Source organism: Perissodus microlepis, chromosome 20, assembly GCF_051167445.1.
Source record: "Perissodus microlepis isolate ML-2025 ecotype Zambia chromosome 20, ASM5116744v1, whole genome shotgun sequence".
Classification (NCBI taxonomy): domain Eukaryota; kingdom Metazoa; phylum Chordata; class Actinopteri; order Cichliformes; family Cichlidae; genus Perissodus; species Perissodus microlepis.
Genome location: NC_140480.1, coordinates 771,614 through 1,048,586, shown reverse-complemented (window position 1 = coordinate 1,048,586; position 276,973 = coordinate 771,614). Strand labels below are relative to the sequence as shown.

General features: G+C 41.0%; 16 protein-coding genes and 2 non-coding genes across 24 annotated transcripts; 15 read left to right on the top strand and 3 right to left on the bottom strand.

The window, feature by feature from the left end:
* The first annotated feature begins 47,543 nt into the window (after positions 1–47,543).
* Positions 47,544–66,853, top strand: ngfa (nerve growth factor a (beta polypeptide)). Of its 2 annotated transcripts, XM_084915887.1 has the most exons (3): positions 47,544–47,715; positions 65,130–65,237; positions 65,561–66,853. In XM_084915887.1, the coding sequence occupies exon 3, from the start codon at positions 65,572–65,574 to the stop codon at positions 66,460–66,462; it is 891 nt and encodes a 296-aa protein (XP_084772013.1). In that variant the 5' UTR covers positions 47,544–47,715; positions 65,130–65,237; positions 65,561–65,571; the 3' UTR covers positions 66,463–66,853. The 2 variants fall into 2 exon arrangements, with proteins under 2 accessions (XP_084772013.1, XP_084772014.1); XM_084915888.1 differs by lacking the exon at positions 47,544–47,715 and having other exon boundaries at positions 64,859–65,237.
* Positions 66,854–72,744: 5,891 nt separating this feature from the next.
* Positions 72,745–84,146, top strand: LOC146363693 (tetraspanin-2-like). Its single transcript, XM_084917361.1, has 8 exons — positions 72,745–72,960; positions 78,609–78,711; positions 80,659–80,756; positions 80,857–80,931; positions 81,010–81,093; positions 81,207–81,263; positions 81,359–81,442; positions 81,528–84,146. The coding sequence occupies exons 1-8, from the start codon at positions 72,892–72,894 to the stop codon at positions 81,591–81,593; spliced, it is 636 nt and encodes a 211-aa protein (XP_084773487.1). The 5' UTR covers positions 72,745–72,891; the 3' UTR covers positions 81,594–84,146.
* An 889-nt stretch (positions 84,147–85,035) lies between these two features.
* Positions 85,036–89,675, bottom strand: LOC146363692 (mitochondrial glutamate carrier 1-like). 2 transcript variants are annotated; one of them, XM_084917360.1, is made up of 10 exons: positions 89,510–89,675; positions 88,909–89,063; positions 88,392–88,517; positions 88,082–88,137; positions 87,487–87,577; positions 87,279–87,397; positions 86,975–87,170; positions 86,712–86,869; positions 86,532–86,607; positions 85,036–86,413 (listed from the first exon to the last, which is right to left on the bottom strand). In XM_084917360.1, the coding sequence occupies exons 2-10, from the start codon at positions 88,929–88,931 to the stop codon at positions 86,254–86,256; spliced, it is 1,005 nt and encodes a 334-aa protein (XP_084773486.1). In that variant the 5' UTR covers positions 88,932–89,063; positions 89,510–89,675; the 3' UTR covers positions 85,036–86,253. The 2 variants fall into 2 exon arrangements, with proteins under 2 accessions (XP_084773486.1, XP_084773485.1); XM_084917359.1 differs by having other exon boundaries at positions 88,909–89,004.
* Positions 89,676–90,076: 401 nt separating this feature from the next.
* Positions 90,077–93,053, bottom strand: LOC146363691 (thyrotropin subunit beta-like). Its single transcript, XM_084918004.1, has 3 exons — positions 92,854–93,053; positions 90,716–90,884; positions 90,077–90,469 (listed from the first exon to the last, which is right to left on the bottom strand). The coding sequence occupies exons 2-3, from the start codon at positions 90,875–90,877 to the stop codon at positions 90,158–90,160; spliced, it is 474 nt and encodes a 157-aa protein (XP_084774130.1). The 5' UTR covers positions 90,878–90,884; positions 92,854–93,053; the 3' UTR covers positions 90,077–90,157.
* Positions 93,054–94,817: 1,764 nt separating this feature from the next.
* On the bottom strand, positions 94,818–95,109 carry LOC146363690 (Nuclear RNase P). Its single transcript, XR_014799117.1, has one exon.
* Positions 95,110–103,552: 8,443 nt separating this feature from the next.
* Positions 103,553–142,600, top strand: camkvl (CaM kinase-like vesicle-associated, like). Its single transcript, XM_084916495.1, has 11 exons — positions 103,553–103,793; positions 132,149–132,255; positions 133,264–133,395; positions 133,645–133,719; positions 134,578–134,716; positions 136,876–136,996; positions 137,596–137,671; positions 137,843–137,979; positions 138,247–138,325; positions 138,403–138,490; positions 140,004–142,600. The coding sequence occupies exons 2-11, from the start codon at positions 132,161–132,163 to the stop codon at positions 141,492–141,494; spliced, it is 2,433 nt and encodes an 810-aa protein (XP_084772621.1). The 5' UTR covers positions 103,553–103,793; positions 132,149–132,160; the 3' UTR covers positions 141,495–142,600.
* A 420-nt stretch (positions 142,601–143,020) lies between these two features.
* uba1 (ubiquitin-like modifier activating enzyme 1) lies at positions 143,021–157,352 on the top strand. Of its 2 annotated transcripts, none has more exons than XM_084916492.1 (26): positions 143,021–143,238; positions 146,338–146,454; positions 146,534–146,592; positions 146,699–146,867; positions 148,126–148,260; positions 148,344–148,450; positions 148,535–148,625; positions 148,755–148,887; positions 149,004–149,101; positions 149,267–149,413; positions 149,646–149,822; positions 150,044–150,151; positions 150,236–150,316; positions 150,997–151,149; positions 151,656–151,821; positions 151,921–152,117; positions 152,517–152,581; positions 152,988–153,183; positions 154,086–154,160; positions 154,247–154,436; positions 154,582–154,667; positions 155,041–155,133; positions 155,397–155,588; positions 155,905–156,006; positions 156,096–156,196; positions 156,285–157,352. In XM_084916492.1, the coding sequence occupies exons 2-26, from the start codon at positions 146,338–146,340 to the stop codon at positions 156,418–156,420; spliced, it is 3,174 nt and encodes a 1,057-aa protein (XP_084772618.1). In that variant the 5' UTR covers positions 143,021–143,238; the 3' UTR covers positions 156,421–157,352. The 2 variants fall into 2 exon arrangements, with proteins under 2 accessions (XP_084772618.1, XP_084772617.1); XM_084916491.1 differs by lacking the exon at positions 143,021–143,238 and adding an exon at positions 144,605–144,848.
* Positions 155,679–155,800, top strand: LOC146363688 (small nucleolar RNA U6-53/MBII-28). Its single transcript, XR_014799126.1, has one exon. It is a non-coding gene; the product is annotated as a small nucleolar RNA U6-53/MBII-28 (small nucleolar RNA).
* A 68-nt stretch (positions 157,353–157,420) lies between the features above and the next one.
* On the top strand, positions 157,421–163,072 carry arhgef3l (Rho guanine nucleotide exchange factor (GEF) 3, like). Of its 2 annotated transcripts, none has more exons than XM_084916499.1 (13): positions 157,421–158,117; positions 158,452–158,500; positions 158,617–158,664; positions 159,201–159,254; positions 159,379–159,486; positions 159,587–159,745; positions 160,098–160,160; positions 160,242–160,338; positions 160,786–160,862; positions 161,026–161,283; positions 161,930–162,100; positions 162,277–162,469; positions 162,605–163,072. In XM_084916499.1, exons 1-13 carry the CDS (start codon positions 158,080–158,082, stop codon positions 162,850–162,852), a joined length of 1,563 nt encoding a protein of 520 aa, XP_084772625.1. In that variant the 5' UTR covers positions 157,421–158,079; the 3' UTR covers positions 162,853–163,072. The 2 variants fall into 2 exon arrangements, with proteins under 2 accessions (XP_084772625.1, XP_084772624.1); XM_084916498.1 differs by having other exon boundaries at positions 158,614–158,664.
* Positions 163,073–163,133: 61 nt separating this feature from the next.
* usp21 (ubiquitin specific peptidase 21) lies at positions 163,134–168,851 on the top strand. The gene is made up of 11 exons (XM_084916500.1): positions 163,134–164,195; positions 164,639–164,695; positions 164,794–164,911; positions 165,009–165,123; positions 165,319–165,438; positions 165,529–165,593; positions 165,683–165,870; positions 166,555–166,633; positions 166,734–166,841; positions 167,373–167,487; positions 167,639–168,851. Exons 1-11 carry the CDS (start codon positions 164,040–164,042, stop codon positions 167,730–167,732), a joined length of 1,215 nt encoding a protein of 404 aa, XP_084772626.1. The 5' UTR covers positions 163,134–164,039; the 3' UTR covers positions 167,733–168,851.
* Positions 168,852–169,652: 801 nt separating this feature from the next.
* On the top strand, positions 169,653–173,187 carry LOC146363684 (rho-related GTP-binding protein RhoA-C-like). Its single transcript, XM_084916504.1, has 5 exons — positions 169,653–169,773; positions 170,323–170,478; positions 170,925–171,045; positions 171,131–171,261; positions 171,358–173,187. Exons 1-5 carry the CDS (start codon positions 169,702–169,704, stop codon positions 171,529–171,531), a joined length of 654 nt encoding a protein of 217 aa, XP_084772630.1. The 5' UTR covers positions 169,653–169,701; the 3' UTR covers positions 171,532–173,187.
* Positions 173,188–173,286: 99 nt separating this feature from the next.
* rbm10 (RNA binding motif protein 10) lies at positions 173,287–184,487 on the top strand. 2 transcript variants are annotated; one of them, XM_084916494.1, is made up of 23 exons: positions 173,287–173,519; positions 174,016–174,069; positions 174,150–174,693; positions 174,780–174,938; positions 175,022–175,091; positions 176,504–176,577; positions 177,462–177,548; positions 177,672–177,732; positions 177,826–177,984; positions 179,583–179,743; positions 179,943–180,040; positions 180,680–180,767; positions 180,857–181,061; positions 181,177–181,286; positions 181,368–181,449; positions 181,607–181,698; positions 181,822–182,013; positions 182,185–182,376; positions 182,491–182,547; positions 182,634–182,825; positions 183,301–183,348; positions 183,427–183,482; positions 183,722–184,487. In XM_084916494.1, the coding sequence occupies exons 2-23, from the start codon at positions 174,053–174,055 to the stop codon at positions 183,810–183,812; spliced, it is 2,835 nt and encodes a 944-aa protein (XP_084772620.1). In that variant the 5' UTR covers positions 173,287–173,519; positions 174,016–174,052; the 3' UTR covers positions 183,813–184,487. The 2 variants fall into 2 exon arrangements, with proteins under 2 accessions (XP_084772620.1, XP_084772619.1); XM_084916493.1 differs by having other exon boundaries at positions 174,147–174,693.
* Positions 184,488–184,922: 435 nt separating this feature from the next.
* On the top strand, positions 184,923–189,501 carry lrrc23 (leucine rich repeat containing 23). 2 transcript variants are annotated; one of them, XM_084916503.1, is made up of 8 exons: positions 184,923–185,117; positions 186,763–186,872; positions 186,965–187,085; positions 187,182–187,323; positions 187,614–187,744; positions 187,876–188,012; positions 188,961–189,165; positions 189,244–189,501. In XM_084916503.1, the coding sequence occupies exons 1-8, from the start codon at positions 185,037–185,039 to the stop codon at positions 189,274–189,276; spliced, it is 960 nt and encodes a 319-aa protein (XP_084772629.1). In that variant the 5' UTR covers positions 184,923–185,036; the 3' UTR covers positions 189,277–189,501. The 2 variants fall into 2 exon arrangements, with proteins under 2 accessions (XP_084772629.1, XP_084772628.1); XM_084916502.1 differs by having other exon boundaries at positions 188,961–189,501.
* Positions 189,502–190,144: 643 nt separating this feature from the next.
* On the top strand, positions 190,145–197,762 carry tktb (transketolase b). The gene is made up of 14 exons (XM_084916496.1): positions 190,145–190,380; positions 192,277–192,394; positions 192,483–192,596; positions 192,741–192,838; positions 193,172–193,363; positions 193,508–193,635; positions 193,732–193,928; positions 195,205–195,369; positions 195,657–195,813; positions 195,897–196,027; positions 196,117–196,200; positions 196,307–196,403; positions 196,547–196,666; positions 196,926–197,762. Exons 1-14 carry the CDS (start codon positions 190,274–190,276, stop codon positions 197,096–197,098), a joined length of 1,881 nt encoding a protein of 626 aa, XP_084772622.1. The 5' UTR covers positions 190,145–190,273; the 3' UTR covers positions 197,099–197,762.
* Positions 197,763–199,685: 1,923 nt separating this feature from the next.
* On the top strand, positions 199,686–214,373 carry LOC146363680 (extracellular matrix protein 2). Its single transcript, XM_084916497.1, has 11 exons — positions 199,686–202,798; positions 202,968–203,122; positions 203,587–203,829; positions 203,922–204,056; positions 204,142–204,238; positions 204,474–204,589; positions 206,120–206,252; positions 206,347–206,504; positions 206,671–206,810; positions 213,381–213,707; positions 214,017–214,373. Exons 1-11 carry the CDS (start codon positions 202,606–202,608, stop codon positions 214,180–214,182), a joined length of 1,863 nt encoding a protein of 620 aa, XP_084772623.1. The 5' UTR covers positions 199,686–202,605; the 3' UTR covers positions 214,183–214,373.
* A 5,387-nt stretch (positions 214,374–219,760) lies between these two features.
* Positions 219,761–237,425, top strand: bgnb (biglycan b). The gene is made up of 8 exons (XM_084916906.1): positions 219,761–220,035; positions 225,386–225,647; positions 230,669–230,781; positions 231,635–231,848; positions 231,968–232,078; positions 233,103–233,196; positions 235,826–235,964; positions 236,066–237,425. Exons 2-8 carry the CDS (start codon positions 225,401–225,403, stop codon positions 236,261–236,263), a joined length of 1,116 nt encoding a protein of 371 aa, XP_084773032.1. The 5' UTR covers positions 219,761–220,035; positions 225,386–225,400; the 3' UTR covers positions 236,264–237,425.
* Positions 237,426–237,781: 356 nt separating this feature from the next.
* b4galt3 (UDP-Gal:betaGlcNAc beta 1,4- galactosyltransferase, polypeptide 3) lies at positions 237,782–246,212 on the top strand. Its single transcript, XM_084916905.1, has 8 exons — positions 237,782–238,230; positions 238,835–238,928; positions 239,020–239,547; positions 239,688–239,923; positions 241,372–241,562; positions 241,662–241,784; positions 242,603–242,707; positions 243,164–246,212. The coding sequence occupies exons 3-8, from the start codon at positions 239,265–239,267 to the stop codon at positions 243,489–243,491; spliced, it is 1,266 nt and encodes a 421-aa protein (XP_084773031.1). The 5' UTR covers positions 237,782–238,230; positions 238,835–238,928; positions 239,020–239,264; the 3' UTR covers positions 243,492–246,212.
* A 3,575-nt stretch (positions 246,213–249,787) lies between these two features.
* atp6ap1lb (ATPase H+ transporting accessory protein 1 like b) lies at positions 249,788–262,108 on the top strand. The gene is made up of 7 exons (XM_084917310.1): positions 249,788–250,119; positions 256,876–256,913; positions 257,434–257,516; positions 258,879–259,117; positions 259,284–259,334; positions 259,471–259,714; positions 260,070–262,108. The coding sequence occupies exons 1-7, from the start codon at positions 249,986–249,988 to the stop codon at positions 260,304–260,306; spliced, it is 1,026 nt and encodes a 341-aa protein (XP_084773436.1). The 5' UTR covers positions 249,788–249,985; the 3' UTR covers positions 260,307–262,108.
* Positions 262,109–276,973: the final 14,865 nt, after the last annotated feature.

The window sequence follows — 276,973 nt, the reverse complement described above, 5'->3', positions numbered from 1 at the left end:
TTAATTCTAATTCTAATTATCATTGCATTTAAAATCTGATAACACTGACAAAAATGGTGCTGGTTCTGTATATATGTAGACCTAGACCAACATTAAACAGACATAGGCAATAGAGGAAATTACTACAATTCATTGCATTTTGACTGATAGCGTACAAGTATGTCTGTACCAACTTTCTTAGTAATTCAGTGTGGAACAAATTATTTGTGTTTAATTTTTTTAATCAATGAAAGGAAAATGGAGAACTGGGCCACCCATCAGGCTGTTTCCATATTTCTATTCTGTGGCTTTTTCCCATTATGTTTTACAGACGGACGGAAAGGTTTCAGTAAGGTACTGAGCCTCAGGATGTGTGTGTGTGTGTGTGTGTGTGTGTGCGTGTAGTTCTGGTACCATGGGAGGTCCAGTACTTTTTCAAAGCAAGCCTTAACTCCACAAAAGTAAGAAGTCATTATGTAACAAAACTCACCTCCCAGTGTGCACATACGCATATTATTAAGACATTTTCTCAAGTGAGCGAGTCTGAAATTCTGTGTCTAAAACACAGATTTGCGACAGGAAAATACAGAAAGTTTTGAACATGCCAAAACTCATCTGAGCTCTAACAACAGCGTGCTGCAGCAACAAGCTATTTATTATCATTATGTTTCTTTGACCGAGACTGTTTGCAAACATCTCAGAGAGAGGAGATGCCAGCATGCTTACACAGATTCAAACCAGTGACCTGCGGGTCACAAGGTGACCTCCAGTTTTCTCTTCACTCAAGTTGACCATCACCCAAACATCATGCGGGAACAGGCCCCAAGCCTCTGCAGGCTTACTTTACTTCTCTTTGGTTATCTCAACATGGTATACCAAGATATATTTTCTTTACTAAACAATGAAACAGACCCCAAAAAGTAATATTTCTGGTAGTGTCCATTTGTCAATGACACCTCATGTTGCTGGGCAATGTGGAACTTAACAGTACTGTTTTATAAAGGCATCACATGGCTGACTCACTACCCTTATGGGCAGTTTGGTGCAATTTGGCCTGTAAGGCAGGGTTAGGAGAGGTGTGTTCACATGTTGGTGCAATACTCTATGCCCTTCTGGCTGCTGTAAATAAATCTCAATTGCTGCATCCAAATAGCACAGCAAGTATCTGGCATTACTGGAAGTTTAGCAGGCACTTCCCCAGGAAATAAGGGGAAAACAGGAGGCAGGAAGTGAGGCAGGAAGTGACTGAAAATGTAAAGAAGGAATTGTTAGAAGCTCAGAAAACACTGGGAGAGGAAAAAAGTAAAATGCACAAAGCAAAGAAGGAAGTGAAATGTAAAGAACGAATCTGTAAACATGAAGCACTGGAAAAGGAGAAGAGGGGAAATCTGAGGCAAAAATCAAAACTGAAAATGTGAGGAAGGAGTTGCTTAAAATCCAGAAATCACTTGAAGAGGAGAAAGTTAAAATGATGGAATTACACAGAAATGACAGACGCTGAACTGACAAAGAAAGACTGTAAAAACGCACTCAAGTAGCTGCAAAAGCAAGAAAAGAATCTCTCTACAATTATTCTTCCACCTTTAACCCTCCCTCCTTACATCTCCCATTCTCTGCACCCCCACCCGTTAGCCCAAAGTTTCCTTAGAGTAATTTAAAAAAAAAAAAGTAAGTGTACTGATTGCTGCAGCGACAGCTGTAGAAGGCGTCCTGTCACACATGGACTGAAACACATTCGTGTCAAAAATATTAGCTTCTGTATTTGTTTATTGTTCTTCTTTCATGTTGGTCTGTTTGCAAACATCTCAGAGGGAGGACATCCCACCATCTGAACAGAGACTCAATACAAGAAGCTGCAAGTCACTAGCTGGCTGCTCTAACCTGCAGTATATCTCCTTCATATCTCCTTCATATCTCACCATTGAGTCTTTTAAAACTAGACTTAAAGCTTATTTTTACTCACTGGCATCTGAGTCTGTCTGATAGTTCATTGTGCCTCATGTGCCTTTTTTGGTTATGATTGTTTATGTTCAGCACCATTAATTTAATATCCTTTTATTTCTTATTACTTTCTTATTCCTGTATTTATTTTTCTATTCCCTTGTTTTTTTTAAATTTAGTGAAATTAAATAATAGTTTAAAATTACTGCAGTACCAAATACATAAATCAGTTTAATATATATCCATTACCTATGTTGGCGTTATCATGTAGAGGGATGCTGTGGAGCCTACCTCATCTCGTGAACGACTTGGTATGGCTAAGAAGAAGTGAATCTTCTTCCCTGGGTCTGAGGAGGTCAACACAGACATCAAGATCACCGAGCTTAATGACAAAAACAAAGCGATGGAGAAATTCACCTCGGTTCATATATGTTCAATTATATATTCAGAATTTCTAAAATGAATTTGTTATTGTGTGCAAACAGAACCATTTGTGCTTTCTTAAGAAAACTAGTATGTTAAAAAAAAATCTATGTTGAACAAAAGAACTTGGAAAACACAGAAATGATAATTATTGAATAAACTACACTAACGATAGGTTCGAATTTGGGAGTCTTCCTCAGTGCGAGCCTACCAGAGTGGAAACACCTCTGACGTGATTTGAGAAAAGTGAGGCTCGTTTACAGCAAGATATACAGCCCTGCCTGCTGCAAAATCTGTTATAAAACGTCATATTAAAACTGTAATGTAATGTTGAAAAGATGTAAATGATTTTGAGGAGAACATTTTAATAACAATTTGCAGAGTCTCTTCGGATAGTGGAGTGGAAATAGTGGAGTCTCTTCGGATGTCCCCGTTTCTGTTGTGGACAGTATTCAGGGCCCCTTGTTAGTCACGCAAAGTTGGGGGTCCCCTGTCCTTAGACGTGCATGCTCCCATGTTCTAACTGCTGCTGGTGAAAATAATACATGGCTGCTTCAAACATCTGAAACTCGCTACATTTACCCCCAAAGATGTAGATGTTGATTAATCACACCTCAATGCACCCTGTCACTTTTGTACACCATGACATATATTTGCACACATACTTGTCCTTTTATATTTATATGTAGATTTATATTTATACTTATATCTATATGTTTATCTATTTATCTTAATATTTATCTCTGTTTCTACACTATGTTTGTTGTACATTTGCTGCTATGGCAACTCAATTTCCCTTTGAGGTTAATAAAGTTTCTCTAATTCTGATTTAGAGCCACAGTTTAAAATCTGAATCTTAAAGATCAGCTCGTCACATGACCACTTTCCCTTGTGTACTTGTGCACATGCACATGACATTTAAGAATGAGAGAAAGGTGATGCTGGAAAAGGGCAATATACCTTTCCCTCAAAACACACACACACACACACACACACACACACACACACACACACAAAAGCACGTTGGAGCTCCTTGGCCTCTTTGTAACTCCTCTAATATACTAATATTAATATGATGATGATGCCTCATGCCGAGTATAATGCAGTTCTCTTCAGCTGCTGTTTTTCTTTTGTTTAGTCTTCAGCTCGTTAAACGCAGCTTAGTTGTACTGAGAACAGGCAGCACAATCAGAATATTCAGCCTACTGACCTTTGAAAGCTCCTGGGCTGCTTTTGCATGATCTGTGCCCATATTCCCTATGATTTTTCATCCACTCACCTTAACTGTATTACGCTGAAGCTTTACCTCAGAGTTTTTCCAGCTGCATCTGTTACACCATGAATAAAAACTAAGGACACACTGCTTCTTGCTTGTTTAAAAATGTTTGCAGAGTGGTGTGGAGGTAAGAGTGGATGTTCTAAATGGTCAAAAATGTATCATTTTAAGAAAAAGAAGATAATTTTGAATGTGGTGACAGTAACATAAGTTGAGACAGGGCCATGTTACCTGCCGTGTAGCATCCTCTCTTCTGTTAACAACAGTCCATAAACGTCTGTAAACTGAGGAGTCCAGCTGCTGGACTTAATGTTCCCGCTCCCTTTTTAGGCCTGGAATAGATTTTTTTTTCCAAAAAAAGAATTCCACATTTAGATTCATCTGACTGAAGTTTTCCACTTTGCCTCAGTCCATTTTAAACGAGCTTTGACTCTAGATGATGGCAGCATTTACAAATCATGTTCACATATGGCCTCTTCTATGCACGACAGAGCTGTAACCTGCGTTTGTGGATGGCACAATGACCTGTGTACCCAGACAGTAAATTTTGGAAGTGATCCTGAACCCGTGCAGTTATTTCAATGCTTGGGTTTAATACAGCATCACCTGAGTGCCTGAAAATTACAGGTAATAAATATTGATTTTCAGCCCTTCTCCTGATTCCCATAATGGTTTGGTGATATTATGATGAGATATTCCTCCAGTTTTTGCAACTTTGCATTTATAAAAATCATTTTGAAACTGTTCCACAATTTGTAGAAGCAGTTCTGTTACAGACTGGTGAACCTCTGGTCATCTTTATGCATTTATTGTATATTGCCAAACTCACAAGTCCATTCTTTTGGAGAGGTTTTAAGAATAGACAGACCTGTTAATTTTGTTTATATTCCCACTACCCTGTAATGGGTTTATATTTGCAGCCTAAAGTCTGGCTTACTTGCATTAACATCTACTTTGACTACATGTTGTAAATTCAGGGAAACAGCTTCCAAATGTAAATGCAAAACTTGGAATCAGCTCAAGACCATTTACCTCCTCTAACACTCACTGCTTTGGAGAGAGCGTGTTCATACATTTTCCAAGAACACCATCGCTTGACAGGCTTTGGATGTTGGCGTGCTGTGCCTGGAGCAGATGACCATAAAAAGCAACTTATGACAACATGACAGAAGTAAAAACAAAAACATTGGAAACCTTGGAGTCAGTGTGATGCCTGAGCTTTATGTTTACAGGGATTACTTTAGCATAAATATACCTCAATATTCGAAACCACATTACAGTTTTTCTCAAATGCTAAAACACATGTCACAAACGTTACCACCAGGTCCCCCAATGTCCAAACAACACCCTTCTCTAAAGCTACATAAACACAACCACACCTTCCCACTGCAAAACTCAAACTCCCACACCAAGAGAGCAGCTCGAAGCTGTCAAAACTGTAAACACTATACACAGCATTACACACTACAGCAAAACAATTGAAAACACAATGCTCAATTTGTGAGAAGGTTCTTTGGTTCATAACTGCCAATGCATATTTTTATAAACTGTACAGTAACGGATCGTCATAGAACCCTGCAGAGGATTAGGCATTTAGATTTGTGAGTTTCACATGAAGACTATGAATCTATAAAAACATCCTGCATGTACGTACACTACTGTAACACAACTCAATGCAAAAACAGAATCTATCGCACACAACAGTACTCTCGGAAACATGATCAGGGTGTGAAGTCTTTTTTATTGTCTACACGGTCTTTTTACAGTATTACACACAGTCACTGTGCGGCATCATGTCGCCGAGCTGCATTGGGCCACATCACCTCATCCACATCACAGGCTATATTGTCCCTTGCTAGGCACCGCGGGAAAAACGCCCTGGAATGGCGAATCCATCCCTGGAAGGCCTCCACTGGGATGTCAGCACAGGCCAGCTCCATTGCCCGTACGAGGTTCTCTCTTGTGTATGGCTGTCTGTCATACACCTTCCATCTCCATGATGAGAAGAACTCCTCTATAGGGTTCAGGAAAGGGGAGTAGGGTGGCAGACAGACGTTTAAAAAGTGGTCACTGTTGGTGGTGAACCACTCTCTGATTTGGTGTGTTTTGTGGAAGCGGACGTTGTCCCAAATGATCACATACATGTGATGTGCTAGCCTAGGATGGTGTTGTTGACGGTCCAGGAGGATGTCTTTTAGCTCCTCTAGGAAGGTGAGGAGACGTTGGGTGTTGTAAGACCCAAGGACAGCATGCCGGTGGACAAGCCCCTCCGTACCCATAGCTGCACAAAGAGTAATATTACCCCCCCGTTGGCCAGGAACCTCAGTGATGGCTCTTTGGCCAATGATGTTACGGCCTCTTCGCCTTCGTTTCTGGAGGTTGAAGCCAGCCTCATCCAGGAAGAGGTACTCATGGGGTCTGGCCATCGCGTCCAACTGCATTATCCTCTGTGAACATGGAAAAGCGTACAGGTGTTCAGAACGGTCAATCAGGTAGCACAGTATTGTCCAGAAGTAATGTAGGCCACTAAGCAACACAGTATGTCCACTAACTGTACTGTGGACATGGATGTATACGTACTTGCACATACTCGTAACGTTGTTCTATGTGTCGCGCAGAGTTGCGCACAAAGGGAACCCTGTAGACCTGTTTCATCCTCATCTGTTGGCGCCGGAGAACTCGGTCTATTGTGGACACGCTGACAGCATCAATGTTCTCAAAGTTTACATTATCTGCAATGACTTTGTCTCTGATCTCTCGGAGTCTAATGCAGTTGTTCTCACGGACCATATCTGCAATGAGGGTTTCTTGTGCCGCTGTGAATATGGCAACCCTCCCACCTCTATGTGGCATCCTTTCAGCTCTAAAGAAAGAAACATGTGTTGTCAATTGACTGATTTATATGTAAAACTACATGTAAAGTAACAGACCACTTTCACAGGCCTGTAAAACTGTAGTGTGACAAAGAAAGCAATAGCGTACTATACCTGTTGTGTTGTCTAAATGCCTTGATAATGGTGGCCACGGTGAACCTACTCAGGTTTGGATGTACTCTTCGTCCCGCTTCAGCCATTGTCATGCCATGGCCAATGACATGATCAATTACTGTTGCTCGCATATCATCTGTTATGATGGTGCGAGGTTGTCTTCTTCTCCCACCTGGACCTTCTCCTCTCTCTTGTTGGCCTCCTTCTCTTCCTCCTCTACTCCGAACTCCTCTTCTTCTTAGGCCTTCACCTCTTCCTCCTCTGATCTCAACCCCTCTTCCTCTTTGGCCTGCAGCTCTTCTCCTTCCGCACGCTCGAATGCCTTCATCCATTGTGATTGTTTGGCATCTTCACCAAACTATGCTTTTATAGGTGGGGTCACATCATTAGCAACAGGTGTCTTCAATTTTGAGTCGTTGTGTGTAGTGACTGACGCCAGGTGTGTTCCCTGTGTTCAAAGATTGGTGACTGTGGCAAGCATTTTGCATCACATGGGCTTTCATTTGAGAATATGAGCAGAGTTGTTTTGCAACATGTGTTTTAGCAAGGAAAAATGTGTTTAGATTCATGAGTACAGAGGGTTGTGTTTTGTGAATTGTGTCTTCATGTGACATGTGTTTATGGTACTGGAATATGGTGGCTACATTTAGTAAATGTGTTTAGACTACTGGTCATTTGGGTTACAGGATTGGCTTTTGTGTTTTAACATTTGAGAAAAACTGTAAACTGATGTTTTTATCCTGCTGCTGCCAGATTTCTATGTAGCAAAATAAATCGATATTTTGATCAATTATTAAGTCATATACTAATAGGGACTTGGAGGGTAGTGACCTAATGTTTAGAAGTCCACATTTAACTGTACAATTAAACAGCTGTATTGTTGTCTAAGAGCAGACACAGTCACCAGGGGTTTTGGAGGGTTATTGCACTTCTTCTGTTGGAATAAATAATTATAGTCTGTATTAAAATGAGTTGTGAACTGCCCGGGAAATGTGGCAGGTAACTGAGAGGACATTTACAGAATTGATGAGGATTTTTTTTTATCTTGGCCAATTGCTCATTGCTTGAATTGTAACACCAATAAACGTGAACGGTGAGTCACTCTCCTGTTTGCCTAAGATCCAGCTGCACTGACAGAAAGACCAATGTGTGCCACAAAAACTGTCACACTTGATGTTTTATCAGCATGTAGTTGTCTTGTTTCACTGAGCGCTCCTTTGTTTTACTTATAAGTACAAGGTCACGCAGCATATATTGCTACCACAGTTTTTCAATGAAACTAAATGTGTACATATTAGGATCATTTCTAGCCCCTTAATGTATAATTATGTGATTGTGCTGATCATAGTCTACCTTTTCCACTAGCTTCATAGGGGTTGTAAATATCAGCTTACATCTTGCTGAATTCACAAAGGGCAGTGCATATCAAAATAGCAGCTCAGATCGCTCAAAGTCTGTACACTGCAAGAAAAAACTGCTGGAGTTCACAAAACTAGTTATTGAATGACTTATTTCTAAGTAGTTATTTTTTCCCAGGCTGCACTGCTAAATGCAATCTTAGGTTTGCCCCAGATGCCAAATCCAACTTTAACCTCTTCATGAAAACTTTATTCTTGTCTACAGTGATTTTCTCAATGTAATTTATGCTAAATACTTATGCAAACATTAAAGCTACATCTCAGATGATCTCAATATGCATAATTTATAATGTAGTTTAAATGTATTAGACACTGAAAAAACAAAAGAGGAATCCTTTTATTTATTGCTTACACAATTTACTATCTTCAAATTAGAACGATAACCCGAATACATACAGAAGCCTTTCAACAGGACTGCTTAACATGCATCTTAGGATTGACTCAGAAGCCACTAAAGACATCCAAGCTCTTCTCTGGGGCACTGCACACAATGCATTTGCAATCGCATACACACATTTGCACAAATGCAGATGTACAAATGTCTTCCCTCTTGTGTGCATAGTGTTAAATGCTGTAGCCACAGATCATTCTTTCATTAGACTCGTCTCGTTTCCATCCATCTTCATCCTTCACCACTGGCCTCTCTGAAAGGTGTTGCCTTGATAAATTATTCAGTTTTAGCATTTAGAAATCTCTGCCCTTTTGAACAGACAACACACACATTTAAATGTGTGTCATATAAACTCTGCCCTCAGTATGTGGGACACCGTCTCCCCACTGCTACAGTTCTTTGATTTCTAAATATATATGTATTAAAAACAGAAGTGCAAAAATTATCTACAAACTGAAAGATGACTAACAGAACTGTCACTTTTATATTATATCAAATGCATATATATATTTATAAGTGCATAAATTCATGCATACATAACAGTACAGAGATACCACTGAAGGAAAGCATATTAAAACCGGGAAAACCATTTACCAGCTTGCAGCAGCCCAATCTGTGGGCATTTTAATTAATATGGAATAAGTGAGTTTTCCTGCCAAATATCAAATAATTTCCAGAAAGGAACATAAAATCAGCTTCTTCTTTTTTTAGCAAGAGACCGAATCACAGTAAAAACAGAGGTACATCTAAAGTTATCTGCATCAAGATTCCTCCTAAGTTTAATGGAAAGTAAAGGTCTGGCACTAATTACAGTAAAGGAGGAATACTGAAGGAAATTGTTTATCAAATTGAACTATTAAAAGGGGGAAGTAATGATGTCTAATACCCACCTCACATTCTTTTCATTCAACCTAATTTTTATTGCTTTTTTCTCCCTGCTGTGTTACAACAGGCACATCAACAGATTTCCTACCTGTTATTTTCAAAGACAAATAAAGCTTCTAAGAAAAATAAAATAAGAAGAGATTTTTAAATTCTCTTGTCACTGCTCTCTTAAAAAAACATTTTCATTTGGTACATCGTGTTCCTTTGATTCTGTTCTCGTTAATTAGAGGCACACGTCTTTCTGTTCCCTGTTGTGAGAGCACAATGTGATGAAAGAAGTAACCCAGTTTCTTACTTCCATAATAAGCTTCTGATATGAATTTCTCAACCACATATACACACAGATGCACACATGACACAAAGTATGGCTACAAAATCTGGAGCCAAAGCACAATAATGGCAACTTTAAATAATCGAGGGTTGAACACTTCTGTAAAACTAAAACGTTTCAAAACTGTCTTGAATGGTGCTGAATGACAATGAGTTTAGGATTCTAATTTAGTAAGTGGCATCATTTAGAGATTACAAAGTCACTACATCTGTGTTTCTCAGTCACCTCTGGTGGATTCTGTACTGGGACTCATTGCTATTTCTACAGAAGAGAAGAGAAGAGAAGAAGAGAAGAGAAGAAGAGAAGAGAAGAGAAGAGAAGAGAAGAGAAGAGAGGAAGAGAAGAGAAGAAGAGAAGAGAAGAGAAGAGAAGAGAAGAGAAGAGAAGAGAAGAAGAGAAGAGAAGAGAAGAGAAGAGAAGAGAAGAAGAGAAGAGAAGAGAAGAAGAGAAGAGAAGAGAAGAGAAGAGAAGAGAAGAGGAGAGGAGAGAAGAGAAGAGAAGAGAAGAGGAGAGGAGAGAAGAGAAGAAGAGAAGAGAAGAGGAGAGAAGAGGAGAGAAGAGAAGAGAAGAGAAGAGGAGAGAAGAGAAGAGAAGAGGAGAGGAGAGGAGAGAAGAGAAGAGGAGAGGAGAGGAGAGAAGAGAAGAGAAGAAGAGAAGAAGAGAAGAGAAGAGAAGAGAAGAAGAGAAGAGAAGAGAAGAAGAGAAGAGAAGAGAAGAGAAGAAGAGAAGAGAAGAGAAGAGAAGAAGAGAAGAGAAGAGAAGAAGAGAAGAGAAGAGAAGAGAAGAAGAGAAGAGAAGCTGTTGGAGGTGCTATATTAGGTACATGAGGTGTTTTGTTCGGTCTTTCTCTTCAGAGCAGGGCAAAGGGCTAATGGCACTGAGACTCTGAAAGGCCTGAGCAACTGAAGGAATCAGAGCAAATAAAAAATGCCCCAAAAAAGCAACATAGAGGCACACATAGACATTCACACTATAAAGACACACCCACTCTACAGTCCCCAGCTACACACTTTGACAGATGACTTCCTCTGGCATCGAGGGGATGTGAGAGAGTGTGAATTGAATTTGAGGGAAAAAAGAAACCCACACAAACACACACACAGACACGCACACACAGACACACTCCTTTAGCGCACATCACCACGAGGCCCATAAACAGAATGACATTGGCACCGTTAAATCTCAATTACATTGCAGGTATGGTGGCCTCAATCTCTATAAGACCCAGCATCATTTTGTCCTCCATTGTCCCTCGCCAACCTCTCTCTATTTTTAACTCTTTGTCTTTCAATTTACTCACAAGTTCACCGATTCTTAGTCTGGATTCACTCAGTTCATTCAGTAACCGTGTGTATGTTTTTTTCCAACATGTTCTTTGTTTTGTTCGCATTCATAAATTTTCAAATAGATATTTATCCAGAGAGAAGACTAGGGTTTGAATTTTTGTTTTTAAGAGAAAAAATCTGAGGCACGGCGAACTGAAGCTGCAGGAGTCGTGATTGTTCTTGAGGAAGTAATTTCAGACGCATGTGGTGGAACAGGGGCTAAGACTTATTGTTGCCTGATTTCATTTACATAACTCTGCCATGGCTAAAGGGCTGCAGTGCTGAACACATGGGTTATAAGGTGGGGACGTATACCTGTAAGAAAAAAGCCCATGAGATTTACAACATCATTTTTCATGCCAGCAGAAACAAATCTACATAAGACAGTCTACAGTAGTGTCAAAAAGTGTTTGCCCCTTCATGATTCCCTATTTTCTGTGTGTTTGTCACACTTGAGTGCTCTAAACAAATTAAAATATTACACAAAGATAACACAAGTAAAAAAAATGCAGTTTCTAAGTGAAGGTGTTTATTATTGAGTTGAATCCAACCTGCATGGTCCTCTATGAAACAGTGATCACCCCTTAAAGCTAATAACTGGTTGGGCCACCGTTAAGCCATTCAGTGAACTTGCTCGTGTGTTTTGGAGCATTGTCCTGAGGCAGCAAAACGGCTTCAGACCAACACATTACCACAACCATATTTTACTGTTGGCATGATGATCCTTTTCTGTAGCGCTGTGTTACTTTTATGCCAGATGTAACGTTACAGACACCTTCCAAAATGTTCAGCTTTTGTCTCATCAGTCCATGGAGTAGTTTACCAAAAGTTTTGGGGGTCATCAAGATGTTTTCTGGAAAAACTGACAAAAGCCTTTACGAGCCTATATGTATGGGCACCCTCGGCATTACAGGGATGATACTTAGAAGAAAATCCTTGGGTCCAGAATCCACGGACATCGCCCAACTTTGTACTTCCTCCCCGAAGATGCAGTGCAAGGCCACCTGTTGGGCTTCCTGCATTCAGACATGGTGATTGATGAATATCCCACTTTAAGTTGCTTTTGCAGTATGTTTTGGTAATGCATTTGACCTGAGTTATGTTGTCTCTTCAGTTTTGCATTTAGCTGAATCTGAGAAGATCGTATAGACCTGTACACTTCAGAATTCATCCTGCTTTTGGCAGGCACATTATCAATAAACATCAGTGATCCAGTCCTACTAGCAACCATACATGCCAGTGCCATAACTTTACCTTTACTATGTTTGACAGATTTGGTACGCGTCACCCCATAAGATAGAAGGTAGAAGTCAATCTTGGTTTCATTTCTTTTCTTGTTTTTTCACCAATGTGCAAGCTCTTGTAAGATGTTTTTAGCAGTCATTTGGCCTTGTTGTAAACCCTTTGTTTGTCCATTTGTGAAGGTATCTCTTGATCGTAAACCTAGGCAGTGACAAGCCTAGTTCCTAAAGTGTTCTTGACTTGATCACATGTGAAATTATTTTTTTCTTAGCAATGGAAATACTTCTGTCATCATGCACTTTGTGGTCTTTCAGATCTTTCTTTTTTTTTTTTTGAGCAAGCCAATGCATTCTCTGTTTTTTTAAGAATGCAGCAGATTATTGATTTGGCTACTCCTGAAGTTTTGTCATAGGCTAATTTGGGTTTTACAGCATAATGATGGCCTCCTACAACATCTCTTAGGTCATTAGGACAGTTTTTAAGCACAAATGTATTTTTAACATGTACAATTGACTCCAGATATGTTATCTTAGCTTAGCCTAACTTAAAATTGAAAAGATCAAATATAATTTTTTCTCACAGGCTTACTTGACCAGACTGGCCACCAAAGGCACAACAGAAATACTATTGTCTCTATTAATGTAACCCTCAAACTAATCAAAGACTCATCATAAGTTACCCAATACTAATTTGATCACACATCTGTGACACCTTCAAATGATGATCTCCAAAAGGGCAAACCAAACCAAAGAAGGAAAGAATAAGAGACGGAGAAATGAGAGCAGAAAGAGATTAAATGTGTGCTTTTGGGGGATGGTCATTCCATTAAACTGCTGACACTTCTCTGGCCTGTAATGGCCTTTCCCATAGCAACAATGCCCAATAGAGCTACGTTAATAATGTAACAGACGAGAAAATAAAGCTGCCAATCAAAGAGCTTCAGTCCCCACAGCACTGAGTGAATTATTCACCACAGGCACTGATTAGTACAGGCAGAGAGAACAAGAGAACGAGACTGACAAAGGTGTAGTGAGTGTGACAAAGGTGATATAACGGGAATGAGAGAATGAAAGGAAACACATAAGAGAAGAAATGAAGGCATTAACTTGGTATGCAATCAAAAACGTTGAAAGCATAGTTGTTATGGTATATATCAAACAGGTCAAGTTAAATATGTCTTCTTAATAATTACAACCCCATTTTACAATTCTGCATCAACATGGTGCACTGACCTTTGATGTCTCTGTGTGTATTTTTCTGCTAAAGATGCCTTCATTTTGTAAACTGAGGAGCTACTCCCATCTGTAGATCAGATTTCCTTTTGTTTCTGATGTGTGTTTTATGTTCAGAAAAAATAAGTCATGCACATTCACAAAAAAGGGAGCATTTGGAAACATGTTTTATCTTTTAACCGTTGTGTGTGTGTGTGTTCTTAAAGAATTCCATTCGCAAAGAAATCTAAAAGATGATCCACCGCTTCTTATTTGATTCAGTCACAGATTCCATGAGACTTTCCTTCCTGTTCACGTCTCTATTTGTGTTCCTCCTTTAGACATAACATCACTTCCTGTCTTTTTAATTTGCAGTGCTAGAAGCATACCGCTTCCTGGCAAACATTTAGTCATTAGCAAGCAATTAGTTACCTAAACACATTGAGCTCATGTATAAATTTAGCCTTTATATGAGCACTTCATGCTAACAAAAGCAATACAGGCATGGAAAGATGCTTCTAAATTAGAAGCTTGTGACAGGAAATGTGCCACATAATCTTTACACATGCATGCGTGCAAGACTGTTGTCCAGGTACACACAAATACTCGCAACATTTTCATAGGCAGAGGTTGATTTATTCTCATCAGGTTCTTTTGCTGTCAAAATCAGGTCTTTAACATTTAAAATCTGTTTACTTGGGGTTATTTACAGGGGTTTTGTGTTTATGCTTATTTACTTCAGATGTAATTCAGTTTGCTTTTATTCCTTTTTATCACTTGTTTAAAAACCTTAATAGAAGCCAGCCAGCTACCTTGTCCATTCCTGTTAGCTGTCATGTTTAACATTTTCTTGTTACATCTACATATGTTGCAGTGGTTAACCAACACCAGTCTTCCCTTCATGACCCAGTTTACTGTTTTTCCAGGACTGTGGGTAACCCTCCATGATGGAGCGCACTTGGATGAAACAATCTTTCCATTCACCAGTTGTGTGTGTGTGTGTGTGTGTTTGTGTGTGTACTTGTATTACTTATGTTATGAGGACATTGCATAGATTCTTTCCTTTTGAGGACAAAAACAGTTCCTTATTAATCATAACATTTGTGCATGAAGACTTGGATGAATGTCAATGTACATTTAAGTTTAGGTTAAGGTTAGGATTAGGGTTTGATAAACACTTGCAATAAGCATATGTCCCCAGGAAATGAATATAAATCAATGCAAAGTTCTCTGAAGTCATGGAAACAGGACTGTGTGTGTTTTGCACATGTATGTGTGTTTGTTGAGAGTGGAAAGACGTTGCTGAGTTTTGTTTTTGTCATGATTACACATGGTGGAATAACGCTTCAGGCGACCAGATGGAGTCTCTCTGTGAGAGAGCTACATAATCAAATTCATCTTTCCACTTCACCACTTATCCACTATGTAAGGTTCAACATACTGCAGTGAAAGTGATTAAGCAGTGTTCTCTTAACAAGTAGTCTTATTAAACAGAATGCATGAAAATTTTGACCCTAAAATTTGATGAATAGGTAGACAAAAATAGTTTAGTTTATGCTAGTGACCCGATGAAATACCACATTGTGCTTTCATATATTTATTAATGTAAATGCAAAATATGCCTCGAGCCATAACCTCACTGTAATTGTGTTACATTTCAAGAATGCTTTTTACAGTATTTACTAATTATTTTTATCTTGAATATGTAAACTTGGTTATGGGAAGTTGTTCTCATTGCACTGTTAGAAGCAACACCAGCAATAAAGCTTTTTTAAAAGTCACCAGAAATATAGTCCACAAAACAATACTGAGGTAAGACCTCCAATAACTGCTCCACATTTGAGAAGTATACTCAGCAAAGTTGTGTGGACAGTTTAAGGTATAACATCAACTCCACAATAAAACCTTCATAACTAAGAGCAGCTGAGCTGAGAGTTTAAATTCAGATATAAACAAAATAATGAGTTTTTGATGAAGAAAAGTTACAAAACATCTTTAACTGAATGCCAACAATTTAAGTGTATACAGACGACATGTCCCAACTCTTGCACAGTTAGTTAGCAAGACATAAAGAGAGACTCTAACTAAGCTACTAGTGAAGTATAATCTATAATGATATAGAACTCTTTAAACTATAACACATACGAGGGTAAATAAATACAAGTGCAAAACATCTGCAAGTTATCAACAGGAATTCTAATAAATATATCTGGCAGATCACATGTGGTGTAGCACATTATGGCTAAACATTGGTCTCATCTGTCCAAAGGAGAGCGTTTCAGAAGTGTGTGGTTCAGATGCAACATTGCACACTTAAAGGCCTTTGCTCTTTTCACACACTAGGAAGCAGCATGCACTCTGCAAAAAACATTTGTGTTGAGTTGGCTGTTGGTCTCTGCCCAACCCAATATCATGACTTTACTTACTGATTGTTTTAGTTACTGTTTCAGTAACTACTTTAGTATGTTGATACACTGGTTACATCACAGCAGTGCAACTCTGGATTCTGCCAGTTGGGGCCTTTCTGTCTCGAGTTTGAATGTTCAATTCAATTCAATTTTATTTATACAGCACCAAATCACAACAACAGTCACCTCAGGGTGCTTTATTTTGTAAGGAAGACCCTACAATAATACATACAGAGAAAAGCCCAACAATCATATGACCCCCTATGAGCAAGCACTTTGGCGACAGTGGGAAGGAAAAACTCCCTTTTAAGAGGAAGAAACCTCCAGCAGAACCAGGCTCAGGGAGGAAACTGCGACCGGTTGGGGTGAGAGAAGGAAGACAGGATAGAAGACATGCTGTGGAAGAGAGACGGAGATTAATAACAAAGACAGATATTAATGTTCTCCCCATAGTTTTTTTCTGGGCACTCTGGTTGATCCCACCATCTAAAGGCATGCACGTTAAGTTAACATGGTGGTTCGAAATTGGTCGTGGGCGTGAATGTGAGCGCAAATAGTTTTCTGTCTCTCTGTAATAGATTGGTGAACTGTCCGGGGTGTGCCCCCAGCCTGAAGACAGTTGGAATAGGATCCAAATAAACCACAACCTTGTACATGGCATAGGCATGTATATGACCTGTGGGTGGTTTCCCAAAAGATCAGATTGTTCATTGGATTGTTATTTAGCCACGCACATCTAGCGTTTAGGTGGTGTTGTATAAAAATGGCTGTAATTCCTAAACATATAATGAAAAATTGTTTGTAAAATTATACATCCAAACAGATCATATAAAACCATTTGAGCAATTACAGCACGGTTCTGAAACAGACTCGGGCTAAGTCTCGAAAATAATTTGCTGACCGAGCAAAGTAATTGTGATCCTTGTGGTTTATGAAGTTGGATCAGGGGGTTTATAAAAAATATATCTCAGACTGACACTGAGATGAATTGTTGCCAATTTTTTTGTTCCACCACTTTCCACAGAGATCAACATGACAACCACTGCTGCTCTCCAGTGGTGTGTACGGGGAATTGAAGAAGGCATAGTTTACCAAAAGCAAAGTTATCAGGAGTATAATGTTGTACAAATTCAGAATCCCAAAGTAAAGACAATATGTTATGTTAAATAACATGTTGTTTAACGTAACAAACTTTTGACATCGCTATCGGTGTGAAAAAATGAAAGGAGAGGAAAGTAAGTAGATCTAAAGAAAAACAACAACAAAAGAAAAGAGATGTAGAGAGAGAGACAGCCCGCCTTTTGTCCCCCACAACAAAAGAGCAGACAAAGAACCGTGGACACCTGATCACCAGAGCCTTGGACCAGAGAGGCAGTCTGCAGGAGGAAAAAGAGAGACGGACGAGGGCATGAGGTGCATTTGGGAACATGTGTGTGTCTGTGCAAATGTGTGTGTGTTATCTGGGGAGGGAGTGAAAGCCTGCAAACAGGTCCCCATTGTGCAGCAGGGAGTAATGAGGGAGGTAATGAGGGTTTGGGTTTCCAGAGCTGCCCATTACAAGTGCACCGTGTCTGGGCCCAAGGGAAGCAGGGGACTGAGAGAGGAGAAAGGGGTGGTGGGTATCAATGAAGATAGGGGAGCTCAATCAAGATAGCAGTGAATGGCTGTCAGTGTGAAACTACCACACAGAGATCAGAGAGTCAAAGTCGACTTTGAACTTCAGATTCAAAATCCACATCTGAAGTTATTAATTATTACTTATTATTACTTTACTTACATTACTTATATTTGATGGCCCCTCTAGGGACGAACAGCAAGCTAATATTTTTATTGTCCCTGTAGAATTATTACTGACCATGTGGGGGCAGCAAAGAACACCAGTGCTACACTGTAACAATGTAGTCAGAATTATCAGGTTAAAAAAAACTACCATTAAAGATATACACATCCTTCTATACTAGCAGTATTTGCTGCTGAACCCCGAGCCCTAACAACAGTCTTAGTACTTTACTTTTAATACTGTTAAACTAGGGAAATGTACTCATAATAAAGTGGCAAAATTAGCTATGCTTTTATATAACTCTTGTTCATGCTATCTATCTATTAATATATGTTATTAAGACTTTCATTAATGTGGATTTTATGTGTTTGTAGCCTTCTATTGCAGCTGATTTAGATTTTGACCATACTACATATTTTTAAAATGTAGCCGTAACAACAGAGAAGTTTTGGAAGTGATTTTCTTATATACAAAAATAAACTAACTGCAGAACATAATTTCTTCCTGAAATGTATTTCCACAGATGTATAAAGCACTCAGCTGAAGAATTAGCACATGAATTGCCTTGTGGAACATGCATTTGAGCAAATATTTCTATCTGAACTTGAATTAATCCATTCTCCAGTTCTCAGTTTAACTATGTCTGAACCTCAAACAGTCTGAAATTGACACGTATCCAGAGAAAGAAGCATTTTCACTGTGATACATATGACTTGCCCTGATTAAACGGAAAAAGATGAAAGGTTGTAACTGGTGAATAAGTAATACAAACGCATGCATACATACTGTAAGACAAAGCTGTAACTTCCTCTCCCAATTTAATAGCTAAACAAGCCCCCATAATGCAAACACTACATTTTTCCTGTTATGTGACAGACTGAAAGGCAGCAATGGAAAAAAAGGTCACATTAATAGCTAGGTGAGGAGCGATTTACTGTACATGTGTATGTATACACAGTAAGTTATAGATCTGTCATCTTTATGAAGCAAGTGTGTAAGCAGCGGGCCCTGCTACCTCGGAAATAATAAAAGATTCGACAGCAACAAACACAGGTTGCTTAATCTTTAGCGAAATCAGTCCAGCCATGTGAACTCTGGACGGACTCTTTGTATTATAGCCTCCCTCAGCTCTGTTCTTCTTGGGTGTATATCTTTTTGAGAGCTTTACCGTTCCAGCTTTACAAGTGTTTCTTTAGAAACATGGCACATCTGTGTGATCTGTGTGTGCTTTGTGTATGCATCAGAGCTGTAAAGCCGTGGATGTCACCTTGCCATCCTCGTGCAGGGCTGTCTGACTGTGTAAACTCAGGAGACTGACACGATACTGGGGCAAGGCAAGCTCACAAGTGGAATGTAAGCATTTGGGAAATGTGAGAACTTGTCTGCGACTTGCACTCTGTGTGCAATCCAAAGCACTATTATGCTCTGTGGTTGTGTGGATGTGCGTGTGAGTGGTCTCAGACCTCAAGGTTTAGTTTTTGTTTGTTTGTTTGTCTCTCTTGTTGATCAAGTGAATTTAAGACAACAGAGGTCACAGAAATTATCAGCTCACTACACATAAAAATAAAAGCAAAGAGTGACTTTGGAGGTACCAATTTAAAGGAAAGTATGGTCTGTTATGCAGAAAGAAGGAAAAGCAACCACACAGGAAGGAAACAACACAAATGTGAGCAGCATGAGAGACGAGTGTGTGTAAAAGGTAACACCTTTAGGTTATTTGGCATCTTGCCATTATACTTCTAAGAAACCTGTGCAAATCATTACACTATGGGCTCAGAAGCTGTTCTGCTCATCACATGTGGACACTTGCTTACCATATGAGGACGAGAAAAGTACCAATTCGAATGAATTTTAAATGACTTGGAGAGAAGCTCATCGAACTGCACATGTTTTATATTAGTGATGTCTGATGAGCACCTGTTGAATATTTTAGAGGCTTTAAAATTCTTCAATTTATTTTCTTTGTTCTCCTTCCCGATGTCTGCATGGGTTCTCTCCGGGTGCTCCAGCTTGCTTCCACAGTGAAAATGTATTTAGTTAACTGGTTAACTGGTGATTGACCATTTTGTCTCTCCTATACAAATGTGTAGAATAGACAAAGTAGTTAAATTTTCTCATTATTTCCCACAAACAACTTTCATGTAGAGATTTACCAATGAATAACACATATTTCCTGCAAACCTTGTTTTCACATAGTCAGCCATAACACAAAAGAAGAAAGTCTGATGTTTTTTTATTAAATAAGGCTGCTAGGACAACACAGGACAAGCTTTATTTACAAAATACAACCAAAATAAGATCTATTTGTATCTCTTCATCTTTCCATTGCTATAACCTACAATGCAACATGCCACTTATGATTGACCACAAAACAATAACTGAATTGCATCGTAGACAAGCAGAACAGTCAGTTCAGCAGAAATTGAAAAAGTCCAGAACACTAAAACCTGAAAACAATTACTAAGGCCAGCCAAGAGACAACAACAGAAACATGCATTCCAATATATGGTTATTTAGCTCTTTGGCCAGTATCCATGCCACCCATATTCCTCTGATGGATTGCATTTATGTAACTCCAACCCAAAATAAACCAGTGTGGTTTGAGCTATTAGTCTGCTAGCTAGACAAAGGCTTTTGTTGGGTTTGTGATAGAAGCGATAATTTGAGCTGAAGAAATACGTGTATTTATTTTAGGAAAACATTGGTTTGGGCTTTTTTTTTTTTTTTAAATTTAGTATTCCTCTTAACTTTAAAATGTATCATTAGCAATACACTCAAAATGTGTGTCTGCAAGATGAGATTTGTCACAGCTCGCTAAAAAGAGTACACAAATACCCCTATCATACCTCTGTCAGCCAATAAGTACCAAAGTTTATCCCACAGCTGAAAACACAGAGCAGCAGGCCACTGCAAAGCACCACATTGCAACTTCTCTTCTGCGCTTCCATTCTGTGATTCACTCTCTTCTTCACACACACACAATTTGGCCCAGGTTTCATTCATGCTACTCCTCCATTAAGGGTCCTGGTGGTGGCAGTGGGGCTGCCCTATCAAACGCCTGAGCCCTGTTTGATCTCATTCTAGATTTCAAAGAGGGACACCTGATCCCCGCCCTGGGTGAGGTTGGTGGGGTGGAAGGGGATGGGTGTGGGGAAGGATCATGGGCAGTGAGTTCAGTGTCTGCAAAAGATTGGTCTAGGCCCGGTCCCCTCTTTCTGCCTTTCCCCCTTGTCTGCCTCTCTTTACCACGGATTCTGTTTCAATGGACAGGTAAAGATGGACAGGTAGGGAGGCTGGGGTGGAGTCAGGGATCATCTCATATGACAAATCCTCATCAATTGCCACTTGTACTTGAAAATGTAGATTATAAACAACCACTACACAGTTTGTGAAAGACAAATGTAATTTTGTGTAAAGTGATTCCAGAATCCCAAACAGAAAACTGCAAACATATAATCGGATAATCAAGTAGCAGCTGTCAGATAATTGGATTAAAACACTCCAAAAGGCACCAGTACCACAGACAAGAGGTTCGATTTAGTGATTTGAATTGTTTTAAAGAAGGACATCAGTAATGATAACTTAAAGCAGTAATAATGTGTCCAGGAACACCAGCTACACATTGGTTTACTTTTTATGACAATGAAAGGTTGACACTTGTTTTGTCCTAAATTTTGTTGCTGGCATTGTTGCTTTGAACATTTAGTGTAAAATGAGACTTGCCTATAAAATACTGCAGCTATTTCTTTAAACAGGGCATTTTAATAGCCTTTCTCTGTGCATATACAAGCAGTTCAATGTAAAATGTGTACAGTTTTAATAGAAACTGCTCACACAGCTTTTTGGCATATGCACAAATTCTGTGTAAGAATGAACTGTTCTGGCCATTAAGCTTCTATAAATATTAAGTCTGGAAGGGAACTTGTTTTTTTGTTTGTTTCTAGTGAAACGTTTGCTTTTTCGGTCCTGCAAAAACACGTTTTTATTTTTGTGTTAAAAAGGGCTCATTTTTAAGTTATTTTTCATTGCGTGTATGAAGTGTTTTTAATGAAACTCTTGAGTTAGTGCAAAGTCTGATTGGGCATGTTATAAACCTGGACCCAAGGGGCCTAGTGTGTTCTGGAGCCATAACAGGAATCTTCACTGTTTAAACAATCGCCTTCCAAGCAGGTGGATTTCCTGCCAGTGGATGCGGATGTTTTGAACTTAAAGTTTATGATTCTTAAAAGACAACCTTGGAGCTGATTGTTGACCAAAGGCAGGCAGATGTTCACATCATCTATCAAACATGTAAACAGATGATTACTTGTTTGTTCAGACACAAACAAACAGTGTGTGCAATCATACAGAATACACAGTATGTTATCCTTTACTATACACATCAGAGACGTTCTTACACTGTTTAGAAAGATTTGAGTCACAGAACGGAGAAACAGAATCATAGCTTCAAAACTAAAAGGAAATGGTGAAATTCAAATCAAGATGTTTCCGCTGGACAAGGACAAATTATTTATGTTAAAAACACCATTAAATACATCTGTAGCTCCACCAAACCCCTAAATCATAACCAAGGCTTGTCTTTCCCTTCCTTATAAAGCAGAAACCTGGTCACACAGTGCAACACTGAAGACCCGAACTTACAGGGCCATACATTGCATCACAAATGGTCTGTTAAAGACTGAAGCAACTCCTCAAATGATTACAGGAACCCCCACATCATTAAACAACTTAAATGTATGCTCTCGAGTACACACACCATAGCTGAATTATTCTTGTTGATGTGCAAAGGGATTCAAGGGATCTGAGGTGCAATGACTTCTCTAGACCCTTAAATCACCCATGCGTCAATAAATGTCAAGAGAAATCAAGCTGAAACCTCTGATGTAAGATTCTGCGTACACATGTGTGCTGGTGTGAGTGCATGCATGTGCAAAATGTGATTCATGCAATGTCAGACGCAGAGGTGTCTCTGGGGCAAGTTGCACCACAATGTCACAGAGTCAGAGATGCCAAACATACACCTGTGTCTGGAAGAGTGTCTGTAATTTGACCCCAGCTGTCACGTTAGGAGAGTGCTGAGAAATATGTCCAGTGCTGAAAATAGTGAAAGAAACGTTCAGCAGCTAATTTGATCAATATTCTTGTATGGCACAGGAATAATTGCATACTTGTAGTTTTTCAAAGAGCAGTTACTAACTAATGAGACAGACTAAAAGTTATTGGAGGGGTTTATTCATATAGCAGCAGCTTTGGATCTGTGCTGATCTTTCCTTTTTTTTTTCTAATGAGGTGATTTAATGAAACATACACTTTGTAATGGGAACCTTGTATTGTGCATTATTGCTCTTTTACATGCTTGAAGACTCACACCCACACACACAGACACACACGCATTATTGCATGTCTCAGTGAAAGGCTGGATAATTATATGTGATTAAGTAGTGAGAAATTTCACACTGCATCAATTAACCTGGACTCCCACCCAGCAATTACAGCATTTCCATTTCGACTAATTACATTAGCATCACAGTCATTTCCAATGTGCTCAGGCGTTGTGGTTTTAGTGGTAAGTCTCCACTGCAGAATTCCTGTATGGAGTTCCCACAAACTCATGAAGTTTTATGCAGTTTCACTGGTTTAGATAAATAAAGACTTCTTATTATGACTAAGCAGCCAAATGCCTTAACTTTATGAGATTCTCTTCCATGCCATGAGCATTGCAGTATACTGTAGTGCATCACTATCAGTCAAGCCTGAAAGTGTTATAGTAAGAGTGTGGCAGCTTGCACATTAATTACAACAGTGTTGGACCTATTTGAGCTATTTGAAGCGAAAGTTTACAAAGGTATGATCATCTGTAGGACAAAGAGACCTGTCTCTCCGTGGGCTTTTATGGTCCTGCATATTTAAGCGTTGTAAACAGTTTATTCATCCAATTAAAGCTAATAATCCACGATGAACAAAGAGCAAGGTGGGGCAGCGTTTCCAAAACTAACTCCATAATTTGTCATTATGGACAATGTTTATGTTCACTTTCGCCTCAGGAGCCCTCACCGTCTCCCCTTCGTCTCCAGCCACATTCCTCCAGATGGGACGGGGTGTGTTGAGTCTGGTCTCCAAGCTCTTGTGCAACTTGAGCACATCACCTGGCATATCAAAAGCCAAGATTTGTTTTTTCATGTTATTGTGCACTTGAGTCAAACGGCCTATCTGGATAAATTATAAAGTCCCTGGTTAGAAAAAAAAATCAGCAGTGACAAAATTTCATGTGATTTAGATTAGCTGGGAAAACTGCAACCACCCCCACGAAACACACACACACACACACACCACCCCTCAGCTCTGACCTGTGTTATGGTTTCCAAATTGAAACTCAAGCCCACAGAATGTCATACAGCAGTACAATGCAGTGTGCTGCCCATGCTGTGCTCAGCATATGTGGGCAGGATTGGTTTACTAAGGTCCAATGTTTTATTTAGCATGTGTCAAAGTGGTTGTGTGTGTGTGCTCGTGTGTATGTGTGTGTGTGTGTGTGTGTGTGCTCGTGTGTATGTGTGTGTGCTTGTCATTAGGGCATGTACCCCATGTTTAAAGGAGCGTCAGGGAATACTAATCAACAGTCTATTACAAATGTGATTGATGCATTTTGGCAGACTGCATCTTGCATCGCTTCTGTGTGTGTGTGTGTGTGTGTGTGTGTGTGTGTGTGTGTGTGTGTGTGTGTGTGTGTGTGTGCCTGTGCAAGCACATGTCTCCATATGTGGATAATATTTTATTCAGCAGATGTCACTGCCCCTGGTCACACTCATCTGAACATGAAGACACTCAGATGCAACCTGAAACCACAGGCTTGTAATAACCCTGAAAACATTAAAAATAAAGGGGGAACATGACAATTACCACCTATTAGAGTCTGCCTTGCTCAGCTGCACACAGTGTACCCATGACATGTGGTTCTTCTCGCATGATTTTTTTGTTCAGTAGGTAAATAGTTAAGTTAAAGATAATGTCTATACCTGTTTTTCTATATTATAATGTGTCTCGGCAATGACAAATGAGTAAATATCAAAATCGTTTTGATTACTTAAAAGCTTTTAAAACTGATTGCAGCTCCTCACAAAGACATAAATGAAATTAATTCAAGCTGGAGCCCTCCCGTAAAAGGCTTTTACAAGCATATTCTTTACCAGCATGTTAACCACCATAATCACAGCAGCAGCCCTCCAATGAGCCAGTTTGAGAGGAGAGAGGAAATCATTTGTGCAAAGTAGTGATCTTTAGCCAAAACGATACTTAGAAAAGAATATCTGGGTTACATTAGCTCCCATCATTACTTATCTCTCCGTCAGCTTCTAAACTAGCTCTAATGGATGTCTTTCCCCAAGTATGTGAAATGTCTGTAATGTTCAGTTTTGCTCTCTTTTGGCTAAGCTTTTTAGTCTTTTACTTTATCTTTACTTCTTTTTCTTTTGGTTGCTCTTTTTCAACAAAAACCCTTCACTCAAATATCCGCTTCCTTTGTTTTGGTTGCCTTAACTTTAACTTTCACAGTCCAATTTCTTTGAGCAAGCTTGTGATTTTTGCAGTCAGATTATGAAATTGCTACTGGGAATCCATTCAACACAGCCTCCCTAAGAGTCTTTTTCACATGTAAGCACTTTAAATTGCTCCATGTTTATTTCCTAACGGTAGTACTGTTTGACAGCACGTAAACTTTGGTCCAGGCAGAATTTCTAGCAGCTCACTTCCAAAGAAATGGTCCTTAGAGATGGACTGTAATCAAAAGGAGCCATGCGAGGTTTTATGTTAATGGTGTGTTAGTTCACTTGAATTCCACTTAATGGACTAATTCTTTATGTGCTGAGTTCTTTTACAAGACTTGCCTGGTATTCTGACATAGGTGGCCATGACAACTGCTACGTTGAAACCAATTAGTCTCACAGTCTGGTGGTACAGAGGGATACTTCTGTATCGCCTGCCAGATGGCAGGAAGGTGAACAGGCTGTGTCTGGGGTGAGTATTATCTTTGGGCTCACCAATGTTAATCATGCTACAGATGGGTGACAGCAACATACTTGGTGATTTTAATCACCCACTGCAGAGCCTTCGAGCCCGTACACATCCATACCTTGTTGTGATTTTTCCAGTTTTATACAGTTTGTGTTTTGCCCTCTTGAGTTTCTTCAAACAGCTCTGTCACTCTAACAGTACAGTCAGTCAGGGAACACCCCTGCTAAATCTGTGTTGGCATTGATAGATTATTTCATTTCATCTGTCTGGTTAAATGGTAACAGTCCTGATTGCAGTATTGTTACCCACTCAAGATGTATGACAGCATGTATTAGGCTGTTTAATTGATAGCCTCTGAGAACATTGCGATTGATTTTCCGTGGCTGTCCACACCGCCGCAGACTCAAGAATAGGCCTCCATTCTTGTGTGAGTGCGAGACGAAGCTATAAACACATGTTAATGGCCACGGACACCTGTGAATACTTCACTCTAGGCCCCCTTGGCTCTCTTTCTCTATTCTTCTCAAACACACACTCACACAGACACACACACATTGATGTGTCTTTCCTGCAAGCTTCCCAAATCACGTCTGCATCTGTCAGTGGGTGTATGTAGTGAAAGTTCCTGGTTTTCCATGTTTTATTCTTTTTATTCTTTGTGAGTCATCTCCATATGTGTGCAGGCTCACACACATGCAGAATCCCTCCTGCAGACTAGCAATTGAGACCACCTGGTCACAATCAGTCAGGGCCAGGGGTTAAAATCATAGTGTCTTTAGCGTGGAGGAAAAGCGTCATGGGGAGACTGACAAAGCTGGAGGCAGGACTGAGTTGGATTTGAGAAAGTGTGATGTAACCACACTTCCCAAGCCTGAACACCTTCAGAATTCATTCATCTGTCTGTCGGATCTACCTCTGAAAATTGCCAGGCCCTCAACCGTGACGGATGTGGTTACTGTGTCATACAGACTTCAGTGCAAAAAATTTCTGCAAATGCTCTAAAGCCACACATTTAAGCATTTTCAGAGGCATAGTTCCAATTACACAGCTCTGATGTGTTACAAAGGAAATTTAATGGCTCAAAGTCTGATAGACCGCACATGTCAAAGAACTAAATCCTTCCTGTGAGAGGTATTGAGCCATGAGCAAAGGTTAACTGGGCCCCATGCCGTTTGATGCCTACTTTTCAAACCTCTGACTTCTTACATCAGAACTTTAGTGCAGGAAGTAATGCTAATGTCAAAGACTGGGCTATCTGCTGACATTACATACCGTTAAGTCAAAGTAATCATCCACAGATGTCCACAAACTCACACAGAGATAGAAACATTTGGGGTTCTTTAAGAATTGTTTTTACCCAACGATTTTGAGAGTGCACCAACAGATTAACACTGACAGGAGCTGACGGAGAAGCAAAAGATGGCAACCGTGGGTTTGATCAAAACAGGCAAGCAATTTCCTACCAACTCTGACCCATTACTGAAACTCAGCATTTGCCCACGCTACATTGTATCAGTCCCCAGGTAAAATCTGGGGCAAGTCAAAGACAAAGAAAAACAAAGAAGGTCCTAAGTAACGTGTTTTCCTTTTTGCTGCAATGTGATACTTTGCTTGTAAGGTCGAACAAATGCTGTGGAAGTCCATACTCTACTGTGAGGAGAGTCCTATGCTTCAGACAGTGTGTGTCCCTCACCACTATCATCCAGTATTGCAACTTTCTTGTCTCAGGTACTCAAATGATATAATGTTTTTAAAGAGTTTGAAAGTTTAGAGTCATCACTTTGTTTTGGTTTTCCCACTTCCCTTCAGCATTAAGTATTTTTTCAAATGTAGCTGGAAGTTGTTGGCTTAAAATAAGATGCAATCAGCCCTTGTGTTTCATCCTGCACTTACATACTCCTCTGTGCAAGTCAGGGACTCAGCGTCATCTCTGTTGTGTAGAAATCAGTCAGCTGGTTTTAATGGCTGCCTTGTCTCTGTGCCATATCATTCTTTCCAGAAGTGTTTCTCTTTTTTTCTCTGTCTTCTATCTCACTCTCCCTCTCTCTCTGTCTATATTTCTTTTTCTTTCCCTTCTAACTCCTTTTTTCAGGCAAGATGTAAACCAGAGATGGCCCCGATGGCAACACACATACAAAAGTTGTTGCTACAATAAGCATCTCATAACAAACAAAGAAATAAATGTGTGAAGGCAGAGGCTGTTCGCTGTAGCCCTTCAACAAGGGTTCGACACTCTGCAGGCCTTCCGTGTTGCAGCAGGAACATCTGACACTGTTAAAGTCAGCGGAGATAATGCGAACAGGACAAAGTGCCAGTTGGATATGAGATGAAGTACATTCACTATTTTCTTTCTGTTGGGAATGATAAATTGCTTTCTCCATATATCAAGTTCAAGTTCAAGGTTCTTTATTTGTCACATGCATAGTTATACAAGTATAACACACAGTGAAATGTAGCCTGACACACTCCTCGACATGTGCAAAAATGGGGGGGGGGGTAGAGGAAGAACATTATATTTATATATAGTATATACATTGGGTGAATGTGCAGTAGTAGCAGCAAGCAGGTGAATTCTGTACATTAATATGAATAGACATCTGACATCTGACATATTTCTCCATATATATATATATATATACACACACACACACACACACACACTCACATTTTGGGCTGTGTTTGTTTTTAGTTAAAATAGACAATCCCATTTGAACTGTTGACAAATCAGTTTGATTCTAATGCACAGCTGTTACTTAATATCTCGCTGCTACTAAATTTGTCCATCTCTTTACAACTAATGTCGGTTCTGTAGGACTTGTAGCCAAACATGTGACCCTTTTTCAAAACAATATAAGAAATACTTCAGTAATTTCATTGCCCTTTGTGCACTCGTGTTTATTACTTACAGGAACCACTTAAACGTGAATGATGATCCCATGAAGCACGTAACTTCTGTGCCGATGTTGAGGTTGAGTTACTATGGTTTCTAAACAAATCTACTTTGCAATAATGTTACTTACACTTCATTGTGGAGTACGTAGGAGGTAAGAACTTTCACAAACTGACTGGTTGCAATCGTGGCATCATTTTACAGGACCATGCTCAAATTCAGTGAGCTCTTTAAAATAGTGTACCAAAGGAAATTATGTCTTAAAACATGTTTGTTGTTTGTATTTAGAGTACATGCTGAATGTTTTAAATCCATCTCTTTTCTGAAAGAGATTAGGGATTAGACAAATCAAAGCTAGCTTGCACGAGGTAAAACAGAAATGTTAACTGTCCCCAACAATGTCACAGAAGTGACATATTTTATCATACTTTTTTTTTCCTCTCTTCTAATTTCCTCCTTATACCTTTTGGGTTCCTCAAGTTTTTGGGTCAGCTAAACAATATTATCAGTTCTATATCATTTGTCTATATTTATGCTCCAAAAAAGGCTCAGTGGGGTATCATATAAACACTCCTACCACCCATACATTATGTATCAAGTTACTTCCTAGTTACATCCCTACTTTTTTAGTCTATACATATACATACGGACTTGAACATGGGCATCTTTAAATCACAGTAACAAAGCAGGTCTAACATGGCTCACCATACCAATACGACAGTGTTGGAGACTTTGGTATTTGTATGAATAAATGTTTGTTTACAGTGAAATTCCTCTGCTGTCAAAGGCAGAAACACATTCCCTTGTAGGAGTGTTAGGCGTGAGGTCCGTGCCTTACATGTGGTTTGGTTTACTGTTATTGTTATGTTTTTTTCCAAACACAGAGTCTTGCATATGGAGATAAAAGCATAACTGGTCCCAAGCTGTAAATCTTGTGCACATACACAACGACTTCATTCTAAGATTACACGAATAACCATGAAGTGTTTCCCAGGTTCTCTTTTTATTCTCTGCTCTTCAGCCAACCTCAAGCAGCCGCTGCCTACAATGATGAAAATCATGGTGCATATATATCCCAAAACCATTCAGGCAGTTTCATCCCATTTTCCCTGTATTGTTGTGAAGCTGGTATTCGAAAAACTTTGTGTTCACAGTGGAGATTTTTGTTGGTTTGATTGTTTTTGTTTTTAGATAACAGCTACTTCCCCCATGATGTCCTGCAACAGACCCTATGCACTGTGCAGTGACACAAAAGGAACTGGATGACTTGGATAGTGTAAATCCATGAAGGGAAATGTTAAGCAGCTACAGTTACTCTTTAAGGCTTAATGTGTGATTCTGAGGCATCGTGTCTTACATATCCACCCACTTTTATGGAAAAATGCCACATTCGTTAAGATATCTTCTGGGATCTCTTTTCTTTGGGGGGAGTCATGGTTCATACCAAAGGCGTGATTATAATGGCGTCATTTTTAGTTTGTTAATGGTTTGAGAAGTGTAACACTGTGCAGTAAATGATCTTAGGATTGCTGAATAAGCACTAAACAAAAGTGCCTTTCTATGTTCATCACAGTTTAGTTTTCTTTGTTCTGGTAAAAGCCAGTCAGGCAATAGCTTCTTTAGCACATCTGTCAAAGTAGGTATAGCCAAGTGTTAAAGCTTTAAAGTAGGTGTAGGATTGGTGACAGCGAGAAGTAAGGTTTGCCATGGCGTGGTCAAAGGATAATTGAAAAATTGGTCTTGTGCAGTCCCAGTGGGTTAGCAGCGAGTTAGACGCAGGTTTATGAATGGAGTGCAAGAGACATCTTTATGGCTCTGAGGCCCTCCCTCACTGTTAGACAACACTAAACACCAGGATATCTAGGTTCAGCAGACCGCTGGGAGCCAAGAACATGACGTGTATGGATTTAAATGTGTGTGTATGTGTGCACCCATGCTGTCTCTTCCCTAGTTTCCACATGCAGCTCCTCAGAATTTGACAAGAATACTTTTTGAAAAGGAAGCCACTGCTTGGGGGGGGGGGAGCTAGGCTCTCCATCCTGCTCTATGAACTCTGTGGGATAAAGTGAGAGTGCATAGATAAAAACATATCACAGAGTCGAGCATGTTTTCTATGGGAAAATCAATGGAAAAACACGGCACCAATTACAGTGAAAGTTAGACTTGGCCATAAACACAGGCTGGAAATGCTTACTGAAACATTTTGCGTAACACGGTAAGCAGCTCCACCTTCATCGCATAGACACAGGATATTGAAATCTCTTTGGGGTCCATAATGAAATGATTATGAAACAGCCCCCATGTTTGAGTGAAATGTTGGAACCCTGTGCTGAATCGAGGGTGAAGCCACCACATCTTTTACCAGTTAAGGAGGCTTAGAGAGCAGCCATCTTGCTCCAGTGACCTGCGTTGATTAGAGAAGTGTCTGGCACAGAGGCAGGCTGTGTTTGCCAAGCTCTAACCACCCAAGAACAGCACTGCACACACACATGCTCCTTCTCATATACACACTTTCCCATAATCACACATACGTAGACACAATGAAATGAGAATTAATTTTATTATTATTATATTTTTTTTAATATATACAAGTTGTAGCTGGCTTCCGAAAAACATAACTACTCAATTTTGGGAATTCATACCCAAAATGTCAGCTGTGGGTCAGAGTGAGTCTGGGTTCCTCATCATTTCCAGTCATTTAGGATCAATTAGTTGCTTCATTCCATTCCACTGATGCTTCCTTTGCTCTACATGGGATTCAATGGGGTGAGAACTGTCTTGTGGAATACTGTAATGGGAATGACTTGGGAGTTAATCAGTATTGTCTGCAGAATTACACAGGCTGTGTGAAATATTCCACCAGTCAATCCAACTGAGCTTCTGCTTGGACGATAGTTATATCTGAAATATATTCAAATCAGACATGATCCCAAACCACAAAGCCGGGATAATTGCTGAAGGATATCTCACTCATAATCCTTCATCTTTTCCATTTCTTGTGTCACTCGTTTCACCGTGGTTTTCTCTGCCACCCCGCCCTCAATAGTATTTAGCGCACAGAAACATTGCGAGTGTTTGACCGTGCCTTTTGCACCCAAGAGAGCCACATTAAACAGCTCAAATGAAAAGCAGACAGATGTGCACTTAAAGGGAACATCTGTCCGGACCTATCCTCGTGTCAAATGAGGTATCAAGAACTATGAACCTCAAAACAGGTTTTTTCATAAAGAATTGGAAAGAAAGGAGCAGAAAACCCCCCAAAACGTTTTGTTATCATTTGGCTTTGTTTACACGAGGAGGTGTCTCACTAGAAAATTAAAACTCCATTTCCACTCGAAAGACTCGGTTTCTTGCTTTTTGGCCTAATCTAACAACAGAAAAAAACACCTTTGGATGCTGTTTAACTTTTGGCTGGAAGTGCAAACATGATCCCAAAGCCATCATTTTAGAGATTTGAGCAGCGGTTTGGATTTTGAGTGATGGCTCAGGGGACAACGTTTCAACATTTTCTTCAAAGATTAGTATTTAGAAATTGTTATGTCCTGAAAACATCACACTTGAGCACAGCTGGTGTTTAAAGGCTGATTTCCAATTATTACTTCTTAGCTCTTATTTAATTGTTTTCTAACTCAATGTGGTAACTGATGAAATCTGGGAACATGTTCAGATGTTGCAACAATGAAGTCCGGCAGGCCAAAAAAGGCAAGTGGCCAGATGATCAGAGATTTTGCAAACAAGCCAAACAGAGAGATTGCAGACAATATTCCAGGATTTGTGTATCATTACTGGTTTATGTACCCTATATCACTTGCAGATTGCCACTTCTTCTTGCCCTGTCAAACCTACAATGTGTTACATTCTCAGCAATTAACTTCCACCATCAATTTCTTAATAATGTGGTTAACAAGGGTTGTGGTAGGACTGGAGCTTAATCCCAAGTCACTGGGTATGAGGTGGAGTACAGCCTGGACAGGTCATCAACCCATCACAGTTCAGCCATCAAAAGCTAGAAAAAAACTTTAATGCACACATGCACACCTACACCTAGAATCATAACTTAATCTGTTTAATAACATGCATGTCTTTAGACTGCAGGAGGAACATGAGAGAACAGGACAGTGCTTCTAAAACATAAAGTGGTGTGCATAACCTAAAAGAGGCAGCTTTAGAGTCCAGCCTGATATTGTTAACCAGCAAATTATTGGATTGCTTACAAAAAAAAGTTCAGTAAACAACAAATTTTATGAAATGCAATTTGGTAAGCAAAGTAGAAAAATTTAATCAGGAACCATTCCACTATATTTTATTCAATGCAAGGTCCAATTATATGAGAAATTAATAGACTGAAAATTACTCATCATATTAATTCAGTGGCAGAGATGGAGGGTCGGAGCCCATAAGAACCACGGTAGTCTAAGTTGTTAATATCTTCAAACAGGAGCACGAGAACCTTGTTGTTTTGCTTGACTGGCACAATGGCTGAAATAATATTCTGTAAGAATGTTTTAGATTGTTTTTGGCTTTAAGGCCACTCGATGTGGTTTATTACAGTTTTTCTCAAATGTTAAAACACAAAAGCCAATCCTGTAACCCAAATGACCAGTAGTCTAAACACATTTACTAAATGTAGCCACCATATTCCAGTACCATAAACACATGTCACATGAAGACACAATTCACAAAACACAACCCTCTGTACTCATGAATCTAAACACATTTTTCCTTGCTAAAACACATGTTGCAAAACAACTCTGCTCATATTCTCAAATGAAAGCCCATGTGATGCAAAATGCTTGCCACAGTCACCAATCTTTGAACACAGGGAACACACCTGGCGTCAGTCACTACACACAACGACTCAAAATTGAAGACACCTGTTGCTAATGATGTGACCCCACCTATAAAAGCATAGTTTGGTGAAGATGCCAAACAATCACAATGGATGAAGGCATTCGAGCGTGCGGAAGGAGAAGAGCTGCAGGCCAACGAGGAAGAGGGGTTGAGATCAGAGGAGGAAGAGGTGAAGGCCTAAGAAGAAGAGGAGTTCGGAGTAGAGGAGGAAGAGAAGGAGGCCAACAAGAGAGAGGAGAAGGTCCAGGTGGGAGAAGAAGACAACCTCGCACCATCATAACAGATGATATGCGAGCAACAGTAATTGATCATGTCATTGGCCATGGCATGACAATGGCTGAAGCGGGACGAAGAGTACATCCAAACCTGAGTAGGTTCACCGTGGCCACCATTATCAAGGCATTTAGACAACACAACAGGTATAGTACGCTATTGCTTTCTTTGTCACACTACAGTTTTACAGGCCTGTGAAAGTGGTCTGTTACTTTACATGTAGTTTTACATATAAATCAGTCAATTGACAACACATGTTTCTTTCTTTAGAGCTGAAAGGATGCCACATAGAGGTGGGAGGGTTGCCATATTCACAGCGGCACAAGAAACCCTCATTGCAGATATGGTCCGTGAGAACAACTGCATTAGACTCCGAGAGATCAGAGACAAAGTCATTGCAGATAATGTAAACTTTGAGAACATTGATGCTGTCAGCGTGTCCACGATAGACCGAGTTCTCCGGCGCCAACAGATGAGGATGAAACAGGTCTACAGGGTTCCCTTTGAGCGCAACTCTGCGCGACACATAGAACAACGTTACGAGTATGTGCAAGTACGTATACATCCATGTCCACAGTACAGTTAGTGGACATACTGTGTTGCTTAGTGGCCTACATTACTTCTGGACAATACTGTGCTACCTGATTGACCGTTCTGAACACCTGTACGCTTTTCCATGTTCACAGAGGATAATGCAGTTGGACGCGATGGCCAGACCCCATGAGTACCTCTTCCTGGATGAGGCTGGCTTCAACCTCCAGAAACGAAGGCGAAGAGGCCGTAACATCATTGGCCAAAGAGCCATCACTGAGGTTCCTGGCCAACGGGGGGGGTAATATTACTCTTTGTGCAGCTATGGGTACGGAGGGGCTTGTCCACCGGCATGCTGTCCTTGGGTCTTACAACACCCAACGTCTCCTCACCTTCCTAGAGGAGCTAAAAGACATCCTCCTGGACCGTCAACAACACCATCCTAGGCTAGCACATCACATGTATGTGATCATTTGGGACAACGTCCGCTTCCACAAAACACACCAAATCAGAGAGTGGTTCACCACCAACAGTGACCACTTTTTAAACGTCTGTCTGCCACCCTACTCCCCTTTCCTGAACCCTATAGAGGAGTTCTTCTCATCATGGAGATGGAAGGTGTATGACAGACAGATGCCGCACAGTGACTGTGTATAATACTGTAAAAAGACCGTGTAGACAATAAAAAAGACTTCACACCCTGATCATGTTTCCGAGAGTACTGTTGTGTGCGATAGATTCTGTTTTTGCATTGAGTTGTGTTACAGTAGTGTACGTACATGCAGGATGTTTTTATAGTCTTCATGTGAAACTCACAAATCTAAATGCCTAATCCTCTGCAGGGTTCTATGACGATCCGTTACTGTACAGTTTATAAAAATATGCATTGGCAGTTATGAACCAAAGAACCTTCTCACAAATTGAGCGTTGTGTTTTCAATTGTTTTGCTGTAGTGTGTAATGCTGTGTATAGTGTTTACAGTTTTGACAGCTTCGAGCTGCTCTCTTGGTGTGGGAGTTTGAGTTTTGCAGTGGGAAGGTGTGGTTGTGTTTATGTAGCTTTAGAGAAGGGTGTTGTGTTTGGACATTGGGGGACCTGGTGGTAACGTTTGTGACATGTGTTTTAGCATTTGAGAAAAACTGTAATTCAACTAATTAATTCATCAGCAACAGTTTTGGCTGTGTCACGATTTGTGTTCAAGCCTTTACGATCCAAGATTTTCTCCAAGCTTTAACTTCTGTCAAAGCCAGCTGTGGACTTGTGAAGGAAAAGACCCTGAACTCTACAAAACTTCTGTCATGATGCTCCACAGCACCAGACAAATTACATCTGCCTTCAGTCTGATCCAATACACGCTACATTTTCAGCAGCTGATGTTTTATGGTTTGGAGATTCCTGTGTCCCTTTGTGAAAAGCCTTCCCCATCCCTCTCTTACTCGCTCCTTACTATTTCTTTTCCTGCTCCACTTCTTCTCATTCTGGACACCCTAATTGCTTTAGCAGATGCTAGCTTAAAATTGCAGATAGTGGCTACTGTGTGGCAGCAGATGTGCCCCGTATTCTGGGGTGTTTATAACTATAACTAAGCTCTGCAAGCCAGTACCAGCCCTGCTGTCTGTCAGACAGCAGCAGCAAGCCCACCACACACAGAGGAGGTGACGAGTTTAAAGGACAATAGGAGTATTTGTGCACCATCAGCCAAGCTGATCCTGGGTGCCTGTTGTGTATTGGTGACCTTGCTTTTTGAAATCATGCAAGTGCCCGTGTCAAATTTAAATGCATTTTCTCACCTTCCCATTCATTCAGTTTGGGATATTCATGCAGACACCCAGTATTTGCATATAAACCTGATGTTTTAAAGTAACTGAATATCTGCCCACTTCAATGTGAAGCTCTACAAAATAGATAAAAATGACATTGTGTATTTGTGGACTTCAGAACGACCTTAATTCTTTCTGGCAGAGATTAGGCAAAGTACTGGAAACATTCCTCAAGGTCCATATTGACAGCATAGCATCACACAGTTGGTGCAGATATGTCAGCTGCACATCTGACCAGAATCTCCTGGTCCATCCCATCCCAAAGGTCCTGAGATCTGGTGACTGTGGAGAACATTAGAGTGGACTCACTGTCATGTTCAAGAAACTAGTTTGAGATGATTTGAGCTTTTTGGTATGGCACATTATCCTGCTGGAAGCACTTGTCAAAAGACAGGTACACTGTGGTCATAAAGGGATGAATATGGTCACCAACAATACTCTGGTAGACTGTGATGTTTAAGTGATGCTCAGTTGGCTCTAAGAGGCCCAAAGTGTGCCAAGAACATATCACACATCATTACAACAGAAGCATCCTGAACTGTTAATAAAAAGTAGGATGGATCCAGGCTTTCATGTTGTTTACAACAAATTCATACCATCCAAATTTTGCAGCAGAAATTAAGACTCATCAGACCAGACAACGTTTTTCAGATCTTCTATTGTCAAACTGTGGGAAGCTCTTTCTAATTGTAGCGGACAGGAGTGACACCAGGTGAGCTCTTCTGCTGCTGTGGCTCGTCTGCTTTAAGGCTTTTATAGATGTTCTTTTACATATCTCAGTTGTAATGAGTCATTATTTGAGTTACTGTTGCTTTCATTTTAGCTCAAAGCAGTCTGCCAAATTCTTTGCTGACTTCTTGCATCAACAAAGCATTTCGCCCAGGGAACTATCATTCTATTTTCTATAAACCCTAGATGATTGTGTGGGAAAATCCCAGTAGATCAGCAGTTTCTGAAATACTCAGACCAACAAATCTGGTGCCAAGAACCGTGCCACATTCAAAGTCACTTATACCACCTTTCTTCTCCATTATGTCTGCATGCCTAAATGCAAAAGAGTTGCTGCCACGTGACTGGCTGATTAGATATTTACATTTCACAGTGAAAAAATGTGTGATATGTCAAACCTTTCTATCAGCGTGTTACCCCAAGGAAATTAAGGAAAGTAACTACAAAGATACACTCTTATCAAGAAAATGCTTTTTATTGATTGATTGATTGATTGATTGATTGATAAGAGTAGGAGGAGTCCTGAGCTTTGGTGGATATGCTAAAGCTTTTGTTCAAACAAAACAGATTCTGAAGGGTTTGTATACTGATTCCTCAGGTTATGACCCTAAACTTTATTCTGCTCATTACTCTGAAACATTTAAGAGATATTTGAAGTACATGTTTCTAAAGCAGAAGCATCACGTGGAAGTAAATTCTCAATAACACTGATGCTGTTGTTTATATCAGTAATTCACTACATCCAGGGCCTTTCCAGTAAACTCTTAGCTTTAGTCAGATCTAAACACACGACAAAAATGGTCTCGAAGACTCACACAAACCTCAGTACATTCGATCTGGTGTGGCCCTCTAAGTAGCATATATCTTTGTATGTTGTGTACATGCCACAGTTCATCTCTGACCCTTGGTGGCTCCAGAAAATCTTGTAAATTCCTCTGTATTAAATGCTGTGTGATATTCTGGTATTTAGCTTTCTGCTCCCTGCGCCGACTCATATTGACATGATCTTTTATTTGCCTAAGTACATGAAGAACAGCTCAGGACAAAGGAATGACCCTAAAAGCTCATAAACCTTAAGAATGAACAAACATTTTTTCTTGTTTTGAGCGAGTGCTGAAAGCCTTTCTTGGTCTTCATATGTAGCTCTGGTTCAAAGGCTTCAGAGTCTCATCATTTAATGCAACAAACCACTGCTCACCTTTACATCTATATGCCATCATCCTAGACGTATGTTAAACCTGCACTGCTTTTATTGACCAGCAGGGGCTAACTTTATCAGTTGTTTCTAATATGACGTCACATGACATCTTACTGCTTGAGATTTGTCTGCAAAATTGAACGTGATGCAAGATGTTGCTAGGGAAAACTGACAAACTATATGTTCCTTGATATTGTTCTCATGTTAGGTGAAATCAGTTTCAAAGAAGGTGCTGCAACAATGACTACTTGATGACTGCTTTGGTTGTTAGCAGATCCCCACAGTGGCCTGTAGTTTATCGTGTTTGTCTGAAAACACTTAACTACTCACCAAATGGAAGTATAAGTTGAGAAAGGCCAAAGCACACTGGAAATGGAGAAGGCTCACCTTTAAACTTGGACCTCAGAGCTGAAGACAACATGTTTCAAAAGCCACAACTTTTAGTCTGAAGCTGTGTTTCAGCGCAGAGTTTCTTAGATAAGATGTATTTGTAGTTAAGTTCTTCATTTTCATGCAAACTGTGGGTGACTGTAGCAATAACAAAGAGGCTTTTGCTAAATAGCTGAAGAAAATTTTCTCTAGAAGAAAATGGGGGTCAGTGACCGGTCTCTAGGCCTGTGTGACTGGGGCTTTAGTAATTATTTTCCCAGGGACTGCAATCAGCCTCCAACAACCACTCATTTTCCCTCACGATGGGTGGTTGCCAGATGGCCACTGACCAGTATCTAAGCCTATGTGACTGGGGACTTTTTCACTTATCCTACATTGTCACAAGTCCAAAATGTCCAATGAGTTAATGTCACGTGGTTAGCACATATTCAAATGTTTGCAAAACCTCAATAGATGTCTGATTGACTACAACTCTATGGGAAAATAACCCGTCTACTTCTTTGATCTATGAACTCAGTAATACTTTCTTGATGAGTTCATTGTCATCAGAAGTGAGTTTATGATCAGTGGGTTTCACAGTTTCACAGAGTGGGGTGTTGTTTAGAGCAGCCCTTGTGATTGACAAATCACTGCTGTTGTTATTGAAGTTCTAACATCATAAAATACTTTCTCAGCTAATACCTTTGTGGTTACCGAAAGCCCTTACTGCATGTCATGTTGAATGCTTTGGCCTGGAAAGATGTCTTGACACATATGAAGCTTTTCCAGTTCTGCTGCTGTGTGTACACATGGGAAAACAGCACCTTTACAGTTCGCAAGCTTCGATGCGAGCCCACTGGGTTTATAGAGGGTGTGTCTCTCCCATAGACCAGGACTGTATTGAATGTTAGAGGTATGAGGGTTGCATCTAAATTTTTGTGGGGGTAGTTAATCAAGCTTTTCCTGAGAAGTATAATCTAGGTACACCGCTGGTTTTCACTCTCTCTCCTGTGCATTCCAGCTATGTATAGTAATCCTACTCAGGTTCTTACATGGGTTTCATCCTTTACCTGCTCTTGTAAACCACATTTTACATACCCAAACTGTACAGTTTAGTTAATATTCGAATCACCAGGGGATCACGTTAGTCTCATAAGGACGTCACAAGTTAGTTATATTTGTTGGATATGAGCAGATTTCTTAATCTGTTTTCCTTCCTTGCAACAGATGACCCATCCTTATGTAACATGTTATCACTGCAGAGTTAAATATTGGGATGCAATCTTATCATGAAGCCCACATCATACAATGGACCCCCATCAATATGAAAGAGAGGTTTGGTATTTTTTCTCAGAAAAACCCAGAAAAAATGAAGTGTCTCGGCGCACACATGGCAGGAGACTTAAACTATTTTTAATTTTAACAAAAGGAAACGCATTTTCTCACTAGACAGGTGTTGTGTTTTGCGCGCGTATGAATGAATCCCTGTGTATTCGGTGTTTCTGAAGGTGTGCAGTTATGTACATGTAAACAATGTTTAACCTTTTAAAAGCTTCCTGTGTGGGACTTTTGAAAGACGAGCAGCGTTCTTTGTCTACTTGCAACCCACTCTGCCCCTCATTCCCCGCCCCCAATGTTTCCTCCCATCCTATAGTTTTCACCCAACCCCTTTACTCTTGTTATCTGAAGTCTTAAATTCGCTTCGACACCTCAGTGTTTCAGCAATAATCCCTGAACCATGATCTAGCCATTTCCATATACAAACATTGCATTTACATCTGTGATTGGGGACAGGAAGACCATAACCATGTGCTTCCATAACAAGATCTTTCCAAGACTGCTTACATCAGCCAAGGCTGAAATTCCTTCCACACTGTGCACACATTGTCCCTGAATCCAGGATATCTGGATCCACATTAGATTCTTAAAAGCATCGACAGCATGTCTCACATTTTTTCGTATTTCAGTTTTATATGTATTTTTATTTGATATGACACAAAATGTTCGATGGGGAAAAAATCCTACATCCGACCCCTGAAGTCAGTTCTCATATGGGTGAAACCGGATCCCTGGTAAATATTTTACATAAATCTATATTAAAATTGGGAGTTTAATCCTGCTAACAGACACAGAGAAGCAAACAAACACACTTTAAAATCAAATGCTTTGTGACCCATGCAGGGAAGTCTTATGTAGACATATAAGCTACAGGACTGCTGGAAAACAGGGCTCAAGTAAATTAAGGAATTTTTTGTTTGTTTGTTTTTTTTCTGCTTGTTTCCTTATCCCGTGGGTTGAACATATGCTAGAATTTAAAAGTGATTTGCTAACTACTCATCAAGCATTAGTGAAACTGTGAATAGTGTGACACAAAGCAGAAACAGAGAATATTCACCTTCAAAGTAAAAGTAGAAAGGCACAACTTTGAAGGTGAACAGACTCCATTTCCAGTTTCCACTTTCTCAAGTTTCACTGCTGCTCAGTGGTTGGCCAGACGGACCTGTGTCACCCATGCAAATAACATGCAGCAATCTGCTAGTGAGCAAAGCAATCACAAGGAGGTTTTTGGTGCGACTGGTTTCACCCAGTGTCAGACAGCAACCTTCAGGAACCACTCGCCAACTAATCTGGGAATAAATGTGTTCTCCATAAGGAAAGGTTGTTTCTGCATTATGCCAACTAACCTTTAGCTGCTGAAACTTATCTCAAGCAGGTTTTGTGATGTTTTCTGCCTAATTTCTTTCCACTCTTCATACTTCATCATTCGTCTTCACTTTATGGCAAATAAAAGTTTCGAGTTTGTGGATTTAATTATTTAATGAATTAATTATGAATTACTCAAACCAAATGTAAAAATTAATATATTTTTGATGAATGGATTAAGTAAGGCCAAGCATTGATTTATGACACTGAATAGAAAATGGGATGGGATGATGATGTCAAGTGCCGTTTGTATTCTGAATACCTGCTCGAGCTTTCTCACCTCTGGTTTCGTAGTGTTGATGACAACGGTTATGGAGTGAAAGTGAATGACTAAAGTTCTTTGAGTAATTCTGAGTAAAAAGAAGTGTGACGTGTAGAAATCAGAGAATGCCTTCTGATGAGCGCTGAACTAGGATGTGAGTCACAGCTGGTTTGACTCCCGGTGGATGCCAGGAGGATATTTTGGTCTTGTGTGTCATATCTATGGAATTCATTTGAAAGGGCACCAAAGTGGTTCAGTGGTTGCAACCGTTGCATCAGGGCAAATGACTCCTGGGTTCAAACCCCGACGTCAATGGGGAGTTTGCACGTTAACCCTGCACTTCTGGACCTCTGGAAATTCCAGTCATTAAAAAAAACATGCTACGTCAACCCTCCGTATCCAGGTCCAGGGCAGTTTTGTAAAAGATATTCCAGACTATATTTCCTGGTAATGCTTTAAAAAAAGGAGTGTGTGTGTGTGTCGATGATGGGAACAGTTTTCTTAGCAGAAAGTGGTGAAAACTGGATTCTGCCAAAGAGAATGTTTAAGTTTCTTTGTGCTATTTTGGGTATTAAAGTGGAAAAATTGGTGGAAAGTTACCACGAAACAGACTTTGATATCTGAGTGAACAGGAGCCAAGTGATTTCCTGTTCATAGCTGGTTCTTTTTTTTCTTTTGATAACATCTCCTATGTCATGACATACTGCACGCTGTATCTTAAGTCTGCTCTGCCATTTCTATTGCCAGCTCAAGTGTGTGATATACATGCATACCGAAAGGATTTAGAACCACAGTGTGTTTTGAGGCGGAGAGAAACATATTTATGCTTTGTGAGCTGTGAAGCAAGAGACCCAGATATAGCAGCTCATTTACAGGACACGATGCCCTCTGTGTTCGTGGGACATGCAGTCAGTATAGACGTTTATAGAGACATAGTCACAGAAATATCATATTCAAAAAATAGCTGATTTTCTAATATGGACAATGCAGTCATATCTGAAATTAGTTGGTATGTTTGTGTTTTATTTACACTATATTTACACATTTTAAAAATTAATCTGGAACATCAATTTATATGTATTTGTTTTCCTTGATTGGTAAATCCATTAAATCAATTCTCAGAAATGAATGCTAACAGCATTAAAAAAGTGCAAGAGTCCTCTGACAAGACGTGAGCAGCGGTGTCTCTACAGTGGGATGATGGCTCTCATCCTTTGACTTTGGCAAAGACCCAGAAGTGAAATTAACACAAGATGTTGGTAACGTAATTTTGCCAAAATCTCTGGGAATGAGTTTCAGTAGCAGTGAGCCATGTTGCAGAAACAATGGTGAGAGAGGCTAAAGGTTAATACACTTACTTAGCCAGTATCCAGAACCACAGTAACAGACACAGGCGCACATAAACACACACGGGGACTTGGGGTTTAATGAAGTGCTTGGTTTCCATTGAGAGCAGATTAGGGTTGGAGGGCAAACTGTGGGAAAAACTGGAAAACTATTCAGTTCAGGAAAAACGTCATAATATTTTCATGCAAAAGGATGGACATTTTGGAGTTTTTTCTGTATGTTCAGGTATGCTTTGCTGTCACTCTGCATCCATCGGTACATTGTGTGTATGGTGCACAGTATGCATTAGTTTGAGCCTGGCTGTTTGCGGGCCTGTGTTCTATGCAGACTGTCCTTGGGGGGACAATGGCAGGATTCTGCATAGCGGAGCCGTGGGAGGAAGGGGACAGAAGAGTCAATGAGTGAAGAGGCTTCTGGATGCGTCAGCACAAGGCCATGATGAGGGTGTAGGAGGACGGGTCCTCTAACGCAACAATGCATCGAGGAACATCCATTCAGTTGCCTCACAGGACAACACGCAGGCAATATAACATTGGGTACACATTGCTAACAAAGGTGCAGGTGAAATTAAGCCATCCATCTCTTTGACGTATGGATGACTGGGACAGAAAGTGTCAGTGGCTGATTATTTTGTGTAGATTTCCACTAGTCATCAAGAAATAGATCAAAATGATGCTGGGAAATGTCCTCATTGCTCAATCTGTTTAAGTATAAAAAAGCAGGTATAAAAATTGATGTCAGACATCGGTTGCATTAGGATAATGATGGATCTCATTATAGTTAGACGATAGATGATTGTTTATGCATCCACCGGGAACATTTTGCTCATATGACATCTTTTCAAGATTGATGTGTAGCTCATCATTTTTTGCAATAGTGCAAAAGTTAAAACATAAATTATGTGATCAGAATAAAATTAATATGTTCTTTGAAAAGGCAAATTAAAGAAAATTTTCATTAGTTATGAAAAGGGCAGGTCATAAATCACAACAACACAAAACTAAGTATTCTTCTATTTTTTTCATTAAAATGCAATATTATGCTAATTGAGAAGTGCTGATTTATTTATAAATAAAATACTGCAGTGTAATGTAGTGAAATACTTTAAATGTTGACGTCTTTTTAAAGAGTAATCACACAATTATAACATCTATTATTACCTTTTCAGTTAAGTTTGACACAGTTACATATACCAACAATTTATCTGAGTAAATGTTACAAGTGCCACTGCCTTATTTATGACAAATCAATACAACAATATTCAAAACAGACATAAAATGTCTCAGTGACTTCACTCATGGAGCTGTTAATGTTAAAGTTCAAATACTTAATTAACAAGGATTGTAATCTTTTCAGTTATATTGCTTGTTTGTTACCAGTGTTTGTGGCCAAGTGAAAAAGAGACACCGTGAGACTGTTTAAATGTAACTAAACACCGTTTTTCTGGCCCTGGGATAGAAGAGTCACAGACATTTCTAAGTGTCCACTAGTGAATGTTACACTATGTAAAAAATAAAATAAAATAAATCCAATCAACCACAGAGAGCCAAACCACTTCCCAACATCAGTTTACAGTCGAACAGGTTCCAACAGTAATTAAACAGTAATCAGCTGTTTAAGCAAATCATCACTGTAATCTTGTGAAAATCCATTAAAACAGCATCAACAATCATTGCTCTGGCAAATGTGTTCTGGTGTGTTATGTGGATGACTAATAAATGCTTAACAACAGTATGGCAAAGTCAGAAGTATATTACATCATTCTTGTAACAACTGACATGAATGAAGATGTTTACGCCTACCTGTGTGGGCGTACACGTCTGTAACTCAACGGTATCTTTGAGCGTGGAGAAACCTGCCCGACCGCTTCCTTCCGGTATTACTTGGAGCATAGCTGTTGATCAGCTTGTCATTAAGTGCTTGGATGAAAATGGTGAGAAAATTTGGGTTTATACATGGATTTATTGTGGGTTCACTGCACTAGTTTGATGTTGTAGCATATCGGAAAGAAATGTACTCATGTTTTGTTTTGTGTTTTTTCTGTTTTGTTTTGTTTTGTTTTGTTTTGTTTTGTTTTGTTTTGTTTTGTTTTGTTTTGTTTTGTTTTGTTTTGTTTTTCTTTTGTGGCAAGTGAATAAAAATTAAGAAATTAAAATAGAAAAAATAGGGGAAAGAATATTCATAAAGCCAGATGGAGGATGAAAGAACTTTTTTGACGTTCTGTCAAGCAACATGCGATAGTGTTAGTCGGAGGCTAAATGTGCTTCTCTAGCCAACAACAGAAGGTGGGGCAGGTTATTCGTAATACAGGAGGTTTGACAACATCCACTTTTCTGTCACTGCATGCAGATTGTCCATCTCCACCCATTTCCATCTCATTAAGCTTTTTATTATTGTTATTAAGCCTAGTATAAGCTTCTTTTAAGCCTATGATTATTACCACCTTATTGTTGGAAATAATGGTGGATTTTAGTCTTTAAGCTTTATAAAGCTTCATAAAACAATGTCTATATATGTATGTCCCCTTTAATAAGTATACAAGAGGAGAGAAATGTTGCCTCCTTTTGACTGGGTGGTTGCCTAGTCAGTGGCTTATCTTTATCAGATGTTATGATACCATGAGGTTGTTTGGTGGCATCATAACATCTGGTAGCAATAAGAAACCTCAAGAGCCAAGGATGCATCTGTGTGCCAAGTTTGGCTGCTAAAAGCTTGAGTTCAGCTCCTGATTGACACAAACAAGCACATTGGCAGAGAATTTGGGTTTTATAGCAAAGCCGTGTAGACGCTGTAAGGGATTTGCTCGTTCCGCATCACTTTGAAGTCACCTGTGGATGTTTCAGGCTCTGGTTGCCTAGGTGACCGTAATATATTTAATACCAGTTCATACATAAATCAGCTGGATTGTTCACTCTCATTGGTAGTCACTTCAGTTGTTCACCTGAAAGATGAGAAAAGTTTATCATCCATGTCATGTTACCAGCAGTTATGCCTTTACACCATTCACTTTATTCACTTTCTGCGATCTCCACTCACCAAAGTGCTTCCAGTCTTGAGGTAGCTCACCTACATTAGGCCCACTGTCTTTATCAAAACCAGACACACAAGTGGTTTGGTCCAAATAGCAACACAAAAGAATCATTTCACTGCTTACATTGCAAAGTTTATATTTCCCTTCATGGAACAGCAAGGTCTTTAACCATCAGCCGAGCTTTGCATTGGGTTCTGTTAAGAAAAACCCTTCAAGGATTTGCTACGCACAAACAAATGCTGGATCCATATCGGCAGGAGAGAGTATGAAAAAATAAACTCATGCTGTCTTCTTTAGGAAAGGCAAACAAATCTAACAATGGGCAAACTTTCCAAGTCGGATAACACAGGAGATAGCACTGATGTACTCACTGTTACAGCTGATGACCATTTTAAGGGCTTCCCCTCTCTTTGATATATGAGTCCAAGAGTAAAAAAAGAATCTCAATAAGGCTTACCTATGAAGAAGAAGAAAAACAACAGCTGCGTGCCTCGTTATTGGACTTTTAAATTGTATGAAAGCATAATAGGTATACTTAAAATAGTTTAAATCATGTAAACCTAAGGTTTAAACTCTTATATGGAGGCACTGTTGACCGCCGCTCCACCATAGCAGCCATAGTCACCCCTCCTTAGCATTTTTCACACCTAACCAACCCCAGAGTGGGGCGTAGTTCAATAGTTTGCTGTCTGAAGTCTCCCCCTTTAGACGGAGTCTCGATAACCACGGCTCAGGCAGTTTTGACAGTTACAAAAACCTTCACACATACACAACTTACAAAAAGCTCAAAAAGAGCTTTGCCACCTTTGGGGAAATGCCCACTTGGGCCTGAACTCAACAGTAGGGGGTCAAAATTCTTGAGCAGAGAGAGACCCTTCTCAAATTTTCACCTGTGTTTTTTCTTCTAGGCCCCATTTGCAACCAATATAGATTTCTCATTAACACTAAAATAGCACCAGCTTTTCTTCTGAAACTAAAGGAATTTCATTTTCCCAAGAGGAAGAAAAAGAAATAACACTGACACACAATCCTTCAGTTCCCTCATTTTTCCTCTCTAGGTCTGTCAGGAGATGGGTAGGATGTCTTTCTGCTCAGTGCCAGGGGCTCTGACAATGATATGGTTCAGGTAAGAGAAGCTGTGAAAAAGAAAAATTACGTACAACCAGATAGAGGCCGAGAAGGGAAAACCATAAAATGGGAAAACAAATATGGATAAACTAGGAAAGAACAGAAATATCAAATAGACTGTTGTGATACAGGAGCCTGGAGGGCCTGATGAATGCAGGGCGTGGTTGATGGGACCTGTGTGTTTGGTGTTGAGTTTTACGCTGCCGTATTTCCCTTCTTTTCTTCGACTGAAAAGTAACAGACATGAATTCCTTGTTGCAACAGACCATCGAAGTTTTATTAGTATTAGTCCATGAATTTCACTGAACTGTGCACATTTTCTAGGGTTGGACAGCAGAAGCGTGCGACTATTTGCACAGTCAGCTTTTAAAGACAGGGATTTTACAACATCCCTAAAAGAGTTAATGAGTTATTTACCGTAGCTGGCCTCCATAACTATGCTGCACTACTAATGATATATTTTAGAGTCTGTGCGGCTAGAAGTAGCAAGAAATGACTCATATAGTGGAACAATAACGCAATCAATGGCCCTCCTGACCTTACATATGACTTCAACTCTCACATTAACTGTCTGAATCAAATGGAGGCTTTTTCCACTGTTTTATACACACATGGATGAATGAAGAAAAGAAAAAATGAATGACACTATTGAACATTTATTAAAAGCGCCACTTTTTTTCTGTCACAGACGCACGTGGATAGGGTAGGCACTAGGACCTGCTGTGAGCCAAACAGCAGGGAGGAGAAGCTTTGGGACTCTAAACTTTTAGAGCAGTCCATTTCCCAAAGAGTGTGGGAGGGAGACAGACAGAAGTGGATGGCCCAAGACCTGGATTCACAGCTTTAAAAGTAGGAGCGGGATTTTGAGTTTGGGACAATTCTTCCCCAGGCCTGGAGAGAGTGAGGTGGAATATAGCAGACTTTCTGTGGAAGTTTTTACTCAGTGGGGAGAAAGAAAAAGGAGCATTAAAGGGTGGTGAGTCCTACCTTGCTTTTTTTTTTTTTTTTTGCTTTGTTTTTCTTTTTATTAAACACTGTAAATATGTGGGGCGTGTATCCACACATGGCACAGAAGCAGAATCTATTACAGAAACTCTGAGAGCATGTTGTTAAATGTAAGTTGAGCCTCTAAATTGAGATTGAGAACAGCAGCAGCCACTTTTCTATAGAGAGGGGGGATTTCAGCTGACTGCAACATACATGAGGCCCTATTAAAAGTTTACCGAGATAATGTTGCTGATGATTGCATTTCTGTGTCATTTTAATGTTGTGAGCCGGGTACAGAGGTTTTTCAGGTATTTGCAGATGCAAAGATCAAACGGAGGAGGACAGGGTGTAGAAAGAAGGAGAGAATAGAGGTGAGGAGTAGAAAAAAAGGGGGTTCTTCAAACTTCAATGGGAACCCGTTTACTGTTCAGAAAACTCCTGGGACATCAGGTTACCTTTTCTTTTTCTCCCTCTCTCTCTGTCTCTTTCTCTCCCCCTCTTTTTTCTATCTGTCGTTCTCTCCACTCATGTTACACAATTCTCAAAAGACTTGCAGATTCTGATGAGCTCCAGTGTCCAATATGAAGCATGCTGAGGGTATCCTCACACCTGGGTGGGGCTTGTTGTTTATAAGGTGTGCTACTAATCATTTTTTAAACTCTTTAAACTAAATTTTTTAAATTGTGTTGTGCGTGTGTGTGTGTCTGTGTGTGTATGCAAGCAAGCAAGCGTGGGTGCTAAACACAGACCTCACGCCTGCCACTCCTACGAGGGAATTCCTTTCGGGGTTTGACAGGAGAGGAATGTCACAGTGAGCCAATGATTACACACACAAACAAACATGAAACAAATCAACAGTGTCACTAAAGGCTTCACCTTTGTCATATACGTGTGGCTCTCTGTGAAAAACATACATTCATTTGTTCTAATATAATGTGCCGAGGATGCTGTTTGGTTGTGGTCCATAAAATTACCAAATCTCAACATTGATATATCAATATAGATATCATATAGATAGGTGTTATGTTTTGTCACCTACCTACTTACCTGTATTATCTGCTTCAGCAGCAGTGTACTGTATTTATGCACCTTTGTGTTAGATAAGAAAATAAAAACAGCTGAGGTTACTGCAGATTGGAAGGAGTAAAGAAGTAAAGTTTCTTTAAAAACAGTAAAGTTATAAGTAAATGGCTGATGTTACTGGAGGGGATGTGATTGCCTTCATCTCCTCTCTGTTGGCCCTCTGTTGGCAAAGTGCTGCAGCAACCTGACTATATATCCTACATGACAAGCTCTTCTTTATGGTTAACGCAGGAGGAGTCAGCCGAGGTTTAGTTAAAATGAATGTTTTAACTAAAAATAAAACTTTAACTTTAAAAATAAAAATAAGCTGGGCCGTATTCAAACTTCAGGTCTGAAATGCGTTTTCTCAAGCAAAACAGGTTCTTTTTATGAAAGGGAAATCACAGTAACTGTTATTACTGATTATATCTAGAGTATGCCTTGTTGACCTAGCTGCCTGTCTGCCATCTATGCAGACCGACCTGGACACTTGCTAAATTTGTAAAAGTCCAATTTATGACATATCTCTCTTTTTTGCTTTTACCTTTTTTTTCTCTAATAATTAGAAAACAAAAGGTTTTCCTGTGTGTAACTTTGTTTTCAATTGAAACAGAAATGGTTTTACCCTGTAAATCTTTCAAACCTAGCAATGCATCCAATGCCAATGCTAAAAACAACTTAAGCCATATGAACTACCGTTCGTATATGTATGGAGGGCAGATGGACAGTGCTGTTTTCCCCCGCAGACAAAGATGTCTGTGATTATTCATGACCCTCTCAGGTTTCCCTTTGAAGCTGAGTTACAGCTTTCCCTATGTTAGCACCAGTGTGTGCAGTTGTGTATGTGTGCATTAGTGTGTGTGTGTGGGAGGGAGAGCGTAATAGAGTAACTCTTTACAAATGAACAAGTATTAAACTACTTAAACAATGAAGAGGAACATATTCATGTGAAGCAAAGACTGGCCATAAGGAAACATACTAGAGTGTTTTTATGTCACAGCTATTTACCCAGAAAAAAAATAACCATATTGACCTTTTTAAAGTTACAGACCAGCGTAATACATTTATCCCTTCTTGTTCTACATGCTGTATTTTTATCATTTTGTCAGTTTAAGACTCACACCACTGACAGTTTGTTGCTCTGCTTGCTATGTGGATAAGTGACATAATCTGAATCTGCAGTCACTCGGATTTTGACAAGAACAGGATCCACCCCTGAAACACATAAAGGAGGGAATGATGTGGGCTGTCTAGACTGAATGGTTGTAAAGGACACCTGGGCAAGGGAGAGGCTGTGACAGCACACCTGTACTGTCAGTTTATCTTTGATTCTTTAACCCGAGGCCAGCGACAAACAGCTCTTAAAGTGACTCTAGATTTGCACCATAAACACCATAAAATAAACATAGTTGGGTTTTTCAATGAACAATGAAAATTTGTCTTTATTATATCTCTTTTGATGGACAACTTTAGTTAAAATATCAGTTGCACTTTGATTATTAATGTGACTAAACTGTGTGCCAAGCATTAGGATTATTCATGCAGTAATCTGCAGGCTAATATAGGATGGGAGTCATGTGACGTAATTTAGGTGACGTTTTAAAACCCACAGCTTCATGCTACTACAGTAAAAATACCATCAGATTACACTCAAGTACTACTTGCAGTACTAGAAAAAACGGGGCGGTGCCAGTTGGCAACAGAATAATTAAAGGTTTCTTCACACTGAATGATAATGTCTTATCAGACCACAAAAGCTGGAGGCAGAATAATCACAATCCTTAATAATCCTCCAGTTAGATCAGTGGTTAATTGCCCAATTAGTGACAGGTAGAGATTTTCAAACACCTGCATTTACACCTGCCCACAAGCGTTATCTGCACACCCGATCAGCCTCTGAGTTGCTTTGCAAGACTTTTCCATGCTTCATGATTCTTCATGCATCCTTTAGAGTAACACTTTTCGTAGCATTACACAATAGGTAGTAAAAGTAGTAATATTGTGCGTATTCTAAATCCTTATGTGCTACAGTGTGGTCAAAATATATCATTGGTGATGTGAAGATGAGATTTCTCGATATAAAGGGTTATTTGATTATTTTACCATTATTTTACAATTTAGTAAACTAGCAGTTTTAAGGTGTAGGTTTTGTTAAAACTGTTTAAGTCAAACTTTGACTTTAAAAAAATGAATCTAATAACTAAAATTTATTAGGTGAAGGAATCTCGTTTCTTTCTCTATGAGTAATGGTTATGCTCGACAAAGCAGAAGGAAGCATCCCTCTTTCTCGATAATTCATGGGTCAGAATGTAAACCCAGGGCGCTGGTTATCTTTTGGGTCAATACACAAAGTGGGGTGAGAACATCTGGCGTAAAGTAAACTAGTTGAAGGGTCTGTCTGAAATCAGTGGGAAAGGTAAAAGGTCAGAGTTGGAGGTTATACCTCTGTGCTTGTGTAGGAAAAGCGGGATCTGGAGGCCACTGCAGGTCAGAATCCCGAAGGAGCACTGAGCAGAACAGACAAAAAATATATATGTAAAATATCAGAAATGTAACATCAGCTTTCTGCTGTAATTCTTGTTGACATCTCTTTGACAAACATCTTCTCACAATGTTTGGAAGGAAACGTATTCAACAGAAATCTCAGCTAACATTGTTTGACATTTGTAACTTACTGGATTTGAACAGGGCTCTTGTCAAACATGTGCAGGATTCTTTATATGGACCTGGTTTTCTGCCCCTTTGCGCTGCACACAAACACGCTTCTGTGATCGGACTTTTCCACAGATCCACTGAATCCAGTTGCAATTCTGTGCTGAAGATCTGATTTTGACAGGTGCTGCATCAAAGGGTTATGTCTGTGTGCTCTGCATTTTTTTCCTGATCTTATTTCTATACGTGTGAATGTGTGCGTAGTACTATATATGCCTACAAAAAATACATCTAAATGTACTGACATGCCTGCTCATTCCACATAAATGCCTCTGTGACTTTTAGCTATGGCTTACTCTGGTTTCATGCATGTGCACGCAGCACAAACACAGTAGCTGAAAAATGGCCAGATTACGCTGGCCTTTCTTACAGCTATAATAACAGTGTTGTGGTCTTAATCTGTTGACTTTGTGCTTGTCTGATGTTGTGAATTGTTTCACTGCAACTCCTTGTTAGATGTGTGTGTACATTTGGATTAACGTGATGACACTGTCTCACTCTCACTTTCCTTTGCCTTTAACCCAATTGGTAGTTTAACTATAGCTTGTCTGGACATGAAACTTGCTCTTGTTGCCATCAACAGAACAAAATACTTGGTCTCCTCAAATATTTAGATTCAGTACAAAAGCCTCGTGAAAATAGCCTGAAATGTCCTTTTTTTGTAACAATGTTCTTTTTTTTAATCTACACAAACATCTCTTCTTATAAATTTTAAAGCGATACAATTTTCTCACCTGGCTATCAGATGCTATCACAATACAGAGTGTAATAGTAATGGACACCAAGCCCAGCAGTGGGAGAATGGGGTTTGTCAATGAGTATTCACAAAGCGCATGTGTGTACATGTGTATGTATACATGTTTGTGTTGGATACCCTTCAAACACATAGACACGCCTTAGCCCCAAGGATACAAGCGAAGCCTCTCATTATGCACTCATTTTGATTATGCCGATTTCAGAATGCACAGAATGCATGAGGATGAGCCACTGGCTAGTCGTAACAGATTAGCCTCCTGCACAGCCAGCAGGAGTTAACAAGGTGTTGTTCTACATATAGTTGTTTCAGCCAGACAGGATCCTGCAAAATACCAATACATCAAGGACTTTACAAGCAATTTTCTCTCCTCCAAACTATCCGTTTTGTCTGTCATCGAGTTTTGTTGCAGTTGAAACTCACGGATTAATGGTGAGTCCTCAGGACTTTTGGGGAGTATGACGCTGCAGGCAGCAATTTCTCTCTGCTAGATTCTCTTTTAAGCCTTGTATTAAGCTCCATAGTAAATATTCATTTATCTAAACTCCTGTTCCAAGTCACTTACATGCAAAAAAAACATACACGTACACACACATAGAGCTGTGCTGGAAAGTAGCCACTTACTCTTTCACCAGAGCTCTGCTCACACAGTGAACATGGCATGCTGCTAACAGACAGAGGATGGGCCTGGGAGGTCCCATGCAGACAGGTGTTAGACATCAGCCAGAGGGGAAAAGTGTGGGAGGGTCAGGAAAGGAGGGAGATATGAAAAGGGAGATAGAGAGAGTGAGAGACATAGAAGCAGAGAGAGAGAGTGATGACAGCACGATGTGGAGACCACACAGAATAGAAAATGGTTCGGTCAAATCTTTAGTAAGAGGTGTCAGAGTACAATCAAACAAACACTGGGAGGGACAAAAACAAGATTCTTTGTACAATCTTGAGCAGATTCAGTGCACTTCTGACAAGCCTGTCTATAAGAGTGCAACAACATGGACTGCAGTAATCCGTTTTGTTTGGTTAACTAGAGACGAAGCTGGGTATCCTGGTTTTCATAAAGTTGGTAAAGTTCAGCCTCAAATTTGACTTTTTTTTGATGCATTAACAATATACAGCACTTATGCCTCCTTCAGACATCCACTACTGTCTTTCAGTCTGACTTAATGTGAAAGTATCTGTTTCATGTATGATTGTGCATCATAGTCACTTTTAAAAGTTAATGCTGCAGCCTTACTAGATAAGAATAAGAAACATTAGAAATATCCACAGATTCCTGAGTGTCTGCCATTACAACAGACAGGAATGTGCTTTTTAACAATTTTAGCATTTTAGCACAAACACTAGAGCACAGATGGATGGTAGTTCTCATGCCTTGAAGACAGGCTTCCAAAAATCACCTAGTTTCCCTAATTGCCCCACAATGTTACATATATCACAGACTGAGATGTTAATAAGATTATTACAGATTGAATCAGGAACTAACAGCACTGCGTTTTTCATTTCAGGCAGTGAGTGAACCTTTATAAGCTGCTGTTCACTGGCTGTCTGTTCCACTGGACCAGGCGTATAGCAGTTATCGGTTAAGAATAAAACCATAGCTCCCAAATGAAAATAAAAACCCAACCTAATGCATATTTACCAAACCCAGAGTGAGCGCTGCTTTCAAAATAGTGGGGCCAGTTTTTTCCTTATTATTATATTATTGCTGTCTTTTGAGGTGAGTTGGGTTGTGAACTTTCTGCCATTATAACCACAAAGTTTTTGATTAAGAGTCACCAGTCAACAACCCTCTGGCAACTTCTTGAGAATAACCTGTATTTCTTGACTGTTTGGCGTGTGGTTGCTGGGGGTTGCTGGGTGAAATTAGTCTCAAAGAGAGTGTTTTTGACTGCTTTGCTAACAGTTTCACATGGAGGTTTTTGTTCCATATACCACTTTGGGAACAATTTCACCTGCAGACTACAAGCAACCTCCCACAAACGCTCTCCAATGAGTCAGAAAATATAAATGTAGGTGTGTGTATATGGGGCTTAGCAGTTGATTTCACAGTGACAGGAACCATTCACAAATGATCAGGGAATTTCCCTAGCAACTGGTGGTTGCCAAGCACTTGCCAACCAGTCTCTAGGCCTGTGTGACTGGGACCTAAATTGTTTCAATATTGCCTTTTTATTAAAATCTATAAAATATAACACAACCATTAGGGTAATTAATATAGGTTATTAGCCTTATCTTTAACAGTCCTTACAAACATTAAACTGCCTGAAAGAGTTGGTAGAACTAAAGTAAAAAGAACATTTGTTTTCTCTTATCAAATTAGACAGATTCATGTGTTCATATGTTCTCTAATTACATTAGGCTAAATCAATCACCTCTGAACCCCACAGAGGCAGGACTGTGAGTGCAGAATATTCCATTGGTTGTGAATATAGCTTTGCATTCAGCATTGCTCTGGGTATAGATTGCTGCCAATGCCATTTGTGTTATTTTCAGTTTGACAGTTACAATCTCTAGTGGATAATATTATTACAATGTAGTTCATCCTCCTGCTTCTACTGTGGCTAAACAACTTACTCAACAAATCAACATTAGGATAAACTGTTTGAAATAAAGATGGCGCCCACTGCAGCTAGACACCCTTCATGCATGTGAATTTTCTTTGCATATTTTGCTTCTTTAGCGTCATGGAGCAATATTGGTTAACACTTCGCCCTAGACCCCAAAACAAAAGCAATTAATTAGTTAAATCTAAAAAGTATTATGAGAAAGAAGTGGAAGGTAAAACTATTCAGCCAGCCTTTCAGAGTGTTTCCTCTGTATTTGTTGACTATGTTTTAAAATTAATTTGAATTAATTTGAAGCGTCATGAAGGGATGTAACCAGAACTACTTTCCATGTATTAAAGTTTCTGTCAAACGTGAGGACTAGTTATGTTTCCTGTGTCGTATATGTTACCATTACCAAATTCAATTAAGAATATTTAGAGAAAATCTTGCGTGCATATCTTAGTGTTTGACATAGCATATACTCAGTCTTGCGTGACCACACCCGTGCTCATGGCGACAGACAGACCGCAACATAAACGGTGCGTAATGGAAAGTTTTAGTCTCTTAGCAAGCACATCTGTATATTTACGCCCATGTTTCACTTTACGTTACGCTGAAATTTACCTGGATGACTCACTCGGGGGTTGCTCAGCTGCTGATTTGTTTACAATACCATGAGGTGGTAAAATTACACACATTTGTCTCCTCAGATACTGCTCTGAAAAATACTCTGCTAAAGGTTTGAGCACTAACATTCAACTTCTTTACTCAAGTAGAAGTGTTGAAGTACAGGCTCCGGAGTGTAATCAAGCTTTGGAGGACATTGCTACCAGCTAACTGAATCTAATGCCATAATAGTATCATACAAAATAATATTAATATAAGGGAATACACAATTTATTTAAACTTAAATACCAATTCTAATGAATATACTCACCTTGAACATAATGTTATGAAGGACACAAGTAAAGGCAATGAAAGGAAATCTAATAAATGACTCTATGGATGATTTTACTTCTTCACCTAAAACAAAACATAAGTATAGCCAGGGGTTAAAGTGGGATTTGGCAGGTGACATTGGTAGAGCATGGGAAAATGAAAAACTTAGAAATACATTTTGTGTACATTTTGTGATCAGCTGACCTGTGCTGGTGTTTTATGTTGTGATCGGCCAAATGAATTATTAAGATATAAGCAGATCTTATAAGAGCTATCGTCGCTGATTCTCCAGCTTTGACAGCATAGATCTAGTATAAAGGCAGAATTCAGTGACTTAATCTAATCAAAAACATCACCTTAAATTTAATTTGATTTGTGCAACCTTGATGTAACATAACACTGTCCATGAACATCACAGCTGCTCCGCAGCAATATTCATGCAGTGCCAAATTACAACAACAGTTGTCTCAAGGTGCTTTATATTGCAAGTGCCACAATAATATATTACTGTAAACTTCACCGCAATCCTGAAAACTAACCAGTTTAGCCTGCTCTCTCCCTATGCAACCTTTGAATAATAACAACTCAGTATACTTCAGTTTCTTTGAAGTATACTGACTAAGTTTATTTTTTTCCCCTTCTTGATTTCTTACTCTTTTTCATATTTGTCACATTTAAATGTTTCAATTCATCAAAAGTAAAGATAAATGATGATTTCATTTATTGAAGGAAAAAAAGCTGTCCACACCTACATGGCCCTATGTGAAAGAGTAATTGCCCCATAAAGCTAATAACTAGTTGTGCCACCCTTGGCAGCAAGAACAGCATTTAAGCATATGTGATAACTGGCAATAAGTGTTTTACATCACGGTGGAGGAATTTTGGCCCACTTCTTTGCACAGTTGTTTTAATTCCATCACATTAGAGGGTTTTCAACTATACAGACGTGAATTTACTGGTGTGTTTCGAATCATTATCCTGCAGCATAAGCAAAGTGCACTTAAACTTTAGGGCATGAACTGATGGACTGGATATTCTCCTTCAAGATTTACTGGAAGAGTTCATGGTTCCATCATTAATGGCAAGTCATTCAGGTCTACACCACCATGTCTGACGGTGGGTATGATGTTCTTTTTATGAAATGCTGTGTTAGTTTCACACCAGACCGAAATAGTGCGAAAAGTTCAAATTTTGAGTTTGCCAGTCCACAGAAAAGACGGACCTCCAAATATTTACCCACATTTTTGTGCCTTTTTCTTTGTTCTTCTTATCCATAAATCATTAACACTAACCGTGAGTGCTGTTCACCACTGTTCCACGTTTTCTCCATTTATAGATAATGGCGCTCACCGCGTTTCACTGGAGTTCCAAAGCCTTCGAAATGACTTTGTAACCTTTTCTCAGCTGCTCTTGAGTTTCTTTAGATCACTGGATTTTAGTCTAGTTAACTCAAATATAGTGAACACATATGTAACAAAGAAAAAATCAGAAAAGGGACAAAGACATCTTCACAACAGTGCATGTGTTTGTATTGATATTACAAATATTCATATTGGAAGATGGATCAAGTCAGAGAATTTTTTAATCCTAAACCACTCTTTGCCATTTTGATTAGATAATACATGTTCCCCAACTGGACGAGTAACAGCATGAGTGAAACTCTGCATAAATGGTGTTTAAGTTTTACTCTAACAATAAAGCCGCAATATGATCTAACTCAAGCCTGAAACTGCTGGTTTTCTGTTAAAGCTATTGAGAGAAGAGACAAAGTGATGAAACTCCAAGTTTTCCTTTCTTTTGAATGCTTTGTAACTCCCCATTGCCTTTATTTCCTCCCTCTGACCCTGTCCCTGAACTCTTCTTTGTCTCAGTGTCTGTTCCACTATAAACTTGTCCTTCCTTACTTTGCTTCTCACATGCTCCTTTATGTGTGTAATTCTCTAGATATCTTATTGCCCATATGCATCCCGCCCTCCAATATTGCTGCCTCTCCCTATCCCTTGATGTATCTGATTCCTTCCTCTCCATCCTTCTGTCTTCATCGCTGTCCGTGGCCAGACAGGCATTCTTGCCTCTGGCCCTCCTCATGTCTCTGTGCTGCTGTGGGATTTTTAGATGCTCACCAGGAAGGGGGAGTTATTACCAGAGCCAAGCCAAAAGATTAAACACTTGTCACGAGAAGATTGTTGAATGTCAAGGTCATAAAAACTAGGGTTCTGGAAAACATGTTAATCATTGTGTTCATCCTGACTTCAAGGCTTGGAGGATCAGCCTCCCACGTCCACTGGTCCAGTGCAGGGAGAGGGTGGGTTGATTGGGGATGGGCCCATTATGTGGAGAGAAAGAAAGGGGGTGAAAAATGGAGAGAATGGCTTTCACTAACAAAACTGTGATGCTCTGACTGAGGTTTTGAGTGACTTCCAAAAGACTGTCATGTCTTGAACTCGGCTGGAATCGAACAACCAAAATTTTTAGTAAGATTATAGAATGAAGAAGTTGAGCAGTTTGGTCAGAAACAAAGTTATAAAACTGAACGTGAGCCAAGATTTTAAATCTTATTGAACAAATTCAAAGCTGTCTGGTACTTGTTATTGTGAGTTCAAGAATTGTTCTCCTCAGCGGCTGTGGTCTGAGAACACTTCGGCTTTATATTTTGCTCTCAGAAGAAGGTCCAGCAGAGTTTGGCGATTGTACATTAAGAGAGAGTTGACTCTAGCATTAAAACAACAACACAAACAAACACAACAGGGGAAGAGACAGACAGCAAGCCACACACACTGGCGCCACTGTGACTTAAGTGTTCACTTAGATGATCACATATTACTAATTGCTAAATGAACTTAAGTGACAGAGTCAAGGCCACTCTCCCTCCCATTGATCACTGGTCGGTGCCCATATACGCCATCATCCATTTGATTAAACCACTTCCACTCCTTTTAGTTCGTCCCAGTAATCACTTCATGTTTCTCAGGGGGTTTTGGCACTGTGTGCTGGTACCCGTGATCGGCCATCAGCTCAAAGACCTCCTGGCAAACTTCTCGTTTCGGGCTGCTCCATCTAGCTCCCTCTGAATACTACCATCAGCCACTAAACACAAAAACATCTGCATCTCATGACGTCTGGTGATGTCATATTTTCATATCAACTCAGCTTACTAGGAGCAGGTACTGAAAAAGTTTCACCTAATGGAAACCTCTGGAAACCGAGTGGAGTCAAGCCAGCCTAGAAGGTATAAGTGGAGGAGGGCTGCTGGTGTTCTTGCTTTGTATCAGAGGCGAATCACTCATGTTGTTCATTAATAAACAGTTGTGTTGCATTGCTGACATTAATCTGATATTTTCATTGACAGTGGAATAAATTTTAGCCCTGTTTGTACAAACAAACTTGTTTCATTTTGAAGCTTTGATTTGCTACTTTTGCTTCCAAATTACTGCTGGAATGAAAGTATTGTTTATATTTTAGGTTCCTTTCACGAACACCACAATGATTCAGTCTTTCTATTATGATGAATCAGTGTTCGACTTACTGTAAGACATCATGTGACAACAGTGGAACGGTTGACGTCGCACTGCAGCCACGTCTTTGCTTTGTCTCAGGTTTACCCGTAAATAAAACATGACTGTGGAACAAATGTTGTCAAGAGATGAAATTGAATGTGTTGCTGCACGAAGTTTCGGCAACAAAGACTTTCAGGTCCAACAGTATAGGAAGAGGCCTGGGATTCTTGGAACTGTTGTTCAGTATTTTGGTCGCCCTTAAATGCCCCGGGGCTTTGTTACATTGTGGAAAGCTGTGACTTAAAGTCAACATAACTATGTTATTGCATCCATATTCTGCCGGATACACTGTCAGCTTTTATTTGTATGTATTTGTATTTGTATTCTCTTGACACAACACTTTGACATCTACTTCTCTTGAGCAGTTTAATAAAAGTGTAAAAGTGAAGCCATATGCGGACACAAAGCCCAGTTATTCCAGTTCCAAGAAAAATTCATTCCACAGGAAATGCTAATAGAAATCCTGTTGTCCTTGTGTTTGGTGAATATAAAAAAGTCAATCACTTTAAGGCTTCTGAAGCAGAAGCCAATATATATATTATTTTATCCCATAACAAAACATTTATGTACGCTCTGACTTCAGCGAAAGTTGGAAAGAAGAAAGACCCTCTCCAGTTAGAGTCTATGGATTTTATCAGAAAATGGTTGCGTAATTTTCCCCAAAGACGAGAAGATAATGGTCTGACTCTGTGCTTTGCACCTGCAAAGATGCACTATAGTGCTCAGATCTGCTTGCTGTTAGGCACAGAAACAGCCATGTACTCAGGAAGTTACCTCTGGCTTTTAACTGTGAGAGCAAAGATGAACATTAGGTCAAATTCCAGGAGCAAAAAAAATAAAAAATGGAGAGACAGATAAATGAGAGACAGACGGAGAGAAACAGAAACCCAGAAAGCACGAAACAGCAGGATGAAGATGCTGGCTCTTTGCCAGTTTGTTCCCTTTAGTTTCAACACCATGGCTCCCCTCTTCCCTGATATTCTCAAGATGCCCTCGGCAGACATACAGAAGCTTTTATTTTACAACAGCTGATGGCAAAAACAGCTGTGCAAAATAGAGTATATTCATAAAGAATCATTTAGGTGCTGTCCTTTGGATGGTTGCTTATCAATTACCATTCCCTACTGCCGATGTCATTTACAGTCCTCTAACACTGCAGGCAAATGTAACTGAAATGTTTGCAGAAAGCCCAAAGCTGTGGTTTATTTAAGATGTTTTTTGAACTACTGAGCCAAATGTTCAGCTGGTGTGATTGCCAGCATGCCTCTCTATGGCTGCCAGTACCATTTAAATGAACGCTCAGTCTTTTGATAGCTACTCATTTGCAGAGAAATACATTTTAAAGTTGTATGTGCTGTTACCTGTGCATAGTTAAACCCTTACATATTTTATTGTTGGACATAGTAAACCGATCGAGTGAATTCAAGTTCATGTCGAGACCTCATACTTTGTTTTTCCATCCTGTAGCATTTGCCAGCTCCACATTTTGCACACCAAATGTTATTTTGTTCTCCATATCTCGCATCATTTGTCATCTCTGTGACGAGTAAAGTAGTTTAGCAGGTTATGTGTGCCTGCAAGTTTGACACTACCTGTCTCGTTCTCCCTGTGTCCTGTGGCTAAAGCAGCAAAGTTTGGTGTTTGAAGTATGTCTGATTTACAGCAGGTGCTATTGTTGTCCATGTAAATGTCTTTTTAACATAAAGACCAGGGGGCGGTACAGAGAGGAACAAGGGTGCAGAACAGCACGCCACACAGGCTTAAAAAATGTCAGCATCATAGTAAATGGAAAACTGAACTATCATTAAACTCCTCTAATATAGTTTTGTTTCTGTTTCTGTTGGTGGTGGCGGTTAAAATATATATTTTTAAGTTAAACAATTAAATTCACTTGAGAAAAATGCCCCTAAAAATGGATTGAAATTTAGAAACCTTGATGGCTCTAAGGCTAAATGGCTTTATGCAGACAATTTAAATTACAAATTGGCAAAACTAATGCTTAGTTAAGACAACTTAAAAGGTAAAGGTCACATCTGGTATCAAGAATCACCAGATACAACCTGAGAAACCAGGAGAATGACAGAAAAAAGTGTGACAAACTGGGAACAAGTAATAAACAAGATAAATAAGATAATATGGTTACACTGGTAAGATAAGGCCCACTGTGAGACAGCAGTTTTTAGAGAAAACTTTTAGCATGATGATAATCTTAAATTGGCAGCAACCGAAATCAGGAAAAGCACAAATGCCACAGAGAAAACAGAAAGAAGAAGTCAGCTGATCGAGGGTGAAATAACTCATAACAATTGGCTGAAATATGGAAGAAATCCACACTTATAATGCGTAAGAGAGTCCAAACATTCTTTTAATTTTGGTGACTGCTGCACGTTTGCTGTGCCAAAAAATAGGAGTTTTAACGTGTTTCCAAGAAAAGACTCAGCCTTCCAAGAACCTTTGGGGAGTGTAATTTAATTGTTATTTTAACGCTGCATGACATCATTTTACGTGACAACAACTCCTGGCAGGTTGTTGTATTGGTTTCACATGGCAGCTAATCGAAACTGTGACACATGATTTTCCTTCTGTAGCTGAAACATCGTGAATGGAAGCAGTGTAAGGATTATTTCGAAGCGTTATGTTATCGGCGAGTGTGTCGCTGTGAGGAGAAAAGTTCAAACTCTCTTACAACAGTGAGTTGTGACAAAAAGACTTTCATTTCAAACTTTCTCCAAAAAGCAAAACTTGTTTAGATTGAACACAAACTAGTCCGATTTTTTAAACACTGATAACATTTTTAGAGGAAATAAATATATCTTCAACATTTGGATGTGTGTTAAAGCAGAGAGCACGCTGACCTGGCCGTCATCCTGCCTGATAATTATTTCCAGTGGTTGACAGCAGGAGGAACTGTGCTCCACTGGGTTGATGAAAGACACAGAAAAGCTGTTTACCTTTCTCTGTTTTGCTCTCGGCCTCTTTTCTCTCCTCCTCCCTCTATCTCTGCCGCTGTCAGTCTCTCTTTCTCACCCCCTCATAATCTATCGCCGCTGTCATCGCTCTGAGAGAGCGGCGTGTGTTTGTTTGACACGCTGCTCCTGCATATCTTTTAACAAGGACATGTCACTAATAACTAATGTATCACACAGACAGGAAGACACCCTCGCTAACTGTAAACTAACCCCGGAGCGATGGCAGGCGATGCTCTCGTGCCTTGTTGTTTCACACGAGTGTGTAATGCTGTAAACTGTAGTCTGATCATTAGATCATCTTGTGGACTAGCAGAAAAAAGAAGTGTTACAAAGTCAGTACCAGTAACTGCGTGGCTGGTTTCCACTGTCTTTGGCTACATATTTGGTCTCTAAAGTCTTTTTTCCCTTCCTGTTGCCCAATGATTAGTTTTCTAGGTCACAACCCGGCAGCTGTGTGACTAATGTCATCTTTTCCACTTGCTTTCATCAACTTTGGTAGTCTGGTTTGACCAGGTAGTGCCATGTGGTGCGTGGAACCCCAGCATGTGAAAGTGATGGATGACTCAAGAGAAAATGGTCTTGATTTACAAAGCTGGCCAATCAGCTTATTGTGAAAAAAGGGAAGCTCCTTATATTGATGGATGAATCATAAAAGAATATTGAACAACGGTTTTGTTTATCCACCAGTGTATTAATACAGCATGTGTGGTGTCTGGAAATATGAACCATACAGTGTCTGTCCTTTCTCTGGTTTGTGGTTTAACGGTTTTGGAATGCCTCTGTCATTCTTGGCCACAGGACTGTCTCCTTCTAGCTTTGCTGCTCTTCAAGGTACAACATTTTACTTTTTATCACTACTGCAATGATCTTCCTTCTCTAGTGTTTGATATAGGGTGTTAGCACCTTAATCCTAAATCTAGGATTCTTTTTTCCAGGCTCAATGTGGGCGATGTTTTTAAACTCCAGTGTAAAGCGCAGTAGTGCTTACACAGAATCGTAAAACAAACAGTTTAGGGAGGAGATGTAAATCCTGCTCAACGTTCAGGAGAAACACTAGCTTGTGTGTTTGTTTTTCTGTGTATGGTATTTGTGCGAGAAGGTCAGAAGGAGAGTCAGGCCGATTCTGATGCAGTGCTGAAGTAATTCTGTAAGTCAGAGGTGTTCTGCTCTGACCTGTGTGCTCATGCTCTGCAGTGTTTACGCTCCACCAGCATTAAACGTAAGCCACATATTTTTAACATGAGGATCCTTCACCATAGGCCATGCAAATAGTGAGCGGCACATCAGCCTGGATCAATCAGCTCACTGCCTGTTTGGTCCGGCTCCATGTGTGCAGGCTGTTTAAGTGTGTATGGTTGTGTTTATTGAAGCTAAAATACAATACAAAACCAGTAGGTATGTTTTATAAAACTATAGCTGTTTCCATCATCCGTGATTACTTGACTGTTTTACTGATCAGCTGCCAAACTCACTTTTTGGCAGTGTTTGAATAAGTATTAACATAAGACGTCGTAACAATAGCACGGCGTAAAAGTATTGGATGCTTGTTAAACCCTGCATTAAAAGATTTACACAAGTAGAGGGCGTGGATTTTACTTTCAAATGCTAACAATAACAAAAACAAGAGTATATGAAAAGCTTTGTCTAACCGCAGGAAAGCTGTAGCGTTAATATTTGAGTAAAGAGCAAGCTCCATAAAACTGCACTGAATACAGTACTCGAGTACTGCATCATTACCTTTTACAAAACCAGCAGCAGAAACATGTTTAAAGAACATTAAAAGTCAAGGACTTTAACATTCTTAGCTTGTGGGAAAATACCTGAAGAGTGATTTAAACCTCTTTTAGCTGAGCTGATATTTCTAATGGGAACAGAGCCAGTGACATTTTGATATTTTTCAGCTGTTTGAAAGGTGGACGCTGGTCTGTTCAGACGCAACACTGACCTCTGCTGGTTATAAGTGCTACACTGCAAGGATTACAGCAAAACTGGTTTTTGCAAGAAAACTGTGAAAAAAAAAATCATGTTTCTTTTTTGTTGTTGTTGTTTTGCGAAGATTATCATATATCACTAATTGCTTTTTCTAATTTCCTCGTTTCTATAATCTCCTTTCAAAAGGCTCCGCCTCCCACACCAAAGCAGTAAAACATGTTAAGTTAAATATTTACAACACTAATAAACTTGTGTTCCAGCACTAAGCAAGCAAAGTGAAACACCGACACAAGTTAAAAAAAATAACAGTAATGCTGTCACACCAGCTTCCACTGACCTCTGTGACCTGCTGGGTGTTTGTCTGGAAGGAAGTGGGTGTATTCACACACAACTCGACGCTGTGCAAACGATCCATAAAAACAGCATTAACAGTAATAAACAGTACACATACAGATGCATGGCACTATTTTTAGTGCATAGGTTCACTATGTAACGAGTAACACTGGATGAGGTGTTAAATGCCTCACATTCCAGTGTACGGAAAACGCAAGCTCTTAAAGTTAAACATGGTGAGTGTGTGTACATGGCATGAGATAAGGTTAGGTAATGATAAATTGTGTATGTCGGTAAAAAAAAGGGTGGCAGGTTTGCGGGACTGTCTAAATAAACTAAACCGCTCTGTTAAGCATGTTTACATTCCTGATTGCTCTCACTCTGAATGGCTTTTATGCCCATCTTGTCCCTTTGCAGGGCACTTAAACACATACTCCTTATGAGTTGGAGGTTTGCCTTTAAGATTACTTTTCCTTTGATTTGGTTTGATCTGAAAAACAATAGCTCCAGATGTATTTATGAAAATGTCAACGCGTATTATATCTGACTAAAATAACATTTGCACAAGTATTTAGTGTGTATTTGTGTGTCTTTTGCAGAGCTGTAGTTCACGGGGTCCAGATGGCAGGCATGAGGGGCCCGACCTGCATTGGAGTCTGGCTCTAGAGTCCACAGGGGCTCACACTTCAACTGGACACATTCCACAGGTGCACTTAAACACTCACCAAGAGTAACACGTAAAAAACAAGACATAGTTGAGCAGGACCAAAGAAGTTCTCAGTGAATCAGAGCAAAAGAGTCAAACTAAGAACAGAACTAATGCCCCCTTAATGACAACATCAATGATTCTGAATCTTAGATGTCACAAATGCACAGTAAAGGTAAAAATGTTACATTTTCCAAGTGGATTGCTCACTTAGAAACAATTTATCAATCCTTTCATAAGTTTTTAAATTAAAAAATGTGTGAAACTTTTCACTTTAGACATTCATGTGACATTATCTCAATTGCGTGTTTGTGTTTGGTTTAGGACGTGTGCCCATGAGGTCGTCATCACTGGTCCTGCTCCTCCTGATCGGCGTCCAGGCTGTACTGAACATGGGAGGTGGATTGGCCCGGAGTGCCGGGGCACCCAACCACAAAGTAGGACAGCAGACGGCAGCCAATCACAGAGCAAGACAACAGCACACAGTAGCCAGGGACCATCTTACTGAAGAACACACTTCGAAGCAGCATCATAGGACCAGCCACCACAGGACCAAGAGGCCTCATCGGGCAGCTTTAAATGCAAAGGATAGGAGCCCTCTTGTTGGGCGCTCTACGTTGGATTCCCTCCCTGACCCCTCCATCCCAGTGGTGGATCCCAAGCTCTTCTCCAAGAGACGTTACCGTTTCTCACCTCGTGTCGTCTTCAGTGAGGTTCCACCATCACATGATGCCCTAGAAGGTGAGGGCTATGAAATTGATGGAGTTAGAGGGGTGAGGGTAAGACGCCGAGCAGGATCACGCACCATGCACCGAGGAGAGTACTCGGTATGTGACAGCATGAATACCTGGGTGAGCAACCTGACAAAAGCCACAGACATGTACGGAAACGAAGTGGAAGTGCTGCCCAATGTTACAATCAACAATGTGGTGAAGAAACAGTACTTCTATGAGACCACCTGTCGATCCCCTACTCAAAGGGGTTCTGGAAGCGCAAATGGAGGGAAGCCGGGGGGTTGGGGTGGAAAACAAGGTTCCAAATCGGGCAACTCGGGCTGTCTCGGCATCGACAGTCGCCACTGGAACTCCTACTGCACCAACTCACATATTTTTGTAAGTGCCCTCACCACCTTCAATGAACAGACAGCCTGGCGTTACATCCGCATCAATGCCGCCTGTGTGTGCGTCCTCAGCCGGAAGTCTTGGGGAGGAAGACGGGGGCACTGACTGAGGCGGACGCCCCACCACCAGACTATGAACCGAGCACAAACATTTCTCATTAACAGCCACTGCAGCTTTATTGCCAATACTGTAATCCTTTCCCACACATCCAGACAAACACCCCCACTGACCAAAGCATCCAAACAACACACGTACTTAATGCAAACACACACATCCACACACTCGAACATCTGTCCAGCCCCTCGGCCCCCCGACCCTACCTCAGTCAAAGAAGTCCTGGTTGTTTTAAATTATGAGGACTGCATGTCATATTTATGGTTTATACAGTCAAATATAAAATTATATACAGTATGTGTATATATACAAAATGAATTCAAGCTTTTAATGTTGATGTTATTGTTGTTTTTGTGTTGTTCATGCTGTTATTTATTAAACACCTCAGTACTTGCCCGGTTTGTTGTGTCTGTTTGAGATCATGCTGACCGTCACACATCTGCAGGTCTGATCAACTCTGGTTGTTTTTAACATCTTTTAGCTCATTGCTTTACAATTTTAGTTTCATTGTCATCTTCTGTAAACCATTACAAAATCCAACCAGCCATTATAAACAGGTTCGATAAACTTTAGCGTTTAGCTCATGATAAATCCAAAAGCAGTAACCTTCGGGGAAACAAACAAGACGCTAAACTTTATTTGATGTACTTATGTTTTCTTTCTTTATAATCTTTGCTTATATTAAATATTGTAAGCATGTTCACATATAACAGTTAAAGTGGGGAAGAGAAATCTCAACATGTGCAGTAACACGGGGTTTCTAACAGTCATTGTCTTGTTTAAATGATTCCCACGTGCAAAAGCTAAAAGTCACAAGCCCAGACACTGAGTCACCTTAAACATTTTCCAAATATTGTTACCACATAATTATTATTATTATTCTATTTTCTTTTTTGTTCTTTTTTTTTAATTCCCAAATTTTCTGGTGACTCATGTCTCTGCATTAAGATATTCCAGCACCCAAAAGCAGAGGAGGCAGTAGAAAGACTTGTATGTGAACATCGATGCCTGAAGGAATGTGATTCATTCCATGCAGGCACAAGAGACGTGCTTTGCATTTTATACACACAGATTTATTAGCTGTGATGTTCCCAGTGTTCCCAGCAGTAGTGGTGACTTCTCGTCAGCTTACCGGTGTAACGGGAAGTCTCTGTGCATTTGTACTTGGAAGGAATGAATATTGCATAGAGACAGGTTCACAACTAAAGAAAAAATAGCAAACTGTATCTTAGCAAGGCACTAGGGCCACAATGAGTCACTACAACAGCTTTAATGTTTCTGATCTTAGAAAGTTTGGACACTGGTGGGAAAAACATGCACATTTTTTCACGAGATAAGCTAAATGCAAGCATTTTTTCACATGTAAATGCAACATCTAATACATTATTTTTCAATACCTTGTTTGGCCTTAATCAGATTATTAGGACTTGTACTGCAAGACAACTAATGCTTCTATGGCATGATCAATTTCAAAGGTTTTGATAGCACTCAGCAAGTGTGGCTGTGGAAATGTGAAGCTTACAAAGCCATGAAAGACTCTCTAATCATATCAAGTCAAACATGAACACCTCCGAGGTAAAATATCAATCATCTGAAATGTCAGGAAATGTCAATCAAGGGGAACTGAGGGAAAAAAGAACTAATATGAAACATGTCTGCTAGGCTGGGAGGTTGCACAAAAACCTCATTGTGACTATAAAGAAAGTAGTTTAAGGAAGTAGCCTTGACTTGTTTACAGCAAAGGTGTAACCCTCCAACCTCATCAAAAATTCAACTCAAAATCTATTGATAAAACAGTTCAGCTTTGGAGGAATGTTTGGTCAAAGATATGAGATGCATTTGATTGTTAAACATAGACTAGAAATGTGCTTTTGATTATGTGACATAGGTGCTGATACAACAGATCAATATTTCAAGCAGCCAAGAATCCACCATAACCTAAAGCACTTTAGGTTGTCCTCACCGTTCTCTCCCACACAACAATGACTGTCCGGCTGCATTTTCAGTTTTCTATGGGGCACAATTAGTCTTGACTGAAGCTGTTGACTAAGGGATACATAGTATTGATTATATTTGAGCTAAAGGCCCCTTGTGATGCATGAACTTCAGTCACCATTTTGCATATTCCTGTGTTGTTTCTTTTTTATTTAGGAAAATATATTTATCACATTCCCTCTGTACAAGACATGTAATCATAACAATAATTCATGGGCAACAGTGAGACTTTGTCATTTGACTTGATGTTGTGTTTTGATAAGATCTGTGACATGCTAATTAAATACACTAACCACAACACACCACCTATCACTGAAATATGAGGTCTTACTGAGAGTCCCGGACTTGGCCCATGCACTCGCGCATTCATGGCTAAAGCCTCTGTTTAGGTGAGAATCTGCTACCCTCTTGTGGTCATATAGAGAACTGTACTTAGCAGTCAGATGAATAGCAGAGAACTTCTCTCACATAACTCTATTTCTTCCAAACAGCAGTTGAATTCTGCACCTCTTTCACATCCTTGCCAGATACCTGGCTGCACTCTCACCTGCACTAACCCTGCGGGTTCAAAAAACTTTATTTATAGCCCTCTAATAAACATAAATGGCGTCTTAAACACACACATTCAACAATGTTTCCAGCAATATTTATAAAACCAACTGTGGTTTAAACAGTTCACTGCGTACTAATTTGCATTTTCACATTCACACACTCACAGTCTAAAAATAGCTCCAGCACTGCCTCAAGCTCCTTTCACACAGAGATCTCTTATTTTATATTACAAAGACGTCTTATATTTACAACCACAACCAAGTGAAACTAAAAGCAGAGTGTAAGTGCAGGTTATTCTGAGGAGCTGTTTGGATGATGCTATTTGAATAACCAGGTTGTTCAAATTGTCTTTTATTTTCTCTCTTTATTTTACTTTTTTTTTTTATCTGTTTGTTTGTGACGTTCTACTTTAGTTCTACTAAATCTTGATGTAAAAACAATTGAAACCTCTATTAATTCTCACAGCACACACAAGAAATTGAAAAAATAAAACACACCAGCATTTATTGCTGGAGAGAGGTTACTCCTGAAAGTAATATGTTAGTCTTAAGTATATACAATGCACTCAATATATTTTTATATATATATCCAAACTCAGTAAATTACTATACATCCACTACGGCAACTCAAAACTTTATTTATAGCCCTATTTTACATTAACATGTAACAGGTCATACACAGTGCTTTTGAGCTCTGATCGTGTTGCCAGGAAACCTCATCACAGCAAGGCTGTCTGATCAAAGGGGGTTTTTTTATGTTAAAATGGTGACCTCAAAATACCTTTCACTTTGGAAAGAGCTGCTAACAGGCGGTCTGCTAACCCTGACATATTTTCCTTTGAGTTTGCTGCAGTTGCTGTGAAGTTATACAAGACACTTGAAGCTTAAATCAGTGTCTCAAAGGAGAAGCAAAAAATCGCTTTGCGCATTATTTTCTTTGATGAATCTCCTTTATGTGCACTTTTCTGAAATATATTGAGGTCATGGAGGTGAGCACGACTCAAAACAGTGACTCCATTACATTTCCAGCACTGCACACGTGCTATCAAAGAGTCTTTGAACGAAGCCCATTGTAGCATGCATTTGGCAGGGTGCAAACTCAGTGAAGCCACAGAAAATTAATTTTTGGTGTGACCAGTAGATGGCGCTATGCTGCCAGGGCTAGACAGTCCGTTTAAACGTGCCTACAAGTTTGGTGCTATGAGAGCGTTGAACATCTCTTCATTAATATGAAATATGAAATAAATTACAATTTTGCGTGAGGCTGCATTGATTTTACAGCTGGCAGGTCTCACGGAAAGGGCGAAGGCCTTCATCCAGACAAGGATGAAACAATGGGCAAACATCTGCTCTTAATGATCCCACACATTCAAGAAACAAGAAACAAAAGTATGATCTGCTTACAATAGAACGCCAATAACAGTGATGACAACATGCTTCCAAAAAGACTCGACTTATACACGTCGACTTCCAAGTAAAGTCAAACCTATCAGTCATCTTGAAATACCAGAGCCATAATAGATCAACTCAATGATTGACCCATTAAGTATCTTGTTGAGCTATAAATGATCCAGCTGGTCATTTGTTATCTATTTTAGTGGAGGCTATGACCTGCACATACTTTTCATGTTCACATGTTTGGAACTGCATAGCAACTGAGCCACTAACAGCCAACAACAGCGAACAAGCTGGGACTGAGTGGTCTTATCAGCCTTTCCACTTTTGGAGCTGCTCTGAAAAGTGTCCAGTGTAAGCTTTGTTGTGGTTTCTTCATCTTCCACAGTTCCTCTAATGGGTCTCAGAACACAAATGGGGGTTTTTAACTGATTCAGTTCTGAGACAGATGCACATGCGAATGACTGGAAACAGTTGCATGTTTTCTCTAAAATCTCTACCATGTCAGTTCGATCTGATTCTGCTTTCCCTTCAGCTTGGCAGACCACTTTGTTTCCAATATAAGGACATTTTTTGACCAGTGTCTGACTGCCACTGATAAAAAAAAGACATAAATAATTTTCTCGCTGCTTCCAATAGCTGTATGGAAAATATGTTGAATATGGTGCTCTGCAGTTATTACATGTCATCGATGACAAACATCCGACAGACGAGCTGCTCTTTCCATTTCATTACCTGCGCATATAAGTCTGTTAATTATACAGTAATGGTTCTTTTGACCCAGTGATCCAGCTGCAATATAAAAATAAGAACACTAACAACCTGAACTGGTTACCTAACTTAGTAATTTCCATTATTATATATTATTTTGCTATAAATTATATTGTACGTAATATATTGTTTGAAAGGTGTCTTCATTTAATTATTTAAACAGATTTTAGTGACATCAATATGTTGACATATTTTATGTGAGTAGGAAGAAAATGAACTTGTATGAACTCATCCCACCAGGATTAGATTAAGCACCACAGGCAGCTAAGGATAGAAACTGTCTGTTAGCCCCCAGGCCATTCACTGAAATTTAGAAGTAGTAACTTAGCAAAGAATAAATAATAAACTTGTCAATATATTATCAGACAATTATTTCTATTTTATGTTTTTTACCCATCTCTTTCTACACCAGGCCTAAACTGGTACATACTCTTTCTGGGTTTACAGGAAGTGTTTGCCTCAGTGATTGCTCATAGGAAATGGCCCAAAACTATCGTACCTGTTGCTGAAATCTTGAGTAAATATTGTTATCTGTTGTGATTACAACAATAAACTGATGAAACATGCTTTTAAACTTAATGGCTGCGGAGACATACTTCCTTTGTTTACTTGCTTTTCTCCATACTTCATGTGTGCATAACAAAGCTTTTGATCAGCCTAAGGTGTTAAGAATAGGAATTAATGCAAACAACATAAAATTCATGTAATCAAAAACATGTTTTAAGAACTGTTGAATTTCTGAGTTTCAGCAAGTTTTTTTTCATCTTTGTCAAAATTACTTTTTGAAAGCACAGCGAGCTGAAAGAGAGGAAGGAATGTGCTTACACACCACTCTTTATCATTAGTTATTATTCACCTCTGGCTCTCTTCCACAGTGTATTCTTTCTCTTGTCTTCCTCCCATCACTCCCAACGGTCTTGGCAGATGGCTGACCCTCCCCGAACATGATTCTGCCAGGGGGTTCTTCCTGTTAGAAAGGAGTTTTTCCTTCCCACTGTCACCAAGTGTTCCATCAAAGGGGATCATTTGAATGTTGGGGTTTTCTCTCTATCATTGTAGTGTCTTTATCTTACAATATAAAGTGCCTTGAGGCAACTCCCGGTTTGATTTAAGACTGAATTGAAAGTTTGCGCTGAACATACATTTTGAGTAATGTAATTAATACCCATTTCTAATCACCAACCAGTTAATTTTTTTTATCTTTATCTGGGACTTTATTGTATATTTCACTTTCCACATTGAAGGTAGGCTGCCGTTATGTAGAATGCGACACATTTCAAACAAAAAACAGCAAATAAATATACAAAGCCAAAAATAAACATCAAAACATTAAAATTTTATTAAAAATAGTAGCCTAATTCCGTTTGTGGGAAACTGATGGCTCCGTTTACAGGCAAATAATAATAAAAAAAAAAACATGTCCCCATTGAGCAGTCTCAACCCCCCCTTCTGCCACCCTCTGCATTATTGAAAGGGGCGGTCTGGAAAGAGTCTAAGCGGATCCTGCAGTGTGTGTGTGTGTGTGTGTGTGTGTGTGTGGTAGAGAGAGAGAGAGAGAGAGAGAGAGAGAGCGAGGCTACCGTGACAGCGTCTCTTGATGCTGAAGAGCTGTCGCAGTGGGCTGAACCGCTGTTTCTTCTTTGTTCCGTCAGGGTAACCATCTGAGTATTTTACGGAGATAAACAGAATAAAGTGTCATTCAGTCGCAATGGGGAAGGTGGAGGGAGGAATGAAATGCGTGAAGTACCTGCTGTTCGTGTTCAACTTCATATTCTGGGTAAGTGGATGTTTTCGGTTCTGGTGCTGATGAGATGCAAGTTGCGCGTAAATAAACGACGAGCAAGTGCAGCAGTGCGGAATACCAACTCTCACTCCGCGCGGCAGACTTTCGCGTCCACGTGGTGTTTTAGCGGTGATGCAAAGGCGCTTTGCAGTTTTCACCCACGAATATCTGCTTTGTTTAGTTGCTTTCCAGCACGGGTTTAGGCTGTTCTGCGTGGCGCTGAAAGGGTGACAGCTAGAGGTTTTTTAGTTTTGGCTCTCCGGTCTCAAATCAGATTTTCCACAGAGGAAAATCCCGCCCCCCTTCTTCTTCCCGGGGAAGCGTGTTTTTGAAAGGAAGACTGAATGAAAAGGCAGAGAGGGACACAGATTGAGACACAGCAGCGTGGAAAACAAGCTGAGCTCTTTGCGCCCTGTGCTGAATTTCCTCATTAACACAAACTGTCAACTGACTTGTAATCAAGAAAAGCTCTACTCCCACTTCTGTTTTCTTTACAAGCAGCACTCAGAGATAAACTCATGCTACTCCAGACAGTCAGGTGGCTGCCAACGATGGATATACGTCGGTGTGTTATTTTGTCTTGTGCACATGCTTTCCACGTGTGAATAAACCTCACAGGTTTGGCTATTCATTCCTTACAGTGGTAAACAAGCACAAGATATTCTTTGTGTGTGACCGTGAGTGTTGGGCTGCACTTTGCCTTTATTTATGCCGCTGTTCACACTCACCACTCATGGACAAGTTTCTTTGTGTGTGTGTATCTTTGCGCATGTGAAAGAGACTTTTCCAACAAGCATCTGTGGAGTGGATCAGGCGCTGAGCGCCCTGTGAAAGGATCTATTGTGACAGTGGGACAATGGCATAATTTCAGGCTGCTGCTCGAGCCCTGGCTGCTCCTGCCCGGCTAAGCAGCAAAGCTTTCATGAGTCCCACTTCTCCTACAATTGACTGGTCCCACCATTGGCAAACTCCACTATCCCTGGCTTGATGGCACCTGTGAGTGGACACTTGCATGCCGAGGGTTAAAAATGAGAGATATGACAGAGTGAGAAAGAGTTAGCCGTCTGATAGGCAAGAGTTAAAGATTTAGAGATGGAGGATGTACAGTGAGGCAGACAGTGAATGTGACAGAAGAGAAAAGGGTCATTGGGAGATTGCGAGGGATAGTGTGTGCGTGCTCACATGGTGTAAGAGGGACAGTTGGCTTGAATTTGACCCAGATAAAGACAGAAAACAGATCAGTATGAGCGTGTTGGAGTGCTCTGTGGATGAATGCCGACTGCTTGTGTTACAAATGAAAAAAAAGAAAAAAACAGAAACTATTCTTCATTTGCAGTTTTTAGTCTGCTTGATTACCCACCACTCATAATCATTGCACGCCAATTCCCGCTGGGCCGCAGTCCTCTCTGTTGTTTATGGAGTGAGTGATGAAGAGAAGGGAATGATGAAAGCAAATAGGATTTCTTTGAAATCCCCTCCTGAGCCCCAGTTGACGGTTGAACACTAATACTCTGACTGTAGACCGTTAAACAGAAAATAAATCGTTTTTTTACCTCAAGTATATAAAGAGTGATATTACTGTAGTTATACACATGAAACACACACAGACACACACTCCATCTCCCACCATTCGGGTGAGATGAGATTCCTGCAGAACCCTGTTAAAGAAAAGGCCACTGATTAAACGCAGGCCAAGCTATTGTGTATATTTCACCATATTTCTTCTGTAAACAGACCATCAGTACCTCGCTGCCTTGTCTGCTCTGTGTTCTTTGCCCTATTTAGTAAAAAATTAAGCCAGCAAGGTAAACAGAAGGCTACAAGGCAAACACTGTCTCTGAGTGTTGTGCACAAAAGGTGCAGTAGGAAACTTTAGTTTACCAGTTATCAGTCCAACAGAAAATAATGTCCTTGTTCTTGTGCAGAGATTACCATCTTAAAAAGGTCACACATGATTTTTTCTTCCACAGTTTCTCAATTTGTTACAAATGATACCATTTATCTGATGCACAGAGTCAAACTGCAAGCAACGTTTTTACTTATGAGTCAGCTAATGAGCTAGTGACACTGGGTATCACATTGAGGGAAAGTTTTGTTCTCTTGTTTTTACATCTAAAGAGCATCCGATGCAATTTCTAAATAGAGTAGGATCTAAGTATGCGCCAGCTGCTTTTTCACGGCTCAAACATATCAAACATTTTAATCTGCATTCTGTAAATCGTGGTATAAATTAATACAAAAACATATTTTTCCCACAATCAATTAGAAAGGAAGATGTACTTTCTTTCTAATTGAAAATGAAAGCGCCTGCTGGGGAGAGTACCAAGTTTTTCACAGAAATGAAATGACCTTATCCAAAGCAAATGAAAGCCACAAGACTCATAAAGTGAAGATGTAACAGTACAAAGAGAACTGAAACAGAAGTGAAAAACCCTACATGAATGTTTATACATTATTTAATGCAACCAAACCAACCAACTAAAAGACAAACAAAACAGAGCACTGGGGTCATCTTTACATGTAGGACTTTTAACACGCATGCAGCAGAACAGGGTAAGAGTAAGCTAAAGGGACATCACTTTAGCAAACATTCAAATGTCAGCTGGGATAGTTTGCAACTCTTCAAGCCACCCTATTCTCAAACTGCTGAAGTGATTAAGAAAATTGATAGATGGATGGAAAGTAAGTGGCTTATGAACCTAAAGGACACGGGATCAAGAAAAACTAGTATGCCATGTTGACACGTTGAGCAATTAATTCCCTTGTAAATGTCATACTCCACTGGCTCCAGCATCACAGTCCAGCTTACATAATTCTTGTATGGCATCATGTTATTTGACATTTTCTGTTTGCTTTCCTGCTGCCACATCAGCTGGAGCAGGTTACTCATACTTTGACCACTGTCTGGATAAATTTAGAAGACATTGTTTTGAAGATTTCTGGTAAAAAGCCTAAAAAAACACTTTTTGTAGATGTGTTTCACTCCACCAGTCCCGCCTGTGGCTGAGTACAATAGCATTTACTCCACCCATAATTATGTCGCTCCTATTTACACTTTGCTGCTGCCCATCATTTTTAATGTGCCCTTGCTTCTGTTTTTTCCTAAACATGTAGTAGACAAAAGACTATTTTAAAAAAAGCTTAACCAATCACTGCTGGATTTGAATTGTTTGAAAGGGATTTTTCTTGTTACTTTTATAAACTATTTTTGGTTTAATATACAGTAAAGCTCTTTTTTTGTCTGAACTAGAAAGTGGACAATGCCACAGACTGTCTCTGACCAAGACCACAGCCCTGTGTCAGCTCAGCCCCTGTTTTCATGGAAATTCCCCTCACAAAAACACTATGTAACGGCACTTTTAAAAAGCAGGCCTTAAACTGTAAAAGGACCTCAATAAAGCTCCAATACTAAGATTTCCATCCGTTCCTGCAAATATCCAGACATAAAAGGCATTGGTGCTGAAGGGGGGACGCAGGGAAAAACTGGTGTTTTTGAGACTTAGGCTATACAGAACCCACCCGAGAGATTTTTAAAATGTGTCCGTAGTCTGTGCATGCAAGCAGAGGAGTCTTCTAATGACTTACTCCCTCCTTTTCTCTCTCCCATCCCTATCCCAGTCTCTCTTTCATTGTGTCTGTCAGTTTCCATCCTATTGTGCACTAATGCATATAGTCACAGGGAGACAGTGGGTCTTTGTCCTTTGGTGAGATTGGGAGGGCGAGGCTGCGATGAGGTGGGGTTAAAGAAGGGGGGCTACATGGGGATAATCAGGGGGCGGTAGCAGAAAACAAGGGAGGGGTGTGGCAGGGGAGTTGGGGGGAGGGGGGGTAAACCAGGGGGATATGAAAGCAGAGAGGGTATTAATGGGACCTTTGGGATAGTCCGGCTCATGATGGGAATGCATTTAGCGTGGCAGCTACTGACTGCAGTGTTTTGAAATGTGATTTGGAAAAAGGCTTTTAAATGCAATCACAGCAGCAATGAGCACAAACCTCGTTCAACCTCAGAACCACCTGCTCTTCAAAACAGCCGCAGCACGATCTACAGCTTGCTCTTCCAACAGCACTGTGTGCATATCCACAAAATCCAGTAGGAAGCAGTAATCGCTTCACATTTTGCACCAACACCATCGCACCAGGTGTTCTGACAAATACCACCGTTAAATAGATCCAGCGCCCCTCTCCACGCTAATCCAGCCTGGTTCAGTAAGTCTGCAGATCTACAGCCTTTACTTCGCTGTGCTTTATCACTTTGGACCTGCTAATCCTGAAACCCCAAGAGCTCAGCTGTCCCATACATCACCACGCATCACACTAAATCCTCAATTCGGGGGGAAACCGGCTTCCCAGCACCTGTCCCATTCCGATGCTTTACAGCTGAGCTGCTGGCTTCGCTTTAAACCAACACTGTAAAATACTACCTGTGGAAAGAAAGAGGCACAGGAGTCAGCAGAATAAGGGGAAAGATTAGATATACAAAGCAAAGAAATGGAAAAAAGAAAGAGCAAAGTAAACAAAAGCAGCATTAAGATGGAAAAGTTTGTTTTTGTCTGAATTTGGCAGCAGAGCTTCTTTCTCCAAATAAATTCACCTAACAGAGCTTGAGGACACATAAACAGACACACAAACATCGGTCTACCTAAATTCTAGAACTAGGATGCCAAGAAACCATGTGACTCCTAAATACTCACAATTTAGACAAGTCGTTTTATTTCTCCGTGCACACAAACACACACACACGTATCGGTGCTGTTGTTTTGAAGCTCAACATGAAGGTTTTTAGACTGGATTATCCTCAGGGGGCCTCAGGGGGCTGAGCGATCATTAAAACCTCTCTATACTGATCTGTAAGTGGAGCATCCACAGCATCCACCCCTGCTACTCACATCTCTGTAAAAAGGGAAAAAATACACACAGTTGAAGGTCTTTACAGCACTTATGGAACACGTTCTTGCTGTATAACGCTCCCTGAAAGTAAGAGGCTTGAGTATGATTTTGTTTAATGCATAGTAACAGAGGTTTAGATGAAGGAAAATATGAGCGACATGTAACCACATTTCCAAACAAACAGGAGAGCCTGTTTAAGCCCAAGGTGCCACAGTGCTGCACACAGCCAAGCTGGTCATTTTCTCCCCACTGGGAAGCCAGTGGTTGTTAAAGGGTGTTTCCGTGTTACGTAAGATGGATTTGCTCTGCTCCAGGGCTGAAATGCTCAGATGATCCACCCTTAATGTGGACAGACATTTTCACACAAAAGTGTGACACGTTCGCCTGTCTACTCCTTTAAACTGAATTTATAAAGAGAGTGAAGGGATTGTTGTGTCTTTCAGGAACACCAGGAGGAGGAAGGAGAAAGCCGGTTTGCAAATGGAAAAAGAAAAGTGCTCGGAAAAAGCAGTGCTTTTGTGATCCTGGCTTAAAACAGTGACACTGGATCAAGAGAAAAGATAGTATTTGTATGAAAAACATAGTTCAGTGTAAAATCTGTCCAAGAGTCTGCTTATTTTTGCAACTCAGTGCATTAAATGCATCTGGTATTTTTGAGGGTTTGGTTACTATTAAAGCAGCACATCATTTGTCAGCTATTTTCTATCATTTAGTTATATAGAGAGTATGTCTCCTCTCATTCTTTCTCCACCCAGCTGATGGGCTCCTTCGTTCTGGCGGTGGGACTGTGGCTCCGTTTCGACCCAGAAACTGTTTCTCTGCTCAGCGGCGATAAGGCACCAGATACCTTCTTCATTGGTGAGCACCACAGCGCACCTTCGCTCATCTTTACAGCCAAGTCTGGCACGTTATAAATGTGTAACAATACGCTGAACCACATCCAGCACAATGCTGTTGATTTAACACACGTGTGGGTTAATTCACCACAGGTTTTGGTAAAAGCTCTGTAAAATGCTTGTTGTCAACTGAATGTGATGAATTGTGTTTTCGTCACCACTGGGAGTTGTTTTTCTAGTAAAGTCCGGTTTGGGTTTGGGTTTTAAAGAAACGCAGCTGGGAAATCACTTTAAATGGGTCAAGGGAAGGTCTGCTGTTTCTGTTAACAATTAAGCTGAATATTAGGAATAGAAATGGAGAAGTAAGGCAGGAATTGTGCCAATTGAGTGCCCTTGTTTGATAAATGTGCATTAACTTATTAAAGCATCAAATGTTCTCTCACACTTTTTAATTTAGCAAACTTTCATGCTGGCGATGAGTGGGAATAACAGGAAGTGACTGTGGTGCAGTGTGAATACATTAGTGGACTCGCACGGGTGTGCACCACCTTCTAATCGGTCAATCTGCCCAGATGGAAAGAAAGAGGAGGAGGGGAGAAATACATGGACAATTAAAGAGAGTTACATCATGCAAATGGCAAACCTTTGAAGCAAAAATTGGACGTAGCATAATAATAAAGCGCTGAATGTTGAAGGGGAGGAGAGGAGTGGATTTAAGGGTTTTCATGTGCTGAACGCATAGTTTGTGTCATACTTAAGATATTGGTGGTTTCTTTTTAGGAAAAGAGATGCTTCTACTCTTGACTCCTATTTAGTTTTCCTCTCCCAGTCCAGCTAAACTGCTTTGCAGGATAACATGGTGTAATGGTAGACTACCTCTGGGAGAAATATTTGCTTACAGAATCCTGTAACACTGTTAAGGCATTTCAACACTTCTGCGAGCGTGCCTGTGAACTGAAGTCAGACGTCCATTTGATTTAACTGAGTGGGTGGCCGCTGTCGGGTCCTCTGAGCGTCTAGTGCTACACATGGGTTTGACAGCGAGCGCTGTACCCACAGCTGAGCACCCTCAACAGTTGCTAAGGCTTGTTTCCATAGCATCAAACCCACACAAAACTTTCTTTTTAGTTGAAAATTATTTTTAAGATGGAAGATAAAATAACTTGGGACAATCTGATTTCCAGTATTTTCTTTCTTTCTTTATTTTCCAAACAGAACAACAGTTTTGTTTAGCTTGTGGCGCAGTGCGCGCAGCAACATCACTTGTCACCAGATGGAAGAAGTTAAAAGCTAATTATCCATCCTTAACTGACAGCACATTTAACACCTCCTGCTGTCAACTAAAACTCTTTACAGGCAACTAAAGAAAAGCCTGCATGGTTACTGTATTGCACTTTGAGAAACCAGACCTCTCTGTCTCTCTCTGACCTGACCCCATATAACATGAGAGCACCCTCCCTTAAACCACCCTCTGTGGAGCTGTTGCCTCACAACAGACCCCACTTGCATGAGATTATGGAGCGGATCTGTTGAGTTCCTCCCTACAGACCAGCCCATGATGCACTGTGTGTTTCCTAATGAGACACTGAATGGTTAGCCAAGGGGCATGACATGAAGCATCCACCTCCCTCTAAGTCAGGCTTTTGCTTTTAAGGGTATTTACTGAGGACGCCATTAAAGGGCACAACAAGAAGGGCTACTCTTAAAAGGGATGTGGCCAAGCACCAATCTACATAGCAAACAGCACAATCAGAAATTATAATGCCTCTGTTTGTTTTCCTTGGCACTAGCGACTAACTCAGATTACAATCCTAGTCCTATGCTGCCCCCTTTTGGTGACTCTGTAACATAACCCAATCACCATAAGAACAAGATGTGGGGAAAAAGCTGAGCATGTTGACATGAACACAAGAAATCTTTTGTATACCATTCCTGTTCATATTAACAAGAACCTTTTATGTTCCTCCAGGTGTGTACATACTTATTGGTGCCGGCGGTCTGGTGATGCTGGTCGGTTTCTTTGGCTGCTGTGGAGCCGTTAGAGAATCACAGTGCCTGCTGGGTTCAGTGAGTAAAAATGCACACGAATCATAAGCAAAACTCCAACTGGAATGCACTTTTGCCATTTTATACTTCCGAGTAGTAAACGCTTAATCCCTTTTTCCAGTTCTTTGCCTGTCTGCTGATCATCTTTGGGTCTGAGGTGGCAGCAGGAGTGTTTGGATTCTTAAACAAAGACAAGGTACATTCATTTTTTCACTGCTTTTGAAAACTGCAAGCAGTACGAATAGTCCAAATTCACTTTTCTTGTCTTACACAGATAATTGAAGATGTCCAGAACTTCTACGCAAAAACCTACAATGAAAACAGCAACGGCACTTTGATCCTCTCGTACCAGAAAGTGGTACATATAGAAAAAAAACAATTATGATCAACTATGTATATAAGGAATCATTGCTTTTTTTAATGCTCCCTATAATAGGCCTTGTCTTCTCATATTTTTTCTCCCATTTTAAGCTGAGCTGTTGTGGAACTATAGAAAACCGATGCCCCGATGCTGAAAAAGACACCAGGGTAAGACCTCGAGCAGCTCTATACAATCAGCAGAAATTAAATTGGTTGATATCAAATGAATGAGTCTGGTGCCTTACGAAACATCTCCTCTGCAGGACTGCGAGACGGGCATCAAAGACTTCTTCAACAGTAAACTCTTCATCGTCGGATACGTGGGCATAGGAATTGCTGGTGTCATGGTGAGCAGGGAGAAGAGAAAAGTCAGGAATGCACAAACGTACGTGATGACTGATAATAAGATGATTTTTGTTTGCTGCTCTACAGATCATTGGGATGATTTTCAGCATGGTGCTCTGCTGTGCCATTCGCAACAGCAGGGAGGTCATCTAAGACGGATCCTTGGCCTCTGCTCTGACCTGCTTCTGTATCCAGCCCGTAAAGACTGTACAGCAATTCGTATTAAATGTCATCTCCTGTCTGTCTACCACCTGGGGAGCCAGGAAGTAGAACATGTTCGAAAAAATTCCTTTCCACTACAGTGCTCATCCCCTCCCTTGTGCAATGATCTTTTGGTTTGTTTTGTCGCTTATTTATTTCCAGTCCAAAGCAAAGTACCACAGTCGACCTTTCACAGCATTCTGGGAAGACTTTCACATATCAGGTGGGAACAGTACAAATTCTATTGCGGAGCAGACAACCTGTCAAATAGCTTTTCCTAATGGCCATTTTGGACCACCACAAATTTTGAACCCACATACTATCACAGCAGTGTCAAAGCTTTTTCACACAGCCTTGACACTGACCCCTGGGCTGTGGGAAACTTAAGCCTGAGAAAGCAATCTGAGGTGAAAGCTGCTGAGTTTGCTTATCTGTGCGCACAGAAACACACACACACAGACACGCAAATACAGCTATGTTGTGCTACGTGAGCCCACGATCTTAAAAAAGATTTCTGCATCTCAGAGACCGTTTTGATTGGTTGAATCGGTGTGGAGCGTTACTCATGCACGCTGTATTTTGATCCGGCAGGCATCCATTGGGATGCCCCATCACAGTGTGAGCGGACACTCCGTGAACCACTCAAACCACACAGGTTACACTAAATGACCAAAATCCAATGATCTTATTAAAGAACTCGTTCATATTTAGGGAAATCCACCTATTTGATTTATTTTTAGAGTTAAGTGAACAGATTGAGGCCCAATAAACACACATTATAGCCAGTGGCCAGTAAGCTTAACTTAGAATGAAGACAGTCAACATGTCGTCTCGTAGAAGTTCACACTTTTTTTGTTACCTTTGGAAGGATTCAGTTTTTTTCCATGTGTTCAGTATTTACTCTCAAACAGTTAAGTTGTGGATGTAACTTCCTATTTAACAAATATGAAAGCAGCATTCATCCTGTCATGTGGCTCTTGGACAGAAAGTGAGTGTATTTCTCAGAACTCTTTGCAGAACTAGGTTACTTTGCATCATAATGTACATATACAAGCATATTATGTTGTCTAATTTAAGTACTACATTCCAAGCTGGTGTGTGCTGATGAGTTAGGCAGATCACCAAACAAAATTCCTCTATTGAGCAGAAATGAGCATGTAGGCTACCCTAAGAGTTACACAAATGTGCTTTTGCAAATCCAAAAGAATATATATTAACTCCATTTAAAAGCATCTTGTGTGGTCCAATGAAAATAATCTGTTATGTAATAAAGCGTCCCATCAGACACTGTATAGAAGACCCAGATCCAGCGGTCATGTTTACAGGCTAAACATGGACTATCCAGTCAGCGGAGAATAGGCACAGGTGGTGGTTAAATGTGCTCATCTAAGCCAGGCCTCTGATGTCTCCTCACTTGCGTCAGTTTTCTCTCGGTGCCTTAAAATTACACCACCCTCAAAAAGAAGCAGTAGAATAGTCTCTATATTTGACTCAGTTCATTAACCTCAGCGTGTAGGAGGGAAGGATAGACGACTCAACCTGGATTGTTTCCACCTATCCAGGTTAAATCAGGCCATTGTTTATTCTATAGGACGTTTTCCAGCAGGCAGGACAGTAGGATGTAAATATGTTTCTTTTTCTATTGTACATTGTTTGTGCTAAATGTGATAGTTACTATTTAACATGCTGTGTTTAGACAGATGTTGGCAGTAGCTGTACAGTGTAATAGTGGCGAGATTGTTTGTAAAGGTCAAAGCAAATCCACACAGCTCGAACAGCGTCTTATTGATGTGCCTTTCTTTAAGCTGGTCGGTGAGCTGAACGTAGTGAATAAATGTAGCAACAGCGTGCACGTTTGTAGACTTGGACTGCAGTTAGCTGTCAAATGTATTCGACGAGTAGCAGACGGGGCTCGACTCGCCATTTTATGGCGTGTTTCACAGTGTTGCGTTCAACTCGAGCTCAGCCAAGGAAGCTGACGTGGTGCGAGCAACGACTTTCCTGCCAAATATTTCAAAAGGCTTTTGGTACCAAGGAATTCTGTAACGAGGACTCAAAACAATCATTTTAATGCTGATTAAGTTCCAACAATCAAGCTGCGTCAGACATAAGTGCTGGTCAATATTACTATTCTTTGTTTTTTGTTGTTTTTTTCCATTGCATTGTAATGTGGCACAAGCGATGACAACAAGTGAGACTTGATAACCACTTCAGGGTGCCAGTAGGCAGTGTTTACTCTGAAGACTGAAGCAACACAGGACTATCACCAGACTGTCACATCAGAGGCACAGTTTCCTGCTACCAAAGCCACCAATCTGTTGCTGTCTTCCTCATTTCTATTTGTTAGAGCAAATCTGGAGATGTAACACACTGTGCACCTCAAAACAAAAACTCTGTACACAGTCAAGCCTTTCATAGATGATTGTGTGTTAAATTATTTTGATACCATTCCAGGCCTCTCAGGAATATAGGTGTTTGAAGTTTAATAAAGCTTTTTGAAGGTTTTGTAGAGCTTCACGTGTCTGTCCTTCCATTATTGCATCACAGACATTTGCACAAGTCCACACAGGGAGGACATGCTGGTCTTTATTGGCCATTTCCTTTTGAAAAAGTGTTCAGTGGTAGTAGATTTACAATTGTATGTGGATGATTAAAGCAGATACAAGTTTATATATAAACTCTAAAAGCATTGACGTTTCTTTTTGCACATAGACTTTAAATTTTAGATTTAAAGTGTGTGAGATTGTTGTTTAATATCTTGGGATTGGTCCACACGTTCACGCAGGATGTCAGTGACACACTCACGGCACACTTCTAGCAATTTCCATTAATGAAATCCATCTGCAGCATTTTCCTGGATGCGCTCTAAATGTAGCGATACTTTTACCTCACATCATGAGAAGTGCTGACACAGCAAAGCTCCTTTAGAAAATAAAATGCAAATGATTTAGTAGTTTCTAAATGTAGCACTGCACAATTTAGAAGCAATGGTGATCCCCAGGAAAACCAGTGAAATCTCCAGTGATTAAGTAGGTTTCCAGATTTAGTTGCATGAGTTTCATGTCAGAGGTTCACATTTCTGCACTTGATCTTTAAGGACAGCTGGATATTAAGTTAAAGGTATAGTTATGTGTGCAATCCAGCTGGCTCAAGGACTGCCCGGGGTGAAATTACCTCAGCACTGCAGCACGAGCACTTTTACTGCCAAAATCTGAACCACGCTTGTGGTGCATGTGTAAAGGAGCAGGGTAACACCTTTCAGGCTTACATGAAACAAAATATTAAATTATCTGAAGTTAATTTGCTGCCTGTTTCCCATCAGCGAGTGATTATAGACTATAAAATTCAACACTTGAAGCCACACACACTCAACACAAACAACAGAAATAAACGCTGCATTTACAGACATTTATTCAGCACTTATGTATTTACACGTATGATTCTGAAATGAACACGAAAAATAAACTTTTCCCATGTGGCTCAAAAACGTTCAAATTAAAAACTGCTCTAATTTAGCTCAACTTTGCACAGTTTGAGAAAACTGAAGAAAAAAACCTGCATATTTACATTGGTAGAACAGTTTAAATGACTTTAACCCATGAAAAGGTCGAGCAGGCAGAGAGTGCAATCTATCATTACACTGTTTACTGCCTCTGAATGCCTAACATGTCATTTTTGTGTGTGTGCTCCTGCATCTCTGACAGCTAGAAATCAGACAGACAACCACAACAGACTAAGAGAACATGGCTACATGTAGGTCATGTAGCACCTTTTTTCTTCCACGTTTGGTCCCAAATGCCAAATGAATCCATCAATAAAGTCTTTACCATTAAACAACATTTCCTTTACCACAAAAATGTGGTTCTCTAAAGTCAGCTGCAGGTGGCCTTGTTGGGCTTTATTTATACAAACAAAAAATACACAGAGTTGTGTAGAAGAGACTCACAGTGCGCGCTCAAAACTAAAATTCACTTTAGATCAATCACAGTTGTGTATGTGGTGCGAGAATGGGGAACAGGAGACCTCTTAACCAAACATTTCTTCTTCTTCTTTTCTAAACCATCATCTCTAGATGACAGAATTTGGGACGAGGTTATGCCCCTTTTTTATTTATCCTCTTAAAACAGGACGGAAGTGAAGTAAAAATGTTCTACCACTATTGTTTTATGCTAATTGGCACAGTTATGTCTCTTTATAACATTAAATACCATCACCTCATAGTTGCCAAGATAGAGCAGTTAGATGGAAAACCAGATTAGGGTTGCAATGAAAGGCAGGTGATGGAGTAAAGCTAAGAAAGCAGTGAATAGTCTGGTGCCCCCGAAGCAGAGCTCTGGGCAAAAGTGAGGAAAGCTCTCTCCCCCAGAAAGATCCAGTGAAGCACATAGACTGGTAAACTTCAACCTCAGTCTCTTAAAAAAAAGAGATCTTCATGCTAAAGGCATATTTTTAGACCATTTTAAAATGAATGGCATATCTATGATCCATTTAGCATTTTACTCGAAACCTCCAACAATAAAGAAGGTACACAAAGAGCTGGATCCATTGCTACGCTCAGGGCATAGCTGCTGTAATTTAATAAACCAGCAAAGGTTGGAAACAGCTTTTTTTTTTATGCAGAGCAGATGTTGTAGGGTGTGTACCCCAGCAGGAACTCTCCAACACCCACAAAGTACACAACCTGTGCAATGCCAAAGAGCGGGGCTATGACAAGGGCCCGGCAAGTAGCTCCCTTGAGGAAAGCTCCAGGACCCTCTTTTCTCAGGATCTTCCTGCAATTAACAAGACAAGCCCAGAATTAGTCTTTGATTTATGCTATCGAGGCCAAGCCAAGCAGAATGTTTGTTGGTGTGGCTGAGAATCCAAAGCTATGATTTAAGCTATGTTTACCTGATACAGTCCACCACGCCACTGTAGGTTTCTTCATTAGTTCCTTTTCTGAGTGACTGGAGCCTTGTTTTGACAACTGCATGAGACAGAAAATTAGAAATTATGCAAATAATATAATTAAAATGATGTTTTTCTTTAAAATGTCACTTTACTTCCTAGTGCACCAAATTAGTCTCTCACCATCACAAGGACTGACAGCCACAGCGGCGATGGATCCAGCCAAGCAGCCAGACAGAAAGGACCAATAGAAAGGGACGGATGGGTCGTCAGATGAATGCTGGCCAAGCTGGTGCACATGTGCAAAAAGAGGAAAGTACACAACAGAGAACGGGATGTCCCTGAAAAGATAAAATACAAACAAACATGTTTGGATTGATAGACAGAAAGATGTAAAACTGGTTAATTAAGCACATGTGATATGGCAATACATTTGCACATCTCACCTCATCAATGTGGCCCCAAGACCCCTGTATAGTCCTGTAACACCCTTGGTCCTCAGCAGCTCTCTGGTGATCTGTATGGCAGAAGTTCGCATGGCTTGAGGCCCAGGGACGGTGTTATAGGAACGGCTAAGAACTGCGCTGGTCCTGCCCATCTTCAGAGTTGTTACAACAGCGGGCATCACTCTCTGCTGGGCAGCTGGCAGAAACAGGAAATCTAAGTGTTTGTTTTAGAGCTGAAACACCCCCAAACACCAGTTTTGTTTGGGGGGTTTTGCAAATGATTTGCAGATGTAGATGGTTTTACCTATCCTGCCTGCATCCTGCAGCTGGATCTTGAGCATCTCCATGGGTGTGGTGACAATGACCTGGCACATCCCCGCACAGCATCCCGCCAACATCTCCTTGAACACTGTCAACTTACCACTAAGGACCCAAACACGTAGATTAGATAAAAAATAAATAAATAAGAATGACACTGGATGTTAATATGTTCTTAATTAAGTGCTACTCACCCATCTTTGCTCAACATGTGGCGAAAGAAATCATTAGCAGCTAGTTTGATGGCTTTCTCTGGGGTTACCAGGGTTAGATTTACTGCAGCACCTGCAACAACAAACCTGCTTGTGACAAACTTCCTCCTAATGAAGCAAAAGTGCAGACTTGCTGAAACATATTAACTCATCAGCCTGACAGCACATTTTCCAGTGCAGGAAAACAGGAGTATAAAAACTATCCTGATTGTAGGAATGTGCAAAGCAAAACGGAAATGTTTAGCAACAGAACAAAATAGCCTGCCACTAAGCTACCGTGACACACAACTGACTGCATTTTTCGCTGCCTTGCACTAAACCATTAATGGGCCAGTTTACTCAGGCTTTGATCCAACACTGAATGTGACTCAGCATCTGTGCGTCTTATTAAATTACCCAGTCTGGTTGTATTGGTTCCACTAATTTCAAATAAGGTCAGGCAATTAAAATATGTCATAGATCTCTTTGCCTTTACATATATCTGCCAATGTAGGTAATGGCAGTTCTTGCAAAACTAGATAAAGGACTTTGGGGCAAACAATCACTTATAAAAATTGCAAGTATGGACAAGTATTACCTCTGTACATGCCAAAGTAGCCTTCAGATTTAACTGTCTTCACTAGGCAGTCCATCCTGATGAGAAACAAAGAGAAACATTCAGTGTTATGTGTTATCATTCAGTGTAGCAGAATGGTGCAATTACAACATAAGTGTCACTGAAACATAATGATGACACAGCAACAAGAACAAGAACTTGCACAGTAGAAACAATAATGTATTAACATGCATTTTTTAAGAAGAAGAAGCACTGGATTATGAAGATACAAATTATACTAGTGTTGTCTCAAACTATCAGTGAGTTAACATTTGGCAGGTGCCGGTCTTACATGTTCTTGTAGATTTGCTGCCCACTGCGCTGGTTCTGCAAGCGCGTCTTGGCCAAGTCGATTGGGAACACACAGGTGACTCCTACCATGCCTGCAATCCCTCCATTGATCAGTTTGGCTGGTAGACTGTACAAAGGCAAGTCGCAACAGACAAGGACATAACAATCATTCTTTTTCCCACCATTTCTGCAGTTACACAAAGAAGGGCGTTGACAGGCGAGGCGAGAAAACCTGCTCAAGCTAAGCTGAAGTAATATGAAAGCAACTCATTATGCTTCTTGGTGTGTGACCCATACTAGTGTATCTCTTTGTAGAAGCTATAGAAAATAACTTGTTGACAAAGTAAAGCAAACAACTCACATATAACTGTAATAAAGTGCTACACATCGGCACAAGAGCAAAAAACAGGTGGCAAATTCTGTGTTTATTGTATAAAACTATTGGATTGACAAAAAAAAAACAATTAGAACATGCCTCGTTCCTATTATCTCATCTAACTTGGTGCACAGGTCCATACCTTATCTGTTGTTGCTGGGCCATGGCTCTTGAATTTGGTGAGTGCAGAAGTTGTTTTAGCACAGAGGGAGAGCAGGCTGAGAGTCCCTGAGAGACACTGAGCAAGGCAAGAGCAGAAATAAGCTCAAGGTGGTATATATAGAGGAAAGTCCGGCCCTGCAGAGACAAGGATAAATTTGACTCTCCACCCACTGCATTACCAGCCAAGTTAAAATCAGGGTCAGTTACCCACCAACACCAAAGCACAATCCTAATATCCAAATAGTTTTCAAGGCAGGCATACACCCATCTGCAGTGTGTCATTTCAGATGAATCCAGCTCTTGTCTCGAGGCGTCTTGATTGCAAACATGCACTCATACAATGGATAAAATCATAAATTAAAAAACAAACAGCTACTGCGTCTCATAATAACGTGTGATCTGAATTAGAAAGTTAACTACATCTGCTCTGCCTAATTACAAAAGCCTTACAGTTTTTTGCTTTTTGGTTGTTGTTTTTTTAACCCGTCCTGCAACTTTTTCCCCGGGTTGTTAAATTTATTTAGATGTGAAAGATATAGTAAAACATCGGAGCTGTATTCGAAAGAATCGCGGTTACTTACCGAAAAGAGCTGGGACAGCACGCCTTAAAATAAAGGTAAAGACTTTAACGCTGCTTCATATCCACCGGTCATTGTCTTCGGTTAATAAATTAATGAATGAGTAGAAAGAGGAAGGAGACAAGCTACAGCTAGGTGCACCTCAGACCTGACTTGGGAACCAATAAAAATTGATTCTCTAAAAACTGGGCGGGACAAACAGACCATGATGCAACATTTATAACCGTTTCTCTCAGACATGTGAATCAGCCGAGTAATCCTGATATCTCTGATATGGTTCGTGCTGGCTCATAGCAGGAACCCATTTCCTGGAACCATCATTCTTGCTATTGTTAGGTATTGTACTGGGTCTGTTCATGTTCCATTTTATTTACGTCCCAAATTATCGCCACCCAACCCCCTAAGCTAAGCAGTAACCAAATTAGCCTTTTTTTTATTTAATTTATTTGTTTATTTGTTTATTTCAATGTATTTATTGTAATTTCACACTTTTAGTCATACATGCTAAGACAAAAAAATCACAACTGTGTTGCATGAACAGACTGTTTTATTGCAATATCAGATGCATAATAAACTAGAGAACAGAACATGAGATGCACTACAATAACATCAACACACACAAACACGTAGTCATTTTCATTAATAGCTGAATCACTTCCGTGCAAGCGCGCTGCTGCTCGTATTGGAATATTGTGAGATTTCCACAGCAGACTGGTTCTGTTTCTTCACACTGTCAAGCGTCGTGAAGCACTGATCATAAGGGATACGGCTGGTCCGGACGCAACGGTGTGTGCGTGTGTCACAGCGCCTACAGCTGCAGCAGTGGGCTGCGGGATAATACAGCTGTGGGTTGACATCCTTGGGACAACCAGGAATATGGGCAGCCCGGTACGCCAAGGAAAGAGGAACACAGCTACGCTGGATCAAGAAAGTCCTCCCAAATCGTCCCCTCAAATTAGTGTCCTGGAAATGAGGAAACAAGGCTGATGACGACAATATTCAATGAGAACAGAACAAGATGCCATTAAGATTTTTATATGATTAATATGTGACAAATCCGCAGAATGTGTTACAGTTTGATATGTCATCATTACCTTCATCATATTTATTGTTGTCTCAAATATTCTCATAATGTCCATCATACAGTTTGCTTAACCTTTACATCATTGAGTTTCCATGAAAAGTGTAGCTGTGTGCAGAAGTTGTCACCTGGGTGTAACAAAAGCCACTGCAGATGGTAGTGTTGATGGCCACACACTGGGTGCAGTCTTGCTTCTCAATCCATAAAGTGTAATTCTTCAGCATACAGGTATACACCACACCAACCATCAGCACACACAACAGCAAGGATTTCAATGCAAACAGAGGCATGCTGAATCTGTAAACACATATGAATGTACGGACAATTGAAGATACATGCAAGAAAACAAAATAAACAGATGCAATCAGAACACTATCAATGCAACGTTTGCTTAGTTTCACGCAAACCTAAACTGAAGAGAAAACAAACTGTGACATATAACCTTAGTGATATCTTGAAACTACAGAAGTGTCAGTTCATTGCAGAATCTGTTATGATGAGACGAGTTTGGTTCCCTCCTGTTCCCCTGGAAGTATCTGAAACTATAAAGGATGCCCATCCGCTTTTATGGAAACCTTAATCCACCCTGAGTGCCCCAGTAGACTTTAGTATACATCATTATTCCAATAATCGTGTCAATATCACTGCAGGTTGAAAATGCTGCCACAACATCTGTGCAAACCACAAACAACAAGTTATGCAACTCCAGCCCCGACCCTCAAACGTGTATGGCTGGGCAAAACTGATCCATGTGACTGATTCCACACGTTTTAGGTCGTGAGACGCGAAAGAGTCAAAGAATATTCCTCAAACTCAGTGTCCGTTTAAAGGTGCATTCAAACTTGTGTCAGTAAAACACATTGTAAGCTCCTCATTTAGCAGAGTGAACGCTCACTCGTTGTACTTAATGATAATAATGTTTGAGCAAACAAATCATTTATAAAATGTGGAACTAGAGAAACAGATTCCTCTGCCTTTATGTTAAAAACAATTAAAGAAAAGTATAAAAGTTCCAAATAGTAATCAAATGGAGACAAAATCAGAAATAATCTCATTTTACATTTTCAGTGGAGATTATTTTACTTATGAATTCTGCTGTAAGTGTAACTGCTAATATTGGTTTGGCCTGGCTGATGCTGGGTCAGCCTGTGTCCTACAAGTAAGGTAAAAAGGGTATAGCCTCTTTAGCTAAGCCATTAATGCTCCCATAATTCCCATCTGTTCTTAATAGAGGTGGCCATGTGCCCTCAGATTTTTCCTCACTAAATGTTGTAAATAAACACATTCAGCCAACAGAGAGGCCTTTAAATCTGCAGGCATTTTAAAGAACTGCACATGTATAAATTTCAAAATTCTTCACAACTTCATTAACTTCATTTTTCTCTTAGTTTAGCTCTTTTTTCTTACGTATTCTTTTTTTTTTTCTGACTTGTAAATAATTTCCCCCAGGGATCAATAAAGTATTCTGATTCTGATTCTGATTCTGATTTAATTTTATTCAAGACTCAACTTTACATAATAAACGAGATATAAAAATTTAAATGAAAAATATGCAATTTTGTGTATAATTATAAACATCAGAGAAACCCCCAAATGCAGCTTCTTTTTCTTACAGGTTAAATCTCTCAACAGTAAATGTATTTCTAACTTTGATTAGATTAAGCTCCATTTTTCTGATGATAAACCATATAAAATCCACCCTGAAACACATTAACTACGGTTTTATTAAATTATTCATCTTACACTCACCATGCAGTCTGACAACTAAAACTTCTTTATTCTTGCGGCCTGGTCCCTGATGTTGTCACTTTGTTTTCGCTCTACATTTAACATGACGGTCGCAGTTATATACTGCAGCCATCAGATAATTACAGCAAACTGGGTCGTGGACGGTTCACCAATTATCTGTGCTGACACACATCCCGCTTTTTTGAGACCAGCGGATTATTATTTGTAGGAGGTATGAGAGACGAGAGCAATCAAACTGATTCATATCTCTCTCCAGACATTACTGTGTCAGTTTAATACTACACGGTACATATTCTGATTAGTGAAGATCAGGGTTAACTTACTTAAGTAGCAATATTAATTACATAAATATTTACATTTTTGACTACTTGCAATAATCCTTCCATAGTATATGGAACTGGCACACAAAGCTACTATTTCATTTAGAAAAAAAAAAACAGGTTTGCACACTTTCAAGTAGCACGCAGAAAAATCAGACAGCATGCATGTTAAACAATTTAAAATATTTGATACTTACAGGTTAACCTGTAGGTTACAATGGGAATCTTAAAGATGTTTTGAGATTTAGCAGATGCTGCTGGGCTGGTTTGCTGTTCTGTGGTTAACTGCAATAGTCAGTCACACAGATAGAAGGATCCAGAACTCATCTTGGAGTAGGCCAACTCAATAGACATCATTTCATTTGCCTCCTGTTCAACCCACTCTGTGAATGTGTTATCACCGTGGCATCACCAGATGATGTTCTAGGTTTAACTCTGTGGCTCTGTGTTTCAAGATCATGCGGGCAACACTTCGTGTTCCAATAAGGCTAAAAAGTGGGGCAGAAACATGAACTGGTTTTTTTTGGGGGCAAAACTGAAGCTGTGCACCAAGGACAGTAGGACACAATATGACCAAGGAGTTGTTTTCTGAAAGTTTAGTTAAGTGGTTACATGTTAAACAAAAAAGCAGTATTTTTTTTCCTAAGCTTTATTTTCATTTTTAAATTAGAATACAAACAAAAACAAACAAACAAACAAACAAAGCAAAAAAACTAACAGAAAACTCACAACTATGGGACAGAGCAAGTATCAACAAATAACCACAACATGGCAGGCCATTGTGACCACAGGAGCACTCCCAGGTGCACACTCCTGTATCTTTGCCTTTCAAGGATAACCTCAGACATCCGAAAACCAAACACAGAAAATACAGGCATAATAATAATAATAATAATAATAATAATAACATTGATAATTACAGAATTTTTAAAAAAAAACAAACAAACAAACAAAAAACAAAGAACTCAAAAAAAACAAAGTGAGCAAAACAAAAAACACATCATGTGAACCCCTCCCACCCTCCCCCCACCCCTTTACCCCTGTATGGCTCTCAACCTCATCACATTCGTGTATCCAGACAGCCCATATTTACACCTATCTATAGAAACTCTCATGCACAGGAATCAACACCCCCCACGATAAAACTGCAGCATTCAGGAAATCGAGTCAGGAGGGCCTAACCGGGGATCAACTCAAGGCAGACCCAGGGGGATTTGCGTCATCTCTATGATCTGTTAGGTCCAAAGACGGTCGTACTGACTGGAAGGGGCCCCAAATTTTTTCAAAGGCTCCATATTTCCTTTTTACACTATGCGATATCTTCTCAGGTGTGCAGTAGGACGCTAGCTCATTAATCCAGTGTCTCAATGTTGGAGAATTTTCAGATTTCCAATGTAGCAGAATACATTTTTTCACTGCAGTACTCGCAAGTAAAATAAAATATTTCCTATGATAATTCACATTAATAGAACCTGTGTCACCTAGAATCCATAGTTTTGGGTCCAGTTCGATTTGGATCCCCATTACCCTTGAAAGTATTTCAATGGCCCGTCTCCAGAACTCTTCTATCACTGGGCAATTCCACAGATGATGTTCTAGGTTTAACTCTGTGGCTCTGTGTTTCAAGATCGTGCGGGCAACACTTCGTGTTCCAATAAGGCTAAAAAGTGGGGCAGAAACATGAACTGGTTTTGTTTGGGGGCAAAACTGAAGCTGTGCACCAAGGACAGTAGGACACAATATGACCAAGGAGTTGTTTTCTGAAAGTTTAGTTAAGTGGTTACATGTTAAACAAAAAAGCAGTATTAAATAAAGATCCACAGTAAACACTTTACATACAGGTGCATCATCCGTAAAGACACAAGTGTTCCATTTGAAAATGCATTTATTTTTGTATGATAACTTGCACATGTAAGCAGTATTTGAGAATGCAGACGTTACCATATGCAGACTCTGATATCGTGAGGGGTCATAAAAAACAATATTTTGAATATGAATATTTCCTACAACTCTGCATTTCATGTGAGATGCATATTTATGATTTGCATTCACAATGTTGTCTTATGCGTGTGCCACAGTCCAAAAAAGTCTACTGTCATCAAGAGGACATAAATGACCCTCAAGTCACATGATCCTTGATGGTTCAATATTTGTGCAAAACGTGGGGGGAGAGTAGTCTGAATTGGGTTGTGGAGATCTGCCCCAACTCATTCATCGCACTCAATCGCCAGCCGCGAGCGCTTCCAAGTCATCAGAGAGATACATCCACCTGCCAACCGGCTTCTCCTGCTACACCTGCTCTCACTGACCCATACTTTCTGTTCACTCGCTCACCCGGATTCAGGTGATGCCCTGCAAGGGCAACGATTGGCTCCTCTCTCAGACCTTCCCTAAGGTGATTGGTAGAGTGACAAGCACTCGGCACGTGACCTCTTCAATGAGCTTCCTCCCACGGATTAGCACGTGCTGCACACCAGGTATAACTGCGGTCAAAAAGGCGCGTGGAATCTTTATCACGGTTTGTTGCGTTGACGAGTATTTTGGGAGGGTTAGAATTTGAACTATCCCAGAGGGAAAACATAATTCACAAATATGTTTAGATTGTTTTTAATTTTATTTTAATTAATTTAAATAAAAGAAGGTACTGAACGCCCCGTTGCATTCTGGGCCGTTCAGTACACGCCTTTCACTGCGATTATTGTTATTTCGATCAAGAAGACTTTTTAAAATGTATTTTATAGCGCAGAGAAAAAACTTATAAGCAGGAAAACTTCAGCTAATGTGTGAGTACAACCTGTTGGTTGTTTTTAGTGTTGTTAGTGACTTTATAGGAAACCTTTGTCAAGATAAGGAATTTAACAAATAACATTTCAGCCAATGCTTTCAGAAGATCTGATGTTTGCTCCATTATGAAGTTGTTGCAATCACGACTACATCGCTGAAATCGGCTACAACAGAAGACGAGCAGCCAAACCCAGACGTGTATATAAAGCTGTGATTGTATCCAAACACTAGATGGCAGGCAAACACAGTATCAGATTTGTCTTCTCAGCTGTGAGGGGACTCGTGTGTTCCTGCATCTTGTGATTTTATCAGCTTGTTTAACTCTCCCCCACGAGCAGCTGTAAGGTGAAGAGTATAATTCACACAAGCAGAAATGTTTTATGAAGCTCCCAGACCCCAAGGAGATATAATTAACTCAATGCTCAGAGGAACAGGTGTAAAATGAATATGGCCAGATCACAGATGGCATGCAGGGAAATTTGGTTCTGAGCCCACAGAAAAGGTATTTATTGTGTTTTCGTACGAAGGAAATGAGGCTGAGTCGCTGTTAAACGGCATAGCTTTCCTAAACACGTGCACAGAGAAAGCTCCGTAGGCGGCAGTGAACATCCTGCTTCCTCAGTCATATAATAAATGGTCAAGGCAAGGTCCTCTTCACACAGAGAGACAGCCACAAATAAAGAGTGGATGTACATCTTGATGGGGGGGACAGTCCAGATTTCCAATGAATGAAATCAGAAAATACAGTATCACCAAGGACAACATGTAATAATCTGTTTTCTGGGGCTTTTCCATCTATAAATGATTCTTTTCTCACCAGCTGCTAACACCTTTGAATTGCCACCCAATATGGAAAAGAAAGGTGCCATAACGCTGATTTTAGAACGATTTGTGTTTTCTGAGAATATCAAACAGCTCAATATGTTCTGTCATCTGAGGCTTTTGCTCCCTACAATCAGCCTATTTTAAGTTGGGTAACAGAGAGATTTTTAGTACTAGGGCCATTTTTGGAAGGAAGAAGAGAAACTGCTTTGACCCAAATCATCTCTGGTGTCCTTGAAGACACTTATTAAGAACCTCGGGAATCTGGAGAACACCTCTAGACAGCTCTTCTCCACTTCTCCTCTACTCTCCTTTGTGATCTTCCCTGTCCTAACTTTTATTCCACCTTCCCTTTTTGTCTGTGTGCACCTTCACTTTCACTCACACAGACCCACAAGGCTCCCACAGGGGCTCAAAATCAATCTCACGGTGCTTAAAATAATCAACCTAGTTGAGGCAGAGGGCTTACCAGTAACATGTACAGTAGCTCACTTCCTCACTCCTTATTTTTACTTCCACCCCACCTCCCTGATTGTGAGTGACTGCCAGCCATCTCAGGATTTATTTTGCTTTCTTTTCATTTTAATATTTACCCAGGCTGCAATCATTTCATTTGGAGTTCAATTTTTTTGTCATATAGTTCATATAAATGATTGTATGTCTTTGCTCTGTACTACAAGCTGTACTACATCTCTTGTCGAGTGACAGCTGGGGAAGGCTCTTGCTCCTTACCATCGTGAACTGGATTAGCACTGGTCTGATGACTGGATGGATAGATAGGTGGCTGGATGGGTGAAGTCATGTATGGGCAGGAATTCATATATTTAGATCTGATTCCAAATGAGTACCAATTATTTTCTTTTTCTTTTTTTTAATCTTGTAATGTGACTGCTGTAATTTTCATCATAATCTAAATAAATATTTTCGTAAAAACGTGCAAATCTACTCTATATACAGTTGCGGTCAACAGTTTGCATGCGCTCATCATGGGCATGAAAGTCGTGGTAATTTGGGGCTTTTAATGATTTATTTTTCTGGAATGATTGTACACAATTCATCTTTAATGACTAAAAGAATATTACTTGTGTGCTCAAGTTTGAATTTAGCTTGGATTTTCTCTCTTCCACACGAGGACAAAAGTATATACACAACCTTAAAACAGTATATTGAGTTTATGCATCCCACTAATATTTTTGGTAACCATCAACAAGCTTCTGTCATAGTTTGTCTGATATTTTTGGGAAAAAGCCCAATGTTACCCTGCTTTATCCGTTGCAAAAGCAGATTTGATGTATGTTTGACATAAATTTCCTGTTGGGACACCCGCACCTCGCCTCTGTCAGTGCGCCCCAGGGCAGCTGTGGCTACAATGTAGCTGCCATCACCAGTGTGTGAATGTGTGTGTGAATGTGTGGATGACTGGTTGTGTAAAGCGCTTTGGGGTCCTTAGGGACTAGTAAAGCGCTATACAAATACAGACCATTTTACCCAATCATGTCAAACCATCCAGCTGTTTATTTGAGCTGAAGTTGAAGAATTTAGAGGTAGTTCACTTTTCCATGCATTTTTTGCAATGTACCAGTGCCACAGGCCACAAAACAGCCCCAGAGCATGACGCTACCACCATCATGCTTGACAGTTGGTGCACTGTTCTTAGGTTTGAAAGCCTCACCTTTCTTTCTTTGGCCCATTTGACCATAAAACCATCTCCAGAGGCATTTATCTCGTCCACGTGGGCAGCTCAAAATTTCAGTTGAGTTTGAGTTGAGCTGAAGCTTCTTTCTTGGTCAACACCCTCTCAATCTGTGACAATGTAAAACTCACCTCACTGTGGACACTGGTGTTCCAGCAATTTCCATATCATGGCAAACACTGAGCCTTGGTGGTTCCCGGGGTATTACTGAACATCCTAACCAACCGCTCATCTTTCAGATCTTGTCAAAGTAGAGATGCATCTAAAAAAAAACCTTATACTTAATATACGATTGTTTGGTCAGTCCAACGAGTGCTGTCATGCAAATCCTTTTTATGCTGCAAAGAGAAACTCGCAATTTGCATCAATCAGTATCACTAATGATAATTAAATAGGCTTTAATTATTTTTAAGTTCAAAGGCACTGTAAATCCTTCAGCACCACCACTAAAAGAATGACGTGACTGCATGTATATATTTGAGCCTGTATGTATATATGTTATTATAGCCTCTGTGGATTAGAAATCCTAAATGAATTCAAGCTTGTGCACCCAAGTGTTCTTTTTGAAAGTAATTAAAGATAAATGCTGTACAAATTAAAGAAACTAACAGCCCCAAATTGCCAAGACATTCATGCTCATGGTGAGTGGATGTAAACTTCTGACCACAACTGTACGCGTATGTATGAATTTAAGTAATTCACACCATAAATGTGTGGGTGCAAGATGACTCACTTACTGTACACGTGTGTGAAAACCTGCCTATTTACTGAAAAAAGAAGGGAGATAAAGGTTGCCGGCTCCACCTAATTGGTGGCACCTGTCACAGTAAGATTTGACCCCCAGAGAAATATCATCGATCACCCGGGACAAAAATAGCATCTGGAGCCCAGCTTCCAGCCAACAATGAAACCTTCTCCTCCTCACTCGTTCTGGTAATTAACAAAATCATTCACACAGACGAATCTAGCTGACGATCTTCAAACAATACCCATTCATACCTGTTACAACCTTTAACTAATGAGCTCTCCTTCTGTTTAAGCTGCTACTTTGAGGAAAACATTTGAAAACTGCAGCATGGCCCAGGTCAGATCCAAGAGACACGTTAGTGAAAAAATTCATGCTTTCTTTTCCTTTTTCTTTTCTTGTCTCATATTATTGATTTTTAAAGATATGCAAATTTGTCCCAACACAGTGCTCAAGTCAAGAGGCAATGCCCGCCCTACATCACAACTCAAATATAGCTACACCAATTAAGGCCAGTTCTTGTATGCTACACTGGGCATGTGGAAGAAATCATTCTCCATTAATGTATTATAAGTCTCTTGATGTCAGATTGTGCAGGCAAGTCAGTGGATGAAGAAGACAGATAACTTTGGGGAGGAGTAGCACGCTTAATTGGATTCTGCATTATTGTGAACAGGACTGTAGAGATGACAGAAATGCTCCTGATTCAGAATCGTTCGTTAGTGGGCAAAATAAATGGATCAGGGTGTTAAGTTTAGCCCTAATTATTCTGTTTATCTTTTTGTTTAGTCCCTTTATCTCCCTTCCTTGCTTCACTACAGCTGTCAGAGTAGGAGTAAAGTAATTGCAACCTGTCTCTGGTCTACACTGGCCATCAGCCCAACATAGAGAGCCAGAGGAGGGCCACAAAAAGAAAAGAAGTGGGAAAAAAAGATGTGTTAACAAATAAACTGAAGGGGGAGGGTGGGGTGAGTAGACAATGTAGAATCTATAACAGGGAGAAATGGAAAATATAAAGGAGAGTGACCAAGTGAACAATGCTGATGAAGATGAGAACGAGAGGAGAGAGGGCCGGCGAGATGAAAGGATGGAGGGTGAGCAGAATGGCAGAGGGAGAAAGGGAGGGTAAGCTTCCGACAAAAGGAAGTGGGAGACGATCCAGCAAGGCACATGGTGTGTGTGTGTGTGTGTGTGTCTGCGTTGGTTTGTTTGTTTCTCACACATGTTTGAGCACCAACATGGTAAAGGAGTGCAAGCAGTAGCTGGTCACAGCCCCTAATAGCATTATATTACTTGGTGCCAAATCTGAAAGGCTAGATTGCAGGCTGTTAGGGATTTAATTCTAAATTAAGCCTGTAAGGAGAATGTTTGCATGTAAATCCATGTACCAAACCATTACTCTGTGTGTGAACACAACAGCTAGAAACATGAAATTAGAGTACTGAGACAACTAAGAGAATGCCGAGCTTGGCTCATAAAGCTGTCAGATGTGTGCCCGCATATGGATGTGTGCTCAGGTAAGGCCAATAATTACTAAGATGCTAAATGCACATTTTTCAACCTTTCATTCAAGCCTGTGAAGTTTATATCAGCTGTTAAGCCTCCAAACTCACACACATGCAAAGATTCACATTCAAAAACGATTGGAGTGCAGCTAAAGCGTGAGGAGTGGAGGAACAAAGGGGAAGCAGAATGTGACAAAGTGAGTGAAGAAAGGCCAGAGCACTGACTCTCCTTCTCCATGGCTGCTGGCCTTGAAGCCTGCTGACTCCGAATGCCACGTTTGGCAAAGGAATGTTTACTGTGAGTCCTCAGAGCTATGATGCATTTTAATGTAAATATAAGGAATTATGTTTTATTGTTTGCTTTGATTTGGCTCAGCTCTTCTCCCTTTTCAAACATGTTTTTGTCCAAAAGTGGCAGATCTTTAAAGTGAGTGGGGTTTTGGCTCAGTGTTGATGCACTTATCGAGGTGAAGGTCAGTGCTTATCACTACAAATCCTATGACTCAAAATGATGGTTCGTAATAAAGCATAGTGGTCACATCACACATCTGTACCAACAATTACAAATCCTACTCCTGTGCCCTCTTAACCATACTATATTTATTAGAATGCACAGCAGTATCATTGAACAGCATCTTTTTTGAGCAGACCTGCTGATTTTGTGATCGTATATATTATTTGAACTTGTGGAAAATGTTCACTTATTCATATATCTCAGCAAGAAGCCTGCTTAAAAGATGGTATACTTGAAAAAAACCACAAGGTCACTCATTTATTCAACAAAATATCAAGCTGTAATTTTATTCAATTGAAAAAACATAATATCAAAGTTGGCATCATAGGCTACAGTGTCCCCTTTAGCAACAATAACTTTATTGAAACATATGCAAACATACATGGAAATCCGGTATAAAGAGCAAAAAAAGATATTCGTATGAATTTGAAAGGCAATATCTGACATGACCTCCTTTATTCTTAAACACAGACTGAATTCTCTTAGACAAACTTTCTTCTAATTTCTTGAAGTAGTCTTCAGAAAAAGTTCTCCAGGCTTCTTGAAGGATATTCAAAGCTCTTCTGTGGATGTTGGCTGCCTTTTGTTCTGTTGTCTGTCATGATGATCCCAGACTGCTTCAATGATGTTGAGGTCATGGCTCTGAGGAGGCCAGTCCCCAGAGCTCGTACCTGTGATGGTGACTGATAAGTCTTCTATTGTGTGTTTTTCTATCCAGGGAGGATTTCACTGCAGTGTGTTTGAGGATGCCATGCTGACAAATGAAGCATTTGGCACTCAGGTGCTTTCCAATAGGTGAAAATGTGACAGTACTTTTCCTTAAACCAAAACCAACAGAAATGCATGGCCCCATCACAGAGCCTCCATCATCTTTTACTGACGGCTGTAGACACTCACTGTTGTAGCTCTCCTGACCTCGGTGATTTGAACTAGAAATTAGAAATTTGGATGGATGGATGGATTCATCACTCCATAAGAGATATCGCCCCTCTGTTTCAGCCCAGTTCTAGTGTAATTTGGCATACCCCAACCTGTTTTCCTTCCTTAAGAATGGTTCAGAAGTGACCCTTTCACCATTTGATGAGGCTTCAATAACAGTGGATGGATCAACTGAAGATCCAGCTACAGAAAACCAGGAGAACTGTTGCTCAAGGCCACTTTAAAAATACACAAAGCAAAATGTAAAGAAATGAGAGGTGGCTCAAACATGTTGCACAGGGCTGTATTTTGAGGAAACAATAATCAGTCTTTGACATCACCTTGCTGGCTTCCTGTAGCCACCCCTTGTGCATAAGAGAGCGGCTGAAAGTAGCTTCTACCTCCTGCTTTAAATTCCTTCACTGCTTCGCTGCATCGATTCAGTCATTCTGACTGAATCTCATGACTACGGTCATTCTGTTACTCCCACTATTTTTCTTTTTGTAAGGTCCAATTCAACTTCAATTTTAAGCCAGTTGTCCTCACATTGTCTTCAAGCACTGTTTGATTTGATGTAGAACTCATAGTTGAGTCAATGACTGCAAGCTGCCCCTGAGGCAGTGAAGAAACCGAGAATCACAAAATTCCCACCACTGTTTTGCAGTTTGTGCAGCTCTTGGCATGATCCTCACTGATGTGACTGTATGCTTACATTTCTCCTGTTCCTTGAGATTTGACTGTATCTCTCTGTGTGTACGTGTGTGTGTGTGTTACACAAACACACCTATACACTCCTTTGTATGTCTGCATTCACAGCAAATGGAAGCGGCAGTAGACTCAAGGTCTCTTGTGAAAAAAAAAGACTGCAAACACCTGGACATAAAAACCAAAAGCATAATGCCACACACTGCATAGGTGTGTGTGTGTGTGTGTGTGTGTGTGTGTGTGTGTGTGTGTGTGTGTGTGTGTGTGTGTGTGTGTGTGTGTGTGTGAAGGCTGCTGGAACAAAAGAGGAGATATCTGTTGCCTCTGCATCAAGCTCAACTTGCTAACTCTTTCTCCTTCACACATGCACACACATGCACACACACACATGCACACACACACACACACACACACATGCAGTTCTTTCTTTTCCTTTTCCCCCTCAAACACACACATGCACAAACACACATATACGAGCAGGCAAGCGACCTCACAGACGCATAGAAACCCAGTATTTAGTTCCTGCGTCATTACAGTAGCCATCTGTCAGTATGCAGGCACACATACACGGACTTGGCTGTGTGTATGCATCCACTACTCACTCACACACACACACACATACACACTAGCCAGAGGAATACACTCACCCCAGGAATATCTCACCCTGGTGACCCTTTGTGCCCCGCACGCCCCGTTGCTTTGATTGATTTTCTATAAAGCTTCATATTCTTGGCTCAATCTGAGAGGTGAAAGGCTTTCTTTCCCTAGTTTTCTCATCCATTGTTCTGTTTTTCTCCTTTCCCTTGTCTTTCTCTCCATCCCTACCCACGTGAATCTGTCTGTTTGTTTGAGTCTGCCAAAGGCTGATGTCATTGTCCACCAGCGTACTTCCAGTGCGTGAGATGAAATGAATGTTAGATATAATCCCACGGTTTTAATCCCGGCCACTCCCAATCCGCTGCCTGCACACACCGGACAGCCGGAGAAAAATCTTATGATCAGCACAGTTTTGTTTAACCGTGAAAGCACGCAGTGTTTGGAGAGGAGTGCGGGACACACAGTTGGGCCTCGAGCAGCCTTTAAAAATGATCTCACATTATTCAAAGATGCCCACCTGCTGTGCTCATAGAGAAAGAGAGGGGGGGGGGAGAGAGAGAGAGAGAGAGAGAGATGAAAGATTATTTATTTCTCATGGGTGGGAGACAGTGAGTGAGCGAGCGAGCGAGTGGGAGGGAGGGCGGCAGTCAGAAGCAAGCAAACTAATTCTCAGACAGTCGTGCCAGAGCAGGAGCTGCAGTTCACCTCGCTGACTCTGTTGGTTTAAAAGCCATTTTAAGTGTTATTCAACCATTAATTTATTCCCAAGTAACAAGTAGGACGATACTTTCCATTTTGGACAGGGGGCTTCAAACACGCGCACCCGCACTTCTTCCGAGCCGCGACAACTCAAGGTAAGGCTTCAAACTTCAAATGACAAACGCGAATTAATTTCATGTCTCCGTATTGTATCCTGCGTGGCTGCTAGAAAGCAGTAATTAAATAAAAGATTAGATAAAAGAGACGCTTTTTCCCTTTTCTCCTGGCGCGCTGCTTCTTCGGTTACTGCCGATGTGCGCGGTGCAGCCAGCGTGCGTAAAGCAGCTGCAGCGATAATCTCCAAAGTGGCAACCAGCAGGACTCATAAAGTGTTGCTGGCTTCTTCTCGTGTCATAATGAAAACAAAAGGAACAGATTACATCTAACAAGTAACAACGACTATTTTTTTAAGAGTAATAATAAACGACGCTGTTGGACGTTTGTAACTTGCTGCATTAAGTTTTCGTCCTCATGCTACTGCACTTTAAACAATTCTACAACAAAAGTCTGGAAAATACGCTTAAGGAAAAGTGAAAGCGTTCGAAGCTCTTCGTCTGAGAGGTTTTTACAAGTGCAGCTCATCCACTTTGTCCTTTTCACGCTCCCAGCACAGCAGCTGTATTCGTTTTGAGTAAAATTAAGAGACCCCCTTAGAAGAAAAACAACCTAAAACCTTCACATATTCATCCTCACATCCTTTTTCTCTCTCTCTGCTAAACCGTACCCAGCTTTAGGTTTACCAGGTTTTTTCTTTTTTTGGTAATCATGCATTTTCTACACTTACTAAGTCAGCATTATGAGTTTTACGCTGAATCAAGGCGGCTGATTACGTTTAAAGTGGGCTTTTGAAATAAGTGATTATGCTCAAATGCTTTGAGAGTGACTGCAGAAATCATTTAATGTAGTGGCCAGTTACAGCCTTCACAGAGCACCACTTTTTTATAAAAGGGGCAGCAAATGCAAATGTACTGTTTGAATAATTTTATTCAAATATATTGAAACCGATAAAGAGTTTATTAAAGACACAATGGATAGTACATCATATTTAATTTTATTTTTTTTATGAGGCCACCCCCTGCTGGCCTCGTTAACTTCATTAATGTGAGCGCCTGCAGTTTGATAAAGTGGGCTGGCAGAGTGGAGAAAACATGAGAGAAATCCATGTATATGCTGCTACACTACTGCACCCCAGAGAGAGAGAGAGTAAACGAGGTTGCTGAGCTGAGAAAGCAAACACAGTGGCCAAGGAAAAAAATGTGGATGTTTACATATTCATCTCATTTGACTTGTAAGGGCTGCTGTGTATTTCCCAACACAGTTTCTTTTACTCTGTAGATTTAGCGTGCTTTGATTTTATGTAACAAGGCAAAAAATAACGTTTCAAGCACCACACAGTTCACACCTGCATGCTGAGCTGTCAGCTTCACAATATGCACTGTCGGTATAGTTATATATATAGTTATAGTTATTTCTTTATTCATTCATCCTTCCAAGTCTTCATTTCACCACCCGCTGCTCTTTCATTTGTGGCCACTGTCCCTTAAACCTGTAAATTTTTTAATGCATCTCTTGAGACCTCATTTAGAGTTTGTAGAGAAAAGCTCCAGCCTAAAGCACAAAAGGCTTTCACATCGCTTGTGAGTTTTGTCATTGTATTGTTCATCGCGAAAAGGCAGCCGTGCTCGGGTTTAGCTGGACAAGCCAAAAAGCTGACAAGCCAACACTTCACGTTCCTAACCAAACAAAGGTGGTTTCACTGATACACGGGATGTGTGTAATCAGGTGTATCTGTGTGCATTTACTTTTTTTTCGTTGTTGTTTTTTGTCAGTCACCAACCTGCTTGTTTGATAATGGAAGCTGCGGCTCAGGTCCTGCATCCACACAACAGAGAACGCTGCCTTTTAAAAGTCAGGTTTCATTTTGAAGCTTTTCATCCGGCTGACCTGACATGCAGTCAGAAATGTTTGCAGAACCAAGGACGACGAGTTGCGTATAAATCAGCTTACTGTAACATAAAAACTGAGATATAACATTTAGTCATGTGCAGTTTATGTGGCATGTAACTGACACAGTTTAAATCTGAGTGCTGACCTGCTTTACCTCCACTGAGCCTTTTTATAATTTGATCACGTTTGTTTGTCTGTGTGCCAGTGAGCTTGTTTTTTATCTTCAGAATATATGAAAACGAGTATTTTTATGTTGTTTTTAAAATATTTTAGCATTTCTTCAATGAGAAACTGATTATTTAAAATTGGTGCACTTTGCTGGTGGGTTATAAACAGTGTTACACAACACATATTGTATGTTTCACTTCCTCTGCTTTACCTTAAACCAGAAGAAAGGATTGCTTGAAATACCAACACTGGTGGTACCCATCAGCCCAAGTATTTCTTCATGAAGTGAAAGGTTAAAGGAAATGTGCAACTAAAAAGGAAAATCCTTAAATATAGAAAAAGTAAATGTTGTTTATTAATAAGGGTGGAGAATGTTGGGGAGAGAGCGCCGCATATCCGGTTTTATCTGCTCCTGCAGATAAAAGGCAATTTTACAGATTTATGATTTCATCAATAGCTGACCTAATAGGTAGATGCTGGTGTATTGTGGGCATCAATATCCCATTCTGAAGTAATGGTATGCCATAATAGTAGCTGATAACTGTGGATGCTGTAAACACCCTCTGATTCTGGTTGATTCTGAATGTTTCCCTCTGAGTCTGCTGCTCAGAATAGAGTCGCAGACTTTGGTGCAATCTGTAACGGCCATGTCCATGACCACAGAGCTTTTCCATCACGGCAGCCCTCACAGATTATTTATGGTGGTTGCAGGAGATCCATCAACATGACTTTAAGGACCCTTCGTGTTCGCTCTCTGTCACTATATTTGGTAGGCAGTAATGATCCTTACGTGCCCCCTGGGACTTGTTGTCATCAAGAATTTGGCAGTATTCGTGGCAAACACCGGGCTACCGGAAAGTTGAATAGATAGAAAAAAGTTTGAGAGCAAATACAGAAGTGCCAAAAGTCAAATCAAAAACTTGTTTTTTTCCCTGCACACATGCTACCTATGTTACATAAGCATGAGCTTCAGGATAAACTGCACACACAGCATATGCTTGTGTTTTTTCTCCTTTACTGAGTTTGGTGCCAGAGGTTTCTAATGTCCTGCCATCCTTGCTCATCTTCTGCCATCCTGCTCTCTCATACTCCCATGTCATCTGCTCTCTGAGTCTGCAGCTGAGCCTTCTGTCCCTTGCTGAACTCTAAATGTCTGTCTGTCTGTCTAGTTATATATATAGCTAACATATGATAACGGTGTCAAAAGTACATATTATAATATATGGCTAATACAGCAGAATACAGGACTGAAAAATGAACCAGAAAAAAGCTTTTGGCCATTATGGAAAGTTACCTCTGAAAATTTTATAACTTATCCTGGAGTTTTACTGGTCAGCGTAAAGTTCGAGGACAGGCTGCCTTGATTGACGGGTTTGCAGACACACAGAGATCTAGGGAGAGAGAGGCAGACTCTGTGCAAGGAACAAGTTTTGTTGCACTTGGCTGAACACAGCACAAAATATGTAAAAACAAAGAAAAAGATGTCAATTTGCTAAATATTTTCAATTTAATAAAATATGCAGCAGCAAAAAAAAACTACTATAAAAGTGGTCTGTGGAATATAATACAGAAACATGGTATCAGTAGTGGTAGTAGCAGTTGTATCCAGTAGCCTAGCTTACTTTAGCCTCAAACAGGTCACCAAGCTGGACCTCTCTTCTGCATTTGTTTCAATGGGATTAGCTGACATATGCATATAACATGAACTTCTGTGTAATACAACCTATGCACAATGTTAATTCAGTTATCTAGTTTACTTCATGCTAATTAGCCCGTGCAATGTGCCCATGCGGTTTATAGATGTGGTTTGCTAACCAAGCTTGCCAGGTTCAACTAATAACCTAGCACCTCACCTTTTTATCCAGGTATGGTAACTTAAGCCAACACTGCAGCTTCAGAATGCCCAATGTCTGATGCCATGGTGCAACCTGATATCACGGCAAAGCATTTAATAGTCACACCAGTCCACCATGTCCATTTCACACTGTGCCTCTCCAAAACAGGAAATGTACACACGTGCAGAAGAGACATTTTATTTCAAGCCAACATGAAAATAATCACAGGAAAATGTTTAAACAGACATTATTAACACATTTACATATATAGACATATTAGCCGACTAGCTTATTAATTTCTCACAATTACCATGGAATGTACTTAATATGTTTTTAGCTCACTACCAGCTTCGTGGCTTTGCATATATTATCTCTCCTTGCTGGAAAAACGTCTTCTCCATGTTTTGGAGAGGCAACGTGTGAAATGGACATGGTGGACGGTGTTTCTGTTACACGTTTTGCCGTGATACTGGGTTGCACGGTGACTGCATATTCTAGTCTTACATTCATTCGTTAATGTACAGCTAACGCAGGTGATCCAAATGAAATGCCTGATGTTTCATCAGGTGCAGTTCCCCTTGTGAGATTAATATTCTAGTTATTGTGCATGACAATTAATAAACTGATGCTCAAATAGACCAGACCACAAATTTCATCTGAATTTAAGTTCAAGTCATAAAAATGTATGTAGTATATGCTGTACTAAAGTATATACAGTATTATATGATATAATATGGCACTGTCTATACTAAAATCACAGATGTCATCTACAACCTGAGATCTGCTGCTGTCAACTGGATTGGATGGCTGAACATTTCTCAGAATATTTGTCCTTAACAGAGAAAGGCTTAATATTAATATTCCAACCTGTTGTTAACAAGTGGTAAGCTCAAGGCTGACAAATAAAGCCATTGTAGAAGTGCCAAAATCAGTTATTTTAACGGCCACTCGAGAGTGACTCAAATGACCCATATCGTTGTAATGCCAAACTTCTGCATTTCCACGCAGCATTTTTACAGCCAGGTGCAAAAAATAGACTCATCTCTATAGTTAATTTCCCCTTCAATAACAACTCTGTTGTTAATATTTTCTATAACCTGTCCTGTGCAATACTTAAAATTTGGTTTTGATTGGCAGGTGTGCTGACACTGGCAGCTGTAGCTGAGCTGTCACCGTCACTGAACTGGACCTGTCAGCTGTGTTTGTGCTGCTGGCACTCTATGGAGGATTTTTATTTAAAGGAAATATCTCATAAATAATATGGTCTGCTATGAGATAAAGCCAGCCTTTTATTTGGACTCCAGTGTCTGTGAGGGAGATTCTAGTATTTTCTTAAAGCGTTTTCACATCTATAGGTTGTTTACTCTGGACCAAATCAGTTAAAGCTTGTAAACTTATAGCTTTTCCCAGTGATTTGGTTTCTTTTCACATAGAGAAAATTCCAAGTGAACTCCAAGTGATCCAAAATGTGCCACTACGAACCATGTGAGAATGTTGAGTCCGCTCATTGGGCAGATGTGTCTGGGTGGGAGCAGCAAACATAAATGCAGGAAAAAGGTGCTGTGGACTACTGGAGAAGATGAAGAATGAAGTTTACTTTACAGCTAGTTGCCAGCCTGTGCACACCTTTGCACATCTATAGTACTTTGCCACATCCCAGAATACAAAGCATACGTGGCTATGGGATGTTCTTTATCCCATAGCCACGTACACCGTGCAGTTAGTTTGGATCAAGGTCAGATCACATTCACACCATAAACTTAGTAATTCTGGAGTTTATTTGCAGTTGTTTCGGGCCACATCCTAGTGTGATTACTGTGTTCATATCTGCACAAATGAACCTCAGCAAGGGGGAAAACAAACCACAGTTTTAGAACTTTAATTATCAGCTAGACTATCTCTGCCTGTGTGACACACCATGCAGTTTATGGATGTTACATCTGTATCTTATATGTAATCTATGACCGTCAATCGATATGGCTGCTGTAAGTTGGAAAGGGAAGTGCTTGAAGTGGGAAGTGAGAAGCAGCTTCACCCAAACTTGCTGTCCGTCACATTGAATGGCAATGAGATATTTTTCTTGAAATCTAATTCCTTCCTAGCCAATAAAAGGGGGCAGTTATAAACAGCAGAACCGGGAGATGTCATTCTAAAAGAAAACCTGCAAGTGGAAGAAGCTGAGAAACTTTCTCTCCTTCTTTCTCTTCTTCGGCCGCTCCCTTTAGGGCTCACCAGAGCGGATCATATGCCTCCATCTCGCCCCGGCATCCTCTTCTGTTACACCAACTCTCTGCATTTTCTTCTGTTGTATCCCTTTTTCCTTCCTGCCTGGGAGTGGATTACTCAATATCCTCTGCCCAGTATCTTCTATCCCTCTGTGTATGTCCAAACCATCTCAGCCTTGCCTCTCAAACTTTGTCTCAACCTGAGCTGTTCCTCTGATATTCTCATTTTTAATGCTGTCCTTCATCCTCACTCCCAGTGGAGCTAAGAAACACATTGAATAGTTTTCAGTAGTCTGCTTGATCTTACTTAACTGCAAAAAATAAAAAATAAAGTGCCTGCTGTATAGATTGTCATGCTGCGCATTTGTAACCCTGCAAAAAAAACAAAAAAGTGGATAAACTGCAGCCAAAATATTTATGCCAAAACCAAATCCTTGGCCCAGCAATGTGTTCGCCAAATCTGAGCCAAATTCCTCTGGAAATATCTAAAATGTAGATTCAGAGATAATAAAAGAGTTTCACCACATTTTACCAATCCAAAACTCCAAGGAAGGAACAGCTGTCTTTCCCACATAAACAGACGCACCTACACACACACACACCGTAGATGTGTTTTCCTCTCTGCAGTAAACATCAGAAAAACAGAGAAACCACAACATTTAAAACTCTGACTAAAAGAATCAATAAAATTCTACCAATGCGTCTGATACCTTCTGTCAACCTGTGCCAACACTGCAAAATCCTCACTGACTCATCAGGCCAGAACGAGATGGATCAGCTCTCGTAAATGTGACCTCAATTTACTGCAATGTAAGATGAGCCGTGTTGCGCTGATTAAATTAAGTCCAAAGTTTACTTATAGAGAGGGTTAAACAGAGAAAGTTATACTTCCTGAAATGTTACACAATAACACTGTAAATATGCTTTCTCATTACTCTGGTGTTTTATGCATGGTGTTGTTTTATGGCTTATATATGACTTCATTTCATTTTAATAAAGTCTATTCATTTTACCCAAGGCGATAGCAGCAGATCTAATTTACACTGCTTTCTTCTCAGTGTTTCAAAAGTTCGCTAAGAATTACATTGACACCTCAGTAAGAAAACACAGCATGTTTGCTGACCTTTCTCAAAGATATCTGACTTTTGCACTAAAATATACCAACTTGAAAAGACAAGCAAGAGACCCTCTCAAGGCTGGATGTTTGCAGGCAGCTTAATCATACAGATAAAAGATGGTTTTTTCTTCACTTTGTTGTGGGATACTTAATTAACCAGTATTCAAGGCCTTGTAATATATGGAGAGAAACTATGAATTAGTAATGAGTTATCCAGTCCCCGGTGCTCTCCAGTGTTGGAGGGAAAAGAGAGAGAGGGATTTGAAGTGACAGGGAAAAAAGGGGACATGGAAAGAAAAAGATAGATTAGAGCGAAGGGTAATACCGACAGAATGGAGACAGACAGAGTACTTCATTAGAGCAGCTTTCATTACAAGATCCTGTGTATATTGTCCTCTCTGTCTTCATCTGTCATTTTTCCATCTCCTCTTCCCCTCATTTTTTTTCTTTTCGCTTTTCCTAATATTTCATTTCTCAGCTTCTCTTCGATCATCTTTCTCTTCAACCTCAGGCCTGCTCTCACTTTCCTCTGTCTTATATTTTCTCCACTTCTTCATATTTATCTATGTCATTACACTGATGTGAGAAGAACTGCACCGGTCTTTTGGGACGAAGTGGGGAGACGATGAAACTCGTGTAGTTTTCCCTCCACCAAATAGCCCTCTGGAGGCCAAGCAGCAATCTCTAACATACATCATGTGGCCCAATTTTGCCTTATCTGAGCCCACTCACCTGTTCGTCGGGGTTTTACTCATGCTAGTGAAGACTGAACAGAGCTAAAACCGGGGCCCAACATTTTCTTTGAGTTCAGCAAAAAAAGAGTCAAAACTGGGCTAGAATCTGGGCCAGCAAACAGGCACAGATCAGAAAATGACACAAAGGGTGCAAATGGAAAACAGAAAGTTCCCCACCTCACCGACTGTAGTCCTTCTCACCGTTGTAAAGATGAGACTATAAGGAAAATCCAGAAGTACAATCAAACTTGCCCATAAGTGTCATTTACTACTTCACCGTCATCATAAGGAACACTCATTTATTGCTTGCCCTATTTGGGATTCATCACTTGTTCTTCCCTCACCAGCCCTGTCTGCATCACCCCTTATGTAACACCCCAAGCTGTCGTAACGATGGATCCAACAAGCCACTGCATCATCAGGCCTTCAACTGTTGCTCCCCATCTGATCGTAATGATGGCTGCCAGTGCTACTACCCCTCACATTCTGGTAACTGTCCCCCTGAATAGCACTATAGCTTGAGCAGGCTAAGGACAGCTGCAGCACAGCACATTTTAATTGAAAACAATTATGTTAGGGACTTTGAACCAGAGGGAACGGTTCGCGTAGAGGGAGACAGATGCAGGCAATTAAGCATACTGGGAAAATAAGGTAAATTTGAAGTGCTGATTTCATTACACCAGAGGGGACACACTGAGTGTCTCCACTTTCTGCACTGTGGCCGAATGCATGGATGCATGTAATGTATAGTGTTTAGTTTCAAGGCAGCTTCAAGAAGAATTACAAATACAGAAATTAGGAATCGCTTTTGGATCGTTCAGCAGCCGACAGACAACTACGGGCACGGTGGGATGGTGGGGGGAGTTCAGAACTGATCCAGATTTATTGGCTCAGCTGGCTATAAAAGAAGGTTTATCCTCACATTGCATTATGCAAGCCAAAGTCTCTGCTAGCTACAGGTGAAAGATGACTGCTCGGCAGACGCAGATTCTCCCAGTATCTCGCTCCTCCTCCCTCCTCTCTTTTCTCTATATTGCCCTCTCTTAGGATGGATGAGTTTAATACTGAGGTGGTTAGAAACAAAGGCAGATTTCCTCAGTGAAGTTCATTCTTTATATTCTGAATGACTCACGGGATGAAAATCAAGCCTTCTCCTCATCCTCTTGTCACCCAACCATATCTCCTTCCTTTCCTTACCCTTTGGCTTTTACTTTTTCTTGGCTTCCCCTCTTTGTTGTCTGTGCTCCTGCTATGCTCTCTCACTCTGCTCCATTACAGAGGCTCCCCAGTGATTACTTTAATGCATCTAGCCTTCAGTAAGAGACACTCAGATTTTGAAAGGTATTGATGGTAACAGATATGCCTGGCCTTAAAATCTTCTACTCATTCCTTTCACATATTCACTCACTTTAAGCAGGTGCATCTACATGATTTACAATCCAAGCTTGGAAGTATTTTTCTATCCTAGACAGGATAGAAAAATACTTATAGAATTGTTGTTTTTGTAATTATTATGTTGGAAAATCCAGTTTAAAGGTTAGTGTGAAATAGAGCTAGAATTTGTTGCACATTGGTGCTTTGTTTGTGCCAATGATACACAAACCAAGCGCATCAAAGAAAATGTAGTTTATTTTAATGATACATTGGCAAGATCCTGCTTCCAGCTATTTATCTCCACTCTGTCCTTATCCATGGAGAGAAAGCACTGTTAGTGCTCTTGTTATGTAAAAAGGAAAAAAAGAGAAAAGTGTATACAGTCTAATGGCTGAATAATTGAACATGTCAGTATGCATGCTGCATAATCCATTCACAAAATTGAAAACCCTCACAAATATTGACAAGTGGTCTCTTGCTTGCCTTTAAAGAGACATGGCACTGAGCGAAGAAACAAGTAGCTGCGGGGGAGCAGGAGATAACTATTGCAGTCTGGCTTATCAAAAACACAGCAATAGCAAGAAAAATGGTGAGAAAGCAGCTAAATTGGAGAAAAGCTAGAGCATACTCTGCCTTTGCTCTGACCTGGTTCCAGTTAATCCGCCTACTTTACAAGATGAACATTACCTCCTCACTGTATTTATAGAGCCTTTGTGTGTGTGTGTGTGTGTTTAAGCTGTGGGTATGTGAATGTGATTCTTTTGTTCTAGGTGTGTCCGTGATTGTAGAGTAAATTCACTCTACATTCATGGAAAGTCTGTTTAATTTTGGGGCAGCAGGTCTGACAGGGGAAAACGACCCACTGTGAAGTCACTGCTTGCTTCCTTAATGCTGAGTCCTGCAGTCAAAGAACCATGTCGTGCTTTTGCTATAGTTGTTAAATACCTCTTCCAACAAATGTCTTTAATTAACAGAATTAAGGTTTCTGTTAAAATGCAATGTGAGAAATTAACACTGGCTGAAGACCCTTCCTGGGCCTTCTTATACAACAGCTTATTTGTTATCCTTTTCTCAGAAAAAAGGTAGAACTTGATGGAACAATCGAACTTGATTCTGAAGCAGTTAAAGCCAAGGAGATGGTTCAGTCAGCACGTGGTTCTTTTTTCCTTCTCATCCATGTCACACGTTTGTGTTGCAGATGTCAATAAAGGTGCAGTAATGGTGCTTATATATATAGTTAGCTCTGATGAGGAGGATCAAGGGTATTTGTTTTAACTGGTAAAATATGGCAATGCATGAGTGCCAGCTAAAGACAGACTTGTTGTGTTTCCCAGGAAAAAGAAGTCAGTCTGGTATAAGTTCATTTTCTAGCTATAAGCAAGAAAGTACAGGCGAGGAGGAAGAGATCCAGAGTGTTCAGGGGTCAGGACAGCAAGTGCTATTCAATAAACGGAAAAGGTACATTCATGTTAGGCTATGTGTCTTATTCCCATGCAGTACCTCCCTAGAGCAGAATACAGGATTCACCCACCTGTCAAATTCCACTTTAACTTTTAGCTCCCATAATAACCTCTGTTAGCCAGAGATGTCGTTGTTTCTGTTAGCTTTAAACAAAAGGATATGTAAAGAGAGAAGGAATGCTCTTAGACTTGATGGCTTGATTTCCATCATGTGTATACTTTTAAGGAGATTTGTCCCCCAACACAGCATCTAGTTTTAAAGCCATGACACCTTACATGCCAAACTGAGCCTCTTCTCAAACTATCAGCTGAACAAAGGTGCTATCACAGTATTAGCGAAAGCCCTCACTGAAAGACAACTCACAAAACTGGATCGTAGTAAAATGATTCAAATACTAGCAGTGTCGTCATCACAGGTAGGCTATTTTCATTCTTTGGTCCAACTGTTTTGCTTGCTGGCGAGTGCCAGGCTGTCACCGTGGCCTTCACGAGGTGTTATGATTTTATTTTCAGTTTGTTTGTACTGCTGCCTGTAAGAGTGAATTAATGTAATGGTAATCGTTGCCAATTTCAGCAAAATAATACAGTACCTAAGTCTTTATGCCACCACAATGTTTCTGGCTGTGCTACAGCTGGCAAACGAAGTATGACGCTTTCAAAGCTCAGTTTTGGCAACTTAAAGCACTTCGTTTAGATGGATCATGAAATTATTATTGTTCTGAAACAACATAAGTTACAGCTCAGGCTGATGACAATTACATTCTTTTTTTTTGTCCAGAACAAGGGAATAGACCAATTTATTGACTCTACCATGCCAAGAGTTATATTACTCTTTGAATTCAGCTGTTTTCAGTCCCGTTGCCACATGTGTATGAAATTAAACACCAAGCCATGCAGGCTGCTTTTACAAACATTTTTGTTATAGAATGACTTGCTCTGCAAAGCTCACAGAGTTTGAGTATGGTATTGTAATACGATCCCACTTTTGCAGCCAGTCAGTTTGTGAAATGTCTTTTAGATATTTCGTGATCTGTAAGCAGTAGAATTGGAAATGTTTAGGAACCACAGCAGCTCAGCAAGTGGCAGTTTGTGTAAGGCTGTAGAGCAGGGTTGCCAACTGCAGTGTTACAAACCCCCTCTGGCATTAACATCAGCACAAAAACTGTGCACAGAGAGCTTGGTAGCATGGTTTCTCATGGCTAAGCAGCTCCTGTATGTGTGTTTTTGTCCATATAGTGTACATTGCAAGTGTATCTTACTCAAATCCCAAAACTAGACATGTTGCTTTTATAACGCTTTTATAATATTTTATAATTATATTATAATATAATATCTTCACAAAAAAGGGGGATGGCAGTGACCTTGACCTTTGAACACCAAAGATCATTCTGTTCATGTTAATATTTGTGTCCAAAATACTTTAAGGTATTCCTAAAGAACTGCATCCATGAGAAGGAGACATTCTGAGAGATGGATGGACTGACACTACAGAGCTTTCAGCCATGGCTGCTGCAATCACAGAGACTTGCCAATAAACTTGATCCAAAAAGCAATTCCTCTGACTTATTCGACCAAACAGATTTATAATTCCCAGTTTCCTAAAGCTGTATGTTGAGACAGGGAACCTCAGTGTGTGAACTGTGGTTGTATTTGCACTTTTGTCTCCCTGAGAAATAGGACCAGTGAAAACACAAAGAGCTCATTATTATTTAACTGGAAGTTGTTTTCTCCACAAGAACTATCATCTAGCAGCAAATTTCTACATGAAGTTACCTCCAGTAAACTCGACAGGTATACTGGATGCTATAAGGTGTGAGCAGGATACCCACTCACTGTTTAAAAATAGAGAAGGCCCTGACAGTCCTACACAAAGCTTCACAGCCGAGACCTCTGTTGAAATGGTCTCCAGCCTTATGACTCTTATCCAAAACTTCAATCACTGCTCCCTTCTCCTCCTCTTCTCTGCTCCTCCTCCCCTTTCTTCCTCTCCTTTCTCTCTCTCAGGGGAGGGGATTTTGCTTCTATAAGTCTTTTATCGCACTGAATATTTCACAAAAGTGTTTTTCTTTTTTCCTCCACATACGCACATTCCTGACTTTCTCACGGAAGAGTTCTCACTTTGACTCCCTCACACTTTTCACATCTGTCATCTTCCATGTTTGCCTCCATCCTTCATTCTTCCTTTTTCTTGTCATCTTTATCACAATCGTGTTTTATCCCCCGAATGCTAGTGTAGCACGAATGTTTATTCTTTTTTCCCACTAGAGTTGTTTCCTTCTCGCTTCCTTTCGCACTCAATTAACCCTCTTTGCTTCTTCCTCCCTCATTTCAACAAACATCTCCTTCAGGTAACATCTTTTCTGACTATTCCAGGAATGCATTTGAATATATGGGCCTTAAAAGGATTTAGCACCTTGTGGTCAATACATTCTTCTGTTTGGCATCTATATCAGCTTCCTGCTTCATTTATTCATAACATATGCTTACATGGATAAAGCGAATAGTGCATCTGGTTGAGTTAATTCAGTTCTACGGCTGGAAATGAGTTGCAATATGTTTGGCTAAACTTGAATTATTAATTCCCTAGTTCAAAAGAATCCTTTTAAACAGGATTGGTTGCGTTCGTCACTGCTACAGGAAACCAGCAGCCAGCTTCATTTATTTGTGTGGTCTCGTAATAAAGAGGTCTCCACACCGGTACCATTTTTACTCTGGTAACTTGTACAGCACTTTATGAGCACCTTTGCACTTTGTTGAATGCACTTTAACTAGAACTTTAATTAGCACCGCACTTTAAGCATAGATTTGCACACCTATAACCATTTGCACACAAGAAGTTCAATTATTTATTGGATATTTATTGAGTATTTTAATCATTAGCAGGTAGCCTTTTGTTCCAGGACCTGCACAGCTGCTCCTCATTAAGAAGTGTGGCGGTTCCCTGTGAGGAGAAAAGAATCGTTACCGGGAGCAAATACAGTCTGCTGTTTTCTCTCTGGGAAATATTTTTGTGTAAAGAAGTTTCTTGTTGAGATGTGATTACTCACCTGTCTTTTTGGTTTCCTGTCCAGGCTGTTTGACCAAATTAAACCTTTTAAAGGTTGCAGAGAGGCCATGAGTTAAGAGAGTGTGGGGAACTTCTGTACAAGGGTTTTTGGTGTTTTTGGTGTTGGTTAAGAAATAAAATATGTAATTGTTAATAAATAGTAGTAAATTATATATGTTTATTTAAGAGAGTGCTTGTTGTATATAGATGGTGTAATGTTGGAATTTGGTAAACTCACCTGTGAGTAAATAATGGTTTAGTCCTTTAATAGCTGGCTGCCATTTGTCATTAGACAGAGTGTGGTTTGTGCTGCTGTTGGAAGGCTTGAGCTGTCATTAATAGTCCATGGAGCTGTGTCCTATGTGGACAAATACCCTCTCTTGCCTCAGTTCAATTCAATTTTATTTATACAGCACCAAATCACAACAACAGTCACTTCAAGGCGCTTTATATTGCAAGGTAGACCCTACAATAATACCTACAGAGAAAACCCAACAATCATATGACCCCCTATGAGCAAGCACTTTGGCAACAGTGGGAAGGAAAAACTCCTTTTTAACAGGAAGAAACCTCCAGCAGAACCAGGCTCAGGGAGGGGCGGGGCCATCTGCTGCGACCGGTTGGGGAGAGAGAAGGAAGACAGGATAAAGACATGCTGTGGAAGAGAGACAGAGGTTAATAACAAGTATGACGCAATGCAGAGAGGTCTGTTAACATATAGTGAGTGAGAAAGGTGACTGAAGAAGAAATACTCAGTGCATCATGGGAGTCCCCCAGCAGTCTACACCTATTGCAGCATGACTAAGTGAGGATTCAGGGTCACCTGAATCCTCAGCCTCAGCCTTCATCTACACTGTAAATCTAACCACAAAAGACCGCCTTGTGACAGGTCTGCAGAATTAGTCTATTTTACACCATTTGTGTTTGTTTGTCTCATCAATTCAGGCCTCATTGTTTTGTGTGCTTTTTCTGTCTTGAAAATAAGAAATTAAAGCTTATGAATAATTTCAGTAAAGGCTCTTATCCAATACCAGAGTACAATCACTTCTCAAAATTTTCCAAAATTAATTTGGAGGCATCTCAAGTAGATCGCTGTCATTCTGACCACAATAGCCCGCCTCCCATTTCCCTCTCTATCTTTTCTTTCCCATTCATCGTCATCCACTTCTGATTGTGGTGACAAGCGTACAAGTCAGACATTATTTTGAATACAATGTATATCCAGATTTTCAAATGAAATCCCATTAGAGGATGTGGTTAATATTTCATACAGATGCACAAAGCTAAGGATGTACATGAGCCTGCATTAGCCTCGAACTAATTCTACCAGTCATCACTTACTGTGAATCCTATGAACAAGTTAAAGCTTAAAAGGTACAATAAAAGTCTTCCAGCCTGAGAGACACCACTTTTTAAAAAATCAATTTCAGTCTATTATATCCTTACATGACTTGGGAAGATATGCAGTAACAGAAGAAAAAAATGTGCCAGGCATCAACACAATACAAAACAAAATGAATGTAATAAATTTACAGACAAATTCTGTAGAACTTTTTTATTATGTGTATATATATATATAAATATATATATGGCTGATGTGGTCTAACTATGAGTGCAATACAAGTACAAAAGTGCTGGTTCTCTGACCTGTGTCTGTGTGTGTGGGGAGGAGCCATCTGTGTGTAGTTACGTATCTGTCCTGAATATATGCCCAAACTGGATCATGCAAGCAGCCATATATCATCCTCATCATCCTCTCCCTCGCTGCCTCTTATTTCTCTTTTTTCCCATCTTGATTATCTTTTTTTATCCCATCGCTTAACCCCTGTCTCACCCACTCAAACCTTGAGACCAAGCAACGCAAGTCTTGTGCTTGTCCAAGTCACACACAGACATGCACACGTGCAAGTGGTTGTGCATTTGCATTCAGATGGTACATAACAAGTGCCTCTATTATAGCAAAGGTATGGTGTTTGGTTCTCTTTCTGCTTAAACCCATTTCTGATATAATATTTTCATATCATCACATCACAAATCGGCTATCACCATTTCCATTTGCAAAAAAAGAAGAAAATTTTTAAATGTAACAGCTGCATCCTTTGTCCTTTTAATTATAAATGCCCCTTGTTTAGAATTCAATTATGTAGCTATGCGTGTTTGTGTGAGGGATAAGCCTTCGGGATGCAGATTACTGCAGAAGTGGAGAAATGTTACGGCCACCTCGCACAAACTAAGAATCTGAAAACTCACAGACAACCCATGGGAAGATAATGAGAAGCCAAATTTGGCTGAGAGGAAAAGCTGAACAGATTGTTTCAGGTTAACATGCACTGGAATATTCAGAAATGTGAGGCTTAACATACCATCAACTGTATTATTTAGCAATAAATAAATAAATAAAAGGCTACTGTAATGAAAGTAAGCTCCCATCTACAGCCACAAGATGTTTTGTTCCTGTGTAATAACTGATGAAATGAAGTCACCATAATAGATCGCTGCTTGGAACCTTTTTAAAAACAACATCTTGCAGTCGATCCAGGAGTTACAGCTCACGACAGGCTGTATTTTATATTCCCTGCTGAAGTTTTTATTGATCGAGGTTTGGCTCAAAACAGTCAAGAAGAATCTTTGTATAACTGTATGAGACACACGGGCTATTTTGATGGACAACAGCAAAGTGACCTTCTGTTCTTGGTCGTACAGGCACATTTACTTCAATCTATCACTATTTGGCATCATAGTCAGTAGACATGCAACACGTGATGTAAACAGAGGAGGAGAAAGCGAGGGGAGTGAGCAAAAGGAGTGAGATGCTTTGATGAAAATTAGCAGAACAGCCGGGTTGGCAAAACCAGCAAGAAATGTTAGTTTTTTCATTCGATTTTGTGCACATCTTTACGTGTCTCTTTTACTGTGTCTTAGTTTGTTTACTGTATGTGTGCAATGTGTGTGGGTGTGTATGTGCGCGTGTGTGCCGGCAAAGCGAGGTGTGGATTGAGCCTCTCATCTGAAGTCCAGCTTTTTGGAGAGGCACTCTGTGCGGTGCGTCCAAAGACCATGTTTGGTCACAAAAGGAATGAATTAATGCAGTCGTGATCAATGGAGATACCCACAAAAACATTAACGTCCGCATTGACACATACACCGATGGATGCTGGGAAAGAAGGTTTTGCAGTTTAATTTATTCACCTGAGAATAATAACAAGTCCAGTGGCAAAGTACGTGTGCATGTGTATTTCTTTTGTGTGTCTGAGTGCGTGTAGGTGGTGTTTGGGTAGGTGCATTTGTGGTTCTGTATGTGTTGTCAAAGACTGAAGAGGGATTTGTGTGTGTGTGTGTGTGCGTGTGTGTGTGTGTGTGCGCGCGCACCCACCTGCACACATGTGTATGACAGCTCTCTCTCCACAGAAGCATCTCTTGAGCATCTGAAAGTGGATTAAGTGTAACCAAAAGTGCCCCAAACACATGCAGAGAATTCAAGTTGGCTGATAAAAGTTGCATCAGCTCATGGCCCTAGAGGGAGCTGCGTTTTGAGACACTGACACATTGTGTATTTTTTAGAGGAAAACCACTTGACAGAAGTTGTTACTCCTCCCTGGTGACCCTCCAGTCACAAACACTCATGTACAGTACACACTTGCACACTGCCTAAAAGATCGTCACGTAAGCTTCCTGCATGCCTTCCTATGAGTATTACAGCATCCCTTCATGATCCCAAACTCATGAAACATATCCTCTCTCTGTCCTTTTGGCTTGATCGAGCATTTCATGTCGACACGGTGTGATCGGGGTGAGGAGCTGACAGGCGACGTTTAATTCTTGGTTCTGTGTTTGGCACTGGAGCATTTTGCAAATGTTTCCTAGCAGGGAAGCATGAACATTAAGAGTGTGATTCCACACTGGCATGCATTACTGAAACCCTTAATAAAACATTTTGGCTTGTTGTTGATTTTTCATTTCTGTAATTGCTGTTCTGAGGGTATTGCTCTGACAAAGATACAGACACAGCACAATCAAGAGGAAGCGTTGTATAGTAGCTCCAATTAATAACACGCTTGAAGAATGTGTCACACACTTTTATTGTTACATTGTAAGCTCTGATTAATGCTGGAAAACACAGAAGTGAAGTTCAACAAGCCACTTGCTCTCAACAGAGACTCTGACTCTGATTTAGTTTTTGTGTCGATGCGTTTTAGTGAGTGCACAAATGTAATAAACTGATGATAAAATGCTTGATGCCCCAAGAGTACTGCCGGCCGAGCTTTGGTAATGGTTGATGTTTTTCATTTGTACAGATGTCCTATTGTAGAATCAGAAAATTTACTGACAAAATAAGAACAGAAAAATGGAGCCCACAGCTTCTAAACATTGCTTGTAATGCTCTTGTGTTAATGTCAGGCTGACAGAATTACAATTACAAATCAGTGTTGTCTGAAAGGTCCTTTTCCCTGTGCTCATTATAGTGTAAGGCTGGCAATTTCCAAGCACTAATCCCCACATGGGTGAGCATTTTTAGACATCTCGACTTCCTGGGAAAGAAATACGAGATTAGTGGGAAAACAAGGCCAAAATTCTCAGAAAAATAATTAAACATTTGACTTTGATTTCATACAACCAACACCTGCCCCTGGAAAGAAGGCCATTGCATTTCACTTCTGGTGATGAGTCAGATAGTAACTGATTATTTGGGAAAGTCAAGAATTTCAGTCCGTTATAATACCGATTAAATATACGCCGGTTTAAGCAGCCAAGAAATAGATCTACATTGAGGTGGCTCAGGCATATGACTAGGATGCCTCCTGGATGCCTGATATGTGATTCGTTCCCATGGGCAGGAGGTTCATGGCAGAACCAGTAGACACTGGAGAGGTTAATTCTTTCAGCTTGCTTGGGAACACCTCACCTCAGTGTTTCCCTGGAATGGCTGGTGGAGGTAATTCTGCTTTAGCAGAAAAAGATGGATGGATGGATAAAATGGTACTATAATGTACACCTATTACAACACACAGTTTAAGGTTCACATATAACTTATACTCTACATCCTTATCAATGACACAAAACCTTAGGTGAACCCTTTAATACAGGGGTGGGCAACTCCAGGCCTCGAGGGCCGGTGTCCTGCAGGTTTTAGATCTTGAGGGCGATCGTGGCTCAAGAGTTGGGAGTTCGTCTTGTTGCCGGTTCGAGCCCCGGCTCCGACAGTCTTGGTTGTTGTGTCCTTGGGCGAGACACTTCACCCTTTGCCTACTGGTGGTGGTCAGAGGGCCCGGTGGCGCCAGTGTCCGGCAGCCTCGCCTCTGTCAGTGCGCCCCAGGGCAGCTGTGGCTACAATGTAGCTGCCATCACCAGTGTGTGGATGGGTGGATGACTGGATGTGTAAAGCGCTTTGGGGTCCTTAGGGACGAGTAAAGCGCTATACAAATACAGACCATTTACCATTCATCCTGGGTCAGCACACCTGAATCAAATGATTAGTTCATTACCAGGCCTCTGGAGAACTTCAAGACATGGTGAGGAGGTCATTTAGCCATTTGAATTAGCTGTGTTGGATCAAGGACACATCTAAAACCTGCAGGACACCGGCCCTGGAGGCCTGGAGTTGCCCACCTTGCTTTAATATTTTGCAATCAACTGCATCAAAACCACAGATGAATTTTTCATATCTGCATCTTTGCGAAACAGTATCCAAAGATTAAACACGTAGGATTTTTGAATGTAGCATTTGTTTTGACCTTGGTCACAGCAAACAGCTGAGCAATCGATTAGGGTAACCAAATGTCAAGCAAAGTACAAGATGCACCATCAAGTTGTTTGCCAGCTAAACTAACAGTTGGTCTGTCAGCTGGTCCACCGACTTGGTCTACACTGAAATGTTTCAACAGCTATCGACGTCCATGAGATCTTTTACAGACATTTGCAGTTCAGAAAAACTGACTCATGCACATAATGTAAATGTTATAATGTTAAAATCCATAGAAAACACGTCACCACAGCGTTTATGCATTCAGCTCAAATCTAGACACATTACCTTTAAACTTTGTTTACCGTATTTCTGAACAGCAGTGATTTTATTAACTCCAGCTCCCAATTTTCTCGTTACCATCAGGCCTTCGGGTTTTCTTTAACAAGATTAGCAACGTTTTTGCATCGTAATACTTGTATTTATATAAAGAGGAAGGCATTAAAACAGACAAGGCAACACAACATGAATAAAACCACAATTTGGAGTGAATGAATAGAGGACGAGGGAGAGCGAATGGGGGAGGTGGGGGCTCAGGCTTTTGTTGATATAAATGTATTTTTTACAGTTCCTCTTTTATGAGACAGAAGAAACTATAAACGTGTAAATGCACCAACATGTTTTATGCAATAGATTTGCATAATATATTCATGAAGTCTACTTTTTCACTTGCTTATGATCCTCTACTCACCTCCCTTTTACTCTGTCTCGCTCTCACTTACTGTCATGTGGAGCTCTGTTGTGATTTTCCATTCCGCTCTAGAGGAAGTGCTCGCTCCTCGTCTGTGTGTGATTTTGTATGCCACAGTATGTATCCGGCTCATGGATGAAGTCAGTTTTTGTCAGAAAGTTACTTACACAAACACACACACTCAGAAAAAGCTATCACTAACCATCATTCGGTCTGACAGTTGTATAGTTGTATAGGCACAGTGTGTGTGTGTGTGTGTGTGTGTGTGTGTGTGTGTGTGTGTGTGTGTGTGTGTGTGTGTGTACCTGCAGGTCCTGCCTCGGGCTGCTCTGGTGTCAGAAAGAACAAGCCTGTCAGCCAGGTATTGCATCATTCTGTGTAAGCTACAGGCAAACACACAGACACACATACAGACACACACACACACTTTTGTCAAAAGGTACTCTGTGGCCCCTCTCCCTGAGGATGCACTTACTGTGCAAGACCTGCACAGATCCACTCATCCACTCTCTTAATGAGGGGACAGAAAACAGAGGACAGACAGTGGGGTGGGGGTTGAAGCTGACAGTATTACTATTACTGACAGAGTCGTAAAACGTTTAGAAACACACAATGTATATATATGTATATATATATATATATATATATACATATATGTGTGTGTGCGCGCGTTTTATTTGGATTGTACTTTAACACTATCAGAGTGAAGATATTTAGGAAAGAAAGAACATTTCGGCCGGTTCTCATCTGTTCACAATTCAAGTGTCAGGTTAGAATCAGGTTTAGGTTTGAGAAAAGTCTGGGTGTGATAGTAAAACTTAAGGGCAAGAGCCCAACACATGCATTATGTCAGCAAATGTCTTTACAGAAATAGCAGTAAAAGCGACTGTGTGCAGCAACATGAATTTGGCTAAATTTCCTACGTCTGCATTTGGAAAGAGGTTCCTGTCTCCGTCTCTCTCTGGGCCGATGTGATGAATTTTCATCAGTGTGTTTCCTTATTAAGCCTGTTTCTGCCATGCCTCGCAGTCACACAAACACATTAACTGTCTCTCTCCCTCACACACAGACATCGATACACACACGTGCACGCACACACACACACACACACATAGACAGGCCTTAGATGAGAGCCACTCTATGAGAAATGAGGGAATTAGTGCTTATAACAAGCTCGACGAAGACCCCTTACTGGGAGCGCAGTGGAAGAAACAAATGTAATAGATCTTGATGCGACACAGGAATCATATCCATGCATAACAGCCATCGTGTGACATTCAGACACACATAACTCTTCATATTATAAGTTTACTGTCCAAATGTGTGTGTGTGTGTGTGTGTGCGTGTACGTACATGCATGTGTGTGTGTGTGTGTGTGTGTGTGTGTGTGTGTGTGCGTGTACGTACATGCATGTGTGTGTGTGTCCATATTTCAGATGATACTCCATTCACCGTCTGTTGTTCATGCTTGTGTGCTACAAGTAAATGTACTACATTTGATTTTTATCAAGCGCAGTAATGATCTGATAATTGGCCCTTCATCTGCTTCTCTTTCTCATACCTCTCATCCTTCTCTCCTGTGTACTCTGTCATGTCCTCACAACTCTTTTATTTGTCCCACTTTCATGTTGCAGCATCCTGATAAGGTCTGGGACCAACCTCTGCTGTGTGCTCTGCTCAATATGGGGCACACACTTGTCTACTCGGGCAATGAGCCTAGTAGGAATTGGTGGACTAATTTCTGCTTAATGGCATTATATTCTTACTGGGAATGTGTTTTGTGGACCAAAATGACATAAATGGCAATATGAAAGGGCTTATTTCCTAATTGCACCTGATGCAATTCTTACATAATGTTGTGGACTTGATGTGAAGGATTTTTAAACCCCCAAGCGTTCCATGATGAAAAGTCAATTTTAGCCTTGTTTTTCTTGTCTCTGTGTTAAGTCAAGTAAATAACAGGAGCTCTTGACTGATCAATAAGGAACAGGCTGCAGCTGTCATGTCTTGTTATACATGGATGAAGAGGCGCACGCTGATTTGCACACACAAAAACAAGCACATGAATATCAAGACGAGGGCAGAAAAAAACAAAGATATGGTTATTATTTTTAATCGTATTGAAAGTATGAAACACTGAGGTAATGATTTGCTTAATAACCCTCTCAAGGCCTTTTAGGAACTCAGAAAATTACCTCCTGTCACATAATAGGTTTGTTTGGACATTTTAAATATATTTAATCGTCTTACTCTCACACACACACACCAGTTTGCTCCGTGGTGTTGTGGTCACACGTTCATCTCCAAAGCAAACGATCCCCAGTTTGGTCCTGAGGGAGACATGAATCCTTTTGGGGGCACCATCAAATATGTGGAGCTACCTTCAGCGGTGACCCACAACAGGATAGATTTCTTTTCTTTCTCCAAATTCTTCCTGCATATCAGTGGCTGCTGTATCAGTATTAACCTCCGATGTCGCCTCCCCCTATCCCGGCTCCTCCATTTCTCAGCCTGGGTTTGAAATGATCACCTTTACAGGTTTACTAAGTCAAGGATTTGGAAACAATAATGACACAAAAGCTTTCAGGACAAGTGAAAGACTGAGAGAAGAAAGCAGGAGAGGCAGGGAAAGACAGATGAAATGGTGAAAACGTGCTATTCCTGGGGAAGACGCGCCTGTGTTGATGCTGTGAGGTAGGCAGAGTGCATGTCTAACACTAACGAGGGGCCGATATATTCAGCATGCTGCTCTGCCAAGGACAGTTGTAGCAAAGCTCTGAAAAATATACTGTCTCTGCGTATGGAGGCATATGCACCCTGACATGCGAGGCCTGTCATGTTTCGTTCAAGTAAATCTGCTGCTCTCATTCTTCTCCGGAGGCAAACATCGACATACTTGTTAATATTTTTCCTTCACAAACACACACACATGCAGACACATACACTTTGGTGCCGTTTATCTTATTATACTGTGCATCTCCAGTCACCTTTTAACAAAGGCAGTGCAGCATGACTTAATCGAATTGTGTGGATATCAGGATTTGCATTGTGGTGATGAAGATAATGACAATGTTGTCGATTTGCAAGCAGCATCAGTCTGACAGTGACAAGGACATACTGACACAACTAAGCACTTGACTGACAACACAAAAAGCAGCTTCACACAGCAGTGGGTGAAATATTTACATAACATCCATTTGCAATTATTCTCATCTTTCTAAAACTGGAAGCACATCCAAAGGAAAAGTAGACATAGCGCCTCGTCACACACAGCGCATGCCCACTGCGTTTCTTCGTTATGTTATTCTGTTTGTGTTTAGCCCTGAGACAGCGTCGATTTGCCAATAAGAAAGAGACCGTTTCCTTTTTTTCCAGAGAGGCCGACTGAGCCTGTGCCAAGTGGGACAGAATGGCCAAAGACATGAGTGGCGTTAAATAGCAGAATCATAACCTTGACGCCAAGAACCTCTGAAACACTTCCCGTATGAGCCGATAAAAAGCTATTCTGTTTCATTTCATTCTTTTTTTTAGCCTAAACACAGCACTTGTGAACAGCCACACAGACACCCACAAACGCAGAGCTGTGCACCGGCAATTTGATTTAGGGGTGCCGAAGATGAAGTGTGATGTCTCGGATAGCTCGGTGCGGCTTCACACCTAAGTGTGCGTGTGCCTGTGTGTGTTAATGGGTGTGCATTTTATAAGAATATAAGGAAAGTACGCAGCAAACTCTGCAGTTGTTACAAGGCTTCCTTTTTTGTTCCCTGCCAGCGTTTCCTGAATTCTACATTATTAAGTAATGTCAATGGACTCTTATTTAAAATTTCAAAAGTTCAGCTGAAGTGAGTTAAGATCCATGTAAATCATGTTATTCCCATTTGTGTTACAGTTTTGTTTAATTATAGGAGACTCAGTGCTTATTTTGACCACGTTTGACAGTGTGAGCTGAATTGAGTCTCCTGAGCTCTGCGCTTGTTACGTTTTGTGGTCTAATTAGAGCCAGTATGAAGGGACAGTTAGTTCCTCATCCCTCAGAAAGACCGACTTCTTTTGTAAGTACTGAAATCATACATTAGTTAATCCCTTCTTTTTAAAATGAAAAATATAAAAATACATTTTCCCACCTGTAGGTGCTCAGTCATGTCTCCACCAGAGATGGGCAGTAACGCGTTACTTGTAACGCGTTACTGTAATCCGATTACTTTTTTCAAGTAACGAGTAAAGTAAGGGATTACTATTGCAAAACGGTAATTAGATTACCGTTACTTTCCCGTAGGAACGCTGCGTTACTGCGTTACTAAAACCGGGATTTTTTGCTAGAATGTCTCATGACAGTGACGTAAGCGCGACGTTCGTAACAACAGCTGTGTGCAGATCAACAATGGATCATATATCGAGTGCAGGAGAGAGTATGAGCGTGCAGCGTTTAAAGCGTGGAAGTACTGACCTTACTTTGAGTTTGATTCCATAAAAAGTGACAAAAACATTAGTGTCCGTTGTGCGTGGGAAGAAAACTTCTTTTTACAGCGAAAAAAAACCCCTAAACTTCCAAGCAAGCACCGAGTAGCTACGACGTGATGGGAAACTCACAGAGAAACTCGCGGATTCTTCCACTGACCGCTGCGGCTCACCTGCACCAGGGTAAACCTCCGCCTACCTCACTCCTGCTTTACAGGTGAAAATAGAGCAACAGGACCGCGAGTCTTTGACTTTATTTATTTTCTGCTGTGTTTTACTTGCATCTATTTGAAAGACTGAGTGTAAACACAAAAAATATTTTATTTTATGTGCTGGAATGTGCAGAAAATAGGTTTAAATGTTAAACTAATTTCTTCCAGTCAGAGAATGTTGCAGATAATTAAATATTTGCTTGATGCATAAAGTTAAAAGATTAAAACTAATAAAACAAGTTTTAAAAAGAGACTTTTCCATTTGATTACATTTGTATGATGGATTATGCAGAAAAAGTAGAATTGGGCTGAAAGATCTATCACTTTATCACCTATTCAGGTTGTAAATCGTGTTTTTAAAAAGTAACTAAGTAACTAAGTAATTAATTACTTTTAAAAATAAGTAATCAGTAAAGTAACAGGATTACTTTTTGGGGGAAGTAATCAGTAATTAGTTGCTGATTACTTTTTTCAAGTAACTTGACCAACACTGGTCTCCACGTAGCAAGTTTGAATCACAGCTTGACAATTAGCACAAAAAAAAGGCATGACTGAAAAAATCTGAAAATGTTAAAAGGAAACATTTTTTGTGATGCTGAGACTCCCACATCGTACAGCAGTCAGAGCTACTGATTCAAAGTCGAACCTGCTACTGAGAGATCAGTGATGGCATCGCTTAGAAAGGCTGGAATGTTGCACTGCACTTCAATTCTTTCATTTTATCCCTGATATCGTGCTACCTGCAAATCTGTGGCAGATATTCAGGCTGGTGGCTGTAAAGTTTTCTTACAGAGAGGTTGCCCTGTCATGCCTTCAAGTGCTTTCTGACTCCGGGGACATCCTTTCATACCCTTACCAAACACAGTGAGTCTAACAAAGCCTGTTAACATATACACACATACAGCCACATGTGCCCACACTTACACTCGCAAAGAAACACACTCACCTGTGCAAACATTTGCACACAGATAGCTGTGAAGCTGTGAGGTTGATAGGTACTCTCAGTCTGCCTCTGCAGTTCTGGCTTTCACACTTTGTTCTGTTCTCATGTACACTATTTTCTCTATCCACCTTTCCACTTAGTCACAGTGCACTTTTCACTTTGCTTTTCTGTTCCCATTATTTCTCACCTTTTCCCTCGTCTTCCATCTTTTCCAGTCCTTCCCTCTCATCTCCATTCTCCTCATATCCTCCATATATCTCCTCCTACTCCTCGTCAACTTCAAGGCTCGCACTGACTCAGTATTCTGCAGGTACGGTGTTTTTATGGCAGTCTGAGAAACATTCTCTGTTGGCACAAGGAGAGAAAGGGTGAAATACACTGTAACTGAAAGAAAGTACCCTAGACTGATTACATCCTTCCAAATCGAAAGCACAGACAGTTATTTAGTGTTCTTTTTAAGGCCATCCACATTTCAAACCCTCTGGGAATTTGTACTTCACACAAAGAAGTGAAGTGCTTCATTTTAAGTTTCAACTAAACCGACACCAACTGTTAAACAAACTGGAGGAAAAGTTTTTAAAAGCGTTAATGCCAGTGTAAAGGCAGAAACAGATTTATTTTAATAGTGTGTATAGTGTCTGCAGATGGGGACAGAGCAAGAAAGGGATGGGCTGAAAACGTAGCATCTCGAAGTTCTTGGCAAACCCATTTCCTGACCCTTCTGAAGAATAATACTTGGGGCTTGGCAGCCTTTACTTTATTTCAGCGGGTACACTTTGTTCCCAGAGGGATGGATGTGCTCCATTCATGCCAGCTTCACCTTCACCGTCCTGGACCTTGTCATGGGATTGTTGTTGCGCTTACATAATCTTCTGGCAGTACTATGCATTTTCACCACTAAATACCTCCCATCTCACCGGGGCATTACACTCACACAAGGATGGACATATGGATGCATATGTACACACAGGCACGCACACTCCTGCTCAAACCTCTATCTGTACTTGCGACTTACCCGCATCGGCCTTTATACTTGCTCAGGCACACACTTTTATACGCCTGCACATACACACATTGTATCCCAGCACTCTGGATTAGGGGTACAGATTAAAGATTACGGCCAGCACTGGGATTACACAGTACTTTCCTGCCCCTCCTCCATCACAGGACAAACCCACCTCTGGCCCTATCATCTACACTGGTGATGTCATGCACACAAAGAGAAGAGAGAGGATTTTATGTCACTGATATTCATTCCTTAATCCTAAATTAGCACCCACAAAGTGCCATTTCTGCTAAGGATCGTCTTTCTCTTCTGTTATATATATCTGTCTCTCTCTCTCTCTCTCTGTTACACAATAAACAATGAAGTCATCTTTACATTACTGGCTCTCTCAATGCAATTACTCACATTAATCAAAGCTCCTTCTCAAATGTCCCATTCCCTCCCTATTGCGTCATTTCCTAACTCAATTGAAGAGACTCATAGATAGAAACAATAGAAATTATATGACAAATGGGAATAGGTTCGATATTAAGGCTCAGGTAACAGTACTCGATGGAGGAGAAGGACCTTGAGGATGGATGAGTGAAGTTTCCAGGGAATCTGTCTCCTACAGTAGATGGTGTGCTTAAAAGATGTGGGTGAGGATTGCCTGAGGACTGTGGTGAGATGGTATATCGATTGCTGATTCACTATCTAGATCCTTCATATTCTACCTGGGCGTTTGGAACCTCCTGTGGGGTCACAAGCTATTTTAAGGTAGACATGATAAGAAGATTTTATATGTAAATATACAGTATTACATACAGTATGTGCAGTGTTAACAGTATGAGTTACTATCAGGTGAAAAGACCAGTGCAGTATTATATACAGTATATGCGAGGCTAGCAGCAGGAGTTACGATGAGATAGAAAGGAAGTATTAAAAGTCATTCTGTGTCATATCAAGACTGACAGACTGTGAACAAAAGAAATTATGTCATTAAAATCTAGCGGTGTCAGTGTTACTCGGCAGTCCAGCGATTGGTGAAGAAACCAGCTGCTTCAGGGATGCAGGGACTCTGCCCTTTGGAAATAAAGTTTAACTTGAACTTGACAGACGTTGCACTGAATCTGCAGACTTTAGCAGAGTAAAGAGAAGCTTAGTGGGTAGCTTAGTGTCTGTTGACAAGGCTGGCATAAACCAGGCTGCCAGAAGCATCGGCATTCACATTTGTTCCGAAACTGACACGGTTGTATCTGTGGCGCTCCATCGTAGTGTATATTTTAAAGACTAATAGTAATGACGCTCCTTCAGTCTCTTCTGACTTCAACAACTGGGAAGCTTTCACAGTGTTTCATCAGTAACTCTGTTCCTCTTTAATACGCTTGTTTTTGGCTCTCCGTTTCCTTTTATCTGTCTGTCACCTGAAGGTATCTTCAGAATAATTTATTTGACCCCAATAGTGAAGTGACTCAAAGACCTTTCTCTTCATTTTTCATTTTTGTTTCTTTTTAGGTGAATGCCGTCATGCCATTTGGGTGCCTTGCCCTGCGAGATGGGCGAACGTATGACACGATATCTGATGTCACAGACAAGTATGAGTTCGGACAAGTCCTGCGAGCGTAAGTGCTATAAAGCTTTATGCATGGATTTCTTTTCCCTCCTCTCCATTGTAAACATTTCACAGGCACAAGGTTTTCATTCACCTCATTAGTTATTTTCTGAATTGAACAGTTCTCACCACAGATTTGGTTTGGCATATTAGAAGGTTTCACTGCAGGAATGACAGAAGGTAATAGTGTGTAACAGACAAATGTGACAAATTGGTCCGTTTTAGCCAATTGTCTCAATATTTTTGATTGTAAAAGTTCAGGAAACACATTGTTCGAAGGCTATTGTTTATTCACTGGATCTGTTATTTATTCAAAAAATATTTAGACATATTGCGTAAGACCTCTGAAAATCAGTTTGCTGCTCAACTGGCTGAAAACAGACCATTTTCTTCTGCGCACCCCTTCGAGAAACACGAACTCACACACACACGCAGGCATGCAAACCATACACACAAATACCAATCAGTGTAAGAGGCCATATGGCAACATCAGCATCTGGCCTCAGAGATTTCTGCTCATCTTTTATATAACACACACACGCGTGCATGTACACACACACAAACTTAAAAACACATTAAGTCAGAATTAAGTGCAAAGCTTTTGCTGTAGGCCTGTACATGTGCTTCTTAAAATTGTGTTTATCGCTTTTTCTTTTTCATTCTCATTGTGAAACATTGCAGTTTAATTTTCCATCACGAAGCTTCCCTGAATCCATTTGGGTGAAGTACTGAATGCCCCAAAGGCTCAAAACCTAATGCCGCCCAGCTGATGGTAGCTGTAAGACCCATTTCAACCTTTCTATCCAAAGCTTCACCTCCTAATTAAATTATTTCACTGAGTTTCACCAAAGCAGCCAGTGTACTCTTTGTGCCCCTAATTTGAATATTATTCTGTCTCTCCTGGACCGCGCTCTCATACAAAAAATATCAGAAACTTTCATCCTTCTTCCAGCATTTACTCTTTCTGCTGTTCTCAGTCTGTCTGTCTTTCTGTCCATTTCTTTTTCTTATCGCGTAGGAAGGAGTTCTGCGAGCTGTGCCTGGCAAAGGACAGACAAACAGACAAGGTGTTTGTCTGCAAGAAATTCCTCAAGAAAGATGGCAGGAAAGTCCGCAAGGCTGCCAAGAACGAAATCATGATTCTGAAACTGTACGCAATCAGTTTGTGAACAGATGGATGTATGATTGAGCAATGGAGAAAGGCGGAGAGGAGGAGAAGGAGAGAATGTTTGGATATACAAATTTTCAAGTGAAATAAATTCTGCAATAATTCTGGTTGATATTGTAAGCTGAGATGTGAATTATGCTTTTTGCTTTATTTAGTCACCTGACAGACTCCTTAGCACCTTACGTTTGCACGTAGCGTCCTACAGTCTGTGACTTCTTTTGCCTCTTCCAGGATAAACCATCCAAACATCCTTCAGCTGATAGATACGTTTGAGACTCGGAAGGAATATTTCATCATCCAGGAGCTGTGAGCGTTTCTTTGAACTTTTCCACCGATTGTCTTTCTCGCGTTAACATCATTGTCAGTATCTGTTTGAGTGTCGTTTTTTGTGCATGTGCCGTAACACAAATCCAGCAGCTCGAGGGTAGGAGTTGAGTCTATCCTCTTATTACTGTGTGCTCTGTTGTTCCCCTCAGACACAGGGGAAGGTGTTAGATTTGATGAGATATTTGCTCTTAGTAACACTCAACATTACTCAGTGCTCCTGAAGCACTGCTCTGCTACAAGAGAGTCTCTGTGGAGAGCTTGGGATCGATACACTAGAACTCACCTAATCCACATCACTTGTGACTTGCACATTTTGATATTTTCAGCTGTATTTGAAAGCAATAATAATGACTGGAGCAGAGTGGACACATTATTTATGCCGTGTTACTGAAACAGAGAAAGACAAACTGCACTTGCAGTCATTTGTGTGTACATCGGGCTATTTATGTGTAGCTCACACATTAGCCCAGGCACCAGACCTCCTGCTGGAAGCATTACATGATAATCATTGTCATCATTCATCTCAAAATTTAACTAAGTATGTTAGAGTAATGACTAATAGTATCGTTTTTAATTGCTCAGCAGTGCTGGCTCCAGCCTAGTAGAGAAGGTTGTTTATCCTTAGTAAATAAAAGGAAACTGTGCTGCAAAAAGACTTAAAGTGGTTTACAGTGTTTCAAAATAGCCTTTTACATGTCATGGGATTTTTAGTAATATGTGTACTTGTGCCTGTGTGCACGCGCGTGTGTGTGTGTGTGTGTGTGTGTGTGTGTGTGTGTGTGTGTGTGTGTGTGTGTGTGTGTGTGTGCGTGCGTGCGTGTGTGTGACTGCACGCAGTGCCACAGGAGGAGATGTTTTTGACTGGATTCTGGACCAAGGGAACTACACAGAGAGAGATGCTTCCAATGTCATCAGACAAGTCCTGGAGGCTGTGGCATACTTACACTCCCTCAACATAGTTCACAGGAACCTGAAGGTACATGCTGACTGCCTTTCTGTGTCTTATGGCGCGTGTGTGTGTGTGTGTGTGTAGTGAGTGCCACTACCATAAAAAGATAAAAATAGATTAGTGACTAACTAACTTTGTCGAGTGAGCGCCATCACACTCCAGAAAGCAATATTAAGTATTTAGTCAGCACAAAATCTTTGGAGACACATAAAAGCATACTTCTGCCATCCCGGTAATGACTAAACGTTTGATAACATTTTTACCATGGGAGTAAACACTGTCTTTATGGCTTGAAACAATCTCTAGTGACAGACACACATGCAGAGAGATTCATATCTTTAGCGGACATCATCAAACCATTAGGAATGAGCTACAGCATCTCGTGGGCTTCAGACTCCCTCTACTGGTAAAAGATGAAATTTTATTTTGCTTAAACCTAGGGGCAGAAATCAGATTATAAACCAATCAAACCAAATCAAAATCAAATAAAAGTGAAATTGAAATAAATGCAGGACTAGAAATTACTTCTTACAGGGAAACCAATATGCTTACTGTACTTGTGTTAGTGTGTTTGGGTTTGGCTTCGTCATGGTCCAGAAACAACATGATAATTTGTATTCCAGTATTCCAGCTACATTGCTCAATCTGCTGGTTCATTACATCTTAATTTTGCTTGTCTTGCTAACAGGTTGACTTATCAGTGTTATTGTTCTGATTTAAGCATGCCTGATGTGAAAAAAAACTAAATTACCTCTTAATCTGGCCTAATCCCTCTATTGTGATCATAACACAAACATTCAAGTCACTAGAGCAGCGTTGCTGTGAACCTTTCTTGTATCTAAGGTTCTAGAGAAAGTCTTTTCATCTTAGTGAATATCTTTGTGATGTCTGCTCAGTGCTAGTGCTGTTAGCTACATTTGGCAGAGTCAACTACTTTATTTTGCTGGACCATCTTGAAACCTAGATTGGGATTAAGGGATCGTCTTTACATTGTTTTCATTTTTACTTATTTAACAAAATCTTCTCTGTGGCCAAAGCTAATACTTGATCCTGTGCAGACCATTTGAATTAGTGTCCCTCGTGGCTCAATACTAGGACCACTTTTGTCTTCTATATGCATGCTGCCTCTGAGACAGATCCCTCACAGCCATATGCCCCATCACAGCTATTTAGATGACACACAGTTATTTGTCTCTTTGCAATCAAAGGTCTACACACCTCTATAAGTGACATCAAATGATGATTACTCTTGTACTGATGATTTGCACTGGAAGGCTGTCAGTTTTGCCTTCATTAGCCTACTAATGACTTTTAAGTAAATGGCCTTGAGCTATATGATATCAAGGACATATTAACCCCTTATGTGTTATTATTACCTTACTGGAACTGTTTTTTGACATATCAGGATAACATTTAATGCTACAGCTCCTACAAAATAAAAGTTAAGTAGATTAAAATCATCACCTTTTGGATTGTTAAGAATTTTCACCACTGTTTTGTCCAAAGGTCTTTTAGTTGTGAGATGTTTGAGGGCTCTCTTGCATGCACTGCATGTTTCACATCCCTCCCAGCTGAATAGATTTTTCTCCTGAAAAGCTTTCTTTGGTCTACACAAACACATTGTTCCTAAAGGCATCTATCTTCACTGGCAAACTGTAGTTTTGCTCCAGTACTCATTTTCGACAGGAGAGATTTGTTTTCTGAGCTGCTGATTACATACAAGAATTACCTGCTGTCATAGTTTCTTGCATGCATGAAGTTTTGTAGTCTCACCTCTTTGAACTTGAATATACTGGAGTTTATGCAGCTGTTAAATTATTTGGAGATCCATTTTCGCAGAAATGTGTAAGCCAACAGTTTTCATGAGACTCACTAAATGTATTACCTCTTTGTGCAAAAAGTACATAAATGTACATTTACCACCGTTCACTGTAAGTTATTGTTCCTGTTAAGTCCAATAGTACAGAGCATAAAGACTGACAGTTCCTTGGATTTGTACAAGTACAAGAGTTGTTTTGACAAATTTGATGGACATTCACTTGGTCCTGATCTGAGCTCATCTGTTAAAATACCCACCATCGGATGTTTAAACCAGTAGCCCGTTTCCTTGACGTATAACTCCATGGTTGTCGTTTAGTACGTGTGAAATTGTGTAGGAATGCTATTTCTTTTCTCATTCTCTGTAGCTGGAAAACCTGATGTACTACACAGAAAACAACCATAACAAAGTAGTTTTGCGAGATTTCTACCTGTCCAGATTTGAGAACGGACCAATCACGGAGCCATGTGGAACACCGGAATACCTGGGTAAGTAACTCTAGACGTCACTTTACAGTGTGTGGCTTTGTTTTGGAACCACATTTGCTTTTCAGTTTTTCTCCATCTATTATCCTGTTTTGTTTTTTCCCATCTTTGTTTTCTTCTGTTGTGTAAATATGACTGAGGACTTGTGCTACTGAGCATTCAGAGTTCAACCCCAACAACCAGCCATTACACCGACAGAAAACATGAGCAGAATTGCAAACAATCAAACTCTTCTATTCTATTCCTCTCATTTCATGTGCGCTGTCTCTCCTCTCTGTGTCACTGAGATTTATGTGAGGGCAACTTGAAGTACACGACTGGGCCTTGGCCTGATTCTCTCACCGAAATGCCAGGACAGTTATTCATAATGCTGAACTGAGTAATTACACTAATAAATAAGGGAAGCGAATAGTGGCCCTGGTGGGAAAATGATGCAAAAAAATAAAAAGAGGGAATTAAAACTGGAGATAGCCTTCGGAGGTAAGTTGCCCGTGCAGCTTAGAGGCATAAATATGGTGTGAAGGCTTGTAAATAAAATCCCAGGACATTTCTCTGCCTCTTACACACATTCTGTATCTGCTTCATTCATTGCTGTTTCTCAGCTCCTGAAGTGGTGGCTCGTCACCGATATGGCCGTCCAGTGGACTGCTGGGCTGTGGGTGTCATCATGTTCATACTGTGAGTCTCACTGCTAATTACAAACACTGTGATGTAACGCTCACTAGGCTTTAACAGGATTACTTTGTTTGATATATATATATATATATAAGGTCTGTCCATGGGATAGTTACACTTCTTCTTTCTCTTTCTGTGTTTGTTTGTTTTTGTTGGTTTTTTGTCTTTTTGCAGCTTGTCGGGTAACCCTCCCTTTTACGATGAAACAGAGGAGGAAAACACCGATCTGCATAATCGCATCATTTTCTGCCGGATTGTTGCTGGGGATTTTGAGTTTGATTCTCCTTACTGGGATGACATTTCACCTGCAGGTATAAAACTCCACCACATGGTGGCAGTGGATACTTCACTTTCTTTCTTAATACGACAGTTTATCAGTAAACTTAATTTAGAGCATCAGCAGGTAAAACATTTTGTGGCACTTTGTCATTTTTATCAAAATTGCCATCGTCAGGAAATATTTTGCAGAGCAAAACTGAAAACAGCACAGAATGTTTTAACGTTTTCGCTTTTTAAAGACTGCATATATGATTTCTTAAGATGCCTCGTTTGCCTTTTCATTGCTCTCTCTCTTTCAGCTAAGGAGCTTGTCTGTCGCCTGATGGAAGTGGACCAGATGCTGAGAATCACAGCGCAAGATGCGCTTTTCCATGAGTGGTAATCATGTGTACATGCTGACAATAGCAACAGAAATCTTGGCACACAGCTACATTTACTTGTATGTTGTGTCTCAGGATTGCAGGGAACGGTGCATCAGAAAAGAACCTGAAGGATGGCGTGTGTGCCCAGTTTGAAAAGAACTTTGCAAAGGCCAAATGGCGGGTATGTATTCACTCCTGCTCTGTAAATGTGAGATTAAATGAAGTTGGAAATAATAGCAGCAGAGGCATATTGGAGGAGAAACCAGGTGAAGACCAGGGTGTTAATGTGCTTTTAGCTCCTAACACAACTCAGCAGAGGTATGTTTAAAGTCTGCGAATGACATGGTGGAACTGATAAGGCGATCCAGGGATGAGACTGGTGAAGACAAAGAAGGAAAATGGTGGCAATGCTAACCTCACAGCTTAAGTAACAGCAACAATCCTCTTCTCTCTTTCTCCATGTGGTTCCCAGGAATTAAAGGTATTGTTTTTCATTCTGAAGGACAGTGGAAGGGCAGAGCATGGGGAGAAACTCACATTTAGTCCAGAATGACTCATGATAGCCAAATATGCTTTTAAATTAAAAAGAGGTTTTTAACAGAAGCTATCTCTATAAAAATCAGTTTGGAAAAAATGTTATATTAAATGTTAAACCCAAGTCAGCTTTGAGATGTATTGATCATGTCAGGGGCCGTTGAAACTCTTCCCAAGCTCTGTTCCTGCCCACTGTCACTCTGCCTGTCCCAGAAGAGATCCATCCACTCTGCCCCACTTTTGTCATTGGATTACACCCAGATGTTCAAAGTGGCCTGCTCTACTCCTTTCCTTCTCCTCATCTGCACTGGTTTATGAATCCAGATCTATAAATGTGAGATAAGCAGCAGAGAAGCAAGGGTTTTTTTTCTTCACTACTTTTGTAGTATTTAAATTAGTGTAGATAAGGAGAGGGTTAAATGGAAAGGACATAAGGGTTCTTAGCCACTGTGAACTTATGAACTGCCGTGATTTATACTGTAAGGCCCTCTGGCATTCCTCTTACGTGAATCCTGGCCCATTGTCCCATACTGTTGTTACATTTAAATCATTTTTGAAGCAATGCAAAAAAATCTCAGTTAAGAGATATTGTTCTCAGTAGCATTTTTGTGTCCTAGTGGCTTTTCACTTCCAGAGAATTCAAGGGAATTCGTTTCCCTGGTTTATTAGCAGTTATTAAGCTCACACGTTCCCCCCTGACTCCTTCAGTGTTTGTAGAGCAGAAGGAATCAGATCGGTGTAACATTTATAAGAAGGGGATTTATACACATTTGCTTGATTACTTTTTCCAGTCAGCAAGCACTCAAGGAGTTTCTTGGGGAGGGTGAGACTTGAGATTGATTTAAACCAGGGCACAATATGTCATAGCCTTCTGGAAGTAAACAACCGGCACTAATCTTCCTTCATGTCACACAAATCATATCTCAGCTCTTAGTACGAAGTTGCAAAAATCATGGTGTGTTGACAGGCTTTTTTCTCAAATGCTTGTACTTGAAGCTTATTTTTTAAGCTTTTCCATAACTATGTTATCAAAGTATTTTTTATTAGCAGGGGGGAAAGAGGAAGTATATTTTAATGAAAATGAAATGTGCTGCAAATCTAATTCTTTTCATCCTAACCATCCTTCTCTTGTTTTTCTTCTACTTCTGTCTGTTTCGCAGAAAGCAATCCGTGTCACCACCTTCATGCAACGCCTGAAGAATTCAGAAGCATTGATTGATAGCTCTGCTGAGGTTCAGGGCAGTGAGGAGGCAGGGGATGGTGAAGGGGGTGCTTCGCAGGGAACAAGTGATGAGGGAGAGAAAGGGATGAGTGATGGTGGGGTAACATCAAGTAGTGTGTCTTTAGAAGTTACTATTGAGAGTACGCCCTCTGGTATGGACCAGAGTAAAGAGACAGTTAAGGCTGGAGAAAAACAAGAGGAGGTAAAGATGCATATAGGCCCATCGGTAGGAACTTCGCCATCAGGTGTAGAGGACCTTTTCTGTCAACCAAATGCAGTCCCCAACTGTACCCAGGAACAGCCTGACAAGGTTGGTGCAAAGAAAGGTGCAGGTGACGGAACCAGGAAAATGGCTGCAAATTTGGGCCAAAATAAAGTTGTTCCAGAATTCAAACAGACGCCTGCGGTGAGCCCTGAGGCCTCAAAGCTATTAGACAGCACTTCGGGCATTAATCTTGACAAAAAACACATATCGTCCTCCCCCGACCCCAGCAGCAGACGTAAAATGGCTGCAACACTTCACGCACCTTCACACGCAGCATCCGCTGCTGCATCAGCCTCACCGCTGAAGAGACCAGTCACACAAAGCGAGCAAAAGGATGAGACTGACGGAAGTTGGTGTCAGACACAAGTACCTGAAGCGGTGGCAGAGAAGTCTGTGGTGGCGCCAGTTACTCCAGCAGTGGGGCCAGGTACAGGGGTGGATGGAGGACTAGAAGTTAGGCTAAGGAGCGATGAGAGTCCAGTAGATAGGCAGGACAGGAATGCCAGAAGACCAGATAGATACAGCGCTGAGTTTAGTATACCAAGAGCAGGTGCTACACCGGGACAGGCTTGCTATGCAGTTGGAAGCTCTGCTAGTTTGGGCCGTCATGCCACACCATACAATCCAGAGGTTGGGGCTATGGGGATGGGGATGGCTGGGAGCTATGGGAGTCCATACAGTTCCCTGTATACGAGTGGAGGAGGTGTAGGGAGGTATGGAACTGGGCTACAGCACAGTGGGGGGAGCAGCACTTCAAGCGATTGGCAAATGGACAGTGTGATCGAGCAGATAGAAAAGCAAATGGCTGCTGTGCTGGAGAAGATCGAGGGAGACATGCCATCGCTCCTAGAGCAAATCAGTGACTGTCCTGCTGAGCAACCTCGAGCTCGGAGCACACACGCTTCTCCCGCCACCTCTCGTGCACGCCCCTCACAGCGGTCCACATCTGCAACCACCGGCACCCCACCACCACTTCCTACCTCTCCCAGACCTGTGCTGCCATCTCTTCCTCACATTAGCATTCCTCCTCCTGCCTACCCCCCACCATCTCCACCCACAGAAGCCTCACCCCAGGCGCTGGGAGAGCAGGAAGACAGAGATGGACAGGCGGCTCCTGCTCATTCCAGCCAGTCACCAAGACCTGGGATAGGCAGGGGACTATGAGGCAGGTGTGCATGATGCAATACACAAAGGCAAAAATACCTGGAACACTGTATTCATAGTTAAACTTAAGGATTTAATGACTGTCTCACCCAGAAGGACTGCCTAATTGTGCGCAAAAAGAGAAGTTATTACACTGTTGTTTGGTTTGGCTGCATATTCATACCAGATGACCCTACCCCCCTCTGACATTCCAAACACTTTCGTCACTGGAGTCTAGAGGGATTAGAGTACAATATATCTCTGTATGACAGCTTCACAGATCAAGATCTTAAAAGTTTGTTATGCTAAATCCAGATTGTGTGCCTAAATGTTTACCACACAACCACCTCATATGGAAATCCAAGCACTCAACAAATTTGCAAATTATGAAGCTGCACAAATAAGAATGGCAAAATTCTCAACTAACAGTGAAAGAAAAGCTCTAAATAAAGTATTATCCCCTAAAAACTGTAAATAAACAGAATCAAACTAGGTTCCTAAGTCATATTTTTCTTCCATGGTGTGAACTTCCTCATATCCAAAGTGACATTTACTTTTTTTTTCTTTTTGTTCAAAGCAGATTGTCCCATGATTTTTTTTTCAGTTACTATGTATTTATGTGGCTAGTTATTCTGTTGTGATGGTTGGTGTCACAAAGTTGTACAGAAATATGTGAAACTGATCTGATAAAGCCATTCCCCTGGTTGCAGGAAATTATAATTTGTTTTATTAAACGGTATATTTAAACTTAAACTGTCACTTAGACTTATGAGTTGTTCCACATCTGTCAGAGAGCTGGGGGAAATATACTGTATAAAGGCTTTGCAATAACACAGTAACACTTACATTTTCTCTCCTTTTTTCCCCAAACATTTCCAGATAGTTTGTTTTCATTTGCTCCAGTTTTGTCAGCACATTCATTTGGTACCGTTAACTGGACAGTCCTGCCTATTTTATCCTTTTCATCATAAAACTGTTCTGACTTTTGTTCTGCTATTGGGTGTATGTAATACCAGATTCTGTGCTTTTCTCCTGAACAAGTCTAGATCTCCACTATTCTGTCCCTATGTAAAATGTGCACTGTTTGCAAGTCTTTCAATAAAAGTAAGTCAGTAAATACATGCATATATATTGAGTTGTTTAAAATCATTTGATCACTCTTCAAAAAAAACATTTTAGAATTACAGCCGAGTTTTGTTTTGTTTTTTACGTGCTTAATCAACATTTATCCAAAAGGCAGATTTCTGACAGGCGTTCTATTATGTTATCCTTTATGCCTACAAGTCCCATAAGGCACTGCGTGAACTTCGGTTTAGTCCATGCTTGTAAGGTACGGGGGTGGCAAAAGTAGTCTTGTTTCTAAATATACAACTAAACCACAAAGCAGTGTAATATTCAGTACGCTTTATCTTCTAGATTGGATGTGTGAGCGTTAACGATTAATTAAAAGACAGAGCAGACACAAACCAATCATATTCATTTTCAATTAACCCCAAGACCCAGAATGATGGTTGTGCCTGTAACGTGCACATGTTGCTGCTTTGCTTTGCTTTCAACTGAAATAGAGTGAGGGGAAACGGTTTGGGAACAGCCGGACAGGCAGCCGTCCAGCGGAAAAAACTCACACAGAGCCCGCCACCGTGACACACTTTTCACTTTGCAGTCAGTGGCGGTGTTGAATTGTCACCTTGGTTGTTGTTTTTCTTTGCTTAAGCAGAAGCCGATTTTTAATACTCCAGATCAGGCCGAGTAAATATCGGATGTGGTAAGTTCTGCACACTTGTGTAAGCTCTCGTCCTGGTTATGTTAGCCTCAGCTAGTTTGCTAATGTTAGCTAGTTAGCTAACATAGCGGCACAAGAAGGGGAAAAAGTCGCTGGGTGGCTAGATAGCTCGAAAGCTAGCCGCACACAAGCTAACAACTACGCAGTCTTTTGATGTGCGTTATCGGTAGTCGTTAATGTTAGTTGCAGACGGCTGAGCGAACCATTTAAGCTCCTTGCTCCGCTAACGGTAGCTAACAAGGCACTGACACGTAACTGTTAACGGCAAATTAGCATTTGCACGTTTTTATGTGCACGGGGTTGCTGTTTTAATTAATGTTAGGCGATAAATAACGTTAATGGTAGCTAGAAGGCTAGTTGCTTCAAACATTTGATGGATACTACGTTGAAAGACAGACACGAGCGAACTGGCATCACGAGCGTACATGCTGGCACTATTTTTTTTCCTCGTATATCCGTTTGTATATGTAGGGTTCCCGTTTCGATAGCACGTTTATCGGCGTTATCACAGTAACCTAACACTGGCTAGTCTCTCTGTTTAGCTTGTCAAGTTAGGCAGCCTATTATTCGGGCATCATTGATATTCGTATGCTTCAGTTTCCAAGCATTTTCTAGTTGGAAGATGAAAATAGGGGATCACCTCGACATGTGTACCCGAGTATATGCGGCCCACTCTTTTTTTTTTTCCTGGGCCTTTGTCATTTACTAGGCACCCCCTCCCCCAATACTCTTCTGCAAGGAATGCTCACCCCTAACCTCAGTGTGACTAAAAGGCCCAGACGCTCAGCATCACTAGCTAATAAGGATCGTACACTATCCGACTTGAGTAGTGATGATAATTGCTGAATTCATAAAATAGTCAAAACAATCGGTGTGTTAAGTGGAATGTAGCAAATTGTGCTCCAGCGAGAGTATATCTAATGGGGTTTAACTGTGAAATGTGTTCTGATGGTGCATTGTTGCAAGTTTGGTGTTCAGCTTTGTTTATGGAGTTCACATGAAGATGACTGGTCCTTGCTAATCTGCCTCTGAAACAAAGGTGTTGTTACTGATGAGTTACATTCAGCTCCGTTAAGGGAGAATCCTTTCATGCAATGGTCTCAGACATACCCGCAATTATTTTTCTCATTAAGTGTTGTTTTTTTTCACTAGATTATTGGAGATCCTACTGTTCATTGTACAGTAAGATACTTGGCATGCATCCTCTCGTAGCGAGGGCGGGATCAACGCGCTTTAGCTTGGGCTTGAAGAGCCAATGAGCCGAGGACCTGGATGAGCAGCGTGCTTGCTGCCACCCTTTCCTGTTGAATATTTCAGCCCCTGCGTCACAGCTCCTCCGCCCCTTTCTCCCCATCTGCCATTTTGGTTTTGTTCCTGTCTGCAGTCGCAAAGCCAGCAGCGCAATTACATAGGAGAGACTAACGGCACAACGACATAGTGACTCGACAATATAGTGCAGACCACCCCAATCCCGCATCGCGTTTCTTTTCTCTGTACAAATCGTCGAATATACAATCAGCGTTTTTACTGACAGCTACACACAGCAGGAGAGGAGCGGGTTCGCATTGGGAAGGGACCGAGAAGGATTATTGGTAAGGAAAGGGAAATCAATGGAGCACGAGTGTAGTGGCTTGGCTCGTATTCGCGGTGTTTATGTTAAGTGACACAGTTAAATTGTCTTTTTGTTAGATGCCTAGACATTTACCCATATCCACATAGGAGCTGTGGTAGACTACTGTCAAATCCGTTGCTCTCCAGTGCGAGGTCGGTTGGAGTGTAGCCACAGCTGCTAGCTTGTAAAATTGTGTTCCGCACTGAGGGTAATGCAGGCCTAGGCCGAGGTGCTAATGGATAAGCTGACAAGCTGGTGTTTTCTTCCCTCTAAGTTATTAATGTTTAGACTCTGTCCACTTGCCAAATCACTTAACCGATTAGTTGCTCGGAACCTACTTAGTTTTCTATCGGTGCTGTTATCTGACAGTTAATTAATATTTTTCCACACGTTGAGATCTTTAAATCGACTGCTACCCGCTAACGTTTTCTAGTAGGATTGGCAAACTACAGTAACAGCCGGGCGGCTTTGCTGTATCATGCCGGACGCCTTCATTTTCGGTTTTGACAAGCGCGACCGTTCAGTTAACGGTGATATGAAGGCTATTTTAGGCTGGTTGCAGTCGTATGAAAATTTGCCCAGGCCTCGTCATAATTTAAAGTCGTAGAGAGGGTTATAAACTGATACGTGTGCCTTGGGAAATGCACGGAAGTTGGCGCCGCATTGGATGCGGAAATTGTGCCCGACCTTTTTTTTTTTTTTTTTTTTTTTTTTTTTTTTTTGTGCGCCTAGATTGTATTTGAAAAACACTGCGGCCCTCCGAGTGCAGAGGTTTATCGCGACTACTGCGTTAATCAGAAATCTAAATACATAAGTAAATGCATTGCTATTAAATGTTGCTGTTTAGAGCTTTCTTGTAACGTCGCCATCTACAACTTAGTTGCAGCACAGTGTGGTCCTTGTGTCCGCACCTGCCAGCCATTGTGTGGTATTGCTCAGTTTACCGCAGTGAACTTTTAATGATTCAGCTCTTTTCCTTGAAACATGTTGGGTGTCGATAAATACCAGGGGAAAAAAACAATAGAAGTATCTAAACAAACCTGTGCTTTCTGTGTGTATGAAAGAGCCGGTAATGCTATTCATGTCTCTTCTCAGCCTCAGTTCGTTTTCTAGCAGATTTGTGTTTGGCCTGAAGCCAGCCCAGCTGCTCTCTAGGCTAAAAATCCTCTCTTCAAATGAGGGGGACTGGTTAGCCTTTAGTTTAGGTACTTATTATAATGGAACCATAGCAATGAATTATAAAATTACTGAAGTTTATATGAATTGGAATCAGTTGGCTTCTGAGAACATTCAGGAAACCCAAGCTTGTTGACAGTGTGCTGTCTTTCTCTTTTTTTTCTTAATGATGTAAAATGTCTTTCTTTTATTCTGGATTTATTGCAAACTACCAAAAATGTTATAGGGCAGTTAACTGGTAACATTCGTGTGCTTGAATGACAACTTAATTTATGATGGTGGTTAATGCACAGATGTCCAGCTCGCCGCTGTCCAAGAAGCGTCGCTTGTCAGGAACAGAGACGAAGACGGGATCCCACTGCTCCTCCTCTAACTCTGTCAGAACTGATCTGTCCCACACACCTGCCAACGTGAGTGCAAACACATTTACTCTATAGAGTGAGTAGAACTTGTAACGTAAACTGATTGCACTTCGTGTTGTTTTCCCAGGGCATGGCTAAGAATGGCAATGATGCTGAGATCGATGAAGGCCTGTACTCAAGACAGCTGTAAGCTGCTTCTTTTTTCCTTTTTGTGATGTTGGACTTCATCGTTATTGGGCTTGACATCTACCAATTCATAATGTTGCCAATGGTTCTTTATGTCATTATTTAGTTACGTGCTGGGCCATGAAGCTATGAAGCGCATGCAGAACTCCAATGTCCTCATCTCTGGTATGAGAGGCCTTGGAGTTGAGATTGCCAAGAACGTGATCCTGGGAGGAGTTAGAAGTGTCACTATACATGACGAAGGAGTTGCAGAATGGAGAGACCTCTCTTCCCAGGTGTGTGAAAGCACAGATATTTTAATTTAAAATTTTTGCAGTAGTTTATTTTTCCCGATTAAGTTACACAAGGGATTTGCAGTTTGTGGACTCACCTGTTGTCTGAGCACGATTCCAAAGTGCACTGTGGCTTTATCTGTTGAGTTATGTGTTGTTGTGTATTGCTAACATCCAGAAAGGGTACTAAAGCCACTCCCACCCTTGCTAACCATGAGCTGACCCAGATTTACCAGTGGGTGGCCTCTTCCCAGGTTCATAATCGTGGTACAGCCAGTCTATTAAAGGACATAATTTCAGCAGAGTAGATTGCTTTTATTTGTCTGTTACATCCTGTTATGTCTCATCAAACTGCAAACGTGTATGAACAGATTCCTTGGGTGTTAACTTGAGGCATTTTTCTGGTGTTGTTGCTACAGAAGTGTCATTGTGGTTAGACACAGATTTTAAGACTCGCTTGGGAACGTAGTCATTTTATACGAATGATGTTGCGATATGACATTTTTTCATTTAAAAAGATATACTGGTATTGTGGCTTATATTATAAGACACACCCCTAATTTATTTACAGGGCAGCTTAAGTGTATTGCATTTGCATTGTACATTTGTGTTTTCAATTATGTGATTCAGTCCCAATAACAGAAATATGGAAAAAGAAATGGTTAACCTGTAGTTTAAGAAAGCTCTTATTGTTGATGTGCTTTAGGAGCTCAAATAATGGTTTGAAGTTTTGAGACCAAATTTTACATTTAGTCTATATTTCATTTTACCTTAAACTTGGGTTTCTTTGCTTGGTTTTCTCTGGGCTGACAGTCCAAACTGGTTTAGGGCAAATGAACCAGCCAAGACCACTTAACAATATAATGTTAGTCCACTTCCAAACTGAGTTGGGTTGGATTTCTTCTCTTTTCATCTAATCACTGCTTAGCTTTCATAAATATAACAGCGTAACTACAAATAAAACTCATCTGCTCTTGATAACCATTTTAATGTTATGGACTTAAGCGTGAGAATGCAGGGAGAGTACACTGTGATCAGTCAAGCCGTTTAAGTGGTAGTCTGTTGTTTTTATCCTCTTTACACATTCTGAAGTCCTTTCAAAAGAAAAGGCGGACCCACAGAAGAATATGGCTAAACACACAAATGAAGTAAAGTTCACACTGACTCAATGTTATTCCCTAGAATGTTCCTTAATGTCATGTTTGGCTATAGTATTGGCAGTTATTGCTTAATGACAGCATCAGTATTTCTGTATGGCTAGTTTTACCTTCGGGAGGAGGACCTGGGCAAGAACAGGGCAGAAGTGAGTCAGGCCCGCCTGGCTGAACTGAACAGCTATGTTCCTGTGACTGGTTGCACTGGACCACTGACTGAAGACTACTTGACCAAGTTCCAGGTATAAATTTAGCATAAGAAAACTCCCTAGTCATTTTACCATTTCGGAAAGAGTTTTTAATCTTGTCTTATTTTGAAATCTAGGTGGTAGTGCTGACTAACTCAACTCTGGAGGAGCAGCAGACTCTAGGAGAGTTCTGCCACAGCAAGGGAATCAAGCTGATCGTTGCAGACACTCGTGGTCTGTTTGGGTAAGATTAAGACTCTGTTTAGTGTTCACATGCAGTGCATCCGTCAGCATCTAATGTTTTTGTGCTCTAATTTCTCTTTTGTAGTCAACTTTTCTGTGACTTTGGAGAAGAGATGATTGTGTATGACACCAATGGAGAGCAGCCATTAAGTGCTATGATTTCCATGATCACAAAGGTTAGTCTTGGTTCTTTTATCCCCCCTGACAATGCTGATTTTTCTTTTTAACTACTACCTGCTTTGTAGGAGTAAATTAAAGCTTCATGGCAGCAGTGCCTGAAAAGTTTCACATTTTGGTTTCTCCAGGACAATGCAGGGGTCGTGACATGTCTGGATGAAGCTCGTCATGGCTTCGAGAGTGGAGATTATGTTACGTTTACTGAGATTCAGGGTATGACTGAGCTCAATGGTTGCAAGCCGGTCGAAATTAAAGTTCTTGGTAAGAACACACTCTTTTTTTTTTTTTTTTTTTTTTTTTTTTTGTCCCACAATTGAATACATTTTGGTCACTCTGTTATGAGTTTACAGTTCATGCAATGTCCTGTATTTTACTAGGTCCATACACCTTCAGCATCTGTGACACAAGTGGCTTTACAGATTACATAAGAGGAGGAATAGTTTCCCAGGTTAAAATGCCCAAGAAGATCAGTTTTGTAAGTAGCTGCCATTTTGCACATGAAATTACTGGCATTATCTCATTTCCACAGATAGTGTAGTGTGAATTCTCATGGTAATACCAATATAACCTTACCATCTGGCATTGCTGTCACCAGTGGAAAAGCCCAGCTTCACTACCTTGCGTTTCTTTCCCTGTTCAGAAATCTCTCTCCTCATCGCTGGCCGAGCCCGAGTTCCTGATGACAGACTTTGCCAAGATGGAGTTTCCAGGACAGATGCACCTAGGCTTCCAGGCTATCCATGCCTTCCAGAAAAAACATGGCCATCTTCCAGCACCTTGGAGCCAGGTACATATCACTCATGATGGTGGGAATATTCTGTTATTTGAGATCGGTTGCTTCAATTTACCTTTCCCTTTTTTTTTAAAGTGGGATCTTCTTGGAAAGGGGGAACCACTTTGATTAAATGCTTGTGCTAAAATAAAATGGTTCTGCATAAAAAGTGCAGCACAACACAGCAAAAATAAAGTCTGTTTATAGTTAATATTTTGTAATTTACCGTGAACTGTGTGTATTCCAGCCGGATGGTGAGGAGCTATTGGCATTGGCCAAAGAAGCGAACTCTGCTCAGACTGGGTCGGCCAAAGTGGAACAGCTGAATGAATCTCTTATCAAAAAGATGTCATATGTTGCTGCTGGTGACCTGGCCCCTGTCAATGCCTTCATTGGAGGGCTGGCTGCACAGGAAGTGATGAAGGTCAGTGGAAAGCTGTATGCAAATTGAAGATGAAAGCTTTGTCCCTGCAATATTAACTGTAGTTGTTCTTTATATTAAAGGAAAATATATTTTAATCAACAGGCACTGATAAGCCCGTTCTTATCAATGCTTGTGAAGCGTCATTTTACATCGGGTATGATTAGACGTGTTTTGAAATGGAGAAGGTTTTCCTGTATTTCATGTGCTGTTTGATGTTTTAGGCATGCACAGGAAAATTTATGCCCATAATGCAATGGCTGTACTTTGATGCCCTGGAGTGCTTGGCTGAAGAGGAGGGATTCATGCTCACAGAGGAAGAGTGTGCCCCTGTAGGTGTTCAAAGCATATTCAAAATGCAAGTACTGAATGTAGTTGCAATAAATGATGGTGCTAAATTTGTCTTTTTCTCCAAGAAAAACTGCCGATATGATGGACAGATTGCAGTGTTTGGCACCAAAATGCAGGATTTGCTTGCCAAACAGCGTTACTTCTTGGTGAGTGTCAGTGTAAAAGTTCTGTTACCTTCTTCAATTTCCTGTTTCTAGAAAGTTTTTAAAAATAAGTTTGCCAGAAAAATGTTGTGCAAAAGACAAAAACTTAGAAATACCTTTATCCCACTATAAAATACTATGAGCTAAAATCTGATGAAGAATATTTCTTGGTGCTGTTCTCAGGATGCTAGGGGAAATAGATCTTATGAGATCTTTAGTGGTAGAGTTTATCTTTGTGCTCTTGTGCCTAAAATTGTCCAACAGAAAGTTCATTCTTGTTTGAATGCTCAGTTGAGGGTTTTTTTGTTTATACTTTGATTTAATTGCACAGTGACAAAGAACACTGTCAGTTCTTGGGATATTCATGGGCAGTTATTTACTATTTGAGATCGTGTGTGAGTGAGATGGTGGCAGCTGCATCTAAGCCAAAATATATCAGCTGTTCTTTGTCTCATAATTGGCACAATAGTGTATTGACACTGCCATGTTAATTGAGTGCCACCCACCATGTCCCAGTGCGTGTCAGAGCTGTTGGGTTTAACCTTTCTGGTGGGAATCCGGCAAAAAGACTGTCAGCTTTTCCCACTAAGCATTTCTCTGACATTGAGTGACGCGTGTAAATGGAAGGTTCAAATGTATGACGACCCATTATAGCTTTATTCACACATTTCTAATCCTTCCAGGTTGGGGCTGGTGCCATTGGTTGTGAGCTGCTGAAAAACTTTGCCATGATTGGACTGGCTACTGGGGAGGGAGAGGTCATTGTGACTGACATGGACACCATAGAAAAATCTAACCTCAACAGGCAGTTCCTCTTCAGACCTTGGGATGTTACGGTCTGTATCATCTTAACTTGTTTGATGAACTCTATTGATCGATGTTTTCTGCACAGCACTCTTTATGGCTTTCCTGTAACACCGAAGTGCACTTATAGATTATGTTTTGTGTGTTGATAGAGGCAATTTAAAATTCATAGTGTGTGTTCGTTCGTGTTCTTAAAGTTTAAAAAGACAAATTCACCAGCTCCTAACAAACTGAGACTTGAGAGCAGCTTTGTAGCTGTAGTATCACTAGACTACTAAATGCTAGTATGCACTATCAGTTAATCTGAGGTTATCTGATGCCCAAAAGAAACTGATAGCAGGAACCCTCACCCGACGTAAGCTGTTGGACACCAATATTTTTAAAGGAGTGCACATTTTGTTGTGTCCCTGGAAAAGAAAGCATTAATGTGGACAGCAGTGACCTCTGTACAGAATGTCTCCTCTGATCTTTGTTCTTTTGGTCACCTATGATAATGTTATTAGTGAGGTGACTGTTTAGTGTGTGTGTGTGTTAACAGAAAATGAAGAGTGACACGGCTGCTGCTGCAGTGAAACTGATGAACCCGGCAATCAAGATCACCGGTCACCAGAACAGAGTGGGCCCTGACACAGAAAGGATCTACGATGACGACTTCTTTGAAAGCCTTGATGGAGTTGCCAATGCACTGGACAACGTTGATGCACGTAAGAGATGATGAGACATTAAGAATAACTGCTTAATAACTAGGGGGGGGAAATGGATTCAGTAAAAAAAAAAAATGTGCGTTTTCCTCTAATGTTCAGGGATGTATATGGATCGGAGGTGTGTGTACTATCGTAAACCCTTACTGGAATCAGGCACTCTGGGTACCAAAGGCAATGTCCAGGTTGTGATCCCTTTCCTCACCGAGTCCTACAGCTCCAGTCAAGATCCACCTGAGAAGTCCATCCCCATCTGCACCCTCAAAAACTTCCCAAATGCCATTGAACACACGTTGCAGGTTAGTATATGCAGAGCCGGAGAGTCTGAGTGTGAGATTTGCCAGGCAGGATCAAATCTGACGCTTGGAGTCAGCGTAGCCCACAAAATAGTATTGAGAACAGCCGTACAGAAACCTTTGTGTTAATCTTTACTTTAAAAGGCTCCACCTGGTGTACCAACTACACAATGCACACATGTAATAGATGAGTTAATCACTTCAGCACTATATGCTTCAGAGAATTTTATTGCATTACCTGTTTCTTCATATACTTTATATCTTCATATAGGGTTTTGTTTTTTTTAAATAGCACTGTGTGTGTGGTGAGTGTGTCACAGCGTGAATGGAAATATTGTAGGTTTACCAAATATTTTGTACTTCTATTATTGAACTGCTGTCCTTGTGGTTCCTTCTGTGCAGTGGGCCCGCGATGAGTTTGAGGGACTATTCAAACAACCCCCAGAAAATGCCATGCAGTACCTCACGTATGTCGCTTTTTCTTGTCATTCTAATGCAATCACCTGTCAGCATTATACTTATTTATATGCTGGGCTCCTTTCATCGTAGAAATTCTTCATTGATAAAATTACTTTTCATTAGTGGACAAATTTCCTCATAATTTAGTCTCGTAAGTGTTTGTGGATTGTTGGTAATTCAGTACTTATAAACTTGTATAACTTGCCTTTCAACTAGGAATCAATCTTGTAAATGTCACAGCCCCCTCTTGGTTCTCGTGGCGCCATTGAGCTGTCTTCTTGTAAAATCGAACCCAAACCTCACGCTCGAAATACTTCATAAAATCAGCCTGCAGAGTAAATGGTTTAAAAAAAGATGACAGCTCTTCACATCGTCGAAACTAGTCAATGAGGTTTATAATTTCCGTTCTTGCAGAGATCCTAAGTTCATGGAGCGTACTCTGAAGCTTCCAGGAGCTCAGCCTGCGGAGGTGCTGGAGGCTCTTTATAAGAGTCTTGTCACAGATTGCCCCCAAAACTGGGCTGACTGCGTAGCTTGGGCTCGCAACCACTGGCAGTGTCAATACAGCAACAACATCCGCCAGCTACTGCACAACTTCCCACCAGATCAGGTACAAAGTGAAGGTGCTACGAGATGAATATCAGTTTTCTAACCATTATTGTCTGATCTTGGTTTTACCCGTCTTACCAGCTGTTTGCAGCTATAGTTGCATTGGTGGTATTCATTTCAGCAACAAGAAAAGTGTTGTCATTTTTCATACAGTATTAGAATATTTTAACTTATTCAACAGATTATATGAAAATGTAACTCCTGCAATGGCCACACGTTATGTCTTGTCTGCAAACCTTCTGTTTTTGAGCTCTGTGCAGGTCGGCTCAGTGACACCAAATTTAGTGAGAGATGCTGCTGAGTGTTGCAGCACGTGTTAGCACAGAGTAGCACAGCAGCTGATAATCTGATTTTAGCTTATAGCATGAAAGTTGTCACAAACATGGTAAACCGTACTCGGACCGTGATATTGGTTTTGAACATTTCTAAAATCGTTTGATGGCAGATAAATGATTTTAGTAAGTCACAAAAACATTGTCATGATTAAGAGACTTTTTATATAAAAGAAAACTACTTTACACTCTTGTGTAAAGACAGTTTGGGGCTTCCTGTGTACTTATTCATGCCAGTTTGTACATCTCATTTCCCCTGAAAAGCCATTTATAGATGGTGGGCATACATTAGAAACAGCAGAAATTACATTTGTAAACTTCAGCTGAGTCAAACGGCAGTTTGAGGTGCTGCGTATCTATTGCACGAAAGGCTGCCTAGTGGCTCAGTCAGCAGTACTGACGCTGAACCACAAAACCCTAGTTTGCATCTGTAGTTTCTCACCCCCTTTCCTGTCATTTATCCACGGTTTCCTGTTTAATAAATATGCAATTGACACAAAAATTACAAAATGGACATGAAAGGTTTCCATTATAGCACTTCTAAGTAATACATTTATCATCTGTCTTTTAGCTCACTAGTTCCGGTGCTCCCTTCTGGTCTGGTCCAAAGCGATGTCCTCACCCATTAGAATTCAGCACTAGCAATGTAAGTGTGCCGCTGTCATTTATAAGCTTAATATTACCTGAGTCTAGTCCAGCCAGGCTCAAACTAATGAATGTTCATGTTATCAGGAGCTGCATATGGACTATGTTGTGGCAGCAGCCAACCTGTTTGCTCAAACATACGGCCTGCAAGGCAGCACCGATCGTGCAGGTGTGATCAAGATCTTGCAGGATGTCAAGGTGCCCCCTTTCACCCCACGTTCAGGAGTTAAAATCCACGTCTCTGATCAGGAACTGCAAAATAACAATTCCTCTATTGGTATGTTCACATGTGGTTGTGTAATAAAGCATATTTTGGGGGGGATGTTACATCAGCTAAGAGTTGTTTGTGAATCATGTACTGAGTCATGTGTCATTGTGGATGCTTTGGCAGTAATGCAACCATTGATCTTGTGATTATGCAGATGATACCAAACTGGAAGAGCTGAAAGCCATGTTGCCTTCACCAGAGTCCTTCCAGTTCAAACTCACCTCCATTGACTTTGAAAAGGTAAGGCATCTCCTTTTGTCAGCTTTAATGAAGATAAATAACTTTTTATTTGAATTTATTACAGTTGCCAGTAGCAAAGGTAGTCCGTGCCATTGAGGACTTGGTTCTTTTTATCTGAAAGATTCAATAAAACACAGCATCTGGCTTTGCAGTAAGGCCAATTGGAAACCTAGTCTGTTAATAATAATGCGAGTAAGAAAGTGTTGTTTCCATAGCTTTCAAGACTAACTCTGCTTAGATGCCTTTAAGTGGTGCACTGCCAGAACATTGTAACTCTCACGCTAGAATTTCAACCTAACCTTCGGTTGCGCCTATTAATATACTTTATACTGGTACTTTTGGTTTGTAATGGCTGTGGCCTATATGTTAACAGGATGATGACACCAACTTTCACATGGACTTCATTGTGGCAGCCTCCAACCTGAGAGCAGAGAACTATGACATCCCTCCCACAGACAGGCACAAGGTAAGAAAACAGACCCAGCTGCTCGCACACGGGTATTAATTGGAAAATGTGCCTGCTAATAGTATTCGTTTTGTAATAGTAATGAAAAAACATTTGAGAGTGCACTCTGTGAAAACAAACAACTTAAACGCAACCGCAGAAATTTACATTTAGTTTTTTCTCTCTATGTACAACTATAAATAAAGTTTGGGGGGTGTTTTTGTTGTGTCTTTTTGTTTGTTTTTGTTTTTTCCTTCATCACTGTCCTTTTAATCACCAAACAGAGCAAACTGATAGCTGGTAAGATCATCCCTGCTATCGCCACTACCACAGCAGCAGTTGTCGGCCTAGTGTGCTTGGAGCTCTTCAAGATTATCAAAGGACACAAGAAGCTGGAGTCCTACAAAAATGGCTTCATGAACTTGGCCCTGCCTTTCTTTGCCTTCTCTGAACCCATTGCTGCTCCAAAACACAAGGTAAGCAAATACGTTACCATTTGCTGAGATTTTAAAAAGATGTGCACGATGTCTGCGCTGTAGAGAAATGTTTAACTCCAGTATAATAAACTCCTGTGATGATTAAGCCATGCTAATACTGATGCACCAGTCAGATGCATTTTGCACTGCCTGGGTGTAAGTGAGTTCAACTTGTCTTCTCACACTGATGGCATCAGTGTGTGCTGAGGAGAAATGTTAATGTATTAACTGGTTATCTTATTGAGCTTATAATTAATATTTCTTAAAAAAATATATATATGTATATACGTAAAATACATTTTTGCTGTTTTCTCAGTACTATGAAATTGACTGGACGCTGTGGGATCGCTTTGAGGTCACAGGACTGCAGCCCAATGGGGAAGAAATGACACTCCGACAGTTTCTGGATTACTTTAAAGTATGTTGAGCTCATGGTTTGGTTTGTTGTTTTCTCCACACTGACATGTTCTTGGCATACAATTAACCACTGTTTCTGTTCTGTATTAGAATGAGCATAAGTTGGAGATCACCATGCTTTCTCAGGGAGTGTCCATGTTGTATTCGTTTTTCATGCCTGCTGCCAAACTTAAAGAGAGACTGGACCTACCGTGAGTGCACGTGCATACACCTGCTTCCTCATTTGCATGCTGGAATTTTAAAGTTTGTATTCACTGGTTTTCTTTCCGTGTCCTGCAGTATGACGGAGATTGTGACAAAGGTGTCCAAAAAGAAGCTGGGCAAACACGTGAAAGCCCTGGTGTTTGAGCTATGCTGTAACGACCTTTCAGACGAGGACGTGGAAGTGCCCTATGTCAGATACACCATCCGCTGAGCTCCGCACTGAGCCCACCCGCAGGAGGGTGGGAGTTACAGGGGGGAGATGGGGGTGTTCTGAGTGAGGAGCTAAAATGGGGATTGGGGGTGCGTGGGTTGATCCAGGTCAGCTGTATTGGATCAATCAGTATTTTTTTAGGCCTGTGGTTTGTGTAAACCTGTGCCTGAGTGTACATAGCCCCAGTAAGCTGAATTAAGAATAACTGTATATGTTAAGAATCCAGTTGGTTCTTGGCTGTGGGAACAGGGGTGTCACTGGAGGAAGGGAGCATGTACACTGGACATCCTGATGTTTCTCAAAAGCACCAACCTCTTGAGTGAATTGATAAGCCTTAGTGGTCTCTTGGTACTCCATATCCCAACCAGTGTCCCTAAAAACCATCACTCTTATTGGCCTTCAGCAGTAATGGAGGGTTTTTGTTTGTTTTTTAATCTAATCCACCTTCTTCCCTCCACTATACTTGCTCTCTCCCTCTTCCAACCTCTGTCTCATAGACACAGTCCCACATTAGTTTCTTTTGTTTTGTTTTTTCTTAACATATGCACCTAATTAATATGTAAAAGGTCAGCCCAGGAGACACCAATAAGCCCAAGCCTTTCCTGACTGGATATCTGACCATCTCACACCACCTGAATACCCCTGCCAGTGTGAGGTACCCCTACACCCTCATTAAACCCACTCTGTGGCTTTGGGAGGGGTTCGTGCACATGACATTGGTTTTCTCTTTCTCTTCATATTTTATGTGTTTTGTTATTTTCTATTTTATTTTTTGGGTGGTTGGACAGAGTTTTGGCGCACATACGTGGTAGATCCTAAACTGTCTTTCTACTTTGTTAACTCCAAATGACTTAACTGTAAGAACAGGGCAACGAGATGTATCTTGAAACGGGAGCACTTAGTGTGATAGTGAATAAAGATGTAAAAACCTACTGAAGAAGATTGTGTGGTTATTTCTGTGACACACACACACACACACACACACACACCAACCGACTGTTTCCAACTGACTCAATTTGACATGTCTGGTTAAATTTCAGTGTCATTCAACAATGTTAAAGTGTCAGAGGTTTGTTTTTCCTGTCTGACCTGTTTCGTGTTAATGACGAGTTTCATTATTAAACACATCCGGGAAATGCTGCCTGAATACCAAGATACCAAATGACAGTGAAGAGAGTAATCAGATTTCTTTCTTTCTTCCCCTTTTACTCCTGCGTTAAAGTAAATCATCTGTGATGGCGTTTTGAATTTATAAATGTAGGCAAAGGATAATTTTTTTGTTTATTTTTTTTTTAAAAGGCAAGTGGCTGTAGCTAATCTGTGCCACACAGGAGGAAGCATGTCGTTAGGTACTTTAGTGTGCGAAGTGCTCTTAGTTTAAATACACGTTTGATAAGTTTTGTGTAAGGCTTTGAACGCTCCTCCCTGACAAGAGCGGATACATGAATGTGTGCAACTCTAAAGGATGTGGTCGACTGTGAGATGAGGAAGAAAGTGAGGAGGAAGGAGTACACTGAACTCTCAACACGCTTCCTGCAAACAACTCGCTGTAAAGGACCCAAACAAAGAAAGGACGGGTGTAAATTTGGATTATTTGACCGTTTGTGATTTTGAGAATGTGTCATGATTTGGTAAAGATGCACTGAAGAGAGAGAAACGATGGAAGTGGAGGAGACTGGTGAAAAAAGGACTTCCTGGTACGATACCTTTTGCATTTATTGCCTCCACCTTGGGCTGCTATATGTTACAAATTGGTGCTGAAAAATATCCCTGTTGATTAATCGTACTTCGTGTTCTAAGTGTAAATTTTCTGTTTGTCACCAGCATGATTACAAAACTGTTACATATTTGTACGACATTGTGGAACAAAAACTCATTTTAATGTACTTTGCTAGAGCACGGCGCATAAACAAGTCATTTGAATGTACACTGCCTACTTAATAAGTGTTATTTTGAATGTATCATACAATAAGATCCATTCCCTGTATTAATGTTTAATTTGTGCCCAGTAAGAGCTTTTCTTCTTTTCAGGTCCGGTGTGCCAGCAGAGGGACACTCAGTCCTCTGTGATCATGCAGGGGTAAGCTGCCACATCGGCTTTGGCTCTTGCAAAGCATTTAGCATTTAAAAAAAATTTATTATTGTCCTAAAAACAAGTCCAAGAAACTCACTTTCATACACTGCTGTCTTTAGAAGAAGAGAAAACAAGACCCGGCCCCTGAACCTGTGATCAGAATCTCAGAGGTGAGTAAGAGACTGAGACGCATCAACGCTGCTGCTTCATGTTCATTTCTCTGTTTCTCTGTAACGAACGGAAGTTAGTCAACCTTACCTTTGTGACCACAATGCTGTGTGAGCGTTGTGTTCGGCTTTGCAACCATGGAAGTTTTTGCGAGTCTATAAATCGAGTTTGTCTCATTTTCTTAAATTCCAGCTTATGTCGGTTTATTTTCACCTTTCAGATATTTTTTATTTATTTATTTTTTTTTGCCAGCTGTACATTACATCATCCATATAATCCGAGGCTTTTTATTGATGCTATTAAAGTGTTGCTTGCAATTAATACACAGCTGATGTGGTTAATGTGGCAAAAAGAAATAGGCAGACATCTTGCAATTTCACTATAGAGGCACACTTTCAACCTTCTTCCTCTTTGAAAGACACACAGGAAATGAGAGATCTGCACCATGCAACATCTCGCCTCTCACCATCTTTGTCTTTCCACTTTCCTGAACTCACGTGTACCTCGAGTTGAGTTTTAACGTTTTAACATGTTTCAGGACGAGGAGGGAGAGGATGAGTGTGAAATGACGTCTGACCTGAAGGAATCGGAGGTGAGGCGTTCTTGTGTTCAGTTGTTTTAAAAGCCTCTTGTGCACAGTTAGGTTTGAATGAATGAACCACAGCTTGTGGACTATTTTGTGCAGATCTTAAAAATGTTTTTTTTGTTCACTTCAGGAGCCCAGTAATAAGAGGGTTAAACCTGTGGCAAAGTCCAATAGCCTGACAGGCGTCTTAAACCCTGTGAAGACCCCTGCTCTGAAGCGCATCGGCCAGTCTATTTCGGTAACAATGCACAAACACACTCGCAGTCCAGTCATACAAAGTGACCCGTGAATGAGTTTTGGGGTTTTTGTATAAGTCAGCTGCTCCTCTCTGTTCACAGCGGTCTATTAGTTTTCGTACAGAAGCTCGACCTTTGCCCACAGCCCCCCTGCGTTCACGGACAAAGGCCTCCTCGTTTCCACGTCGCCGCAACAGCCAGTGTTGGAGTGACACTGTGGAAAGTCACGATCTGACTGCAAAGGAAATCAAACGGCAAGAGGTGCGCTAAACAGAAATCTTGTTATTAAAATACCTTGTTACTATAGCAGAATATGTTTGGGGGGCCTGTATATGGGTCAAGCTGTGTGGCTGTGGTTGCCGTGTAGGCGGAGTAACTTGTACCTACTCTTCATTTCTGTGAAGCTGCTCTTCATGGGTATTATGAAAGAGGATGTGAGCTGGCACTGAAGGCTCAACTTCCTTTATTGAACAATCAGCTGTGAGAGCTCGTGTTGTCTATTTAACTGACTTCTTATGCAACTCAACACACAGTGTGCGTGTGTGTGCTGATATCTTTGTTATCACACTGGCAATAACGTGCGCATTCGTTAACTCTTTTAAATGCCCTGCAGGTCATATACGAGCTAACCCAAGGAGAGAGACAACTCATAGAGGACCTCAGTTTGGTTAAGAAGGTAGCTGCTCAACCTGAACAAAATATTTAATCTACTCACATGCATGCTTTTATATGCTAAATGCCCCGGGTCTATTCCCAGGTGTACTATGAGCCCATGTTGAAGTTGGACATAATGACAGAGAGTGAGCTTGGACAGATCTTCGGTACTCTGGACTCACTCATCCCCCTCCATCAAGGTAACTTTGTTTTTGTGCAACTTGTGCTGCTATCTCGAGCTCCACTTGTGCATCAACACACCAGCTCATTTCCTGAATATGAAATTCAAGCAATGAGGTGAAGTCTTGATAAAGTATAGGTTGTTGCAGTTCAGTGTAATTACATCACAATCTGAAATAGTTACAAGTAAACAGGAGCAGGTAAAGTAGTTTTACAGCTCATACCATGTATTAAATGTTATTTAGGTATAATTTGAATTAAAGGCTCTTTAAAAAATAAATAAATAAAAACGTCTACACTGCCCAGCCCTGAAAAGAAACTTCATAAAATGGGAAGTTGTATTTTTTTAATTAGTTTTTTTTAGAAGTGCCGTATTTTTATGCACACGACTTGTTTTTGAGCTGTAGTAATAGTGAAATAAGGTCAGCACAACTTGGAGTATCCTGTTTTCTTTTAATTCATATCAGATCTGCTGACTCGTCTTGAGCGACTGAGAGGATCAGAGAAAACGGTTGGAGAGGTGGGGCCAACTTTAATGAACTGGGTGAGTGAGAGAAGAAAAATCAACCTTCAGCTTCTCTCTGATTTTCCTTCTTAATCTTAACGTAGTCTAACTTCTGTCTTTATGCATGTTTCCATCTTTCTTTCCCCCTGACTTCACCTTCTTATCTCACTGCTGCGCACTCTTCCCATGCTTCTCTCTGCAGTTTCCTTGCCTGGAGGCGTATGTTACATATTGCTGTAACCAGGTGGGAGCCAAAGCTTTGCTGGACCAGAAAAAGCACGAGAAAAGAGTGGAGCACTTTCTGCGTCTGTGTCAGGAGTCCTCGTTCAGCAGGAAACTGGACCTGTGGAACTTCCTGGATCTCCCTCGGAGCCGTTTGGTCAAGTACCCTCTGCTGTTGAAAGAGATACAGAAGTGCACTCCGCCAGACCACCCAGATGAAGACACGCTGCCGGATGCTGTGAGTTGGGCTCCTACACAATCATTTACATCTGCAAGCATGTGAGAGAATTCACAGTTTAATCAGTGCCAGGTCTGCAGCAGCTGCAAAATACTGATATCCACGTTATCAAGATGGTTGTAAGGTGTTGCTTTTAAATATAAAGCCTATAATTTTTACAGTCTAGCAAAGAATCCTCTTTTTTGTTGCATCAGATGCTGTAAATCCAAATTACTAGGTTGCATATTCACACATTTCTATCTATCAGTCTTCAAGTACGTTAAAATACAGTATTTCCTTTTCTGCGTTGCACAACAGTGCCTCCAGATGGCAACAAGGCCAATTATTAATTTTTACCAGTATATTCACTAATTCGGCTCATCACTTTTACATTTACAGTTTGCAAAAGCAAATAAAAACATGACTCAGCAGTTAGTTCTGCATTTAAGATGCCTGCAGTCTCTTTAAAGTTTCCTTTGATGGTGTTTGAAAGAGGATACTGTTGACTAAACAAATTATCACACCAAACCACTTAACCACTCATATGTTCTAAATATTCATAGTCATACTCTTTTGGCTCCAGCCCAGAATTTTAGCCCTACAAGAAGCAACAGGAGGAAAAGGACCCTGTGTTGATGACATATTAAAAAGTCTTGGTTCTGTTCAGTTGGAGTTGATCCAGAGCATCGTGGCAGAGGTGAATAAAAAGACGGGGGAAGCAGAGTGTCAGTTCTACAGGCGGGGCCTTTCCTACCTCGAAGAGGGCCAGAGAGTGCCAGAGATCCAGCAGTCCCGCTTCATCTACTGCCATGGAGAACTCAAGAACAATAAGGGCCAGGTAGATGTTGTTTACTGGTCTTCACACTTTCATAATTCAAACGAAGAGGCTAAAGTCATTTAAGAAGGGCAGAAGATGTTGGCTGTTCAGATTTGAGTGCTAGAAAGTTTGCTTCTCTGCCTTAGAAACTGTGTCAGCTGTTTGCACATTTCTCTTGATCACTTGTCCCCCGTCAGCGGCTGCATGTGTTCCTATTTGAGCTGGTGTTGGTGCTGACGAGACCAGGAGAGGACAGGGACGGTGGTCAGGTGTTTAACGTGTACCGGCAGCCTCTGCCCAATGCCTTGATAAATCTGGAGGAGATCCCAGACGGTGAGGCTGCTGGAGGGGGCACCTTCAGAGGAGCCTTCACAGGGGGAAACGATAAAGGTAATATGATCGCATAATCTAATGAATTCTGTGACACAAACAAAATGTCAGTAAGACATCCCCTGTGCTCTGTTTTAGCTGAAGTGAAACTTTCCACTCACCTTCCTTCTCCCTTCTCTTCTTTCCATCTTCTAGTGAAGAATTGTTTCCGCGTGAGCAGCAGAGGGCGCGCCAAAGCTCACTCGTACAGCCTGCAGGCCAACGACTCCTTCAGCAAGCAGCAGTGGATCACCTGTCTGCGCCAAGCCATCGTCCAGTCACGCGATAGGACAGCCCACACCAGCCAGTCACAGTTGTCTCCTCACCACGATCCCGCCCTGTATCACATAGCCGAGCTCAGCCTCAGCTCGGACACAGAAATGGCAGACCACACCAGTCGCTGACTGTCAGACTGATCGGCACGTGTACATTGACTGTCTGCGAATGATGAATGTGTTTAGATGTTTTTAAGTTTTTAGATGATATTAATGTTCTTTTTATTATTTTTTCCTGTCTGCAATTGCAGTGATTGCTGTATAAAGTGAGAACAGTACTGAATGTGAATTTACCAAAGAAAAAATTTGTTTTTGAGTTTGTATAATTAATAAACTGACACGTAAAAGATTGTCGAGGCACTCGTGGGAAAGTACACAAAGACAAGTCTAAGTATAGCCAACAAGATCTACAGAGAAAAGATTAGAGCTGATTATCCTCCATCCCTCCCTCTCGCACTCTCCATCTCCCTCCTTCTCTCATTGACACCGGTGACAGGACAGGGGCGAGAGGTAGACTTTCAGCTCTAGCCAACAGGCACACGGTGAAACAGTAGACGTCCCCTTATGCATTTTTAACAGCTCAGCAGATGATGGGAACAGTTTGGTTGGGACAGTTTGTCCACAGATAGAGTGACCAAGTGATCAGGTGAGTCCGGACCGCTCTGTGTGTTTGTTAGTCCTGCTACATTTGACCGGCTTTATTTGCAAAGTTACTTTGTTTGCAAATAAAGTGTTTACTAGTTACCTCCGAAAGTCAGTAACGTTTGGCAGGAGACGCCTCGTGTGTGTGACTGGTGTGTTATTGATTACATAACCAAGTGTTTTAATGTGTTCTGTTGAGCTGAATCCAGCTCGAGTGATATTTCCAAAAATGCTTTTCAAATTTGTTTCAAACGTGACATGTTCATGTGTGGATGCAAACTTTCTGTGCTCTCGTGCGTGCCGTAGTAACGAGACAGTTGTGTAATGGATCAACTTCATCTATTTAAGAGACGGGTTTAGCGTCAGAGACGGTCATTCACAGAGTACTTTTTTTCTTCCCTTCAGCTGTAAATGTCATTTTTCTGAAAAGGAAAAAGTCCTCCATCATACTTCATTCACCCAAGAGCTGGATTACATGTCTTGTGAGACAGATTAGGCCTGTGTGAGACCACCGCGTCCTGCTCACCTCTGAGTCTGAATGTCAAATAAATTAGGAAGAGCAACTTTCCCCATCTCAGGCGCAAACCATCTGGCTAGGATTTCTTTGGGAAGACCACCTTTCTATCTCAGGACCCATTCTGTTAGCGACTTTAGCCGGTTACTAGTATAAAAGGATGCCTGGAGCCAGCAGTGTCAGTGGGGAGGGCTCTTGTGAAGCTCTGTGTCGGACCCTGGTGTCTCAGAACGGCCTCCAGAGAGAGACGACCGACATCTCCCAGTCTGTCCTCTACACATCGCTGATGGGCCTGCTTCTGGTCGCTGACAATGAGGTGTGGACAACACAGGAAAAATATGGCTTTAATATATCCTCAAACTTTTAAAAGCTCTTAAAGTGAAATTTTACCTGAGAAAAATATAAGCACAGACAAAGAAAGGTGTGAAGTTGTTAAGGGAGAATACACATCAACACACACATGTTTAAACACCTGTCAGCCCTCGTTGGTCTCTAATAGGATGAACTCTCGAGGCTGACCTCCTTTTAGTCTCTTCTGCTATGCTAATGAGATAAGAAAGCTAAATCTGTCCTGCCAAAGTTAAACACACTGACATGGCGGGGTCGAGGCAGACAGTCACATGGAGTGCCAGCACATCCAGAGGTCACGTAGTAGGACACACACTGTGTGTTTTGAAATAAATTAACAGTGCTCTGTATGGTGCTTGCAGATCTGACAGATCTGTGGTCATCGACTTCCTTTTGTTTTTTAAATTTCAGAAGGAGCAGCTCACCTTAGGAAGAGGCAGGACTGGCCTTAGAAACATAGGAAACACCGTAAGTAAAGATGACAGATGAAACTCTTAAAGGGCCTCTGAAATGAACATTATTTGACATCACTTTCCCTTTTTTCTTTTCTTTTCTTTTGGACCCAGTGTTTTCTAAATGCAGTTGTCCAGTGTTTGTCTCACACATGTGGCCTGCGGGGCTACTGCCTGCTCAGATCTTACAAGCACGAGAAGTTCTCCAAAGAGGAAGCTAAACTCATGGAAGGTGCATTTCCTCTCCTTCCTGTTCTGTCTTGACTGTCTCTCCTCCTGTGTTAGATTTTCACGTTTTCTTCTTGTTTCTGTTTTTCTTGCCATGCCAGCTTTCTCTAAGGTGCTGTCGGGCCTTTGGGATGTAAATGAAGGAGACAAAGTTGTAAATCCTCGACAGTTTTACAATGTTTTCACAGAAGCAGTGCCTTACTTCAGTGGTTACAGGTGAGGATATGGATTTGTTTTGTGGGGAGGGGGTTCTGTTTTGCCTTTCCTCAAGGTTAACAACTTTTTTACCACTTGTGTGTAAACTGTTAAACTCCTTCTGTTAATTCTCTTGTTCCACTTGTACAGATTTTTTATTCTTGTGAAGAACTAGTTGCTTGAAAAAGTGAATAATTTTTTCTGCGTTCACCACAGTCAACAGGATGCTCAGGAGTTCCTCAGGTTCCTACTCGACAAGCTGCATACCGAAATAAATCGCAGACCATACGTTAGACGAGCCGGGAAGGAGCCGGAACAAAAATTTGCTAGGTTTCGGTGTGTATGTTAAAATGAATAAATCTGTCCTTAAAACAGTGATTACCTGCATGTGAGCACATTCTGATCATTTTTCTTTTCCTCCCCTAGAATATCTGAGGAGGCGGCTGTCATGTGGAAGAAGCACTTGGAGAGAGATGACAGCACAATTGTTGGTGAGGAGAGCCAGTCCAGTCAAATTCATCCATTATTTTTATCCCCGTTAAAGCAGACCGCTGATCATTCTGGTCCCCTCTCCCTACAGATCTGTTCTCAGGCCAGCTGCGGAGCTCACTGCATTGCTCAGTCTGCTCTCACTACTCCAACACGTTTGATGTGTTCTGCGATTTGTCACTGCCCATCCCCAAGAGGAGTTCTACTGGGGAGGTCACGCTCAGGGAGTGTCTGGACCTCTTCTCTCAGGAGGAGAAACTGGACAAGGAGAATTCGCCAGTAAGTTAAAGCGATGATTGTCGAATCTCAGCAACTGTCTGGATCAGCAATAGTGTGATTAAAACATATCGACACAGACACTGTAAGCAAGGAGATGATTTAACACAGTTTTGATCCATTTATAACCTACACATATCATTACGTTTTTTTGTCTTTATTCTATATAAAGATCATAACATATAGATGTGTGAAAGAAGTCAAATGGCTTGAACAGTAAAGCTACTTTCAGCTGCTCTCTTATTTACATGGGGGGTAATAACAGCAGGTAGCTCCAGATGTGGCAGATGTTTTTACACTTCCTGTCACAAGCCCAAAGGGATTTGTGTCCCCTCCCGGGATCAAACCGGGGAGTTGGGTAAACTCCAAACGACTAATACAGTGATCTCATCAATATGAAAACATTTCAAAGAAATGCAATCATCTGGCAGAGGAAGCAGAAGCAGATAAAAGAAACAAAAAAACATTTAATTTCATAAACAGTGAGGCAGATGATGAGAATTCTCGAATTTCTTTCTGTCATAAGAACGTCCAACTTAAGTGCATCTTAGTTATTAGTGGCACACTAAACAACACTGCATCAACAAGCACATGCTCCTTTGTACTTGATATATACGCCGGACCCTGTGTGCACGTGTAAGGTATGTTGTGTTGAGGTGTGTATATGTGTGTTTATACATTCTTCAGATGTGCGAGAGGTGTAACAGGCGTACAGAGTGCACCAAGCGGCTGTCTATCCAGAGGTTTCCCCAGGTTATAGTGATCCGTATCCTTGGCAACAACTCTTCCACTTGTGATGCTTTTAGGCGTGTGATTTTAATCTGCACAGATGTGTGACGCTAATAATACTTAACAGTCTCGATAAGATCTGAACCGTTTCACGACGTCAAGGTGGTCCATCAGTAAAAGCACTATATATGTGTCCTTCCCACTCACCCACCTGGACCTTGGACCATACGGACCTGTCGACTGTGGTAAGAGAACCGAGCCTGTCTGATCCATTCATGCTTGACTCAACCCGATGTGTTCTTCTATGCTGTATTTTCAACAAAAGGAGCTAAAGGTTGAAGCAATAAAATGTGGAAGAAAACTTGGGCTTTTAACTTTTTGACACAAGTGGGTAGAGCGCACTACAAAACCGTTTTAAGAGCTTGTTCTACATGATTTTATTTTGACAAATGGCTGGTGAGAGAGAGGAGAGAGAGAGTTAGAAGAAAAGGCATAAATCAGCTGCAAAAAAAGTTTTTAGCTGTGAACTATGAATCTATTGTTTTAAGCATAGGGAGGTTAACATGATGATTCACTGACTCAAACCATGCATTGTAATAGAAATAAAGGAATATTGGGATATACGCAATCATATCCTAATTTAATCGCTTGCAACAGAGATTATTCCATAAACTGCACATCTGGAATTCTGACACAATACAGTTCTGAACCCTGGATTAAGTAACTCATTGTATTTATGTTACTATATAATTCTGGATCTATGTTTGTCCCCACAGGCTCAGTTCTGTATGATTTATATGCAATATGTAACCATGCTGGGACAGTAAACATGGGACATTACACAGCCTGCTGCTTAGATGAAAATGGCTGGTGCTTCTACAATGATTCCAGGTGAGATATCATTTAGTTTTACACACAATATAAACATATTTTGACAACTGTACATCAAAGGTGGTCTATATATTTGAGAAACCCTGCTTATTCTGTATTAAGATATGTTTGCATAAACCTGAAACTTTTCCCTTCATCTGCCCATTGACAGTGTGACTCCACTCACAGAGAACCAGCTTCAGACCAATCAAGCCTATGTGCTGTTCTACCAGCGCAGCAACAGCACCGCCACCGTCAGGAAATAGACTGGCTGCCAAGCAGCCAATCAGAGCAACTTTACCTCCAGTGTCCATAGAAACGAATAGACAGCAGTATTGTGCGCTGACATCTGCAAACTTCTCATACTCGATGAGCTTACCCTCAAATGAACTGAGGAGGAGGAGAGCGGCCGTGCTCAGTCTAACAGGGCTTGAAGACATGGTCCTCCCCCTAAAAACCGTAGAGATGCTTTTCAAGTGTCTCACTAAGACACCTCAGACAGACCATAGCCTTAAGAGTCTCTGTGCCCTAGTTCTCAGGCATGAGCGAGTGACGTGCTTAGAATGATGCAGAGCTCTTAATGTAATACAATCATGACTCATGCTTGTTATGATATTGTGCAACATTTTTTTTGAGTTGGGACATACAAATATACGCAAAAGACTTGTTCCCTTGGGTGAAATTACAGTTTGTGGATTTTTGTAAGTGAAAATACATAAATAAAAGCCCTGCAGAAATCTCTAAATAAAATCAACCTTTTTCAAATGTCAGTCTACTTTTTGTTAAATGTAAAAAGTTATGCAGCGATCATGGAAATGTTCAGTGAATAATAACGCATTTTATTTCAGGTGCCTGTCAAAACACTCGAGGTCATCTCACACAGAAGAGTTAAAACTATAGTAATAAACTGACAAATACCCATCAAGTTAATAAAAACAAATCTACAATATGCAAAATTGTTGAGATCAGAGGATTCATATTAGACGTGGAAGACCATCAGAGTGAATATGCCACTTTTAAAGAAGCGTGTCTGGTGGGATGGAATTCCAAAGGTGGTGAGCAGAGTACTGAGGCCTCTAGACCCCATGGTAGTCAAATGGCAGGAAATGGACAGTAAGAAGGAGGGAAGAAGAAGAGTGTGAATTGGTTTGCTGATGTGCAAAAGAGGTAAAGAATCTTGAAATCAGTACGATTTTTAAGTGAAAGCTATTGGAGCTGCTGAAGAGCAGGTGTGATTAATGGAAGGAGTTCTGGTGATGGTGTGAGCAGCAGAGCTCTAGACTTGCAAGAAAAAACAAAAAGAAAATCGTTACAGTAATTAATGTGGGACGTAACCAAGGTGTGAACAAGTACTGCAGTGTTATTAGGTGTGAGAAATGGACCAAGGTGATTGATGTTACAAAGATGAAAGTATGAGGATGTTATACTCTTGGCCTGAGTCAAGAGGGAGGGAGAAACTGAGGAGTTGTCAATAGGGAGGGTAAAAAATTACATTTAGACATGATGGATTTGTTGCCAATGAGGAGAACCTCAGTTTTATTAATGTTCAATTTGAAAAAAGCTGCATTTGATTTGAGTCAAATGCAGAAGGCTGTGGGTGGGAGAGTAATGGTAGGTTTGTTAGACAGGTAGAGTTGCATACAATCAGCATAACAATGGAAGCTGATATTAAATCTATGAAGGGGTCCCAGGACAGATTCTTGGGGGACACCAGTAGTAAATGGGATTTATACATTTTTTTATTAATAAACTGAGTGCTGCTGGAGATATAGGATTTAAAACCCAAGTTCAAATAGGATGAGAATGATTAGTCAGCTGGGAAGACTAACCAGACTGGAATGGTGCATATGTACAAATGCATTCATATATACACACCCATTTTGTGTGTATTCAAACTATAAACATACTGATCACCTATGGTGATTATGGTCACCATAGGTTGACATTCCTATACAAATTAGTAGTGCAATACCTTAACTTAATTAATGAATTCGCACAGTTCGGAGAGAGCAATGTCCTTCAAACAAAATACCCAATTTTGCTGAGAGTAATATGGATTTGCTCCAGATTTCAACAGATCCTTCTTTTGCTCATGCTCCACCTCCCCGTCGACTTTCATAAAATTCAGTTGGGCTGTTTTTGCGTTATCTCGCTAACAAACAGATAAACAAACGGCCACTAATGTATTATTCCCCGTCGCACCGGTCTTTACTTGCGAATGACGTAATAGTGCGCATGTGTACTAGCGGTGGGCGGAGTTTTCCAGTCGGTCAGGAAGAGGAGAAAGGCGTACAGAGAAACACCAAGGTAATCAAATTCTCCATATAACGTATAAACTTTAAGCCGATTCTTGTTTCAGGCGCGTAAATATGTCTGTGATGGGATGAATACTGTAGTTATAATTTAAGAGAGAGGATTTTGAATGACAATAATAAAACTCATAGGAAACACCGCTAGCTTTCCTGCTAGCAAAGGCTGGTTTGACAGGCCCCAGACTGGAGAAGTCGGGCTTTTAGTAGGAATAGGAATGTAGCACGGAAATGTTTGAGTAATTGTTTCTACACCTCAGTGGCACCTCCGCCTGTTTGCCATCGGTTCCGGCTTTAAATGTACATAGTAACGTAAGCTAGGAACTATTTGCCAAACTGTACGGTTAACGAGACGTCTGTGCGTTAGTAGCGATTTCTGATGTATTTTTTGTGCTAGATGTCAGCAAAGGGAAACTGTAAGCGAAGCATCGGAAAATTTTAGTCCTGTTTAGACCGCGTATTTATTAATGCACCTCAAAGTTGTGTTTCTTTTTAACTGGGGAGTATTGTCTTAGGATGTGCAACAATGTTTTCAACTCTTCCATAGATGGCTGCTATCAGAAAGAAGTTGGTGATCGTCGGTGATGGTGCGTGTGGGAAAACCTGTCTCCTCATCGTGTTCAGTAAGGACCAGTTCCCAGAGGTCTACGTACCCACTGTGTTTGAAAACTATGTGGCAGACATTGAAGTGGACGCGAAACAGGTGAGAGGGAATGATGGTTTGCAAATAATTTTGATTGATTGTAATGCTGTGGGTGCTTGTATGGCATTTAAATAAAAAGCAATTACCCTCTTTAATTAGTTGCTAATGGACTGGTACTTAGCACCTTTCTACTCAATTTGAGCATTTGAAGTGACTTCTGCCAGTCTAGTGATATTTACTCAATCATACATATTTATCTAACATTCATTATCACACTTCAATGGGTGCATCGGGGGCAACTCATTCTTCAATATCTTGTCTCAGGATGCTTCAACACAACCAGTGATTTTTTTATTATGTTGCATCGTGGCCATCAGACTAGCTGCTGCTATACCATATCTAGTCTGTCTAACTAATCAAATTATATTATTGTCATTTCTGCCTTTGCTTTTCTTCTTCCGTAGAGTTATCCAGTCATTTAACTCTGTTACTCTCTGTCTTTTCAGGTAGAGCTAGCACTTTGGGACACAGCGGGTCAGGAAGATTATGACAGGCTGAGGCCCCTGTCCTACCCAGACACAGATGTTATCCTCATGTGCTTCTCTGTGGACAGTCCTGACAGTTTAGGTACCATCTGAGCACCATTCATACTAGTAAGTATTGAACACCTTGATGTATGTAATTAATTGCTTTTTCATTCTCCTCACTGTAGAGAATATTCCAGAAAAGTGGACTCCTGAGGTGAAGCACTTTTGTCCAAATGTTCCCATCATCCTGGTAGGAAATAAAAAAGATCTGCGCAATGATGACCACACCAGACGAGAGCTAGCCAAAATGAAACAGGTAAATGTGGTGGCTCAGAAAATTCAGCTAAACAAACAAGTTAAATCAATAAAATAATATTCAAATGTAAACTTTCTTTGTGACATGTGTCCCCAGGAACCAGTCAAATATGAAGATGGCAAAGAGATGGCAAATCGCATCAGTGCCTACGGCTACCAAGAGTGTTCTGCCAAAACCAAAGATGGTGTGAGGGAAGTCTTTGAGATGGCAACTAGAGCTGCGCTGCAGGCCAAGAAGCGTAACAGGAAGTCCACCTGCCTACTGTTATAGGCACTGGGAGCAGAGGGGGCTGTCCTTAAGCACAGATTGAGAGGACAGGCTCCACTGAAATTTGACGGGGGGGATATTTGGGGGTGGGGGAATGGGGAAGAAAAGTTATGCAGATGCTCAATTTCCGATCACCCAGTTACCCCTAGCAAAGTGGAGCAGATCTGAAATGATTCAAAAGACCACACACACCATGGTTTTTGGACTCTTAAGTTGTGTGCCACTTTTCTTGCATCAATTTAAATACAAAAGAAAAGAAATCTAATCTAGAAGTTAGCAGGGCAGGTTATGGGTATAATTTGAAGTTGACTAGTTCAAAACAGGGGAGCAAATGTGCCATGATGGAAATTAGGAGAGAAAAGGTCGATAGAAGGCCAAAGACACTGAGAACACAAGAGAAGTCAGAAAAGGACATGATTATAGCGTAGGTTTGAATTTAGGCCATCTCTAAGTAAATTTTACACAGTATCGCCTACATGTAGTGCCTTGAGAGTGATGGTTGTTGAGGGGTGGGGATTCATAACTTAGGGTATTATTTGTCATTTGTAAGAGTCCACACCTCACATTTGAAGGCTTTCTCCCTGTCACTGGCTTGGGTACTTCAGGCCCATTTTCTGACTCAGGCGATATGCAGGGGTATGCCTAAAGTTAGATTGTATGAGATATTTTCCCATACAGAATTACTTACCTGTACTTTAGAGTGTGTGTATGCATTTGTATGGTAGTTTGTTTTTCTCCAGTGCAGCTCTGCATGCAGTGAATGTGTGTATATTTGTGTGGTTGTGTATTAACATGTGTCTACGTACTGTATGCATGGAAAGGCCGTCTGTGTCACTGACCTTAACCCCTTTTTTCCATGCCAAAGTTACCCTCCCCCCCAATGGCCACATTTCATGGCTCAGGTGGGTAATGAAATTAACAGCTACTCAGAGTGACATAGAAACCTTCACTTTACTGGAAGACATCATACTATATAGCCAGAGGCACAATCAGGTTAAACACATGAGTTTTTAGGACCTTTTTTGATTGTGTTAATCAGTGGGTCAAATCATAAGTGGTGTAGCTGATAAGTTTAATATTCTTTCAGATAGATGGTAGGCTTATCTTATCACTATATTATCTGTTATGTACTGTATGTCTTACAAGGCCTTGTAAGGACATGGTAATGTTGTGTACTTCGAGTTTGCCTTTTACTCCATTCTCCCCATTCCCCTCTTTACTGATATTGTCATTATTGTACTATATAACTTTTTATTGTTGATGCCTAATTTACTTCATATATTTTAATCATTTTACTCGATCCTGTTGTTATGGTCAGCTTATGTCAGTTAAGTGATGAATTGTAACCGCTGTCTCATTTAATTAATAGAAAGTCAAGGTCAAGGGGCTGGGCTAGAGTATTTTGAGGGTGGGTTGCTAGAGGTTTTTTTTCTTTTTTTGTTTGTTGTTGTTGTTTTTGTCTTTTTTTTTTCTTTACTGTGATATGTATGGGTATTTCTGGATTTTTTTTTCATAAAGCTGGTATTAGGGTTATCTGTTTTAAGGTATTTATGTGTTCTTTGATTTATTCATTTATTAATATTTACCATTTCCCTGTCTTTTTTAATTACTTTCCTGTTTTTTTTTTCCTAAAATAAAATTGCACATAACATGTCTATATATCTGATTGTTTGATTGTTTTGTTTTTTTTGTTCATATCAACTCGAATATATAAATACATTTGTAACAACGCAGTGCATTTTTTTCCCCTTTTAAATCAATCATGGGCTGCAAGTTTAGGACTGACCCGTTCGTCTCGTCCAATCAGCGTCGACGTTAATGCATTCGCTTTCCAGCAACCAATCAAATTCCAGAGTAAGGGATTTGTCCCTCCCTCTCTGAAATGTCTCGCTGTGGCCATTTTACACTTGCTTGCCTGAAAATAAAACACACCATTTACCTGGGCTTCAGCGTGATATTTACAGAACAATTGTAGGTTACATGAGTTACCGGTGAGTTTTCCCTCAAAATTCACACAAGACTGCACTTGTATTTCTAGCTGCTGACAGTCGTTTAGAGAGAATGTAGCCTATTGGACTAGCTAACCAACCTCAAGCTAACATAGTTAGCTTGGCCGCTAACGCAGTTGACCGTCACACGTCATTGTTGATTACTCCTTTTTGGATTGCGGGTTGATCCTGTGCGTTGCGCACTCAGTTTATTTATTTATTTTTTATTAATGGTGCAGGGTTATTTTGCTGTTTGTTTATTTGTGGCTTTTAGTTAGTAGTCTGTGTAGCACTGAGAGAAGTCATTTTGATATGTCAAAGTTGGAGAAGTCATTGGATTGTGCAAGGTTTTAAAAATTAAAATTAATTAATTATTCACACTTTGCACAGCCTATGACTTTAAGGTACCTGCTCACGAGGTTGTACAATTTCAGCGTGGCTCTATAACGTGTTTCATCTGAAGTGATGTGTGATTTGTGTGCTGCATTTCTGTAAACAGAAGAACGACTCACTAGAGGCAGAGTAAGTGGATCAGCATGGACTATGAGAGGAGGTGAGTTTAATGTGATTTTCACATCTTTTTCGCGCATTTTATCACACAAGTCTCTCACGCAGTTTTTTTGTGGTCAGCAGGGGTGGGCGAGGTGATCGCCTGGGTCGCTATGGTGGCACTCACAATGATCATAATTTCCGGGACATGGACTATCGTGGCTATGGCCAAGAGGATGAGGAGGCAGGCACGGGATTTGATGTCAGAGTGGAGGGTGATAGACAGTATGGCAGTGATGAGCAGTCACTGGGTATCCATGACTTCTCACCAGGTTGTCTGCAGGAGCATCCGGGGTTTCATCAGAGAGTAGATGGTAGAGGAGAAGTAGGGCGTGAGGGGAAAGGGCTACTGTGGTCCCCTCACACCTCACAACCTGATCTAGCCCATCCTATACTCCAGCGAGAGGAGGAGGGATCCAGGCAGGAATTTGAGCAGTTACGGCCTGGCCTTCAGGAAAGGGGACGGGGGAAAGGTGGAACAGGCTTTCCGGAGAACAGTGGCCCACATTCAGGAAGTAGGGAAAGCAGCTGGGGTCGTGGTGGTTCCCATTCCGAGCAGGTGGAATTCGGTACTGGCAGACAGCGAGAGGATGACAGGTTTTCTCGTCCTGGAGCAGGAAAGAGAAGGGTAAGTCAATATCAGTCCATCTTTATAATTACTACAATACACATTTAATTGTTGTTTGGTTATTAATTTGTGGCGGATGTGTGTAGACATTTCCAATGAGAATGGAGGAGCATGCTGGCCCAGACCTGTCCCACAAAGAGTTGGATCAGAGAGACCAGGATTACCGTGCCGAGCTAGACCATAATCAGCGGCCCAGCAACATCATAATGCTTCGTATGTTGCCTCCCAGTGCCACTGCCAACGAGGTGCGTATTTGTCTCAACACTGGCCAGTTGATGCGCAGGTTGTTTGTGAAAAGTTTGAAGCTAGAATTCTCCTTTGTCCATAGATTCGTGCACAACTTCAAGAGCAGGGGATCCAGCCGAGAGAGGTTCGCCTGATGAGGAATAAATCTTCAGGTGAGAAGTTGTCCATTGCCCCTCTTTTCTTTTGTGTTTCTTATGATGCTCTTTTTTCTCTCTTTTGTTTCTCAAACTCATGCACTGCCAACACTTCCATTTTCATTGCTTTTTCAGGTGACTTTTCCATACCTGCTTTGTCTTTTCTTTGATTAATAAGTGTCTTTTCCTCTATCCTTGGTGGCTATCTTCTGCTGTGACTGTATGGTAGATAACTGTTGCAAAATACCCAATCATATTTATCAACTCATACAGATCGAAGTTTTGCATAGCTTCCTGCTTTGATACTTTGGTCTACAGATGTCTGAAGTCTTGCTAGCATTTACACAGGAAAAAGAAAATTAATGCACGCTTCACAGCCCTATTTTTTCCTTTTCTTTTCTTTTTTTAAGAAAGCATTCATACCATCATAAGTTGTAGTTTTTTTAGTTCATGACTTTGTTTTTCCTTTCCATCTTGGCGCCCTTATTGTCTTTATCCTTTAACTTCTGCCTTATCCATATTGAAGTGGGGTGTGTCTGAGTAGGTGTTGTTCACAAACTAACAGCGTCAAAGAGGAATCAGCATCTGAAGCAGATTTTGCTATTGTCGCTATTTTAGATGCAAGCGTTGCTGCTACTTCTCAGCTACATATGTTTCAACCATACCACTCAGAAAAGCTTGTGGTTCTTTTTGTGTCATTTTTCTTTTCTTTTCCATTAAGGTCATTGTCTCACTGGCCTCCCACTTTGCTAACTCTCTGGTTGTCTGTAAGGTGTGCTTATCTTACACCGGCACACTTACATTCCCCCACACTGCTCTGTCTTTCATACATCACCGTTTTACTGTTTTTGGTCTGTCTGTCTGTGTGTGTGCGTGTTAGGAAAAGTACTCATGTAATAAATGTTTAAATGCTGATCAATTTGTAATTTCAATAGTTGCATATCTATATTATCATTTATTGCAATGTCTGGACAGGATATGGAGCATTTAAGAGGCGACCTGCCATCACAGAGCTAGATTGTTCAGGCTCTGAGTCGCAGAGTAGGAGAGACATTGGTGTGCACGTGTGTGTGTTCTCTTGCTGCCTGTGTGCTTCATCATTAAAAACCAAAGAGCTCAGTTTCAAACTGATGAGTGGGTAGATCTCTCTCTCTCTCTCTCTCTCTCTATCCCTCCCTCTTACCTTGACCCTACTGAGTTACTTGACATTACATCCTCCTGCCCATGCAGAGAATTTGACAGTGCCTCCAACTGACTATCATGTGTGGTATTTTTAAAGGAGAGAGGAAGCAATGATTTTTTTTTTTTTTTTGACTGGTGCTGATACAGGGTCTCTCTCTCCTCTGTATATGCAGCACTAACCCCTCACTGCGTTGTTGTTGTTATGTTGTTGTTGTTGTTCGGTTGCCATGGCGCTGGGCGGTGTCCAGGTCAGAGCCGAGGATTCGCCTTCGTCGAGTTTAATCTCATACAGGAGGCCACCCGCTGGATGGAGACCAACCAGGTCACTCTCTCCTACACAGACACAAATACACATATATAAATGTATTCAGTGAGACACAAAAGCTAATCTCATACAGTCACGTCATACCATCCTGTGCTTAAAATGCATTCTAGTATAACAATAAATATTAAGAATGATTAAATAACATCGGTCCTCAGGTAGGTAGTGCTTGAAGGAAGATTCCTCTTTTCTTTCCACAATTACAATTAGACAATTCAAACCAATTCATGTTGCATAATTCTGACAACCAAGGGGCAGCTTGATAGTTTTCATAGACGAGACCTCCCAGTCAAACTGATCATCATTTGTCCATCATATTCTCCTCTTTTATTCAGTGACTTGTCTCGCTTTCTTTCCTGAGTTCACAGTACCACCTTTGGGATAGTATGACAGTGTGAATATAATGTCTCACATGGTCTGTTGTATGTTGAATCAGAACCAATATATTGCTTCATTTTCTTGTTTTTGAGCTTTTCACATCTGCCATGATTACATCTTTAGGACAGAGCTATTGTCTCTTTGGGGGACAAAGGTGGTGACAATGGGATGGGTTGTGTGGACAACTTTGGAAAGGTTTCCCCTTAAGGGGGGAGGGATGACACAATTGAACAAAGCACATTGTGTCCTTTAAAAATGGGCACTCACAGACTACATATATACCATCTCACCGTCCGTCCGAATTTCCTAAAGCTGAAGGTCAATTCTCTGGTGTCCTCTTCCTTTCAGCCTCAGTTGTACTCTTTCTCTCTATTCCTCTCCCTCTCTCTTTTCCCTTTCACTCTCTCTCATCTCTTGTGAGATGAGGCCTTTCTATGGCATGTGTGGCCTAATTATCACTGATAATCATTCTTTGTTATTCCTCCCTCTCTTTCTTTTTCCTTCAGGGAGTGCTGTCGATTCTAGGGCAGAGAGTGTCGATGCACTACAGCGACCCCAAACCGCGTGCCAATGAGGACTGGCTCTGCAACAAGGTCCGGTGCTTGCTATGAATTACCACGATGTACAATTTGAATGCGTGTTATATAATATAAAGCCAGTCATTCATTTGGCTAATTTATGAAGATTGTTAACAAGGTTGTATAACAATTCAACAGTGTGGTGTACAAAACTTCAAGAGGAGAGAGAAGTGCTTTAAATGCAACGTTCCTAAATCGGGTAAGGTTTCACTGAATGTTTCCCCTCTTCTCTCCTTTATAACATGAGATCTTGCTTATTGAACAGTAATACTAACATGTTGTATTTTGCCAGAGGCTGAGCTGAAGTTGCCCCAGGTACAGAAGGACTTGCCTGTTGGTCTTCAAAAGGAGGGAGCCCAAGGTTTGTTGCCCTTGCCAGCACCTTACCACTCTTCTGGTCCTCCTGTCACACCAGGCCAAGCTCCACAACAGGCAGATGTTGCTAATGACAGTAAGTCATCTCCTCTAATAACAATGAAAATAATAATGCTAATATTGGTGATGATGATAATCATCTCTATTAATAAAGCGTCTTTTAATTTAAGGCTTACAGATTGCTTTGACAGACCAAAATGGAGTACTGAGAGGGAAACTTTGAAAAGAAAGCCAAACATTAAAGAAAATATGCGGACTTTACTTAAAAACTGAAAACCTCACGTTAAAAACACAACAAATATAATTGTCATCACAAATGACATCAGATAAAAGCTGGTTCATAGATGGTCACAGATTCTGACCCTGGTCTTCCCAAGTAATTCTTCAAAAAGTGAAGGGTTTTAATGCCAAAAGCACCTACAACTGCCTTCTCTCTGCCCAAGGATCTCAGGCTGCAAACTAGTTCCTCAGTGGTTGAAATTTCTGCTATAGAGCTTGGTGCCAGACCGCCACATGCTTTGACATGATGAATACACTTTAAAATCAGTTCTAAAAAGTGCAGGGAGCCAATGGAGAGAAGCCAGCATTTGGGTGATGTGATGCCATCTGCTCAGTAAAAAGCCAAGCTGCTGTATTCTGAACCAGTTGGAGGTGAGAGAGTAACTTTCCATTAATTCCAGAGAGAAGGAACTTGAGCTTTAATAGAATAAATTAATGACATTATTATTATTTTTGCCAGGTATGACACTTGTACAGCAATTCTCATTTATAGGAAGCAAGACTGGACTTTTTAAAACCCACGAGAAAAGACTGAAGTTGCAGCCCCAATTTTCTGACAAGCTTTACACACACACACGCACACACACACACACACACGCACACACAAAAGATACAGGACCTAGGGAACTGTAAATGGTGTTTGGTTAAGGTTGTTTGTAGGACTGAGCAATAAGATTTCTGATTTTGAGATATAAAGTAGAAATTTTGTGCCATCCAACAACTGGCATCACTGAAACAGTTTAAGAGGGGTCAGGAGATCTCCTGGGAAATCTTTGTCATCAGTATAGCAGTGAGCAAATAATTAGGACCTAAAATAGAACCCTGTGGTACACCCACAGTGACCAAGAAGGTTTGTTGTGAAACATATAAATGGAAATACTCATATTCCTCATCATAGCAATATTTTCTTTTAAGAGACAAAAATTGTTTTTAATGATTTCTTTTTTGCCATAGGATACCTACTTAGCTAAAGCTTGTAGGCTATGTGTGTGCATCAGTGTACTTGGGTCACAAATTGTTTCATTTTTACCCCTCAGCTGTAAAAGACTGTTTTTGTCTTTTTGTCACCCTGAGATGTGGTTGGGTGGGTTGTGTGGACACCCAAGTTTGTAAATGCGATGAGTCACGAACAAGGTGATGGATTTGAAATTCATGCCATAGCTGCATCTACTAAAAATCTCTGGACTAGTTTGAATTTCACTGACCTTGACCTCAGTCAGAGGGGATTTTCTTTCTGAAAATCTTGTGACTGCAGTAACTCAAGTAGGAGGTTTCAAATTTATACCATATGTGCATCTACTTGGGAGCTAAGGGGTAGCACTGGCAGCTGCCAGTATGTTTTTTTTTTTTAAACGATAATGCATCTTAAATATACCTCATCCACTCTCTCAACAGCTTTGATACTAAGGAACCTTGGCCCACATACATCAGTAGAAGCCATTTTGTCTGCTTTGGCTCCGTTTGCTACCCTCTCCCCTTCCAACGTTCGCCTAATCAAGGACAAACACACACACCTCAACAGGGGCTTTGCCTTTCTACAACTATCTACCATAGTGGTGAGACACAAGATCACACATACATACACACATAAGCCAGGGTTGTTTTTGTTTTACTGACTTGTATCTGAACTAAACTGCATTGAGATTAGAATAATTTGTAAGCAAAACCTTTTTAGTTTTTGCTTATTTTATTTTTTTAATGAGCTTTGTCTTAAATATGCGTTCACCCACCCAGTGGTCTCTGTGTGTTTAACAGGAGGCATCTCAGTTGCTCCAGATTTTGCAGGCTCTCCAGCCACCTCTATCTATTGATGGGAAGGTCATTGTAGTTGAATTTGCCAAAGGCTCCAAACGGTAAATGCTCACACAACCAAACTTAATTGCAAAGAACATACGGGGACTCCACGCTTTACTATATTATAATTGCACAGTGGATGTGGGTGGCTGTAGCTCAGCAGGTAGAGCAGGTCATCTACCAGTCGGAAGATAGGTGGGTTGATCCTGGCTGCTCAAGTCTGCATGCCAAAATATCCTTAGTTAAATACTGAACTTTAAGTTGCTCTCCTGATACATCAATTGAGGTGTGAATGTGTGTAAAGGTTAGAAAGATAGAAAGCTTAGAAAAAGGTGTTTGCATGAATGGGTGAATGAATTAAATTCAGTTTTATTTAGATAGTAACCAAATCACAACAACCGTTTCCTCGAGGCCTTCGATGACATGTGGTGTATAACGTGCTCTGTGTGCTAGAGCAAGGTACTATGTAAGAATCAGGCATTTTACTGGAGTGTGAAATTAGACTAGTAAATGGACTGATCACATTACAAAGAAATGCAGGTTGATCATGTGATTATTAAAATTATAAATAGCATTTTGTGAAGGTAACCGTAAATGTATTAGAAGAGCAATGATGGTTGAAATTAAGCTATTCAATGTAACCAGCCCTCCAAAAGCTTTTTGATTAAAGCCCTCACTCTGTCTCTTGTCTATGTTAGGGATGTGTTTGTAACGGATGGTAGCAGAGTGAGTGCTGCTACAGTGGCCAGCACAGCTATAGCTGCTGCACAGTGGGCTGTCACTCAGGTAAAGTTTGACGTATTACAGCATATATACCACATCCTTAATACAGATTGCATGATCATTGTATTGTATTTATTCTTTTAAATTCTCAGACCTCTCAAAATGGACCAGGTGGAGGCCAGAGTGTTGATACGAGTGTGTATCAGCAGGGGGCAGCAGTGACATACAGTCAGGAAGGGCTTGAGTATGCAGGGCAAGATGGCACAACTTTCAAGCCCCCAGCAGATAACAGGGTTACTGCTTTGACAAGTGGAGTAGCTTCCCTGAATGGAGCCTACGCAGGAGGAGCAGCCCCAGGTTTGTATGACATGCCAATAAGTTTATAACACACATGTATCTATATATCATGTAGTTGCATACAATTACATTAAGCTTCCTCTACCACTATTTGCACTTGTTTGCCCATGTGCAGCTGTCATTTCATCTGAGGCAGCCAAACCTGCATCAGTGGTTGTGCAGCAGCCGCTCATTCATACACAGACTCCTCTAATCACCACAGCTGCCACCACACCGGGGACACAGGTAGAACTTGATGCCGTTTCCTTCTTTATTCCATTTGTTCCTTGTATTTTTCCTGTTTTTAAAATCTCTGTCACTTCACAGGTTGAAATAGTGGGAAAACCACAACCAGCTGCACCCAGCCAGCCTGCAATCCCAGGCACTGAACATGAGCTCCAGCAGTATCGTAAGGCTTCATGTATTTAGTGTTCCCTCTGGGGAATTTACATCTTCGCTAATAATTGCAAATAATTGCTGCTGACTACTGGCAAGCTTACCTTTCATTCAGGAAAAAATATTGAAAATCTGACCCTGATGCAAATACCATGTGTCTCATACTACAGCTGTGCCAGATGTCTCCACTTACCACTATGACGAAAGCTCTGGCTACTATTATGACCCATTCACAGGTCTCTACTATGACCCCAATTCACAGGTAAACAGCCCATGGTAACTCTAAAGCAATCTATATGTTTTGTAGGACATTTGTGTGTGTGTGTGTGTTGCTTATGCCCCTTGGTATTTCAATCTGTTTTTGCACTTCCCTTTGTCTTTGCAGTACTACTACAACTCTCACACTCAGCAGTACATGTACTGGGATGGAGAGAAACATACCTACATTCCTGCTGCCAGTCAGTCAAACACAGAAGGTGCTCCTCCAAGTGATGGTGCAGCTCCTTCAGAATCACTGTTTGCTACCTCTGGCAGCAAGGAGAAAAAAGACAAACCCAAGAATAAAACAGCTCAACAGGTGCTGATACACAGAAGTCAGCTTTTGGACATTATCATTTCTGGTTTAACAAATATATCTGCTAATGGCTAATTGAAGTTAGATTTCATAATTTGCCACCCATTCAGTTTGACACTTAAAATATGTAGTTAAGTAATTTTTAACTGAGTTTCTTGTGGTTTGTTATAATAGATTGCCAAAGACATGGAGCGTTGGGCTAAAAGTCTCAACAGACAAAAGGAGAACATGCGTTCTGTGTCTTCATCCCCGGCCACCGGCTCAACAGCACCTCCTGGTTATACTCGGGCACCTGGACACAGTCGCCTAGATGATCATAGAGAGTCTGCGAGTGCTGATGCAGGCTATGCTGTTCTAGAGAAAAAGGTGTGTTTTATCTGTAAATGTCTGAACCCTCAGGGCACGAGGTTGTGATAGTGACTCTGAATCATAGACCCAGATATTAACAGATCACTGAATCAATGTTTTTCTGTCTTCCAGGGGGCACTGTCTGAACGGCCTCAGATTTTTTTGGATCAGATCCGCCAAAGTGCAGAAGTAAGGAAGCGGGAGAGAGAGAGTTTCTGTAAGGTGTTAGAGGTGTACATTTTCTTTATTTTCTTTCTTCTTTTTATCTTTCCCAGTCGCCTCCTCGGCAGCAGGGTCTGGTCCCAGCCTACAGTGGAGAAACTGACAGTGAAGAAGAAGGAGGCGAGAAGGATGAAAAGGAAGGAAGATTGACAGACTGGGTTAAACTGGCCTGTCTGCTGTGTAGGAGGCAGTTCCCAAGCAAGGAGGCCCTCATCAGGCACCAGCAGCTTTCTGAACTACATAAGGTGGTTTAAATCAAGTTTTACTTCATCATAAAAACTCTACAAATGATAAGTAGCATCAGTGCTCTGTTGAGCAGCAACACCATACATTCTGCACTCGTGCGCACAAGTGCTGAGGCACACCACCAGCTGCTGTTATTGGTGATTAAAGGCACAATTGTGAAATTGGAGAATTTGAAAGTGGGCAGATGCAGGTGCATACATGTGCTTATTATGCACTAAAGTAAGTTGAATTTGGTTTCTGGCTTCTAAAGCCTGAAAGCAGAGCCTATAAATGAAGATCTTATTTATTTTAATCTGTCTGGTGAAGCAAGGTCACCTTAATCTACTTTTTAACAGCCGTCCATTCAGATTCAGTTTTACAGGGTGTGTAAACTGAACGTTGCATATAAGACCTTTGTGCGCAATACGAGTGTAAAATCCAGTTCGGTATTCCTGTTGCAGCTGTGACTTGAATTTCACTTCTTTGTGCCCTCAGCAAAACCTGGAGCAGAGAAGAGCCCAGCAGGAAGCTGCAAGCAAAGAGGTTGGTCAATCCTCCACATCTGCAGAATAATGTTGAAATTCGTGTTTTTTAAAATAATTTTATCTTGTCTTTTTGCAGAGACTAGCAGGTGGACTTGATGGTCCTGAACTTAAGAAGAGGAAGTTTAACCCCATGTAAGGAAGCAGCAGTGATGCCACTAACTAGACGCTGTATGTTTTTTTGCAACTTATTCAGGGTTACAGCTTGCTATTGACACTGCCATGGACTGGTTCCTTTTTTGCTTTAGTTTTATTCTAGTTACAGCTTTGTGTGGTGGTGATGTTGGTGCAACTGTATAACTTAACTATGATGTATGTGACACAACTTATTTGTACTTGTGTGTCCCCTTATAGTTTTTGTTTTCTTCCTGTAGTGATGGGGTCACAGACACTAGTCTCGGTGCAAGAATGCTACAGGGAGGTGTGAAAAGAGGACTGCTGTTGCGCAATATGCAAGTGGAGTGACCATTAATCTTCCTGACCCACAAAGGACAAAGACAAAGCCCAGCACGCAACACTTCACCATTAACATCATATAGATAAATATATTTAAAAAAACTTATTTTGATTTGACATTAGTTACCTCAACAATGGCAGTGCTCAGTGGTAATAATCTTATGAACTGATCCTGTAGCAGTAGATGTCAGGATATTGCACAGATTGCACCTTTTTGCTTGCTTCCTGAATGATGCAGTTTTGAGTTCTCACTTGCTTCAGAGCCTGTGTGTGATAAACACGTTTTGTGGACGGGAAAACATTTGCTGTCTTTATGTCAGCAAATTGGGATTTTTAATATTACTGTCTATGCACCATAGATTTTTTTTTTTTTTTTTAATTAATGCTATATGCCTTGTCATTCAGTGAATGACTAATCTGGGCTTGAACTGTGTACATTTTAAAAAGAGCATTTTTATACAACAGTGAAAGCTAACAGACTCGTGGCCTCATGAATCGGACAGGATCATGCTAACACTAGTGTATAGGGTTAAAGTGTCTCAGTTTATCATATAGCAGGTATAGATTCACATTCGTTAACTTTCAGAGAAGTATTTTTTATTTCTATATTTGTTCAGTAATGTGACCGTGTTTCATCAAGCTCATGTAAATGAATTCAAAATAATACATTTTCACCAATATTGACTCGTGTATTGTGTGGGCTAGTCAGTAAACTGTAGCTAATATGTCAACATTTTGCATTGAAATTTCCAAAGCTGTTTATCCGCACAAAAAGAGGAATGTAATGTGACTGTTGGCATCGGGTTTGTAAAGCAACACTGAAATGGTGAAACTGTATAGCTGTTGCAAACTACTTTTGTGTTCCTTAAATTAATTGTGCTCCGGTTACTGCGGAATGGTTTCTATGGTGATCAGCAACAAATTCAGTCGTCGGTTTGCTGAGAGCCATCGGAGAAAAAACACTTGGATTACCTGTAATAACCAATAAATTTAGCTGTCTTTCCTTCATATTACGTTGGGAGGTAACATTCATAGTATGTCATTCACAGTGTCTGCATGTGTTGGCAGTTCTAACATAAATGTACAACGCTAAACACTGTAAACAGATAGCTAGCTTGGTCGGGCAGCAGTCACAAAATAAGCAAGTTAGCTGGTTGGAAATCCTGTTGCAGTTCTCTAATCCGCTCTTCAGCTGGTCTGTAACTAGTCAAATTATAAGGTTTACTAATCGGGATGTCTGACTTTGACGAAGACCCAGTATTATCGGATGTGGAAGGAGGAGAAGAACACCTTAAAGAAGCCGAAGATGAGAAGGTATGAAAGTAAATGGGGGGCATCTGCCGAGCATATTTGCAGCTAACTCGTACATGTTAGCGGATATCTCTGTGCTGTTAATTTGGTATGAATCACGTGCCTCCCCCTGATTACCCAAACAGACTCAAGGTAATGTCTGATAAAGTTGGAGCTTGTCTGTTTACTCGTGTGTGTGCACCATTCAACCCCCTACACAGGGTATTTTCTGGTCATATTAGTAATAGGTCACTAGTTTCCAAAAGAGGCCCAGTTTATTGTAAAGTACTCCCACAAGTGGTTTTGAAGCTCTTCCATGTTTAAATTCTAGTTGTTGACTAATTAGTGACAGTTTGAGCCTTGGGAGTGGCCCTCCTCTGCTGGCGGTTCCACTAACATGGATTAAGCCTAGTCTTAGAATAAAAACATTTATCAATGAAGATCTTCATTTTTTTTCTGACGGTAGGCTTGTCCGGGAAACTGTCTTGGCAAAACGGTCAAATCAGTGGCTAGTTGTTGTTGGTCCATTACTATCCAGATATACCTTGGTTAAGAGAAGACTTTTGAATGTTAATTCTGTGTGGCATAGGTTCAACACAGTGTTGGAAACAGTTGATATATTGACATGACAGCATCACACAGTTGCTGCAAATTTGTCAGCTGCACATCCACGATTATACACGCCAAGGTGCTTTATTGGACTGCGATCTGATGAACTTGCTGCCATTTTCAAGAGACCAGTCTGAAATTATGAGCTTTGTGACATTGCACGCCATCTACCCGAAAGCACCCAGTAGAAGATGAGTACATGAAGAGAGCGCTATTGTCAGCAATGACTGTTGATACAAGAGAGACTGAATCCATGCTTTCATGTTGTTTACATCAATTTCTGACCCTATCATTCAATGTTGTAGCAGAAATCAAGACTCAACGTTTTCCAATGTTTTGTTGTCCAATTTTGTGATTCTGTGGGAATTTAGATTCAGTTTCTTACTCGCAGGTGACAGGAGTGGGACTCAGTGTGGTCTCCTGCTGCTGTTGCCCATCCTCTTCAAGGTTCAACATGTGATGCATTCAAAAATACTCTTCTGTATATTTTGGTTGTCATGTGGGATTATTTGAGTTACCATTGCCAACTCAAAGCAGTCTGGCCATTCTTCTCTGACCTCTGAGATCAACAAGAAATCTTTGCTCACTGGATATTTTCTCTTTTTTGGACTACTCTCTGTAAACCCTAGAAATGTTTGTGTGGGAAAATCCTGGTAGATCAGCAGTTTCTAAAATACTCAAACCAGCCTGTCTGGCACCAAGAACCGTGCCACATTCAATGTCAGTTTTCTTCTCCAATCCTGTGCCCAGTTTCAGTTTCACTGGGTCGTTTCAGCCACTGACTGGGTTGTCTTAACTCTGTATGTATGCCTAAATACATTGAGTTGGTGCCATTTGATTGGCTGATTAGATACTTACCCTAATGAGCGGTTGAACAGGTGTACCGAACAAAGTGGCTAGCCTGACCTTCACCTTACATGATAACTTGCTGTCATTGGTTTATCATTGTGCAATTTAAGCTGTCATTCATTTTGTGTTTTGAATAAAATAAAGTTGTAGGACTTTTGTCGTTTCTGTGTTGAAGCCACTAGCCTTTCATTTATATCTCATTTTTGTACAGGTAGAAGTTCAACATTTAACCCAAGAAATCATAAGTCAAGGGCTGTCATTGCTTTGCCGAACAGGAAATGGATTGGCACACGCATTTGTCAAGCTGAACCTTCAGAAAAGGTAATTAGAGAAAGATGCCCGCAGAGCAAAACTGTTCTGTTATTTTGAACGAGTTTCTTCTTCTGATTCAAACCAGTTTTCTTCACCCTTAGAGGACTGGAGGATATAGCTGCAATCAACAGTTATATTCACATACGTTTTCTGGATTTATCCAACAACCACCTTACTGATCTTTCTCCTTTGTCATCTCTGACCCAGCTTCTTTGGCTCAAGGCAAGAAGAAATTCCTTATACATTTAGTTAAGGACATCTTTGTGGCAGTAAGAATCCCTTTAATTACGTTTATTTAATGTAATTCGTCTTTTGTAGGTCGACAATAATTCTGTGATGTGCTTCAAAGAGCAACCGTTTGCTCAACTGACCTACCTGCAGTGGCTGAGTATAGCAATGAATCAGCTAACTGATGTAGATGGCCTAGTTGGGCCTGCCTTGGAAAGCCTCAATCTTACAGGTTGGTTTACTGGTTTTACGTCAGGTAAAGTGGAATGAATTTATTCAGCTAATCTGGCGATCTCTACGGCAAGGTCAGTCAAGTAAGAAACAGTTAATAGTTGGTTCCCTTATCCAAGAAGCAGAAGTTGTCTTGTAAGTATAATAAAATACGTTAAGCGAAATATATTGTCACTGTTATTTGATATAAATAGTTGTTCCTGCAAAAAGATGGGAATTTACTATTCCACGTTATCACTGTTAAAAGCAATATTTGACTTAACTAAAGATGCCAACAAACCTTGTTCGCAGGTAACCATATTCAGAGGCTTAATGGTTTCCAGTACGGCAGTTTTGCAAACCTGGTAACTCTAGAGTTGAGGGGAAATCGCTTGGAAACCACTGATGGCATCAACCTTCCACATCTCCAGCAATTGTATCTGGTACACAAAGTGTCTTGGTTTGGTTATTAACACAGACATGATTGATTAAGTTAATCCTTTACCACTACACTAATCCCCATGTAATAAACCAGGTACCTGGTTGCTTGTGACTAGTCTTGCTTTCTGTCTAGGCCCAAAATGCTATCAAACGTCTTGAGGGTTTGGAGAAGTTAGAGCGCCTCACCACACTTCACCTTCGAGACAATCAGCTAGAGTCACTCGACGGCCTCAGTCCCAGCATGAAGTGTCTTCAGTACCTCAATGCCAGGTGCATGCAGTCACATGGAAAACTTCAGTCCTGTGAGAAACTAAGTAGACACCATAATTAACTAGATGTAACTTGAAGTAATTGTGTATGACTTATTCAGTCTCTTACATTGTGGAGGAATTTTGGTTCACTTCTTTACAACATTGCTTCAGTTCGTTGGGGTTTGGGGGCATTTGTTTATGAACATCTCTCTTAAGGTTCTGTCAAAGCATTTCACTGAGACTGAAGTCTTGACTTTGACTGGGACATTGCAACACTGTGGCACTTTCTTTTCCAGACATTCTGTTGTAGATTTGCTGCTGTGCTTGGGACTGTTGTCCTAAAATACTTTGGTGTACAGAAAAGTTTGTGTTTCACTCAATGATTGCAAGGTGCCCAGGTCCTATGGCTACAAAACAGGCCCAAATCATCATTCTCCACCACCATGATTGACAGTTGACCCGAGGTGTTTGTCCTAATAAGTTATGTTTGGTTTTCACCACAAATAGTGCTGTGCATTACAGGCAAACATTTTCACTTTTGTCATGTCTTTCCAAAGGACATTGTTTCACAAGTCTTCCGGTTTGTTCAATGCAGCTTTGCAAATCTAAGCTGTATTGCCAAGTTTTGTTTTGTTTTTTAGAAGGAACAGACTTTTTCTTGCCAACACTTCCAATTAAGCTGTACTTGATCATTCTTTTTTGTCACAAATTAATCAACTCAGGGAATCAAGTGTAATTTGAGTAGTAGCTTGGCTGCTACTTACCCTCTTTTTAATTCCAATGGAAGCAGTTATGTTGTACTTAGTTTTTCACAGCCCTGCATAAAGTCCTATGGATAACTTTATTTTTCACCTGACTGCAATGTGTTGTAACAATAGAGATCATTCATACTAACGCTTCCAATAATCCAGTCAGTAAAAAACAAAACATGGTATTAATCCCATAATTTGTCTTCTTTCTCCCTTAGAGGCAATGCAATCATAGATGAGAATGCTCTACGATACATCGGCTTTCTGTCACAAAGCCTTCGCGTGTTGGTTCTCTCTGGGAACCCAGTCGCGGAAAATTCCGAATACCGGATAAATGTGCTGATAGTAGTGCCACAGCTGGAAAGACTCGACAAAAATCCTGTCTTCCCCGAGGAGAGAGCTGAAGCCTGGGAAAGAATCAGGGTAACAAAAAACAAAATATTTTTTTATTTTTGGTTTTATTTTTTACCCTTTTGATTTAGTGACATCGTGTAATTTCAGGAACTTCAAGAAGAGGAAATGTATGCACAATAAGATGTGTAATTATGGCCAGAATGGGGAAGTGTTGGACTGACTTCATTTTTTTTAAATGGCAGACCTGCTGTCTGTTGATGAATGACCAAATACACCTCTGTATGAAGTACTCTGTTTGTACAGTAGCTCAATCATCCATGACTTTGCACAAAAAGTGTTTTTCATTTCCATACACTCATTGTTACAGCTGAGCTATTTTTAAACAATAAAGTTTTAGAAAATGTTTATTTCTGATGTGTCTAAATGCAAAAATGACAACTGATGCAAGCTGAAGTGACTCTGGCGAGTACCTTGTGCCTTAGTACCCTGTATTGTTCATAGACGGTGGTGTTAGACAGACTCCATGTGTTTCCCTGAGTAAGGATGAGAGAGCAAAATCTGCCGTCGGCTTCCTTGTTGGCAGCCATCCAGCTACAGTTTTAAGGGGACAGTGACATTATGGGCCTGTGTGGCTAATCAGCAGATTTCGGAATCAGATCCTGCGTTTGTTTGACTGGCATTTAAACACACCATCATCATTCCATAAATATAACCAGGACGTTAACGTCCCACTTGAAGAAAACATACATATTATAGTAAGTTAAGAAAGCGGTATTTGTTCGCACATCAGTGCAGTGCAGCTCCACTTATGGATACCTGTATTTTCCGTAAGGGTAGTAGAATAGGGGTCCACGCTTTTGTTACTGTTATTTTGGAAATTTACTGATTTTAATGAAACGAGATCGGCATGAAGCAACATTTGTATCTTGAACACGCTGAGAGGGACTGACGGGGGCGGCTTGAACCACTGCTCTCCCTCCAATGGTTTGATTTGGTGGGCGGGGCTGTTTGAGGAAACAAAACCCGTCCTGTGCGACATCTCCCCCTCCTCTCCTGTACCACCGGGCAGCTAGCAGCTCAGTGGCCCAGCGTTGACACGACGACACCGGGGAAGCAGCCTTCGCACTGAATTAACCACGATTACTACCTGAAGCAGGCGACCACACGTCCGTAAACCATGACTAGCTACCACAAACCCGATGAAAAGACTCTGCAAGGACTGAAGGACGTCGCTAACAAGCTCAGGATCAACTCCATCAAGGCAACATCCGCCTCTAACTCAGGGTAAGTTGTTCAGAGTTGCAAACATTAGCTGGAATATTAAATAAATCCTGTATACAATTAAAAACACACACATATATATATAGTATGTGCTATAAGGTTACTGGGGCGAAGGCGTGCACCACCTCTGGGCCTGGTTGCACGTGCTGCAGATTAAATTCACGCGGTTACCGAGCCACGGGAAGCCGCTAGCAGCAGGTTTGCTACCTAATGTTATGCGACTGCTCTGCGAAACGTTTTAATAAGTTACGTTGTGACTTGAGGGTAGCCGAGCCTACAGCTATTGCTAAAGCTACCACATGCTAACAGTGTTTGTTTAGTTTTTTTCTCTACAAAGTAAATGACGGGCTTATTTACTGGTGGCTAGACTCTTAGGCACTCTAGCCTAGCATACATGCTTATAACACTTCAAGTCAAGTGGTTATTAACATCAACAGGCGTTTACTAGCTAACAGAAATCGCATGATGATAGGAAAGGATGGATCTCTTGGTTGGTTTGAGGCTGAGTTTTGCTGCTGGCTCTTAGTCGGTCAAATCGCCAGCTTGAGGATATCTGCGTAAAGTATGGTAAGTCTGGGAAATGGCTACTGGGAAGGGGGTTTGTGGTAATACTTTATCATAAATATTGGCGTTCCCAGAATGCCAGAATTTTCTTTTTGAGCTATCGCTGATATCTTCCGTGTCACTGTCGGGAAGTAACCCAATAGGTTGATTCGAGTCCAAGCGGGAAGTAGGAGTTGACGAGGGTGTAGCTTTATAGGGATTAGTGTGAGCGCCCTTTGCTCTGTTAATATTCACTTTAGAGAGCAAATGGATCTATACAAGGGTTACAGTATCCAAAACTCAACCGTAGTTTGTGAGTTGGCGCTAATCAAGTCATGTCATCTACTACATTTCACATACATCACAACACAACACTTTGTTTAGACTTGTGTGACGCAGACTAAAGCTTAGAGCAGCATATCCTGCTTCATAACATCAAATCTGAGACAGAAAAGTGGCTGTCGGAATCAAAGAGGCAGTAAAAACCCTCAGCTTCATTTATAGTATATGTCAGTCACCTGGCCAGATGCTTTAGTTTGTGCTTGATTCTCTTGCAATTATCCCTCAGCCAGTTGGTGTGCATTGTGCAATTTTTTATTTCTTTTTCATAATCTCAAATGCAGCCTTAATAGACAGTTGACTAACCTGTTTCCTTTTGTTTCTTGACAAGGAAATGCAGGAGTTTATTCTAACTGTACTATGAGGGCTTTATAAAGATTATATCCGTTTTAAACAAAGGACTTCTTGAGGAGCATTGTTCCTCAACAGTCAAAGAAAGTTACACTTGTGCCTCTTTCTTTTCCTTGTGGTTTTTCTGACTCTACTTCATTTCTCAGCAGGTTGTCTCTCAACAGAAGAACACGTGGTAAACGGAGCATTGAGTTATTTTAAAAGGTTTATGCTGATGTTTGTTCAGATTGGATCATTTGTTCCAAGCATGGTTGATATGCGATTTAACCTGCATAGGGAAGCTGAGACGTGTTGGGCAATGTGGAATTTCTAAATGGTTACAGTACTCGACGACTGTGTAGCAACTAACAGTTTCACAAGATTTGTTTCCTCTGAAGTGTGGTAACCTGGCTGCCTTCCTGAGGCAGTGATGGTCTAAAAATAAATAACAATTAACAATATATGACAAAGAGCATCATCGTTTGGCATATTAAATGTTTGCTGTGTCTTGTAAAACTAAAACTGAGCGTTTGTTTTTGTTTTTTTGGGTTGTTGTGTTTTTTGTTTGTTTTTTTTTTTTTAGTGCAGCAACACATGCATGTCTATGCACTTTGGGTGGAGTTTCTTTTCTTTCTAACTCGTTGGCATTTATACTGTCACAGTAGCTTTTCTGTTCTCTCTCTCCAGTCATCCCACATCATGTTGCAGTGCAGCTGAGCTCATGTCCGTGCTCTTTTTCCACGCCATGCGCTACAAAGCGGATGATCCTCGCAATCAGTGTAACGACCGCTTTGTTCTCTCAAAGGTAGGTGCATATCCTTTAATTGAGATTAATTGCTCTGTATTTGGTCAGCAAACCTGAGATCCGTTATCACTCTCCTTCTTATTGCCAGGGTCATGCTGCACCTGTCCTGTACGCTGCCTGGGCAGAGGCAGGTTTTGTGAAAGAGTCTGAGCTGGTTAACCTGCGTAAGATTGATTCTGACTTGGAGGGACACCCCACACCAGTGAGTTGGGAATCTTGAGGCCCATTCTGTTCATTATTATTTTTTATTTTTATTTTTTTGGAAGAAAAAGACAAAATTGTGTGCAAGCCACTCTCTGTATCATGTAAAACTTCCCTTCTTTCCAATTCTTCTTTTCAAACACAGAAATTGGCTTTTGTTGATGTAGCTACTGGATCTCTGGGACAGGGTCTTGGGGCTGCATGTGGGATGGCCTATACCGGCAAATACTTTGACAAATCCAGGTCAGTGTGTTTATGTATCAGTGTCAAATCATAAGACTATCAAACATTTCTTTAAAACTTGCACAGGGTTACCTGAAATATATTTGCACAGTTGTCAGTGTGTGGTGTTAATCTAAAGTGGATGCTTTATACTCACATTTGCTCAAGACCACTTAAAAGCAGTCTTATTTACTCTAACTAGGAAGTTTCTTCAGTGGTGAATTCCTGTTACTACTGTTGTTGTTGTGGTTTTGTTGTTGTTGAGCATAATCTGTTGCACTGCAGCAACAGAAAAGTTCTCAAAGTAGATATTATGGAAATTCTCATGTCTGTTATTAACTGGCTGTGTTGTAGTTATCGTGTGTACTGCATGCTGGGAGATGGCGAGTGCTCAGAGGGCTCAGTTTGGGAGGCCATGGCCTTTGGTTCCCACTACCAGCTGGACAACCTGGTGGCTATCCTGGATGTTAATCGGCTTGGTCAGAGTGAGCCCGCACCTCTGAAGCACGACATGGAGATCTACCGCAAACGTTGTGAAGCCTTTGGGTCAGCACGTGCATTTATCTCAGCTCATAACCTGTAGAAACAAACTGTCCAAACTTGACCTTATTATTTTTCTTTCCCTGTATCTGTCTGCTTTTTGATGGTCTACAGACATGTTCAGATGTTAATAACATTCTATGTGTGTAGGTGGAACACGTATGTTGTGGATGGACATGATGTGGAGGAGCTGTGCAAAGCTTTCTGGCAGGCTCAGCAGGTCAAAGGCAAACCGACCTGCATTGTTGCCAAGACATTGAAGGGCAGAGGCCTCAAAGGTTGGTGTGAATAACGTTTTTTTGTGCTTATTTACTGTATCTAGTTAGAACTGTTCTCTGAATTTTAAACATGACTTATTTGCCACTTAACTGTAGGTATTGAGGATTTGGAGAACTGGCATGGAAAGCCGATCCCCAAGGACAGGGTGGATGAAATCCTGAATGATCTGCAGTCACAGATCCAGGTGCCCAACAAAACTCTCTGCCCTGATCTGCCCAATGAGGACACATCGCCAGCTGACCTTAGCCCCATCTCACTGCCTTCACCTCCAGAATACAAGAAGGGAGACAAGGTACCTTCAGAGTTGCTTGTTTGTGTCTAGTTTTTAGTTTTTGAGTATGGGATCTTTTGGAGTAATGGGTCCAAAGTCACTCAACACTGAGTGGTCAGCAGTTTAAAGTTTACTGATTCAGTTGTCAGCATGAATCTTATTTAGCACGAGTGGTGGCTTTGTTTCATTACTAATATGGCACAAAAACACCACCTGGAACACTGTTGTCCACACTTAAGGGTCTTTATATAATAAAATAAATGAAATATAATTCTAAATATCCACTTTCCTTTGCTTTTTGTCTGCTCAGCCACATGCAGACTCCTGCTAGGTTAAAGATGGTGAGAAACGTTGCAGTGTTTACCTGTAGATAGAGCAGCGACATGGACATCAGTATTGACTAGCAAATTTTTCTTATCTAGGGATGTAGTTGATTAGAAAACTAGTTTAAAGTTTACCACTCTGGTTAGTGGACACCAGAAACTAAAAGGTTAAACAAATTTTTCACAATTTAATGTAGAATTTGCTTAATCCTTGGGACTGAGATTTTACTGAGCTGTTGTAAACCAGAATTGTGAAATTAGAACAGTTTGGCACTATTTTAACCTAGAAAGAAATTGGTGAATTTATTATGGCTTAACTAAAGAGTGCATATCCACAATAACCTGGAATAAGAAACGACTGGTGCTATTAGCACTGCTAACATTACCCCCACTCTGCAGTTATCTAGTAATGGCATCATGTGCAGTATTGTGCAATGTTAACCTCTTCAAATACCTTTGAAGTACACATGCAGTATTTGTACAGACGGTGTGTACAGGGCTTAAAATCTTCCATGACTGAATCCCAGTGTGCTATTTTATATTACACTGTTTTATATCCCCATACATGTCAGAGCTGGAAGATTAAGCACATTTTAACTGTCATTATGATTTTGTCTTTGAATGATTGTGAAAACCGTTTACATTTTTTGTTCCTATGTTATAAAGAGGGTGCACCAGTTTTTACAGCAGTACAACTTTCTTCAGCTGGAAGTAAATCTCAGACTTTCCACACATGAACCTGTGAAACATCGGATGTAGTCTGCTTTTTGCAGCTTTTGCTAACTGCGGGGTGATGCTGTCTGAAATGAACACGATTTCAAAACCGATGTGTGTGAATTATTGTGACTGTGCAGAATATTGTGCTGCTCATCATGTTGGTAAAGGTTCTTTTTCACATGTGTGTGTTAAAGTGGATATAGCTAAGCATAGCAATCAAGGCTGTTTGTTGCTTAACCCATTGTATTTTCTGTTAGATGGCAACAAGGCAGGCATATGGTGTGGCACTGAAAAAACTGGGCCAGGCAAGCCACAGAGTGGTGGCACTCGACGGAGACACCAAAAACTCTACTTTCTCAGAGACCTTCAAGAAAGCCTTCCCTGATCGCTACATCGAGTGTTTCATCGCTGAACAGAATATGGTAAACGATCCTTCAGTGCTCAGGCTGATTTATGCTAACTATTAGTCAACCTATTAATCCTGGAACCCTGTAACAGTTATGAGAGACTAGTACTTGGTTTGCTCTTCAATGCTATAATCTGCTCCAACTTGGTCTAATCTGTTGCTATACATTCACACATGATAATCCGTCCTGTCTGCTGCTTCTCATTTGTGCCCAGCTGACTTTGCACTTAGACCCTTACCTAACCACATCCACTGTCATTTTAAACTAAACAGTGTTGCTGATGTCTCTCCTTACTACCGCAGGTAGGAGTGGCTATTGGCTGTGCCAGCCGTGACCGCACTGTTGCATTTGCCAGCACTTTTGCAGCATTTTTCTCCAGGGCCTATGACCAGATTCGTATGGGAGCCATCTCTCAGACGAATGTCAACCTGGTAGGGTCTCACTGCGGAGTCTCCATCGGTAAGCTTTTCATCTACTGGATTTCTATTGAGCAGTGCAGGTGTGTGAGTGTCTGTCATCGACTCATTGTATTCCGGCTTCAGGTGAGGACGGTCCGTCCCAGATGGCGCTCGAGGACTTGGCCATGTTCCGCGCCATCCCAACATGTACTGTGTTTTACCCCAGTGACGCAGTGTCCACAGAGAGAGCTGTTGAACTGTCATCCAACACAAAGGTTGGTGGCCACCTTGTGGTAGCTTGTCCAAGATGTCTTCATCCTGTTGGAGAGCACTCAATATATTGTAATGCACTTTCCATTTTCAGGGTATATGTTTTATCCGTACAAGTAGACCAGCCACTGCAGTCCTCTATTCCCCAGATGAGAAGTTTGAAGTGGGTGTAGCCAAGGTAACTTTTTTTTAATCCCTTTTTCGTTATAAATCTAATGCAGTCAGTCTTCATACCAAAATGCCCACCCCCAAAAATGTTTATACACCTATATCTCTGTGGTCAGGTGGTTCGCCAGTCTGATGATGACCAGGTGACTGTCATTGGAGCTGGTGTTACTCTGCACGAGGCCCTTGCTGCTGCTGATACGCTGGCTGCTAAAGGTAACCCACACTGCCCTCTAGTTGACACCTGCTGCTATTGTTATGAGGACACACAGGGCTTAATGCAGGGACTCCTCAACTGGCCAGTGAACCACTATAGCCTCTATAAACCTGTAAATTAATTTCCTTATGCATTCTTATAGGAAAGAACATCCGTGTGATTGACCCATTCACCATCAAGCCCCTGGATGCTGCTACCATTCTGGCCAGTGCCCGAGCAACAAGGGGACAGATCATCACTGTGGAGGACCACTACAAGGAGGGTAGGTTGAGTTCATGTGTTTGAGTCTGTGCATACAGAAAGCATGTTTGTGAAAGGGCAGGAATTTTCTTATGGAGGCAACAATTATGGCTCCTAGACGTTAGATGGGTTTGGTTTTAAAAAACAAAACTAAAAACAACTTGAATAAAGGAGCATCATATCATTATTTGCTTTTTTTCCTTTGGCTGTGTTGTAATTTAAAAGAAATGCCAACATCACTTTTATGCATTCATTCCTTTTGACGGTCCTCCTTTGTCCAGGTGGTCTTGGCGAAGCAGTGCTGTCAGCAGTGGGAAGTGAGCCCGGTATTGTTGTGACACGTCTGGCAGTGACTGGTGTTCCCCGCAGTGGAAAGCCTCAAGAGCTTCTGGACATCTTTGGCATCAGTGCTAAGTATATTGCCGAAGCTGTGACTCAGACCTTCGCAAACTAAGAACTGCACTTCATTTTCCCTTCTCGTTTTTGTTTTAAATCACAACAAACTTGCAGCTACCAGGCACAACCGTGGAAAACCTAACTTTCAGTTCCTACTTGAGTTGTGCTAACCCTGTATTAATATCAGAGATGAAGGGAGATGAGTGCAGTGCGGTCATAGCCTGTAGTGCTGATGGTACTCCCCTATGTGCACCTTTTAGTATCCTTACCTCCAGATGGGTTCTGCCGTTTGCTGTTATACATGTTTTCAGAGTCTTGTAAGGTGCACAGTTAAAAGCATCACTGAATACTGTACTTAAAGTGTTATGCTGATAGATGAAAAGCCCATCATACAGCAATGTGTCCTAGTGATGAGCTTCAACATCTGTGGCACCAACCATCAATGCGTTCACATTCCTGGCAAGCGTTCCTGTTGTCCTCCCTCTCAGCTGGTAGCCAAACCTCTTTTTTTATAAGCAGCGCTGTTACTGCTCGTCATATTATCATTTACTAGATTACTTTAGTAATTGTGTTCAGTAACTGCCTTCAGTGCTTGGCTATTCCGTTTTTAAACATCCCACTAATGTTTCCGGACCACACGGGTGTCGCACAACATTTCCAGCGCTTAAGGTCACAGAGATGCTATTACTGCTGTAGTGTTGAATTAAAAATAATTCTCCCAATGCTGTTTGTCTGTGCTTATTTATATAAGCCGAGGCCAAAGTGTGGACCAGCAGTCGCAAAGTAACTGTCAACAATGAAAGTTTCCACTGGTTAAAAACACACACACACACACACACACACACACACACACACACACACACACACACACACACACACACACACACACACACACACTTACTTCATGAAAAATGAATTGGTGTAGTAATGAAGTTATAAAGGATCAAAATGATAATTTATTCAGTGTGGAGGTGAAAATATGAATGGCTTCATTTTAAATAAACTTAAGTTAGTCTATAAATTACAGAAGTGGATTCTGAAGAGCTCACATGAAGTGATATCTGGACCCTAAAGAGGTTGCACAGTTAGTCCGACCCCTGCAGGAGGGCACATCAATATGTGGTATTGCTAGGTTTGCTGTGTTTTCTACCACAAGAGTATGGAGCAGAATCCAGGAGACAAAGTTCATGTAACATCATTTCAAGCTTGACCAGTTCTGTGGTGTGTAAGTAGTCGTCCAGGAAGGCATTTCCACAGACACACACAGGCTCAGCAACAGCACCCTGACTGCCTTTAGTTATCAAGATGAAATCCTTAAACCTATTGTTGGACCTTACATTGGTGCAGTGGGTCCTGGGTTCCTTCATACTCTAAGCCTCCACGCTTGCCTCACCTAAATCCAACAGAACACATCTGGCATGTTATGTGTCATTTTCATTTCCCCTAAACCAGACCTTCCCAAAGTGTGGGGCCCGCCCCCTAAGGGGGGGGGAGGGGCGGCGGCATGAAAAGGGGAAAAAAACAACAACGCTTGGACACTGCTAGCACGGGGCTCCCACACAAACGCAAAGCAGGAGATGAAGCATCGCTGAATATGTTTCCAAACCAACTTCATTCTAAGCCAAAGACTAGAAAATATGGTGAAGCAAATCTTCCCTTTGGTTTCACCTGCACAAGTGCGGAGGTAGGTCTCCCTGCAGGATTGGTTTTCCCTGCGTGGGGAGCAGCGCTGGGCTGTTCAAATCACGGACAAACGGGGTCCTACATTCTTGAGTTTTAGTTCACAAACACTTGTTGTAATGACTAACTACTCCTGACATTTTGGAGATGTTAGCTCTTTATACAGTAAAGTTACAGCTGGATACAAATAACATCAGGCTGATCCTGCCACGATTCGTTCCCCCGGTTTAAATCACGGACAAACAGGATCCCACAGCTGTTTATGTTTTTAAACCCATTTTGCAGAGGGATTGAAAAATGTATTGACAGCAATGTTGAATATTATTACACAGGAAAAAAACAACTACGTGTAAAATAATCACACCGTGACGCCTCTGCCTTTGTAAATGGAGGGACAGTAACTGCCTGTTTATATGTAAGCCTGTAAAACCTGAAGATAGAGACAAAATACTGTTAATCTGACTATCTGCCATTCTGCTCTTCATCCCATGTAAGCAATAACGTGGCGCACAGCGTGACGTGAAAAAAGGCACATACCTTTAACTTTGCGTGACGAACTCTGTATTCCTCGTCCACACATAAACGGAAAAAATGAGTTATAAAAAATCTCCGTTTTCGGTGATTCGAAACGCCGTTTACGTGGACGAAACAGCTGCGTGTTCAAAAATACCCGTGTAGGTGCGGACATAGTTTATTTTCTTACTACCTGCATTACTTGTATTTGCTTAATTGTTGGCCCAGCGAAAAAAGTTTGGGAACCACTGCCCTAAACAATGCGCCGTTCTTTGTTCCTAACTCATTAGGTACTTCAAGAAATGATTATGATATGGTAAATGGCCTGTATTTGTATAGCGCTTTACTTAGTCCCTATCAGTGTTGGTCAAGTTACTTGAAAAAAGTAATCAGTAACTAATTACTGATTACTTCTCCAAAAAGTAATCCAGTTACTTTACTGATTACTTATTTTCAAAATAATTAATTACTTAGTTACTTAGTTACTTTTTAAAAACACGATTTACAACCTGAATAGGTGATAAAGTGATAGATCTTTCAGCCCAATTCTACTTTTTCTGCATAATCCATCATACAAAATGTAATCAAATGGAAAAGTCTCTTTTTAAAACTTGTTTTATTAGTTTTAATCTTTTAACTTTATGCATCAAGCAAAAATTTAATTATCTGCAACATTCTCTGACTGGAAGAAATTTGTTTAATATTTAAACCTATTTTCTGCACATTCCAGCACATAAAATAATTTTTTTGTGTTTACACTCAGTCTTTCAAATAGATGCAAGTAAAACACAGCAGAAAATAAATAAAGTCAAAGACTCGCGGTCCTGTTGCTCTATTTTCACCTGTAAAACAGGAGTGGGGTAGGCGGAGGTTTACCCTGGTGCAGGTGAGCCGCAGCGGTCAGTGGAAGAATCCGCGAGTTTCTCTGTGTTTCCCATTACGTCGTAGCTACTCGGTGCTTGCTTGGAAGTTTAGGGGTTTTTTTTCGCTGTAAAAAGAAGTTTTCTTCCCACACACAACGGACGCTAATGTTTTTGTCACTTTTTATGGAATCAAACTCAAAGTAAGGTCAGTACTTCCACGCTTTAAACGCTGCACGCTCATACTCTCTCCGCACTGATATATGATCCATTGTTGATCTGCACACAGCTGTTGTTGCGAACGTGGCGCATACGTCACTGTCATGAGACATTCTCGCAAAAAAAATCCCGGTTTTAGTAACGCAGTAACGCAGCGTTCCTACGGGAAAGTAACGGTAATCTAATTACCGTTTTTGCAATAGTAATCCCTTACTTTACAAGTTACTTGAAAAAGTAATCAGATTACAGTAACGCGTTACTGCCCATCTCTGGTCCCTATGGACCCCAAAGCCTTTACACATCCAGTCATCCACACATTCACACACTGGTGATGGCAGCTACATTGTAGCCACAGCCACCCTGGGGCGCACTGACAGAGGCGAGGCTGCCGGACACTGGCGCCACCGGGTCCTCTGACCACCACCAGTAGGCAGCGGGTGAAGTGTCTCGCCCAAGGACACAACGACCGAGACTGTCGGAGCCGCGGCTCGAACCGGCAACCTTCCGATTACAAGGCGAACTGCCAGCTCTTAAACATATCTGATTTGAAATGCCATTCAGTTGTGAGCATAAAAGCTTCAGTAACTGCCTCACTGTAACCTCAGATGCTTCATGATTGCAGATGTTTAGTTTATTACATTTGGCAAACTGGTATCAGAGATGTTACAAACCTGAAAGCGGTCATGCTGACTTTAACATATTCCTTCAGAGTGAAAAGAAAACAAAGATTAACTTGGTCATCCGCAGGATAATTCTAAGGATAGTAAAACATGCGCTGTTTCTTAAACATGTAAGTGTAGTCAGAGAAGTAAGCTTAGCGTTTATGCTGGGTGTCCTCAACTCCTCATCTCTTTGTTGCTGTGGAAATTCAGGGTGTTGTCACACTCAAGGAAGGGGTTGAATGTGGTCTGTAGATGACAGCGTGTTCCTGTCGAGATATAAAAATGAATCATCTTTGGAAACGTTGCTATTTACTTTGGAGGAGCACATGAGGGCCTGAGTGTTTCAGTGTTTGGTGTCAACTTGTCCAGAGTGCCATTTGGAATATGTCTGGATTCTGCTGCTGTCTCATCAGTTACTCTTCAGGTGTGGAAAAACAACAAAAAAAGCATAATCTGCAGATTTGATTGCATATTACAGTAGTAGTGTTCATTTAAGAAGATGTTTTGAAGCACATTCGACTGAATGTAATGTTTGTGTATGTGTATATGCGGGGACCAAAAATTGGAAAGTTGCTCTACTTGTGGGGACCAACAGTCACTTATGGGGACAAAATGCCCCATGAGTTTGAAGACAGGGTTAGGATTAGGCATCCGTTTTGACGGTTAGGATAAGTGTAAGCAGCTAGGGAAAGCAATATGTCAATTAGATGTCCACACGAAGATATGGAAACACGACTGTGTGTGTCTGCTGAGCAAATAAAGAGGTTTCACCCCACAGTGAACATCCCAGTTTGGCTCCACACTCAGTAAGGGGCAGACGGCGAGTGTGAGGATGTACATACTCCGCCGTCGATGTGCAGAATGTAAAGACGTCCTCACTTTTTATTACTCAGAGTTCATGTTTGACTTCAGACATAGATGCTGGCGGAGGTTTGCCAAACAAGGTTGCCTCCGACTGGGACTGAGTACCAACCGTCTCCTCTGGGACAAGGTCTACTATACTCATACTAACATTCTGATGCCCTCCAGAAAAAGCACAAAAGTGACAGCGGTTTACAAAAACGCATTTGTCAAATCACAACAGAATGTACGACTAAAATCTATCACCAGTGTGCAAAACTTACTGTGCTCCAATATCACCCCCCCACCGTCCTGTCAGCGTCTCTCCTCCAGGAGAGAAAAAAAAGCTGTTCCACGTAATGTTCGCAGACAGTTATGAAGTGGAGACAAGGAGGAGCAGGGTGTGTCTGTATTTCACGGTACAACAATCGAGGCTCTTTATTAACACTGAGAGAATTTATTTTTTTACCTCTCCGCCTGCTGGATGTCCCTTCCCGCTTTCTCTCTCTTTCTTCATTTTAACATTTACTCTGAGCAGCGAGCACGTGCAATATGTTTGAGCACTGCTCCAAGGTGACTCAGAACAGAAGGGAAACCACAGCGTTTACTCTGCATTCATAAAGCTCTATGGTTTACTGAAGAACTGTCTGCTTGTCCTTAAGTAGACTTCTAACCATCTGCGCTTCCTGTTCTGATGCTTCTTCTTGGCTTCAGCTCTGAGGATTAGAAATTAAACCCTTTGGGCTTCTCTGCATTTGAAAAAAGCTTGATTTGAGTATAAATATACAGCAATGCAAATGCCATGGACGTGGATCGTGTTCATCTGTCTGAGTGGAATAGTTTCATCAGAACAAAACTCGGACTCTTGGCATGACGTGGATGCATTAATGGAAGTCTCTGCTGAGATATCCGAATTAGAAATAGCACCCGTTCCTTCGCCAAGGATCGACGCAGGGGTGGCAGTGTCGGGTGCACACACTGCTGGTAAGTTTTTAAAGTCTGCCCACTTTTGTCTGCACACTCTTGGCTAATAAACACTTAATAACTGAGAATTTTAACCTATTTTGCGCACAGAGGATTAAAAATCGAACAGTGTATTCCTTCAAGACTGCATTTTTGGTTTTGATTTATGTTTTCTGTTACCCTGGTGAAGAAGAGAGTGAGGATGAGCATCTCCAAGCAAATGCTGAGAAAGTGATCAAGCAGGAAAAAACTGGCTCCGGAAACCTGGAGGCGATCAGAAGAAGGAGAAGTGCCTGGGGGAAGAGGAAGCATGCAGCCACAGTGGAGTCCATCGCATATAGAATAGTATGATGAGACACACAATCATATTACACCATCTTTTAGGTCATGTCGCTGTCCTGTCTGGCAGCTTTTGCAATCAGATTTTATGATCTGAATTGTTGTGCCGAACACATTTTGCTTTTCCAAGATAAGCTCTAAAAATTCCCTAAAGGCTCCTCTTCTTCATGTGTTTCTTTTATCTGCCTATTTATTCATTTCTATTCGTGTTGTTTCAGTTATCAGAGTATATGTGTAGTACGACAATGTCTAAGCTGACAGGCGGGGGGGGGGGGGAAGGAAGGCAGTAGAAAATAGGAGTGAATATATAACAAAAGGATAGAGCACAAACAGAAAAGCACGGTGTACTGGCAACTGGTGCACCTGTCAGAAACAAAACAAAAAGAAGAAACATACAGCACCTGTAACACACAGTCCTTATGTGAGACTTGTCTCTGTTTCCAGTAATGGTCTCCTGCTACTTTCTGTAGGCGGGTTTGGGGCGACCCGTTGGCGGCTGGAGAAAGCCTGGAAAAGGAGGGGAGGACAGCAACGCTCTTATGGCTGCACTCAGGGAACTCCACGCTGAGAAGAAAAGGCTGATGGATCTCAGGAAAGCACGAGAGGAGGATGATGACGATGATGATGAGGACGATGATGATGAGGACGATGATGATGAGGACGATGAAGATGACGATGATGATGATGAAGAGGAGGAGGAAGAAGAAGAAGAGGTTATAGTTTGTAATATTAGTTATCTTTTTTAACTTGTCTTATTTACTTACTGATTTGTCCGGGTAATTAAATGTTGTTCTTTTCTTCCAAGGAGGAAGAAGAAGAAGAGGAGGAGGAAGAAGAAGAAGAGGAAGAGGACGAGGAGGAAGAAGAAGAAGAAGAAGAAGAGGAGGAGGAGGAAGAAGAAGAAGAACCGACTGAGTCGCCCAGCAATCAAACAGAAACGGTTTCTAACTTTATAGAGTTGCCTGTTACATATTACATAATTTTCTTGGGCATTAATAAAGTTTTGTGATTCTGATTCTATTAAGTGTCAGAGCACCGAGAGAGAGATCAGCTGCAGGGGCATCGGCATTACTCACCTGCCAAGCTTCCAAAACCTTGAAGCCACGAAGGTGGATTTAGCAGGTATGTGTATATCTACAGCTGTAGTCAAAGAAAGCACCGAACAGAAATTTCACAGATTAAAAAAAGAAAAAAGAGCAAACACAAGAGCTCAGGAAGCCCAGCCATCATTAGTGAGCCATCGATGCCCATATTTTTGTAGACAGTGTTATCCTGGATTTACTACTGGAATACATTACGACGTGGATTATTATGCTGCCAGCTTGTGAAAGTGTCATGTGACTGACTTTATGTTCAGAGAACAACATCAGGATCATCACGGCACGAGCTTTCTCAGGCCTCCTGAACCTGGACCTGCTGGACCTGAGTCAAAACATACTGGATGATGAATCGTTCAGCCAAAACCCACTTTCTGTGAGTAACACTGTTACAATTACTCACAAGTGACATATTTTTATCCCTTTATTTATCTATTTATATAAAAAGTGCAAAAGTAAAGTAAAACCAGTAAAGGGTGGTGGTTACTTTGTGATACTGTGCATTACTCTGACTTAAATTTACTGCTCTTGTACTGAGGTTTGTGTCCCAGTGAGTAATATATAGTAATATGTGTGTAATACCAGTGTGAAAATCCACCACAAACCAAGGCTGTCCAACACCATTTGACTGCAGAGTTTCTCCCACTCGTCTTACAACTGCAGATGGAGACTTGCACTGCCTGTTCTGCCTGCACTCAATGAGTTTTCCAACTATATATTTTTAACTGCACTTTATGTCTGTTGGGTGTTTTCTAGAAAATATTTACTGTCATGAAATATCAAGTATTATTTATCCAGACTGGGAATGGAAAAAACAAACAAGTGTTACTGACAGTGACTGAACTCTGTTAGAAAAGTCAGTGTTGCTTCTCTCATTGTCTGCTGGCAAAAGAAAGAAGTGATAAAATAATTTACAGTAGACAACAACAACAACATTTAATATACTGCTTGTCTTGCCAGACTGTAGTTTACCTTCGTAATGAGACAGAAAGTTTGTATTCACTGTAAGTTCGAGCCACAAATAATATTCTGGGAAGAACTATTTGGTGTGTTTAAACAGCACCAGCAGACACAAACACACATATCAACAAAAAACCCAAAAAACTTTACGCCTTGAGGCCTGAAACTGAACCCTGTTTGACTTTGCTTTGACGTGGACGTGTTGAACTGCTCTGACATTATCCTTAGTAGCTCTGTCTTCACTCTTACAGAGAGTCCTCCGCCTGTCAGTACTTTTCTGACTTACAAGCACATTTTATGGGTCACTTTGCATCTAATTAAAATAAAAAGCAGGCTATGTCCTGTATCATTATGGTAATAAAAGAGCACTGAAAATGCATTAACTAATCCGTCTAAGAATAACCTCTGGTTTAAACCAGAGGTTGTTCTTAGACCACAGGCCACACCGAGGGAGCCTACCACACTCTGACCAATCATTACACACTGCCACTGCTATACTGTCACGGTATTGGCTTAAAGAACCTGTTGGAAAAAAGCTGCAGCCAATGATGTGGGGAATATGAGGAAATTATTTTTAGAGGAATATTCTTCTTCAGTTTCTGCTCACATCCCTGTAATGACAGGGGATTGATGGACTGGCTGGAGGGATGCTGCGAAGTCCTGTCCACTGCTTTTATTCACTCATCAAAACCACAGCAGCTTTCACTGAAGAGCCACCCGGAGTGGCTTTGCTAAAAATATGAGAGGACAGATCACATGAATGGAAGAGATGCACAAATGTGACATTCTTTCATTTGGTGTGTTTCTGTGAGCTCTGTGATTAAATCCCGATTGGCAAGCAGGGATGGGAAATTACGGACTTGGAGACAAGTATCTATTTAGTGTATTTTATCATCCTAGTTTTGCTCAACACCTATTTATTTGTGCTACATTTCATTTCATGCAGAACTTGACCTCTCTGAGGAAGCTGGATCTGGATGACAACCGCATCACCGTGATCCCGACGCTGCCTTCATCTCTGGAGGAGCTGAAAATCAAAAACAATAAGCTGAGTGGACTCACACCGCACTGCTTCAAAGGTACATCGTGTGTGTGTGTGTGTGTGTGTGTGTGAACACAGTCATGTGTAAAAATTATAACAGGTGTAACATCATAGGTATTATTTCCTAATAGGTTTGATGAATCTCCTGAAGCTAGAGCTGGGAGGAAATGCTCTTCACAAAGCCAGTGTGTCCCCTCCAGCTTTTAGGCCGCTACAGAGACTTCTTGACCTCCAGCTGAGCAACAATCACTTCCGGTCGCTACCACTGAACCTTCCTCCCTCTCTTCAGGTGCACATGTACCACATTTTCGAGTCATTTTTTCCTCTTTCTCTCACTGCTTGGAGTTAGACACTCTCTGACACTGTTCACTGATTGTTTTCAGTTTAAACTGTGTCACATTTCTGTCTCCTATATCACACCTCAGCATCTGTCTCTTGTCTTCCTCATTCTGTAGACGCTGCAAATGAATGAAAATCTAATTGAGGAGCTGACAGAGGAAGCGCTGAGGGGCTGCATTCATTTGAGAGTGCTCGAACTCAGGCACAACCGTCTGCACGAGCAAGACATCGCTAACCACGCATGGACGCGTCTTAAGTATGTCCATCCATCCATCCAACCCAATGTTATGTAGTTCCTGCATCAGCCACCAGAGGGCAGCCTGGTGTTGCTTAGGAATCTGAAGACCGCAGCTGTCGTTTGTTAAAGTTCAAAACACTTGTGGCCACTAAAAGATATGAAATAACAAATTTCCATAAAACGATGAGATTTTTTTAAACAGGCAGTAATTTACTTTTACAGTAAAGTAAATCATCGATGTTTAAAGCTGACGCCTTGTTTCAAAAATGACTGAAACAATCCAGATTAAAATGACAGCACCTTTGGAGTGCTGGACATCAGTTTCAGTACGTGTTTTCTCAGCAGACATTTAGACTGATTTACACAAAGCCAGACAGATTTGTTTTCTCATTTCTTCTTCTGCTTCTCTCTCAGCCTTCCTCACATAGACAAACACATGTATGCTCACATATCACACACGTTTTGACAGCTGACCTTGTGTACTTGGATGAGCAGGCGTGAGCGAGGGCTTGAGGGCAACTGTGTGCATCTGCATGTGTGTATTTGTGTTTGTGTGTGTGTGCTGTTTAAATATAGTGAATTCCAGTGGGTTTTTCTTTTTTTTTTTTTGCTCCTTGGGATCCTTGCGAACCAAAGTGGGAGCCTCAGGGAAAACTGAGGAAATAGAGAATGCAAAAGAGAGTTGCAGGAAAGTGAAGCTGTGGAGATTTTGTATACAGGGCACAAAGCAGAAACATTAACTTGAGAAGATGCAGTCTGGGAAAACTTTAGGAAGTGATGAACTCTTATAATCTTCTAGATGCAAAACAGACTCCAGGACAGGAAGATGGAGTTCACTGGAGGAAATTCGAACAGACTGTCCTGAGTCTTCATGAGGCTTGTTTCTGATGCCTGACACTTTGGCCTCATTAGTCGTGAGAGCATCAACTTCCCATCGAGTCTGCGGGCTTAGTAGCTGGGCCTTCATTTTAAGGCTTCTGCATAGACACCAGACAGTGAATAAACTCAGCTTGACCTAAACTCCGCTTATACAGCAGGAGACAATAAGTAAGGTTGCTGACAAGACCAGAACCCTTCCAGCTGATTGTCTACAGACCTTTAATAGTATATCATCATGTGGTCCTACTGAGGCATGTTAAGAAACAGAAAGTGCCTGAAAAAGCTGAGAAAACAAAGATCAAAAGTGAATTGCTTAATGTGAAAAGAACTGCAGTTGGCTGGGTCTAGTTCGCAGAGTGCTTCTGTTTCGTGTCACAGTGTTGCTTTGCTTCTAGTTCGGTGATCGAGGTATGAGTGAGGAGAACGAGGTAACAGGGAGCTGGGATCTTTCTCAGGCAGACTGGGCTCACTTACCTCATTATGTATTTAAATAATGTGTAATGAAAACAGAACATTTCCAGAGCCTGTGAAATGTCTCTGGAAATGCATTACGTTCCCCTCATCAGTCTACACAATAATAGCTACAGCTAATCTTATTTGAAAAGAACTGAAATATCCAGTACACTAAAGTATTCAGACACATCCTTCTTTTAATGATCCTTGAGTCTACAAGTACAATCTTTCATTGCATATTGAATTCACTGGACTTAATCAAAAAGCTCTGACACTTGATGTTGTATGTAAGAGTAAAAAACAGCGTGAGATGTTGAGAAAATTGCCTGTTAAGGACAAAGACGTGATTACGTCAATGCATAAGCTGAGGGAGAATACGAAAAACATACCTGTAGCAGTCTCGGTGTCCAGGAGCTCAACACCTTCATACTGGAAGTTTGCAGACACCGAGCCCAACTGAGTAAACAGGGATTACTCAGTTTGGGGAGATTTGTAAGATTTAGAGATGGGTCAAGTTTTTAGAAGGACAATCATTAATGTAGGTATCCACACAAATGGCTGCACAGTTTGCCCAATGGCGCCTGAAAGACTTGGATACCTGGTTTCCACTGATTCGTTCTTGGCTCAGTGCCTCTCTGGAGACAGCGCTGTAGTGCTTTCTGAGAACAAGCTTACATTTCAGCAGGTTTGAGATTTTTTTTCTTTCCTGTGGGAAACAAATGTGCTGGCTGCGTCAGCAGATCAGCTTTGAAGTTGCTGTGGTGGCCTCTCCTATACTGGTTTGGGCCCAGCAGTTTTGTGATTCTGTCTCTCAGTCACTTTTTTTTCTTTGGTGGGAATGCTACCACGTCTGAATGGGTTCTGTCATTGCCACGGTGGAAGAGGTATTAGAGCATGACATGCAAAATCCTCTGAAACAAAGATTCAGCCATTCATAATTCAGTTCATAATTCCCGGGGTCGTGTGCATGATTGAAACCAGGCACTAAGAATCAGCGATTAACACCATCACTACAGTCCAACGCAGTGGTGGCACTATCCTGTTGTGGGATTTCCTGGTACATGGACTGGGACGCCACTGATGGATGCACAAAACCATTTTAATAGAGCTCAGGTTCTCAAACTGGGCTAAGGGTTACATTCAATAAGTCAGAAATCTAAAGCACACCACTGAGAAGGCTGTTTTGGGAAAATGTGGTAAAAAACCAGAAGTGTACAAAAGTGGTGTTGTCCTCATAAACAAAAAGGATGTGTATCGGATCTACTTTGTGTGTTTCAGGATGAAAATCAAATGAAGTTTTGCTCCAGTTTAAAAAACATGAATGCATTACTCGTTTTTCACGAGGTGATGTAGCTGGAGTTATGTAACCTTTAGCTAAGCGATGCATCGAATACGTCTTCCAACTCCAACAACTGTGCCTTCCTTTGTTTATCCCTGTACATGTTTGTTATGTAACCGAAGCTGCGCTGACATACAATTAATGCTGTTGCACAAGCAGTTAGATTTGACTCTTATCAGGCACAGTGAGCAGCCTGTTCAAAAACACAGCTGTACAACTAAAACAGACACACACATGCACACACACCTGACACCTGCCTGTGTCAGTGCCTGATCTCAAACCAGAGCATTTTCTGATTTGCATCACTACGCCCAAATGTCTGTAGATGATCATATTTCATTGATAATGTCTCTCCGGTTGCAGACTGTAGTTTATGCTGTCAAACATTTATGGAAAAATGACTAATTGTGTAATAATGGATTTGTTTTATTGCATGATCTGCAGTTTGACTTAACACTCTTGTAAAAGGATCATCGACTTAAAAATACCCAGTAACACCCACTCCAACTCCGTTAGATAATAACTGACAGAAGAGCCGAGTCTTTTTTTAATTTGGTTTGTGCTGAAACAGATGGCTGTTATGGCACATCGAATGTTATTTTTCTCCATTATTTCTTTATTATTTGTGTCATTTTGCACAGAGAAGCTGTCATGGGAGATCTGTGTATATTTATCGTCGCTGCAGGCTTAGACGGATTGCATGGAGCTGCAGGTTCAGTGATCATCACACCAAAGATGTGTGTGTGTCGCATCGTGACGTCTCAGCCTGATACGACTTGTATCAAAAGCCCTTTTCCTATTTGGCCCGGCGCAAATTGGTTTCGTAATGAGCTTATATAAACTGGGAAAGAAACACGGCGCACACACTCTAGACGTGCACACACTCTAGACGTGCACACACTCTAGACGTGCACACACTCTAGACGTGCACACACCGGCTAAAATATGACACTAACATCAAGTGAAGACCGCTGGGTTTCATTTAAGTGATCTTCAGTTCACATTTAATGGTTTCCTGCGTGGTTGCAAACACGTAACATTTAGCAAGTGTAAAAACGCACTTTAGATTTATAGAACACAAAAAAGTCCAGCTGCGGTTATTTGTTCGAGTAATACGGTAAATGATTTCAAATATGCTTCTGTGTGCTTTCAATGGCAGCTGGCAGAGGCTCCAGCCCCTCAGGACCCCAGTTGGACAAGCGATTAAAAAAAATGATTGGAGGGACTGTTTTCAACAGATCTCACAAATACTTCCAGATATCAGCCAGTGTTAATACATCCAGTGCGCACAAAAGTGCACACGCAGCTTTAATAAGTCCAGAATGTGCCGTCATCCATCGATCGGTGCAGTTTCAAGTCCAGCTGCAGGCTTTCAAGTGTGCTTGGCATAATCACAGAGCCTGGCTTGAATACTTGTCCAAAAGGCTTCGACTATTTTGTGTAATCCCGACGCTGTGGTGTCGTCGTAAATGGAGCCGTGTGTATCTGTAAGTGCAGTACCTGTTCTAAGCAGACCATCACCCTGAGTAGCTGCAGGACTGGACTATGCTTTGCACAAAACCGAGACAGACTTGATTTTTTTAATGAAAAAAAGAAAAGCAAAAACATTTGCTTTGGTGTGAATTGTGTGTGTGTGTTGCCTGGAGTAGCTTGTGTGTTGCGTGCTTGTGCGTGGCTATTTGATCATAGTTTGCGCATCTTTTTCTTTTTTGGGTGGGTGATTAGCAATTTCAAATCCATGCAGTTGCATCCTCGCTGCACCTCCTTGATGCCCATCTGTATCTGCCAGCACATTTATTTTCTGTGGATGCGCATAATTCATGTCATGTTGTGCGTATGAGAGTGTTGTTGTGTTTTTGTGTAGGTGCCAAGCCAACGGGTGGAGGTCTCTGAGAAGAGAGGACTGTGTGTCTCTCCACTCATTAATACCATGTGGTATTTAAACACTGGTGGACTGCTGCTGAGCTTACTGGCAAAGTTTTTGAATACAAATCAGCTGCACACAACTGGTCTAAACTGGTACACAGAAACAAGCATAGTGATGTGTTTTATGGTTTCAATTGGGAACAGAAATCACTTTTTTTATTTATTTAATTGAATAGAAATTCACAGAAAATCCTGCATTTAGCGCGTGGTGGTTTCTTTGTGTGTTCTGTGCTGCTGTGCTTCCCCAGGTTTCTGAAAGTTGTTCTCAGAGATGATAGAGGTGGAGGACGTTCTAATGCAGATTAGATACATAGGCTGTATATAAAAGATTGATGTCACTCATTGGTTTCAAATTGCATTTTGAAGCCTCGACCCTACTGCTGGGCCAGCGGTGTCCCTAAAGTGCACTGGTGCACAAACTACGTTTGTTATTCACCAAAACTGCTCCGACACGTTGGAGAGTCCGTGTCACACATCAGGCTGTATTGTTTGTCAGGTCATTTCATTAAGGATGACAGGCAGCAGGAGATCAAAGACAACAGAGAGGTCAATAGTGAGCTGTGTTGGCACACGTGCCAATCAAAGAGACCAGTAAGAGTAATGTGTTATATAATACTGATGAGGTCTGATTCACTTTTGGAGCCAGCCTTAAGTGGTCCGGACAGGAACTGCAGGTTTTGGCACTTCCACATCCATTTTCCATCCATCTCCACAGATCCTGTGTTTTTCTTTCAGTTGCACCACTGTAGTGTGACCCAGAAATACGTCTGGACAAATATAAACTATGCTCCTTATAAAAAAAAATCCATCTTTTTGTGTTGCAAACTAATGATGTGAACAGGGACTGGATATATACCATAAAAAGTTTTTATTGCCAGTAAATAAAAGTAACTCTTGGAAAAGACAAACTAACAAATAATGATTAAATCTGCTTTTATTTTATTGTTACCCTTCAAGTACCCTTACATGTGCTAATGCAGTATTTCATCATATGAAATACTGAAAGAGCTTATTTTGGTTCTTCTGTTACTGAATATTTGCAGTCGCACCTTAATAGCCGAGCCTGTTAGTGGGTCATAGCGTTTATTGTGTACATTTTATTCTAGAGCATTTCACCGTACACACAAAATGTGAATATTTTGCACAGCCTGGACAAACAGGAAACATGTATTGGTAGTAATCTTGAATTCTGTGCAAAGTCTTGAGCAAACCCTGGTTTCTTTATATTTAATAGGAAAAGAGGAAATATGTGCTGTGATGCCCGTTCTTTTGTTCAGTGATGTCAGTGAATGGAGGAAGAACCGAAAATGAGGTTTTGTCTCCTGCTGTGAGCTGTGCCGTAAACTCAAAACAGCTGTGTAAGACCTTCTAATAAACACTGAATCACAGTGCTGCAGTGCACCCCGAAGACTGCTTTGATAAGTCAGAATTATTATTATTATTATTGTCTTTGTCTCAGACCTCAGAAATCTGGTCCCAGCTCTGTGGCTATTCTTTAGGTTTCCCATAAGCCAAACATTTTCTAAGCTCTATCAGCAATTCTGCCTCAAATTCTCCCCCAAACAGCCATCGTACCCCTCAGGCCCCACTGTTTTATTGGCTGGTGCACCCTGCTATTCCACCACACAGGCTCGCCTCCCTTTCCCCCCAACAGCGCGATGCAGGAGGCCAGAAATTATAAAACATGAGATGAAAGCTGCAGCGAAAAGTTTATGAGTCAGTGTGGATGTGGGTCTATTGACATGCTTAATCAGGAAACCTGCAAAACCTAAGACACTTCATCATCACATGCTTCTGCTGAGCAGCTAACCTCAGCATTATCACTAGTAGAAAGGTTGGGAGATCACTGAGATCTTCAGCATGATGCCATAAGTGCTGTGATATCACTGGAAATATGGATCTACAGGTTGTCTCTGAGCAATTTCATCAGACTGATTGGACGTTTTTTTGCAAATATGCCTGAGATTATTCTATGCACTGTATTTCTTCAGGTCCTTGGAAGCCTTGGATCTATCTCACAACCTGTTCACTTCCGTTCCTCTAAACCTGCCGCGCCCTCTTCGTAATCTGACCCTCCAGCACAACAACATCAGTCACATCCCAGCCTTCACGTTCCGTCACCTGCGGCCCGGCCTGCGGTCCCTGTGTCTGTCCCACAATGACCTGAGCAACGACGCTATAGAACAGTTCTCTTTTGTTGGATCTTACCGCTCGCTGAGTGAGCTCCTATTGGACCACAATCGCCTCGGAGAGGTTCCTGGCTGCATCCGACAGTTTAAAAACCTGCAGGTGCTGAGACTGAGCAACAATCAGATCAGGTAGAATTGGATTTTCCATGAAGTCAAATGTGATTTCTATAATGCTGGGATGAGCTTACTGCTTGCTTGTTACCCAATCCTGTCTTAACACCATTAGCTCTGCTGGTGTAGCTTCCTTTGAAATGATTCTAAGGAGCTTAACAAAGAACACATTCAATTTCTTATGTAAATGTGTTTCTTATCTTTACATTATATACGGCTTTAAGACTTTAATTTTAAAATAATAAACATTTGAATGTTTGGTTTCTGCGTTATTTCATAGTGAAAATTGTCTGCCTAAATTTCAGTGTGCATATGTTTCAATTATAGGCTGGTGAGGCAGTGGAGCGTGTGCCACCCTCGCAATTCGGGCTCGTTGGCTTCAGTCCACCTCGAAAACAATCTGCTGGAAGTCGAGAAGATTCCCCCAAATGCTTTCTCCTGTCTCACTGACCCTCAGGGCCTTGTTCTATATCCACAGCAGTGGTCTGACTGATAGGACAGACATACGGGAACATTTCTTCTCTCACGTTTGCATCACCCTGTAATGATGCAGTGTTTGCAGAAAAAATGTTTCACCATGTATTTTGCTTAGTAACCTGCAGCTTTCATTATATCATCTTTAAAGCCATTTTCCTTTCACATCTTTGATCATTTCAGTTTGTAATAAAGCAAATATGTTCTTGACATTGTGCTTAAAATAACTAATGTTGTAAAAGTTGCTTTTTATATTGTAAAAGTTGCATTGCATTGCAATCAGAATGCACATAAAAACACAAGTTTTGTCTTTTCATTAAGGGATGGGATACTTTGGGAAACTAAAGAAAAGAAAAGGATTAACCTGATTAACCTGTGTCTCTAGCCTGAGGTACTTACAGTAGTCTGAGCTCAACTATTTAATTAGTGGAAGAGGAACTAAAGCCGGATGTTTGGAAGGGCAGAGATGGCATTTGACCGCTTCATGATCAAACTTTAGCGATCCCCGAAAGAAAGTGAGATCTCTGGCAACACAGTGTGAACCTACGGGGACCATTAAGAAGAAAAATATCAACATCACACTAGTTTCCTACAACTAGAAACCCTCCAAAATAAACATCCACTAGCCACTCTAGAAATGCTCAGGGTCACTCGGACTGCGGGGCCTCCTTTGGGGTCTCCAAACATGTAGATGATGACGTCAGTCACGGTGTTTCAATAACTGGAGTGCAAACATGTATGTGTGTGCGTGAGAAGAATGAGGCAGCTCGTTATTGTTTGAGGTAGCAGCAGGAGATGAGGAAAAGCTGAGGAACATGTTAAAGCTGAGTGGAGCTCGGGTATAAACAACAGGCTGACTTTTAAGCTACAATACATCCATTGTACTTAGGAAGCCTCTAAGGTGATCGGTGAAACATGAGAATATTCATGGCAGTGAGTTCAATAAGACTTGGCTACAAGGGAGAGAAGAAAGGAGGTTTACAACACGGGGAGAAGATAAAGAAGCCGGAGATCAGATCATGTTCAGAGTGCTTTTCTCATCTGGGACTGGAGCTCTGTTGTTTACTGACAAACTCTTAACATCACTTGCTCGTGCCACCTATTGCGCAGAATAATCCAATCCTGGAAGCGTGACATGCAAAAGCAGTCCTAAAGAGAACAAAGCAGAGGAAAAGCAGCCACTCTGATAAAACTCTTTTTATGGGAGTGTTTTCATTCATCTAATCCCACCTTAATATCTCCATCTTCAAAGCGTAACGTGACATTTCACTTGGAAGCAGGCATTTTAAGAGAACGCATGCAAGTGCGAGCAATCAAATGCTGCAGCAGTCTCTTTAATTAGTTAATCCACTCATACTCAGACAAAACACATTTCACAGTATATCACTCAGAGTAATGTGTATAATTAAAACGATAAAACATTGAGTTGTGTTTAGCGCATGAAGTCGTAATTTACGCAGAGTGCGCTTGCTGTGTTGACAAGCTGGCTTAAGGTATAAGGTTTCACCAGAGTGCGGTGTTTCTGCAGCTCTAAATGAAGAACAGAAGGCCCCCTGCAGACGCTAGAGTTACAAACACACTCGAGGGAGGGAGGCGGGGAGAGGCGGGGAGCGATCGACACTTAACAGCACAGCGAGTGTATTTGTGTTATTAACGATGGAGCTGATGACAAAGTGAAGCAGGTTATAAAATCCGGGTAGACGTACCCTCTGAATATGAGACAGACCCACATATCCTTCTCTATCCTTTCTCCCTGGGCGTGTGAGCACATGCTGGATTTGTGCTCTCAGCCCTGTGCATGTGGTGCAGCCTCCAACCTCCATAATTGTACAGTCATTTTGTAAACAGCATATTACTGTCTAAGAAACTACACATTCACATTTATAGTGCAGTTCCTGTACTTACAGGCTAAGCCGAAGCTTTGCACAAAAATGACCGAGCTGTGTCTCTTCCTCTTTTTAACCTTTCCATCTTTGCACAGATGGATTCATCAGTTTTGAATTGAAATCCTTAAACATGCCTCCACAGCCTGTCAGATGGAGTCTTTTGCAAATGTCACGGGCTCACCACTTCACTTCCATGCATGACGCCGCATGTGACGTGACTAAACTGTTAAATCAACGCGCTGTCATAGCCAACAGATGTCTGCATCCCGTCGAGCTCAGTCTGACTGGCCCTAGAGGGGGGTCGAGCTTTTTGTCTCCCATGTAGCTCTCCATCCTACCCTGAGAGGACAGCTTCCTGTGTTTGTTTTTTGATTGGGTGTTGGCGGATGAAATGCTGGTTGATAAAATAAAAAGCCCCAACACTTACAGAGAAAAGCTGCTAAAAAATTCTCTTCCTGACTCGGACTGTGACAACAGAGAAAGAGATAACGGGAGGCAAGAAGAGAGTATGGATGCAGGGTCTAAAAGTGAGGACACTGTTTTTGCTAGAACTTGAAACTGGATTTCAATGTTATGAGTTCACGTCTTAAAAGAATTTGGTCACCTCAGTGCATTCTCTGCAGGTATAAGCATTACTGAGTAGGAAATTGTTTTTCATTTATATAAATCACAGTGAAAAGAACTAAACAACATATGAGTAAATATCATCCAATGGTGCATAGCCTCGATCATGGCAGGAGCTATCGAAGAGCTAGTGGGTGTGTTAATCTCTGGAGACACGTTAGATGAACACTTGTATAGAGCAGAAAGAGTTTTTATTTAGATGCCAAGCCCTGTAGCTACAGCCCAACACCATAATCAACCGAACCACAGCGAGGGAGATACACAGGCACACAGAAAATTAAAATGCGTGAAGCAGAGGGAAAGGGCAAATTTACAAACGGGAGAAAGAGAGGAAGCAGGGGAAGAAGGAATGTCATCTGCAAAGTCCTTTATCAAAACACTGTCCCCTGCCAAAAGCCCCTGCAGGGCATTGATCCGGCCCGCATGCCTTTCCACCACTGTGGATACGACACTGTTAGTGACAAGAGTAGATAACTAAACATCAGACAGGCAGTGTCAGCTTCTTCTTGAGTTTATATGATGGCAAAAGTGATTTTGTGCTGGCAGGCCTGGAGCAGCAGAGCTCATGGATTAATGTCTGTGTGGCAGTCCTTGTGTAAGGTCATAAGAGTTCCAAGATCGCGTGGGTCGCCAAACTCACTGCTCCCGGTCCGGGTGCTGGCAAATCGGTTAGAAACAACACTTCATCCTGCCAAAATGAAACTTAATAGAAAACGGTGAAAAAGGCCCAAAATCATATGTTTTATAATCCCAGAACTAAAATATAAAGTTTGGTGGTGCGACTAGCTGCTATCACTAATCAGATGGAAATGGGCCACTGGATGTTTCACAATAAAAGACGGGTTTATTTCACCAGCTGCTAACTGCCAGTGCTTAAAGAATTACATGGAAAGCATCTGCAAGCATAAAGCACAGCTGTAGCTGCTATACTCCCAGAGAAGGATTAAATGTCCTGGGAGTTTTCCCCTTCTTTAGCAGATATTTATGTAATCTGTAAAAGCATAGGATATACAGTACACAAAAGTTTCTATTGTCAGTAAATAAGTATTGTCTTAAAAATCAACTATGATTTATCTTATTGTTACCTTCCAGTGTCCCTCAAAAATGTTACTATCTCACTGTTTGGGCCACTCAGAGGGCCGGCTTCTTCTCCTGTGGTGCTACAGTATATTTACAGTTGCACTATAATGAAAATGTATGAGTCTGTGTGTGAGTCTGTTAGAGAGCGACGTGAATTTTCTTCTACAGCAATTCAAAAATGGAATTTCCTGACCTGTTTTGTCACGGCATACCTCTAGAATAATATCATTGGTACTGTCCATCAATTCATTTTATTCTTATCCAGTTCAGGGCTGCAGGAGCGCTGGAGCCTATCACAGCTACCATAGGGTGAGAGTCGGGGATCGCTCCGGACAGGTCGCCAGTCTGTGGGCTAACACAGAGAAGCACATAAACACTCACACCTACAGCCTATTTAGAATCACAGTTTTAGCCCAACCCCACTAACTGCATGTTTTTGGGGTGTGGGAGGAACCAGAGTACCTGAACAGGACATGAAATCTCCACACAGAAAGTCCCAGCCACATGATGGATTTGAACTCTGGACGTTCTTACTGTGAGGCAACACTGTTCCACCATCCTGCCCTAATAGTCATCTTGAAAACTGTATATATATAACACTGTGCAAAGTCTTGAGCAGCCATTTATATCGTGCTAGGTAAATGTGGAGATAGATGCACAGACATCTTGAAACAGGTGGAAATGTGAATGGACAAAACAGCATATAAGGCAAAAGCAGAGTTTGTACAGTTCTAACAAGATTATATTTGGCACGACCGCCTTTATTCTTGACACAACCCTTGTTGTGATTTGGTGCTTCTTTGGATGTTTGCTCCGTTTTGCTTCATTGTATGTCTAGATGACTCCACGCTGCTTCAGTAAGGTGCGGGCTCGGGGGATGTCAGTCCATGGCTGATAGTGTTGCTGTGTGAGGTTTTCTGTCCAGGTATGGTTTTACTGTACTGGCACAGTGTTAGCATCACTATCATGCTGAAAAAGGAAGCTGTTGCCAGTCAGAGAAAGCGCTTCCATTTTGGATCTAATCTACTTTTCTGCTTTCATAATTTCATCAATTTTGACAAGATCCCCAACACTGCTGGCTGAAATACAGCCCATGACATACTATGTTTTATAGACATTCACTTTTGTATCTCTTTCCTCCCCTATAATTAGATTTGAAGCACAAGAAAATCAAATTTGGATTCATCACTCCATAAGACCCATTGTCACAGATTTTCAGTCCAGTTCTTGTGTAGTTTCATCATTTTTAAGGACACACTGCACACCACGCTAAGATATGCCAAGTTCTTGGCTAATAGCACTTTGAAAACCACCTTGTTGGTCTGTGTTATTGACATAGATTCAACTAAAGAAATGGAAACAGATGAAACAAATGTGTTCTGCAGCAGGCTGCTAATAACAAAATGCCAGAAGATAAAGGATATGTTAGCTCTTTGCTGTGTAGGCACAGAACTGGTTCATCCTTTAAGTTAGGTGCATTTATATGCTTAAATAATTTATAGGTCGGTGTTAAGTGGCCTAACAAACAAAAAATATTCCTCTGATAATGGTCAGTTTCAAGGACTTAACTAAAAAATTTGTGAAAAATCCGCCAATGAACTTAAATGCACTTAGGACGTCTTGTAGAGAAACTGCAGAAATATTACTCAAAGCCACTTGAAAGAAATACAAGAAACTCTGCCTCCTTGGATGCAAAATATAAAGAAATAAGGGTTGGCTCAAGACCTTTCCACAGAACTGGCCGTAAATAAAAAGACCATCTAACGGTGAAATCAAATCAATCAAACCCATCAAAATTCACTAAACATTAGGCTTTTGCATCACTGCCCCCTAATTATTCAAAGTTGTGGATGTTATCTGCTGTGGTTTCACTGCAGAAACGATTGCTTGTAATATCAAAGCTCTGCTACTTTCAGCCGTTACTGGCAGGCTGCTGAAATACAGCAAGGAAGTAGACCTACTCCCTCCTCTTCCTCCTCCTTCTTCTCCGAAGCTCAGAGCCTGGCTTGTTAACTTTATGGGCTCAACTCCCTCGGAACGCAGTCATTTCCTCGACTTGGACTGGAAGGCGCGCACACGGTGGCCTGACGCGGAACGCAGTTGCACACGGAGCTGCGGCTGGATGTCAGCGGATCATAGGGAAACACCGTGATAATCCCTAAATGTGATGAAAATATAGGATATTTTATCATCTCCAAGATAAACTGACGCACAGAGGGAGAAAAGCAATCGTCAACCTACTTTTTGGAACTTGGAATAAAAATCTTATTTCTTTCCCAAAGGTAGGGGAGTTGGGTTATTTTAATATATGTACTTTTTAACTTGCCAGCTGACGCGGAAGCAACTTTAGTATAAATGTGTATTAATTAAAATGAGATAGTTGCCTCCACTTTTTTTCTTTCTTTTTTCTTTTTTTTTTTTTTACAAAAAGTTTCCCAAATATTTTTTAAATTTTGATGGAGCTGTCAGCGTTTATATTTATAGCTGAAAATACAGTACACTGATAGAAATGAATATAAATAATTTTAATCATTCATTTATTTCCCTGCAAATATCTGATTATGAATATGTGTATTTGATGGCTTTGGGATTCAACCTGTTGCATCTTGTGGTCCATAGCGTTGACCTGTAGTTTTAGCTGTTACCCCAGGCGCCCACAAGATGGCGCAATGAATCTCCAAAGCTCATTCAAACTCTAATTACAAGGTAAGAAGAATATTCTATCATCAGGCTCTAAATGTAACATCGTGTAGAGCAGGTCTTTTAGGTCCATCCATGCATCCTCATTTTGGGAGAATAATTATAGTGAAACAGCCATTCGAGTCCTTCTTGTATACAGACCTGCTCTACCCTCAAATTCAGCTCTGGGTAGGCTGACACAGTGTTTTGAGAAAACTGTGTGTGGAGATAGTTTCTTTGGCAAAAAAGATTATTATAGCTCGCTCTCCTCTTAGCTGTATTTTGTTTTTTAACATAATATTATGCAGACAAAATATGAAGCTCTTTGAAGAACAACCTTTTTCCTCCCTCAGTGACCCAGTTCTGTCTTGTAATGATCATTATATGTCCAGTGGTTAACTCCCCTGTATGAGACACTGAACTGTCTCCTTAAAGACAGGGGAAACTGTGTTAGTCTGACTTCAGCCCGTCAAAATGATGGTCTGAAGCTTCAGGAACAAACAGCTTCAGGAACAAACAGCTTCAGGAACAAACAGCTTCAGGAACAAACAGACTGCTTTCCTATTGCTGGTCTACACCTGCTGCTCTGTCTGTCCTGTGATTCTCACGATCTCACTGTCCATCCGTCCACCTGCCTGTCTGGGCACTTATTATGGTGCACCTTTGGTCATCTCCAAGACAACCTGAAGCTGCCAACATTTATTTTTTTCTATCATACACTTGCCTAAATGCATACTCAGTCCCATGCAGCTACACATTCTCTCTGCAGATGGTAGTTATCATTTCTTTTCTCCAGTTAGAAGTTGTGCTTTTTTTGGCCGTGTTTGACAATAAAATATGCCAATTGTTCCATTTTGGGTTGTCATAAAGCAACCGTTGTTTATAGCCTCTCTTCATACCACACTTATAACTGGCCCAAGTTTTGGAATAGTCCACATGCTCTGAGGCTCATCTGCCCACAGGCGTGGATCCTCAGGTCCTACGCTCCTCTCCAGCTGACTGATTAGCCTCTCTTTTTGCTTTTTAGCTTTGCTCTGCTCACTGCTGTGCATTTGGTTAAGCCTCATCTCTGCAGCACTGAGCTGCTCACCACCACATCCAAGCTTGGTGGCATCAGAGGAGCTGCCAAACAGTTCCTTTTTTTAGGGACGGCAGTCACCAAATTACAGCCGCTGGGGCAGTTAACTCCACCCGAATGCTTGTACCAGACCCGCCTAACAGCCTGCCTGTCTGAAGAGTGCATGAATTGGGGACGCGTGTGAGTGCGTCAGAGTCTTTGTGTTTGTTTGACATCCTACTTGCAAACATTGTGGTAGGTTTACACTTGCATAAAAATGTAAAACAGGTGTACAGTGTTACCCACGCTGCTTACAAGACCATATGTCATGTATTCGTGAGTTAATAAACTCTGACACAAGGTTATTAAAGCAGGTGACGTGTGTCCGAGTTTACTGCAGCTTCTGTCCAAGTCAAGGGGAAAAAACGTTCTCACTCAGTGACCAGATTTCTTTTTATTCTCTGCAACGCCATCTTAAGCCATGTCAGATCATTTCAGCACAGTCAGCACTGTGATCACTTTGAGCCACCGTGTGATCTTAATCGGCACCGAGCGTTGACGTGGCGGCTGCCAATACAGTGGTGTTGCAGAGCCAGCTGGCACTTGCTGAGCTCTCTGCCCCACCTTAATTCTGCCAACTCAACTGCTAACAAAGCAGAGCTGAAATGTTCCAGAGGATGAAAACGAGGTGCGTTTTATGTCAGGTTCACTGTACAGCGATGTCACAGGGTGAGACCTCATCTCTCCTAGGGGTCAAAGTAGGAAAAAGATGAATCCTCTCTTTCATCTGCAGAACAGAGTGACATTACTGGCATCACAGAGAGCACTGAGTTTAAACATATATTTGTTTAGCTTGAAAAAGGCAAATGCTATAATTTTTATGAACTCTGGCTGTAATACAGTAAGTGCAGTGATGTGAGGCCCGATGAATAACCCAGGACTTGATGGATGCTTTTTACCGTAACTACGTCCTGACGCAACCTCACATCCCTTTGGGGTTGCGTCAGGAAGAACATCCGGCATAAAAAACAGCCAAATTAAACATGGAGAGATACCCACCACGTGAGTAAAGGAGCAGCCGAAAGCAGACTTTACTGTGCTCTATTGTGTCTCAGAATCTACGTCTCTTGCCTCTCCCTCTTGTCCAATTTTCACATTTGAATTCAACAGTAAAGAATTGGAAGTTTCTGCTTTCTCCTGCCTGTTATGACAGCTTCAACCACATGTGGTTGTTCAGACAGACATATTAAGCGTGAGTATGTGGGTGTGACTGACAAACTGAGAATGAGGCATCTTTAAGCTTGCAGGGAAATTCCTTCATTTTCCGTCTTTGGTCTGTTCACTTTTCTTTGAAGGTAGAGGGATGTTTGTGCTTGTGCTGTTTCAGCACCGAGCCCGAGGGATCAGTAGCAGCGCTGTATTCTCAAAAGCATGTGGATATGCATAGATTTAAAGGGGATTTCTTCCCATACGAAAAACATTAGACTGGTTGCAGCTGCAGATTCAGGTGCAGTTTCTGCCAATTCGGACTCAGTGTTTTAGTTAAAAGCACTAAAAATAGATGTAAAGTCCAAAAGGCGAAGATATCGACTGACTGTTCACTTAATTTTTGCCAAGTAGTGCAGGAGAGATGCTACGACTTGGAAAGTCCTTCTTTTGTTCCTGTGATCCTTCGGCACCCTTGTTGCCCACAACCTTCTCCCCACTGCTTACACACAACTCCCACTTTTTCTTTCTTCTCTCTGTCTGTCTCATAATTATCATTCTGCTCTTTCCTTTTTCCTTTTTTGTGTCGTCTGCACTCCCTCCAACTACACACACACACTGCAGACAGTAAAGTGAGACAGGAATAGCCAGCCATCCATCCATTAAACCACTCGCCCTTTGGATGAGAGGCGAGATGAAGAGCCAAGGCAACAACAATTAAGGCTGAAGGCTTTGGTTTGTTTCCGTCTCAGCCCGGATGTTTCACAGCTCACAGCTGGAGGGAAAGAAATGCATGTGTACAAACACCAGGGTTGGATAAAAGTGGGTATTACCGACTCCTTAATTGTGGGACATAGTAAAGGCTTATCTTCATGACGTGTTTATAGTAGCCTTGTATGTAATTCCTGGGTGATAATAAACCGTATCGGACTTGTTCCTGTCTCCCTTTTTTTCTTCTCTTTGATGCTCAGCACCTCTGTCTGCAAAGCTTCTGTCACATCGCTTCAATTCTTTGGTCTGACTGAGAGAAAAAGGCTCCACAAATTAGAGCATGGGTGACACTTTTTGTGGATTTACAACGTATACTTCTTATACCTCCCATAATGTTGCAAAGGGACAAACTGCAGAAATTGTAGGTGTATAAATAAGTCTAGTGGTGTCTTCTGTATATCTTCCAGCTCTTTTGTGTGCTGCGTGTCATTGTGTGATGCTGACTATATGCCCTAGCTGTGTCCTTTTGGCTGCATTCTTCTGACCAAGCCAAGGCCAGTGGTGCTTTTTCTTTTCTGGTATAATTTGGCAGCTATTTTTATTGCAGGGAGCAAACTACAGGGGCCAGATATTCGTGCTTCCTGGCCAGGTCCACATCCACGTCTTTCTTCTGTCCTTAAATAATACCATTATTTCTTTGAGTAGAGAAAATTCCATTTGCAATTGCAGTGGTCAGAGAATTAATAGATTCTTTTCTTAACTAAGAGCTCACAACTCAATATTTACTCACGAGAGGCTCAAATGCTCATAAGACACGCTCACTTGCTTCCATCTGTTAGCTCCTCCCTCGGCTCCCCCTTGTACTCCCCTTAGTTCTGATAATATTGGGAGTTGAGTCATTTCATCTTCTTGTTTCCAGTGAAAAACAGATCATGTTGCTACAAAACTCTTGTGTTTATCAAGCTCCATTTGCATACTAACCATCTTTTCAGTCTTATGCAGGATTACGGAGCTGGAGATCAGAGGAGGAATTAACACGAAAAAATGAGAGCTTAAAAGGTCACTTCATAGGATTAGCCTCTAGGGTCATGTTTATGACCCTGTATGCTGCACGGCTCAAGTGACCTGCTAACAGTCTCGCTCTTTTTTTTTTTCTAGGAATGACTTTTTAGGGGGAGGAATGACTGTGCTGAAGTGTTAGTTAGGTCAGTGCACCCTGTGTAAAGTAGGCAAACAAAAATGCACACACACACACACACACTGCTTACATGTCTGATGACATTTAAGCAGTGTGTGTGTGTGTGTGCACGCGCACACTATGACATCATGGAGTCTGTTTCCTGAGAAACCATGCAAACCTGTATGCACACATTTGCCCTTGCACACCCACTTTCTCCTGTAAATGAATGGTGGCTTTGTTGCAATGCTCATTTGCAGGAATAAACTTTTCCACAATTTACTGTAGGTGATGTCCCTCGCGCTGTCTGATTGGCTAGTTAGAAGAGACTTACTCTTATGAGACCTGTGGTGTGCACGAGGCAGACAGTGACATTTTGGTGCGGTTGAAGTCACTTTTCTTCCCAGAGTCAAATGCTGGCAAGTGCTGGAGGGGACTGGGTGCATTTGCCCTCCATAGCCTTAGTTTCAGTCGTCCTTCTAGGTGTGCAATAAAGAGTAGGACTGTAATTATGAATGAGCAGAGCATTTCATGCTATTTTAGGGTGAAATGAAATACACCAGAGAGTATGTGCTGTCTGTGACAGAACAGGTATCCAGCCCTGCCCATGCAGTTTTCCTTTCTCCTGCATTTTTACTTCAGAAACACTTAGATGTGCATATTCCTGTCTACACACACACACACACACACACACACACACACACACACACACACACACACACAAAATGTCTCTAAACTGGATGAAATTTCTACTTTGTTGCATTAACACTAAGGCTACTCTCGTTCCTTTGTGTCTTTTCAGGTGCTTCAATTAAAAATGTTGCCACATTGCTCCTTTCTCCTGTTGCTATGCGCGGTCCAGCTGCCCTCCCCTTCCTCTGCCTTGCCCTTTGAGCAGAAAGGCTTCTGGGATTTCGCCCTGGACAGCATGGACGCCGAGATGACCATGGAAATGATGAGGGATCCTGAAGAGGGTTCAGCTGACGATCTGTTCCCTCACGAAATACCCACATGCCCCTTTGGCTGCCAGTGCCATCTCAGGGTCGTCCAGTGTTCTGATCTCGGTTAGTGAGTGTGTGGGAAGGAAATAGAGCATCAGTATGCATTTCTGTAAAGCTTTGTCTTCATTTCACAGTGTGTGAGTGTGGCAGGGAGTTCAGAAAGGGAAACAAAATAGTTTCTTACTGATCCAAACCTTGCATAACATTTATGAGCCCTTCTTTAGAGTGGGAGGGAGGGGATTTCTCCACTGGGATAATGGTGGTATATTTTGACAGGGAAAGGCATGTCTTTGAGGGATTTGGTGTTCCAGACTTTGAAGGAAGCTACTGGGTGGGAGAGGAGGAGACACTGTGTGAGCAGAACAGAGTAAAGACTATATCAAAAGATGTCAGGAGTAACCGAGAATAAAAGAAAAAAGTGATAAAGTCAGAGAATTAGAGGTCAGCAGAGAAAAGACAAATTAAAAAATTAACTGATACTTATACGACACTTTTTTATCCTCAGACTGACTCAAAACACTTTCTGCTCACTTTTGGCCTCATTTACCCCAAAACATGCATTCATACACTCACTTTTATCTTTTGTCTATGCCTCGGCACTTCTGTCTAATATTGATCTGCACATTCACATTCCAGGGAACTGAGGGAAACTCAGGGTTCAGTATTTTGCCCAAGGGCACTTCAAGATGCACACTGAAGGAAATCGAACAGCTAACTTCTGATATGTAGGAGACCCGCTCTACCTCCTGAGCCACAGCCACCCTACGGTGGGCAAAAAAGGGAACTTTGTAAATGAGTCTTGTAAATGTTTTTGCACACATGCTTGGTAACATCTAGTATTAAGGTCAACTTAACGTCTAACTACTTGCTCTTTGCATTTGTTCTTTATTAACCAATATAAAACACTTATTCATGCCTTTTTCTATATGAAAAAAAGCACAAATGACCACATATTCCATGAACACTAGGCAAGTTACTGGGACGGGAAATTATTGCTTAAAAGCATCCTGATTAGGCCAACTGCTCTTTGTAAATAAGAAGTGTATGTTTTTTGCACAACAAAAAGATTCTGAAACTATTCATCAAGTTTCGGATCTCAGATGTGGTTCTGTTACAGAATGTGTATTTTCAAGGTTTAATGCAACAGTTGAAAAAAACGTAACACACACATAATACAGAACCCCTTTATTAGAATAATTAGAGTTGTTAGGGATTTGCTAAATGCATGTTTTACTTCCCTACAGACTAGTGACCCTGGGCCCCTTCTGGAGGCAGTAGCTACATTTAGTTCCAGGGAATATTTCTGTCTGATGTAGTTGCAGCAATTTAGACAATTTGACACTAATTTTGCAACAACTAACATTACTATTCAAACAATACTACCTCAGTCTCTCGTATGCTCACTGTTGGTGAAGTGCCTCTAAAAAAAGACTGTAAAATAGATGGAGTGGTGACAGTGAGTCACACTTTTGGTTTGCAGATTGCAAGTTGCACACTTGTCATTTTGGGGATTACCATGTTGGTTTTTTGAAGCCAGACATGACAATATTCAGACAAGAGGGCAAACCTGGAAATTTGTAAGTTAAAGCTTTGTGAAACAAAATGCGTTGATAATTCACTGTGATGTGAAGTTGGGATGCTAACTTCATAAGTAAGTGTAAAAAACAGAAATCATCCACTTCACAGTTGCCAAGCTGGAAATTTTAGCTATAGATACCAAGAACAATGTAACAATGTTTAAACATAAGCATGTTTATTTCGGCTCTGATGGGCTCACAGTTTCTGGCACTTCTGCATTGCTTAATTTTCCATCTTGGTCACCTCATTACTCTTATTTAATCTTCCGCGTTGTTGTAACCAACTGGGCTGAAGAGGAGTAGTGCGAGGTCTAGTCACTTGCTAAAAAGATGTGTAAAAAGAGCTGTTGAGTTTCTTTTTATACTTAAGCAGTCTTATTCTTGGAAACTATTATGGAAATGCAGATAACCAAATGGTCTGAAGGAAAGAGCTTTTTCAGTTCCTTGAAAAAAAGTTCTTGGAAATAAAAGATCTGCATATTTTGCGTGGAAATGCATGTGTGTGAAAAGCAGCCAGCTTTGAACGAGTGACCTTGTGTGACTGTCTTTGTACTTCGGAGACAGTCACACACGTGCATGAAGATCAAACTGCTGGGGAAATATGAGTAAAACTTCACTTTAGATAGAAAACATGTTCAGAGTTAGAAAACCTATTTAGACACTTCTAACAATTGTTAGTTTTTGCTGGTTTAGATTAAAAAACCTTATAATTTATAAGCACTGAAAAGGAATTAATGTACAATGTGCCTCGCTTCTGTCAGTCTGCCCCAGGGCAGCTGTGGCTACAACTGTAGCTGCCTCCACCAGTGTGTGAATGTGTGTGTGAATGGGTGGATGACTGGGTGTGTAAAGCGCTTTGGGGTCCCTAGGCGGGACTAGTAAAAGCGCTATACAAATACAGGCCATTTACCATTTATAACTTCTGTATGTTATTAATAGGCAGTCATTAGAAGGTAAAGAAGTAAAAGTCTCAATTCCTAGTAGTTCTAAAATATGGCCAAAGACATTTTAAATTCTCTAAAATGGCAAATAAACAGCATAAATAAGCAGCTAGGTGCTATATGCACCTTGTTAGTTCGCTAGCTAGCTAGCTAGCTAGGTGATGTGAAAGACAATGAGGTGAAAGCTTGAGAATAGAATTAAACCATTTAACAAGATGTTAACAATTCAATTCAATTCAATTGAATAAAACTTTATTGATCCCGAAGGAAATTAAATTAAATATTGAGTTTTTCTTTTATTATTTTAACACCTCGTGAGGATTATTTGCCATTATATTCACTATGAGGAATAAACCACGTTGAGCTAGTATTAGCGGTTTGTTTAAAAATATATTTTTGCTTTTCCAGTAGATAAAAATAAAAGCCGAGCTGTGCCAAAATTTGCATTATGTTTTTACTGTCTGTCTGTGAGTTAATTTTAGTCGTTTCCATAAAAGCATCCAGTACAATTTAGTCACTGCAGACATTTTAAAAGAGACTAAAAGAAACTGAGTTATGTCTTAATTATGGATATAAAGATTTTTCACATTATACTAGCTATATAACTCTAATAAGACGCCTTGGTTTAGACATAATGGGTTTGTCGAATCATCATTTTACAACCTCTATATACTTACTGTCCCTGGTCTTTCAGCAGCGGGTAAATGTGGAAGCGTATAATTTCCGAGATGTCAAGTGCTTATTTAGAACAGATGTATTTTGGTGCTGGCGTCTGTCTCCTCTCAGTGTGGATCCCAGCATGATGTTGAGTATTTGTGTTGAGTTGAACTGGGGTTTTAGAGGGTGCTAGTTTTGTCAGTTTGCGGTAAAGGCTTTGAGATTTGTGGCAGATGTGGTTGAAGAGCGGTGGTTTGAGGTTTAGAGGGTTTAAGGATTCATTTAATCAGGGTCTTGGTGAAAGCTTTTTTCTAGGTATTCCCATCAAGTTTGTTAGTTTTGATGCCTGGCACGCAGATTTGAAGGTTTCCAAGTGGCAGGAGGCCTGCCAAAAGCTGCAGGTGTTGACTGCAAGGTAAATATTTCCTACCACATGAATCACCCTGGTAACATCCTGCACCCTTAGAGTCTCACAGCAGCTGTAATAACTTTATTGCATGTTTAAACAAAAAAAGAAATCATAAATGCAGAGTGTGGTATATGATTTAAAGAATATACTGAGGATAGAAACTCGATATTTTCCACACAGCTTTCACAAATGTATATTTGCTCTCTAAAGGCAAAACCTTGCCACTGCACTAGATCTCTCTGTACTGTGAGGACGCGGTCGGAGCGACTAAGGCTTGGATCTTATGTGGTGTCATGGAGGGTGTGGCACAGCACAACCAAAGCCATATATCTAAAATTACCTCTAGATGGACAGCTCTGTGGGTCAGATGTGGTTGGTGGCAAACTCGCTCCCAGTGGGACAGTTGGCACTCTCTCACCAGCATGCCCAGTTGCATCATGTCCTCGGTCCAGATGAGGTCGGCCCTGGTTGGGATTCGTCCACTGTGGCCTGTCTGGATTAAGCTACCACATCTGATACACATGTCCACGTGGCTCTTTGATGTGGTCTTGCTAATGATCACTGGTAGCTGTGTTTATCCGTGCGCTGAGTCATTTTTCCAGAGCTCCCTGAACAAAATAGCAAAGGTGTATTTTCTAACGCCACTTTGGTGTTCACGTGTCGCAGTCTGTTCTAGGCCGTTTGAATTTATCGCTTGGTAACCAAAGATAATAGACTGTGCCCTTCAGTGATGAAATATTCCAGCAATCAGTGTTTTCACATCATGAAATAGTGTTAAAAATCAAACATTCAGCTCTTTCTTGGGACAGATATTTGTATAATATTGATTCACAGAACACAAATATTCTGGGAAGTCTCGAATGATTCATGAGTGAAGTGAAGTGCTTAACTGTAACAGACCAATCAAGTCACAATGAGGTTAAAATGCAAAGACTTCTTCTCAATTCAACACCACTCACACATTAACACACACACAGCTTTTATTCGTCTGTATATGTCGGGGTTGTGCCAGTCTCCTTTCTATTTGATGTGTGACTTTATAGTATTTAAATCACATCCTTTGTGACTTCTGTCAAATTGGAAACCAGATGGAAAACATCTGGTGTCCCCATCTGGTGGGAGGGGAATTTATGTTTCTGTGTGCGAGAGTGTGCATGCTTGTCCTTGTCAGCGACAAACCAATAATGGTAGCTGTACACGCCGTGCTGACGTGCGTGTGTCACCTCCATGGTCGTGTCTATGTCCACCTTTCATTAAAATAATAGACAAGGAGCACCGAGGTACTCATTTGCTACAGTGTGGGAGTGTGATTGGGTTAATTCTTGGGCCTTTAAACCACACACTGTCTATTTATTTTCCAAAGTCTGTGTCTGGTTAAAGTAGTCTTAGAAGTTCCCAGTTTAAAACAAACTGGCTTTTAGGGTGTTGGTTTGTAGTCACCCATGGGAGCGTTTACCAGAGGATGATGCCCTTCTGTGTTTTCACTGGTTTTGTCTTCAGGTTTCACCGAGGTGCCAACGAATATCCCTCGAGACACCAAGTTCCTGGACCTGCAGAACAACCGTATCACTGAGATTAAAGAGAACGACTTCAAAGGCCTTACTAACCTATATGTAAGAGCCAGAAACACTGCACAAGATGTTCCCCACTCCCCTTCACAATAAAGGAACCACGGCTGTACTTAACATTTTTCACTGCCTGAATGGGACCCACAGCGAAACCTTAACAGCCTCCTCTGTCTCACACAACCTGAATTCACAACAATCAATTGTAGAAATGATTACAACTCTAATGATTAATTCTCAGGTTACTAAAATATGTAAGGAGTTTATATGTATTTTTTAACCTGTGGGACTGTTAAGCAGCTTGCTATCTACTCCTTTTTTCATTAAAGGCATCAGCATTTGGTTCAGTTACATTCTTAAGAATCGGCTCAGCACTTCTCGAAGATCTGCAACTCAGTCATCTCAGCTTGTGTTGGCTTCGGTAGTGAGAAATATAATTAAGACCCCCATTTCTCTGGGATTTAAAGGTTAATTTCCTTGCTTTCTGTCGTCCTCCGCTATGAGAGCTTTAATTGTATTAAAGTTTGAGCCTGAAGCCAAATGGGAGTATTCAAGCTCTCTCAGCAATAAGGCTTTGCTTACTGCTGACCCATATTCTGGAGCTCTGACCAAGAGAAATATTAAGTCTGGCAGTTTAGGAAACCCCTGACATGAAATTACACAACACCATCTCTATTGAGTTCTGCTTACATCAAACTACATCTGTCTCCATCTTTCAGCCAGTGTAGGTGGGGAGTCTTCTAGCTGAAACACACTTATAGTAGGAGCAGAGGGCATAAATAATGATTTTCACATTTTGTGCTTCATTTTTCTTTTTCCCCTTCATTTTCTGACTTCCTGGTAGCTCATAGACCAAATGGGTGTTGAATTTGGCCTCTCTTTGGTTGTTGCTTCTTTTTAGGGCCTGTCTCTGAGGAATAATCTTATTTCCAAAGTCCACCCCAGAGCATTTGTTCCTTTGAAGAACATGCAGAAGCTCTACTTCTCCAAGAATTTGCTGACCACTATCCCCAAAAACCTGCCTGCCTCTCTGGTAGAGATAAGGATCCATGAGAACCGCATCAAGAAGGTCCCAGCTGGAGCGTTCGCAGGACTGAATAACATGAACTGCATAGGTCAGAAATCTAGAGGATATTCTGTGATGCTTTGCTACTGTGTTGCATTAGCATTGGATTTTAAAGATTAAAGGGAAGGTATTTTATTTCATGCTATGATGTTTTTTTGTTTTTTACAGAAATGGGAGCAAATCCCATCCAGAACAGTGGATTTGAACCTGGAGCTTTTAAGGGACTGAAACTGAATTTTCTGCGTATATCAGAGGCCAAACTAACCGGAGTCCCAAAAGGTAAAAACTTAGCTTTGTGGCTAAAATGCTAGAGATCTTTAGATTTACAGTAGAGTGTTTTCTTTAGTAAATATATACAGCAGTGTTTTTATGTGCCCTGTAGCACATTGTGATAGACCCCAAAAACATTTTAATGCTCAGATTTCTGCATCTATGACCGAACGCGTATGATCAAACGCGTATGACCAAACGCGTATGATCAAACGTGTATGATCAAACGTGTATGACCAAACGCGTATGATCAAACGCGTATGACCAAACGCGTATGATCAAACGTGTATGACCAAACGCGTATGACCAAACGCGTATGATCAAACGCGTATGACCAAACGCGTATGATCAAACGCGTATGACCAAACGCGTATGATCAAACGCGTATGACCAAACGCGTATGATCAAACGCGTATGACCAAACGTGTATGACCAAACGCGTATGATCAAACGTGTATGACCAACGTGTATGATCAAACGTGTATGACCAAACGCGTATGACCAAAGGCGTATGACCAACGTGTATGATCAAACGTGTATGACCAAACGCGTATGACCAAACGTGTATGATCAAACGTGTATGACCAAACGCGTATGACCAAAGGCGTATGACCAACGTGTATGATCAAACGTGTATGACCAAACGCGTATGATCAAACGCGTATGACCAAACGCGTATGATCAAACGCGTATGACCAAACGTGTATGACCAAACGCGTATGACCAAACGCGTATGACCAAACGTGTATGATCAAACGTGTATGACCAAACGCGTATGACCAAAGGCGTATGACCAACGTGTATGATCAAACGTGTATGACCAAACGCGTATGATCAAACGTGTATGATCAAACGTGTATGATCAAACGTGTATGACCAAAATAGTGACAAAGTGTATCTAATAAAATGTATCCCTTTTAGATATTTAAATAAAAAGCAAATGGTCAACATGACAAAAAAGGAAAGTCCAGCAAGACACAAATCTGTTGTCTCGCTGAAGTTAAGTCTAACATCTATGTTATCTGCACTTCAGATCTCCCACAGAGTCTCCATGAGCTTCATCTGGACCACAATCAGATCCAGGCTGTGGAGCTGGAGGACCTGAGCCGCTACAAAAACCTCTACAGGTCTCCTTCACACTTAAGCACCAGACTCATTTCTGACCACAGCTGAGTTCTTGCACGCTGATCACATTCCCAGTCAGCAGTGCCCCTTAGGGGTAATAATACAAATTACATTGACAGGCCACTTAAAGTAGCAGGGAGCTGACCCACACCGTGTAGCATGTGAGGTGTGAAGACATCACAGGCAAAACCATGAAAGGTTTAAAAACATTATAGGACAACTTTTGTCAGATGATTTGAATATTTATTTGCTGCACATGTTTTGACAACATATGAAAATGTCTTCTGTCAGAAAGAGCCATCATGTCTATAATGGCTGTTCCAAGTTTCTTCCATCTCTTTTCTGCATACGTCTCCCCTACAGGATTTCTCTCGTGTTAAAGGAAAAGTCTTAGAATGTCTAGAAACCAAAAGTAATCACAGAGAGCACAAATCCAATCTGTATGGAGTTCAAACTGTAGGCTACTTATAAAAGAAATACAAAACAAATAGACGTAGCCACTGTGAGATCAACCATTGGTTTCTGTGATCCACATTTTGGAGTAATGTTGTTTTCTTGGACGATGCGGTTATCATTTTTAGATAATACAGTGGAGAGGTCCTGTTCACCTACTTTAACCCTTATAAGTGGCTCAAAACGACCTGGTGAGGTTGTTTTCTGGGATTATCTTTGTAATGAAAAGTTGTAATTATTTCATATTTGACCAGTTCCTCAAAAAAACATGTTTTTAATATATTGAAATTTTTACCTGACCTTTCCTACATTTGACAAAATGACTTGCATTTTCTTTCTATGGAATTTCATGGGAACCTTCTTATCAACTGGGGCTGTCAGGGATATATATTTTTGGACCACAAAGAGTGCAACCTCTCAAGGAGATTATTTAACTAACAGACAGCCTTCAGGCAGCGATTCATCCCCAGGGATTGTGTCACTGTAGACGACTAGCTTGTGCCATTCGGGGCCTGACCAAAGTTCATAAGAATCTGGGGGAAACCACTGACCAGCAATTGTGCAGTAGATTCAGAAAGACAAGATGCAACATCACCACAGATAACTTTCCCCCCTGTGTGCCTTTTGTGCTGCTGGAGACACGATTGTGGGGACTCTACAATAGGACAAAGCAGACATCCTTCCTCTGATGAAGGCTACTGACTCCTGGGGCGTTTACAGCACTGAGTTTGGATTCAATGGCAGCCTTACAATGCTCAGCTATGTCAGCAAGAGATGAATGACTGTTGTACCCCTGAGCACAATGTATCACAACAAAATGGTGGCTGGTACCAGAAAAGTGAAAAAAACCCAATTTTTCATATTCTAAAACAAGACCAAAGGAGATGTAGATGCTATGGACCAGATGGTTGGCACCCACTCTGCACCTGCAAGTGTAGAACATAGAGGTGGCCCATGGTGCTGTGGTACAACTTGACGTTGCCACCCTTGATGCCGACACCTTCTTCACAGCTAAGCACCCTGAATTCAAGAATGGTATCACCAACGCACGATGGGTCTTCCTGGTGTGGTGTGGCAATAAGAGAAGTCGGCTGGAAGTTGCCTCCAACTGCAAACTCCAATCAATGAAGCAAAGGTGTAGGGCGCCAAAAGCTAAAACTCGGCCACAGGAAAAAAGCAGACAGGGCCAACCAAAGACAACAATATTTCATATAACAAAGATCATAAAGTCAGCAGTCGGTGTGGAAATGCAGTGTACCTGTGTGCAATGGTTACAGCCAGAAACAGCTGGTTTGTCACAACTGCAGTGAAGGGACAAGGCAGTAAAGAGAGAGGAATTGTCTGGACACGTGTGCATATGTTCTCTTTCACACAAACAAACTGATCGTAACATTGTTCTGTTGTGTAATTTTTTCTATTCTAATTTTCTAAACGTTTAAACATAAAATCACCATCTTGTGTGGAACAAAGTTTAGTACAAAATGTAACACAAATGATTATTCTTAACCAAAATGACAAAAGTATAAACACAATGATTTTAACACGCATCATTTTTGACCCACCTATGGACGAGTGGAGGGTGAGGTCACTCGTGCATGTAAAGGTTAAATATTGGAGGTAAGGACTGGCAGACAGTGATTGGCTAAAGCTCCTTGTGCCAGCAGAGCTGTCATTCCACACAGCACTGCCCTGACTATCAGCCACTATCCAAATGAAGTGGGCTACAAGACGTTCACCATAAAGATGTTATGAAGGGTTAAACTATTAAACTATGTTTTTATGCCACATTGCAAACATGCTTTTATTGCTGTTAGCGTGGGCATTTTGACATGAACGTGTGTGGGGATTGAGACACTTTCCGTCCTCGAATAGCTCCAGCAGGTACCGCATTTTTTTGCCACATATGCTTCATTTTTCAGCCCATTAAGTTGCTACACAGATGAGAACAAAGACTTTCTTCCTCTGCTCCTGTGGCATTGTGCTGCATTTATAGTAGTAGAGACAGGCTGACGTGGCCCTATTCCTCACCTGGCTTAATATAACTTTCTTAAAGTGATAAAAATCTGGAATTATCCTGTTATTTCGGCTCACAATACATGAAACATTTGAGTGCAATGTGCCATGCATTGCCCCATTTTCTGCCTGTTTAAAATGTTCCTTTCGCCTGGCATTTTCCAGGTTGGGCCTTGGGTTTAACCATATCCGCAACATAGAGAACGGCAGCCTTTCCTACCTGACCATGCTGAGAGAGCTGCATCTGGACAACAACCGCCTCACTCGTGTTCCCCAAGGCCTTCCAGATATGAAATACCTGCAGGTGAATCTAATGTGTGCAACCAATTTTGATTTCCATTTGATATTGATTCTCACAGTGCTCTCTTCTACTGTCCCTCCTTTGCCACTGCGGCTTTTTTTTAGGTGGTTTATCTCCATTCCAACAACATCAGCCAAGTGGGTGTGAATGACTTCTGTCCTCGTGGATTTGGGATGAAGAGGACATTCTATAATGGCATCAGCCTGTTCTCTAACCCTGTCAATTACTGGGAGGTGCAGCCAGCGGCATTTCGCTGCGTGAGCGACCGGTTCGCCATTCAGTTTGGCAACTACAAAAAATAAAACACAGGCAGACGCTGGAAAAGAGGGAAGATGATTGATGAAGGGATGAAGAACGGATAATTTAAATAATGAAATAAAACTTGAGATATGGAGTGAGGTGAATTTATATCTGAGATTATTAATTTTATTATTATTGTTTTTGTAAAGAGGATAAGTGAGGAAGAGGGTGGGCAATAAACTGATGAAACAGACGGAGAGGAAGTGAAAAATACAATCCCATAACTTGAAGGGAGTGGAAAGCAAAAGGCTTACAGTTCTGCATGTGAATTTTGCTTGTTTTGAATTAAAGGTTTTGAAAGTTTTTTCTATTTGATGAAGTCAAAAATGAGAAGAATGTTTCATTCTGATGAAAATCGAGTGCTTAAAACTTGTGAAACGCTCCATTTTTTTCACAATAGTTCTTATTGTAATTGAGGTCATTCTTCTTATATTAACATTCTGGTTACGATTATGAGAAAAGAAATAGAAAAGGCAGCGCATTATAGATTTTTATATATAAAAGGTGCTTTTTATAACTTTCTGTGTGTTGATTTGGTAAATACATTAAGTCCTCCCTGTTTCTCTGGTCTGAAGCCATTTGGCTTGTCACTCTGTGATTAAATTATACCGTATTTATAAACCAAAATTTGGGCTTTTCCCACCATCTACAGACAAAACAGTTGCACTAAAATATAAACTTCAGTTCAAGATAACAACAAGTGGACTCAACAACAAGTGACAGGTTTAAATTCTGCGAAATAAATGTGCCTATTGAACATATTTGACTGAACCACCATCCTGTGCCATTACTACATATTACACCATCTGAGCAATACCTTAATACAGTATTTCATACGGGAGCAGTACAGTAGTGGGAATGTGCCCAAGATGGAGACAACACACAGTCCGCTTTGCTTTGAAACAATGAAAGTAGTGTGTTCACTCTGTGCTACAATCAGTGGTAGTGTCATTGCATCGTTTTGCACAGTTTTTTTCTGCTTTGCCTTTTCTGCTTGGAGGTTTACTACGAGGTTAGCCTTTTGTTTTGTTTTGCATTTGTAGACCTATGTGGAAATACTTTAATATTATGTCTTACGTCCTGTCTCTCTTCTGTAATCTGACAACCTACTGCTGCATGTGAATAAAGACATTTTTAGTCTGCTGCATTAAGTGCAAGAACAACCGATCGCCCTGGGTTTGATGCTCTGTGAGAAATAAAGAAGAAATACCAAAAAATGAAAACATTTGATGAATGAATCATGAACTTTGTAAAGAAAGAAGCTAAAGAGAGTTGTAGTCTTTTAGTTCAGCCTGACAGAAAATGATTCTACAGACAAAGGTGGTATTAAGAGTTTGCTTTGAGCTGTTTTTCTGTGTATTCTAGGTGAGAACTGTTTCATGCACAACATATACTGATAACAGTGCTCTTTCAGAGCTGATGATCTCACCCACACAGAGAAAAGAGGGCGGTGACGCAGGAAATTCGCCCTAATCAATCAGTACTGGGTGGAAGGGGGAAACCTGTAAAGTAAAGTCACCATGACGGATACATTTAAATTTTCCTTATGATGGCACAATCGACCTCTCGTCATCATTATTACCATTTACTGCGCACGGTCAGATCTTCACTGCTGGCACAATCACACTCTCCTTTAATTTTCAAATGTGCCGCTGTGCGCGTCACCGTGGTGCGCCTCTCCTCCGTGTTCCGATGAGGCAGAGCGCACTTGTCTGTGTGTTTTGTGTTGACACTAGAGGGGTATGCGGCGATGATCTTGCGTGTGAAAACGTCTGCATCGGTTTCGGAGCAGCTACGGACACATTTCGCGTTGGACGAGAGACTAGGAAGAGGGCAAAGACGATCGACCGGCATCAGCAGGAGAAAAACAGCATCTCATAGTCCATCGCGCCGCTGTAGCGACCGTAGCGGCCCGTCGATTCTCAGAGGAAGCCAGGAGCTGGATTTGACATGTGGCAGGGATGTGCTGGTGAGTCGGCTCGTGCATCGGGGTGCGGGGAAGCTTGCGCGAACCTGGGAATAGAAATCTTTGACGTAAACGAGAGCCTTTGCGGGTAACGGGAGAAGTCGCGTACACAGCAATGCTGCTGAATAAATGTCACTGACATATTTTCCCTTTAGTTATGTAAATACTGCAATACATGCTCACTGCATGGGCCTAAAGATGGATGCTCATAGGCTAATCACCTGCATGGCAGGTTGTCCCTGGTCATAACCACGGCGCCTTTGCGTTCATCCACTTCCTATTCTTCGTCTTGTTTTTAAGTGAACGAACTGTCGTCTCCCTCGGGAAACTTAGCATCATATTAAGTGATTAAGCCACTCGCACTTGGATAGCTGTCGCATCTAACTGTTTGGACTACAGGGGCTGCGATGTTGGGTTCATTTGTTTGATCAGACTCGCTTCCATACGTGCATCATGAAAAATGTCAGCTGAAACGAAGCCATTCTCAATAAAGAAGCAAACATGAATGACATTTGTTTGTAGCTGCTTGTCATTCCCTGGCCTATTTTAGCTGGGACAGGACTGGTGCTGCATTGTTATGCATTCAGTTCTTTTCTTTATCTCGCAGAGAGCCTGATGATGACAGGAGGAGGAGAAGGAGAGAAGTGGAGCGAGGCTTTACTGGTCCCTGATAGGTTTTAATTAGACCCGTACAAAAACAGGTGCCTGACATCTAGACTGTTGTAATGTAATAATGATACAAAAAACAATGGTTACCATAAGGTAACAGCTGTTCTTCTCTTTTTCTTCCAGCTGACGTTTTGTGGTCAGAAGGTGATGGCAGTGCTGACTGAGCTTCACCACTACTATCACCCATTCCTAAAAATGGAAGCCCACCTCCAGTGCACCTGAGTCCACATTTAGTGCTCCTTTCTTCCCCTCCCTCTCCTTCTGCCTTTCCTTGCTCATTCTCCACCTCTTCCACAACCCCCACCTCACTCAACTGCAATACTTTCCCCTCATCTCCTCCCATCTCTCCACTCTGTTTCCCTAGAATAATGGCGTACTGTGGGCGCTCTCTGGACTCTCCATGCACGTTAGCCTTGCTGATAGGCTTCCAGTTTGCCTTTGTGCTCTATTTCTCCCTTGGGGGCTTCAGAGGCCTGGTGTCTGTCCTGGTGCACACCACAGAGCCCGAGTTTGATTACTCTCGACCACATGATGTATACACCAACCTCAGTCATCTGGGAGTACCGCCTCCCCCGCCTCGCAACTCTGGCACTGGACCCCCTGCCACCGGCCCACCACTAAGAGACTGCCAGATCCCTTCTCCATTGCTGGGTGAGAGAGAGAAGGGTGACAAATAAATGTTTGTGAGTGTAGCACACAGTGAAACGCAAAATGACTGGTGCTATTTTCTTTGTATTCTTGAGCTGATAGAAACGAAGCCAGAAACATTCTGTCTCCTTTCCTTTGGCCAGTTGGACCCGTGTCTGTCCATCTTTCGTCTCCTCTGTCTCTGGAGGAGATCAGGCAAAGAAACCCATTAGTGTTGCCAGGTGGACGCTACCGGCCTCCAGACTGTGAACCGCGCCACCACACAGCAATAGTGGTGCCGTACCGAAACCGCCAGAGCCACCTCCGTGCCCTCCTCTACCACCTCCACCCCTTCTTGCAGAGACAGCAGATACACTACAGCATCTACATAGTACAGCAGGTCAGGTTATGTATAAGTGAGTGTGCAAGCTGTTTTATAGTGATTCTGCCAGTGTCTTGTTCAGCGTGATTGTCAGCAGCTGCATGTTTGCCTTCCATGAGCAAAAGCATTATGCAGTGGGATTGTTGTTCTAGTGGATCAGAGGTGCCTAATGATGTTAAGGGTGTAACAGTAATGGTAGTGTAATAGTAATAGTAATGTATGTGCTGCTACAAAGTATTGGTCTTGTGATATTGGAGTATTGGGCTAAGGTTTAATAGTCCTGCATTGACTGTATCTAATATATACCAGTGTAAACATCTAATGAACCAATCACTCTGCAGCAGCTCGATGCACTTAGACATGTAGACGTTGTCGTGACAACCAACCCAGCTAAGCATCACAATGGGGAAGAAAGGTGATTTCAGTGACTTCAAACGTGGCATCATGGCTGGGCTTGTCTGAGAGACCACTGATCCATCGGGATTGTCACACTCAACCATCTCTGGGGTTTACAGAGAACAGCAGAAATCAGCAGTTCAGCAGCTCTTTGGGTGAAAAGGCCTCGTCGCCCCCCTTGGCTGTGCCCCTGCCCCATTGGTCATGGTCATTATTGCTGACCATACCTATCCATATCCATCCTTTTTGCAATTGCAGTGTACCCATTTTCTCATGGCTGATTCGACTAGGATAACACACCATGTGACAAAGCTATAATAATCTCAATCTAGTTTCTTGAACATGATATTGAGTTCAGTTTGCTCAAATGGCCTCCACAGTCACCAGGTCTCAATTCAGTAGAGCACCTTTGTTTTGTGCTGGAATGGAAGCTATTCCAATAAATCTACAGCAACTGTGTGATACTATCCTTTCAGTATAGACAAAGATGTTGTTTTTAGCGCCTTGTTGAATCTGTGCATTGAAGAATTCAAGAAAGGAGGTGTACCTAATAAAAAAGTGTCCAGTGAACACATTTGAATGTTGCTGTTTTTACAGCTCTTGTAGGACTTCTAACTAGTTTTATTGCAAATTATAGTCGTTATTATTATAGTGTGGTTTCATTTAAAATGGTTGTGAGATATGTGTTTGTTAGCTTTATCTGCCTGGACCAGTGCAATAGAGGTGAATGGACTTTGTTTTTAGGTTACAGCTCTCGATCTAAGCAAATCATACCTCAGATATTTCCATGGTAGATGGGACGTCATACTTTCTGTGTATTAAACATTACATTCCCATGCTACAGCTGAATTTAACCATAGTGGTGTAGTTGGAGATTCATTTTTTCCTTCAGGTAATAAGCAAATCTTTAAAATGATGTGCTATTAATCAGAGTCAACAAATTATCTGTGCTCTGCTGCAATGTACCTCAAACATCCCTGTTGTTCAGAATTTCTAAAAACTGCTGCAAATATTTAAGTCTTCACATATTAACGTGTAAATACATTAATCTGCCTCATTTGATGTTTCAGTGGGGAAACAGCACTTTTAATCGAGCCAAGCTGTTAAACGTTGGGGTGCGGGAGGCACTCAGAGATGAAGACTGGAGCTGCATCTTCCTGCATGATGTTGACCTGCTGCCTGAAAACGACCACAACACCTACACCTGCCACAAACAGTTTCCCACACACCTGTCGGTGGCCATGGATAAGTTCCGATACAGGTAGAAGCACAGAATAAACGAGGGTGGGGCTGGTCTTTCATACATTTGCATTGCCCTGAGACATTATTTTCAAGATTGTGCATGTTGTGACCCTCCCAGGTTGCCATACTCACAGTATTTTGGTGGGGTATCTGCGGTGACCCCAGACCAGTACATGAAGATGAACGGCTTCCCTAACCAGTACTGGGGTTGGGGCGGGGAGGATGATGACATTGCTGCCAGGTAAAGAGGATAAATGAGGCAGACACCCTGCATGATGTAAACTGTAAACTGTGCATGCTGGGATCAGAACTACATGCATAACCATTTCAGTTTGCCTCTTCTTGTACTTTTTCACTCTGTTTTGCTCTCGTCAGTCATCGTTTTCTCATGTTTACAGCTTCAGTACCGCATGTTTTCTTTTGCTTTGACTTATATTTTATGTCCTAACATCATCTTTCATCTTCATGTCTCCTCCCATTGCTGTGGCTTTGCTCTTTGTATGTCTTGCAGTGGGCACAATGGGTATGTTCACATGCACTAGCTTGCAGACTTGGACTAGGCTGTGTGCTTAAGAGTTTTAAAACTCTTCTCATTTCTTTACTGTGCTCCCCTCTTTCCACTCTGTGGCTTTTCCAACATTTGCCAATCTGTAAGAACTGAATGCAACAATAAAATTTAATTAGGACAACACATCCAAGAATGTTTCACAACCTTTGGAAACACTGCCTTTTGTGCATGATGTTTGCAAATTATATCATCCAGAGAACATTCGCAGCATTAGTTACACCCTGTTTTGGTTGATTTAGATAACTGGAGTGGTACAAAAGCAACAGATGGAAAAGAAAAAGGGAAGCGCAGTATATTCTTCCACCCATAAGACATGGCAGTACGTTTTCACCCTCTTCTGTTCGTAATCCTGATTTTTCCTTCTTTAAATGTAGCCCGCAGGGGGCTAGATGTTTATGTAAAGTTTGTTTTTGTGAGATTAGCTTTGCAGTTTTATGCAGCACATGTTTAAGAGTCTGTTTTTGGCTTACGGTTGTGTGCTGCTGATCCAGAGTGCGTCTGTCTGGCATGAAGATTGTGCGCCCTCCAGTGGCCATTGGCCATTACAAGATGATCAAGCATAAAGGAGACAGAGGCAATGAGCAAAATCCACGCAGGTACTTACTGGCACACTCACATATCAAATGTTTGTAAAGACTTCTCTTTCTTCATCTGATCTAATGGAATATCTGCCTCAGTAAAAGGGGAAGATATTCAAACGACCTGATCACGTCATGAACTTTTCTTTTCTCCAACTGTTCTCATGTTGAGTTTTTACCGTCATAGTTGTTGCTTTTTGTCTGTTGACACAGTGATTTGTACAGTTTGTCCTCTGCTTACTTTCCCTCAGGGCGTGTGCTTGTATCTTCAGACTGATTGTATCTAAAATGTAATTAGGTCTTATCTCATTCTCCATGTCATCAGCCTTTTATTAACTTTTATGGAAAGTCTTTGTCATTAAAAGCAATCACTTTGCAATATATACATGTTTGCTTCCTTGCAGAGAGCCAGATGAAAAGCTTTATGCTGGGTGAACCTTCACACAATCTTAAATATGGCTTTTGTCATTCTAGGTTTGACCTTTTGAAAAGGACCAGGCTCAATTGGCGCTCTGACGGCCTTAACTCTTTGACCTATGAGCTGCTTTCCAAAGAGCTTGAGCCGCTGTACACCAACCTGACCGTCAACATTGGAGAAGACCCCCATCTGGCCCTGGGCAGGGTCCCCATTCCTGTGAAAGCAACAACCCCTGCCCACCGACGTAGCACCAGCAAGACAGGAGACCCATTCAAACAGGGAAAGAGGCAAGAAGTGCCAGCAAATATGACTGTGGCCAAGACAGAACCTGGTCAGTCAAAGACAGCCAATCAAATAACGCAGCAGAAGAAGAAGATGAAATGAGACTAGGTGCATATGAACCTGTAGCTTCCCTTTTCAGTTTGATCTGAAAGACAAAAGCAGCATAGATCTGTTCTGTCGTGGGACTTTTAAGTACAGCAGCTTTTTGTGCTCGGTGTAGGTTCGGGGTAATTAGGGGTAATTACACCACGGATCAAATGAAGAAGCCAGTTTTGTCAACGGGGCGAAGAACACTTCTGAGTCACCTCGTCTTGGCTCATCATCTGCTAAATGTGACGCCGGCTGTGGTGGCTGACACGTCTGTGGCCGTGCTCAGCAGAACCAGAAGGTGAACGATGGGCGATTCAGTCATATCCACGCAGAGGTTCAAAACAAACGGTGAAAATGAGACAGCATATATAAAAAGCTCTGCACACAGACTCGTCTGTTGCAGGCAGACCTATGGCTTCATCCAGTCTGGTCCACAAACAAAGGAAACTGCTGCTGTCTGTCTACGCCACTCTGCAGTGGGTTTGTGTTTCTGTGCCTTCTCTCTTTTATGCGCATTTTATAGACTGGTATAGCTGCTTTTAGATGCCCACACAAGGTTAGTTTGACCTCTTCTGCCACACGGGAAGACTTAGAAGGCAGGGATGACGAAGCTGACCCGGGATTAGAGGAAATTTGTTCAGAACTGCCATTTTATATTTCTGTGCATTGATCAAACGCAGACCAACTCGATAGATATGGGACAATTCTAGAGTTTATATTTATATAGAGAGACTTCTTTATTTGTTTACCGTTTTGTTTTACATGTCCTACCTTACAGTCTGGTGCCTCTCTCTCTCTCTCTGACATTTAGTTCATAGACAATCAAATTACATGGAAGAGAACTCTGTATTCAACCACATAACAAAATGAGGAAGTGCTATCATGCCCGTGTTCACGCCTGTCAGATAAACAGACTCGTCATGGTATTCGTTGTCTAGTTTGACTATACTCTCAACACATGGATAGACCTGTGCTTCTGATATTATCTGTGATTGATTATTTTTCTTTTAGATTAGTCAAGTATGGTTAAAAATAACAAAACAAACTCGCAGACGACACTTAAAGCGTGTTTCAGATGGTGTTTAATATCTAAAGTGGTCGTGGTTGCACTGCAGCGCTGTGGATAGATTTAGGTCAGCTTTTGATTAGAAGCCCTGACGTATTCGTAGGCAATATAAATGGATGTTTCTTTGCTGTATTGATTCCCTGAGATGAAGCTTCTGTGTCTTGAAGGGGATGAGACAAGCCAGTAGGACAATGTGCTTTATGTAAACACGGTCGGAGGGCTGCCAAATCAGGACATGCATGTAGGTCATTTTTTGTTGATCACGTATAATCTGAAAGCATCAAATATTTTATTTCTCTGTTCATTTGTAATGTATTATTTCCAGTGCTCGTCTCTGTTTACCTTATGTGAGGGCAGAGTTCATGAGGGGAGCATAGTTTACTGATGAGGGACTAGAGTCTGATTCATTCATGGGCGACAGGATTTCTTGCTGCTAATTGACTAGGAAAACTGTACAATTACAAATAGCTTAAAATGACATACTGTACCGCTACGTTTGTGTGAAGCGAATTTGAATGTATTTAATTTATTGTGTAAGTACTGAGTCACTGATAGTAATGTGCAGACCTCTGAAGGGATCTTGTGGTGCAGATGTGTGAAACACTCTTCTCCATTGTAGATCAGATTATCATTCCTTTACATCACATCTCCACATTTCTCGCATATACATTGTGCCTCCTGAGATGAGCCACTGAACTATTAAAGGTATGCTGCTGGATTTTATGTGAGCACCCTCAGGTGGCAAAGTCGGGCATAGCGCCAGCCAAGAAGGAAGCAAGGACTGAATGAAACTGCAGAGTTGTGACATGAATGTTAATCATTCGCGGTCGCCATTCACAGTTTTAAACCAATCAAATCTTTGCATTGCTCTGTATGGACGGCTTCTCGGTTACGTAGTATCACGTGACTGATCCTGCTGGTTTCAAAGGGTAAAGTAACAGACAGCTTTGTGGATCATAATCAAAGAATCTTTGTTTATTTTGAAATAATGTTTTAAGCAACGAATGTTATATAAAGGCCGCATTGAGAGAACACTTAGAATAAATAGGATCTAATTTCTTAGCTTTATAAACATGGTTATATATCATAATATTATCCTCCATATATCATATTATCTGGGAGAAAATCCTGTATGACATGTAACAGTGACACACTGGAAGCTTTTAAGGACATTATATGGCATAATCTCAGCTGGATTAATCAGCAAACTATGTGCTTACCTGGAGACTGTTCTATATTTAATAAATAGGCTAGTTTTTATAAACATTTTCGCATACGTGTTGGAAATATATATTGTTGGAAAGCAGAGTCAGTAAACAGCATTTAGATTTCATAGCAACAGTTTCTGTTTATTTGTTATTCATGAAGTTGTTGAAGTTTAAATGATGAGACTCACTTGGCTGGACAGACGAGATGTTTGCGCTCTCGTGACAAACGGCATGCGGATCGTACAGTGACGTCACCGAGAGGGACGCTGATGCCCGTCTGCAATCGAGGTTGCCTTATTTACCGATGTTATCTTGAAGATGAAAGTGTGTATGTGTGTATGTGTGCACGCCGTGTGTCAGTGTAGAACACAGTCAGCAAAAAAGGCAACGCAAGCATATGATGGACAGTGTTGTGATAGCGAGCAAATATGTATTCCAATAAAAAACTAAATCAAATAAGGCCTCATTTCGATGTTGTCTATGATTATGATCGCTGCACACATTTGATAACAGGTATACACACACACACGCACTTATGCAGCGTGCATGCCACACTATAAATACACTGCAGTGCTTATGGTGAAGCACTTACCCTCGTCGAACACTCAAAGCCTCTTAATGAATATCGCCTTTACCATTCTGATTGATGGTGCTACAGCTCAAAGACTGCAGACATCAGATGCTCATGCATGGCTGATAGATTATAAGTCATATATCACCATCCACTCATGCTGTGGAGTGGCTTAAAAAAACCCTCACTAACCTGTTACATCACCCAGTGTATTGCAGGCCTCAATGTTCCATGTAAGCATCAAAAGCAGGATTAAAAAGTTGGATATGAGATCATACCTATAAATAGACAGTAACCCCCAGCTCTGTATGTTCGATCTGTTTCATAATCTAAAAAGCTGTGTGACTCACCAAGAACAGGCGAAAACACAAAATCATGAGAAGGGCTGCACAAAAACATCCCCTTACAGCCAATCCCACTGCAGTAGCAGCAAAGCCTCAAAGAGGACTGTGGGGCTGAACCAACAGCCTGATATTGTCAACAAAAGATTCTTTACTGTACAAGTTCTGCTGATAGTAATCAAATGCAGTAACCATGGCCTAACAGGCTTTTGTGTGTTTTTAACCAATCAGAATTTATTAGCAACATTCCTGCTTAAAGTCTGACTGAACAGACTCAGTAAGGTAAGTAACACTGCAACATAGCAAAACCCCGAACCCCCCCAAGAGCTCAGCTTTTCATTTGCTAAAGAAAATGTTTTGGATTGTGTAGATCAGGGGTCCCCAATCCCAGTCCACGAGGGCCGGTGTCCCTGCAGGTTTTAGATAGCACCCTGGGTCAACACACCTGAATCACATGATTACTTCATTACCAGGCCTCTGAGAACTTCAAGACATGTTAAGAAGGTAATTTATCCATTTAAATCAGCTGTGATGGATCAAGGACACATCTAAAACCTGCAGGGACACCGGCCCTCGTGGACTGGGATTGGGGACCCCTGGTGTCGACTGTATAACTGTACTAAATATTTTTGTGGTTAAATCATTCTTTTGTATGTTATGTGCTTTTTGTGCTGTGAAACAGTCTTTAGCTTCACATTTGTGTATATTTTGCTTCAGTCAGTTCCTATAATTTTAACCAATTTTAAACTGCACTTTTAGGCACTTGGTACTAACAGTTTGTCCAAAACTAAAAGGTTTGCATTTCTTTATATGAGTCTATGAAAAATGCCAAAGATAACATAGTTGGATGTGTACATAATAATATTGTTGCTTCATCAAGGTAATTTCTAAAGAGCTATCAGCTGGAATCTTGGTGTGCAGTATGTCCTTAAACAATTTAAGGAAACTAGACAAGTGGAGAACAAAAGAAGTGGTAAAAAAAAAAGTCCCGACACAGGACTGAGAGATTTATTCAGTTGATCCATCTGTTGTTCACTGAAGGCTCATCAAAAAGGTAACAGTGAAAGAGCGGCTGAGCAACTAGTAAGAATGGGCAACATTGAAGAAAAAGGCTGAGGTATGCCAGAGTACACAAGAACTGGACTCAATATCAATGAGACATATAGACTGATGAATCCAGTTCTGAAATTTTGGGTTCAATCCTGGTCAGTATGTTAGGAGGTCAGGAGAGACAACAGTGAGTGTCTACAGCCATTTGACTAACACGGTGGAGGCTCGGTCATGGTTTTGGGCTGCATTTTAGTCAAATGTGTTGATGATCTCTCAAAATTGATGGAACTGTGAACACAGAAATGCACCATTAGATTTTAATCCACAATGCAATACCATTTGGATTGATAGTGGCTTTATTTTCACCATGACAATGATCCCAAACGCACTGCCGGTGCAGGAAAACACACAGTGGAACACTAACAATCATGGACTGGGCTCCCCAGAATCTGGATCTCAACATTATGAAGCAGTGTGGGATCATCTTGACAGAGAAGAAAATAAAAGGCAGCCAACACCCAAAGAAAAGCTTTGAATGTCCTTCAAGAAGCCTGGAGATCTATCACTGAAGACTGCTTCAGGAAATTACAAAAAAGCTTGCCTAGGAGGGATCAGGCTGTGCTGAAGAATAAAGATGGTCATAACAAATATTGACTTCCAAGCTCATTAAATGGTAGAAACTCAATTTTTGCCTTATATACTGCATTTTCATTTATTTCTGCAAATGTTTCAATGAATCGCTGCTGCGATTTCTCCATTTTCCAAGCTAAACTATCTGTATTGACCATCCTCGAGAGCAGAATGGCATTGAGGCTAATGTCATGAGACATCACTGGGTAATACTGTCTTCTGAAGTCATCACACCTGATTGTCTTTTGTGATGCTGTCATGCTCTGATGGCAGCAGTGACAGTCTAGTTTGCACTTTCCCTCCAGTAGACTGACACAGTGGCCTGCTGAAGTGACCGAGGCAGGCTGACGCACTGTAGAAGGCTGAGGCAGCCTTCGGTCAACTCCTGTTACTGTATGGGCAAAAGTCTGTCTCATAGCTGACCTCTCACACATTCAGCAATATTTCAGCCTTAGCACAAACACACACGTCACTCACAAAACCATGCACAGCCACATATCTATCTATCTATCTATCTATCTATCTATCTATCTATCTATCTATCTGTGCGCAGACTTCATCTGCAAAGGAGGGAGAGCTACTGAACACTACTATTATTCTAGAGAACCAGAAGTGATGTTTGCTTTATGAAAGAAAACGACGGGGTATCCACAATCGTTCTTATGAATCATTACCACGCATCGATGTGAAAATCTACCACGATACTAGGTCACCACATTCAGTTATATAACCACTCTTAACGAAAATCATCCCATCATGGGATATGGAAATAAAAGATAGGCCTTTGAGAAGACGTATCGAGATCCTGCGGCGTGTCACGCATGCGGGCTAGATAATGAGGAGGAAACGGAGTCAGCCGTGGGGGTCTTCAGTGCTGGACCCTCGCTCTCGTCTTACCCACGGCTGCTCAGCTGCTTCTGTCATCCATATTTGCAGCCTCAGTGGACAATTTCCTCAGCCTCGGGCCTTCTTCAGTGCTCACAACAACACATCAAATGAATTAATTCTGCTACTGTGGCAGCGCACTGGCGATCTAGGTCATGCAGCTTTGGCTCTGTGTCCCCCCCTCCCTTCGGCCACCTAAAGACATGTCCACATCCTGCTGTCCTCCTACACAACCTGACCTTGTCATTCTCAGGTGATTTTCCACAGAGATACGAGTGTGGCCGTTTAGTCTGCGCGTGTGTTCGTGTGCGCAGGCGCGCGTGTCAACGTGTGTGGCCGAACGTGTGAGTACGTCTGTGCCCACTGTGCCGTATTTATTTATTTATTTGTTTGTTTGTTGGTAGCATAGGTATGATGAAATGTTTTTGAAGAAATGAAAAAAGAACTGAGCCACTGTGGCTTGCCTGCAGCCATGTGAGCATGAAAGAGGGGAAAGAAGACCGAGAGCGCAGGAATGGATGCGGGAGGGTGAGCAAAGTGAGAGGCAGCAGAGGGAGGATGACAGAGAAGGGAGTAGGGTGAGAGGAGAGAAGGTGCAGCGAGGAGTGGGGGGACTGTGACGCACACCGATCGACTCTGCTCGCAGCTGATTGGCCGCGGTGCCTGCCAGTCAGAGGAGCTGGGTCTCGGGCGCTGCTTGAAGAGCAGATTATGAAGCGGAGCGCAACCAGCGGCAGTCTCCTCTTATTGTCTCAATGGCTGCACACGCATTCCTCCTCTGCTCCCTCGCCTTGCTGTCCGCTCTCAGCCGGCCCGGGCTCTCGTTCCACGACGAAGAAGCACAGCCAGGACTTACCTATGACGAAGTGCCTGAGATCTTGGACAGGAGGTAAATCCATCTCTAAGGCTGTGAACAGAGGAGGGGTGTAGGGGAGGGGGAGGGGTACACGGAGATGCATGCAGGGATGCTGAGATGCTGATGTGTTCTCTTAGGGTCGTTTTTGTCGCCCCTCTCTTTCTCCTTTGCAACGCCTTTAAACATTTCACCTTCGGTATGCCTCAAATTATGGGTTCGGGCAGTGTTGGTGTGCCAGAAAGAGCTGAGGTGCGAGGCTTTGTTTGCCTCAGTGTTGGGGACTGCATCAGACGCTGCTCATCGATCACGGATGGGGCTGTTGTCTCTGTACAGTAGTGCTGGTCTGGCAAGAGGAAGCTAAATAAGGTTGGGGCAGTGGGCCTGCAGGAGAGGTAGAGAAAGGAAGGAGAGGAGAAAGAAGAGAAGACAAGGGAGCAGAAAGGAAAGGTAAACAAGGATGGGACAGGGTGGAGAGGATGCATCAGGGATGGTCTGCTGGGGTCTGTTTACTGATGCAGTCATTGAGAGAGGAGGGGGAGAGCGAGAGGAAGAGTGGAGAGGAGAATTTTAGCCAGCTATGTCTGCATAATGCACATGCAGTCCTGCAGGTCAAATCTGGATAAAATATTCAGGGCTCAAATGTACAGGCATTCACAACAGTGTGACAGGGACAGCAGTGAGCAAGCAGCCAGGGCTTTTGCTAGTGCCAGTTCCTGCCTGCTTACAGAGACATCACAGCAAAGACCTATAATACGGTGCCAAATCCATGTAAGGCTCTTGAAACTATGCCATGCACGATGGTTCACACAATCCTCTATAGCACAAATGCTTCAGAGCCACAGTTTCTCATTCAGTACTCTTTAATCATAGTTCAAATGATTTCCCTTGTTATTGCACTTTGAGTGTGGTAATACACTGTGGAGGGGTGGGAGATTATTACTGCGATGCTTTCATTTATTGCACGAACAATCTTATCTGTACACGTTTGCAAGTCCGGGGCACAAATAACTTGGATTTAGAGCCTAATATAAGAATTCTCGCGGGATTTCTTTCATTCCAGCTCAATTTGGAGTCGTAAAACCCAGACAGATAGCCTCTGACAGAGAAAGGCTGCGCAAATATCTCCAGGGGTTTGTGAGCCTATTGCCTGGATCAAACTTTGTATGTAACTCTGCAACGTAACAGCTCTGGTCCCCAGACACAGCCTCGGTCTCAGCGCTGACACACTCCGAAATGCTGTTATATAAAAGCAGCCTTGTAGTGGAGCATAACACTGGAAACGTAGAAGGAAAGGTACAGTGAGATAGAAGGTTTTGCAGGAACGTAATGACAAGAAAAAAGGCAGGAAGCTAGACATTGTGAGTGAAGTGATGTCTGGTACTGTAGCAGATGCAATATGGAAGTGGCAAAGTTTAATAGCCTAGAGCTTCGCAGCATTATAAAGCTCTTAGCCATAGACATATTTAGTATAAATCATAATCTGTCTATAGCTAAATATTTAAACTTTTAAGCATGTTATAATTAACATTTTAAATAATATTCAAAATGTTCCAGTAAACTTTTGGCAATTTAAATATATATATTTACATATATACTATAAATTTCTAGTAGGATTCAAATGAAGTTGTAATTTTGGAAATCACACACTGAGAGAGCAAACGCAGGAGGTTCTGTAACTGCAGTTTAAAGTTCTTATGAAGTGTTTAAAATGTTGTTTCTATTTGGACCTTTTTATGCTGCAAGACTAAGAAGTCTTGGAGACCTTCACAACATGCTCCTCTGACGTTGTGAATATAACATCAGAAGAGCATGTTTTAATGTTTAATGTTTTAATGTTTAATGTTTTAATGTTTAATGTTTTAATGTTTAATGTTTTAATGTTTTAATGTTTAATGTTTTAATGTTTTAATGTTTAATGTTTTAATGTTTAATGTTTTAATGTTTTAATCAAACTTAAGTAGGTTCAGTTATCCATGGAATCCAGTTTTAAATTAGTAACGTCCCAATACATTTCTCAAACAGTTACAGAAGTTACTTGGCCGTAACACAGTATCTTGAGTCTGTGACATCACACTTATACTTGCATTTTATCACTCCCACTGTACAGTGAAAAATAGCCTCCGAGTGTTTATAATTCCCAGTGGTGTCTAGAATAGCACAAGATGTCTTGCATGCTTTTCCATATTAAGGTAAATTTATTCTCAAGTTACAAAAACCTGTCAGTATAAATCGTTTTATATAAAACGCTGTTTTTTGCAAAGAACAGATAGCAAGTATACAATATACAACTCATCAAAGCTCCAAGTTGCACCCACTCTCCCACGCATGCTTGCTTCAGTCTGTTTATCAGTAAACTGTAAACTGTAAAAAGTGTATCCATCACGTTCTGTAGTCAGCATGTGCTGAAATGTATTTTGGCGTCTTGACCTGACTTTAACATAGAGATTAGAGGTCAAAGTGCTAGATTTCCAGTAGACGACTGTTGAGTGACCCTATTTGGAGAAAGATTAAAGGGTTAAAAAGACCAGCAGCTAATTGTAGAATATTTCACTAACTATTTAAAATCATAAAAATGTGTACTGTGTTTACAAAATGAAAAAAAATCAAGTCAAAAGTGAACAATCGTGTGTTCTAGTCCCTGTTTGAATGCACTCATAACGTTTCAGCACTGCTGCCCTGACCCTTAACCCTTTGATCTCAAAGGAGTAGGAAGATTTGCACAACTCTAGCACAACCAGAGCTCCACAGAAATAGCAGCCAGACTCCAACCAACTCCTAAATCTTAATCTGCACTAATAAATCTATTAATAGGCCAACACCTGCACAGTCTGGGATTAAGACATGTTTTCCTGCCTTGCCAGGGATAATAATTTATTGTCTGATTAAATAATTTTAAACAATTGAAAGTAGAGTATGTTTTGCATGCCTAAAAAAATATTATGGCTCTGACATTAATGTTAGCCAGCAATAGAAGTTCTTCCTGTACGTTGTGAAATGCTACCATATCTGGGTTTGAAGTTTCATGTAGGTATATTACAAGGAAATATGAGCAGTTAGAACACATCACTGGATGCACAACTGGGCTACACAATGACAGTGATTGTAGGCTGAGAGATCTAAAATCAGTGGATAAATATATATATGTTAAAGAAATGTTACCTCTCATCATTTTGTTACATTTTGAATAAAAAAATTCAGTTTAAAAATGGTGAGATTGTACTAAGGCTGTCGAATGTAAAGGGTTGGATGGACTGATCGTGGTTTACAGAGCATCACAGTGCAGCGCTCTGTGTTAGCAGAAGCTAATGGGACTTGTTTACAAGTTTGGGGATCAGGCACCACACCTTTTCTCTGCTCAGCAGCTCACAGCAGAAGCCCAGACGAGCCGAGATAATCAGCTATCTGCACGCTTGAGCAAGAATGTCCAGTAAACATGTACCGATTGAGATCCCACGTGTAGGCTTGATAGATTGAAAAACCAGATGCTGAAAATGCTAAAAGTGCTGAAAATATCTGTAATTTTAAGATTGTCATCATTATGTATTGAGGCTATCATCATACTGTTAAAGTGGACACGAATAATGCATGGGAGCATGTTTGAACATTTGCAGGGGGGTTTATTTATTTTGTCATATGTGAGGGAACTGCGGGGACCCAAGGAGTGGCTCTGGCTTGGCTTTGATTATATAAAGGGTTTGTTCAGCACTCAGGCACCGTGTGACGGGCTGAGCCAATGATGGGGCTGCAGAAGTCCAGGTCTGCTGATATCGCGAAACTGGCACAGGAACAGTCGGCTGGGCTTTAGTTAGCACTTGCACACTTGCGCAGCCTCCTCTGGCACCTATCAGCCAGCTGAGGCCGGGAAGATGTGCAGGAAGACGTCCTTATTTGCTTGTGGTTGATTTAGTTCATCTGAGTATTAACCGGTGACTGTAACTGAAATGTTTTCATTAACTCGTAATGAATATCAGAGAGAAAATATATATCAGATATTAAAGGCTTTTTGAAGTCTTTTTGTAGCTATAATATCATATATGTCCCCAATATTAGTGCAGGCAGTCAGTGAGCAGCAGCCAAGTGTCTACCACGCTAGTGAGGTTTCAGTTGCAGCTGCCTGCTGCCAAATGTAGTGCTTTTGGCAGCTGTTTCATACAGTCATGCTTACCCAGCATTCACCGAGGCAAATATAAATATTTGGATTTACCATATACATAAACCCTGTTATTGTTTTTCATACAATAGCTTAGGGAGCCAGTACGTGGGAGCGAGTGCTTTGGAATATATACATAAGAATACAGACACATATTGCAGGAAGACTTGGACTTGATGTAAAAGTTGGCACACGTGTGCTATAAATGAGGCTGAAGAACTGGCAGACTGACACTAGAGCGTGTACTCATTACAATTCAGCAGAAATCATCATGCTGATGCCGCTGAACTGGTGATTATTTCAAATTATTCCTGCATATGCTCACCTGATAGCTGCAGCAATGTAGCAAGAAAGCTGAAACGTCAACAGTGTTGTTGCTGTGCACTGAAAGCCTGAGCCTCTATCCACGTATTACATTCCACAAGCTTATTGCAGAATATCATGTTTTGTTTTTTAATATTTTTTTATCCATATACCCAAAATTATAAAGTTATTTCATGGAAAAAAACATAACCTGTTGTATAAGTAGCAGTGAGAAGGTCATATATCTCTAATAATGATTTGATATATTTTTATATCAAAATGAAAGGAGATATTTATTTCACACACATTTTCCTGCCATGTTTTGAATTGAATTGGTCGTCATGGCCAAAGTTCAAATCGCTTGGACCTCTGTACAGAAGTCACGATTTCAGAGGTCAGGTCTGATGCAGTCTCCTGTTCTGAACGCTGCAGCCTCTGACATCAGTCCTTAATCTCTTCATCTTGTTCTGGGCCTCGTCTCTCATAACTTGGGCCCCAGTGGACCTGGCCTGTACTTACCACTAATCCTAATCCATCTGACACTTCACTACACCATATTGCCCAGGTGGAAACGGCACCATACGGGCAAATAACTGCTCCAGTCTCCTGGCACTGATATGTCTGGCAGCTTCCTCCCAGACTGTAACCGTCTGATTCCTTTTCATTTGTCAGCTGTCTGCTTACCTGCACAGTATCCCACCTTCACCTTGGGCTCCTAATTAAAATTGTGTGAAATAAATCTGTATTTTTTAACTCCAAAATAAGTAAATAATAATAATAAATAAACTGTAAGAAAAGAAATTCTCATGTCCCCTTTTTATCACAGGATTTAATGGAGGTTGTTCCACTTTTGTCTGAAACATAATTGTGAGCAGTCCTTCACAGCAGATGTTTCAGTTGGCTTTTGTGTGTTTAAACGTAGTATAAATATTCAGGTCATCCTCATTCTGTCTTTTAAGAAGAAATTTGCAGCGTTGATATTCAACTAAATAACAAAGATAATATCAATGACAGAAGTTCCCTCCATGCATTGTTTTTGTTGTACTGCAGTTCATAAAATGACTTGAAATGCTGCCGAACAAAGCTGAGAAACTGACTAAAGTAATAGGGGATGACCCAAAAGACAGATGTTAATTGTAATACCCACTCCAACAGATCTTGGGATTTAACTTTTATAAGCCCATTATAACTCGCTAGCTTAGGAAGCCAGTCCAAATATTGGATGAGGGCAGGTCACGATCAGGCTTCTAGCTGGACCACTGCAATAAACAGAAGTAGCTAGCGCCACTTCGTAAGCCAATTGTTGTATCACGTCTTTGATTAGACAGTTAAAAGGATCAGGATGAGCTTGAAGAAGTCCAGGCTGTGTGGAGTTTAAATAGACCAAGAGCAGCAGGGCAAGGACAAAGGTGTGGAAAAATCTGTTCCCAGTACACCGTGTGGGTCAGTCCCAAATCAAAGACACATTTATAGAAAAAGCCACACACCAGACAAACAACAATACAATGAGTAGATGTGTCGTTGTGCTCTGTGCTCCCATATGGAAAGAAGTCTTTTAAATATACACGTATAAACAGATTAAAGAAGCATAATTACCTGTTTGGAAATGACTTCGCCTGTTTAAAGACTATTTTAGAAGTCTGACCAAAAAGATTTTGTTATTCATTAGACAAAAACAAGCTGAACTCGTGTTTTTACACCCACATTTGAGCCGGCACACTAAACCTTTCAGAGAAGTTTGGAATTACTCAGCATAAAATGCAACAACTAAAAAACAACATTGTCTGTTCAGCCATGCAAGTAAATAACTGTATAAAGTGTGTTTCACTATTTTTTCAGCTTTTATTTGTATAACAGTAAATTTAAAAATTCTTTGATAACAATAATAATTCGATTTTAGCATTAAAAACATCACTTTAGCTAATAAGCTTTTACATACTGGTGAATCAACTGTTACAGAGACTTAAAATAGGATTTTGTTAGTTACCATTAATGTTACTTTAGAGCAGCTGTGGCCTGAACCTTGCATTTGGTGGTATTTTGGTCTAAATGCTAAAACATAAAACATATCATTTAGATATATAAACCAGCTGTATGTTGTATTTCATGGAACATTTAGTTGCATGCAGTACATTAAAATGCACATTTTTTTGCATAATACTCAATTTTATGTAAACAGACCTTTTTTTTATTGTTGTTGTGTGTTTGCTGTGTTTGTAGAAAATGGATTTTTGCAGCTGTTACAGATTGAGGCATATTAACGAAAGAAAACTCTGACAAATGATCCTTTGTGTTGCAGTTGCAGGACCTGATTGTGTGTTCTGTCTTTCCCACAGCAAAGAAAACCCCAAACAAGCAACAAGAGTCACATCAAGTAAGTAACAGATCTGGTGTGACACGAGGCCTGATTCAATCAAACCTGCCATGGTAATTTTGACACTGATGTGTTGGATAGACGTGACAAATGCATTTCTTTCCTAACACTGGAGACATTCAGCGTTATGAAGTGTGGAGTACATATGATCCGTGCACCTCAGTGGGAAGACGTGCTGCTGTTTTTATGCTCTCTGACACAAAGGTGGAAAATCGATGAAAACATTCTTTTCAGTTACATAAACGTATGTTTCTGGATCCAGATAAACAGTATTTGTAAACACTTAGTACCGTAACTGTGAAATAAACTGCCGATGAGTCAGTGTGATGACGCAAAACAGCTGGAAATAGATACGAGCCTGAGCAATGAGGTGCACACAAAGCCTCTTTGTGTCACTGTGTGTGTTTAATATCGTGCGAACTTCCACGATTATGTTGCAATCTGTAACGCAGTATTGCAATCAGCCTTTTTTGTGTACCAACATCTTCAACGATGCGGTAACGTGTGTGCGTGTTTTCAGGTCAAGATGGTGAGTACGGCTTAGAAAGTGAAGAGGTTTATTTGACGCCCGAAGATGAAAACCCACTCAGGAGAATACTGCAGGTACAGTCTCTCTGTTCTTGCCTGGCTCTCTCCACCATCAGCCATTCGCTCACACATACAGATACACACCGAAACACACACTAGGATGCTCGCAAACAAAACAGAGCATGCTCACTCAGCCGTACTGCATGACCTTGAATGTGGGAATATTGTAGTCTCATATTCACCAGAGGTAAAACATCTTTGCCACCCACACACAGGACTGCTGCCACTGAAAATTCTGCAATAAACATGCTGTATAAGCTGTTGCATCCAGTTGTATCAGTTAATACTGGTTAACTGATTCTTTTATAAAGATTTTCATATCATTACTGTTATAGTAACGACTGTAGTTTTAAAATGTTTTGGAAAATTGCCACACATACCCAGTTATTTAAGAATAATATCACAGCGTGACTACGTCTTTATATATATATTGTAAATTAGTGCTGGCTTAAATCAAACAGCCTCCAGTGACATGTAGCCTTTGAGCACAGAGATTAAAAAGCCAGACAGAGAGGCAGTTACTATTTTCACAACCAGCAGAACAGCTGCCACACAAATGTCTGCAAATTCAGAAAGATCCTGTTTTCCACGCACAGCTCCTTCCTCATTTAGCATTCAAGTGGCGGTTGGACCGCTGAACTTTACACACGAGTGAAATTATAATCATGATGACAAGCTTGACAGAAAGGTGATTTTTAAATTGCCCTTTTGAAATCAAATATCACTGCATGCATAAAAAGGAGGCATGGTAGCTTGTGCACTAAGTCAAGCTCGCTTGGTGTGGAAATAAATCAGGAGCTGGTTGGCGATTGTATGCACGTGTCACGCTGACATATGCTGTGGAAGAGCAACGGTGACAGAAACGGCTGCACAGATCAAGGAATAGGATAAGTTGGATTTATGGTGTCTAAAGCTGTTTCCCTGTAGAGCAGCTGGATCCACCAGGGTCTGCTTTTATGGAGGAAAAAGCAAAACTTTATGCCGTTTACAATGAATAAGTGGATTACACTGTCGAATTGTTTGGCTCACGTTATATAATTATATAAAGTAATCACAGGTTACAGAATATTTTATGAGCCTCTTAAGCCCCGAGCCTAACTGATCTCCTTGCCCCCGTATCAGGGGGCGTTGGGGCTTAAGAGGTTAATTTGATTGGCTTCAACAAATAGAAATTCTTTTGATTTCTAGATTAACTTATTTATTGAACACACTGTCACAGCCACTTCCAGCCTTTGAAACAGGGAAAAGCACATATAGAAAAGCGTAGAAGGATGAAGCCGGGAATGCAAAAGTGCAGCTACTTGTGCTTTTTCTGCAGATTTACTGTCATTTTTGAAATTGCTCCTGTGCTTAATAACTTTCTTCATATGTTGGCAGCCTTTTAACTGGCACCATCCTGGGATTTCTCACAGTAAGAGGAAGCTGCTCCAGTCTCTGATGGGGCCTTATGGCCCGCTGAGCGTGTCTTACAACGGGAAGACTTGCATTCTGTTTAAGGCAAAGCGACTCGCAATCCGCTACAGGAACCACACCTTTATCGATCTAACTGAAAGGGTCTTTAACCCAAACTCACCTGTGGACACTAAAGGCTCCATCTGCACCAAAGAGAAAGCTACGTAAGTCACTGAGGACCCCTTACTGCGCAGTTGCTTTAACATTGTGCATGATGCATTATATTCCACAACCTTGTTATCAGACAAGGCAGTAGAAGGAAGTTGATCTTGCACTGACAGTTCCTCTGGGTTTCTGTGTTAAATGTTTACGTTTCTTTTTCTGCCAAAGGCTTTCTTTAAAGTTTGGTGACGTGGAGGATTTGCGAGGTCTTGTAATAAGGTAAAAACACACTGACTAACTTCCTACCTTTTATTTATCACATTCAACATTATTGTTGTATTAGAACGTACAGTTTACAGCGTAAGTGGTCGTGTGTGGACTGTGCATCTACCAAACTGAACTGTGCCTCCACCAGACTACAGATGTCCAATACGTTTTACGAGGCAGCTGGTCAAAACTGGTTCACACTAGACAGCGTCCACATCCACTACAACTGGACCCAAGAGGCTACATTCAATGCCAGCGAGGTCTACGCTCCTGCCACTTCCTCCTACCATTGCCAGCACGTCAGCAGCCTGCACAAATACGACACCCTGCTAGTGCCCAGCTCCCACACTGACACATCTGCTAACTGGCACATCACGTTCACTGATTTCCAGGTATACTGTCGCACAAAGGGCACAGCCTTTGTTGTGTAACTCTTCTAATAATGTCTGCACATTTGCTATTATATCATTGTCTGTCCTGGTCTCTGTATGTGTGCATGTATGTGTGTTTGCCAGCTTTTTGCCTTCGTGCTACACCTGTTTGGCCATAGGTCAGTCAGTCTGTCCTTTTCCTGCCTGTTTGGCAGACTGTCAGTCTGTTTCCACTCTGTCTGCTCAGCCATCTGCTTAGGCTGTCTCAACCTGTCCATCTGCCCAGTTTCTCTATGCTTGGTAAGCCCAGTAAGAGCCAGTTGTCCTCTTTAGTTCAGCCTAATCTCATCTTTCTGGCTTCTCTTTGCTCTTCCAGATCCAGGCCTTCAATGTTCAGTCAGACAAGTTTGCATCGGCCAGCGACTGCGCTACTTTCCTGACACCAGCCATCCTCATGGGCTTGGTGACATCTTTGATTCTGCTCCTCGTCTTAGCCTATGCCCTGCATATGGTGGTACACCTCAAGCACATCGACCGCTACGAGGAGCACAAAGCCACAGTCTACTTCCCCCGCAGTCCAGAGGCAGAGTTGCCAGACAAAAACAGTCTGTGAAGGAAAGCGAAGAGCCAGAAGATGGCAGGGGAGAGAGGGAGAGAAAGCTGAGAAGCAAGGCTGCGGGGAGCACAAGGGACTACAAGATCGAAAAAGTATCCTCCACTGAATATTTGTTTAACAAAATGACAACTTTGCCTGTTCATATGAAAACCTTCTAAGTCTTAACTGCTTTAAGTAAATGTAGACCGTGGTGGGATACTTTTTCTTCTTTCCTCATTGACCTGCATCTCGGCGTCCATATTTTGAACGAAGACTGTGGATGTTCAAGCCTCTCCCAGAGATGGCTCATGACCCTGATGTCAAAGGTCAAGGTCTGTCCCGGGGCCCTGAAGGGCAACAGTGTATACAGTTCTTTACCCCAGTCAGCTATTAAACACCTTATCAGCCTACCAGCTGTAGCTAATACAGCTAACATCAGATGTATAAATGTATGTACTACATGGCCGACAAGCTTTTATGACAAAACTTTGTCTGACATTGCTGTAGGAAATACTTCAAAGAGCCAGTTTTATAGCAGAGATAGCCGTATTAGCTACATGCTGAAAAGTCTACTTTGGCTAGTGCAGTGTTTCCTAATAATGAGGATTACAGAGAGGCTGGCTTAAGTTGCAGCTTAAAATAATCAGATATGGCATGAAGTAGAAGGAGCTTGAAAAGCTGTGGACTGGTAAGCAAAGGGAAATTTCAGGAACCACTGGTCTAGCATCGGAGTGACTGGAGTGAATGTGCCAACACTACTGGCCCTTCAGAGCCTCTGGCATCTCTCACCCTGCCCCTGAACAAGACTGCTGCTTGGGACTTAACTGTGAAATGGCCTTTAAACAGACCAGCAAGATAAGGGGGTTTCTACCAACTAGCACAACACTGGTTAGTGCTTTCGCACTAACCACAAACTCAAAGACTCTACAAGGAACTATGCTGCACAAGACGGCCCGTCGTAGGGCTTGGCAGGAACGCGGGTCTTGGGATGAAGCGACTCTCGTTGTTTGACCAGGGGAGGCCACGGTCCTCCATCTGCACCACTGGATTTGACTGCCAAAGTGAAGCTACAAAGAAGTTGCCATAAATTATGGTGAGAGACAGAATAAGACAATGTGAAAATAAAAGCTAACCATTACAGCTATGTACAAAACAAAAAAGAGACACACAACATGTACAAAAGTGTCACTCTGCGGAGGTTTTTTTATATACATTGTAATCATGAAATACTATTAGGTACAGGATGACTATGCTAATCCTCATAACCAAAAGGATATACAAAGCTGTAGATACTTTAAGATCTCTATACGATCATAGCTGTTTACTATCTTCAAATACTGCACAAGTAATAAGCATAAGCGTAAGACATTGTGCTCAAGGATTGGTGAAAGTATCGATGCATATGATTTTTACGACAAAGGATTAACAGATTACATTGTTTGTCTATTTGTTTTACGCTGGGCTGGAGGATGTAAGGTCCAGTTTCATTGAACTGTAAATTACAGTGCAAATTCCTACCATAGAAGGACAATGCTATGGAATGCCGTCCATCCATCAGGACTCATAGATGCCATTATAATGCCAGATGCCACACTAGCAGCAGTAACAGCATCAGTAAGTCATTACTTCTGATAAAAACACTCAGCATGACAGTAAATAGATATCTTAACATTCAATATGGCAGTTCTGTCAATCTGTAGCAGTGTGAAATGTGTTTTTGGTCATAAATGTATCCTACAAACTATGAAAAGATTGGAGGCAGTTTGTCTAAGCACAGACTGATGTAGACTGAACAATAAAAGATATTCAGAGGGAAAAAAGTCTGTTGTGTTTATATTAGAAGTAGTTTGCTGCACTTAAAAACATCAATACACATATTCAAAATATCCTCATGTTTTCTTTTTGGTAACCTGCATAATAATGTTTCAAACATTTTGTTCATCTTGTTAACTGTTATTCAAATTTCAGATTTCCAGCACAGTGTCCAGGTCGGGCGCCAGGCCCCCCCTCCTGTGTGCCATCTGCTCTCTCCTCTCACCTCTCTCTGATCTAAAATGTCTTACCTGCCGGCAGATATCCAATAAAACTCCTTCGTGGAAACATCCAAGGCAGTCGCAGCCATGAGTTAAATTGCAATCTCAAGCCAGTTCTCTTTTCTGCTTTTGATGCTTTTGAAAAGACGTTCTCACAGGATAACTCTGTATCCACAGTTTGAAATATTTTAACAGAGTTCACATTAAATGATTCATCCACATGGCACTGAAACAGGCTAAAGTATGTGCCTCAGACTAGACTTGGCTATAATACGACTCTCCTTGATGATGAATAATTATGAAATAATATTCTCAGCCCTTAACATCACCCATAGCAGCTGAAATGCTACAGAGACACCTAGTGGCAACAAGTGATCCTATCAGCTAGCGCTTGGCAGTGGCAGTATAGCATCACAAATGTAGATTTCAAGATGTGATGCAAGGGTTGGGTCAGTGCAGAAAGTTCTTGTTGAAACACGTTGTTGCTTTTTAAGTCTACGGAGATAAAAATTATAATTAAAAAAGTGTCACTGAAGCAAACAAACGACACATAACTGGGCAGACGTCAGACAGAACTGTCAAGTTTTTATACCGATTCACATCTAGATGCCAGCAAACACAAAATTGGACAAGAGAGAAAACAATACTTGTGCTTGAAGAATTTAAATTGTTTGTTAAAACGTCAGTCGTTTTTATTTTATGGTCATTCTTGAAGTTTGGTGTTTTAGACTTATAGTTCATTTCATTCATTCTGGTTCAGAGGGACTGAAAGTGTGAGACAACATGACATTAAAGGGAAATAAATTGTTTCACAGGACTCTGCATTCCCGTGAAAAACAACGAAAACACATACTGCCTCAATGCACTTAAGGAACTAATCATAAGAAATTGTGATCACATCTCTAAAATTTTTCTAAAAGTAAATTTAGGTAGTTTGCTGGTTGGAGGACTTAGATGTGCCACAATCTTCCCAGGAGTGAATGTCCCAGAAAATTCACCCCAAGGTCAGACCATGCAATTCCAAACAGCTACATCTCAGACTATGCAGGCCCCGGTTAGCATGTTACACTTAAAAATTCATGACCATAAAATTATAAAAAGACTAAACAAGTTTGGCTATTAGCAAAAGCTGCCTCTACCCTGTAAAAGGAACATGGACACATTCCTTGGGTTTGCTGCATCTGAACCACCTATAACACTTCTGTTCTTTGGACAGACGAGATCAAAGTGCAGCTGTTTGGTCATAATACACAGCACCACGTTAGGTGAAAATCAAACATAGCATATTGGAAAAAAAAAGCTGAAGCATGGTGATGGAGGGCTGGTGATTTGGACTCGTTTTGCAGCCACAGGACCTGGGCAGCCTGCAGTCACTGAGTTGACCATGATCACTGTATACCAAAGTATTCTTGAGTCAAATGTTGGGTAAAAAAACGTACTTTTTACACGTAAAATGCATCACTTCCTGTACAATAATGACAGTATGAACACACTAAATTGCCATCAAGTGATTGTTTTTATGTGGAAAAATGTTGACATCTTGTGGTCAAATCCTTGGTACTGCATTTGAAAAAGAACAGCAGAATACTCTAACGGGTCTTACTGCTGATATATTGTTCACGAAAGTCAAGAAAGCATCAGGTTACAATCCGAGCGAAAAGTTAAAATAAACATTAACTCCAGAAGCGGGTGAGCAGTGAACAGTGACTGCTGGTGGATTCATTTTAAAAAGCCACTGTTACAGTGCCCACTTCCTCATTTCTTCCTGATTTTGATTTCTCAGTAAATACATAATGCAGTTTTTCAGCAATGATTTCATTTAGTAACAAAAACTAGCTATCCAAACCTGCCTGGCCCTATGCGACCTCTAACCTCTAACCCCTAAACCTAATAACTGCTTGTGCAAGCATTTGTGATAACTGGATGACTGACAATGAGTCTTTCACATTGCGGTGGAGAAATTTTGGCTTACTCTTCTTTGCCAAATTAAATTGAGCCACAATGGAGGGTTTTTAAGATTGAATAAAATGTTTTTAAGGTTGACCAGCCTATTTAATTTCATGACAAACCATCCTGATCGGATTTAAGTTCCGACTTTGTCTAGGCCACTCCAAAACCTTCACTATGTATTTTAGAGCTACTCAGAGGTGGACTTGCTGGTGTGTTTTGGATCATTTTCCTGCTGCATCACCCATGTGTGTCGAGCTTCAAGGCTTGAACAGATGGTCGGATATTTTCCTGCAGGAGTTTCTGGTAGAGAGCAGAGTTCAAGGTTCTATCAATTGCAGTAAGTCATCCAGGCCTTGAGGCACCAACGCAGCCCCAGACCATCATGCTACCACCACCATGTTTGACTGTTGGAATGATTTCTTTTTAGGAAATTCAATGTCATAAAAAGAGATGCTGAGTGGTAAAGTCAGGGGTTCAAAGTGGGAGCTTTTGTTGTTGTTGTTTTTGAACAACACTATGTAAAAAACTGCAGGTGTCCATAAGTTGCGGTGCTGGTACTTCAGCATCTAGCTAACGCTACTGAAGAGGAGCAGAGGAGTGTCAGGTAATTTCAAATGCAACGTTTCTATCATCTCAACAAACATCAGCAAACACACAAACTGTTTGTGTGCAGCGTGTTGCTGAAGGTCCTGCTGCTGTTTTTCACTGGGAGAGAAAAGAAAGAGGGCGAACTTCACTCAGAGATGGAGAGGAAGAAGAGAGGTTATTTTTAAAGGTAAGGGCTGCTCAGTGGGATTTGATACATTACAAGCTTACACGTCCTCGTGTTTTTAAATCAGATGTTGGGTGTACAATCGTTGGTCTGTACTGACATTTTTTTTTTTCATGTTGTGAAACATGCTGCAAGTCAAACTGAGGCAGACTAACTGCTATTTAAAGGCTGCATAAAAATACTCTGCAGGATAGTTTGCTGTACTGTGATGGATTCAGCACTTTATTTGTTAAAGAATAGTGTGTGACTGCTGTGGTTTCATGGTCAGAGTTGCGTTACATCAAGTGCAGCAGAGATTCATATGAATTTCAGCTGTTCAGTTTTCTGTTGTGTGTCAGAACAATGAGGCGACTGCTGTCTCCAGGTAGAAACAGGAGTGATACACCTGCTGCTGTCAGACCTGCAGGTATCAGGCTGTGATGTTCTCCTTTATAGTGGACAGAAATTATGTTTTTGGAGTGGCACAAATAATTTGTGGCATCTTATTGAAGAACAGCTGATTGTTCTGTAAATAGTTTGAAATGGTTATTTAAAAAATCAAGGTAAAAGGTAAATGGATGCAAATAACTTTGTTGTTTGCAAAACTTGTGCATAGGATTTTAAAATTGACAATTTATATTTGCATTTAACGTTATGAAATATGATTCAATAAACATGTTTGTGGTTGTTACAGTAAAAATATAACCTTTTCTCCTCGGATTTTATGTTTTTGTGTGATTTTAGATCAATTGTGTTAATACAGTATATCAAAATGAAAACATAACTGTAAATTCAGACACGTGAGGTTGTGCTGAAAACAATGATACCAAACAAGGCAAAGTAAACAGTTTTTAAAGGTGAAATGTGGAGGGAAAATAGTTAAAGTAGTTAAAAATGGCCGATTATACCCTGGACCCCAGAGGGTTAAACATTTTTTTTAAAGTAATGCAATAGTTACTTTCAAGTAATTAATTACTTTTAGAATCTTGTAACTCAGTTACTAACTCAGTTACTTTTTTGAAGAAGTAACTAGTAACTATAATGAATTACTTTTTCAAAGTAACTTGCCCAACACTGACTGTCAGTGTATGGAAATCAGCCAGGACAACTAATGACACGTCTGCTTACATCTGGTTTAATTTAGAGCAGCAGGTCAGCTGATCACAGCCTGTACACTAAGCATATGCGAGCGCTCAATAGAAATTATTGTGAGTTATGTTTCTTTCCCCACACTAAGCCATCACAGACACTTTTAGGGTTCCCCGACCTGCTGAATCACACTTTAACCCCCGACTGTACACATCTTCTTGTTTAAGGCAAAGCCAGCTTCTACAATTTGGGCAACAGAAAAAAGAAAAAAAAAGTTGAGTATAATAAGAATTAATTCTTATTGTTGAATCGTGAACACTGGCCTTAACTTACCAGTGTGATGAACTCCTGGATGAGTCGACAAAGTGCTCTTGGAATAATTTTGGTATGCTGTTGGGAAGGTTTACCATTGTTCCAGATTGTCTACATGTTTGGATAGTGGCTCTCACTGTGTTTCACTCAGCCTTAGAAATGGTTTTGTAACTCTTTCCAAATTGATAGATGTCAATGACTTTGTTTCTCAGCCGTTTCTTTAAAACGAGGCATGATGTGATATTCTTTCGAGATCTTTTCCTTACTTCACTTTGTCAGATTGGTTCTATTTGAGTGATTTCTTTATTCAACAAGTCTGGCAGTAATCAGACTTGGTTGGATGTGGCTAGTGAAACCCTTTCAAAATAATGTGGATAATCACAGTTAATACATGATTTGCCAAGAGGAGGCAATTACCTCTTTAAACAGGACTAGTTATGTTTGAATATCTTTTTCCCTCATTAAATGAAATCAGCATTTAAATACTGCATTTTGCATTTTCTCAGGTTATCTTTGTCTAGTATTAAACTTTGTTTTATTATCTGAAACATGCAAGTATGATAAATATGCAGAAAATGTAAATAAATAAATAAAGAAGTGGGGCACACACACTTTTCCACGGCACTGTAAGTAGATGAAATTTTATCTGGATACTTCTTCAGTGGAAAGGACACAACCTGAGGCATGTAATATTTCCTTTTCAGTTTTATTTGCAATAACTTCCTGTGTTTTGAAATGTTTCTAAATAATGAAATATTCCAATAATTTTTTCCCATATGGTCCCAGATTCTTGGGCACCACTGCAGTGGGGTAACTAATTTCACGATATGCTGCAGATATCATTTTTACTGATGCACTGTAGCCGACAGACACATGAAATGAAGCTCTGTTATAGAATGAGGAAATCTGTGACTGTGTGATTGTAATGACTGCACTGAATATGTTGTTTTATATCACATCCACTGGGGGTCAGTCTAGATATGCATGCAGCAATGTGTCGCCAAAGGAACAGGAAGATGCTAAATTAGGACTATTTGCTACATGATATGAACAGAAGAATGGTGATAATGGCATTAGCAGGAATTACAATGGAAAGGACTGAAGCAGATTCATAACACAAGACACAATCAGAGCATCGCTGCAAAAATCAAACGGGGGCATGGTGATATTATTTTCTCAGGTATCTTGATTATCAGAAAGCTTAAATTAATACATAAATTGAATTAACTGATGAACCATATTTTGGCTTCCCTGTCATTAGTGAAGTGTAGCTTCATATAACGTGCTGTAGATGTCAGTGTTGATTTGCATCTCAGGTTTTTTTGACTATGCTGTAACGCCTAATAAACCATCTACAAAGGACGAAACTATGATCCTCTATGAAATCCATTCTAAAGCAGAAATCCAAACACTTCTTAAAAAGGCTGAGAGCACCATGTGGTCATGATAACAACTCGTTCTATAACCACCCCCATCAATCTGCATGGCACTATCACGCAAGACATTTCTACTAAATCTTTGTTTGCATTTAACACTTTAGCACTTGAATTGAACAAACGCAGCACAAAATGATCCGAGGAAGAACGGCAAAGATTTATCAGTCACTTTAAAGGACACAGTAAAATATTCTGTGTGCTCAGAGCGAAGCGGAGACTTTTATTCGACCAAACTTCCCAGCATTTTGTGTTTTCCCTTCTTCTTTGAGACATGAGCAGAAGAGTAATGTTTAGTGTTTGTTGTTAATCTCACCCTGTACAGAACTCCAGAGCCAGGATCCTCAGAGTGTTCAAAGCTGGGGATTCGGACTTTGTGGCCGCAGCCTGTGCAGAGACAGATAGGCCTGCCTGTTTTATATGTAAAGCTGCCAGCCAGAAAGCACAGGCCCACAGGGTACTCCATGCAATTCCTTTGTTGCAGCCAAACTGTGGCAGGGTCCCACTGTCTAAGCTGCTTTTTATTCTGGCTGCACGAGAGATTGGAAGACACTGAAGATGGAAGGTGGGTAAGTTGGATGTTTATATGAATCTCTGTTCATGTGCTTTTTACAAGACGTGTTGGGGGCAGACCTGGATGACAGCTTCCTGTTTAAAAAATGGCTGACTGTAGGCAATCCAGTCTTCCTCTTTCTTCTATATTCAACATTTTCATTTTCCCCCCGACATTTTTCTCGGTATATTACTTGTTTGGTGTGTCCACTGTGTGAGAGATAACATAGCTCAGCACCTCCGTGCCAGGATTATTCTGCTCTGTCAATCATTGATTTGGCCCAATGGGGCACTTTGATGTGCGTTAGCACTCGGTGAGTCGACTATTAATTGAACATCACAGTCAAGCCAATCACAGCTTCTGAGTTCCTCATCCGCTATCAGCACAGCCGTGGTGAATGGCCTCATTTTCGCCTCTTGGGCATGTTATCATTGCAAATGAGTTGGTTATCAACAAGACAGCGTAGACTATGAGGCTTAAACAAATAAACAGTCCAAGGGTGGATCAGAGGAGCTCCGCTATGTGCTGCTCCACAGTAGCTAAGTCATTTTATCTGAAGATATGCTTGGCTGTTTTTGTAAGAAACACATTTGGGTTACAGAATGTGTGGTTTACAGATAGATTTTTCTCTTATTATTAAAGGCTAAAAATAGGCTGCTTTGACAGCTGTGCCAAGTGCACGGACTGCATTTCAAAATGTGAAGAAACGCTGATAAACTGTGATGTAATGATTGAAACTATATACTGTTGAGTCACTCAGCTTTTTTCTTTTCGTTTTTGTTTGCAGCTGAACCGCATAGTGTTTCTGAAACAATACAGAGAAAGCACACAGCAAAGGTGGTGGGCTATCTTATTGTGCTCGTTCTCAGAGTAATTTCCTGTAACACGGGGCATGGCTTTGGTTCTCTTGGCAAACAGTTCGCCTTTGAAGAATAATTTGAAATTATACATTTTAATAAGGTGCAGCGAGGCCGGGCCAATGAGACGCAGGAAAAAGATAAAAAGGAGATTGCATATCTGAAATAAGCTGATGATGGAAGGGATGCGACCAATAAAGGAGAGGGAGTGCGAATAATGGGGCTAAGGAGGGAACTTGTAACAGCAAGGTGTTTTTTCTTTAATTGAAGTGGCGGGGGAATGTGGAATGGGACGCTCCGGGCAAATCAGCTGGGAACATGTTGTGAATGTAATGTAACACTTTGGCACCATTTTTAATATGCTACACAAAACAATGCAAATATCGCAGACAGCTCCTCTGCTGCCTGTTATTTCTCCACATAATGAAGTTGCCTCTCCCATCAAGTCTTCTCTTTGAAGCAATCAGACAGCTGCTTGAGTCATTTCACACTGTTTGTTTGAAGACGGGAAAGTAAATTGACAAGTTTACACAGTAATACAGGAGTCAGACTGTCCACACAATTTGCGTGTTGGATTTATTTTATTTTTCTTCAGTTTCTATTATTGCCGTGGCCACGGGCATCATTCCTCTGTCGCTGCTTTCTGTCTCGCTCTTATATCTGACTCGTCTCTTATTTATGCCTTCTTTTTCAGTCTTCTATTTTTAGGCAGCATGTCTTTAATTATGCATGTTTTCATAGTGCTTTTTTGTATTAGTGTTATTTAAGATGATATGCATATCTCTCTCACACACGGCCTGGTCCCTACTTTCTTTGTGTTTACCAGGCTTACGTTGAATCTGGAAACCAGTGTGAGAAGTGTGTAAACTATGAAGTGTTTGATGAGATCAGGAGATAAGGAGATGGATGGATGGTCAAGCATGCATACCTGCATGCATGCATGCATGCATGCATGCATGAACATGTGCCTGTGCTTCTTGTTTTCGCTGTTCTAAATATTTGTAATAACCTTCTGATTTTACTCTTTGTTTTCAAACAATGATTCATCAAAGTTATTAAAAGTATTCAGCTTCCATTGCTCTGTCATTACACTTTTAATGATATGAAAAATAGAGGGATATAGTGAGATGTTGATGGACATTAAACGTTCATGTCAAGATTTGTGCAAAATTATGGGGTTATTACTGTGCACTGGTCGGCAGCTGAGAAGTCAGCATGACTCCTGCATTTCCTCACAAACCTAAGGTGTGGAAAGTCATGCTGATTTGTCACTCACTGATTTCTAACAAGACAGGCTCTTAAATACCAAATTATATGACCTGCCAAATCTTTCTCCTTTCCTACACACTCCTGCTGCGCTCTCAATGCCTTCAATTTCAGACCTTTTGCACCTTCTTTTTTCAGGTTGAGCTCAGGACTCAGGCCAGTCAAATTCTTCCACACCGAACTCACTCATCCGTGTCTTCAGGAACCTTGCTTTGTGCACTGGTGTGCAGTCATGTTGGAATAGGAAGTTGCATGAAATTTCCCAAAATGTCTCGGTATGCCTTTCACTGGAACTAAGTCTTGAGAAACACTGCCTCACCATAATCCCCCCTGCACCAAACTTTACACTCGGCACAATGAGATCAGACGAGTATGTTCCCCTGGCAAACCTAGACTTGTCTACATAGCAGGATGATTCATGACTCCAGAGTAAAGGTCTCCACTGCTCTAGAGTCCAGTGGTGGCTTGCTGCATCCGACTCTTTGCATTGTGTTTGATGATGTGAGGCTTGGCTGGAGCTGCTCAACAATGGAAACCCATTCTATGAAGTTCTTGATGCACTTTCCTTCAGGTAATCTGAATTTGGAGGTCTGTAACCATTGGTTCTGTATGAAGTTGGCGACATCTCTCCACTGTGAGCCTCAGCATCTTCTGTGATTCTGTACCACTTTGTGGCTGAGTTGCTGTCATCCCCAGTCACATTTTGTTCTAGTAGCACTAACAGGTGACTAAGAATATTTACTAAGGAGGAACTTTCTCATTTGGACTTGTTGCAAAGGTGGCATCCCACAGTGGTACCACACTGGAAATGACACAGTTGTTGTAGAAGCAGTCTGCATGCCTAGGTGCTTGATTTTATACACCTGTGGCCATGGAAGTGATTGGAACACCTGAATTCAGTGATTTGGGTCGGGGATGCTTTTGACAGTATAGTGCATCTTCACTTTCTTAGCATGGTCTATAAACAAAGGCACATGGACTCCCCCCATTGCCAAAATATATCAACAAATTTCTGAATCGTATAGAAGGCTTACAGGTCTTTCAGATTCTCCAGCACAGTCATTTTTATGTGACTACATACAATATCGCAGTTCTGTTGTCTATTATAAGTATCACAATATTCCATCAGCTCATTTCTCTTTCTCAAAAATAGCTCGATGTTCTAACTGTTATCTCTGGCCGGAGGAAATGACTGGTGTATAAAGGCCTTTAAACACAATTATCCTCACTAATATGCGTCCCGTTATGTGATTTTCTTTTTTTCAACGACAAGTTCGTCTTCGGTGTGATTTAAGAAAGCAGTTACTTCACCCTATTATCTTCCTCTGGCTTTTCACAAGATGTCTTCGACCCTTTCACTGTGTCTTTCGCTGAACACGCTGTTTCTTTCTTTCAAGGTTGACTGCTTGTCGGAAGAAAATGAAACAATGGTGACTGCTGCGTGTTTTCCTGCTGCACTTGAGCTTGTAGCAGAAAATGTTCAGTTAGGTCTTACAAAGTGCAAACATTAAACAAAAAACACATAATATTAATGAAGTGCCTGAATTATTAAGAATAACTGAACGGGAGTTTATTATTTGCTTCTTGAGGTTTTGGGGATGAAGGCAGCTGCTCGCTGTATCCGGTTTATGCCTCAGGCCTCCTATGCAGATATTCTCAGCTGAAAAATCCCAGCCATAATACATACTCTCCACTTATCCAAGGAGGAATTCCTGAACTTTTGACACAGAGGACCTATTTTAGATCTACAAGCTAAAATGTATATCATTTTGCACCTTTAACCCACCTGTAACAAACTTATTTAAAGTTCAGATTTTAGCTTTCATATAATAAATATTGTTTCTTGATTCTGACAGAATATTACCCCAATAAGTAAAACCTTTTATCACATTTTCTGAATGTTTCACAATTACATAGAAACAGCCACAGTAATTTTCTAAAGAGCAGATGCTAGTTTAGAAAATCAGGCTACCTTTCACCAGCACTGCAGGAAAGCTTTAAGAGTCCATGCAATCACTGAACTTTTTATGTTTATAGCAGCTACTATGATCCATCTAAAAACCTTCATCACCTTTTTTCCAGCAGGAAAGACCAGTGATCATTCATGTTTCCTTCTCCGGTGGTACACAGGTGACATGCCAGGCACACGCCAAGGCTTCCACCATTTCTTGTTGTACATCCTTTGCAAGCTTGGTGCAATTTGTCCTCAGGCTCATGAATCTTGAGTGCAATGGGTATTTTGATCTATGACAGTGCATATTCCAGGGGCAGCAGTCTCATCAAATAAAGTTGAATATTTCTGTGCCAGTGCTCATGGGGGAAAGCTCTTTTGGCATCTCATTATTAACTGCATTTAATCAAGGCGTTCACAGAGCAAGGTGAACTCTGAGCCTTACAAAGAATTATTTAGACTGTTCTATGACATTCCCAGTGGGACTACACCTGTCACTGTCTGTACTCATAAACTCACTGATGGTCAGTCTAATCTCTGCAAGCATCTGCATATGAATATGTATAATCTGGACTGAAAATGTTATGATTTACAATTGTAGTCCAAGTTCATCACTCACATTAGGGAAGGCTCCGGCCACACTGTCTACATGAAGTATGTGAAAAGTTATCTCACTATGGTGAATATATTGGGAACAAGTTGGTTTGATAAGCTTTGTTCGACGAGCAATTTTCCAGATATTCACGTATTGTTTCATCAAGCTGCTATTCATTGCTTTCAAATGCATATCTTTAACTCTGGTGCTAAAATACCACCTAAATGTTGTTTGAGGCGGGTGGGGGAGGTGGTGATGAGGGAGAGATTCAAATAAAATCCTGAGGATGTTGGGAGCATGATGAAAAGCGAATATGGATGTGGTCCAGCTGAAGCTCACTGAAATATCATCACATCCAGGTCAATCTGCCCAGTGCTGCCACCCTTGCCTCTGATCTGTATTCTGCAGTTGTACACAGAAGTGACCTTGGTGACAATGAGCTGCCAGAGGCAAGAATAACAGGTAACCCCGAGGTCAACCTAGGGACAAAAGAAAGGAAAACAGTTTTAAAGCTTTCATCCTTAAATTAGTTTTAGCCTCATTTATGTTTATATAATATTATCTGAATTGCTTATTACTTTTCTATCTATCACTAACATCAGTATATTATTAACTAGATGAGTCTTTCGAACACTGGATCTACAACCATAAATCTTAGAGGTAGATTATTACGTCAATGGGAGTTTCCAGCTAGTATTCAAACACAATAATAGAGTGAGGTCAGCTGAGGACTGCAGAGGCAAGACAAACCATGCTTTTACGTGCTAAATCGTCCAAATGTTCAACATAACAAAATATAGCAAAAATAGGACTGGAGATGTGACAGTGTTATTTTTTTCTTTGCTGTAATGTCAGGCACAGATCTGCTACCAGCACGGTACACTCTGCTCTGTAAAATCAGGTGTGATTACAGCCCCGAGAACAGAGGAAGTTGGAGCACTGAGGCAAAACGAGGGATTTCATGGCTGGAAGAGAAGACTTAGTCATTAGACTTGTGTTTTCTTTTCTCTGATGTAACCCATTATCCCTTTACTGTCTAGAAATATCTTATTACATTTATTTTTTTTATGTTCGCTAATAATTTCAGTTTTTTCTCACTACATTAGCTTCATCCCCTGGCAACTGCATGCTCTTTATTGCTTTCAAGGTTGACTGTACTGTGTAAACGAATCCCTTGTTAATCCAGATTTTAGCGCCCCAACCATGCAGAAAAAATACGTGGGTTTGCCTCTAGCTGATATGCATGGAATTATATGGAAGCATGTTTTTCTCATAGCTAGTAACTAGAACATATTCTAGAGATTTCTTCTCCTTAGCAGTGTTTTCTTTGTGCTGTAGAGCTGCCACAATATTAATAGAAATGGGAGCAAAGTGATGAGAAACAGGAGTTAAACTTCTCTTTATTTTACTAAAAACGCAGAGTACTGGAGCAGTTGTGTTTTTGCACTGTCAGGCTTTGCAGTTACTTTGTAGCTGAAATAATGTGATAAACAAAACTGCACATCCTTTAAAATAAGAACAGTATGTTAAAAGTGAAATACGGCACACTATAATCTAACTAATATATAAATAGAAAAATAAACAAGGCCAAAATATCCTCACATTTAGTTTCTATTATGGATTGAACACCAAAAGCAGTAAATTCTGCATTTCTAATAACCTGATGTGTTGTTGTCAGGCTCTCCGTACATTGTAAATGTACTTTCCCAGTTTCTAATGTAGGTTTTCTGTTACTGTGTTGTAATAAATTGATCGATTCTCGTCTGTTTCTTCATTATGACTGTTCATGAGAACATTTAAATACCATTATTCACACATGTACACAAATGTGCAGCCTTATGTGTGAAACGTACAGGTTTTTTTTCTCATGAAGGAACCTGATACCTAAAGGCAGTCATTGTCCGTTTACCTAGCCTGTTCCTCCATGGTTATCCCTCCCTCAGAGTTCCTGTCTCATGGAATCTCCTTCATGCTCTTCAGTTTCCTGTTCAGGAACAGCAAACCTTCTGGTAATGACACGTATTAATGTGCCATCCTAGAGGAGTTAGACTACCTGTGCAACCTCTGTAGGGTTTCACGCTAATAGTAGTGACAATGATCCCAATCAAGTGCAACACTAGTGAAAAAAGCAGTGAAAACAGATGAGGAGGGAAAATGCTTCCACCTGTAAAACCATTCCTGTTTTGGGGATTGTTTCATTGTTGCCCCTCGAGTGCACCTGTTGTTCATGTCATTAACACCCAAACGCAGCTGGAACTGATTAACAACCTCCTCTGCTACTTAACTGACCAGATCAATATCCCGGTGGTTTAACTGACTTAATGTTGTAATCTGATTAAAAACACGTTCCTTTATTTATTTATTTGAGTAGTCATCAGTTGTTTGTTGTTTGAACACCAGTCCATCCTTGTTGTGGAAGCACAAAGAGTTCCAATCAATGTTCAGGTTAATGTGTTGCAAGAAAATAAGTTACAAAGTGATGTGTTAAGTAACACATTGTTTGCATTAAACTAAATGTAAACTGCAGACCAGAAACTGTTGATTCCATGCAAGCATCTGCACAGACCACATGCTGATACAAAGCTGCTGACTTTTATATTATCAATTGGTAATTTTGTGGAGTAATGCAAAAGTAATGTAATGAATTGCGTAATGAGTTACTCTCTCCTGAAAGTAATTAAGTAGGATAATGCATTGCTTTTTTGGAGTAGACATCAAAGTCCCGACTCCTGCGGGAAAAGTAATAAACATAACTGTTAAGTAAAAGTCATATAATGACATTTTTTCCCATTTATGCCATTTTAACGCTTCATGTCTGTCAGTAGAACGAGCTATTAGAGTTTTTGCTTCACTAATTTACTTTTTATGTAGATTTGTCATACTCGTGGCCAGAATCCACACGACAAGTCCCAAAGCTGACTGAATGTGACTTCCCTCTGTAACATTATGAGTGTTTTGTATGCTTGACCCAAGCCTGCTGTTCACACTGGTGTTCGACCCATATATGTCAAAGGTGACTGTCGCGGTTGACGCTGGCCAACCGTGTGGATGTGAGGAAGGAGGACCCAGGCGCGGAGCTCTGAGTGCAAGCAGTGCGTTTATTTACAGCGAATGGAAAATAACAATAAATCCTCAGTGCGTTCCTGACTCCTGTGACATATCCTCTTCCCAGTGTTAGTGTTCTTTGTCCCCACTAATCAGTGTGTGAGCACCCTGTGCTCGCTGCCCCCTCGTCTCCACACTTGTCCTGGGGAGATAACAAAGAGGCAGCCGTCAGACACACCACAGTGCAGCAGAGTAAACTGACTAACTAGCCAAGAGATTAACGTGAAGCCACGCAACGAATCAGAGAGAGCTCCACCACACTCTTAAGTAGCTCCTCCAACAAGGCTTGATCAGCTGCAGGGGTATGTGCCAACCACCTGGCAGGGCCACGCCCACTGGTGTGCCTGTAAACAGGTGCTCCCAGATACACCTGCATCCACACACACACACACATATACCTGCAAGCTGGGAGAATGAGAGACAGCAACACCAAAAACACATATAATATAATACAAGTCCATAACTGCTCAGGGACCCTGGGTCGCTGAGCAGTGACTCTTTTGTAGGCATGCAGTCTTCTAAGCAACCCCTCTGCAGGGGTAGAAATAGGCTGTTCAGTCAGTGTTGATCCCCTTCCTGTGGTTTGCCAGAATCCTTCCTTCTATGTGAAATGTGATCCATCACAGAGGGTCCGTTGCCTGGGGGGTTCTCATCCTCTTTCACAACCCATATGCCCACACACTGCCAGAGCAGACTTATCTGGTCCTTCCCTTTTTCTACCAAGGGGCCGGACACCCCGATTTCCTGCTGTCTTTTTTTTAACATACACACTTTCTTTGTTGTTCTCCCA

Excerpts from the sequence above, each read along its gene's own strand:
- LOC146363684 (XM_084916504.1), top strand. The coding sequence starts at position 169,702 with ATGTGTACTAGCGGTGGGCGGAGTTTTCCAGTCGGTCAGGAAGAGGAG. Across the intron at positions 169,774-170,322 it reads GCGTACAGAGAAACACCAAG|ATGGCTGCTATCAGAAAGAA; the intron begins GTAATCAAATTC and ends ACTCTTCCATAG. Across the intron at positions 171,262-171,357 it reads AGCTAGCCAAAATGAAACAG|GAACCAGTCAAATATGAAGA; the intron begins GTAAATGTGGTG and ends ATGTGTCCCCAG.
- uba1 (XM_084916492.1), top strand. The coding sequence starts at position 146,338 with ATGTCCAGCTCGCCGCTGTCCAAGAAGCGTCGCTTGTCAGGAACAGAG. Across the intron at positions 154,437-154,581 it reads AAATAACAATTCCTCTATTG|ATGATACCAAACTGGAAGAG; the intron begins GTATGTTCACAT and ends GTGATTATGCAG. Across the intron at positions 155,589-155,904 it reads TTGCTGCTCCAAAACACAAG|TACTATGAAATTGACTGGAC; the intron begins GTAAGCAAATAC and ends CTGTTTTCTCAG.
- camkvl (XM_084916495.1), top strand. The coding sequence starts at position 132,161 with ATGCCATTTGGGTGCCTTGCCCTGCGAGATGGGCGAACGTATGACACG. Across the intron at positions 136,997-137,595 it reads TGGAACACCGGAATACCTGG|CTCCTGAAGTGGTGGCTCGT; the intron begins GTAAGTAACTCT and ends GCTGTTTCTCAG. Across the intron at positions 138,491-140,003 it reads TTGCAAAGGCCAAATGGCGG|AAAGCAATCCGTGTCACCAC; the intron begins GTATGTATTCAC and ends TCTGTTTCGCAG.
- usp21 (XM_084916500.1), top strand. The coding sequence starts at position 164,040 with ATGCCTGGAGCCAGCAGTGTCAGTGGGGAGGGCTCTTGTGAAGCTCTG. Across the intron at positions 164,696-164,793 it reads TTAGAAACATAGGAAACACC|TGTTTTCTAAATGCAGTTGT; the intron begins GTAAGTAAAGAT and ends TTTTGGACCCAG. Across the intron at positions 165,439-165,528 it reads CAAAAATTTGCTAGGTTTCG|AATATCTGAGGAGGCGGCTG; the intron begins GTGTGTATGTTA and ends TTCCTCCCCTAG.
- b4galt3 (XM_084916905.1), top strand. The coding sequence starts at position 239,265 with ATGGCGTACTGTGGGCGCTCTCTGGACTCTCCATGCACGTTAGCCTTG. Across the intron at positions 239,548-239,687 it reads GATCCCTTCTCCATTGCTGG|TTGGACCCGTGTCTGTCCAT; the intron begins GTGAGAGAGAGA and ends TCCTTTGGCCAG. Across the intron at positions 239,924-241,371 it reads GCATCTACATAGTACAGCAG|TGGGGAAACAGCACTTTTAA; the intron begins GTCAGGTTATGT and ends TTGATGTTTCAG.
- LOC146363693 (XM_084917361.1), top strand. The coding sequence starts at position 72,892 with ATGGGGAAGGTGGAGGGAGGAATGAAATGCGTGAAGTACCTGCTGTTC. Across the intron at positions 80,757-80,856 it reads CACAGTGCCTGCTGGGTTCA|TTCTTTGCCTGTCTGCTGAT; the intron begins GTGAGTAAAAAT and ends CCCTTTTTCCAG. Across the intron at positions 81,443-81,527 it reads TAGGAATTGCTGGTGTCATG|ATCATTGGGATGATTTTCAG; the intron begins GTGAGCAGGGAG and ends GCTGCTCTACAG.
- atp6ap1lb (XM_084917310.1), top strand. The coding sequence starts at position 249,986 with ATGGCTGCACACGCATTCCTCCTCTGCTCCCTCGCCTTGCTGTCCGCT. Across the intron at positions 257,517-258,878 it reads CACTCAGGAGAATACTGCAG|CCTTTTAACTGGCACCATCC; the intron begins GTACAGTCTCTC and ends ATATGTTGGCAG. Across the intron at positions 259,118-259,283 it reads TGCACCAAAGAGAAAGCTAC|GCTTTCTTTAAAGTTTGGTG; the intron begins GTAAGTCACTGA and ends TTTCTGCCAAAG.
- ngfa (XM_084915887.1), top strand. The coding sequence starts at position 65,572 with ATGAGGTCGTCATCACTGGTCCTGCTCCTCCTGATCGGCGTCCAGGCT.
- LOC146363692 (XM_084917360.1), bottom strand. The coding sequence starts at position 88,931 with ATGGCCCAGCAACAACAGATAAG. Across the intron at positions 88,138-88,391 it reads CAGCAAATCTACAAGAACAT|GATGGACTGCCTAGTGAAGA; the intron begins GTAAGACCGGCA and ends GTTTCTCATCAG. Across the intron at positions 86,414-86,531 it reads GGCGTGGTGGACTGTATCAG|GAAGATCCTGAGAAAAGAGG; the intron begins GTAAACATAGCT and ends TGTTAATTGCAG.
- lrrc23 (XM_084916502.1), top strand. The coding sequence starts at position 185,037 with ATGTCTGACTTTGACGAAGACCCAGTATTATCGGATGTGGAAGGAGGA. Across the intron at positions 186,873-186,964 it reads AAGCTGAACCTTCAGAAAAG|AGGACTGGAGGATATAGCTG; the intron begins GTAATTAGAGAA and ends CTTCACCCTTAG. Across the intron at positions 187,086-187,181 it reads CCCAGCTTCTTTGGCTCAAG|GTCGACAATAATTCTGTGAT; the intron begins GCAAGAAGAAAT and ends CGTCTTTTGTAG.
- tktb (XM_084916496.1), top strand. The coding sequence starts at position 190,274 with ATGACTAGCTACCACAAACCCGATGAAAAGACTCTGCAAGGACTGAAG. Across the intron at positions 192,395-192,482 it reads ACCGCTTTGTTCTCTCAAAG|GGTCATGCTGCACCTGTCCT; the intron begins GTAGGTGCATAT and ends TCTTATTGCCAG. Across the intron at positions 195,814-195,896 it reads TCACTGCGGAGTCTCCATCG|GTGAGGACGGTCCGTCCCAG; the intron begins GTAAGCTTTTCA and ends TTCCGGCTTCAG.
- rbm10 (XM_084916493.1), top strand. Across the intron at positions 179,744-179,942 it reads TACAACTATCTACCATAGTG|GAGGCATCTCAGTTGCTCCA; the intron begins GTGAGACACAAG and ends TGTGTTTAACAG. Across the intron at positions 181,287-181,367 it reads CCACCACACCGGGGACACAG|GTTGAAATAGTGGGAAAACC; the intron begins GTAGAACTTGAT and ends GTCACTTCACAG.
- arhgef3l (XM_084916498.1), top strand. The coding sequence starts at position 158,080 with ATGGAAGTGGAGGAGACTGGTGAAAAAAGGACTTCCTG. Across the intron at positions 159,487-159,586 it reads GCATCGGCCAGTCTATTTCG|CGGTCTATTAGTTTTCGTAC; the intron begins GTAACAATGCAC and ends CTCTGTTCACAG. Across the intron at positions 159,746-160,097 it reads AGGAAATCAAACGGCAAGAG|GTCATATACGAGCTAACCCA; the intron begins GTGCGCTAAACA and ends AATGCCCTGCAG.
- bgnb (XM_084916906.1), top strand. The coding sequence starts at position 225,401 with ATGTTGCCACATTGCTCCTTTCTCCTGTTGCTATGCGCGGTCCAGCTG. Across the intron at positions 231,849-231,967 it reads GAATAACATGAACTGCATAG|AAATGGGAGCAAATCCCATC; the intron begins GTCAGAAATCTA and ends TGTTTTTTACAG. Across the intron at positions 232,079-233,102 it reads ACTAACCGGAGTCCCAAAAG|ATCTCCCACAGAGTCTCCAT; the intron begins GTAAAAACTTAG and ends TCTGCACTTCAG.
- LOC146363680 (XM_084916497.1), top strand. The coding sequence starts at position 202,606 with ATGCAAATGCCATGGACGTGGATCGTGTTCATCTGTCTGAGTGGAATA. Across the intron at positions 203,830-203,921 it reads AGGAGGAAGAAGAAGAAGAG|GAGGAAGAAGAAGAAGAGGA; the intron begins GTTATAGTTTGT and ends TTTTCTTCCAAG. Across the intron at positions 206,811-213,380 it reads CACGCATGGACGCGTCTTAA|GTCCTTGGAAGCCTTGGATC; the intron begins GTATGTCCATCC and ends GTATTTCTTCAG.
- LOC146363691 (XM_084918004.1), bottom strand. The coding sequence starts at position 90,877 with ATGCCTCTGTTTGCATTGAAATCCTTGCTGTTGTGTGTGCTGATGGTT. Across the intron at positions 90,470-90,715 it reads GTGGCTTTTGTTACACCCAG|GACACTAATTTGAGGGGACG; the intron begins GTGACAACTTCT and ends CCTCATTTCCAG.